The 208,091-nt window shown below is 35.6% G+C and overlaps 14 protein-coding genes across 16 annotated transcripts; 7 read left to right on the top strand and 7 right to left on the bottom strand.

Moving 5' to 3' along the window:
• The first annotated feature begins 6,317 nt into the window (after nt 1-6,317).
• LOC138318070 (potassium channel subfamily K member 16-like) lies at nt 6,318-25,129 on the top strand. Its single transcript, XM_069260150.1, has 5 exons — nt 6,318-7,569; nt 13,238-13,399; nt 16,342-16,674; nt 19,543-19,715; nt 22,689-25,129. The coding sequence occupies exons 1-5, from the start codon at nt 7,416-7,418 to the stop codon at nt 22,908-22,910; spliced, it is 1,044 nt and encodes a 347-aa protein (XP_069116251.1). The 5' UTR covers nt 6,318-7,415; the 3' UTR covers nt 22,911-25,129.
• A 2,892-nt stretch (nt 25,130-28,021) lies between these two features.
• On the top strand, nt 28,022-50,755 carry LOC138319602 (uncharacterized). The gene is made up of 27 exons (XM_069262751.1): nt 28,022-28,148; nt 29,223-29,275; nt 32,750-32,838; nt 33,154-33,478; nt 34,042-34,127; nt 34,397-34,598; nt 34,889-35,008; nt 35,397-35,485; nt 36,061-36,262; nt 36,836-36,955; nt 37,405-37,496; nt 37,893-38,097; nt 38,444-38,551; nt 38,622-38,649; nt 40,555-40,622; nt 41,045-41,133; nt 44,160-44,475; nt 44,845-44,930; nt 45,231-45,423; nt 45,554-45,673; nt 45,923-46,011; nt 46,396-46,597; nt 47,049-47,171; nt 48,419-48,507; nt 49,328-49,407; nt 49,451-49,569; nt 50,133-50,755. Exons 2-27 carry the CDS (start codon nt 29,252-29,254, stop codon nt 50,244-50,246), a joined length of 3,378 nt encoding a protein of 1,125 aa, XP_069118852.1. The 5' UTR covers nt 28,022-28,148; nt 29,223-29,251; the 3' UTR covers nt 50,247-50,755.
• Nucleotides 50,756-53,061: 2,306 nt separating this feature from the next.
• Nucleotides 53,062-54,905, top strand: LOC138318071 (beta-1,3-galactosyltransferase 5-like). Its single transcript, XM_069260151.1, has one exon. It carries the CDS (start codon nt 53,167-53,169, stop codon nt 54,553-54,555), a length of 1,389 nt encoding a protein of 462 aa, XP_069116252.1. The 5' UTR covers nt 53,062-53,166; the 3' UTR covers nt 54,556-54,905.
• Nucleotides 54,906-54,912: 7 nt separating this feature from the next.
• LOC138318072 (protein cornichon homolog 1-like) lies at nt 54,913-61,706 on the bottom strand. The gene is made up of 5 exons (XM_069260152.1): nt 61,574-61,706; nt 59,457-59,525; nt 59,053-59,165; nt 58,637-58,780; nt 54,913-58,164 (listed from the first exon to the last, which is right to left on the bottom strand). The coding sequence occupies exons 1-5, from the start codon at nt 61,652-61,654 to the stop codon at nt 58,137-58,139; spliced, it is 435 nt and encodes a 144-aa protein (XP_069116253.1). The 5' UTR covers nt 61,655-61,706; the 3' UTR covers nt 54,913-58,136.
• A 1,376-nt stretch (nt 61,707-63,082) lies between these two features.
• Nucleotides 63,083-70,642, bottom strand: LOC138318073 (dynein axonemal assembly factor 10-like). The gene is made up of 8 exons (XM_069260153.1): nt 70,341-70,642; nt 69,217-69,317; nt 68,692-68,822; nt 67,344-67,445; nt 67,069-67,184; nt 66,667-66,801; nt 66,276-66,373; nt 63,083-64,366 (listed from the first exon to the last, which is right to left on the bottom strand). Exons 1-8 carry the CDS (start codon nt 70,512-70,514, stop codon nt 64,159-64,161), a joined length of 1,065 nt encoding a protein of 354 aa, XP_069116254.1. The 5' UTR covers nt 70,515-70,642; the 3' UTR covers nt 63,083-64,158.
• On the top strand, nt 70,627-83,705 carry LOC138318074 (ribosomal RNA processing protein 36 homolog). 2 transcript variants are annotated; one of them, XM_069260155.1, is made up of 10 exons: nt 70,627-70,745; nt 71,909-72,281; nt 72,594-72,609; nt 72,935-72,995; nt 74,146-74,223; nt 74,407-74,473; nt 75,252-75,356; nt 77,865-77,939; nt 78,180-78,297; nt 83,525-83,705. In XM_069260155.1, exons 2-10 carry the CDS (start codon nt 71,958-71,960, stop codon nt 83,674-83,676), a joined length of 996 nt encoding a protein of 331 aa, XP_069116256.1. In that variant the 5' UTR covers nt 70,627-70,745; nt 71,909-71,957; the 3' UTR covers nt 83,677-83,705. The 2 variants fall into 2 exon arrangements, with proteins under 2 accessions (XP_069116256.1, XP_069116257.1); XM_069260156.1 differs by having other exon boundaries at nt 70,645-70,733.
• A 1,141-nt stretch (nt 83,706-84,846) lies between these two features.
• LOC138318075 (large ribosomal subunit protein uL11m-like) lies at nt 84,847-98,046 on the bottom strand. Its single transcript, XM_069260157.1, has 4 exons — nt 97,870-98,046; nt 92,168-92,263; nt 88,228-88,321; nt 84,847-85,488 (listed from the first exon to the last, which is right to left on the bottom strand). The coding sequence occupies exons 1-4, from the start codon at nt 98,017-98,019 to the stop codon at nt 85,199-85,201; spliced, it is 630 nt and encodes a 209-aa protein (XP_069116258.1). The 5' UTR covers nt 98,020-98,046; the 3' UTR covers nt 84,847-85,198.
• Nucleotides 98,047-98,249: 203 nt separating this feature from the next.
• On the top strand, nt 98,250-114,491 carry LOC138319603 (splicing factor 3B subunit 2-like). Its single transcript, XM_069262752.1, has 18 exons — nt 98,250-98,350; nt 100,943-100,989; nt 103,408-103,497; nt 103,983-104,321; nt 104,749-104,935; nt 105,065-105,795; nt 106,089-106,227; nt 106,511-106,742; nt 107,029-107,107; nt 107,434-107,553; nt 108,021-108,335; nt 110,892-110,981; nt 111,583-111,690; nt 111,974-112,081; nt 112,573-112,709; nt 113,074-113,272; nt 113,457-113,648; nt 114,137-114,491. Exons 1-18 carry the CDS (start codon nt 98,260-98,262, stop codon nt 114,200-114,202), a joined length of 3,270 nt encoding a protein of 1,089 aa, XP_069118853.1. The 5' UTR covers nt 98,250-98,259; the 3' UTR covers nt 114,203-114,491.
• Nucleotides 114,492-118,811: 4,320 nt separating this feature from the next.
• LOC138318076 (mitochondrial amidoxime reducing component 2-like) lies at nt 118,812-130,525 on the top strand. Its single transcript, XM_069260158.1, has 7 exons — nt 118,812-119,516; nt 120,298-120,474; nt 123,047-123,224; nt 123,799-123,942; nt 126,680-126,744; nt 127,031-127,105; nt 127,449-130,525. The coding sequence occupies exons 1-7, from the start codon at nt 119,296-119,298 to the stop codon at nt 127,564-127,566; spliced, it is 978 nt and encodes a 325-aa protein (XP_069116259.1). The 5' UTR covers nt 118,812-119,295; the 3' UTR covers nt 127,567-130,525.
• A 780-nt stretch (nt 130,526-131,305) lies between these two features.
• LOC138318078 (uncharacterized) lies at nt 131,306-148,141 on the bottom strand. Its single transcript, XM_069260160.1, has 2 exons — nt 148,072-148,141; nt 131,306-135,459 (listed from the first exon to the last, which is right to left on the bottom strand). Exon 2 carries the CDS (start codon nt 135,410-135,412, stop codon nt 133,766-133,768), a length of 1,647 nt encoding a protein of 548 aa, XP_069116261.1. The 5' UTR covers nt 135,413-135,459; nt 148,072-148,141; the 3' UTR covers nt 131,306-133,765.
• On the bottom strand, nt 137,583-148,150 carry LOC138318079 (uncharacterized). Its single transcript, XM_069260161.1, has 2 exons — nt 148,076-148,150; nt 137,583-139,945 (listed from the first exon to the last, which is right to left on the bottom strand). The coding sequence occupies exon 2, from the start codon at nt 139,915-139,917 to the stop codon at nt 138,319-138,321; it is 1,599 nt and encodes a 532-aa protein (XP_069116262.1). The 5' UTR covers nt 139,918-139,945; nt 148,076-148,150; the 3' UTR covers nt 137,583-138,318.
• An 84-nt stretch (nt 148,151-148,234) lies between these two features.
• LOC138318077 (exportin-5-like) lies at nt 148,235-173,610 on the top strand. Its single transcript, XM_069260159.1, has 31 exons — nt 148,235-148,374; nt 151,651-151,772; nt 154,573-154,645; nt 155,265-155,402; nt 156,576-156,965; nt 157,759-157,835; nt 158,671-158,770; nt 159,176-159,259; nt 159,615-159,740; nt 159,996-160,086; nt 160,291-160,413; nt 160,522-160,688; nt 161,102-161,197; nt 161,391-161,522; nt 161,917-162,023; nt 162,823-162,915; nt 163,245-163,344; nt 164,183-164,248; nt 165,138-165,253; nt 165,707-165,807; nt 166,327-166,423; nt 166,667-166,802; nt 167,020-167,118; nt 167,917-167,957; nt 168,215-168,327; nt 168,793-168,944; nt 169,356-169,460; nt 169,876-170,016; nt 170,849-170,917; nt 171,245-171,343; nt 171,928-173,610. Exons 1-31 carry the CDS (start codon nt 148,279-148,281, stop codon nt 172,078-172,080), a joined length of 3,603 nt encoding a protein of 1,200 aa, XP_069116260.1. The 5' UTR covers nt 148,235-148,278; the 3' UTR covers nt 172,081-173,610.
• A 485-nt stretch (nt 173,611-174,095) lies between these two features.
• On the bottom strand, nt 174,096-177,314 carry LOC138318081 (uncharacterized). The gene is made up of 2 exons (XM_069260162.1): nt 176,925-177,314; nt 174,096-176,278 (listed from the first exon to the last, which is right to left on the bottom strand). Exon 2 carries the CDS (start codon nt 176,243-176,245, stop codon nt 175,250-175,252), a length of 996 nt encoding a protein of 331 aa, XP_069116263.1. The 5' UTR covers nt 176,246-176,278; nt 176,925-177,314; the 3' UTR covers nt 174,096-175,249.
• Nucleotides 177,315-181,759: 4,445 nt separating this feature from the next.
• Nucleotides 181,760-205,814, bottom strand: LOC138318082 (WD repeat-containing protein 81-like). Of its 2 annotated transcripts, none has more exons than XM_069260164.1 (25): nt 205,584-205,814; nt 199,103-199,281; nt 198,527-198,683; nt 197,079-198,278; nt 196,401-196,583; nt 196,052-196,095; nt 195,592-195,754; nt 195,112-195,296; nt 193,799-194,924; nt 193,201-193,489; nt 192,651-192,790; nt 191,626-191,745; nt 190,780-191,059; nt 190,247-190,423; nt 189,976-190,087; nt 189,642-189,763; nt 188,790-188,943; nt 188,499-188,569; nt 188,134-188,314; nt 187,872-187,974; nt 186,020-186,150; nt 185,701-185,762; nt 185,204-185,443; nt 183,568-183,668; nt 181,760-183,177 (listed from the first exon to the last, which is right to left on the bottom strand). In XM_069260164.1, exons 1-25 carry the CDS (start codon nt 205,701-205,703, stop codon nt 183,049-183,051), a joined length of 5,769 nt encoding a protein of 1,922 aa, XP_069116265.1. In that variant the 5' UTR covers nt 205,704-205,814; the 3' UTR covers nt 181,760-183,048. The 2 variants fall into 2 exon arrangements, with proteins under 2 accessions (XP_069116265.1, XP_069116264.1); XM_069260163.1 differs by having other exon boundaries at nt 188,790-188,973.
• Between the last annotated feature and the right edge of the window lie 2,277 nt (nt 205,815-208,091).

Here is a 208,091-nt window from a genome sequence, read left to right on the forward strand (position 1 = left end):
CGACCAGGAGACAGAACACAGAGCCTTCCTTACAGGGGAGAATGCTCATCTCAAGGCCAAAAGGGAGGCATTAGGAAAGATAAAGTAAGTTAGGAAGAATAGTTCTAAAAGATAAGATCCTAAATTTAGTCGCCTTTTACGATCATGCAGCAGGTACAATTCTAACGCCCTGCCTGCAGGGTACTAAAATTCTATGTATATGTTCCTCTTGTTGCTTAGTCAAATATATATATGTAGATCTATATTGCATTTAATGACCGATCGAAACACAAGGTGGTCGACAGGGAATTATATAGGTAACTTCCTGTAAGGTCCTTATTGTGCTAAATAGATATTTGGGACCGATTGGATAGGTGTCCAATATTCAAGCGACTTACCTATATGCAGCCTGTATATCGGACTTCTTTCATTGGACGGACATAATAAGGTCATTCTGTGGTGGACGCCAATATCCCTCTGGGATCTCAGGTTCAGAGGATTGTTATGATCTTGGCCGTTTTCGATTATGCGGTTTGACTGGTTGCACCTAGTTGTTCGTTTATAGATTAAAGGATGACCTGGTGATTTTACATTGTTTTCAGACGAGCTTGGCAAAGCCATCACAGGCCTGTATCATAAACTGCAGGTTCATCAGGATTTATACTTGAAATAATGACTTTTACAAACGGTCGAACCGGCTGTTCCGAATAAACGAAAACTGCCCTTGTCTATGGTCATGATCATGTTGTTTTACCGGAAGTCGCTCAAGTCAATGCTTATTCCCTCACCACCAAAATAGCAAATATTGGCCAATCTCTACTCTGCCAAGTCGCACAACTGAAGGACAAGCAACCCCTTCGTTAACAATAAAATGTCTTATTTTCATGACAGAACTGCAAACAACATAATCAGATATCGTTTAAATAATGAGAAAATAACTTTGATTAATGACTTGGCATTTTCTCCAGACTTCATTTGCCAGCCCCCATTATGAACGTAAATGTTCTTTGTGTCATATCCGTATATTCATTATAAGTTAAGATGTCATGAACAGTCATTCAAAGTTTTTTGTCACCTGTTGGATGTTTTAATTTGAGTCCTAAGTAGGATCTGAGAATAGTACCAATTGCCTCCATCGAAATATCAGGAGTAGGTGACCTTATTTCTTTCCGAAATGAATTTGTTCCTCCTAATACCTCCATTGACGTGTCACTCTTTTGACTCGATTGACAGTATTCTCCAATGGGACGCCGCTATAGAGTAGGGAAGAGTTCTGCTAGCACAAGGAGACAACATACTTGGTTTATATTATCATAGAACGAATTGTAGAAATGATCCACAAAAAGGATGGCGTGCAATCTGAAACCAGACAATCACTTATGAATACACCGAATCGATATCTGAAAATAAATTGAATGTGTAGGACTGAAGAAGAAAAAACTGCATTTTCTTGAACCATTTTCAAGTTACTAAGTTAATTTTGTAATACCAAAACAGTCTAACAACAAGGTTTAATCTTTCATGCGATAGATAAATTGTTGAAATACATTGAAAGTCTAGAATCGCTACGGTATACCGGCAGTGTCCATCAAACTGCTTTGACAAATTAAAGTTTTGGACTTCTCGATGAGCTTTGTAGTCCGATCTACTCTGGTTCATGGTTAAGCAAACTTTCTCATAGATTTGTTTTATAAATAAAGTTAAGGACGAATGACACTACTTTAACGTACATATTAGACCGTTTGAATGCTTCATTTTGACAACTGACTTCGAGCTTTGTGACTAGAGAAAAACCACTTTATGACTAAAACGCATTGTACCACCTACCATTTATGGATGACCAGAGTGATTCAGCACAATAAGGTTGATAAACTACATCGATTAGTTATTGCCATGTGAATTTCTTTAATTTACAGTCGTGTGACATTTGAAATTGAGACCAAAGTGTAAAAGATATATACAATAAAATGGTATCAAGGCTTCATTACTTCTGACATACGTTTTATCTTTAAACAAATATCTTGTGAAATATACAAGAATATAAAATTTAAAAAAAGGAATTTCGGAGTTGAACAAATAAAAAAAAAAACTACGATTGCTTTTTAGCTGTAATGGAGTAAAGCAGAAGAAGAATAGCACCAAATGACCTTTGTGGACCAATTTCCTCTACAATATTGGATCTCCACACATTGTTTGTGATATTTCTGGGACTTTATTGATAGGAACTGGGGGTTATATTGCCTGTACAAACATTTACAGTACCGTTTTGTTGTAATAGTTTGGTTTAGTTAGCTGTCGCTCACGTGTAACTGATGACGCTCCCCGCTCCCAGTACCCCAGGGACGCCGCCAGGCAATCTCACACCAAGTATTGACCAGAATTATTGTCGAATTGATGACGTTTTATTTGACAGAATACCAAATTGAAATGATTTGCCTGCTGTTTACGAGGGATTGTAAATTCTGGGTTTTACACGAATCCATTTTATGCGTGTTAAATATATATGCAATATGCAATGCTTTAGCCTCACGCCTCCATCAGGACAATGGCAATAGAACAAGCTTGTAATATGCTCTCTATCTCAATATATATATTCTTTCTTTTTGATTTTGGGGATAGAATGTCATTTTCATGAATCAACTGGGGATTAGAAAATGAATTTTAGTTTTAACATTAGACGAAGTAGTGTTCATCGGAAACAGTAGATTAATGAAAAATGACATTCTATCCCAATTTTAGACCATGAAAATAATCCAATAAAAATAGACGTTATATCAACACATTTTAGAATTATGAATAGACAGCATGAACAATTTGAAGTTTAGGATGTTGTTATGTGATACATGTTTATGTTATGGCATTAATGAATTTTGTGTCACTGGTGTGATGATAGTGGAGCCATCCTGTATGGGACATTGTGACCCCAAGGCCCAAACCTAGTCATGATCAGCCGGCCTTCGAATGTTTACATATTCTTTTTCTGTGTTAAAATAGAAAATGATGTCGGAGGCGTTTTCCTTCATATTAATTAATGTTAGGAATCCATATTCGTTCACATTATGCATAATATATACAATGGTCCATCAGCATGGCAGCATGAACGAAGCTGAATTAAGATGCAGACAGTTTTTCGTATTTGCATATACGTACAGTCCCCAAACACTTTACAAACCATTGCGTGCACAGTTCTTGTATACCAGCGTTAATTACACATTTTACAAATTATACATGAACGGTAGGATTTCTTAGATAAATTATGTGGTAAAAGAAATAGGTTCTCTGTTTGTCTCTAAATCCTTTTTAGCTACTGTATGCATTGTCAGTTTCCATTTTTCTCGCTGTTGATGTCAGTAATGTTAATCGTTGATGTTGTTACAGTCCGACTTTCACACACAAACTTTTGAAAATTTCAGATTCAGTCACGCTGTATACTTCCTAAAGGATTCTTTATAACACCATGAGCCACTTTTAGCTGTAGTCTTAGTCTCAAATAATGCATCATCATCATCGATATTATCATCTAATAAATCATCACCACATCCCATAAATATATGTAGTTTATTATTGCAACATAAAAGGTCAATATTTATCACAAGTTACAAATAATAACACATTGTTTTACTTTGTTATCAATTCTGACCCAACAATGGAAAAAAATCTGGGGTGATATACTCCATAGTAGCTGATTATCTACAGCGACTATCAATGCTCATTTCTAACCACTCTTGTTCCGATTGACTCTCAACTGTGAACTACTTTTTATAGCTCATTCTTTCTTTTAAATCACATCCGAATTTGCATATTACAGGGTTATCTGCGCTTGCGGGTAAGTATTGATTGTGACGTCATGCGTTTGAGAGCGTAACGTCATACGTTTCGGAGAAAACGACGTGAAGCGCTCACAAAATAATGACGTAACAATAGATACCTACCCGCAAGGGAGCTAACTCTGTAATATGCAATGGCGGAATAACATGTCTAGTTGCTTATTTAAAGTATGAAGAACATGATCTTGACTGGGCATTATATTTATGATGGGCATTATATTTATGATGGAAATATATCATGATGCAATCTGCGCATGTTGCTTAGCTTCCTTGAATGAGACAAGAAACAACTGATCACTAGGCTATAAATATAGAGTTAAAGTTATGTGATAAACAAGTTTCCAAACGCGTGTCTCTCTCTTTAGTTAACTTACAAATTTTGCTGTTTCTATAAGCTAGTGTCTTTTGAAACTTTAAATATAATGATAAACAGCAGTCACTTGTTGTGGAACCTCTCTTTATCTATGGAAACTGAGTTCGGATGTGATGCACTTGTTTAATTACAATACGCCGGGATGGTTCTCGTGGTTGGCTTGATGCTTTGATATATATCAAGTTTCAGCTCTGAACATGTGGTCAACATCAAAGTAGTGCATACTATTAAAAAATACTAAAATTGCACGAAGTTGATTATGCATTGACAAACACAATGTGGATAACTAGTTTTTGTTGTGATTAATTGGTAAGCTATTCCTTATCATGTGTTTCTAATTATAAGCCCAATTAAAACCGACAATTAGAACCCACATTCCAAGACTGCTGGAAGAGTCATTGATAGATAGGCGATGTTAGTTTGACCAACTTTCCAACGGAGAGGGCTTTTTGATGGCCTTGTCCTATTATAAATGTGGAAATAGTAAAGGTAAGTAGTTCTAGAGGAGCGCTGAGAGATTTCTTGTATGGCATACTAACTCTTTCTTTATGACAATATTATTTTGATCGTTAGCACACATGAAATAATAACATATTGCCTTAGAAAATGTATTTCACTTCATTAGAAATCGTGTCTCATGGTACTGAGATATTGCTTGGAGGTGCGGTTTTAGTTTTTTAGGTTTGTTTTAGTAGTGAAAAATCCCTAAATGACTAAACAGTGATTGCCCAGAGTAGAGATTAGAAAGTGTCATTACGTCAGTGTGTAGTGGTAGTAAATATCTTAGTCACTAAGTAATAGAGGCCGTGTGATAATTGCAATATATGCGAAACATTTTTACTAAGTCACAATGGTCCAGAGGCCGAGAGCTTTTATGAAAGTATGTCAAACACCTTAACTAGGTCACAGAGGCCCAAAGGTCGAGAGCTGTTATGGAAGTTTGTCAGACACCTTAACTAGGTCACAGAGGCCCAAAGGTCGAGAGCTGTTATGGAAGTTTGTCAGACACCTTAACTAGGTCACAGAGGCCCAAAGGTCGAGAGCTGTTATGGAAGTTTGTCAGACACCTTAACAACTAGCTTATAAAGACCATGAAGCCAAGAGCTGATTGTAGAAGTATGTCAAACACCTAAAACAACTAGGTCAAAATGACCCAGAGACCTAAAGCTGATTACAATTGTATGTCAGTCACCTTAACAGCAACAAATGTAAGTCACAATGACCCAGAAGCCGAGAGCTGATTGCATTTGTATATCCAATACCTTTACAACTTCGTTACAATGACTCGGTGTCCAAGAGCTAATTGCAGAAGCATGCCAAACACCTTAAAAACTAGGTCACAGTAACTCTTGAAGATACCTTGACCGAGAAACCGAGGCCTTCTATTCCTAGAAACATTAACCTCTCTAGTCTCAACGACTGATGGGATGAGAGCTAATTACAACAGAATACCAGACATTTTAGCCAACTAGCCATAAGGCCCGGTTATGATCCAGCCACAGAGTCGGTGTTGTTAGGTCTGGAAGCTCTGGATTCAGGACGCTTTTGAAACTAGATTCAGGAAACACCTACGCGTGCAACGGCATGTATTGTAAACACTTGTAGGAACGAATTACAAATCCATATTTAATGCTAATAATTTAAGTCGGGTACCTGCTCTAGATTATAACTAGCGGGTATCTGCTATACACTGATTTGCTGACAGTTGGCAAGGTGCGGTATAAGGACAGTATCAAATACTGAATCATTAAATCCTATTGTTTGTCAAATACTTGATAAACAAGCTGACGGATTGCATTGATGGATGCTGTAACACAACACCTGTCTATATACCAAGCATCGTCTGTGATGTTAGATAACTCCATTAGTATTCAAAATATTTCTAATAAGTTACACAGTTTTAATTTAATAAAGTCGGAATATATTGGAATATTAACGGGCATTATCACACAATGAAATCTACGAATTTTAATGCATTTGTAGTTAATAACAAGTAATTTGAAAATATTTACAATGGATGTCGTATTTGTACATCTATACGTTCCTCTAAACTAATTGACATGCCTGTTTATGATGGAAGATCACGAACCATTTTGTAGCGCCTCAGTAATACAAACCATGCCCCCGGGTCGGCACTAGCTCAGGTCAGGTATGACTCCCAGTCAGGCGTGACGTCACATCTGTACCAGTGGTACCTGAACACTCCGTGTATATTATTTTAGTCGTGCTGACTCCGGTAGTTAGCAGATGGTACTGAGGCTGAGCGACGGAACTGTCCAGTGATGAGGCACCAGCTGTAAGGGGGCATCGGGACAGTGGAATGTTGTATCTTACAAACTAGAGAGGAGTTTGTACTAAGTATAGTAATAAGATGCCACAAAGTTGGAAGATATGTAACCATGGACATTGTATCAACGCTGTATCTAATAATATAAAGCGACAGACAAATATTGAGTTAGATGGATGTTAATACATTCAAAGGGATGTTCTATGTTTTAATTACAATCTATGAATGTTAACAGAACCAGTCTCTTATTTCCGCAATTAGTTTGCTCAGCGATAGATTCTTTATGGATGGGAAGCTGTAATCCCCAGTGACAGAACAGTCCAATACTACACTGTGCTGGTTGGTTAATTGTGGTTGGCGATGTACTGTCCTAAACACTGATCCATGGTGGTGCTGCTATTTACTACCAGGTATTTTCAGAAATAGATTCTGAAGTTTTCATAAGTGACATTCGGATTGTATCTTATACATTTAGTGGATCTACACGTGTATTTGTTCTGGACGTTACCCAGTAGGAATATAAACATGGTCCGTGTACCGGTGTTGTACGGTCATCGAGTTCTTTACACCAGATTCCTACACAGAAGCATGTGTGGAAGTATATAATTAGTACGATCCGTTAAACATTGAGAGTTTGTTTATATATTTTTGTTATACACAAAAATAAACGACTTCCCGATGACCAAACTTTGATTATCAAGAGTCTACTACAGCAGAACAGGTGAATGGTTAAATCAACAAAGCAGGAACATCCAAGATGATCAAAGCCGACAATTAAACACAAAGCGCTCATTCTTCTTTGTTCTATTTCATGAACAACGCCATTCACCGCGTAATCTTAATAGCTAATTGGCATAGTGCCGTAAATGAAGCTGTAGAATTACTTAATACCTGTTAAAAATTATTCTTAATATACGGTAAAACCTTGATACAGTGACGTGACACCACCATGGACCCGGGTCCAACATGGAAGAAGATGCTCCCCTTGACCATTATTGTGATAGTTTTCCTGTGTACGGGGGCTCTAGTGTTCAGTGCCCTGGAGGGCGATCCGGAGCTGGAAAGGCGACAGGTGCTACGTGAATACCTCAACAGGTTTCTCCGTAAGTGTTTAAAGTTTTACCTCCTCATCATCCAATTATCCTTTCCATCTTCAATATTTTCCTTGATGGGGTTGTACTTTTAGTAGGTCACATTACCATTTGCCGATCTACATCAATTGAAAACGTTATGAAAATGTAAATGAAAATGTGTTTTTTATTTAGAATCAAACCGCGCGCTTGTCTGTCTCTAACCCTTTTCAATAAGCCTTGACATACATCTCTAAGTCCCCTACAAAACCTATTTATATTTCTGTAAAGTTTTAGTGGGACCTCATGTCGAGTAATTGAGTAAAGGTTTCGCCACTATCTAACCACTTATGTTGATTTACCTCCCCAGTAGTTCCAGCTTAATTAACGTTCGCCACTTATATTGACACTGACAAAGAGAGATATGATGATCGATTATAATACCATCCTTGTTTACTTTACTGGCTGTAACAATGGCTAGGTATGTATTAGTAATAAGTTGGACGATTATTGTAGCGTCTACATGCAGTGTCATGTTTGAAAACAAGTGATGATGTCATAGTGTCGTGGTTCCACGGCATTGACCAGGTTAACCATCACAGAACACAGAGAGTAAGAGTTCAAAGTGAAATGCATTTGGATGTCTGCAATAACATGTCTCTAGTATGACATATATATCTCAACCTTGCAGCCAACTACTAGTAGTTACAACAATTTCACGTCAATGACAATGGGCAATGCTATAATTAACTTAAGACCATTGTTTTCGCTGTAGTATGTACAGTTTCAACATAAAAAGTGTGTTCATCAATTTCATATGCTTCATGTAACTTTGAAACGTATCAATGTGTATTCAATATCAGTTTGACAATTTCTCATGTAAAGAACAACACCATGAACAATTTTAACTTGTGAGAAATTCATAGAACAATAAACAATATATCAATGTGTTGTGAAGTACCATCGTTAGTTGGTTGGCAATGTAACGGACAATGATTAATTTTAGCTAGTGGGGAAAATCAACAGTGTTTTAGTATTCTGTGATTATAAAGGGCAATTTTAAGCTAAAATAAGTTGTAATTTTAAACAATACAAAATTCAATGTGTTTCTATGACTGAGTTGTCAGCACGAAATCAAGCTGATTAAAACCTGGCACCAGCACTACATTATGATTAATAAATAAGTAAAGAAGAAGCTAATGTACACTGTTACAAGACCGTGTCCTTCTATACAGCAATTGATTAGTATTAAGGTAGGACCGCCGACGCAAGACTCAGTGCCAAGTATTTAATAAGCTATAGATTATACCTAGCTATTTGGAGACTATTTCTTATTATCATTTCTGATCTGCATCTTGTGAGATTGGTGTCTACATAATTTGAGAGTGAGAGGCATGTGTAGGTGTGCTATGCGGGGGTTGGTGAAAATTTATAGAGTGGGAAATTGTTGTCAGGGCTGTCCAACTTGTATTTAAAAAGGTCACTATTATGAAAGATGCAAGTGTTTGCAGTATACAACAATTGATTTTAATTTTACTATGAACTTTTCATTATATGATGTAAATTAAATATTTATGTACATTGTATATGTATTTTAAACTTTTTAATGCAAAATAACCCATTCACTCCTGAAATTTCATAATGAACTGGTCAAGACTTTGAAGAGTCTAAATATGTGTTCAGTGGTGAATGAATTAAAGTGTGAAGTGTGAACTCTGCAATTTCGTTTTCTGAATTTTATATCCGTATCATTATGCGATATAGATTCAGTGGTTTAAGGTTTATATTGTGTAATTATGAAATATGATTTTGACTGCATTATTTGTTACCTGTCATTATTGTTTTATATATTACAAACCAGTTGCCGTGTAATGTGAATTTATCAACGTCATGCAATGTAAATGTTAGTGGTAATTAAATGATAACACTACACATGTAGTTATATACTGGATATATCGCTATGTCATTTATTCCCCCCCCCCCCCTGAAATTTCATAATAATAAATTTCTTCACCAATAATTGCAGATATACATATATGTTATTCCCAAGAACAACATCAAACACGACGCAGTTAGAAAGACCCATTAGCTTCATCAGACGTCACATTAGATTGAGGAGATCATCTCTCCTCATCTCCACTCCGTTCACGGGGAGAGGATGTAGCGTGCTGAGATTGGTGTGTTGTGTTGACGTAGGTCGTATTCAGTGTTGTATTATAGATGGGGTGGAAAGGTAAAACATTTAAAGTTGTTTATAAAATCATCTTTTGCAGCACTAAATCGATTTGAACTCTATTCATGCAGCCGTTTTAGTGCACCGCACAAACAAAAATCTATACAACTTTTTTTCTCGAAATATCTGCACCCGTGTAGTACCTTCATGTCTACGAGTAAATTCACAATGATTGGATTCTCTTGTACTTCACACTGTGATGCATTATGAAGCATAGAACATAACTCTGGGTTCAATAACTAAAGCAGTATCAATTTGTTAAATCCAGTCAGCGTATTTATGCCTCATTCAAGAGGAGAGGCTGTTAAAAAGTTCTAAAAATAAAGTTTTAAAAATATTAGTTAAAGTACCTTCTAGAAGCACTTTGAATGCAATTGTATATCTGTTTACAAAGTTCACTTCAAAATTTTCAAAACATATCTTCATTTAACAACAGGAATATGTACGACAGTTTTTCAACCTATGCGTTCTTCTGTCGTTTCTCAATGAAACAAACATTTGATAGTTATCAGAAAAAAAACTATAGCAGCTTCTAACACTAATCATACAAACAGCATCCACTATAATATTATGCTATATATGAAGACAACACCAACTGAGCTGGAGAATTAACCCTTCATTACTTCTTAATGTAAATATATGGAATATCACATAGAATGTTAATTGGAGATTAAAAAAACAGTTCCGAGGTAGCACCATCTTTGATTCAGGTTATGCTTTGTTGGATACTCCGGTTTCTCATTAAAAGCCAGAGAAAAATAACTGAAATAGATAATTATTCTCACCACACATACTATAAATATTGTATTCTTCCTACTTCTCTTGATATTTCACGGTTGAATGACTCGACTTGATTGATAGGTCACAGCTATCGTTAATTATCTATAGAATGAAAAAGCATAGTATTGTACTAGGGTTGTAAACAATTGCCCTGGTATTTCTGTTTTTGGTAAATGTATATATTAGGTTACTATATTCCTAGCTTCTCTTGAAGCTATTAAAGTGGATGAAATAAGCAATAAAGTAACATTGCAAGAAGTGCGGTGAACTGGTCCAAATAAATGATCAGACTATTTGACGTCCATCATGAAAGGTAAAAACTTTCAAAGGGCTGTGTATGGTTTGGGCTTCTTTTTGGCTTTGAAACCATCAATAAATGTTAAGAAATTTAGTTGTTGTATTTGAAATATTCAGAGCATCCTTATTTCCATCATAATGGAGATTTTCTATTATTGCATCTCTAACTGCCATGGTCACCTTCAGAAATATTTGGTCAATTTTGGCCTTTTTGAATAGTTACAGAGAATATGTAAGCACTTATGACACATGTTTTGGCGAAATATATAATTTGTTCAAGGACGCGCTCTAAGATTTATTTCCAGGTGGAAAAGTCCAATACAAAATATACTAATATTGACAACGTTTTCTCTTTGATATATGTATAGGATGGTTGCAAAGCTGCAACGATACACAACTATCACACCAATTGTATCATTGATGTACTATTTGAATTTCTACAAGTAATCACTAAATACCATATTTGAAAAAGACGGATTTTGTTGTCGAAAAGGGCACAGACCATACAATATATCTCTTTTCGCATTATTTTGCTAGCCTTGTGTAAATGGTCTTTTACATAAAGAGTGAAAGGACAACTTGCATCTGGGGCATACTCTTTTTCAAGGTTTGGCACGTTAATTTGTTTGAAAGAGTTTGTTTGTGCTGTGGAACACATACGCCACAGACCCTTTGTTATTGGTATTTCTTCATGGATTTTTTTTTTCTTAAAAAAATGTATTATTGTATTTGAATTGTGTTTATTGTCAGTAACTTTTGTAGGTTTACTTATATATTGAGGAAAACCCAATCTGAACAGACAATTGAATACTAGCTTTCCTATGAGTACATAGCACGGAAGTACACATTACCATTATCAAATAAGATCATCTAACATAAGAAGTGCAGTTTGGATGTGAGCACCTGGTTAATACGAAATGGTATCCAAAGATAACAGATCAAATGGTAGATCTAGAATCATTTCTTTCTAGGTTAATGTCTTATTGGTTGTCGTTGACCTAGTTTTTCAATCGTTAGAACTTTATGTAATGTCCATACACCTAAACGTTTACATAATAACGAAACCAGTCAAACAAGGTGAGAAAAAAACTAGAAGGGGTATTACATAGACACTCGAAAAGTACCAGACTTAAGAACGTGCTCCCAATGGAAGACCAATTCTTGTCTAGTTAATATATATTGGTAATAAATCTTGATATATTAATTCCTGGTTTTGTGTTAAAGTTAATTTCTGGTGTTTAGTTAAAGTTAATTCCTGATAAACAGTTTATGCAGAGCAAACAGGAAAAGAAGAAAAACATCTTCTTAGTATTCAATCTATTCATATTGATTATTATCAAATAAAGGGAATACTGTTATATGAAGATAAAACAGAAGAAGCGTACAGTAATCCATTTCTTTGGTTAACCTATTACTGATAGACAACAACTTCTTTTGTTCATTCTTTAATTTTCATATTTGCATGAACTTTCAGTGAAAACTAATAGCACTGAGAGTTGTTAAGTGTTCATTCCTTCATCAAGGAAGCTTCTCTTGGCGTAAGTTTGTGAGATACTGCATGTGTGCATTTATCTGCCAGAAATCTCGTGGACGAACAGGTGATGTGGGGGAAGGAGGCAGCATCACAGAGTACACCACAAAGACCTACTTTCTTACCAGCATGCATGATTAATATGCCGCGCCAGGTGTAAATTTGAACACCAGTCGTTACGAAATTAGCGAGAAATTTTACCGGGAATATTGAACTCCCTGGGGTTATTTTACGGCAATGGTGTCGTAATGTTTCATCATCACAATGGCTTGGCCTTGATTAAGTCAGATAGTATCTATTTAATCATAGCTTGTATCACTCCGGAGAATAGTAATGCTTATGATTCATAGAAAACACTATTATGATTATTGAGTTTCACATATATATATCCTACTTCAAATGGCGCACGGTAAAAAAGAGAACTCCGCGTGGTTGGTTGATGCTTAACGTCCTGTATTAAAACAGCTAATAATAGTTTTAATGGCCTCCCCTGTATGCAATGTATTGCGTGTGTGAATGTCTGTATCATTATGACAGTGCCCTTTTTATACGGAACATGCCACCAAAGACATCGAACAACACACCCTACCCAGTCACAACGGGTAAACCGGTCGTCGCAGTCAACTTGAGGAAATCATCAGAAATATGATTTGTGATCGAATATGATACAAGACAAAATATTTTCATCATTCCTACTTGAAATACAATTTGAATACATTATTAGAAAAAAAATAATGGAGCGGAATTTCCATATTACGACATTACTCAATTGAAAAAATAAGGCGAAAGAAACACACAAAGCATACGCAATACTGATTTATTTCGTTACAAAATAAAATTTTCAACTTTTATTTTTGTAGTAAACCACACTTGCATTGATTCTGACGAACTCCACGAATTGCTGTCGGAAGTGGACACCGAAATCAACTTCGCTTTGCGCATGATCAGAAACAAGACTGTCTACACACAGTGGGATTTCTCTGGATCCTTCTCTTTCGTCATCACTGTCGTCACAACTATAGGTAGTTACACAAATCACATACGTCATATGGCAGTAGCAAATAGCAGCATCAAATGTCCGTAATGTATTGGTTTAATCTTTATTTTTTAAGTTTGCTTATTTTCTGTCCTAATATAATCTTAATTGATTTCTCATTTTAAAAAAATAAACAGATTTACAAGTGACCGGGAATGTCATGAAATATATATATATAACAACTAAAACCTTACTTTTGAGGTTATTCACTTGGCGACACCTGCTGTTCTTGATACTTGATGGCTTCTGCAGCATAATTACTATAACATAATGTTTTTAACTCATCTTCCAGCAAGTGCTAATATTTATCAATTTAGTAAAACCTATCTATATCGATATCACTTGCACGTGTTTACCTATGTCTATCCGGGTTCCTGGTGGTTACGTAACGCTATGCCTGTGATGCCTCTATTACCAAGTCTCGAAGTCGTTCGCATTAACTGGTTATGATGGCACTGTGTGTATGGGTGGTAAGTTGAAGGGTTGAATACTTTTGCAAGTGACTGCCAGACTAAAGATGATTTTCTCATGAACATTAGTAGTACAGAAATAAACCTATACAATGTATATTGCGGATATGTACTTCGAATGTTACACATCATCGAGATGTCTTATTCTAGAGACACCACTGCGATTAAGTTAAAAGAATGATACTTAAATCTATTATTCTTATAAGTTAATCGTCGGAAACCCATAGTTGCACTACAATAAGCTACATTTATCACATATCAACGATTGATCTTCCAAATTTCCAAATATTTTATAGACAGAAAGATATTATTATGAAATAGGAGTAGACATCAGGCATATCCTATCTTAGTCTTGATAAGACCCACGGTTGATTGCACTACGCTGTGCAACACTTAATCAATAACCCGCGGCAAGTTGCACTACGTACGCTACGCTGCAATTTAGGCGTAGTGCAATCAAAAGCGGGTCTCCAGCATTGAAGTTTTACACGAAATTCATCATCGAGAGTGAAATATAAAGAATATTTTCATTAAAATAACATTCATTTAAATAGTAACTTGAATATATTTTATGTTTAGCAATATTGATAATAATGATAAATTTGGCAGTTTATTTAGAGCTCACTCAGATTTTTGTGTTGTTATTACAGATTGTTGAAAACATTAACTCAGTTATCGTTTCATATAGATCGCTTAGTTCATTAAAAAGGGGGTTGCATTCCTTGTAACAATCCAATTACGTACTATTTCTTTTACAAGATATGAACTGACTCTCTAACTTAAGAAAATGTTCTGGAAGAATGTGGCGATATCCTTACGACTGTTCAAAATACATCAAGTGTATTTGCTCTTAATATTTCATAACATTTTTTGGAGATAAATCAACCACAGTTGAACAGTAAATATTCATCAAAAGGGGAAAAAAAGAAAACAATTTTGAGAAAAAATTATTGGTACTTTAGAAAAATAACAATTTATACAGAAAAGGTTTTAAAATGCATCGTAGAATATTTTTCATGGCTTTTTTGAAGAGAATTGCCAATATTATGGAGGAAGATAACTTTCCTTCAAAAAATTTCAAATAATAGTGCAAACTTGTTTTATAAATCGCGACTAATGGCAAACGACCATTTTATGCGTATTGAATGACTGATGAATATATTATAATGACTCTTTCTTTGATGCAAGTTTCAGCGTGAACTCACTGGAGCTTCAAACGATTTATAGGGATATCATGTATTAAGATATACTTATCAATCATTTAAATCTATGCCTTAGCAATTTGTTAACGCCATGCTGACTTAATGGAACAACTTAGTAATGATCACGAATGGGAAAAAGTGCATTCATTACAACATTGGAACAGGGTTTTCTTACTTAGAACAAAATGTAGTTGTCAAAAGCGTAAAATTTCAGTCTCTTTTTCGGTATGATAAGCTATGAGTACTGTAAACAAATCATTTTCGTGGTGACTTAATTTTACATTATTCTACCGATCAAGTTATCCACGACGATTTATGTTCGAAATCTCTTATGACTCAATTTTACTTGTGTTTAAAACACTTTCGCGGAAAATTATTATCACGATTTCATATCACCGGCGGAATATGCGAAACTTATACTCACGCGAAAATAAGATGATATACAGTAAACGGATGTTGATGATTTACAGTAAACGGATGTTGATGATTTACAGTAAACGGATGTTGATGATTTACAGTAAACGGATGTTGATGATTTACAGTAAACGGATGTTGATGATTTACAGTAAACGGATGTTGATGATTTACAGTAAACGGATGTTGATGATTTACAGTAAACGGATGTTGATGATTTGCAAACGGATGTTGATGATTTACAGTAAACGGATGTTGATGATTTACAGTAAACGGATGTTGATGATTTGCAAACGGATGTTGATGATTTACAGTAAACGGATGTTGATGATTTACAGTAAACGGATGTTGATGATTTACAGTAAACGGATGTTGATGATTTACAGTAAACGGATGTTGATGATTTACAGTAAACGGATGTTGATGATTTACAGTAAACGGATGTTGATGATTTACAGTAAACGGATGTTGATAATTTACAGTAAACGGATGTTGATGATTTACAGTAAACGGATGTTGATGATTTACTGTAAACGGATGTTGATGATTTACAGTAAACGGATGTTGATGATTTACAGTTAACAGATGTTGATGATTTACAGTAAACGGATGTTGATGATTTACAATGTTCTGTATATCAGTATGTCTATTGTATAGGGTGGTGATTTTAATTTCGCTAAATTCGCGGATCCATCAAAAGCAAAATTTAAGCCTGTCGTAAGAATAAGGCTTTAAAAGGCTAAAAAATAAACACCCGCGAATAAGTCCAAAACAGTAAATCGCGAGATTATACACCTTCAAAATTTAACAACTATACACTATTTTTAAAACTTTTCTTTCAGGTTATGGAAACCTAGCCCCACGGACGGGTCTAGGGAAGGTGGCAGTAGTGGTTTTCGCTTTCATTGGTATTCCTATCACCATGATAATGATCTCCTACATAGGACAAATGTTGACCAGGCTGTCCAAGAGGGTCAACAAGTGCAACCTGTGTTCCTCTAAACCTATGGTCAACAAAGTGTTGAATATTGTGTTGATTATAACACTGGGGATCACCATGTTGTTCGGGATTCCCGCCTTTATATTTAACCAGGTGGAAAAGTGGGACTTCTTAGAGGGACTTTATTATTGTTTTGTAACGTTATCTACGATAGGATTCGGGGATTACATTGCAGGTAAGAAACATTATTCAGATTGGTTTAAAGGGTTTGCATTATATATTGTGGCACCCTTCTCCTCCTCATCATTATCTCCAGTTTCGTGCTCCTTGTTTATGCATATTTTTGACGAGAATATCACATTTTATCAAAAGAAATGTTACGGATGTACTATGCAATGGCTGAAGAAAAGTGAGAATAGCTTTCCATGGCTCTGGCTTTTCATTGGCGTTTGTTTTGGGGTCTGGTAGTATTTTAGTAGTTTTTTTTCGCACTTCAAAGTTGTGATAAATCTAGTGTTTTACATCTGCATACTAAGTAAGCACTATTTTGGGAAAATGTTAACTTCATATCCCATAAACATGTACTCTTCCTCCTATTCATTTATTTCCTTCAGCATGTTTTTGCCATCAATTTTTTTCCGCATGCAGAAACTGCATGTTATTATTTATATGTGACACGATCTATAATTCTTGGAGAACTCTTTATAAATAAAAATGCTGTCTAGCTGGTGCTGGGATGTGTATTTTCGTGACATCCGAATTACACAGTTACACGAGTTTACAGATGTGTAAATTAACATTTTAACACCATAGACACGCGTGGAATGTATGGTCTGTTTGCATCAGTACATTTTTATCGTATCTGTGGTATGGACTGAAAGGACGATGATGGACACACTATAGAAATATTTACCTATCCCATAATATCATAGCGGAGTGTCGGTACGCTTCTCCATGTAGACGGATATCGTATCGATTGGTCCTGTCAGTTATAATATTAGCTTTGCTAAGCATGTGTGTATGCATGTATCACATATTCACAGTATAAAGTTAATGATACATCCAGTGTGCATGTTTAAAGTCCCATATGCTGGAAATGTATGTCTCACAGGCCTATATAGACGAAAAGTAAAGATACAGAGTCTAAGTGATATTGGTATAGTTTTGACAGTTTGGCAGCTTGTGTTGAAATGTATACCGGACATGTTTATGTATTGATTGCGATAAAGCATATTAACCTGCTTTCTGGTGTTGGTTTTGATGTTTTGACGTTTCTAGACGTATCTCTTTACATGATATATTATTGTGTTGATATGCCTGTACAACAGCTGGTTATTACATTATTCATAAACCTCCCACTGAAGAGTATTCAATATCGTTACCTCTACAGTGATATGCTATTGACATTACGATAATACATTTCTAAACCAATTATTTTAAGAAATTGCATACATATCCAATTAACACAAAAAATCATTAATTGAGATCTTATTTCAATGCATAATATTGATTTTTCATCGGCTTATTCAAAATTTCAATTTTATTACATAATCTTTATTCAAGTTTTATTTAATTTAGTTGTTACTTTATGTATGGTGATTTTCATCAGATTACATAACGCAGTTTCATTGCAGTGGGTTGTGAAATTTCGTTAATTTAGTCAATATGTCCATAATTATATATAAGTTAACATCCATATTCAAGTAGAATAGTCGTATATCATACTGACCGATTTCTAGCTTTGATACTGCATAGTTGTTAAAATTTGCGGATGTAAAATTTCGCGATTTAATGTTTCGATCTTTTTTGCGGGGATTATTTACTCGAATTATATTTAAAGGCTATGTAATCGTCATTCACATGACAGGCTCTTATATGTAAAAGCATGATTTTAATGAATTTCGCGAGATATTAAATTTTGCGAATTTAGGAATTTGTTTATACCGAAGAGTGATCCAACGTGTTACCGTTCATACCTTTGGATAAACAAACTTACCAACAAGGAAAACGTTTGTGTTTATCTCGTATTACCTACCTATTACTTTCCATTGATTTCTCCATTTACAGTGCAGCTGTAACCCCTATTATTTGTCCTGTTGTAAATTCTGCTGGACCCTTTCGTAGCAAACGAAACAGAGAAGTCTTCTTTATGTCGATTTACTCTGCTAATTTTCTGTATCTATGCATTTGATATAAATTTCCAAATACTTAATGATACTATTAGCCAATTTTGCATACGTGGAAAATGCTGAATTTATCATCAAGGAAATTTTAAGTATCGAACAAGCTACATAAGACTAATGAATTATACTGAATAAGTCAAACCTCACATCACTGTTGGATATTCATAACTACTTGACAAAATTAAGAAATGTCCTGTTCCCATAGTGAATTTATGACACTTCGGTTAGATGGCCTATTAATCTTAAAATATAACATCTAGAATGGAGAATAATCGTTTTGATATATTTGTCATAGGACGGCACGAACGTCTTCGTGTTCTAAGTGTTTTGCATGCTGTGATGGAGAGATTGCAAACTGAAAAGGGCACTTGTCACTAGACCGATGCCTAGTATCCGGACTATTCTGAAATGCACGTAAAATATTCCAATGTGATTAATGATTTGTTTACTCATAATACTATTATTATAAGCGACACATGTGGTGTCTTGAAGTCACTTATTTAAGCGTTTTCATAGATAAGAATTTTGGTTTTTCTGTCCGCACCATGGCAAAATTGTGTTACCCATGTTCATACCGTCGTGCCCCGTCGCGTCACCCCGAGTCACGTCTAGATTTGATATGGATGTGAGATTATTTTTTCTTATATTTCTCGGTTCATAACAATGTCGCAGGACATTCTTTTACGAGTAGCTTAAATTCGCGATTTCCTTTCCTTTCGCGATTTGAAATTGCTTTCAAAATAACTAAGGAAAATATTAATTCGCGCACACAAACCTTAAAGAATTTACCTAGATCGTAAAATTCGCGAATATAAATCGGACACGAAAGGAAACTGGTTTAAAGTATTAATTTTCTTTCCTAATCGATTTGTACAAAATGTTCCCCATGTTTGTCTTTATCATGTTTTTTCTTACTCCAGCTATATCAGAGAACCGCCTGAGTGATCGTGGTGCTGGTGACGTATACCGAGTGGTGACGTATGTGTGGATTCTGTTTGGCCTCTCGTATCTTTCCCTAGTCATATCTTACATCACAGAGGTCTTCATCAAAAAGGCAGAAAAAATGGAAAACTTCACCAAAAATAAATTCGAGGTGAGATTTTGACCAAAATAATTTTTAAGCTACATTTTGTATATTGATCTTTGTACATTAATTTCGGGAACTTATTTCAGTACTTTTCAACGAGGCACATGCCAGAATAATAAACGTTAAATGTGTCCACCAAGACCTCAATGTCAAAACCTTTTAGGTTTCAAGGCCAACACGTCTTAAACTTTAATGTCAACTCATCTTTACCATTCAATATATTCATTGTCAACACTTCTTAATGCTTATACGTAATCTGTGGGATATTTTACTGCAGACATGTTCACCTTATCTTAATTGAGAACTTCCACTTGTTAACATATGAATTAGTGACAAGTTTACCGATATTGTAACATTTGAAACTGACCTCCTCAACATTTTACTGTTGAAAATATCACATTTAGAAGTTACATAAACAGTCGGTAAGTTTAACGTTCTTAAATAGGGACCAGTTTTGCCAACCATTTCAAAATCTTGTAGCAATCAAGAAGGTAATTTTGAAATTGAAATGATATCGCCCCGGTACAACAACTTTATTACATATTCAGACTTTATGGAATTTTGGATGTCCGTTGAACGAGATAATTATTTATTAATTAGTTCATGACGGTGATATCGTTAGATACTACGCTGCACTTTATCAAACCGGATGTGTGCACTTCGTAAACAGGAAGTATTGCGCCCCACAGCGACAATGATACTGCAATACCTTTTGTCCCATGTCACTTTAATGTCAATCAAATGTTGTTTTCTGCTTTCCAGCGGAAATTTGATATCTATCACACTCTCATAACATATCAAGTGGAAGGGAAATTTTAATCAGAGAAAATAAATCGATTTCATGTTTTTGGCGCCATATCATTGGCTGGTTGAGAATCACACTTTGCTTTGTTCTGCAAACAATCTCTTCGATTATTGAGACAAGGCTTATGTTCGATGAATATCGTGTACCACAGACAAACACCTGTACGATAAAATCCTATCAGGCATATTTCTCTTTATTATTTTAACAAATTTGATGACAATGGAGATCTTTGGATATCGGAGTCTACCTTATTAAGGAATGCTAACAAACGCTGTGTAAATGTGGCCTCGTGTGGGGTATGACGTCACTGTTCTATTGTTTCTATCAACAGTTGTACATGATTGACAATCCTTACCGAGAATAAAAAGGCACTTATCGTATCGATTGTCTGTTGGGGTTAGTAAGCGGTACAGGGAAGGAAAACTATATAAAAATAAGATCAAAGCCTTAATGATGAAGAACAATACGGATATGATGGCAAAGTTTATAGAAAGCAAAAAACAGAATTTTGTCAAACCTAATTCTTTTTGCGTGTGTATCTGTTAAAGCACGAAACAGTTTGTTCGGTTTCTTTATAAAGAAATAAAAATGATAGCATTTTGAACCAAAGTCCAGTTTCCGTTAAATAATATTTAAACTATATCATCCATTGTCCCATAGTAAGAACAATCTTTGTCTCAAATATTGGATTAAACAAAACCCTGTGAAGATTTTAATAACTTTTTGTATTTTATTATTAAATAGTTTTGATGTGTCACACTTACCAAATAAATTACTGTAAGTATCCCCAATGTTTAATAATAATTATTTTATATTGCAAGGAGTAGAACATTAACCATGACAACATTGAGCAATTTCGATTTCGTTTGAACTGATCTGACCCCTGGTATCGATTACTACTGTATTTTTTTCAATTTTACAAAACACACCTGAATATTATTGTAGTCTGACCCGAGTTGATAACGAGCTATGACGGAATGTAACAACCTGCCAATCATAATTGGATAGCATTCGTGTATTACATCAGTCCGCGGGACGGTGATCGTTATACTGCCGATAGCACCGGTTTCACCCGACAAAACCTATAATTAGCGATATAGACTGGTCATCATTGCATGTTAATCTCGGGTAATAACACCTAATGGCGAGACCATATGGTAATTCTGTTACAGGCGTAAGCAGACTCACAGCTCTAAAATATCACTTCAGATTATGTGGATATTTGTCAGATAATTCATTTCTAATCTTATAATTCAACAAAATGGATAATTTGACATTTTTGTACTTGTATGGCAGAAGACTTAATCATGTTTATTTCATGATCGACTGGAACTCGTCATATTGTGAAATTGGGGATTATATAGATTAGATACAAGTACACTTGCTAGACATATGACTTATAAACAATAAACATCTCGTACTTTTAGAGACACCAGTGATGGAAGGATAAAATGTGTTGATGGTAGGAGCTGCTTGTAGGTAGGTCAGATGAGATATTGGGTAATGGGTATTGTTTAATAGATTAATGTCCTGTTAACAGCCAGGGCCCGGTTGGTCAAAAGGTGATTAGCTTTATCACTTGATTAGAGAAATTTTCATTTCTCATTTGCCTCAAAGGTGGTCATTATATCTTCACAAAAAACAACAAGTATGTCGAGAATGGCATTCTTAAGAGTCTTACAATATTTTGTAAAGTTGGTAATTTTAGAAATTATTTTATCTTAATTTGAAAATTATCGTTAAATTGTGATTATTCAATCAACTTTTGAACAACCAGGCCCAGGTGTCATTTAGGATCGGTCTTTCATGTGTGTGCAATATGATGCGGTGTCTGGAAGTCTCTATGTTTTGGGAGGCTACGGTATATTTGTTTTGTGTCTCTTTGAAATAGTGAAAGTCTTACCCATTGTATAGTGCTATCTCACTGAAGCATACCACACAAGACGACAACACACTCCACCCGGTCCTATTATACGGGGAAACTAGTTGCCCCACTTCCGTTATGCCGAACTCAGATGTAAATTATTATAAGTGTGCTGTATTGCCATTTTCAATTGGTCATTTGCTTTTATATATAACTGCAGCCTAAAATAGCTGAGGACACTTTTAGTTTTCAATAGCTTAATTGATTAAGTAATTACATTTTCTTATGTTTGTTTCTTGCATTGTTTCAGAATGAAATCAACAAACTTCAGGATGAAATCACAAAAACTAAGAGGACAGTTCAACAGAAAGCTTCTACGGTAAAAACTAGTGTCAATCGAAAAATGCGAGACTCTCATTCCCCTAAGCTAACGAGAGGGGACGCCTTAGACCCAAAGGACGGAAAAAATGGCGTGCAACTTCTAAGAGTAACTTTTATTTCGGAGGGAAGAGAACCCACAGTCTGTTCATGACGACAATTTGGTGGTATTAAGTATGTACAATGTATAGGACATTTTAAGTACATTAAAGTGTAACGGTGTTGTCACTGCCTATGTTAGGGATCGAACACAGGACCACTGAATTACTAGACTGAGCTCAACCGATCGAGCTTAAGAGAAGTTCTATCTAGCCGAGAGGTATATTCTGGTTAGTATCCAGCAGGGCAACAGAAGTATCTCTGCTATTCTGACAAATTAGGGTACAGCTGTCATACAGTTGTTTGAGATGTAAACATTTTGAATAGTGATGACGTTATTGACTCATCCATGGTTATTGTTATCGGCTCATTGTTATTGTATACATCATATATTTCTAATCCAACTAGAGAAGTGTACAAAAGCTATATATCTGTTATTTGCGATTTATATATGATACTGTTGTTTTGTCCGTTTAGAGCGTGGGATTCTTTAAAGTTGAGTGTTTTCACAATGAAAGTGCTTCCTCTTGTCCTAGTTCGAATGGAAAGTGAGCTTTAGTATTACGTCTATTAAAGTTATATGTGCCGTATTTTTCATACTCGCGAATCAAGATAATCTTTTGATATGTTATTCATTACCAAAAGTTACTAACATTTTGAAAATTACAATACTTTCAATGCATTGGTTTTAATTTTACAAATACAAATAAGAGCAGAAACGATTTTAACCAGAACTGCAAAAATCATTTTATGTACATCTATAGTGAAGCAAAATAATTACCTATGGTCAGATCATGAAGCCAAATTGTGATCTTACAATATCATTTCACATTTCTACAGTGTTACTAGTAATTTTAAAGAGATTTCTGGAGGAAAGATTAACATCTAAACATTCATAAGTCATAAAAACAAAATTTTACAGTACATAAGCATCTGAAGCCGTTTGAATAATTTTCATGGCTTAATTCATCAAACCTTATGGTTTTCAATAGATTAATGAAGAAGAATTAAGATGCAAAAATGTTCGCCAAGTTATGGCACATATAACTTAAATATGCATTTTACAATACCAAAGATGATATACACACTGTTTTACATGCCTTCATATAAATTTACTTTAGATTTCAGGACAGGATATACATTGAACTACACAATTTCCTATGTATATAATCATTGTCTTCTTTCAAATGATAAACAAATGTTATAATATTTGTATTCACCATAGAAGACGAATTTATTTTCATGTTCCTAAATGTGACGTCAAAGTAACATAGATATCACGCGTTCCACCTTTTTCCAGAATGTCTCTGCAAAATGATATGAAAATGCAAAAAATGTTTTATCAAGTATTTAATTTTCTTCCTTTGTATACGACAACACTTTCTTTAGGAATTTTGAGATTATTTTCTTAGTTTCATTATCCTTTTAGCTAATTTTTGTGATGGAATGAATCCTCTTCACTAGCGCAGAGGAACTTGATTGCAAAGATATAATACGTCGATTAGTTGGTACAGATAACTTCAGATATACAAATACAGACAAAACCCAGCAATAATCAACTTCGATAACTGTGATCGTTATTCTGGGGCTTGTCACAAATTATTCTTTTATTATTATTTGCATACAATAATATGGCCGATAAACACTTAAATTACATCAAAGTAATTCCACTATGTGGTAAAATAGTGCATGCGCGTTTCATACGGTAATCTGCCTTTCAACCAAAGAGGTTTTGCATCGATGCTCTTTAAATATGATCTTTAGTGGTATGGTATGGAGTGATTCATAAATATAAAATAAGACGACACAGAATTGCAATTTTAGTATAGCATAGTTTTTTTTAAACGTTTGCCAATCAATAGCCTTAAATAGCCTTAGCTGTTAAAATGCATTAAGCACAATAAAACAACCAGATGGCAATTTGTTTAAATAAAAAAAAAAAAAAAAAAAAAAAAAAAACCCATCTGATGAGATACGAAATGAACAAGTGACAAAATACATTTTCAACCAAAAAACCACAAGTCTCAGAAACTTTTTCCATGTTAAAAATATATTTCAATTTAGAGATGAAAAACGTATTGTTAACGATAAAGCATTCAGGTTGTCTCTCATTTAACATACACACACTCAATTTCCAAGTATTGGTTGCAAGCACTACTGCATACACAGATTATTCAGAGATCATCATATGCTTTAACGAATAGCAGATGAAAGCCTTGCTACAGCGTAGGTATATAATTATGTACATACACTACATACGAGGTGTTCCGAAAGGTATCAAGGACACCTATCTATTTACTGTACACACGCCATGTTCCTACAGCTGCTGGAGTAACTTTCACTGAGCTCTCAAATTAGATTGGACCGAGAACGTGAGTAAAGTAATGTTCACTAGAAATTGAAAATTATTACTTATCAATAGGTATTATTAAGTGCTGAGCCCGGAGGCTTATTTTGAGCCTGTAGTATGTTCGAAGAACTACCATTTTTTTCAAATGAATGACCTTGACATACATATCCAATGTCACAGAAATCAAATAAGGTCATATACATATATATTAACAAATCTTCAGTAACCAGGACCTACAAATCCTTAAAGACTTATTATTGATTAAAAGGTATGTAGAATATAGATATGGGGCATTTAGCATGCTCGGGGATGCAAATTTGTTGAAGTCAATGACATCGACCTTTATTCAAGGCTAGATTTTTCTTGTAAATAACTAAAGAGGTCCAGATATTGTTCTATGGAATATGTAAGATGAAAGGCAACGAAATTTGTTTAAATGAGTGATCTAAACCTTAAGTCAAAGTCAAAGGAGATAAATAGGATGATCTCTTTAAATGACCTCAAAACAATCAAACGTTCCATAAGTCCAGGTTCATCGGTCCTCTGCCTATATAAAAGAACGATAGAACGGCAGAATACTAACATTTCCGAGACTTTGTTTTTGGACCTATAGCATGCTGACATCAAGGGTACCAAGCTTATTCAAATAAATGACCTTGATTTTCATTCAAGGTCACTTACAAGGTCATGTATGACTTAATATTGAAACGACATCGCCTAAATATCTAAACGTTCTAGAGATACGATATTGGGCATGAGGATGACGGACTAGTTAGTCTGTTCCAATAAAATTCTTTGACCTTCATTCAAGATTACAGGGGTTAAAATGCTAAAATGTCTTAATGACTTTTAGTACGTGTATTTTACTATTTAATAGTTGAAATTGTTTAATAGTATTTGTATTGGTTCTGTAGTCTACTGAGATGAAGTGCTGCTGTTAAAAGAATTACCTCGAGTTCCATTCAGAGTAATAGGGGTCTTTAGATAACTGATAAGTAAAAACAATGAATGAAATTGACCTTCTTTTCTAAGTCACAAGTATCAAATATTCCTAAATCTTAAAGCAATGTCACATGGAGAACGATGTGGTCTGTACTACATTATGCCGGTAGCTTGTCCAAATTTTCAAGTCTATCTGGTAAAATATGTTAATATCTCTGAATAACTTCCATGCGGTATCCATGGTATCCGATTCGGTTTGATAACATGCTGATATTGACGAATAGCAAGAGTTTGAAATTGGGACAAAAGGGACGTTTCGTCATTGATTTTTCAAAAGATCTGAGTGAACATTTTTTGTAAATGATATCATTTTTTCATTTTGAGAAGCAATATTTCAATTATAACACACTTGGATGAATGAAATAATGAAACGATACAAAAGACATTTTGATCCATTTCTTCTCAATATCTTCAGATGAGTCATCTAATCACCAAATCCAGTTGGTTTTTAGACTGTTAATGTCCATAGAGTTCCTTTTAGTGACGTTTCTGTACATACATCAGATAATCGTAATCCTTCTGACGCTTGTCACAATGTTATATAGTGATTAGTCAAGATTTGGAAATAATAAAAGGATTTATAGTCTGCCATTAGTATAATCCAGGATTGTCACCACAGCAAGATATCACTTTGCACACGTGCATGTTATCACATCCTCAGACGAACCAATTACAGTATAGCACGGAGCTCAAATAATTTTATTATGATTTGATAATTCAAGTCAAGAGTTCTAATGTGTTGATGTGCTTTTAAAACGAATTATTGTTTGAAAGAGCGCAAAGGCTTAACCTTCTGTATTGAATAAAATATTATTGTCATTTGACAATACATGTATCTGAATCGATCTTTCACTATATTGTTTTTGAATACAAATACATACGCATTTTGTTATATTTTCTGTATAAAATTTCTAAATAATATTCATTAGTTTATATGTAGACCTACCGTAGCTTCTCGTTGATGCCTGGTGTATTATTTTCCTTTTGTATGATTGTAGGCCCTATCTCTTTTATCGGGAAGCAATCATTTTACCTACTGTGATATATGTTACGATCGATAAAAGCCAAGTATACTTTATGTGGTTTTTTTATTTGTTATCCAGCACGAATTACCTCCCCTCAAGCACCATACAAGACAATATATCTGAACATATTAGTATAATAAGTGTAATTTTGTTAGAAAATGTCAAAGCATTATACATTGTATTATATGGCATCAAATATGGTTCAAAGGATACATAGATAAGTGATTGGAAATAAGTTTCTTGAAAACCAATTTCTTAGATAAAATGTTTAGGTCTTTAGTCGTACATCAAAAAGAAGTAAAATTAAATCAATGTGATATTTACTGTAGGACACATCCGATATATCCAGTATGTCTGTTAACTTGACTGATTTACAGGAATTATATTCAAGACTAGTATAAATAATGTATTAGTTTTTGACGTTTGAGATTACGGAATATCATATCGATTACAAGCATTATATCACCAACGAAAAACCAAAAAAGGCTTAGTATTATTTATTTAAACTTTAATAACAATTATCGTAGCTCTGAGCTATTCGAATTGAAATATTATTGAGCGACAAAACTCAAACACTTTGAATATGTTATGTAAAACATACATCACCTGTGAAAAGATAACTATACCGTTACATGATGTGTCTGTTAGTATTACATTAGTGTACGTGTATTTGTAAAATTTAACATGTTATCTCCACATGCACAGCACACAAATAAAACTAAAACTCCATGTAACTAATGACTTAGCCAGGGGATACACATCGTAATCTCCTGTACTCTGAGGTCATGTGACATCAGATAACATGAGGTCTTATCAGGTGCACACATACCTTGGCCCCGCCCTGTGTCGTACCTTGTATAAATAGGTGTGTACATGTTAGCCGGTCACCGAGGTGTCCACCATCCATCGTCTGAAGGTAGGTGTTCAATATGGCCAGGCCACATCATGTTGGACCAGTTTGCATTGATGTAACATGTTTCTGAATCAAAACGATATCATTAAAGTTAGTTGTCATATTTTTGACATACACTGGTTTAGCTTGACTAGATATTCAAAATGATGCTCGATATTTTTTTTACATGCATTAACGTGTGAAATACTTTCCTTTACATATTTAAGGTTGAATTAAAAAAGTAGGTGTCTGTAGGTATGTTACACACCAATGAATGTCAAAAATATGATAACCAACACGTTTTACAACCTTATTGAATGAAATACGAAATTTGTTTCGAGATAGACATTAGAATTTAGCTTATGTACTTCTGAGCGCCTACAGTAAACCAACACAGTGAAGGAATGCAATATCCATTGTTACATCTATCATGTCTAAACCATATCGACGTCACAGAGTAATAATTCAATCACCAGGAAAAACTATAGTTGTTGTGGAAGTTCTTCTTTACGATTGGCGTAAGATTTAAACCATGATATAAAGTAAAAAATGGAACTAAAATCAACAGTTTTTATAAACTTTGGCATGGGAAATCAAATAATACAAGATTTTAAAAAGATGTATGAAGAAGATCTAGTACAATTGATCAACTATGTTACTTGAAATATGTTTCGTGGGCAGTATAATTTTATCAAATCTTGAGTCAAAGAGCGTAATGAACCTATCACGAGTTTGTAGATTACTTGTACAATGATATGTAGTGTGGTGACAAAAATTAACAATTTTCATTAGCATTACACATTTACAAAAACTTTCTTGCATAAATAATACTTATCAATTGAATTTTGGTTTATTATCGTCAAAACAATTATCATTTAACTAAAATGTTTATTTGGATTGATAAACTGTCTGATTGCAAACACGAAATAAATTGAACTTGAGAAAAACACAACGGCATGGACCCTAGGTATGTTTGTGTGTAAAACATGCTGTTTTATGTAAAAAAACAATCAGTTGTTGACCTTGGGGAATGTAATTCTTTTACTACCACATTATAATGTCAACAACGATTTTAGATTATTTTATCTCATTTTTCAGATCGTTAAACCGTCCATCACCAAACAACCATGTCTTATCAAATCAGCAGAGTGGTAAGCAGGTGTTTTTTTAAATTAATTTAGACATACTTTATCATTTAAGATTAATTTTATATCATTGTTTACTTAAAAAGATAGACATCAGCGCATACTAATGCTTTTTTTTATATTATGTTCATATTTTTAAAGTGAGGATTGCTAAAGTTCCAATGCGTATTGACATTAACCGATACTGTTCAGTTGGGTTTTTTATTTGTGAGGGATTAATTTTTTGTAATTTGAGACATTGACAAATACGCAAACATTTCTCATCGCAAATCATTATCAAAGAGGATTTTTTCTCATGAAATTTAACAAATGTACTTTATTTTACTTTGCAAATGATCTAAACTTTTAATGTTATCGTACATTTCGATGGTAACTGTATTACAGGCTTTTCACGTATACGATGTATAAATCAGGAAAAAACGTGAACTTAACCTTTACGATCGTGAAATGCATGATTGAGCTATGATTAATATTCCGCGAACAAAACACAAAATGTTTCATAAACATTACTATTTTCATATTATGTATCAGAATTTAAAAACTAAAATAGCGATTATCAGAATTAAATTAATTTTTCTTAGATTACATATATTTATGCTATATGGGCTTTCATAAAGGAAATGAGCTGATGCTAATTCGAACATGATAACGCTAAAACTATTCAGGAAGTATTAATAGATTTAACCACAGACTAGACCAGGTAAATCTATTATTAGCATATTAAAAGTTAAAACAAATACGACATACCTGTATCATCATAATAACTACAATTATCAGTCCAATAAAGGCATTAGGGCAGGGAAGGAATGAGGAGGGATGTTTGATATTGACTGAGGGCATATTTGTATTATTATGACACCATATGACACCTTATCGGTGTAATCCCAAGTGGAATGTTTGATAACATCACGGCCACCAAATGGTGGGCGAGTGATGCCAGGGGTCATATCAACAACAAACCCCACACCCTGATACACAATGGTGACAAGCTGATTTAAAGGGGATATTTCAAAAGCTACTCGATGATGGGATGGGATAGAATTCCACAACATCAACCATTAACCTCAATACCTATGACATATTCAACAAACAAACTAAAAGTTTAAAATACATGTAGATGTGTATAATTTTAAAAATTGAGGAAGCTTGTATCCGTATTTTTTTCAAACGAATTGCCTGCCATTACGTTTAGATTTTACGAAGTATTCTTATCTAACCTTAGGGTGAATAATATCAAATGACTCTGGGATGATTCAACCTGTCCTGGTAACAGGACGTTTTATGTTGCATTGTGCTTTACATTATACACCTTCACGTAGTCTAGGAAGAAGGTTTATAGTATAAAGGTGCATTAATACCGGTGTTGTTAGGGCTTGTAAATCATCATTACCTTACCTACCTTTGCCACAATAAGGGTATTGTGATATGTCAAATATCCCTCCTACGCAATAGTTCCCTTCAGATAAGGTTATAGGACGTACATGTAGTTGGGGATACAAGGAGAGTTTCGTCTCGGTGGTGATTTATCGGAGACGACGGAAAAGATCTGAAAACTATTTAGACAAAACTACCGAAATTTCTTTTCACTTTCAATGATCTATGACCGGGGATTTTGAGTTGCTAGGGAACTTACTATAGTTGCTATCGTCAAGAGTGTAATATTATTTGTATTACTTTCAAAAGAATGTTTGAGTAGAAATTGTACTATTTGCATGGTTTCTTTGTTTTTCATAGCTTTCGATAAAGCAGGCATTAATTAGAACAACAAATTTCAAGCCAAAATTTAAAATTTTAAAAAATATCTTAATTAATTAGCTTCAATAAGTAATATTCCAAAGCAGTCCAAAATATTGTTTATTCCCCACATTTGGGTCAGATAGGAAAGTAGAAACTGTGTAAATGTCCCTTCTGGTGGACAACCTGCTTTCAATCCCGCCTATCAATCCCCAGGTCCCCGTTAGCTCTAGTCTATCTGTTATGAATGAGATATTTATTGCAAATACTCCGGTATGTGGGGCGATATCACTAGTAATGATTAGGGGTGTGGACAGTAATGTGGCCAGTCTTCGTCAGGTGACCACTTTTCTCCCTATCTCAGACGACTTGCCAGGTTATTTGTATCTGTCAGTTGACAAAAGATAGGATAATATATCGCAAGAAATGATTAAAAGTTGTTTTCTGATCAGGTAAATTCAAGTGTTATACTCATAGGCAATTCTAATGTCTCCATGGTCACAAAGGCGCTATAATTTGGCTGAGGGCACTGTGTGGATCATAATTCAATCTCAACCTCTTATCTGTACTGTCTAAATAGATATGAGTGCGAATATATCGTAATTATTACATGAACATATTCCGTCTTTGCATATGATAGAGTTAGCTCCCTTGCGGGTAGATATCCATTGTGACATCATTATTTTGTGGACGCAATTCACGTCGTTTTCTCAAAAAAGTATGATGTTCGACTCGCAAAAAGACATTATGTCACAATAAATAGATTGTTAGTAACGTGCTTACAATTTTACATATCAAACTGTTATAATCATATGAATGACAAAAGTATATTCAAAACTGTGTCTTGTGTCTAATTAATGCTAGATCAGTTTTCAAAACTGCACATGCAAGTATAAACGTGGCATAACTACTATTATATGTGTAATACTTCGCCCACGCTAAATGAACCCATTGACGACGTGTCAGCCAGTAATCGACGATATATTTCGGTCGATATATTATGTACCTTACCTTTGTAGTTTTGTGATATGAATTCGATAGCACCTTTTAGAAGGTCATGTTTACTCTGCTTGTTGACTCTCTAGTCTGCCCGAGCTGAACACCCGATATTTATTACTCATACTTCCTATGCCCTATACCAGTATATTTGCTGACTGTTTAAAATCTGCGTCGACATTTCTATATCACTAAGCATTATTTGACAATAGAACATCTCGCTCTCAAATAAAGTAATTTATATTGCTTCTCGTTGTATTATACTCAATAATGACGTAACAAACACAGACAGCTCAATCTATTCGAACATGCTCTTAGACATATAAAATAACCATAAATCCGCAAAGGATTTCTGTAAGAATAGTCATTCATATTTTGAAATTTCAAAGATCTTGGGTTATAAATAAAACAAATATTAAGGTAATTACAAACACTTTTCATGATGGATTTGTATTCATACCTCTTAATTTAACCATGTAAAACTTTAACAAATACAAGTCAAAGTTGTATGCATCCGAAAACACATTAACAACAGAAACAGTGCATATATAATGATATGGCCGCAGTAGTGTATCATCAAAACCAAGATATGACCCAAAACACTAATTTTTTTTATATTACTTGCATTGATGAAATAAAAAATGTTAACTACATTGTGGTAGAAACATTGTGATTTCAAAACGAAAAATATTAGTCTACATGTTTATTCCATTGGATACTAATGACCAAATCTGCTTTGTCTCGTTACAGCACCTCCCAGCCACCTACAGGATTCCAAACGGTCTCCATGTCGGGAAGCAGATCATCATCAGAGGCAGGGTCACCTGGGGAACAGACGTGTACGTAGTCATGGTGATTCTGGTGTATCATGTACTCATTCAGCCCTGAAGACGCATCTGAACTCTTCCATTCAAATGTTGGAATAGTTCATTATGACTTTTCAGGAGTGAATGAAAAGACACAAAAACATTAACCACACTTGAAATATCACGAAGTAGAAAGTATTGATAATGTAACTGGAACCAAACCTAAGAAGAAAAGATAATAAATAGAAAAATTATAACAGAATTATTTCCACATACAAATTGCATGTACATATGAAACAAATAATTAGTTATTAAAGCACAGAGATATGACCTATTCTCAATTTGCAGATTTGCCATCAACTTGCAACAAGAGGAGAACCCGACTGATGGAGAAATCGCCTTCCACTTTAACCCTCGTCCAAGCGCCAGCACCTGTGTGAGGAACTCTTTCTCCGGAGACTGGATGGACGAAGAGACAGACCAGCCTCATTTCCCATTCGACGATGGTATGTCTTTCCTGCTCCGTATCGAAGTGGCCGAAGACGGGTTCCGGACTTACGTCCATGGAAAACCATACATCAACTTCGCACACAGACTCGACTATGGAAACGTGCATTACCTTCATCTGACACCCGGTGTGGAGTACTATGACATCACATTCCAGGAGAGATACGTACGTAACAGAGAGTAAGGGTGGTTTTGAATAAGAAAAAAATATTCAGAACCATTCAACTGCCTATCGATAATAAAGGAAACGAAGTATGAACTGCTAGCTTCTAGCAGCTACATACTGTATAACATGGAATTTTCGATGTGTAGAAATGTCCGTTGTTCGATAGTAATGATGCATTCGTTGTTTTTATATTCGGGTGTCATAGCAACCACTTATAACGACAACAACGGATATGTATAAAAACAACGGATATGTATAAAAACAACGAATGATATTGGTGCATTATTTTTATCGTTGTATCATAGGCTAACCACGGATATTTGTATCCACGAAATGATTTCAAAACTGCAAACCACGAACGAACCACGAATATTCCATCTTACACAGCATACATTGTAAATAGAAATGGAGTTAGCAAAATTCCGACTAGCTATAGACAAAAAAAAACCAAAGCAGCAATAACAGATAATCTCTACTCGATATCTTAAAAAATGTTAAAAAAACATAGAGCCATACAAACCATTATTTCAAGGTATTCACCGCATATTGTATTTTTGTTGCAGTCACTGCCATACCGTACCGAGATTCCCGGAAGCATGGAAGTCGGAAAGGCTGTTCGTGTCCGGGGAGCTGCCCAGGACAATGACGGGTATGTACTAAGGACAGGTCCATTAACGATACAAATAACACTTACGTACTAAGGACAGGTTCATTAATGATAAAAATAACACTGAACATCATTTACGTTTCGTCTACTGCATCTATCGGTTTGCATATTGTTCTGTTATTATGACAGGAAAGGAATATGACTCTGACTCGGCAGTTTATGAAGTGACCTCTGATCAGGTCATTGGTAACACATATTTGACATATCATCTCTCGTGCACAATTTATGTGAATATTTCATACATATTACAGATTCAGCATCAACTTTGGCTGTGACTGTGAAAACAACTCGACTGCCTTCCATTTCAACCCCCGTCCCACAGAGGGCGTTGTCATCAGAAACGCCAACCTTGGAGGGTGGGGAGACGAAGAGAGGGATTACGATGCCGAGTTTCCCTTTACACCCATGAACTATTTCGACGCCATGTTTATCTGCACAGATGATCAGTATGTTGTACGTATACCAGCTGATGCTAATTTCTTACGTAGTCATCATTAGTAAAATCTTCCATACTGCTTGTTATTTCAAAACTCTACATTTGACGGACGAATGACGTTGTTCCGTGTTTTATCATTACCCATCAAAATATTCATTAAATACAGTAGAATTAAACTTTCTCACCATTTCTCGAAATAAAAGTGCAACAAAATTTCTTATGCAACTTAAGTCAGATTTTGATTTAAGTTTGTTTCAAGAAATTGGGGTCTGAATGATAACTTCGAGCATAACGTGATGTTTTACAGGTTCATGTGAATGACAAATACTTTACAAACTTCGGTCACCGCTGTGGTGTCCCGGACGCTTCCCACTTCCACATCCAAGGAAACATGGACATCAAAGACGTCGAGTACTACGAACCCATGGTGAGATAGTGACATCATTTGGTTTTTATTTGTATATTCTTCATAGTCATTTTACAGATTGAAACTTAGATTATACATTACCATCCTCAATAACCCAGGCGATATACACTATATATCGTTCATCTGAAAATGAAAATGGTATTCCTGATACTGGATTACCGAGGAAATGTATAAAAGTGACATAATATTCATTCCATGTAAAAAATGACAATTGGAAAACATAAACAAAAATCACGAAAAATGTAATGAGAACAGAACTATTTGCTTCAGAAGAATGGGTATTTCATGTTGCATTAGTGACTCCGACAAAAGAATCATAGGTCAATTCCGGATAGAATCACAAATGCAAATGAATATCGGTATATAAAACATATTTTTTCTCGAACAGGATGACGACTTCGTCAAGGAGATTCCATGTGGACTTGAGAAGGGAGACGTTGTACTCTTCAGAGGTTTCATGAAGCCAGGAGGAGATACGTAAGTGATTGTGTTATCAAATATAACTGGTGTGGTGTGTTGAGAAATTCATTTACGATATCAGTCGATGTTCTACTATTTCCCCGAACATGTCAGTTTCGATGAACGTATAGTACATTTCATTTGTAAACTGTTTACCTATGTTACATGGAATTTTGATAAACTTCCAAAAACATAAAAAAGATAATGAAGAAGATTGATATTTGTGTATGTTAATTTGAAATATAAGTAGCATTTTTTAAATCTGATCTCAGAATAAAGTGAAAGTAAAGTGAGAATTTTGCCCTTCATACTGCAATTACTTACCGGGGATATAATGCAATAAAATCCAATAGTATCTCAATGTATTAGCCAACTTTCTCTCGTGGCTACTTAATTTCGCGATTTCAAGTTCGCGAAGTTAAAGTTCTTAAAAACTTAATATATTGTAATGTAGGTCATGTAGACATCAATTCGCGAAATTTGCAAATTTTCGTGGATCGCGAAAATCGCGAAAGTAAATCGCATGCAAAAGAAAGTTGTTGCATAGTACATTGTACATATTGAGGTAATATGGATTTTTATGTGATTTTTAGTTTCTCCGTGAACCTTATGAACGGTCCTTCGGCTGATGACGACATAGCCTTCCACTTTAACCCCCGAATAGGTGAGGGTGCCCTAGTGATGAACTGCCGTATGGGCGACTGGGGCGAGGAGGAACGAGAGGATATCCCGTCATGTTTCCTAAACAACGAACCATTTGAAATCAAAGTCGTGACAAAGAGCAGAAAGTTCAAGGTAAAATGGAATTGTAGTTCAACGCCTCCCCTACCACCACCCTTTATTACTAGTCTAACTCAGCATTTAAAATATATTCTGTTTTGTGTTACTTTTAAAAGTCCCGATTTGACAGCTCGGGATCTTTAATCCCATTGTTAACCTATTTGCACATATATAGTCGTTTACCTTTATATCACATGACCATGTCAGAAGCATAGTCGCCGTGACCCTGTCTGCCGTTTAACACTACTCTATTCATTTCTGGTCTGGTGCGCTGTAAGATACACAGCAGAGACAGCAAGTATATTAAATTTATTAAAAAAATATAGGCATTTGAAGTAACGTGGGATAATTAGAATTGTCCATAGTTTTATTTTTTTACATTGCATGTATGAGCTCTTGTTTATGTTGCCTTGATGTCTGTGTCATTATCTGTCTTCTGTTTTTGTCTTTAATGTACGAATGTCTCGTACATTTGTGTAAAAATGAAAAGAAAAAATAAGGAAAAAATACATTAAAAGGAGAGAAAAATAGAAGTGTTACAAGTTATCAAACAACACACAATATCATGACGCCATCTTCTCTCCACAGTTGTACGTGAACGGAAAGAAATGTGCCAAGTTTGACGCCAGAGGAGAAGTAGGAGACATCAAGGGAATCAACGTTAGAGGTGATGCCTTCATCTACCAGGCCAAGCTCCAGAGGAAAATGGTGAGGTCGCGAGGTCTTCTCGATTCTCTGTTCTCAAGGGCCTTTTGGTTATTTGTCATGTGCATTTTGTATTATTATCTTAGAGGATAACGCAGATCAAGTGATAATAATATATAAAAAGGCAAAAAATCTCAGGACCATATAACATGAAAAGAGTTCGACTTGAAATTATCCTGTATTGTAATTTGATTATTGTAGTCACTAATAAATTAACATTTTGGATTTTGAAAAAAAATATGGTTAAACTGTGATGAGGCTTTACATATCATTCTTATACGTCGTTCATTTCATATGTTTTGATTGATATTACAAGTTTAGATGTATAGTTAGTACAGTAACTGGAAAATGTTCTTTTGAGCTTCCTAGACAAAAAGCAATGTATGTTTTTTTTTTACCTATATTACCTATAGTAAGTTACTAGTTTTAAATAATTTACTGTACGTTGGCAGGAAAAGCCCGTCGCAATGGAAAGAATTCCTGGAGGTTTCCGAGAGGGTGGATGGGTTGTAGTCCAAGGAATCCCAAAGAAAGGATCCGGAGGGTACGATTTCTAAACCACTTTGCATCCTCAAACAATACTCCATAGTTCCATGAATCAAAATTGAATTTATTTATAATTGCCTGCTTTTTGTTTCTATGATTTCTTGAAATGCGTTATGATATTTGGAGCTGAAAAATCATTGAGATTGTTGATTGTTAAGCTGCATCATGTGAAAAACGCCTTTGACGATATATTTGAAGGAACTTAGATAATTTCGTCGTCAACAGTTTTCTGTTAAACTATATATACTATATACTGTATATATACTATATATACCTTTTGTTAATAATAAAACGTATATATTACGTATACTATATAGCCGTATAATATTACCTTCGATATTGTCGTTTTCAGTATTTTGATATCATCTTCATCTGCAATATTGTCGTTTTGTAGATTCGCAGTCAACCTGACATGCGGTGATGACGACGCAGACGACATAGCCCTTCACTTTAACCCTCGATTGGAGGAAAACTGTACCATCCGGAACACGTGTACAGGAGGAGATTGGCAGGGCGAGGAACGGGACCAGCCAAGCTTCCCCTTCGAACTCAAAGACACCTTCGAAATTGCCATCAATGCTCAGCCAGATAAATTTGTTGTACGTATATCGCCACAGGAGTAGACTTGTATGCCATTTAACTATAAAGCATTAATATAATAGTAAGAGAGTTTAAAAGATATTATATGAAATCACATCTCAAGGAATGGCGATAAGAAATAAATAAAATGAAATATAAAAGACATATATTCGGATGAGCATCAGACATATTCAATTTAAATCCTTTCTCATTTGACCTTCGCTGGGCAAGCTGTTTTTATTCCGGTTCTATTTTTCATTAAATGATAGGATGATTTTTGTCAATAATCCCTATGGAGATTGTGAAAATATTACATAGATATATCACTCACTGGTTACATGTATTTCTTACGTTTTCTTTTCCCAGACCTACGTCAATGGTCAACGGTATGTGGAATATGCCCATCGTCTGCCATTGGATAGTGTGTGTCATTTGAAGCTTACAGGAGATGCTGATTTCTTTGAGCCAGAGTTCTTCTAAGTCGAACGTAAGCTTTCTTTAGTTCATCCAAACCATTACGCCATATTTACATTATTCCTTCTAGATATCCTTAGATACCACTGTCATGCAAAGTATGTTGTATTACAACGGCATCATAGTAAATACACGATGTTGGATTTGTATATGATATGACTTCTGATAATGGAAATGGTTCTTTTTTATCATAGGAAACATTTGTCTAAGGAGGAACACCTGTGAATATGGATCAATTACAGTCAACTTAATGTGTATTGGCTTACAAATATTCCATGACCCGATGAAAAAGACTAACATAAAGAGGAATAAAGAAAAAGTGTATTAAAGTGCCTTGTATTCTTTGCTATGGAAACAGACAATCGCTTCTGAGAAATGGCTTTTAAAAACATTTGACTGTCCTGGATCAACATCGCTTGCTGTAAGGCCTATCAATGCAATCAAAAAGAGCTTGACAAATTCTGTCTGGTAGACACCGTTCAAAATACTGTTATATCTGTGATATATTCTGTTAAATAAATACTTTTAGATCACGCTCTAGTTTTTTTGTTTTTTTTTTCCTTTGCTTTAATATTTCACCGTAATCTGGATAAGCATTACCGTAATACATGACTGTGCTGTGTTTAACGGTGTAAACATCCTGTTACAAATCCGATATCCAAAAGAGACACACAGTATTAATCTAAGATGTCAATACTTCTGAGGATCTGGGTATTCTTTCAGAGTAGCATAGTGGTATAAACGCTAGTTTGTCATTGACAAATGTTGTTTTGTAGAAAAACTGGTTGCCTGTGGATTTGGGCGTCGCTTTCTCTCTCTCTGAAATTGTCAAAAGGAGTCTTACTAAGAAATAGTCAAAGGGTGGATACTACGACATTGAAAGTAACCCCTGGAGTATTGAGGATTCCATTAACTTCGTCTCGAGAGTTTATTTTCGGTTGCCAGGACTCTATACTAAACCTCAGGAAAGAATCTAAAATCGACGTTATCTTTCATTTTGCAAGTAGATTAACTTGTCGAATGCATATAGGCGACTTCATCAGTGCACCATGTGGTTAAGGCCAAACAACACCCTTGTCTCGACAGATATTCACATAATCTAGATATAGATACCTTTAAATGTTTAAAATGTTTAATCTAAGTAGTGGCCCTGCTTCAAATCTGATACCTTCTCACATTTTAAAATAGAGTACGTAATCTAAATCAGACTTATTTATACTTAAACCGCAAATCGTTTAAAAAAAACTTAATTAATGCTCAGAATACTGAAAATAGAGATAGCCCCAAACAGATTTAAGTAATAAGAGCAAACTTAGTGAATAAATTGCCTTTGTGACCATCGTTAATGTAAAATAGCACCACAAATTAACATAGGCTACTCTCTGACGTCATGTGTTGCATCCTGTTGTTACAGTATCACTTAATATCGTGGTTTGGGTTCACTTCTAACATCCGCGAGTGTGTCTGTAACGCGGCAAATCAATCAACTATTTACTTACATATACATGTATATACGTATAAATTAGTATAGACTCAAAACTATTGATTTTTGTGACAACATGTTACGGTAGACTTAACTTTTAGTCCATAAACAATGAATTATATTCTAAATCGATACTGCACAGATGTTACAACACGTCACCAATTTTTTGCAATAGTCTTTAAAGCAAGACTTACATGTATATAAAATGACAATGAGCAATACAATAACTTTAACACAATATCTATAATCAGTTACAATTAGGTATGACCACAGGGCCATGTATATGAAAAAATAGCCAGAAATACATAATATTTTATATGTATTTCTGGCTATTTTTTCATATAGAAACTATACATGGCCCTGTGGTATGACCTTTACCGGCGAGTATATGTGAAAAGATGTAAAGTGATATATGAACTGTAAAGAAAACCGGTGTATCCATAGGCTATTTATAACCGTCCAATGCTAACCAGACACACTCACAATCTAGTCAAGCAACATAGTACATTACACACTTGAGGAACATCATCAGACCACCACACACACGTTCATCTTACCGGCGACATGTTAATCAAAATACCCGTACATGTAAGTATAAGTAATTACATGTACGTATTAGCATTTAACACATCAAACTTTGTATCTAGTGTCTTATTTCTGATAATCATACATGAATGCCTGATATTCGCTAGCAGACGAATTTCTTTACATTTTCCCAACATTTCTTTGATTTTCTGCTATATTTTGTAAATTCTGATAGACACACGCAGTGCAGACACCGATATGCCAATAGAGTTGTTGCACTGATGCTTTGGTATCATGGATACCGAGTAAAACTGTGTGTACAGTTAAGTATAAAGTACTTGTATCGGCATAAAAACATGATATTAGCCAACAACTATATACTTAAATTATCCAATGTATACAATACTCCGTTAGTAATGACCGACTCTGTTATTATAATGTGAATGTACCTAGGATAGTAGTCAGTGATCTGGTTACCTTTGTAGGACCTTGGAGGAGACCTGCTGGCCATCCCTAATGGCCTCCAGCCCGGTAAAGTGGTCACAGTCATCGGTAAATGTGTGGGAGACGATAGGTAAGGATTAAACTTAATCATAAACTGTTATATGTAAATTTTATGTTTACATTGTTTTGTAAAAGAATACAGTAGGTACCAGTCACAACATGTGTTAGGGTCTGGTGACTATACATACATACAATCGTATTACACTGTCGACAACTAATCAATTACCTTATTGTGCATAACCACCTGAACAAAATTTCGCCAACACTGCAATTTCACGTATTTTAAAAGTCTCTTTAAAGAATAATTTTTAACTGCATTCACAATTTAATTCTAAACATTCCTGTTGGTAATACGTTTAGATATTCGAGTGATTGCCATTTTTTGTGGACTACATAATTAATGTGAAAAGTAAGTTGAAAGTTGTTTTCTTTCACATCACTCATTGACGAGCTCCTTCATACAAAATGAGCGGCAAAATAGCATGCACCTTGTCCGCTAAACCTGGCTATATCATAGGCTTTTTTATTAGGAAAAAGCACTTATACTATATAGGCAGGTTTAGCGAACAAAAACAATTGTCTCAAAATATAGGAAATTACTTTCTAATATCAAAGACATAAGGTCCAACAAACTTTATTTATTTATTTATTCATTTATTTTCTTATTTATTTTATTTATTTATTTTATATTTATTTATTTATTTATTTTATTTTATTTATTTATTTATCTATTTGTATTCAAATAGGGAAATATTACGTCGATGTCATATAACTCTTGGTCAAAATTAAAAAAATAATGGTGACATGTAAACAAGCGCCAACAAAATGCAACGAGATTGCGGACTCGTACTCCGGAAGAGCACGCGTCCCACGTTCCATCGATATTGCTGATAATATCAGAGGATGGTAGTTGTGTATACACGTTTGTTGTTTCCGTGTTTGCGGTGAAACTGGTTCATTACTGGAATCACTATCCTATATGACAACCATGAATATTTCTACCTACGAATTGATTAAAGCAGAGAAAATGAATTACAACATTAACACTTATCAAGTTGTTCCACTTTCACTGCAGGCTTATATTGCACTATCTTGATATTAATCAAATTATGCCGTTGGAGTGTCTTTTTATGTTCAAACAATTGCGTGGTTTTATATACCCAAAGCGCTATACAGTGTATGATATATTTGTAATGTCGTAAATTAAAATGCAGAAATGAAATAGATAACTTTCCTGGATTTGATATTGATGGTTTCAATAGACCTCCAGTCCAGATGAAACAACATGCTTTATTAGAATGTTTACATGTTAATATAGTTTTTCTCAATAATCATACACACGCATTACAGTGATATCGTTTTGACGGTGTATTGCTTTATATGGTTTCACGCGCAGGCTGTTGAATGAGAACTAACAAGGTATACTTATACTCACTCCAAACATCATATAAACATGAAAACATATTTCCTGCTTCTCGAATCCTTTTTCAATGTCATTGTGTCCACAATATATATCGAACACTCTTTGAACTGAATAGATACATTATCAACGCCGCATATCCATTAGCCGAATAACTTCCCTGTTTAATTATATGTTGTCAAAACTTTAAATTATATAGTAATAGATACGGACACGACTAGGAAAATTTCCCCCATGTTTTCATTAATTTGCACCACATATAATACTTGTTAGTATTCAGACGACTTATACTAAGCATTACAATTATTACAACAGACAGCCCAAACATCAGATATCAGGTATTTATCGATTTTCCTATCTTTATCAGTTTTATCAATTTATTCTGAACAAGCTAGACCTACCACATTTAGGATAAAACTAAGCAAAACCAAACGGCATTCTAAATATTTTTTTTTTAATTTTAACAATAGTTAAAATAATGTTATGTTTGGTTTAATGCGTGTTCCATTATGAAGTGTTAAGTAATGTTCAGTGGGTTGCTGTTACGTGTGTATATTATTTATTCACTTCTGACATAATCAGGTTTTACAAACGTATAACAGAATATATCGAATAGTACAATGACTTGACATAATATAATACATTTTACAAATTACAGTGTTTATTGTTCTAGGTTTATTTTCACAAACAATTTCTGTGCCCAACATTTGAAGTTCTCTAATACTATTCAAATTGTATAACTATGAAACTTTAAATACAGATGGCTTCTGCCAGAAATACTTTTTGATAAATTTCTTCCTTAAATACAAGATTTTTTGACAGAGTGAAACAAATAGAACTCAATATCATTTGAACCATTACTTCCTGTTATGCAACAACACAGTAAAAAGATCATCTGTCACCTGGTCATGACTAAAATGCTTATTCTCACACATCCCTCTCACATCCTCTTATCTGTGCACTTGGGGCTGTAAGTGTTTGTCTCCCTATGAAAACCGAATGTGATGATTTTTTTCTGTTAATTTTCGCTGTCATTTCATCTTGTCTCGTTTTTACTTTAGATAATTTGTCACCCAAATGCAAAAACATGTTTATGTATGAATAACATAATAATTAACTCAAACCAAAGCAGGAATCATACCAAGCTACAATATATTAAACTCCAGAATATAAAAATGTTTTTGAAAGGGGAGTTCTTGTAAAGTACAAAGTCAATTTACATATCCTTTTACCTACACTGGTTTGTCAATGATGCATTACGTAATTCACTAAGCATGCATACTTTAAACTGTCACAGGGGACTCATGTGGTAATGACTTAATACAAAATAAGGGTTTAATATTAAAAATGGTACTTGGGTAATATTGTACTCAGTGTAGTATATGATGTGTTAGTTATGCAAATAGCAAAATTACATAAAAGAAGAAAACGAAAAAAAATTCGTCTCTTAGGGTGAGAAATTAAAATGTATGACTGAAGAAGTCGCATGCCAATTGCCTGAAGGTCTGTGGCATACAAATTGTACTAAGTATCGTGTTATTTACCCCATCATAGTGTCTTCATGCCTACATTTTCTTACTAGTACATTTGCAGTTTTGTATTTTAATGCGCTACACTCCATGATTTTATTTTAGGTCTATTATCTTGATTTTGTCACCATCATTCAATAATTTTAGAATCACCATCAACTTCCGAAACCAGGACGGTAGCATCATAGTTCTCCATTTTAACCCTCGTCCTGAAGATGGTGTTGTGGTGAGGAATTCCTACCGAAATGAATCCTGGGAAAACGAAGAAAGGGACCAGCCTTGCTTTCCGTTCCGGAGTGGTGGCGAATTCGGCGTTACATTTGTCGTGACGAACGACTGCTTTAAAATCATGGTGAACGGGGACAAATTCTGTTGCTTTAATCACCGCCTGTCTTCCAGCGACGGAACTCATCTTCAGCTTGGCGGAGCTGACTTCCACGAGGTCCAAGTTTTGGACAGATATGTAAGTAATTGTCATCAAAGAATATTCTAACCAACTTCACATTCTCATTTAGGCACATCAAGTAGACTACTGGATATTTCATTGTTTTCCTTTTATACCGGAACTTTGTCTTTTCCGGAAAAAAATCTATGACTTTACTAATATCTTTTATACCGGATCATTGTCTTTTCCGGAAAAAATTCTATGACTTTACTAAGCTCTTTCATAACGGAACATTGTCTTTTCCGAAAAATAAATCTATATCTTGACAAAGTTCTTTTATACCGGAACATTGTCATTGTCGAAAAAATCTTTATCTTGAATAAACTCCTTTGTTATGTTATATACATTAATATTATGTTACTGATTTCATCAATACCGATGTTTTAGACCCATGGGCATAACACGCCTCTGCATGGTGGATTAAAGGTTGGGAAAGGCATCAGAGTTTTAGGCGTGTGTGAAGACGAATCCGGGTAAATATCTATATTTCAACTAACTACATCGACTCCATAATTTCTTTCTCTCTGTTGTGACGAGTTCAAAACATATTATACACCCTCTTTCACTATAGATTTGATGTTAGTCCAGTTGTTAATGTATCGGATAGGATAGCGATTGCTGTCAATCTCAAATTTGTGAGTTTCAGGCAAAACAGATTAGTTAAACCTGATGCTGAACCTGTAATATTGCCGAAGAAGATAATTTTTTTTTTAATATCTGTGAAAGTTAACTGAACTTTAATAATAGCATTTCCCTCTCTGTTCTTTGTGCAGATTCAGCCTTAATTTTATGTGTGGGGGTGACATCGCCTTCCATTTTAACCCCCGCCCATTCCAGGGCACCGTCGTCAGGAACAGCCAGTTAGGTGGCGGATGGGGAAATGAAGAAACTGAAGTAGACTCCTTCCCATTTGCTCCTGGCGTCATATTTGATGCCATGTTTTTCTGCAGCAATGATGAATTCACGGTAAATGTCATGCCTTTGTATATATATTCAAATAGCAAATTCTATAGTTTAATTTGATCATGAATCAAAAACATGATGGTCATACAGCGTTCGAAATTACATATTTACCTATTTACCGCTTTCGTTACAGGTGTTTGTTAACAACAAAGAATACCTGACGTTTGGCCACAGGTGCGACTTTTCAGCAGTGTCCGATTTCCAGGTGCATGGCAAGGTCGATGTCAAGTTGGTCCAGTGCCTTACAACAATGGTAATCAATTGTTTTGTTTAAAAATGACTTTAAATGATACTATAGAGCTATGTAATTAGCCTACGGGCGTACAAAAGACAATGAAGTCAAATGTCTAGTTGGGGAGGGAGGATTCAAATTTCGATGTTTGTCTTTTCGCTAATTATTTTTTTATCAAAGTTTGTGCTAATTTTAAGATCGTGTCATATTTTGCCTTTCTAGATTTTAAATCGATACACAATGACAGCAACGATTTTCTTCTCTTTGTAGGAAGACACATATGTGAAACCATTGCCTTTTGAAGTTGGTAATAAGGAACAGCTAATTTTCAGGGGCTTTGTGAAGAAAGGAGGAGATAGGTAATTTGCGATCAAATAACAGCTGAGTTTTTTGGAGTTTTTCAAACAAATAATTAAAAAATATATCTTTAAGGATACGAACTTGATGTCATACACTAAAAACCGTTATCTATGGTGGCCTAATCGACCATGTCGCATTGTCGTATTGGAGACCACGTAATGCGAAGTGCGAAAACACTATGATGCGCCAAGAGAGGAACGACAGTGCGCCATGCGAAGAACGACAATGCGTTTGTCGTACGACACAGTTTCGGTCTTCGAATGGCGATGTCACTAATGCGACATGGCCGAAATCAGTCCAAATATCCAATATGTTAACACATTTTCTTGTCCTTTAAGTCAGGTAGCGAAACAGCCGCCTCAGAATGACTCTTTTATTTGCAGATTCGCAATCAACTTCCTTGAAGGAACTGATCCCGACTCTGACATCGCGTTCCACTTCAACCCTCGCGTTAATGAAGGGCAAGTCGTTATGAACTCCAGACTGGGAGGATGGGGAGACGAAGAAAGAATCCCATTGCCCGCTGTGTTCGGAACCAACGATGTTTTTGAACTGAAAATCGTCACCAAGAAGAATAAGTTTAAGGTAAATTATAAAACTATTCAAATTCATATAAACTTATTGTCTTAATCGAAATAAGACTGGTTTGCTCTAAAATGCTACGAATACAGAATTTTTCCAAGACGATATTGAATTTGAGGCACTTTAAATAAAATTATATTGCATTCTGAACAGACAAAAACACGTTTTAAAGAACACATTTACAGCTAATTCATGGTTATAACGTAGTAAATGTTATTCCTAGTCATGACTCCTACACTATATCTATAACATGTATATACGAAATGTACTTATAGCAAAGTGATTTCGTTGACCCCCAGAGGTCCGTGTTTTTACTGTATCGTCATTCCATGTGCTGATCAGAAACAAACTGTTGAAAATGACATATAAAGAAATTGTTACGACAACGGTAATCGTTAGTGATGCTATCACCGAATCTATTATCAAATTATATAATGTTAATTTCGTTATTCAGGTCGTCCTGGATGGAGAGACACTATACAAGTTCCAATCTCGAGGTGACATGAATAATGTGAAGGGGATCTGTATTGGCAATGGAGACAGTGTTGTATATCTTGTAGACGTTCGACGAAAATTGGTAGGTTTAGTATATAGGAAAATGAACACTGTCCGCGATAGAATGTGAAGAAAAATGTTTGTAAGTGATAAGTAATAGGTGTCGAATGAAAGTTATCGTAAGAAAGGACATCTAATTATATCAAATTTTTAATATATATAAATATGGTGGCCTGTTGGGGCCACCTCGCAATCTCGCAACCTCGACTTGGAAGTCAAGGTTGCGAGATCGTGAGATCGCGAGTCGAGGCAGCGAAGCGATTCCGTAACCTCGACTTGGAAGTCGCGGTTGCGAGATCACGAGATCGCGAGGTGGCCCTAACCGGCCACCATATATAAATAATTTATTGAATTAACTTTTTTGTCAAAAAGAAGGTTTGGTAGATGCCTGTTCAGGACAGATAGGTACTGATTAATTGAAATTGCGTAAATAAAGGTAATTTAATGCCAATTACCGGGTAAGTGGCTGGCTTATGTTTCAATAATTAGATTATTTGTAGCACTTGTGTAGGGGCCCGTTTCAGGTGGTATACCAATGCTCCTTGTGATGACTGGTAGGCAATGCAAGAAAGTGGATACTGTTGAACGACTTTACATAAATGTATTGCATCAACAGTTTACATTTTTGTGAATATTCACTATACCTAACTATACGTGGACATTAAACTATTTTCACAATCTTTTGGTGAATTTTTAGTTAAAAATTTCATGATGCGTCCAGTTTGAAATAATTACAAAGTTTAGAGCCCAATGTAGAGGAACAGCGGTTTTGCCACAAGTATATCAGTGTTATCAGACTAACAGTTAATTGAACTGACATGACCATAACCGACAACCTCTAATTCCAGACTGAGCTCGTCTGATTGCCCGATACCTGATAACACAATCTCACCAGTATTTAACTAGTCCCCTAAACCTGTCTATAATTTGAGTCTTTTTTATTTTATTATTTTCTTTTGCCTAATATATATTAGGCATTTTTTTTTAATTCCTTATGATATAGGAAGGTTTAGCGGACTAGTATTTCACCACTTCAACATCAATAGAAAGCATATCGGCTTGTTTAGATTATAGTAATTCTGTATTTACATTTATGGTTAAAAACATCATAATCATGTATTGTAATTAGATGCATTGTCCTAGGCAGGAGAGTTCCCGCCAGTACCTGGACAAATAAACATGTACCTAGTATACTGTATGTATTAATATAAAACAACGAGCTATAACGCTGTACAGTACAGCTATTTAACCATTGTTTTCCTGTTACAGGGAGAGACCAGTCTCATTCCATTCTCTGATCCATTGGTGCCAGACAACTGGGTCGTTGTTCGCGGAAAGATCAAGAAAAATGGAAACGGGTAAAACAAAATATTTCAAACGTTCTTCTTTGCAATGAAAACTTTTCTGTTATTTTGAACAGGTATTGATCGTATTGTCATTTCGTGCTTTGGATTGCGTCATTAGTTTGGAGAAATCGATGTATTTATCCAATTTGTCCTCAAGTTCATTCCCATTCCCTCTTGTGTGAATGTAAGGAACGATAACTCTGGGTAGAAATATTTTCGTGGAAATTAATGACGTAACAATAGACATGTATTTTTGTTCAGAACAGAGGACAAACATGCATAAATAAAAGATATAATTCCTATGTATATGCTAACACCAAAATATTTAAGGATTAACTTGAATAGATTTTTTTTATGTTATGGAGATTTAACACAACTTTGAGTGTACTCTAAATAAACCGCGAATGAGAGTATACTCAGATTTTTGTGTTATGTCTCCATAACATAAAAATCTATTCAAATTAATCCTTATATTTCAATTAACTCAAGTTAATCCCTTCTAAATTCCAAATTCATTTAAGGACTCTTTTTTTCCCTATGAAATCATTACGCGGTTATTTCAGCCAATCAGAAGCGACGTATCAAATGGCGACGCCATTTTTTTATGGGCTGGAAAAGTAAATTTTTAAGCCAATAAAAAAGCTCGTTACAAGCAAAAATGAATTATCAAGAAATTACAGTAGTTGGAAAGTTAAACTTATTGCTTAAACTTTATGGCAATGTTTTCGCTCTAACTGTTTTTAACGGTGTTTTTAAAATATACATTATATATGTTTCCCCAAGATGGTAACTCAATACTAACAACAATATTTGTATTTAATTTGCTTTACAGATTCGCCGTGAATTTTCGGGTGGGAGATGATGACGGAGGAGACATCGCATTACACATTAGAAAAGACCACGTCGGGCCACGTATTAGTGAAGTATTTGAACCATCCAATTCACGTTGTAACAGTTAGAAATTCCTGTCTCGGAGGTGGCTGGCAGAACGAGGAAAGAGAACAACCAGACTTTCCGTTCCAACAGAAGCGCTTCTTTGAGATCACGTTTCAAGTGAAGCAAGACAAGTTTTGTGTAAGTTTGGGCGACATAGTTTCCTTTATTCTACTTTTTAGCTCGCCTCTCAAAGAAAGGGGGGTTATGGAATCACTTTGGTGCCGGTGCCGGCGTAGGAAATCCCAGGTTAAGTTTTTGATACAAGTATTGTAATACTGTTATCCGTAACAACTGATATTGATTTCTACGATAATTCCCAAAATCCAGGATTTTCCTCATTGAACTGATTCTTCATACTCACCACAACAATTATAATATAAAACAACAAAACTGGCCAGGTTAAGGTTTCCGTGCAAGTGTTTTAATACTGTTTACGTCACAATTGACATTCTGACGTTGATTTCTACAATCATTTTATAATTCTTGATGGGTGTGGACAATCATTTAAAGGAGGAAAAAAACTTGTTCTAGTTTTCTTGTAATTTTGGGGAATTTCCATTCAATTATTTTCATATTATACCTAGCACCTACCGAATATAACCCTTATCATATATTTAACAATCAAAATGCAAAAATGATAAAATAAGTCGTGACAAGATTTCTTACCACTTAACACTTGTTTTTGTATTTTTGTTTTACAGACGTTCGTGAACGGAAAAGAGTACATCGACTACGACCACCGTGTGCCATTAGACCAGATAGGAGCTATTCAGTTAATGGGACAATGCAATTTCTTCGTGCCAGAAGTTTTATAGAGCCGCTGGCCATGACTGTTAAGGATAACTTATCTGTGTGTGGATACCGGTTATAGTCAATATCCAATCAGCTATATGTGTACTTATCAAAACGCCTTTTGCTTATACTTCTTTTCCTTATATGGAAAAGTTACTCAGTCAAGATTCTCTCTTTGAATCATACAGAGCGAACTCTGATCAATCCACATATATACTGTTGATACACGAAGTCTAGTTGTTGATATCCTTGTATACAAGCAAAATCAATCAATGTTTTGATTCCAATAATCAAATTTTTAATGTGTAATGATATCTTTGATATCTATGATAGCTTTTGAATTATTTCATTTTGTTCACAAATGCTTTTACTTTAATATAGATGGAAATTATATTTTAATGTGTCTACACAATCAAACGTGATATGAACGTATCGAATCTGATATGGAACCAGTATTTCTGTTTCAGTATACATGGAACAAACCGTGGGAAGGTGTCTCTACTCTTTTTAATAAAAAATTATTTCCTTGAAACCCAATGTTGCTTTTCAATAGACTGATATTGAGAATACTCAATTAAAAAGTGCTCCATTTCATATACTGAAGTACATGTAGTAGTAAAATATAGGTTATTGAGCCATTTGTCCCATCCACATACCAATAAATGTCATCTGAGGCTGTATTGTATGACTACAGCTTCGTGACTATTCAATAAAATGACTATTGTCTCAGACAATCGGCTGGTTTTACTATGAAGGATCTAAAAACAACGAAATTTGCGTTAAAAAACAAGCAATTTCCATGTGTGGAGTCGCAGTTTTCTTCGAATTCATTTCAAAAAAGCTAGATATCGTAATTGTCAATCTAATTAAAATTAGACATGTAATTCCGCCCCCACAACGATACTCTACGGCACGCTTGTATTGAAGCATAACGTAGAGTATCGTAGTGGGAGCGGAAATACAAGTCCAATTTTAATTAGATTGTCGTAATTGTATAATTGCAATATTTAAAGATGCTCCATCGCCGACAGAGCATAAATGATATTCATCACTTTAACAATAATTGGTGTTTAATCATGTATATATATGTCTAATTAACACAAATAATAATACAAAAAAATTATTTTGCATTTGGTGCATGCGCAATCCGTACTTCATTCCATATAGAATATAGTGCCACGGGTTTTTTTCGGGATGCAATTAATTATTTTTTGTAATTTTAACTTATAGTAAAATTCGAAGCTCAAACTTTCCAAAGGTGGTAATGGTGTAAAGTAAGTAACTTGTTTAACTGAAGAAAAATACTAAATCGTCTGCTGCTGTTTTTTATAGTGAAAAAATACCATTTATCAGCGGTGGAGCATCTTTAACGCCGAAGTAGTAGAGAAAAATACTCTTTCATATGTGTATATTATTTATTTATTTGTTCATTTTTATTTAAGTATAATCATGAAAGATAGCCTAGTTTAACTCATTTTCTCCAAACGAGACAAATCGAAATCCGGCAGAGTTAGCTTCCTTTTTAGAAAATAAGCTGTGGAATACTGAAGGTAAGAATCTGAAAAACATATGAGGTCGGAGTATTAAAGAGGTATTATAGAGGAGGGAAATAGGGTTTTATGAATTAAAAGCAAGGGTCAGGAGTCTATTGGTAATTATGAATTATGGAATAAAGCAGTTCAAATTTCTAAAACAATGTTTATTTATATGCAGTGGAATAGAGTCGTTCAGATCTTTGACAACATCATAAGCATCTGGAGTGTGATGTAACATGAACAGCGGGTAGGTTTACTAGGTTAAACAGAGAAGACAAGATTTCAGATGAGTGTTATTTAGTATATCAATTTACTGAGCTGCTTATTATGAATATTAATGAGGGATTTATGAACAATGGAATGCTAGTATGTGGTAGGTCAAAAGTAAACTGAATCATCTGCCTCTTGAAATGAGTTAGTTTTAATGTTTGCTTATTGATATCTTCATTCTTTATGTTATATTAATAAACAAATAGTAAGACGATTCATTTTAAGAGACAGATATTTCTTTCTAGGTCCACAAGTCTTGGATATCATAGTAAGTTTGAGAGTATTTTGCATACTTGCATCGTTAAATAATGCGATCAAATATTTTGCAAGAATATCAGATAATTAAGTTAAATTAAAAAATGTTATGACTAGAGTTATGAAAATACTGAAGTTTGTAAACTAATATTTACAAGGAACAAACACTCTTTAAAGTTATAAGCGCAAGATTAATTTGCTATACATTAATTAGTATGCATCAGTAACTATGTGAATAAACGAGATGCGCAACTGACGAAATGACTTAGTGAGAATAGCTGATAGTGGGAAAGAGAAAAAGGACGAACGAAAGAGACATGTAATTGACAAGTAATATGGCAAAACGGTGATGATAATTATGTTCTCGTCTGAGAGCAGAAAGAGAGAAGAAATAAATAATAAACAAAACTAGAAGATAATTCCTTTTAAACATATACAGCTATTGCTTTTTTTGTTATATAAGAGGGTGATTTTTGTATATAATATTTCTTTTTGATAACTATTATATGTAGTTGTAAAACTATAGAAATGTATGTATACAGAGAGCTACTAACTAGTCATTGTACATTGAACCTGTACCCGGCTAATCAGTATTGTCCGATACTGATAGTACATGTTCTTATCCGACACTTTAAGGTACAGTTTTTATCATCACCAATACCACTATGATATACAGTTAACATTAGGATAACAACACCAGCCATAACCAACCATAACAAACTATTACTTGTGTATGTCATGTGATGTATACAGTGATCCAGAATGACGTTCCGTCACATACCAGTAGAGATTATCGACGCTGATTTAAGATAAAGAGTTAAACATTCGTGATGAAATACTGATCAATGTTTAGCTGTTTAACGAATTGTGAACATTTAACAACATGAAGGTATTACGACATTGCACTCTGGGAGCACTGTTTGGATCCATCTTGGTATTTTCGATTTTGTCATATTGGTGTGTTGGACTAAGGGTCGAGGTCGAAAGGACTATAAACTATTACATGTCGAGCAGTGAACACAATGTCATCATTATTAACTCCGAAGAGGAATCTAAACAGATACAAGAGCCTTTAATTCTGGTCCCTAGGGAGTCATTTGTGAACAATAGATATAGGCTCAAGAACAACCCTTATCACAGAAGGAACCTTTACGAGGATGTCCCTCATGAAGAAAGGAAGAATTTCAACAGTGAACCGTCTGTAGAACAACAGGGACTTTTCTTTCTCCACAGAAATTATACAAGATATAAACTGTGCGACAACTGCTTTAAACTTGATTTTGACTTTCTTACCGAAAATGACATTTGTGGAGAGGACAATTATACGTTGGTTTATTTGGTGTTTACCAAATACAGCAATGTCGCACAAAGGACGGCACTCCGAAAAACATGGCTGTCGGACGTGAGGACATCAAGATACCAAACGTACATATTTGTATCTGGAACAGGTTCAGAGAATGAAAACTTCAATATCGAATCCATGATTAAAGAAAATGATGAACATAAGGATATTCTTCTTGTAGACTTTTTAGACTCGTATTCCAATTTGACGTATAAAACTGTGATGGCGTTCAAATGGGTGGCGCGGCGCTGTCCCCAGGCGCAGTTTGTGATGAAAGTGGATGATGATGTTTGGGTACATAAACCTCCATTAATGCGGACGCTTCTTAAGACGAAATTCAACTTTGGTGGTTACTGTATGTTCAATTCTTTTCCATTCCGAAACAAAGACAGCAAATATTATGCTTCGTTTGAAAGTTTTCCGGAGCGTCTCTATCCTCCATTTTGTTCCGGGACTGCATACCTCACAAAAATTAATGTGATACGAAAAATACTCAGTATTTCGCCAAATGTTCCATTCTTTCATCTAGAAGATGTCTATATCGCTCTCTGTTTAAGAGAACTTGGTATTGGTGTTTCTGCTCTCCGGGGGTTTAACGCTCAGAAGATATGGTCGTCCAGTTGTTTGAACAAGTCTCCACGCCTTATAACAAGTCATGGCCTGGGTCCTGACGAGATGAAACAAGTATGGAGGAACAAATGTGACTTCCAAACATGGGTGGATAGAGAAGAAGATACCAGAATAAAACATGTCATCCCTCAAAGAAAAGGTATGCTTGGTGTCAACGTGGCAAGGCAGGCCCCCTTTGTTAGATCGCAAAGGGCATCAGCCATCAGGAACTACTTTCGGGTAAATAAAAACATCAACAAAATGACAAAAGGACGGCAAGGTCCTCGGACAAATAATAGGATCAATATACATGTATGGTGATAGTTGGTGTCGAAGTGATGGCATCGCTAATATGAGTTACATCTGCGTTTACAACGGACATCAAGTGGCAAGAACATTAGGAGCACCGATCTCAATCAAACCACATGGGACTTAGTTTTGGTGGAGGCGCCTTCTATATTTGATTCAGACAAGGTGTGAAACATCGTGAAGTTTTAACAGGGGTTAGTTAATTAGCAGTCATGGTGTGCCATTCCCGAACTGGTTCACCAGTATAGACTAACTACAAAAATGTATTATCGTTGGTGATCCACGCGTCTAACACATAGCGATCGTACGGGGTATGTCAATCAACATGGTGATGTCTGTGAAATAAATTGGTCTTAAAGAAATATGACCGGATATTTGTTTTTCATCTTTATTTCAATATAAAGGTCTTAAAAGTGCAATAAACATTATTTTGACATATCAAACAACAAATCAAGTTGGGACCTACAATAAAATCACAATACTAGAACAAGTACTACGAACTGATAAATAATAATGAACTAAATACTTCACACACGATATCAAAGCGAAACGGGGACACAGATACCGGGATCTATAAAGGTACACGATAGGGACATTAAATACATCACGGAAAAGACCTCACAAATAAAAGTATAATAACTCTAGTATTGAAGACTGCATTTGTTCACACCAGCAACATACCAGTAACCATTCCTTCTTCTGAACTTTCTCTCATTTCATTTCACACTAAAATGTAAGTAGATAGATATTGTTTATTTTTTTTAATTTGGTCTGTTTAGAGAAAACATACTGTACTTAAACATTATCAATTTTCTGCTGCACTGCGATTTTGTTTTCTATCAATAATATTTGTTCTTTCCTTTTATTATTATAAAATCTGCTCTACCTGTTTCTTTGATTTAATTATTAATTGACTAGATTTAGTTGTGAGCGTTTGAAATAAACATGTGGTTTTTGTTTTTGTTTTGTTTACCTCTATCTTTAAGGCCTAAGTCATAATGATCAAATTACACTAGACAGTTTCTGGTAAATTACTTTTCTTTCTTTTTATCTTTGTGATTTAAAAGTTATTCCCTGGACGACAGTCATTTAAAATATTTGTACTAATTTCTTATGTATGTTATAAATATCATACTATGACTTTTATCATGATATCCTAAAAATTTTCAAAATTGTGTAATGGCAAAAATCTTGAACCAGGAAAACTATTACTAAAACAATATGGAGACAATATACACAACCAATACCAAAACATAATGCAAGATGATGTCCATACACCTATCTTTAGAAAGGAATATAATAAACAAATGACATATATGGCACGAAATGCAAAGGATATTAGAATCTCATTTCACATTAGATTAGCCTAAAGCATTTAAACACATATTCTTTTCATTTAAGTATTCCTTCATTTTACCCAAGATCTTTTTCTGATTTTCTTAGCTTTTTGATTGTAAAAGATTTGATAAATACCATATTTGTGACAACTTGTAAAAATACATCTTCTGACCAACATTAAGTCCTGACCACAGGGGCTTGGCACCATTTTTCAAAACATGATGAGGTCTTAATTCATGTATGTATTATAATTCCAACAAAACAAATCTGAAAGGAATAAGTACATACCCAGCCCCTGTGGTTCTGACTGACTGATATGCTAAGATTTGTTTTAATCCATAATTGTAGAGTATGTGAACAAGTATACATTTAATGAATGTAAAAGCAAAATATTCAACAATCTCACTTCAAACCAGTTGGCTCTCAAATTGTCTATTTGGATGTGGATTTCTATTTATAACTGAAAATTAAGTACAAGCAAATGTTGTTTACATACCATATTATACAATATGATGACTATATTGCACTCTATATCATTATGATGGAATTGTACTTAATTGGTATTAATATCATAGAAGCAGAATGATTAAATCCAATACAGTTCAATTACAAACCAATACAATTTTTACTTCGTTCAATAATGTCCCTCTATCACTGCTATCATAAATTCCATTAGATTTAATTATCTCAAATATTTGTTGTCATAAATGACTTCATTGAATAATAAACTCAAGATATGATTTGCACACTGCCAGTGTGATTCTAAGAAAACTAAAGTTACAGATCTCAGTTCCTGTAAATCATATCAAAAAGAGATATCAGGAATAAGTGAAAAAGTTTTAACTTTTTTAGCATAGAAAAATAACACTATTTGGATGAATGGAACTTCTTGTTCAATGAATCTTGAACGAGTATTCTTTACATCTCAATTTGTACACAAATATTTTAATGTTGGCAACAAATCACTCTCTTTCCTAACAGAACAAAAGATAACAAATTAAAGCAAATCCTCTGTCATGTAATAGATTGATATATCAATCTATACAGCCATTCATTACATGTTTACACAAAATTTCTCAGCAAAGCTTGTTATTATAACACATTTCTATGCTAGAAAGCACAATGCATGCACACTCTGACTTTGTTTCATGTAAAACATCGAAGCGTACTTCTGTTCCCTTTCTAATAAGAACGAAATACCCAAAAGCATACTTTCCAAAGAGTGACTATTGCTAAGACCATAAACACGTTTTTATTGGCAATGTTATGATACTATAGTGTGTATCATAAAACAGTACCCTACAGAGCGAGGAGATTTCCCATTTCCAGAATACATGTATATAAATTTTCATCAGCTATTGACTAAAAACAAGATTTATTTTCAGTTCATTGTACATAAAATGTACTATTCTTAATATGATGGCCTATAAGATTTAATATCCATTAAGGCACAGAAGTTCTTTGGCATGACAATTAAAAAAAACTTTTATTTTATCCTTCTTTTGAAAGACCTTTTTCAAAAATATCAAAGATGAAAGTAAAATGTGTAACTATAACCTATTCAAAGATTAAGAAAGCTCTAAATTTATCATATTTATATATAATTAACAAAACCTATGTATGTATTGAATGTACCAGAGAGTTAAATCAGGGGACCTAACTTGAATGACAAGGGGGCATAACTTGATATTTCAGATGACACCATAATATCACCTCTTAGTAATTTGATTAAATAGTTTGAATACAAGATATCAATATTGTAACATACACTGTGTGTTTATATGTAGGGAATATTGACTAAATAATGTGGAAACTTGACATTAGTCACTTCATTCTCAGAATTCATCAGTAGGTAACTATCAAACAAAACATTTCCAACAAAAGAGAAATGTTCATACAAAAAACGTTGTTCTTCAATTAACTTTTTATGTCCTGGAGCTTTCAATGTACAGCGTTCAAGCTTCCATTTGTGGTTTGTTTCAGGATTATGTCCATTTACAGATATTTAATACAGTAAGAGGCATAATGTATTCTTTGTTTCACCAATTAACGTACGACTTCAATAAAGAATGTGAAAATGTGTAGAGTTGATAAAGAATACAGTAAAAAAAATACTAGCAAAAGATTTCATTCAGAACTAGAACAGAGATAAAATTGATCTATTGCTCACTCTAAATCTTTCAAACCAAAGAACTGATCAATATATCTTTCAATCTTCATGGCATAATTCTTTTCTCCAGATACACACCGTACATTTAATTAGAGACCAAAACATAGATCATGCTGGAAAGAAAACAAAGTGTGAATTAGACCTAAAGCATTTCATATCATTAACTACATGTAATTGTATCAAATACATGTGTGTTAATTGTTTTCAAGCACTTGTATCAGAAATAATGTCTTGGAAATCAATCAGATTTTGTATTTAAAGGAGAACCTACGTCCAATTTATATAATAAATAATAACAATGGAGATACCAATCCAGTCCAACAGCATACCGGTAAATATTAATTAAATACATTGCATCAGATCATTTTCTTCTGGAATTCAGTAATTGAGTTTCAAAACATTATTGTCATAGCAATAGCACTAATAGGGACATACAAATGTATAAAGGTTTCTTGTTATAGGACTCTCCTGTTAAGTGACATGGTTGACACATTCTAACTTTTAACAGTGTAACAGTTTTGAAAAAGAAAGAAAATAATCATTCTAATATATATGAATTTTGTTTTTAATTTGTTGTTAGCATACCTGTACAGGTAGTAGAAGAAGGAGATAAGATAGAAAGCTAGTTTAACCCATCCTTCCTTCTGAGCTCGACTAAGCTGATCAGCATTCATGATGGTGGTAGGATCGTACAAGCCTGGGCCAGACATAATAGGTCGATGAATGTATCTGTGAAAAGAATTTGATTTTCAGCTTATTGATCTAAATTACCATTTACATCAATTCTTATTTTTATTAAAATGTTTTTAAAATACAGAAAAGTGATTTTTAAATTGTTTTTGTTACCTTGTTAAGCAATGCTTGCTTTTATATAAAGACAAAAGCAATTTCTGAGCACTGAACAGAGTAGGTCTATCAAAATTACACAATGTATTATTGATAGTTTTAATTCAACTGATATAATATGATAATAGTAACTAGTAATCTAATCAGCATTTTACCTTCTAATGTGGTATGTTATGAGAGGAACATTGAGAATCACAGTTTTCCACTGCATGGCAAATATGAACAACACCGTAAAGAATATATGTATAAAATATTCTGGTAACACCAGCTGAAATTAAAAGAAATACATGATTTTTAGATAGAAAAAAAATCAATACATGTATATCTTATTTTCTGAAAATAAATATGCTATTTGTAGACAGAAAAAAAAATCAAATATTTTCTCACTTTCAGAAAGAACAATTTCATCCTGTCTACAACATGTCTCAAGTAGAATGCCTAGTAGCCTTTATTTTATTTAAGATTCATTTTTTTGGCATCAGAGTTTTCTAAATAAAGTAAAACATTTGGATTGCTAGAGTTTTCAGTAAAAATTATAACAAAAAGAAGGTTTGCTTACTGGATTTAAACTGCTACATTGATCAACAGGATTCTTGTAGTCCGTCTTTAATTCATCAAATGCTATAATCTGCAATAAAATAAATGTTCAATTAATTATAATGATTATCTATATAACATGAACACCGAAATGAAATATAAGAATGATTTAATGCTGAAGTGGCTAATATTGTCTCAGGGAAAAACGTACTCAACAACAAGTTGAAGATAACGTCATGACAGAGATTTGAGGTTTTGTTGATTTCGGATAAAGCAAATGGATGATGACATGTGTGTATTTTAGTTTTGGTGTTACAGGGTGGAACAGGACAATGTAATGTGTGCTGGGATCTGACAATATTTTCCATTCAGATAGCTTCTTAGGAGGAATTAGAAGGATTGTTTTCTGCCTAAGATCCTTGAGGGTAGAAGTTGTAAAGATTATTGGCAATTTAAAAAAAAAAACAACAATGGACAGTGATAGAGGACGGTCCATATTTTCTCCCAGATCGAATTGTCAAAGTCTTGCTGTAAGGTTTCAGCATCACTTGACAACTAGATAGGCAGTGGTATCATCTGCAAACAAATAAATTACCCTTTTAGTGGAATTAAGCCCACAGGGATATCGCTTATGTAATGCAGAATTTAACTAGGTCCAAGGACCAATCTCTGGGGAACTGTGGACATTGACATATTTGAGCTCAGACACCTCCCCATGCCCTCAATCATTACAATTGCAAGCTGCTTTCTATATCAAGAAGGACATTTTCAATCCAGGTGGCAACCTTTTCTCTTAAAACAGTAATATCTTTTAAAACTTGTGGATGAGTGAATTTGTCCTTTGCTAAGTCCATGATGACTAGCTGGATATCAATTTGGCAATCCCTCACCAAATTTTTTTAGTATATGTATACATGTGTATGTATATATGTCATAAATTCAATCACTATTGACTTTCTCATTTCTCATGTGTTAGGATAGCTGCAATATTGTAGCTCAAAAGACTTTTAGACAGAAAATGTGACGTCTTTAGAGCTACAATTGGTGCCTATTACTGCTAATGGAGCAAAGTAATAATTATGCAAACCATTATAAAGTGTTTCTTTGCATTTTATCGTACTTGTTTGATATCGCTTACCTACTAGGGAATAAAACTGAACTACATAAAATACATATGAAGGTCTTTCTGAAGGGAATTATACGGCCACAAATTGTGATTTTGACGTCTTGTAAGTGGCATGTTAGATAAGAATGGTAGTTATATGTTTGTTTTGGAAAAAAAAATATGTAAATGCATGTTTACGCATAAAATAATTGGAAACCTACAAAAAAGTATAGAAAACTGTGCCCGAGTGATTTTCGGAGGCAGTGCTCCACATATGGACCAATATTCGTACCCGGCCGAAAGGTATAGTAGGCCGGGTACGTATATTCATTCTAGCGTTAGGAGTACACTATGTCATTGTTTGAAGAAACTTTAATACATCTCCACAAGCTAGCCTCAGCTTACAAATGATGTCAACTGAGCAAGCGAGCCAATGAATGAATTTGCAAAAGTTATTGTAACAGGAGAGGACGAAATGTAGCAGCCATACGAAGATTCAAACCCAGGACCTCCGAACACTAACACGATGCTAAACCCATGAAATATTTAAGCAAGTCCATCCCTCTACACTCCTCCCTCCTTTTTTCAATTTAAAGTCTTCATCCTCGAAGACAAACTTATCACCACCGTGAGTATTTTATTTGGACGCCATATTGCTTATTTTTGATCGAAAACTGCCAATGATCATGACATTCCTGCACAGCAGGGTTCCAAATTAATTAGGCCTACTGGAGTAGTGATACCTATATGCTGCGGCAACCAAGTCAAGAGAAATAGCTAATATACGACCTTAAAAAGTCTAGCAAAATAATATTACAGCTAAATATCAGCTGTAAAAATGCAGCAAAATATTGAAAACACGATGAAATTTATAAAGAACTGACATACAACTGTCATCCGATCGCGATGGCCAACGACAGTCTGACAGTTGGGAGTAGGCCTAAGCTCGGAAAGAACTTTGGCTTTTTAAACGTTCCTGCATTAATTTAGATTGTTTTCCACACAACATAAATAGTCTTTGGATGAGTACTTACGTGAAAGATTGCGAAAAATATCAGCACGGCTGATAAAATAAGTGCTAAAATATAGCAAAAAGCCGCAAACGTGAACGCCATTGTTGGAGCGGAAGTGAGCTGTGCTTAGTTCTTAGAAACCGGAGACGGTTGTTACAGAATCCGGAATACGTCTTTTTTTACTAAAAATATTTGTAATGTGTGCCGATAATAAAGTACAGTCTCGTATACAGTTTAAAATTTAAATAAAACTGTTGTTGCTTAATGAATTAATGCAATACAGGCACTGCATGACTTTTGTTTTATGTAATCTTGAGAAACTGATATGTTTCTGGTGATAATTTGACACCTGTGACCTTATATTCGACAATATTTTCATTATTTTGTAGCCTAATGTTTAGTCCCTTCATGTATATGTCATGTCATCTACCATGCTACAGGGTCCACATTGTGTAATATATTGAAGAGAAGCCGTTAAACTTTAATAATTTGTCCATTTGATTTAAAAATGCAACCTTGAATAAAGGTGAAGGTCATAATTTTTATGGTGATCATTATTTAGCGGCCAAATATCAGGACTCTTGACAGGAAATTAGTCCATTTGACCATAAATGAAGTTCAAGGTAGAATTTAATCATGGGATGCTGCAGAGAAACTATTTATTGATAATTGAGGAAAAATTGTTTATAAAAAAATAGATTTGATCTCTGTAGCTTGAATTAAGGTTAAAGTCATTAATTTCAAAAAATAAAATGTAGCGCTAACCTGACAATATGTTATAGACCAAGTATAAGGAATCTAGGACTTGATAGTCGAGAAGTCTTTTAATAAATTGTGACCATGTTGATGTATGAAAGTCAATGAAATTCACTTGATACATGTCATGTTACATGCAAATTATCAAAACTCTGTGGCTCTTGGTTTGAGGAGAAGATGTTAAAAGAATTGAAGGTATTTGACCCTTGTGGCCTTCAATAAAGGTCAAGGTCATTCATTACCAACTCTTGCTGAATGAGGAAAGATTAATCATTTATGTTTTAGCCTTTTTTTTTTTATCTCTGTGTCTTTGAAAAAAGGTCAAGATTATTCTAAAAATATCTCACTTTATGGCATCAAAGCATGATGTAGGTCCAATATCAGGTCTCTGCCTGGACCTCTAACTTAATGAGAAGTTGTTAAAAGATTTTGGCCAAAATGACCAGTGTGAACTTAAAAGGTCATTCATTTGAATAAAACAGTAGTCCTTCATTAAGGTTTTTCTATAGGCCCAAGAGCAGACGTTTACAGTCATGACATCATGGTTTATGTGGTGAACATTTGAAATGTGAAATTGTTTACAGAAACAGATGCACAATACATGACAACTGATAAAATATGATCTTCGAACAGGTGTATTTTTGTGCTACTAAATAAGTTATATTCCTTACTGACTGTAGATTGATGTGAACAATGTTGTACAGAATATAATGATGTAATGGGTGGCTGTATTAGTTATGAATATGATAAAACAAATAACATTGAAGCAACAAGCAATAAATAATTTGGTTTTATTTGCTGAGTTTCACTCAAGTACATGTAAAGGTGTGACAAAATGTCACTAAAAACATAAAATACATATTTTTCTACAATGATGTGCAGTGTAAGTTATTTCACTTTTCATGACTATGTAATCATTGCATCATGTATTTTACAGTAATGTGTATGAAATATGAAAGAATGAAGTATCATAATGAACACATAAAATATAAAGGCCTATCCTATGATGTTTATAATTGGTTTTTGAAATTCTTAACAATGCAGCAAAACAAATTCATAATATCAACAAAATTATATCTGAAATGTGAAATTATTTATCAACTACAATGTAGTACCTCATTAATGTTTAAAATCAGAAATAATTGATTACCATTTTCTATGAATCACATCAACAATATCTAACTTTTGTGCAAATGAACATGAAAGACACACAAAATGAACTTTTAATGGATACTTCAGTCAAACAAGGTTGGTAATAAATTGAAATTGAATAAACAATTTTAAGAATACATTACAATTGCTATGCATAGTATGGCAGAACAGTCAATTTTTGCCATTGCTGAAGAATTTTGTATAAATAAATAGTATGCAAAGTGAATGAGCATTACTATCTCTACATATGAATACTGTTGTTAAGTTTCATTCCAACAATGTATAAATCACTTTCTCCTCTCACTTTGAGCATGATTAATTTGCTCTATATCACACATTACAAGTTCAGACACACAAGAATGCCTATGGCTATTTGCATCACAGGGTATGGTATGTGTATCACTCTACAAAGAACCAGATTTTGGGTGGATCTACAACACAGATTCTTTGTGCCATAATAGATAAAGCTATCAGAGCTGAATCTCTGTGGCTTCAGGTATACTCTGTATTAGACTTTACAGTTTACTTTGTCCAACGATGGCATCTTCATGGAGTTCAAGCATAGTCATCACTTGAGATACCGGCCGGTATGTTGACATCCAACTGATTTCGAATCCCAGTTTTCAGACTTTGCTACATTCCATTTCAATTCAGCATAATCTTTGAGTCTCCAAAAGTGGTTAAACAGATTATCGATCTCATGCTCGGTTAAGTTTTGTGACAACCAATACACGTAATGTCTGATCAAACGCAGTACACACACAGAGTCCCTCTTTGTCTGGACTCCAGTCGAGGGAGCTGATTGGTTGTGTAGTCATGGTGATGTTCTGTAGGAGATTCACAGTCCCAGGTACGCCAGCCTCTCGACCTTCACTGTCCTTCTCTACTCTCTGGTGGGGGTAGGAACTGGGGGTAAAAAGTACATTATGTAGATATGTATGTAGGAACTGGGGGTAAACAGTACATTATGTAGATTATGTATGTAGGAACTGGGGGTAAACAGTACATTATGTAGACATGTATGTAGGAACTGGGGGTAAACAGTACATTATGTAGACATGTATGTAGGAACTGAGGGTAAAAAGTACATTATGTAGAATGTATGTAGGAACTGGGGGTAAACAGTACATTATGTAGACATGTATGTAGGAAGGAACAGTACATTATGTAGATATGTATGTAGAACTGGGGTAAACAGTACATTATGTAGATATGTATGTAGGAACTGGGGGTAAACAGTACATTATGTAGACATGTATGTAGGAACTGAGGGTAAAAAGTAACTTATGTAGACATGTATGTAGGAACTGGGGGTAAACAGTACATTATGTAGACATGTATGTAGGAACTGGGGGTAAACAGTACATTATGTAGATTATGTATGTAGGAACTGGGGGTAAACAGTACATTATGTAGACATGTATGTAGGAACTGGGGGTAAACAATACATTATGTAGATTACTGTCTGTAGGAACTGGGGGTAAACAGTACATTATGTAGACATGTATGTAGGAACTGGGGGTAAACAGTACATTATGTAGACATGTATGTAGGAACTGGGGGTAAAACAGTACATTATGTAGACATGTATGTAGGAACTGGGGGTAAACAGTACATTATGTAGATATGTATGTAGGAACTGGGGGTAAACAATACATTATGTAGATTACTGTATGTAGGAACTGGGGGTAAACAGTACATTATGTAGACATGTATGTAGGAACTGGGGGTAAACAGTACATTATGTAGACATGTATGTAGGAACTGGGGGTAAACAGTACATTATGTAGACATGTATGTAGGAACTGGGGGTAAACAGTACATTATGTAGATTATGTATGTAGGAACTGGGGGGTAAACAATACATTATGTAGACATATGTATGTAGGAACTGGGGGTAAACAGTACATTATGTAGATATGTATGTAGGAACTGGGGTAAACAGTACATTATGTAGACATGTATGTAGGAACTGGGGGTAAACAGTACATTATGTAGATTATGTATGTAGGAACTGGGGGTAAACAGTACATTATGTAGATTATGTATGTAGGAACTGGGGGTAAACAGTACATTATGTAGATATGTATGTAGGAACTGGGGGTAAACAGTACATTATGTAGACATGTATGTAGGAACTGGGGGTAAACAGTACATTATGTAGATATGTATGTAGGAACTGGGGGTAAACAGTACATTATGTAGATATGTATGTAGGAACTGGGGGTAAACAGTACATTATGTAGATAGGAACTAGGAATGTAAACAGTACATTATGTAGATATGTATGTAGGAACTGGGGGTAAACAGTACATTATGTAGACATGTATGTAGGAACTGAGGGTAAAAAGTACCTTATGTAGACATGTATGTAGGAACTGAGGGTAAACAGTACATTATGTAGATATGTATGTAGGAACTGGGGTAAAAAGTACCTTATGTAGACATGTATGTACTGGGTAACAGATAGTATGTAGGAACTGGGGGTAAACAGTACATTATGTAGATATGTATGTAGGAACTGGGGGTAAACAATACATTATGTAGATTACTGTCTGTAGGAACTGAGGGTAAAAAGTACCTTATGTAGACATGTATGTAGGAACTGGGGGTAAACAATACATTATGTAGATTACAGTCTGTAGGAACTGGGGGTAAACAGTACATTATGTAGATTACTGCCTGTAGGAACTGGGGAAATGGAGAGGATTTACAGATAAAAAAGAAAGATTTGACTTGTATCAATACACACTATAATGTAAACTGTTAGCATTTTGATATACATGTAGATTACAGAGGTCACAAATAAACTTACTACTTCCATAGGTAAAGTGATCCATTTCCTCCCAAAGACATAAAGATATCCCTGTTTTGTGGTAAATGTTTCACACCCCATACCGTGGATTTATGTGCCTGAAAATGATACAGAACAAAGTCTTATACAATCCCAGTTTATCAATGATAATGAGCAGAATACATCAATACAAGAAAAGATAGCCTTCACTGGTGATACAGAATCTTCGGTGCAATCATCAACCCTAAAGAATTGTGCTAACCAAAATTATGAAAAATACTAGAATTAGTCACTTCAAAATAAAAATAACAGATGAACTGAAGAATGCAATAATCCTAATTTAATGGTCTTAATATAATGAACCTGATCATGATTACTATGGAAGACAAAGCTAGTTGCTACTACACTGTACCTTTTCTGTTACACTGGCGAAGCCTTTTATAGGATGTTGTGTCCTCATATCAAACACATGGAATTTGGACTCTAATGTTGCTGCTGCTAGCTTGTTCATACTGATGTCTTTTCTGTCAAACTCAAGCCCACACACCTATGAAATGTACATGTAAAATTGTAAATCATAAGTATCATATATACTGTATACTCCATATATGTACATGTTAATATAAAAATACTAAATACTAAAATACCAAAAATGGTATTGCATTTTCAAATCTCCCAAAAGACTAAAGCAAATCAGATGGAATATACACAGTATGATGAAAATACAGTCAGTAGGATTCTAAACAAAACAGAAATACTTTTTGATTAACTGGTAAAAATAACTTTCTGCACTGATCATTTAGGAAGTACTTACACCATTCTTAACATTTTTCTCCCAACGAAGCTGCATATTTCTCAGATCAAACAACTTGATATCTCCGTTGTCATACCCAGCACAAACACATCTGTCTGACTGGTTGTAGGCGTGACCTAAACAGCAATACCACCAAAACACAATTAGATAAAGGATTTACAAGAATGAGGATACAACACTACCAACAGTTCAAAGAAAAGAGATAAATTTAACTGGTAGTTGATGGGTTAGATTATAAGGTTTACTTCCCCTGCAGATGAGAGTAGTTTACTTACCAAATGCTACAGCCCAGCAGTCTCGTTTATCCTGTCCCTCCCCAGGCTCCATTGTTGCCACTGGTTCATTCTTCTGACGAGGGTCCCAGACCTTTACTGCACCTAGATATAATACACATTTCTTTATCAATATACAATACGCTTCACATCTTATCAAGTGACCTACCAGACTGATCATGTGATTTTTTTAATTATTAATAATTTTATTAAATCTTACAGTACTTTAGGTACATAATTATGTATATTGTGTATTTAATCAATCCTTGTATTTCTTTCACTATCTATGAGGCAGTTCAAAGAAATACTCCAGAGTGGACAGGTTTCTTTTTGTTCTATTGAACTTATTGAATTAGATTAACTGGATTCTTATCTAAGTTATCTTTTTTCTATTTCCTTTGTAACTAATATTGTATGTGTTGTATATTTTGAAAGAAAATATAAAATGTTTTATAAAGTAATTAAAAGTATTAAACTGGTTACATGGTCAGAGTAAATGTATTTATTTTTTATGCGTAATATTGTATCTATGTGGCTGATTACCTCCCCTTTGACTAGTGCATTATATTCTATTGCTGTAAAGGGCAGATTGTCTCCCCCTTGGTAGAGTAGATGATGTTATACAAGTAACAGATTATCTTCACTTGGCAGAGAAGATGATGTTTTACAAGTAACAGATTGTCTCCCCTTGCTAGACTGGATAATGTTATACATGAAACAGATTATCTCCCCCTTAGTTGAGTAGATAATGTTACACAAATTACAGATGGTCTCCCCTTGGTAGAGTAGGTGATGTTTTACAAGGAACAGATTATCTCCCCTTGTTAGAGTAGATAATGTTATACAAGGAACAGATTGTCTCCCATTGCTAGAGTAGATGATGTTACATGTATATAAGGAGCATATTGTCTCCCCCTTGCTAGAGTAGATGATAGTGTACAAGAAAAGATTGTCTCCCCTTCTATACATTGCACCTAGCACTAACAGAAGCTATAACTGTTAGTGTGAATATAGTTATACTGAATATATTTGATTGATATTTTGTATGACATAATTGTGTAAACAGATTAAAACCTGACATTGTCTTGAATGACATATATATTTTATTATTATTCATGCAATTTAATGCTAATCAGATAAAATATATTATAGATGCTAGAGGGGTCCTAAAATTAGTCCATGTGTATGTAGTATGTAAGAATGTACTTTTACACTGTACCTTTTATGTTCATACTCAAACAATATAAATAGACAACAGAAAAAATAAAAAAGGATTGTTCCATTATTCCAGCATATTTCCCACCTTCAGTTGAGACCTAAAGCATCCCAATAATATTTTAACCTTTCTTACCATCTCTACTTCCTGTGACAATTTCAGGAGCTCCTTCACCAATACCAAGTCCACCAACACCATCAATAGCATTGATAATTTCTTTGTGTCCCTTCACAGAGTAAATAGGAAGCTCTGGCTGTTCAAGATTCCTGTACAAATTATAAAAGTTATGGTATATAGCTATATTATAGCTTATACAAGTCTTTATAAACAGGTCAACACTTTTTTTTGTAACTGTCAGTATGGTATGTTCTGTTTAATATTTGGTTTCTAAAAAGGTGTATGTGACAAAGTAGTGGTCATAAATAAATAGTAAACTTTAAAATCTTTATTCTAAATCAAGCTTTCTCCATAAATTAGTAAAATGTAATTAAATCACAGTTGTTGATTTCCCTTTTGCAAAAAGTTTCAATAATAAGTTGCTTGATGCAATGTACATGCATATGCACTACATATTTCAACTTAAACTTAAAACAAGTACTGATAATTTGATGCTGTTGCTAATTATTGAAAAGTTCATAAAAAATTTCATACCACACTTACCATATGTGCATTTTTCCATCAAAATCTCCTGTGGCCAAATATCTCTCCTGTAGTTTTGATGCTCCAAATGTGCCACATTTAAAACCTTTGGACTTTTCCACCTAAGACGAATATTTTTTTCCAGTATGAACAAACTAAATATATATACATAGCATTATGATTTAGAATAGGATGGAAAATAAATCATTATGAATTTACTGATTTGTGAAAGTATTCTTGATATGAGAAATAATAGAGCTGTCATTGATATAAATGTTAAGTATCGATATATCGAAAGGAAAACATCACGATGTACCGATATATATTGAAACAATGGTGTTGTTGAGAAAAAGATAGAATCCGGAACGGTTGTTTTGTGCACTACATAATTGGTTCAATAAACGAACACAATGTATGTCAATAGAGTATTGCTGAGTATTTCATATATAATTTGTGGTAATTGTGAAAAATTTATTGAGTTAAAATGAGCAGGAACCTTACAATATTTATACAGTTGGTATACTGTAAAAAATAATACACAATTCGTCGGTATTTGGAATTCCAACATTACAAGGTCATAGGAAGGTCATAAAAAGTACAATTTCGGTCATTGTATCAATTTCGGAAAATGGGAATCGATATCCTAACGGAAGATGAGAATCGTCAATACATCAATATTGTTTGTAACGATGACAGCTCTAAGAAATAACAAAACAAAAAAATTTAAAAATATATAAATAAACAAAGAACATAAGGAAAAGTCAGGCAAGGTCCATAAAGTAGCACTTATGATATCTGTTTCTAATTTGTCTTTTGAATAAAATGAAGTAACTTTACTCCAACAATGTTTGAGGTAATATAGCACATGACACTTTTGAAACATTATGTTGTGTCTATCAGTCAGCAAACAAAATATCCGATAAAAAAGGCTGACCGAATTCGAATATCATGTTATAGGAGTAAAGTCACCTCAGATACAGAAGTACTGATACATCTACATTGTTTTATGTACTGAAACATATGTAACTTACTGTGTGTAACTGGCAGTATCACTAGTATCTGAATATAATAAATCAAAATCTTCAATACGTTTAAAATGTATATAAATTTATGAACTGCTCAAAGCAACCAAATTACAGTTTTACCTCTTTCACAAGAGCTACGTCTCCGTGTGAAACTTCATATATCTGTATGGCACCTGTTCCGCGTGCATGGTTACCGAGGACCACGAACTTCGCACTAGAAGGTATCCATTTTGCGTCAAAGAGAGTGTAGTTAAGAGATTTTTGGATATGTAGAATTATCTGTGGTTTGTCCATGGTGATACGTCTGCTCTTCGAAGTCTCGGTTGTGTTGATTTGATTTTAAAACTGCCGTAATAAGTAAGACAAGCATAAACAAGAAAACGAGATTCTTCTGGAAGCCGAACGGAAGTAACAACTTTTTAACCTCCAATTCAGAAGAGCGATGTAAATATTGTGGAAGCATGCTGAGGTTTGTCAACGTGAGACTGTGAAACAAGTCAAAAATATGGCGTGGTAATTTACTCTGTAAGCTATTGATGTTTAATTTCAGACATATAAGATATATTTGAATATCTCAGTAATGCTTAATATGGCGAAATGGTCATAAATCGCGTAATATTTAAACTTAATACTGACTTCCGGTAAAGTTACACATGGACATAAACAAATATCCATTTACAACAACTGCATATAATCTGAGTGCATATAATCTGAGTAATAGATGATTCGTTTGATTACCAAGTGCTTGTAACTTTTTCTGTAATTTAATGCTCATACAAGCAGATAATTTGATAGTGCATCTAAATTTCATGGTGTTATAATAAGTGTTTCCCTTACAAAAAATGTTGGAGTAGTCTAGGCACAGGAGTTTTTATATAGTAAATAGTTTTTTTTTATATAATTATACTATATAATATATATTGACAGAACGTCAAACTCCTGTGGTCTAGGCCTATTGTGTACTGGACATTACTGAAATAGACATCTTTAACGTCGACGTGCTACCCAAAATTTATTAATGAGCATTTCGATATCACATCCATTATCAACCTGAGCTATCATACTGATATCAATCCAAAGGAAAGGGCTAATAATATATATAGTGATTGGATGATAGTATGATTGTATTAGTGTGATATCTGCTCATGTTATAACTTTTATCATATGATTTTTTTCATCTAAAATAAACGAAATATTTACACCATTATTTTTACTGAATTACTGATGATATAACTTGAAAGAAGAAAATTAAATTTAATCATAGTCAGATTAAGTCAGTGAAGGTTCTCTGATGTCTGTTTATACACTACAATTATATATATTTACCAGAAACAGAAAAAGAAAACGAAAAAACAGCAAGTTAGGCAAAGTCTGAAAATGAGAGGGTGTGTATCGGTGATTTCATTTTCAAGGTTTGCAAATTATGCCAGCAGCAATATCACTTTCGAAGGGGCCCCATGCAGGCCTAGGGTGTGATATCGCATGAAGGAATATTAATCTGCATGATATTCTGGGACTGATAGAAAACATGTGAGGTTTTGATAGATCATACATAACTTTAGAACATTTAGAAATGTTTTATATTGAACAATAGTCTTCCTAAAGATCAATATCCTTAATAATATATACATTTTTATATCTGAACAAATCTGCTTGACTCATTTTGAATTGATTTTTTTCTGTTGTAGAAGAAACTAAACAGATATCATTCAGCAATATCATTCTATTGAGGAAAAGATGGACCAAATGTTAAGTAAAAGTTGCCAAAAGATAGAAATGAAGAAAAGAAAGAAAAAGCTTAAAAATCCAATTTCATCCAAAAATACTAGTATATCTGATGGTGCAGATAGTGACACAGACAGAAGTCCAAAAAGGGGAAAGATTCCACAATTTTCTAGTCTTGAAAATGAAATGATTGACAGAAAGAAAAAGAAAAGAAGAAAGTATGAAATTGAAGAGGATGAATATGATGAAAGTTCAGAAGAGGATGACAAGGATGACACAGTGGAGGATCAGTCAGAGGAAGAATCTAGTGAGGAGGAGGTAGATAAAGAGGAATATGTAAGTATACAACTATTTTACTGATTTAAGTCAGTAACAACAAGTTCATATTTTTAATGCATGAGTACCATGTTAAATATCACTTAACTTTACAGGAAATCAAGTATTTTGAAGATACTTTATCAGTTTGTTTAGCAACGATTTTCAGAGAAAATATTTTAAAGCTATATTATACTTTTTCTGAAATATTGCAATCACTGCATTTGACAAACCAATCAGTACTTTGCTGTGAATCACTTATAAGTTAAAGAGATTGGTGTCTTATGTGTTGCCATTAACAGTTTCTTATTTCTGGATCTTTGTCATTTTCAGGAAGCTATGCGTAAAGGTGAGTTTTTACCCCACTAAATTAGCGATTTTGGCTATATTCATGAAAACCAAATCAACTAATAAGCTCAATATGTTAGGACATACAAATACATATATCTACAATCTTTTGAGGTTTTGAAAGGATAGATGCAAGAAATAAAAATATGAAATGTCTTAAAAACTTCCATCATTGCAAGCACTTGAATATGAAATATGAATATGAAAACCATGCTGTTTATCTTAAATTTGTTCATTCATAAAGTAATCAGCTATTGTTTTTACCGAGACTCAGACTGGTCACTGTAATGTGTTTCTAATTATGATATGTGACATATTTTCTCCAGAAATTGCAAACATGCCTTTCGAAGACTTGATAAAACTAAAAGAGCGAATAGGAACTAAAGCGTAAGTATATATAGCCTGGTTTTTCTCATTACAGGATTGATTGTATAGAATGCTGTTATGTCATTTCACTTAATATAACAATTTAGAAAATCTGTACCATATTTAAGTTGTTTTCTTGGGGTAGCACTGAATGTCCTGAAAGTCATTAATGTGCCAATTTTCAACTTATTTACAGTACATACATGTATTTACTGTATTTCACTCTTTTTTAAGCTCGCCTATTCGAAGAATAGGGGGAGCTAATGTTGTCACCCCGGCGTCGGCGTCAGCGTTGGCGTTCCATTTCACGTTTTTGTTACTTGATTGAAAATGGTTTATATCATTGTTTCAATATTTTAGTCCATCATCTAATGGTGGGCTACATATAAATATTAAAATCACTTTTTGTCTGTGGTCATTAGTCTGCCATCCAGAAACAAATCTTGTTATCATGATTTCTGAAAAAGAAGAGATCTTTCTGAAATTTCATATATATGTTAACCTTTGGTCTCTAGTTCTACAATTTCAGTTTAAATAATCTTAAAATTGTATGGTCTGTGACTTGTTGTATTTTTGGCATAGAAAAAGTATTTAGAGAATTCTACATATTTCTCCGCCCATCTCTACCGACTTTTGTAAAGTTCATATTCGCAAATTCATGAAACAATTAAATTAAGATAATTATTTTTTAAGTGTACATTTTTAAGATAGCTCGAAAGTATCCAAACTGTTCTGATCTATTCAGATTTCTACGGATATTGCTGATATTGACCATGTGCTACGGCTCGGGAGGTTCCGATCTATACAGGAACTCGGTTTTCCGATATTACCTGCAAGTTTGACATAGTGTTGACTATGGCGATTCTTTCAAAACGTGTGATATTTCATGCGACATTTACCCCTATGTCAATAGTATTTTGGTGCTTTCATGGATCGGAACCATCATATATAAGCATCCATATTCTCATATTGTAAGTTTTATGACAGTTTATTATGGTGAAAATTACTAGAAATACAACTTTAAAACAATATGTTTGACAGGCCATCTTTGATTTTGACAATTGAAGTTTGTTACTTATTTGATTACAATATTTGTTGAACTAATATGTGAGGTTTCAAAATTGTAGTCTTTAAGAATAAAACATTACCTTTTATATTTTTGTTATTCCAGGTACAATAAGGCTATGCATGGTGACAAACATCCAGGGATGAAGAGAAAACAGAAGTTCAAAAGGAAAAACAAAAACAGGTGAAGCATCTAATTATTACATGTAAGAGATGGAGTTATTGTAGTATTATATATTTGGCTATGTAAGGTTTCTAATGTATCTTATATAAGCTCCTAAAGTAGTTTTTAAAACTAAAAAAATAGAAGCATCATTAATCGTTCGTTAACATGTTTGCTGTAATGCAGTTCTAATGTTTTCCACAGACCAATGGAGATTTCATCTAAGAAACGAGTGCCAGCAATCAGAGAAGTTATTCCAGTAAAGAAAAAGGTAACTTAAATGTCTTCCAAAATGAAAATAAAATGCTACCACATGTTTGTACCATACAATTTCAACGGGATGTTTAAGGTAGTTTATTTATTTTAATTTAAAACAGGTAAAAAAATTAACAACAAAACAACAAAACAATAAAACCTTGTTACCTCAAATGTGGCTGATCCTGTTAAAACTTGAAATATTTCCTATATTAGATAAGTTTGTGTTCTTGAACAAATATTGAAGGTTTTCCAAGACTAATAAAACAGTTAAAATTATACATTTTCTTCCAGGTAACCAAGTTAAACTTAATGATGTCCATATTCTTGTGCAATTAATTTTAATTTTATTAAGATCAAACATTCCAATTAGCTTCCAAGACATCCTCGATATTCCAGGAGTTACTTTCACAATGGTGATATCCACCCCTGGAATACCGGTATGTCATAACAAATTTGAAGGCTCTGTGTGTGACAACTGATGTTCAGTTAGTTTGGTCCTTTGATGTACATAAAAAGATTGAATCAAATAATGGTATACTGCGTGACTTTGAAGATGTGAGACACTCTCTGTAATTTTAAAGGAAATCTCTGTAGGCCTATGATTGAAAAGTTGTTTTTTGCCTAAACTGCCTTCAGTGGTTTTACGATAAGATAGACCAGTGATGGGTATTACAACAGTGAAAGTAACCCTTAAAGTGTTGAGGATGCTGCTAAGAGTGTCAGCGATGCTGTTTCTTTTGTAGTATTGATAATCTTAAAATGTTCAATCCTTACTTTGGTACAAATTGTAGATAAATCGTGACCCCAGATTTGATGACCTTTCTGGAGAATTCAGGGAAGATCTCTTCAACAAATCCTACTCCTTCCTTAAAGACATTAGAGTTCGGGAAAGGGAGGTAAGTCATGCAAAATTGAACAATGTACAATGGATTCAGATATTGTTGGATTTCCAGACTACATGTAGAAAGTTTCTTTGAATTTCTGCCCTATTTCAATTTTCTGTTTTGTTTTTGAAGTGATGAATGAAATTTTAACACCGTGATCATCATATTTACCTTAATTTGATAGCAATACATTTTCGTTGGGCGGGGGATATACAAATGGGTTCCGTCCGTCCGTCCGTCTGTCCGTCCGTACGAATGGTTTCCGGAGCATAACTCTAAAACCAGTAGAGATATTTCCACGAAACTTCATACACACATTGGTCTTATGGTCTAGTAGTGCCTTTTGCTATTTTTAGGTTTTCATTTTTTGCATTTTTTCTGTAACCATGGAAACATTGCTGAAAATATCATATTTTTGTACCAGGTTCGTTTCCGGAGCATAACTCTAAAACCAGAAGAGATATTTCCACGAAACATTGGTCTTATGGTCTAGTAGTGCCTTTTGCTATTTTAAGGTTTTCACTTTTTCCTTCACTTCCTTTTTCCTGTTTTTTAGCCCACCATCTGATTTTTTAGCCCACCATCATCAGATGGTGGGCTATTCAAATCGCCCTGCGTCCGTGGTCCGTTGTCCGTCGTCCGCCGTCCGTCGTCCGTCTGTAAACAATGCTTGTTATCACTATTTCTTAAAAACTGCAGCAGGGATTTTGTTCAAACTTCACATGGAGGGTACCCTTGGTCCCTAGTTGTGCCATACAGATTTTGAGGCTGATCGGAAAAATAAGATGGCCGCCAGGCAGCCATCTTTGATTTTGGCAGTTGAAGTTTGTTATCGATATTTCTTGAGAACTACTGAAGGGATTTTGTTCAAACTTCACATGGAGGGTACCCTTGGTCCCTAGTTGTGCCATACAGATTTTGAGGCTGATCGGAAAAACAAGATGGCCGCCAGGCAGCCATCTTTGATTTTGGCAGTTGAAGTTTGTTATCGATATTTCTTGAGAACTACTGAAGGGATTTTGTTCAAACTTCACATGGAGGTTACCCTTGGTCCCTAGTTGTGCCATACAGATTTTGAGGCTGATCGGAAAAACAAGATGGCCGCCAGGCAGCCATTTTTGATTTTGGCAGTTGAAGTTTGTTATCGATATTTCTTGAGAACTACTGAAGGGATTTTGTTCAAACTTCACATGGAGGTTACCCTTGGTCCCTAGTTGTGCCATACAGATTATGAGGCTGATCGGAAAAAACAAGATGGCCGCCAGGCAGCCATCTTTGATTTTGGCAGTTGAAGTTTGTTATCGATATTTCTTGAGAACTACTGAAGGAATTTTGTTCAATCTTCACATGGAGGGTACCCTTGGTCCCTATTCGTGCCATACAGATTTTGCGGCTGTTCGGAAAAACAAGATGGCCGCCAGGCAGCCATCTTTGATTTTGGCAGTTGAAGTTTGTTATCGATATTTCTTGAGAACTACTGAAGGAATTTTGTTCAAACTTCACATGGAGGTTACCCTTGGTCCCTATTTGTGCCATACAGATTTTGAGGCTGATAGGAAAAACAAAATGGCCGCCAGGCGGCCATCTTGGATTTTGATAGTTAAGGTTTGATATCCCCATTTCTCAAAAAGTGCTGAAGGGATCTTTCTCAAATTTAATATGTAGGTTCCCCTAGGGCCCTTGTTGTGCATATTGCATTTTTGGACCAATCGGTGAACAAGATGGCCGCCAGACCGCCATCTTAGATTTCGATAGTTAAAGTTTGTTATGGCTATTTCTCAGATAGTACTGAAGGGATCTGTCTCAAATTTCATATGTAGGTTCCCCTAGGGACCTAGTTGTGCATATTGCATTTTGGGACCGATCGGTCAACAAGATGGCCACCAGGCAGCCATCTTGGATTTTGTTATTTAAAGTTTGTTATCGCTATTTCTAAGAAAGTACTGAAGGGATCTGTCTCAAAATTCATATGTAGGTTCCCCTAGGGCCCTAGTTGTGCATATTGTGATTTGGGACCAATCGGTCAACAAAATTGCTGCCAGGCAGCCGTCTTGGATTTTTATATTCAAAGTTTGTTATCGCTATTTCTCAGAAAGTATTGAATGGTTCTTTCTCAAATTTCACATGTAGGTTCCCCTAGGGCCCTAGTTGTACATATTGTGATTTGGGACTGATTGATCAACAAGATGGCCGTCAAGGAGTCATCTTGGATTTTGATAGTTGAAGTTTGTTACCGCTATTTCTCAAAAGGTACTGAAGCGATCTGTCTCAAATTTGATATGTAGTATGTTTGAAAAAGTTTAAAAAGTAGAGAAAAGATCCATCTTTCCTTTGTCAGATATAGATCATTCTTTGGTGGGCTCCAAGATCCCTCTGGGATCTCTTGTTTTTATACACATAAGTATCCACAATCAAACTTACTTCAGCTTTGATATCTCCATTGGCGGGGGATCTGAATGACTATGTCCTTGTTATTGGACAGAATTAGCATTGTATTATTATCATCTTTATTTTACACAGAGAGTGCAAAAACAACTAAAAAGGATGAAGAATACAGAGAAGAAACAAGATCTTCATTACTTACTTAATCGTATGGTAAGATATAGCAACAAGACATGTTTTGTTATCTTCACATCAAATCAATTACATTTTAATTCAAATATGAAATATTATTTCAATAAACACTCCCCTATAATTTACTTGGCAATGAATTCTGACTTTGATGCCAAACAAAGCAACTGGTGAAATTAATTTCAAATCAGTGATTGATAAAGAAATCATTTGTCAGGTGCACTTTCATCAACAATAAAGGAATTATGTATTATCATTTACTAGAAACAACAAGAAATGGCTACAGATCAGAAACAGAAAAGACAAGACCTGGAGAAAAAGTGGAAGACAAAAGAGAAAGAACGAGTGAAGGAAGGAAAGAATCCATTTTATCTCAAGAAAGGTAAAAGAACACTACTCAAAGAAAATCTGTCAAATTGTAAAAAATGGAACTTGTGATTGTAGTTTATGCAATAATGGTGGTTTCAGTGTATTCTGATGATTAAAATTGGTTATAAGGTCATCTGACCCGAAGGGTCAGGATGACCTATAGTCATCGTGATTTGTCCGTCGTCGTCCGCTGTGCACCGTCCGTCGTGCGTAAACTTTTTCCTTTAAAACGCTACTCCTCCTTAACTGCTAAGCAGATTTCATCCATATTTGGTGTGAAATATCATTGGGGAAGGACAATTATATTTTATATAACTGAGCTTGGTCCGACCCCTAGGGGCAGGGTGGTGGAGCCCCAAAAGGGCATATTTTCTTATTTTAAGCTTTAAAATCCTACTCCTCCTTCATCCTTGGGTTGATTTAATCCATATTTGGTGTGAAACATCATTAGGAAAGGACAGTCATATTTTATATAGATGAGCCTGGTCAGACCCCTAGGGGCTGAGGATTGGGGCCCCAAAGGGGCAAATTTTCTTATTTTAGCTTTAAAATCCTACTCCTCCTTGGATGGATTTCATCCATATTTTGTATGAAACATCATTTGGGAAAGACAATCATATTTTATATAAATGAGCCTGGTCCGACTCCTAGGGGCTGAGGGGGTGGGGTCCCAAAAGGGCAAATTTTCTTAATTTTAGCTTTAAAATCCTACTCCTCCTTGGATGAATTTCATCCATATTTGGTGTGAAATATCATTGGGGAAGGACAATCATATTTCATATAAATGAGCCTGTCCGACCCCTAGGGGCTGAGAGGTGGGGCTCCAAAAGCGCAAATTTTCTTAATTTTAGCTTTAAAATCCTACTCCTCCTTCATCCTTGGATGGATTTTATATATTTGGTGTGTTAAACATCATTGGGGAAGGACAATCATATTTTTATATAAATGAGCCTGGTCCAACCCTTAGGGGCTGAGGGGTGGGGGCCCCAAATGGGGAAATTGTCTTAAATTTAGCTTTAAAATCCTAATTCTCCTTCATCCTTGGATGAATTTCATCCATATTTGGTGTGAAACATCATTGGGGAAGGTCAATCATATTTTATATAAATGAGTCTGGTCCGACCCCTAGGGGCTGAGGGGTGGGGCCCCAAAGGGCTAATTTTCTTAATTTTAGCTGGCCCGCATCCTGTTTTCAGGTTTCGGTCTCAGATTTCAATGAAAATTGGTCTATAGGGGTTTTAATTGATGCCAAACAACATGCAAACATTTTCGTAAAGATTTTGGTATTCCAAGATGGCCGCTGGCCCATTTCCTGTTTTCGGGTTCAGTCTACGATCTCAATGTTAATTGGTCTATAGGGGTTTTAAAGGATTTGTGCAGTCAAAAATGATAATTTCAGTTTATGCTGGAAATGGCTTTATTAGCATGTGTAGAAACCTCTCCGTTCTCGCGCGCGACCGGAATAACCTGTAAACCGTCGATATCGAGGTCCAAACTTCTGACCGCCCGATTATGCATATTTTCTAGCTCTAAACTGTGTGACGTCACAATAGTCCGTGGCTTATAGCTGTACTATAACTGATGTGCTATCACTTACATCGACGGTCACAGGAAAAGCCGATCGACGATTTTTTTATAATTACTTTTGAGTGAAGTTAATCGTACAATAACTTTGGCTCGAATGTAAATAACTATAAGAGTGAAATTCGATGTTTCAAATACTCTAATTTATGCTCCAATAGCAGGTATCTTCGTGTAACTATGAAAGAAAATCCACACAGAAATAAAAGTTTCGGATTTTTTGTCGAGGAGTTCAGCGACGAATAAGCTTTAATTATATAATATTTTCCTGTAGTCTGTATCTTTAATACATTGTGAATTACAAAGTTTGTGACTGTAAAATGAAATTTTACGTAACAATTTACGAAATCCTTGATTAAAGTATACTGACGTACATACCAGAAACATATATACATATATGTATGTATGTTTCTGTACATACACACCGATGATTGATCATTACAAACATTGTGTTGTGTGTTGCTAACCGAATAAATTGAGAGTGAGAGTCAACATGTGATAGAAAGAATTTATTTTTGATATTATAAAAGATCTAAATATTGAGATATTAAGCAAAACAAACCATTTTTCAGACCGTGCGGTCGCTTTCAATTTTTAATCGATATACGAGTAGATACTTCGATGTAAATATATTATTAGCCATGCCTTTGGTTTGATGGTTATGTAATACCTGGACCAGGATGTTGTTTACCTGTACACCATGCCATTCATCGAACTCACCTGTAATTACCTGGCCACGGGCAGTTTGCTATTCGGTGGACTATATCGTTTATTTGCTACTGTCGATCAGGTTATGACATCCGTTATTTGAATTGTGATTTGAATTATGGAAACCCCGTACATATATGCTCTAGATTTTTTTATTGTCACCTCCATGTAAAAGCAAATGGAAATAAAATGTCCCTGATCATACCTAGGAATATATATTAAATATATATACATATATATATATATATGTCGTACACAGGTAAAACAATAATGGAAGTTGACTTATTCTGAAACAAAAATGGTTCTAAGAACTATTTCAACTAAAGATTTAACCTTAAAAAATAATTCCAGTCTAGTACTGTAATTACGGAATCGTGGCATACCCGTAATTTCTAAGGTATTAGTAAAAATTCTAAGCATGCATTTTCACCGTTTCGAATCTACAAGTATAGTCATACAAGAAGGGTTACAGCATTACCACACTAAATATACTTATTTAAATATCACTAAGTATATTTTTGAAAAGGTACAAGATATTATATCTATTTATAATACCTGTATACAAGTAATTTCATTTTTCATTTGAACACTATATGTGGTTACTTTTTGGATTATACAAATCTCGGTATGGTATACAAAAGGATCGACAATGAATATACTATTTTAATGATTTAGTATAATTTTGAAATAGTGAATTTAAATCTACACTTATACTGTAATTTAAAAACATATATCAGAAATATCATTGATGTATTTCTGCTTTTTAGTAAACGTTATGGATAAAGTTCCAAAGGCAACAATATAGATATACATATTATTTTCGGTATAAGTTCAGTATTGTTACTCCAATATCACGTAACTGATAACCGTCCACATTTTATTTTTTACTAAAAAACTGTGCTGTGTTTGCATTGTTATGGCAGAAGTTTGAAATAAAAAACACGGATTCTAGATATAGTCATGCTAAATTTTGGGATTTTAATCGTAAAAAGATAGTGTTACATTATACTGTTTTTATTACACCGAAATTTACATAATATGCTATCTTAATCTCAGTCCAGACTGATCCGAACATCATTTTGATATCGCTATCAAATTGGACTGATTAATTAATCTAAAGTTAGATATACGCTTGTTTGAATGTTTGAAATGGTGTAAATTGAATGTTTTGAAACTAAAAATATCTACATCATAAAGCTAGAATAACCATTTACTCGAAAAACTCAAATTGTAGATCTAACGTATACGTGTATGTGCTGTATAGATGTATAGTACTAGGCTTACCTTGTGTAGCCGCGGACTACTGTGACATCACAAGACCACGTGACCGCCTAGCTCATTATCTCTGAACCGTAGTCGACACTACCCGTAAATCACGACCAAAATCAACCGATAATGCTAAAAGCTAGGCGTTTCGTTGGGTGGGACTTAATTTTTCATCCATCCAAAGCAATATCCTGACGTATTATCAAAAAAAAAATTTTGGCTGCACAAATCCTTTAATTGATTCAGAAGGGGGAACTTTAGGTGAGGACAATCATTCATGGGGATAGTACAGTGGAGGTCCAAAATGGGAGCTTTGCTGAAATTTGGCTTTAAAATCTGACTTCTCCTGATATTAATCCTTGAATGGCCATTGGGTTACAACCATATATGGATGAAGGGCTACCAAGTTTGTTCAACAAATGACATTTACCTATTTTAGAAACTTACATATTCAACTAAGGAGTTCCTTGTATTGTTTATATTAATCGTTAACCAATACTTTATACTGTGACTTTGTTATTTTGTGCCATGAGTCAGATGACCGTTAAGGCCCATGGGCCTCTTGTTGGTATGTCCCAGAAAGTACAGAAAGAAAATTTCTCAAATTTCATGTGTAAGTTCCCCGATGTGCATGATAGAGCAGTGTGTTACATGATTCTATTCCCTAGATTCCCACCTCTAGGCCAACATGGTGGAGAAGCATGATGCTGGCAGATAGTTGATGGTTTATCTCCAGGGGATATTTTCTCCAAGTCTGAATTGTTTTTCCACTCGTAACTACTAATTTTCACCTCACCTGGCCCAAAGGGCCGGCAGGTGAGCTTACGTCATTCGGGCCGGTGAGCTTACGTCATGGCACCCGTCCGTCCGTTCGTCTGTCAACATTTCCTTTAAATCGCTACTAGTCATAGAGTTCTGCATGGAATGTCACCAAATTGGCCAGAAACATCCTTGGGGGGAAAGGGAACACAGTTTGTATAATTTTAGCTCTGACCCATCGGGGGCAGGAGAGGTGGAGCCCAATAGGGGAGGGAAATAGAGGTAAATCCTTTAAATCGCTACTAGTCATAGAGTTCTGCATGGAATGTAACAAAATTTGGGCAGAAATATTCTTGGGGAAGGGGAACAGAGTTTGTATAAATTTTGGCTCTGACTCCCCGGGGGCAGGAGAAGAGGGCCCAATAGGGTAAATAGAGGTAAATCCTTTAAATCGCTACTAGACTCATAGAGGTCTGCATGGAATGTAACCAAATTTGACCAGGAACATCCTTGTGGGCAGAGGAACAGGGTTTGTATAAATTTTGGCTCTGACCCCCCCAGTGGCAACTCCAAATAGGGGAAAAAGAGGTAAATCCTTTAAAATGGCTACTATATAGGACTTCATAAAAGTTCTGTATGCTTTAGATTGTAAGCAAATTTGGCAAGGAATATCCTCTGTGGAAGAAGGGTAACAGAATTTGTATAAATTTTGGCTCTGACCCTCTGGAGTAGAAAGAGTGGGTCCCAATAGGGAAATTAGAGGTAAATCTTTAAATTCCTTCAGAAAAGAAACAATGATCCTGTATTTAGAACATTACTTGGCATTACAATAACCAGGTGAGTGATACAGGCCCTCTGGGCCTTTTGTCTTCATATTGAGTGAATACATTTTAACAGTAGATAACTTTATATATCTTTATTTTTAGGGGATCTCAAGAAATTGGAACTAGCAGAAAAATACAGAGAACTGAAGAAATCTGGCAAAGTTGACAATTATCTCAGTAAAAAGAGAAAGAAAACTGCTTCAAAAGAGAAAAAGAAGCTTCCATTACCAGCAAAACACTTTGGATTTACATAATAGATATTATATAAAACTTCACAAGTGTCTGTCTTTGTCATTTAATTTCTTATAGCAACTTGAACGAACTTGAGGTGTTAAACACATACTTGTTCACTGTAAACCAACTTATTTTCACAGAGGCTTCATTTCGCATATTCATGTCTAATGACTTATCCAAGTCAACTTAATTTTGTGATATAGAGTAATTTGGTTCTATCTATAATTGGAAAAATTCATGGTATCTTATTGCTGATGAAACACACAAAAAAAATTGTGCAAAAATAGGTTAGTTTACAGTACCTTTTTGACCCGTGACCTTGAATGAAGGTTAAGGTGATTCATTTGAAGAAATTTGGTAGCCCTTCATCCCAGCATGCTAAAAGCCAAATATCAGTGCCCTGGGCCCTTGAGAGGAAGCCGTTTGAATGAAAAGTTTACATAGCGGACAAAGACAGAGGAATCACAGAGGCTATACTAGTCCTCCCTCCCGATCCTTCAGGTGAGATGACATAATAAATGATTAAAGACATTTACTTTTGTAACAACATTGTCATAGACCATATACTGGGATTGGTGTTACTGGATTGGACAGGGTCTATCATCAGCATCCAGCTAATGTTCAGAGGTCCCGGATTTGAACGATGCATGGTCTGGTGCGTTGGGTCTGGTGACTACTCTATTTTCCCTTTCTATATGGATATCATGCCATGGTATCTGGTAGAACCCTAATTTACCAAGAAATCTAGGTCTGTAGCAGACAATGTCATTTACTCTAGATCATTTATTTGATTTATCCTAGCAGGCTTAAAGCCAATCATTTCTGGGTCTCTTGATTGTTTAGTGACCTAGATTGAAAGTCATGGTCAACCACAGCATGATACAAGTTAAGTGTCCAGACTCTGGTCAGAAATGATTCAGCATGTTGAAAAAAAGGTATATTACAGTCCTTAAACAAAGAAGGCTGAAAGTCCAATCTAAGGTTGGTCTTTACGTAAGACTTGTAAATAACCTGTTTAAAATAAATGTTAATTATCGATTTTTCTGTGACCTTCAGTGAAAATCATGCAGCCCTTTATACATGCAGGTTATTGGCCCTTAGGTTTGTGGAACAGAAGTTGAAATATGGATAATATACAATGTATAATGCATGATTGAAATATGATGGACAAAACAATCTACAAAAACAAGCAATTTTGTAAAACATTTATTTCACTCTCACAAATATAGACAGCTTCACAATAGACCATTCATACAAAAGTAAACATCCTATATTTAGCACTTAAATGATTAGTGTTAAATGGCCAAATAATGAATTCTACACAATACTTAATTGTACAGATTGAAATGTATATGCATATCAATTTAAATGTCTATCTGATGCATTTCAATTGGTTTGGACATTCTGGACTCTCCTTATAGCATGCTGTTTGATACTACCTTATTGTTGCTAAAATTTAATTCTACTATCTTGCATCACAAATTATTAATCCAAATTCAAAGATCATTATTTATTAATTAATATAAGCTATATAAAGAATTGTTATACAGTCACAGGATCTTTCTCTTTCATCCTTAAGTACTTGGCCTCTAATTCTTCTTTTCGTTTTAATGCTTGTTCCTCTACCACCTTTTCTCTCTCTATCAAAAACTGTTCATATTCTACTGGATCCAGGTCATCTTTAACGACCTCAAGTCCAAGAGAATGAGCCGATCCTATGATCATTTTACAAATGTTCTGAAGAGTAAATCTGTCCAGCGTTCCTTCAGTTTGCTTGATCTTGGCAATTTCGTAAATATGTCTCAATGTGACTTTCCCAGCAACTTCTTGACCTATGAAAAAAGAAAAAACATAAAAAATTCTGTTAGTTTTTCGTTCTTCCATAAATACATGTATCAAAATGCATGAAAAAGAAGAAACTGTTTGTTTTTCTTTCATTCAGTGCATTGTGTAAAAAAAAAGTTCTCTGTCATGAATACATGCACTTTTGTTTCATCAAATTGGTTGATTCTCTGTACAGGCTGTTCCAGAAAAACATATATGGAAGGGGGGGGGGAAGGTACTTTGAAATAGAGAGATCCATTGATAGACGTGATTTTCAATTTTGTTGACCCCTCCACATATCTATTTTTTTGTGAATGATACTATGGCATAGAAGCTATATTTAATTTTTTGTTTTACTCCAACATCTTTTTGGATTTACATATTTTGATTTCTAGCATCACCGAAGAGTCCTAGGACAAAATTGGGCCGTATATGGTGCAGTGAACTATTGTTTCATGTGCTGCATCAATTACTAGATTTGTATAAAGGAACAATCTTCCTAGAACCAGCAGAAAATCTACTAAAGATACTGAAGTGTTGTGCAAGGGTAATGCAAGAGTAGACATCTGAACATTCATACTTATGCTTGTGAACTGCCATTTTTTCCACAACTTAATACCAGTGAACTTTAATAAAGATCTATTGATGACAACAGTATTTTGCCAATACTAATCCATTGTTTCTCTGTACCATTGCCAAGTTTGATTGAATATAATATATTTTAAATAAATACTCTGTCATTATAATATTAAAACATCCAGAAAATATTTTTTTTTATTGAAGATGATCAACACATTAATATTGTTTTCTCAACAGTTATTATTGTAGTCAGGATGACTGACAACAACATTATAAACCAAAAATTTTGCATTTCATTTCACAAGGTTACAAATTTTTTCAGATAGACCCACCCACAGAAGTGATTTTATTGAAACGCCACCCTGGCACAGAAGTGATTTTATTTTAAACTAACCATGGCACATAGTATTTTTTTAAAGTGCCTTCCCTGGGTGCCATATATGTTTTGCTGGAACAGCCCTAACGTCAGGATTTACTTTCATGACAAAAGACCATCAACAAAGGCAATAACTGCGTCATCCAGAGTGATTACCTATATGTACAGTAATCAACAGACATCAACTAAATTTCACTTTAGTGTTTAATGTCTTTTTTTCGGCAATTTATGGTGTTTGTTTAAAACATTCTTGAAGATCGAGATAAGTGACTGATCTCTGGAAATTGAAAGATGATACAGTGAACTGCGTTCAAGCGTCCGGATTAGACTCCTCCCTCAAATGTTGTAACATTCTGTAACGACAGCCAATGAAATCTCTGGAAAGTTGTCTCGATTGGTTAGACTCCATGTGGTGTAGCACAAACAATGTTGACTTCAAAGGGATCTACTGACTTGACTTGGTCGCACCCTTGTACCAAAGATTTGTTAGCATACATTTGTAGATAAAAAGGTTTCAAACACGTTTTTAAGTCAATCGTATCATACGATCATCGAAAGACAACACTATATATCTTGACAGCTTCGTAAAACGTTCCCTGGAACATACACGGTTGTAGCTGTATATACATGTATAAGGCAAAAAATATGCCTGTTTAAAATAGGGTTACATTGGCAAAACAAATAGGCTCGGTAGGTAGGGATTTTTTTTATATAAATATTTCTGTCAAGTTCAGATGCAATAGCGAGCTGTTTACTAAACAGATATGTGGCTCCTATTAGTTATCAATAAAATGATTAAACATTAGTGTCTTTCACTCTTGACTCTTTATTTAACAATATGAATAATTGCAGATTTGACTAAGAAAGAAGGTATTAACAGCTCAGATTGGTTTAGAGTAAAACTAAACTATCCTTTAATAAGAGTATCCTTTTAGGAGCAAAAAAATTAGGGTCGGGGGTAAAAAAAGGTCGGGTAAAAAATTAGGGTCGGGGTAGGGTCGGTCGGGTAACCCATAACAGACATTGTTTTCTTCTCCCTTTTTCGGCCTTACGAAGATGTTTCATCCGGAAGCAGACATCTCACCTTTAATATACATTGTTAGTTGTATGAATTGGAATAGTAATGTTTAAAAGTGTGCTTGTAAAAATGTGTTCAAAGCTATGATAAGTTGTGCTAAAAACACTCTTATTGTAGTTCAAGAAAGCATATTTTGACGTTTGGAATATAAATGTACATGTATAAAGTAACGACTCTCTGGCTTCTGTGATTTCAAATAAATTACATGTAGTATTGTAAAGTTAAGACACCAAATTTCAAATTTCCACTCACTTTACCTGTGACTATGGCTATGTACATGTAGGTCATGGTTATATACATGTATATGCATGTAATTCTGTTTTTATTTTACGATTTTGTGTACCAAATTGTTGCGGTATTAATGATTGAAATTGCGTAAGTTTTTGAATGTGTAACAGGTAAACTCCGCCCTCAGTTGTATTATACTTGTTAGTAAACTCCGCCCAGCCATTCCGAGCTGATAAACGTGCATACGACTGGTTGAAACTATTCACGTGATTTGTGGTTTGAACGATCCGAAAGGCAATTCCGGACGCTTGAACGCATTTCACTGTATGTGTCCTCGCTTTGGGGTGTTTCATAAATTTTGTTGAATTGAACTTGTGGCAGGTAATTCAGCCAGAATATACCAGGTATGCAAAATTTAAGAAAATATTTGCACACAAGATAGTTTAAAGTATATGATGCAATTATGTTATGTAGACCTCATTTTACCTGCAGACTGGGCTCCCTGACTTATTCCAGCAGCACTACATAAGAAATAGGTTGTCGTTGGCATAGTATGCTTAATGTCAATACTTCGATCGCCCTAAAACACAGAAAAACAATATGTTCATGAAGAACAAAACACAAATTATACTATGCTAGTGTGAAAGAAGTCTAAATTTCCCAAGGCTCACTGCCAGAAGATTATTTTCTTCTAACCTAGACAGTGACATAAACACTTACTGAGTCTTACTCAGGGTAAGATAGCTTGCATGCACAATTAGTATAAATGTATGATGTCAGTACAATACTGTGCTGACAACACATAATAGTATTCCAATGCATCACATCAACATACAATTTTAACAGTTACTAACTACATGAGAAAGCGAACAGGTTAAGAGAGCAAAAACAACCAAAGTACTCAAAGTACTGCAAATACAACGCAGCAGAAACAGAAAAATAGAATGAAATCAAATGAATTTCCAAAATCAAAATAAATAAACCATATTATAAAGACTTTGATATCAATTATTTCAAGAACATTCAACTGATCACAAAAACAACATTATTTTGTTTCACATTTTTCTTAATTAAATTTCCTACATGAAATAAAAGACTTACAAATTAAAAAGAAAACAAGTCTTCATTAAAATGAGTTTTTATCCTATACTCTTGTTTCTTATAATGTTGCACATACACTTATTTTGGTAAAAACCATGCACACATGAGGACAGCCTTATAAGTTATATAGCCTTTACCTCAGATTTGTTTTTAACAATCATTTAAAAACATTATTTTAAGGTACACATAAAGAAATAACTCTCAGGTCTATAAGCCTTAGATAGTAAGTCCAATTTGAATTATGTAAGTTGGACAGAGGAGTCACCAGCAGGCAACAGTCAGGGAGTACAGAGCCGTTTTCGATTATACGGTTTGACTGGTTGGACCTAGTTGTTCGTTTATTAATTAAATACGGACCTGGTGATTTTATATTGTTTTCAGACGAGCCTTGACAAAGCCCTCACAAGCCTGTATCAAAAACTGCAGGTCCGTCCGGATTTATACTTGAAATAATGACTTTAACCAATGGTCGAACCGATTGTTCCGAATAAACGAAAACGGCCCTGGTATAAGGTACAGTTGACCTAGATGGTGCTGAGTATTATATAACACTCTGTGTATTCTACCAATCAGAAGGCAGTCTTCCCATGACTACTGATTGGTCCAAAGGAATATTATTCAATGAATAGTGAATTTATGAATGGAAGTTTATGAATGAAATGGTTCAAGAGGTCACCACTAGATGTCATTGTAGGGCAATGTCATTGTAGGGCAATGTCATTGTAGGGCAAGTCCTACAAACCGGATACCAATAATACAAACGCTACATGCGTTGTATTAAAAATCATTCATCCCCTTGAGAGAGAGACTAATAAAATCTTTCATTCCATCTTGGATGAGACAAGAGAATCACAAACTGTGGGCTTATGACATGTATACAAAGCACAAAATAACTAAAAAAAAAGAAGGAAAAACAAAGCATGTATGAAATGACAAAAAGTTGTAGCAGTGATTTTCTTACTCTATCATTTCAAGGCCCTGTACCTTTTCAATTGGGAAAATTTCCATAGTATTTTTTCTTGAAAATACATGATAATTGGTTGCTCGTGGCATAATGTATGCTTAATGTCAATACACCTGCTATGAACCTAAAAAAACAGAAAATACCAATATTGTTAATATGACGTACAAAAAGCACATATTTTAATATGCTAGTCGTGAAAGACAGTACTAAAAAGTTCCCCAAGGCTCTCGGCCAGGAAGATTAGTTTGTCTTCAATAACCTAGCGACTCTAGTGAAAAAAAAACATGTATAATACACTACGGAGTCTTACTCTAGGGAAAGATAGAAAACTTTGCAGATGAACAATGAGTCTAAAATGTTGGATGTCTCAGTACTCCTAATTACTGTGCTGACAATCACATAATAGTATTCAATGCAATCAACATCAATCATACATTCGTCAAACGTTACTGTAACCTACATGAGGAAAGCGAACAGAGTTACGAGCAAATAACAACCAAGAGTACTCAAAGTACTGCAAAATACAACGCGGCAGATACCAGAAACATAGAATGAAATCAAATGAATTTCCAAAATCAAAATAAATAAACCATATTATAAAGACTTTGATATCAATTATTTCAAGAACATTCAACTGATCACAAAAACAACATTATTTTGTTTCACATTTTTCTTAATTAAATTTCCTACATGAAATAAAAGACTTACAAATTAAAAAGAAAACAAGTCTTCATTAAAATGAGTTTTTATCCTATACTCTTGTTTCTTATAATGTTGCACATACACTTATTTTGGTAAAACCATGCACACATGAGGACAGCCTTATAAGTTATATAGCCTTTACCTCAGATTTGTTTTTAACAATCATTTAAAAACATTATTTTAAGGTACACATAAAGAAATAACTCTCAGGTCTATAAGCCTTAGATAGTAAGTCCAATTTGAATTATGTAAGTTGGACAGAGGAGTCACCAGCAGGCAACAGTCAGGGAGTACAGAGCCGTTTTCGATTATACGGTTTGACTGGTTGGACCTAGTTGTTCGTTTATTAATTAAATACGGACCTGGTGATTTTATATTGTTTTCAGACGAGCCTTGACAAAGCCCTCACAAGCCTGTATCAAAAACTGCAGGTCCGTCCGGATACTTGAAATAATGACTTTAACCAATGGTCGAACCGATTGTTCCGAATAAACAAAAACGGCCCTGATATAAGGTACAGTTGACCTAGATGGTGCTGTGTATTATATAACACTCTGTGTATTCTACCAATCAGAAGGCAGTCTTCCCATGACTACTGATTGGTCCAAAGGAATATTATTCAATGAATAGTGAATTTATGAATGGAAGTTTATGAATGAAATGGTTCAAGAGGTCACCACTAGATGTCATTGTAGGGCAATGTCATTGTAGGGCAAGTCCTACAAACCGGATACCAATAATACAAACGCTACATGCGTTGTATTAAAAATCATTCATCCCCTTGAGAGAGACTAATAAAATCTTTCACTCCATCTTGGATGAGACAAGAGAATCACAAACTGTGGGCTTATGACATGTATACAAAGCACAAAATAACTAAAAAAAAAGAAGGAAAAACAAAGCATGTATGAAATGACAAAAAGTTGTAGCAGTGATTTTCTTACTCTATCATTTCAAGGCCCTGTACCTTTTCAATTGGGAAAATTTCCATAGTATTTTTCTTGAAACATGTATATTTTAGAGAGTTTTTTCTTTATATTTACATAAAATTGGGAAAAAACAGCAAAATTTCTCTTGGGGAAGGGGCCTTTATTCGGCCCCAAATGTACCTAAAAAATCACTGTGTAGTTAAAGATGCTCCACTGCCGATGGAGCATAATAGGTATTCAACATTTGAACAATAATTGGTGTTTAATCGTGTATATATGTCTAATTAACACAAAAAATAATATAAAATAATTCATTTTGCTTCTGGTGCATGCTAAATCAGTACTTCATACCATATAGGGTATAATGCCACGGAATTTTTTCGGGATGCAAATAATTATTTTTCATATTTTTAACTTGAAGTAAAATTAGAAGCTCAAACTTTTCAATGGTGGTAATGGTGTAAAGTAAGTAACTTTTGTAACTGAAGAAAAAATACTAAATCGCCTGCTCCTGTTTTTGATAGTAAAAAAATACCTTTTGTCGGCGGTGGAGCATCTTAGAGTAATTATCTAACATTTCATCAATGTCCACAGACTTTACAACATTACTAAATTATAAAATATATAGATATCTCAATACAGAAATTTCCCTGTATCAAGCTTATCTTGCATTTCATTTGTGTTCTTTGCAGTCTCCTGGTACTGGGGGTATATGAATGATAATATTTACCCTCAATCTGATCCAAGTAGGTAATGGTAGTCCTTCTTTGATGTTGCTTGTCATGTCATTAAACTGCTTACAGAATTCTGAAATCTGTATACCATGCTGAAAGAAAGAACAAAACTTTAGTTTTACTGTCATGATTTAAACATATTGATTATCAAAGTTATTTGGAAATTAATATTTGTTATAAACCTTTAAAATCTGCAAGTGTGTTGCAAGTTTTCAACCAAGTGTTAAAAAATTTACCAGTGTTTTTCCAGGATATTTTGGGAAATTGCCACCTGGTGAAAATTGGGAATTTTTTTGCAATAAAAGTAGGTAATTGGGAAAAATTTAAATGTGTATATGGAAATTTTGGAAAAGGTGGAAATAAACAATTATGTAAACAATTATGAACCAGTCTAAGAATCTACATACTAAAATACAACGTTTAGGCTTGCAATTTCCGTATTTTTGTTGTTTCGTCTCACATAACGTGTGTCAGACTCATTGATTTGGGAAATTTAGACATGATTTGGGATAAAATATCAACAAATACGTGCCCCAAATATATAGGCAGAAAAAACACTGTTAATAGAGACAAATTTTATTTTAAAATGTACAATAATCAATTCATCCAGTCCCAAAGGCCTCAGAACCACTACAATGTATGATACCCAAGTATTATTACTAAGTAATTGCTAATGTCATTGAAAGAAAACCTACACAGATTAAATGTATTTGGTGTTTCATAAATTGTTGTTATGTAGAAAATAATGTTAGCTTATGTTTAGCCCTAGTAATGCAAATTAGGGCAAACCAACTAAGGCCAAAACAATCCTATGCATACTCTAAACATCTTGGAGGTATAGCACGACGAGAATCATAAAGTCGTATCTAACCTTACTGATGTAAACAAACAGATGTATTCATACTTGATTTTTCAAAGGCCTTTGATAAAGTTAGCCACAATCTTTTCCAACATGAATTAAATAGTTTTGGCATTAGATGAAATATTCTAAATTGGATTAAAAATTTTTCTTAGTGATAGAACACAGTCAATCCTTCTCAACAGTGAACTGTCATCTTATGTACCAGTCGAGTCAGGGGTCCCCCTGGGATCGGTCCTTGGGCCGAGTTTTTTTTGTATTACATTAATGATATCTCCCTGAATCTCTCATCAACTGTAAGACTGATACTATCTGGTCTATCTGATTGTTAGCTCTAACCATGACGCCTCAATCCTCCAACGAGACCTAAATAAATTAGCCGAGCGGGAACAAAAATTGGAACATAAAAAAAAAAAAAAAGGAGCAGAGGGGGGGGGGGGGGGAAAAAAAAAAAAAACAAGAAAAAAAAACAGGAAAAAGAAAACAAAAAAAAAAAAAAAAAAAAAAAAAAACAAAAAAAAAAAAAAAAAGAAAAACCAAAAAAAACGAAAAAAAAAAAAAAAAAAACCCAAACAAAGAAAAAAAAAAAAAAAAAACAAGGGAGGAAAAACCCAAAAAAAAAACCAACCGGGGGGGGAGGGGAAAAAAAAAACAAAAAAAAACCAAAAAAAAGAAAAAAAAAAAAAACAAACTTATCAGATAGAAGATCACCCATGGACTTATTGATATAAACAAAGATCAATATTAAAAACCACAAACTCGTCCAACAAGACACTCTCATCCTTTTTCCTATCAAACTAATCATTGTAGAACCGATTGTCGAAAATATTCATTCTTTCCACAAACAACTTTTGACTGGAACAAACTCTCTAGTGTTTGTGGGGTTCTGGGCCACTCCAAGGAAAAATTTTTACGATTAAGAATAGCTTAAATGAGATTTGATGAATTTGCATGCGCCCTTGACAGCGCGAAAATTTGGTGTTAGATGGGGTCCGGGGGAGACCCCCGGACAAGAAAAATATGATTTAGACTGGCTGGAGATGAGTTTTACTATGTATTTTAATGATTATAATTTAGCGTTTCTTAACATGGAAATATTTCGATTTAAAGCTACCTGCAGTTTAGAAATGATAATTGTGTGTCATAAAATTAATGGGCTTCGACACCATCGGCACAATTTTGTTGTAACCAAAAAAAAATGAATTAATTGTCTCGCTTAAGGACATAAAAAACAAATTGAAATCTTATAATAGACATTTTTTAAATAGTACATAAGAAATCCCTTGAGACATTTTTTTAGTCTAGTTCGAGTTTTATTTGATTTTTTTACTAATATGCAGGTTATGGACATTATGTTGCTTGAACGTTTTAGGAAATGCGCCGCGCCATCGGAAAATTTTCTAGAATGAAGTATGAAAAAATATGCAGTGAGGACCCTTTTTTCTTTCAAATAAGCATTTTTTAGAAAATTTTCAGTCGGCGAAAAAATGCTTCCTACGCCCCTGGTTGACATACTCTGATCAAAATGCTAATGGACATGTCAAACGCTGACAGTAGGGCAGGGATAGAAAAACTAACGCTAGTCCGTTAGTCCGAGACTAGTTAAAAATCTGAAGGACTAGTCAATTCTGTGGTGTCTGATAGTCCCCGTGGACTAGTTATCATATCAAATTTAATACTTATGCTCTCATAAAGAATGACATCTGAACGAGTGTTTGTTTAGAGTGTTGTTTACGACTTTCTGAAACGTGCTTTCCGTAGCCCTTTACGTAAGGAATATGTGATTCTTTTGGATATAACCAACGATTGCATCAGTCAATGAAAAAAATCGTGTTACACATTCGCTAACTTACTACAGTCATCACTATAATCATTTTAAAAAAAATCATTATATTAAGAACATGAAGAGTCAGAATTTGAGACAGCCCAGATATGCTAAAACTCATCTCAGAGCTTCTAGTTTTTAAAAATTTGTTTCCGTTGGATGGCCCCCAACCCCCCAGCAATAAGTGGGGCCCAAGCCCCCCTTCAGCACCTAAACCCTGTGCAGAAATCGCTGTATGCAATTTGCAGTTCATTCACCTTCGTAAATATATTTCATACAAGTCATTTTGACTAGTTTTATTGGAAAACGTTAGTTTCTATCCCCTGTAAGGGTTTTAAAGATTCATTCAAAATGGAATTAAAATGAAAATACCATTCGTTTCGTGGGTATAATGCTTACAATCCTTTTTTATAAAATTCCCATGATTATAGCACACACCACCCCTTTTATTTGAGCAAGACAAATCTTCCTTGATCAAATCTGCTTTGGGTGACGACACTCTTTAATCTTTATGAAAATCACGCGATAATTCATGAGATATAAGCAAAATTGTAAAAATGACGAAAACATATCCCCTGAGAAATTTAGGGCACTTGACCATTATATATGTTTCTGCTTAGAACAATTAAAAAACAACCTAACAGTATTGCCAACCTCTGATGAAGTCCAAAATCGGGTGATCACCCTTGAAAAAACGGGTGAAAGAGTCAAAAACAAGGGTCATGTGCGAAACAACATTTTTAGTGTATTTTTAACATCAAAGACCTTTAAAAGCCTTAAATATGCATATATTTATTATTTTCATATTGTAAATTCAATAATATTTATGATATATTTATGGTTATAATAATAATATTAAATAAAAAAAAATATAATTGATAAAAATATTGTATTAAAAAAATCTTTAAAATAATATTTTTAGCAAAATCCTGGATTTTTCTTGTCCGGTTTTTCATTATTATCTTTGACTAAACAAAATGGCTGCCATTATGATTGTCTGCATTGCCTGCCTACTGAAACAGTATACTGTTCACAGTTGACTGTTTTATTCATGTGAGTAAAATCTTTTGTCTGAGTAAATCCTTATCACAAGTGTTTGTGCTTTTGAAGAGATAATTTCTGATTGTTGAACAGTATTAATTGGCCATGTCTGATTTTGCTAGCTGGCTCTGGCTAAAAACGATATGGACATCGTGAAGCATGACTGAATAGATTAGGCTAATTGCTACAATTTCAAACCTTTTTTTAAGTTTGGTGTACCGTATTTTCCGGAGTACTAAGCCGCCTACTTTTTTCCCCCTTGAAAATCGGGTAGTGCGGGCTTATACATCAAGTGCGGCTTATCCGTGGACGAAAACCAAAATCTGACCATGTTTTTGCATGATTACGTCGTGATTCACATGTGAAAATCCAATTTTGTTAAGTTATACATCGACCAAGAATCACTGTAAAAAGTGTTTAAAAAAGATAAAAAGTATGACAATGAAAATGTAAACACAAACATAAGCTACCTGCATTATACAAGGACCTGATATGAGTCTTAAGCCCTGAGATGTAATTAAAATTGCGCTAATGGCTTTATCTGACGACATTTTTTGTGAGCTTTTTGACACTTTAGTCCAAGTGCTGAAAATCAGGTTATTTGATGACCCGCCAGGTCAATCGGGTTATACATTCTAAAATGTCTAAAAAACGGGTCAACCCGGGGAAATCGGGTGAGTTGGCAATACTGACCTAAATCAAATGAAACATTAAAATAAAAACACCCCCTATACATAGCACACACTTCAATATCAACATAATCTTCAAAACGATGAAGGAGGTTGATAAACTGGTGGATGTAGATAGATGTAGATGACATTGCCTATCAGAAGCTTTCTCAATGTCGTGCATCTGATATTATTGTGTAGCGGAGATTGGAATGGCGTCGGGATCATCGGTGACCAGGTAAGCTCCAGTCAGTAGGAGCATACTCAGGTAGTAAATTCTGAGGTCCCCGGTTCTGATCCCGGGTTGGCCGCTACATTTTTCCTCCTTCTCCTGTTACAGAATTGGCGACCAACTAAAATAACCTCCCGGTGGTGTGGTTTGGAAGGGGTCTCGTGTGGTTGTCTTCGAGGGGCGGGAGGGCATAGAACTTCAGAGAAGGAGGAGAGTGTAGAGGGATTGGACTGGGGTCGATCATCGGTGACCAGGTAGCTCAGTTGATAGAGCACCTCGGCTAGTTATTCTGTGTGGTCCCGGGTTCGAATCCCGGTCTGGCCGCTACATTTTCTCCTCTTCCTGATACAGAATTAGGATGTGTGTTGGACTGGGTCGATCATCGGGACCAGGTAGCTCAGCTAGAGCACTCGGCTAGTATTCCTGTGGGTCCCGGGTTCGAAGGTCTGGTATTACAGTGGCGCCCAACTAACAGTAACCCACGGTGGTGGTGTTTGGAAGGGTCTCGTGTGTCGAGGGCGAAGACCTTAGAGAAAGGCAGGGGAGAGTGTGATTGGACTGGGGTCGATCATTGCCAGACGTCACGCCATCCTCTCTCGCTGTATGTCGGGAGTAGCTATGGGTGGCGGTGCAATGTTGAAGTTTGCCATATGGTGGGGTACGCTGGTAATGGAAGGGGGCTTTGTGTCATGTATATATAAAATATATGCGTCGTCTTTCTACATGTTTGTATATAATAAATAACATTCGAATGTATTTCTGTTGTTCGTTGTAATTGCTTCACGGAACCCCAAATAGAAACCTGGGTAGACGAGGTCACTCCTCCTACAATTGGATTACTCGAAACCTGCAATGTCATTACATTTTTATGCCATTCTATTCAATTTTCTACCTCTTCCGTGCCATTGTAATACTGTTCTGTTCTTCGTTTGATACCACTGGAGTTGTCTAGCTACTGCTAGATATAAATAACAAAATAATAAATGAAAACCGCGAAAATTTTAACAACTGAAAAGGACAGCTTTACGGTAACATGCCAATTTTAAGGTCACTTGTTTTATTTCAAACCATACCTGTCCTAACGCTGGTCCTAATGGTGGAGATGGCGTAGCTTTTCCAGCTGGTATTGTTGCTCTTAAAACTGAACTAGATTCCACGGTTATCGCCTTTTTCAAGTTTTTTGCACTCTTGGCGATTGTCTTGACTTTTCCGCGAGCCCCCATGTTGTTATCTGGTTCGAATGGAGTTGTTTCCCTTTGCGGAAATGAATGTTACCCATATTTTAAAAGGCCTATGTAATATCACGATTAAAATTAAAACAAAATATTAAGATTGTCTTAAATTTTAATAGTTTGATACGATTTATGTAAAATGAGTATATATCATTAACTAATAACAAGAGATTAAAATCATTTTTAGAAATGAGCCCTTTAAGATCAGGGTAAGTTATCATAATAACCAAGATGGCGTCAGTTCCCACACCGGAGGAACTGAAAAAGTTCAAAGTTGTTGAATTAAAAGAAAAGCTTTCTAAATTGGAGCTATCTACTGCAGGTGGGTAACTGAATTAAATAGCCAATACATACAACTCTGGATATCTTTTGTCAGATCGTTCTAAATGAGAATTTACCATTTTCCTGTATCGGAAATCGAGGAACGTTGTTCCGACGTAGCACATGTCTGCATGCTCAGTTATCACATAAGAATAGCATTTAAATTGCTTACGCTTTAGCTTATATTTTTTATTCATAAACTGGGGTAAGCTCAACACCCTAATGTTTTTGCGAGTAGATTTGTAACACCCCCCCCCCCCCCCCACACACACACACACCTTGCTTCGACACCAGCACAATGTAAGCAGTTCACTCCGCTCTCTCTAGCATTAGAAATGTGCATTTAAAATATGATCCAAACCAGCTTGCATTCCGTCATCGAAACCAGTCAACACTTGAACTTCGTAATTCAAACCATCAAACACCTGAATTCCCCTTGAGCTTCAGTTTCGTGCCCCTTTTATCAGATCGGGGAAAACCACCAACTTGCGTGTTATACGCAAACTAGAGTATCATATTGGAGTATGGATTTGTTACTAAAATAGACTAAATCGCTTTAATATCAACTTTTGTTATACTTTTCAAAAAATCGCATTAATAGATGCCAAGATAAAGTACATTTTACTAAAATTTATGCAGTAGAAGCGTTTGTTACTTACGTAGTAAAGTTAAGTTAATTTACCAGTACAGGATTGAGGTCCTCTACACTGGACTCATAATCATACAATAAATACATACATGATACAGTATATAATGTACATGTAGCATTGCAGGTAATAATCTATAAAGTTTCGTTAGTTCAGTTTTTAAGAAATGTTCGATTTCCATGTTGATAATTTCAAGGTGTTCATGTTTATATTGTTAACACAGTTCATAATGACAACTCTGCTCTATAATTATAGAATAGGTCTTGGTTTTCCCAGAATTTGTCTAAATTATTTTTAAAACAGTTTATATTAGGTGATGATATAACAGATTCTTGAAGAGAGTTCCAAATTCTGACAGTTCGCACAGTAAAATAGTTTTTCCTCAATGTTGATGTTGAATGTAGGGGGTAGAGTTTTTTTGAATTTCCTCTAGCACTATGTTTGGGGGCCACATCTGATCATAACCTTATACAGTTACAGCAGTCTTTATCATATAATCCAGAAATCATTTTGAACACCTCAGTCATGTCCCCATGCATACGCCGGTATGATAGACTGGGCAATTTCAGTTTTTTCAGCCTTTCCTCGTATGGCAATTTCTGTAGTCCGGGCAGGCATCTGGTGGCCCGTCGTTGAACACTCTCTATCAGGTCGATTTCCTTGTTTTTGTATGGATACCAGATTGAACTTGCGTAATCTAGCTGGGACCTGATCATGACAAGTGATTTGTATAATGGTATAAATAACTTTGTGTCCATAAAATGAAATGTTCTACGTAACATACCAAACATTGAATTGGCTTTTTTTACTTTGTTGCTGATATGATTTTCAAAGCTTAAATCTGATGCTATAGTTACTCCAATATCTTTCTCACTTGTTGTAGTCAGCAGTTGTTTATTCATTAAGTAACTTGATGCAACTTTTCTCAATGTATTGTATCTATTTTCAATACTTTCTGACATGCAAATAAATACATTTTTTGCATTTTTTTTCTGTTTCATTGTTAAATAAATGCGATTTGTGAAAAAATTTGCTGTATAGACAAGTATTACAGAATATAGAAATATATTATAAAGAATATAGAAAAATAGAACAATAGTTTAATCTGTTCCGAAAGCATCACTAAATCTGGCTATATATAGCTAGATTTGACAATATAGCCAAATCGGACTACACTTATAGTAGACAAATGTAAACAAACAGGTGAGGTCAGGTCACATTTTCGTCATGCAGTATGAAAGCATGGATGACGTTACATCTTTGTTGTTGATATAAATAATGTTTGCCTACTTGCTCATTTTGAGTTGACTTTTTGAAAATTCCATCATTGCAATTATTTGGTATCCATATCATTATCACTATTTCCACGATAACAAAACTATAGCGAGTTGTTCCAATATCATATGGCGTTGTTGTGTCGTCTGCAGATAAGCATCCACCTGATGAAGATTTGGGCCACATGTGCGCTTACAGCATGCAGATCCCATGCGAAATAGAAGACCAATTGTGCAAAAAATGCTCAGTCGGCTCATAAACAACAAGATATGTGGCATATTTCAAATGAAAAATTTGAATTTTATATCTTTTTCATCTGAACATGAGGATGAATGGATGCGAGTACCAAAAAATGCAACGATGGATTTTCAAAAGTCATGATCACCGGAAGTTATCTTAAAATTATTTTGTTCTGTCTATTCACAAAATTTGTCATTGTAATGTCGATGTGTACGCTGATTTTGTGACCAGGTACGTCACTTATATTTACATATGTCCACTATAGCCTAGGTGTAGTCAGATTTGGCTATATATAGTCAAATCTAGCTATGTAGCCAGATTTAGCAGTGCTACAGGACCTGCTAATTTTTCATGTTATTTGCTGTTTCTGTTGTCTTGTAGTGTAGGAAATTCAGAATACAATATAAACGTACTTCATTTTTTTATTTCAGGTTTGAAGGCTGATCTGATATCAAGATTACATGACTACTATGTCCAGGTATTAAACTAAGATTTTTTAAAAATCAGAGATCTATAACTTACATATCATCTTTGAAAGTTAAAGTTATCATGCCTTTATATTGAATCTAAATGCACAAGCTATTACTGTCATCTCTTCCTCATTGGCTTTAAATTTGATGAGTGTATATACACTTAACATGTATATTATGCATACATTGGTATAGTCAACAACGTGATAAAAGTTAAAAAATTAGTGTTTTATAAAAACAAATTATGAAATCAAGTCTTAAGAAGTTTTTAGCTACTTGTAATACAGTTCTGAATGGAATGTAACAAATTTGGCCACAACATCTTGGGGGAAGGGGAACAGACCTTGTATAAATTTTGGGCTCTGACCCCCGGAGGGAAGGAGGGGCGGAGCCCAAGATAGGGGAAATAGAGGTTAATCTTTAAATCGCTCTAGTCATAGAGTTCTACATGGATTGTAACTAAATGTTGCCACAAACACATGTCCTGTGGGGGAAGGGAACAGAACTTGTATACATTTGGCTCTTACCCCCCGGGGCAGGAGGGGCGGGAGGCCCAATAGGGGAAATAGAGGTAATCCCCCCTTTAAATCGCTACTTGTATAGAGTTCTGCATGGATTGAACCAAATTGGCCACAAACATCCGTTTAGAACATGTATATTATGTAAATCCATACATTGTTCTGAATATAATTTGGCCACAAACAACTCTTCAACGTGTATAAACGTGATAGGGGAAAAAGTTAAATTCCTATTTAAAATTAGTGTTTGGCACCCCCAAACATAAAAACAAATTGGGAAATGAAATCAAGTCTTAAGGAAGTATTATTTTTTAATACTTGTATAAATTTTGGCTCTGACCCCCGGGGGCAGGGATGGGCGGGGCCCAATAGGGGAAAATAGAGGTTATATCCTATAAATACTAGTCGTAGAAGTTCTGCATGGATAAACCAAATTTGTCAGAAACACTTGGGGAAGGGGAACAGAACTTGTATAAATTTTGGCTCTGGCCCCCGGGGGGGCTGGAGGGGTGGGGACCAATAGGGGAAATGTAAATCCTTTAATTCGTATACATAGAGTTTGCATGGGAATAAACCAGATTTGGCCAGAAATATAATTGTGGGAGAATAAGAACTGAGTTTGTAAAAATTTTGGCTTATGGTCCCCGGGGCAAGCCCAGTAGGGGAATTATAGGTAAATTCTATAAATTGCTATTAATGGTCCAAGAGTTTTGTCTGCTGGATTGTTAACTAAAATGGCCACAAACATCCTTGGGGGTAGGAGAACGAACTTGTATTAACTTTGGGCTCTGACCCCAGGGAGGCAGGAGGGGCAGGCCCAAAGGGAAACAGAGGTAAATTCTATCAATGCTATCTTGTCTAGAGTTCTACATGGATTGTAACAAATTTGGCCACAAAACATGGGGGTAGGGGAACAGAACTTGATTTTGGCTCTGAACCCCCGGGCAGGAGGGGCGGGGGCCCATAGAGGTATAATTATTCTCTTGAGTTCTTGCTGGATTGTAAACCAATTTTGGCCAGAAACATTCCTTCCCGGGGGGAAGGGGAACAGACTTGTAAAATTTTGCTCTGGTACCCTGGGTGGGCAGGGGGGTTGGGGCCCAATAGGGGAATAGAGAGTAAATCCTATAATTCGACTACAGTCATACGAGTTCTGCATGAATAACCAAATTTGGCCCAGAAATTTCTTGGGCGAATAAGAAAAACTGCGTTTGTAAATATTTTGGGCTTCTGGTCCCGGGGGCAGGAGGTGGGCAGGGCCCAATAGGGGAATTATAGGTAATATTCTTTAAATGCTACTTAATTTGTCAAGAGTTTTGTTATTGGATTGTAACTAAATTTGGGTTTAGGAGAACAGAACTTTATAAATTTTTTGGCTCTGATCCCCCGGGGGCTGGAGGGGTGGGGCCAATAGGGGAAATAGAGGTAAATCCTTTAAATCCTTCCTTCTCAGTTCTGCTGGATTGTAACCAAATTTTATCATTTTGGCTCTGTTTGGGGAAAATAAGTAAATATTAAAATTTTTAAAACTTGTTCAGAAAATTTTTGACAAAACTATTTTCTGCATAAGGACTTAACTTTCCAGGAAATCTCAATGGAAGAGGTTAATTATTTAATGTTTTCATAATTATTATGATAGTTAGAATCTCCAGATGAGAGTTTACAAATATTATGTTCGAAAAGGAAAAATAAGGGTGCTTTAATGTTTCAGACCAGTATAGGTGCGTTTGACCATAATTCCTTTAAAAATATATTTTTGTCATTAAAATTCAGTAACAGAAGATTGAGTTAATGTTCATTGAGATAATAATTATCATTGAGATAATATAATTATCAAAGGATTTGCATTTGAGATATTAGAACTTGTATCATATGTCAGTCTCTTATGTGTGTGCAACTGATTTTCAGGAAGATTTGCCTTTACCACCCGTACCAGTACAAGTACCTGTCCCGGTTCCAGTACAAGTTCCTGTCCAGTTGGCAGTACAAACACCAGAGGTAGGTTCAGAGGGTCTTCTGGTGTTTAACAAATAATTCTTTTAGAGATTAGAACAGTGAGGTTCAAACATATGACAAACTTATCTTACAAGTAACTTCTTAAATAGGGTTTTGAATTTCTAGAATGTATCGATGAAAGAACACTTGCATGTATATTTCTAAGGTCATAACATGATAGAATTATTTTCAGCATTTCATATTAATACAACTTTTATGCCTCCTTTGTCATTTCCTTGACTGAAAATATCAGGATCATTGAAATATTTCCCCAAATGTTGATAACATCACAAAAAAGTACATCATTCTTCTTTCTGCAGACTCCTATCTTTTAGTCTACTGATAATATGAAACCCATTTTTGAATATAAAATATCTAAAGGGTCTTGCTATCATTTGGCAAGGAACATACTTTCTTTTTCAAGATATGTGTAAGGCCAAAGGTTTAAGTTAAGCTGCATCCTTAATGACATAAGTTCTTTTTCACAGGTGCCTGAAAGCTCAGGGCCTTCTCAATCTGTAGATGAGGATCTTCAGAGAAAGGTTGCTCTGCAGCAACAGATGTTAGTTGTGGAGCACCAACAGGAACAGGAGAAGAAGCTTCTAGAACAGCAGAAAGAAGCTCTAGCTTTACAGGCCCGACACCAGGCAGCCATGATGATACAGCAACAGCAGCAACCTCCCCCTCAGCATGTGGCTCCTCCTCCCCCTCCGGCACCAGTGTCTGTACCTCCCCCTCCCAACATAGACCTAATGGAGAAGGTCCGCCAACAGCAACAGATGCTGGAAGCAGAAAAACAAAAACAGATGATGGAACAGCAGCAAAAGGTGATGGAATATTTTCTACTATCAAATATCATTAAAACATTACTAAGTTTCATTAAATTCTTTCGATTATTGAAGTTCTTAACTGATTTATTTCACTGAATATGAAATTGGTATCGAACAAAGAAAGGGATTTTTTCAATGACCTTTACCCACATTTTTAAAGGAAATTGACATTTTCTTTATGTTTAAGATTTCAGGAAAGTGGCTTCTTTTCGAATATGCTAAATTCTTGAAAGGGAAATGATTTTCAAAACTCCAAAGTTCAAAGATCTTGGCATATGAGATTTATGCATCAGGGAGATAATGTGTATAAGAAACCTTGTTTTGAGATAATCTCTCGGATATGGTAAGAGATATAGCTAAGGAGAAGCTCTCCTGGGCCATAAAAATAACATTGATATAAATCAATAAATTGTTCTAATTGCAGATGCTACAACAACAACAGCAGCAGCAACAACAACAGCAAGCTATCAGTCAGGCAGAAGCAGAAAGAAGAATAAAAGAGGCAGAGATCTTCAGACAACAGAAATTTGCTCTGATGGAGGCTCAACGAGAGGAGCAACAGATGAGAATGCAGAATGAACAGCAGCAGCAACAACAGCAGAGACCACCAGGTTTGTATACTATTGTTTATTTTGAAAACAATGATTTTGCTGTATGATTGATGAATACAACAATTTAAGCAATATACTACAGGTGAGTTGTCTGATGAGTTTAATATGGTTTATGTATTACTTGTACAGCTCATCAGATGCCAGTGCCCCCTCCAGGCCTCCCTGTGATGTCTCACCAACAGCCATCCCCCACTACTACCATCCAACAGCAGCCCCCACAGGCACCACCTCCTGTTCAGATCACAACGCCACTGCCTCCACAGATGGCTCCCCAGATCAGTGGACCCCCTCCTCCTGTGGGTCCCCCTCAGGGACTACCACAGCCCGCACCAGCTCCACCAGGACTAGGACCACCACCAGGTCGTTCAGGTCCACAGGAACTTATAAACTTACCTCCACCCCCTCATGGAGTACCTCCTCCTCCTCAGAATCTTGCAATGATGCCTCCCCAGGCTTCACAGATGCAGGCTGGAGCACCTCCCCCAGGGATGCCACCCCAACAACAGCCTGAAAGTAATATGCAGCAGATGATACCACCTGCACAGCCTATGATTCCACAGCAACAAGCACCACCTCCGGTGTCTGAGCCACACCATGAAGGACCGCCTCCTCCCTTACAGCCTCCATTGAGACCACCACCTCCACAGCAGTCACAGATTGGTATTCCACCACCGGCTATGTTACAACAGCCACAAGGACCACCATCATCTATGGTCCAGATGGGGGCTCCTCCTCAGCAACAGCCTGGAGCTCCACCACCACGACCCACAGGCATACTACCAGGTGGACCTCCCTTATCTGGTCCCCCACCCCCAGGAGTCGCACAAGCACCACCAATGGAGAAACTACCATCTCCACAAGTACGTAAATTACCATTGTGACCAATTCAATTTATAACGAAAACAAATTCCTTCGGTCAGTATCATGTTTCCCATATAGAAATCAAATGATAGGAATAATTTTGGAATAATTTGTCATAAATTCATATAAAACATGCTATAGGTATTCAATTTAGCCTTGTTGTATCATGTATGGCATATCATTTGCTCTGGAAATAATAGCTAATTTAGATACTTTTCATAAGTGAAAGTCATTAAAATATTTTTAAGTGATGAAATATTTTTAAAAAGCTATAATTCTTTGACGTTTGTAGTTGGAGCCCCCACAGCCACAGCCCCCTAAAGAGATCAAGCTGCCACATGCTCTGGAAAAGATTCTGGCCTTTAAGGATGTGAGGGCCCAAGAGGTGGGGCTTACCCCTGAGGAGGTTGAGACCATGCACCAACCAGAAGGTAAATACTTCACACACAATTTATTGATTAGAAAGAAATAATAATAACTCATAGATGAATCATAATTTTTTTGATTGAAATTGATACAACATTATTTTTATTACATATACTTTAACATACATCTATATATGCACTGAACATTAGATTTATAACATGTGTATTGTGTACTAGTTTGGTAATGTCTGTCATACAACCATTACAACTGAGGTATCACTTATAATATGTTATTATATGAAGTTTGATTTCCTTTTCCTTGTGTCACCTGTGATGTGTTATGTTACAGAGAGGGAGGAGGTAGAAGAGATGGAGGGAGAAGAAGATGAGGATGTAGGATATGGTACTTATGACATGGATGAGGAAGCAGACAAACCAGAAGAGGTACCGGTAGAAAAGGAGTCCAAAAATAAAAGAAGGAAGAAGAAGAAAAAGAAGGCAAAGAAGAATCGTCAGCAACAGGAACTACCTTTGTCAGAAAGCATACGAAAGGATGATTCTGAAGAAGATGTACAAATAGAGTAAGGACACTTCACTGACTACTTTATATACTGCATTTCTTTTCTGATTCTAACAAAATGTTGCATGTAGTAATTCATTGACAGCAATTTGGTAGTTATTGCTCTGTGTTTCTAAATATACTGTTATGAAGCTCAATACATCTCTGGGGCACAAGAGTGTATAAATGATGCTATGTTATGATATTGATTAGTATACTTTAACATTTTCCGAGGGGCAACCACTGCTAAGCAAAGTCTTAGGTAAAGTACTGAACTAATAAGTTAATGTTGTGGGTTTTTTTTCCAGGTACATACAGGAGCAATTAGACCTTGAACCTTCTGATCCCAACTATTTCACGTTTGCAAAGATATTTGAAGCATTCAAGGTATTAACTTTATTTCAAATTTAGACAATTTCATTGTCAAAAATGATAAAAATAATCAACTATGAGTTGCACCTTTCCTAAAATTATTGATCCTATTTACATAGCACATCTCCGTTATATTTACTCATGACGTTATGCTACTTATTTGATAACTAAAAAAATAATTTGTTTCTTGAATATATCACAATATGTGCTATATAAGTCTACAATGGAAGTCCAAATGAATAAAGGATTTTTTCTAGCACGCATACTTGCTATCATAAGGCATTGTCTTAAAACTACTACCAAATGGACAGAAAAATTATGTTTAGTTCTATTTCTTGAAGATATCTGAAACAGAGAAACTGAAGGAAAAGAAGGAAGAAAAAGTTGAAGAAAAGAAAAGAGAAGAAATTCCTGAACCAAAGGGAATATTTGATGAAGATGACAGTGATGAAGATGGAGAGGTTTGTTTTCATTTCAATCATTTTATTTCTCAAGGAGAATTTTTATCTGTTCATCATAATGAGCAAACTGGGTGCTTTGCTTGGATCCAGTAATTACTAACATAAGATACCAGTGAGTGATATTGAATTCAACTGGTACCGTAGTCTTAAATGGACATTTTAATGTACTTTTGTAAATTGCCTTAATTCACTTTTTCAGAATTGCCTAAATTCGATCACTTTACGAATTTTGCAGAAATATAGAAACAGATTTAGTCTGATGTAATCAGCACCGTATATTCATGTGGTTGACTAATTGTCCTTATGATTTCATCTTTGAAATCAAATAAGCTGCCATCATTTTCACTATGAGATTCAGTAAGAAATCGGGAACCCTTTCGAGATTAGTATATTCAGCAGTAATGATCATTGTTTGCTATATTGTAAGAAAATAACACCTTGTTAGGAAAAGAAAAGTTATAACACAGGAAAAGAAAATTGAAGATGATGTACCCAAAATGTCAAAGAAGAAACTAAAGAAAATGACTAGACTGAGTGTGGCCCAACTGAAACAGTTGGTGAGTCGTCCTGATGTCGTAGAAATGCACGATGTGACAGCTCAGGATCCTCGTCTGTTGGTACAACTTAAGGCTACACGAAACACAGTACCTGTTCCTCGCCACTGGTGCTTTAAGCGTAAATATCTCCAGGGCAAGAGAGGAATTGAAAAACCGCCATTTGAGCTACCAGAGTATATTAAGGCTACAGGCATCATGGAGATGAGAGAAGCACTTGCTGAAAAGGTTGGTCATTTGTTCAGATCTAAGGTTATATATTTTGCATATTGCAGAGTTATCTGCTCTCACAGTTAGGTGTTGATTGTGACATCAGAGAAAACTGATATTTAAATTAAAACTATGATGTCACAACATGTACCAACTCATAAGGGAGAGGAGGTAACTGCAATTAGACAGAATAAAGATCGTAAAATAGTAAAAGCAAAATAGAAATGTAACGCATCTTAATTGGCATGATTGTATAAAGAGCAGGTAAAAACTCCAGATTATAATTTTCTTTTTTTTCATTTGTCTTTTTTTGGTCATGACTTAATTCTTTAATATATGCGGATTCTGTTTAAAAGCAGGATTTTTAAGCCCACACATCATCAGATGGTGGCTATATTCAAATCGCCCTTTCGGTCCGGATGGTCCGTCGTCCGTCACATAACTTAGTTCCCGATCCTCGCAGTCCGTCCTTCACGACCGTACTTTAGCCGAAAACGTTTACCGTTAACAATGTCTTGTTTCCCAGCTATTTCTCAGAAAGTACAGAGAAGGGAGCTTTCTCAGATTATCACATGTTAGGTTCCCCTGAGGGCCCTAAGTTGAGCTTATTGCTATTTTGGGGTACCAAACGAGTTATCGAACAGATTGACGGACTGCGGCCATCTTGATTTTTTGATAGTTTAATACCGCTTTTTCTCAAAAGTTTGAAGTGGATCTTTTTTTCACCATTAGTTCCCCAGGTGCCCTTTGTGCCATATGTATTGCATTTTTGTGGAACCCCGAAGTCGGTCAACAAGAGGGCCGGACAGGCGGTCTTGGATTTTGATATTTAAAATGACTAGTTCTCAGTTAGTGTACATAAGGGATCTGTCTAATATGTATCTAGTTGTGCATATTGCATTTTGGGGACCACTCGGTCAACAAATGGCCGAGCATACTGGATTTTGATTAGGTTAAAGTTTGTTACCGCGATTTTCAGTTTGTCAAATTACATATGGTTGGTTCTCCTAAGCCCTAGTTGGTGCTTATTGCATTTTGCAGGAGATGGCCGACCTGGTAGGTATTTTGTATAAAACTGCTATTTTCAGAAAAAAGGGATCTTTTCCCTCAAATTTCACATGTAAGTATATCTCCGCTAGGGGCCCTTGTTGTGCATTAGCAATTTGGGGACTCAATCGGCTTCAACAGTATGGCCGACATCTTGGATTTTGAGTAGTTTTAAAGTTTGTTTATACTATCCCCGCTATTAGTCGTCTGTCGTCAGAAAGTACTTAATGATCTGATTGATCTGTAATGTTCACATGTAGTTCTCCCTATCGTCCTTAGTTGTGCGTATTGCAGTTTTGATCTCAAATTCGGCATCAGACAAGATTGGCGGGCCATCTTAAAGAATTTTTTTGAATAGTTAAAAGCTATTCCTCAATAGAAAAAGTTATGATGGGGATTTTGGTTCTCCTAGTAAGGCATAGTTGTGCATATTGCAAATTTTCAATCGGTCATCATTAATGGCCGACACTGGCGGCACCGATTTCTCAGAAAGTTATGAAGCCTAAAATGTTGGTTGCACTCACCTAGCCCGATACATGGGGATTTATCTTATTAGATGAGCTTCCTGCTACACGACGTTACCACCCGTATGTTCCACTTTAAACTGGTTCTCCTCATGCATATTGCATTTTTTGGGACAGATCAAGTAGGAGAGGCCGTACGATGCGGCCTCTTTGTGGATTTGTGGATAGTAAAGTTTAGTTACCTGTCTTGTACTTAGGACCCGCCACCTATTTATGACATATTTTGGTTCTCCTAGGGGCCCTAGTTGTGCATAGCATTTTTGTCAACAATGAAGCCGATCCTGATAGTTAAAAACTATTTTTCAGGTATCTTTCTTCAAATTTCCATATATATATTTCTAATTGCAGTACCAATCTTAAATCCAATTTTAATTAAAGTTTGTAATTTTAACTCTCTCAATTTATGCATCGTTCCCTTGTTTCAAGTATTTCTTTTGACCAACAAAAACATTTAAAAGCAAAAATTCTGTATGGATCAAAAGCTTCATGATGCATTTCTTCAGGTGGCAGACCAAGTTTCTGTATGGATGTGTCTAATGGCTGATTTTCTCAGAGCTTCAGAGAAGTGAAGTTGTGGTTTTAGACCATCACAGAGAAATCCAGCTCCTCCACCGGTGAGGATTTGGAATACATTGCTTCACCCAGGAAGACTGAGGATGAGGTTGTCCTCTGTAGTTTTACTGGTTTTGTGGATGTGTACAAGATTTTGTTAAATAACAGATGAATTATTCAATAATTTAGAGATAAAGAAATGAACTATGTGGCATAATATAATAACACATCTGTTATTATACTATCTGAAATGATTACATATACATTTAGTATTAACATGTAGTTCACAAAATGTGTTATCATGTATATAAATTTCTTATAAACAGCACTTTCAGTGAATAGGGTTAAACGTGTTATTTTGATATTGGTAACATGGAGAGAGGTTTTATGTCAAGAAAATAATTTATTTTAAATAAATTATGGATTGTTTTACATGTCTTCTCTTTAACAGGGAAAAGAATTCGAGACACGATTAAAAGAGAAGAAGCCCGGTAATTTATCAGATGAATTAAGAACAGCTTTAGGCATGCCAGTGGGACCAGTAAGTACTGAAAATAATATTGTATTCATCACTTGTCCTATCACGTTTTATATGTTGTGTTTTAGATAACCAAGTTGTCTTTATGGATTTAAATGCCCACTACCTTTCCGGAGCGAAATTCAAAGGCTTCTTAAAAAAATAATAACAAAAGCAAATATCTATCAATGGCCTAAGATGAGGTTACAACACTAAACATAACAAGATTTAAGATAACAGTAGAAATTCATTTTGCTGATTTGCCGTCTGGCGCAGTGATAGTCAACTACTGCGTGGTATTTATGATGACGGCGGGAACATAAAACGACCCGCGTTATGAAAATTAACATTTTATTTGTATTGGTAAGGGTAAGTTAATATCTTTTGCGACTCTACAAAAGTAGTGATCTTGTTTTATATTCCCATTTTAAAAATTAAAAGTTGTTTTGGAAAGGTAGTGGGCCTTTATAAAGTGCAAGTTATTAAAATAAAGTTACATTTAGACCTCTATTTGCCTTTGAACTTTCCTCAATTCAATCATACAATTTCTATGAATGATAAAATAAAGCAACATAATTGTTTTAATATTATATTGTATAAATAATTGCATGATTTTATTTTTCAGAATGCAGATAAATTTCCTCCACCATGGTTGATTGCTATGCAGCGATATGGTCCACCACCCTCTTATCCTAATTTAAAAATTCCAGGGTTGAATGCTCCCATTCCTGATGTAAGTCTTCTTATTTACCAGTAAGACGTGTATACACATCCTTAATACTATGTAAGTTTAAACACTTAAAGAAACTGGTCTTCAAGAAACACAGATACTCAATAAAAACATGAATGGCAGACTGTCTTGGAATAACTTTAAATTTTGATGTGAAATTAAACCAAAACAAAGAAGTCAGTGGAATAACATCTGTACTAATATGATGTGAATTCAATTTAAGAAATGTTACAGATTAGTTTGTATCCTATTGCTATCTTGATGTGTTGTTATGTTTCAATTCCAGGCAACTTCATTCGGTTATCATGCAGGAGGCTGGGGTAAGCCTCCAGTAGACGAAAACGGTAAACCTTTGTATGGAGATGTGTTTGGTACTCAAAGTGGCGACTTCCAGGTAAGTGGCTTATTAGTTATTTATCAAATAATAATAGAGAATGTATTATTTGATGAAGTTCTGTATTTATGTTATTGTCATTTATTGAGCAAAGTAATAGCCTGGCAGTTATGTAGAGTTTATGTTTATTGACACATTCATTTGTTAAAAGTTACACTATAGATATCAAAATAGCAAAAATGCAAGTGTTTTGCCGCAGCCATGTCCATCCTGTCATCTCTCACACTTTGTGATACACGGGCAAGGTATGAATGTCTCAAAGATCTTTACAGAATTGATGTCTCAGCCACAAAGTGCTACAGAATTTATGTCTCAGCCACAATAGCACTTTGCAATTGACACCAAGATGTATGATACTATTATCTAAATGCAGAATCAAGCAATTCTGTACTATCTTATACATGTAGAAATGATAGAACAAATAAATAAAGGTGGGCTATGTTTTTTACTTTGAATAGCTGTGAGTTCACTATTTGCATCTTTTTCATCAGGTGGTTGTAGAAGAGGAAGAAATAGATAAATCTCACTGGGGTGAGCTGGAGGAAGAATCTTCAGAAGAAGAGGATTCTGATGAGGATGAAGAAGAGGATGAGGATATGACTGGTCTAGTCACTCCAGGTGGTGAAGGGTAAGTAGGCAATCATGTGGATAACAGAGTTGTCATGGGGTACTGTAGTAAATAGCTATTAGTATGGAAATACTTTATATGATAAGTCAAAACAAATGGCTGAATTTTGTGATCCTAAGACTGAAAATTTTCAAAATTTTCAAATAGAAAGTTTCTGAAGATGGGGAATATTGACTAATTTGCTCAATTTATATTTTTGAAATGGCTACATTGAATAGTTAACTCAATGGATCCAAACCATTTATGTATTGTGTATTAAGAGTTTCTAGAATTGAAATCTGTTTAATATATTGTATAAACAGAGTAATACACACTTAGATAATTGGTGTGAGTAGTTGGACTCATGAATCATTGTAATTAACAGATTGGTGACCCCAAGTGGTATCACATCGGTACCGATGGGTGTGGAGACCCCAGACATGATCGAACTGAGAAAAAAGAGGATAGAGGATGCCATGGACCAAGGGGGAGAAACTCCTGCCCTCTATACAGTTTTACCGGAGAAGAAATCGGCAGTGGGCGGTGCAATGATGGGCTCGTCACATATATACGATATGTCAGCAGTAGGTCTTCATCTTTAACAATTTGTTATGATTATACAACACTCTTCTCCGACAAAGTGAAAAACATTTTTGATGAAATAATGGGATTATAATGGAGATGTGGTGTTAATTGTTATATAGTCATGTGTTTTATTTTGGTTTCTTTTGTGGTTTCTATAAGCTTTTTATATGTATGTTACCACAGGGTGTGCCCGGGAGTAAGAAGGCAGACAAGGCTGCTCCCGAGGGGATTGAGGTGGCCCTCAACCCAGAAGAACTGGATCTGGACAGTGCTGCAATGCAGGCAAAGTATGACCAGACAATGAGGGAACAACAGTCACAACTAGAGAAAGAAGATCTAAGTGACATGGTTGCTGAACATGCCGCCAAGCAGAAGGTTAGTCTTACAACAAGTCAAAACATAACTCCTATTAATTTTGTAAACTTGTACTTGTTTACAGCCATATACATCCAGCTGCATGTAGGATATTGCACAGCCTAAGCTTGCTTGTTTGTTTATCAGATATTAAGCAACTAATATACACTTTGTATTGATGTCTTATTTATGCAATATATACCATATACTGGTTATTTTCGTGGTCAAAATTTTCTCCTATTTGAGCTAAAAAAGAATATTGAGTTTTAGCTGTTTTAAATTGTCACGATCTAGCTCTAAAAGTATTTATTATTCCATCATTTCTTAATAATTCATAAATCAAATTAATTTCCATGATATAGCCATGTCCCTCATGAAAATAACTGGCTATATATACAGTATATCAAAGTACAGTATTTTGATGGCCTTGGAAACCTCTATCATTTGTTAAAATGTGTTTGCTCAGGGTTATCCAACCTTCTAAACCCAATGTTCTGTTCTTATTTCAGAAACGAAAGAAACAACAACAAGACAGTGGTAAAGCTGCCAAAAAATACAAAGAATTCAAATTTTAATGTTATTTGTCTGTCTGCTATTGTTCTAGTTCTTGATGCTGTATGTGTTCATGGACAAAATATTACAGGTAATATGAATCATGTAATAGTGTGTGTGTTGGAGATGATGGAGAATCACAGCTCTAGTTGGTTGTACTGGCTTATAATGTCAATCAAGTCATAATGTGATTAATATACTAAAGGACTGCAACTAATGTGGATATGCTGACTTTGTCTTGTGAATCCTTCATTTCAATAGATTGTGAGATATTTGAAAGGTAATGAAAGGAATAAAATTTTAATAAACTCATTTTGTATTCTTATTGTCATAAATGCTTTTTTACTGGTATACAAGATATGTAATGGCAAGATTTCTAAATTGCACACATCATTTACAAGTATGTCCTTATGAATGGAACTGAATTGATCGAATCAAAGAATGTTATTTAAAAAATGATATGAAAAATAAAGCTAGACCTGTATATACCACTTATAACTTACTACTAGTATGTAGTAAGGGCATTGTGGGTAGGTATTTTTACGTCTAGCCCCCCACTACAGTGTGGTGAATTGTGGGTTTCTGACCATCCTCTAGTCTTTCGCAAAGAAATTTTTGCCTTTATTGAATCTTCACAAAAGTTTTAATTTTTCCACATATCAATAATCTGAAGACGCACTTTTTCAATATCCTATACATAAAGTGCATGCATGCTCAATATTTGACACATCATATGAAACAATTTTCCAATTTCATGAATCAAGGATTATATAGCAGCTGACTCTAATTCTGCAGTAAATATTTAAGCATTGATGTTACTATTTTTTAACTTCATAGGGGTGTGAAAGATATTTTGTTTGCAAACTGTGTGAATCCGCGTAGGGGATTCTTACAAAAGTTTGCAAACAAAATTTGTTTACTAACCCTATGAAGTTGAAAGATAGTTACATCAATGCTTATAATTAATTTTTCAGACTACATGATAAAATAAAATACGTTTAAATGTATGATTCTATTGATTTTCCAATGGATAATTTTTTGTAAATCAATGCACAACATCGATTTCTCTATTATGACGTCATGATAACATCGGGGTTTTCTCTCATATTACATGAAGAAAAAGAATCTGCAAATCGGAGATTTGGATTTAGTATGAAAACAAATAAATATTAATTATTAACCATTAACTATTATCCAAGATATTATGAAATTTCAGACACATTGTATTTGGTACGTCAGACTCCTGTCTGTCCTAGTTAACTGCTAGCTGTCACCATGCTTTTACCAAAAATATACAAGACATGTGCTGACAATATGATACGTCAACTCCTCAATCACTTAGTTCACCTGAAGTATAGATACTGCTGTCACAGACAAAACTAGTCTGTATGATCCACCAAATATCTTGTTGGAAGTGGATCAATACTTAAAGTAAACATATCGGAAACCATAAACCTGTATGTTTACTGATTCACATTAATCAATAGTCATAGCGAGGTACAATATTAGCAAAATTAGCTAGACAGACTGGTCTGGTATTATGCTATAGTCAGTTGGTGTAGTCTATAACTTGTGAATTGGCAAAAGATAGCCACATTTCTTAATTGAATGTGACATGTTGAGGAAAAATTTCGGAATAAGGTTCTGAATCATGGTGTTCATGGCTACAGCAAATACAATTCTTTATTGCTTCAAACCGGTATGCTAGAGAAAGGTGAATACAAGCATCTACAATGAAGGAGGAGGATAGGTATGTATAGTTTACTATTTCTGCATGATTCTGTACCATAAACATTTCTAATATTATAAAGTAAAGGGATCTTAATATCTATGCTTTTTATCCCCTCTCCCTTTGAAATATTGAGCGACATATGGATCTTCACATTAAGTTTGCTTAAATTTGAGAAAGATGGATCTCATCAGTCGACATGTCTCAAATTTATCTATACACAATAGTAGGTTCCACATACATAATGCATATTTGGGCCGATTGGTCAACAAAATCAGATGGGCGACAAGCTGCCATCTTTGACTTTGATAGGTAAATTTTTTTACCCTATTTCTCAGAAGTACTATAGGGATTGGCCTCAAATATGATATATTGATTGCCCATGTACCCTTGTGTGCACATTGCAACATATGATGGTGGGAAGGTACACTGTTAAGTACGTGCTAAAAGGGTCTATCTGAAATTTCATATGTAGGTTTCTCTGTGTATCTATAGAAGGGAACAATATGGCTGATAAGTAGCCATCTTGGATTTTGTCACTTTCTCAGATCCCTCCAGTACTGTACTATAAATAGCGGTCATTTGATTGGTCCCAAAATGCAATATGCACAACTAGGTCCCTTATGTACTTTCTGAGAAATATTGGTAACATGAAGTATTACCGTAACGACTGGAAGGGAATACTGACAATGGACCACGGATGAAAGTCCACTATCTGATGATCGGGAACCGTCGGCCCTTTCCGTAAACGAGAATTACGGAAAGGGCCGACGGTTCCTGATTGCTGATACAAGGACGTATATGAGAAGGTTAAGTCACACTTAATTTGTATTTGTGCACTGACCGTGACATTGGGCGACGACTGATTTTCCTTTGATATCCGCCGGCACAACCTTTGATGTAGTTTGCGGGTGCGAGGGTTACCGTCTTACTTTCTGAAGCGTGCTGTCATGTCATGAGCTGTCGTATTTTTTAACGAAAATTTAAGACATTTCTTCTAAATCTTCCTTCCTTAAAGCAAGTACTATACATTGTGAAATTTAATTAACTTTACATTGATGTTTCGTTTGACTCGATAAGATAAGAATTTATTGAGAAAAAATGGTTTTTATTCCTGGTTCATTGGCGTCTCGCATGGTGTTTAGTAGTGTAGAGAGAGAGAGTGATTCACTTATGAATCCTTGAGTGGGCTAAAATCTGAAATGGGTTTGTTGGCCGACTTATTGACGGATCAGTCCCAAAAAGCAATATATACAACTAGTCTACGGCCCATGAGGATTCTACATGAAATTTGAGACGGATTCTTTCATGATCAGTACTTTCTTATAATAATAGCGGTTACAAATATAAACTGTTAAAGTCCAAGTTCAAAATGCAACAAAGTTCATAGGGGAACCTACCTAGGGAGTTCGAGAAACATCTCTTCTGTACCTTCTGAGAACTAACGATAAGAATTGTTAAAGGATGGACTTGGAAACAGCGATCATATAAAAGCCCACTATATTCGATGACAGTGGGCTAAAAGTTACTTTTAAAAGACAGATTCCTTCAGTAATTTCTGAGATATATACAGCGGTAACAAACTTTTGTCGGTCATTTTGTCCGATCGGTCCAGGAATTTGATATAGCTATGCATAAACTTTGAGACAGGTCCCTTCAGTTCTTTATGGAGAAAAAGGGGTAAGAAGTATTATAACTAATAGACGGACGTCGACGGACCATGGACGAAATGCGATTTGTCAAAAATCAAAAGTCTGAACAATTAGCCACCCGAAAGTTGATGACTGTCCTTTTATGATAATAAGATAGTTAAGAAATATTTTGCATCTTAAAAAACGTACATGTAAATAAGAACCATGATTTGTGTAATTGTAGATAATAAAAATATCCCACTAATGAAAAGCATCAGTGTGTCATTATATAAAAGTTTTTTTTTATTATTGCACAAATTGACTGCTGTGGCCTTGTATACAAATCACAATGATAACAATTACGTCAACTTTCATTGGAACTGGTTAGTTTAGTTCTGATAAACCTTATCAGTTCAATACAAAAGAACATACTTACTTTAAAGAAATCTTCATTTATAAGGTTAAGAATTTGCTCAAAACATATGTTGCAGAACATTATGGAAATATTAATTTCCAGCGTCATCTAAAAGTAGTTAGCTAGCCAAGGGACATGCCTATAAACCGGAGGTCCCGCTGCTTGTCAACAAAGACAAAGAAGGAGTTTCCAATCTCTTTGTATATATGTTTCTGATAGTAAAGGTGACCATGTGACCTCATTTTATTGAGTCGACTGGACGAATTACGCAATGCATAATGGATACCAGGTAAGTAGATAATGAAGTCTTTTTCTTTTATTTCCTTTTATAGTGATCGACTCGACCTGCACAAGTATGCCGAATACTTGAACACGCTTGTTCATAAATGGGCAGTTTTAAGACTATTTAAATTGTGGAACCACGGCAAATGCGGCCCATGGTTCCAGGGATTAGTAAGCGATAGTGCAACGAACACCTTGGACCGAGGATGACGTCTTTCATGCAAAAGTACCGACCAATGTCTGCATCTGTATGATAATGAACTTCCTTCAATACTGAAGATTATGCTAATGGATAGTAGTGACGGATTTATTAATATTTTTGGAGGTTTTGGCGAAAGTCCTACATATCTGCATTTTACACAGATATATTACTTAAATTGTTCCAATCTCTAATTGTGGGAGGGGAAAAGCTGTTTCTAAACACTTCGCTGTTGGTGGTGATCGTTTTGTAAGTTTTTGTCGTGTTCTCGAGTTATAAGGAGTGATGAAATTCTCGGTGGGGCGGGGGGGGGGGGGGTTACTATTAGGCCGTTGATGACTTTATACAACATGATGAGGCAGTGTTCTCGTCGTCTCTCTGCCAGTGGAGCGAGATGTAATTTCTCCATCATGACAGTTACGCTCGATTTTTTAGTTACACGCCGTTGGACTGCTTCGATTTTGTCCACATCCTTTGTCTTCAGTACTTTCAATACTTTGATTTGTTTTCAGGCAGTACACCAGATATATATATATATATTCATGTATATATAGCCTATAACACGTTTGAAGCTGACCCAGGGTTTTGCTACCATTACATATGATCATAAAAGACCAAAATAAATGTCTTAGTTTGTGTAAACTAGACCAGGCCTATCCATTGTTTAGCGTCCATGTAACCCAAACGTGTCACCACGTGTTACATTCGGAACTCATCTTTTTGGCTGATACTGGCTAGTAACTCTCTGATCACAGTTGACCTAGATTTTCTCCTTATATCACAAAAGACACTCATAAACGATACATTTCCGTTTCAATAGATATTGTTAAACGGTAGTGGGTCAAATTGTTCACAGCAAAATGGACAAGGAGGCCTCATATTTTGGTTTCGGTCTTATTGCAGCATCAGCAGCCAAGTACTTGGCGTCGGCATGGATACGGAACAAGAGGCTAGAGAAGTTTGAGAGGATAGGGACGGTGTCTGATCTGATTTATTACCCGATAAAATCATGCCAGGGTATACCAATGAATTCAGGCACCTTACAACCTCTTGGGCTATATAAGGACGGAATGGCGGATAGGTAATTTATATAGGTCACACTGCGAAATATTCTTTCACTTTCACTTTCGAGATCATATTACTGTCTAGGTCTACCCCGGGTACTTACATATTTATACTTATAGACTCAAAGTTGTGTTAAATTTGAACTATAATAGGGACCCAGAGAAATAGCTGCAATAATGTAGCTCAAAAGACTATTTGACAGAAATGGTGTCGTCTTTAGAGCTACAATTGGTGCCTATTACTGCTAATGGAGCAAAGAAATGATTATGCAAACCATTATAAAACGTTTGTTTGCATTTTTATCGTACTTGTTTGATATCGCCTACCTACTAGGCAATAAAACTGAACCAGATAAAATATCAAATTCTCATTGAGGCATTATTTTTGTTACATAATACATATAAAGGTCTTTCTGAAGGGAATTTATACGGCAAGTCCACAAATTGTGAATTTGACGTCTTGTGAGCGGTACAGTAGATATTAAGAATGGTGGTTGTGTTTGTTTTGGACAAAAATATTATGTAAATGCATGTATATGTATAAAATAATTGGAAACATACAAAAAAGTATAGAAAACTATGCCCGAGTGATTTTCGGAGGCAGTGCTGACCACTACGACACATAGGGACCAATTCGTACCCGGCCTAAAGGTATAGTAGGCCGGGTACGTATATTTGTTCTACCAGAGAAAGAGCACAATATCTATAGATAAATGAAATATATAAGGGTTTAGATATGTCAATTTGATTAAGATACACTTGTAGAATTATTTTATTAATTGTGCCTACTAATTTCAGAAATTGGATGATCACTCGGCCTGATGGTTCATTTCTGTCTCAGCGTCAGTGTCCTAGAATGGCTCTAATTAAAGTCAGTAGTCATGGCAATATGATCCATGTCGATGCTCCAAATATGCCAACTTTAGAATTACCAAAACAGCCTAAAGTGGACGCAACAAGAGTTATAGAATGCAGGTAAATAATTGTATATTATTGTGGAGGTGATGAGAAACGATGGATTATTTTAGATTTATAACAGATTGAGAAGAGTGGGGTTTTAAGTTCAGAAATTGGTGCAATGTGTCACTGTAACCTTGGTGGTGTAAGGTGTCACTGTGACCTTGGTGGTGTAGGGTGTCACTGTGACCTTGGTGGTGTAGGGTGTCACTGTGACCTTGGTGGTGTAGGGTGTCACTGTGACCTTGGTGGTGTAGGGTGTCACTGTGACCTTGGTGGTGTAGGGTGTCACTGTTACCTTGGTGGTGTAGGGTGTCACTTGACCTTGGTGGTGTAGGGTGTCACTGTGACCTTGGTGGTGTAGGGTGTGAGGGTGTAGGGTGTCACACCTTGGTGGTGTGGGTGTCACTGTACCTTGTGGTGGGTGTATGTTGGTGTGAGGTGTCACTGTGACCTTGGTGGTGTAGGGTGTCACTGTGACCTTGGTGGTGTAGGTGTCACTGACCTTGTGTAGGTGTCACTGTGACCTTGGTGGTGTAGGGTGTCACTGTGACCTTGGTGGTGTAGGGTGTCACTGTGACCTTGGTGGTGTAGGGTGTCACTGTGACCTTGGTGGTGTAGGGTGTCACTGTGACCTTGGTGGGTAGGGTGTCACTGTACTTGTGGTGTAGGGTGTCACTGTACCTTGGTGGTGTAGGGTGTCACTGTGACCTTGGTGGTGTAGGGTGTCACTGTAACCTTGCTTGGTGGTGTAGGGTGTCACTGTGACCTTGGTGGTGTAGGTGTCACTGTGACCTTGGTGGTGTAGGGTGTCACTGTGACCTTGGTGGTGTAGGGTATCACTGTGACCTTGGTGGTGTAGGGTGTCACTGTTACCTTGGTGGTGTAGGGTGTCACTGTGACCTTGGTGGTGTAGGGTGTCACTGTAACCTTGCTTGGTGGTGTAGGTGTCACTGTGACCTTGGTGGTGTAGGGTATCACTGTGACCTTGGTGGTGTAGGGTGTCACTGTTACCTTGGTGGTGTAGGGTGTCACTGTGACCTTGGTGGTGTAGGGTGTCACTGTGACCTTGGTGGTGTAGGGTGTCACTGTGACCTTGGTGGTGTAGGGTGTCACTGTGACCTTGGTGGTGTAGGGTGTCACTGTGACCTTGGTGGTGTAGGGTGTCACTGTGACCTTGGTGGTGTAGGGTGTCACAGTGACCTTGGTGGTGTAGGGTGTCACTGTGACCTTGGTGGTGTAGGGTGTCACTGTAACCTTGCTTGGTGGTGTAGGGTGTCACTGTGACCTTGGTGGTGTAGGGTGTCACTGTGACCTTGGTGGTGTAGGGTGTCACTGTGACCTTGGTGGTGTAGGGTGTCACTGTGACTGTGGTGTAGGGTGTCACTGTACCTTGGTGGTGTGGGTGTCACTGTGACCTTGGTGGTGTAGGGTGTCACTGTGACCTTGGTGGTGTAGGTGTCACTGTGACCTTGGTGGTGTAGGGTGTCACTGTGACCTTGGTGGTGTAGGGTTGTCACTGTGACCTTGGTGGTGTAGGGTGTCACTGTGACCTTGGTGGTGTAGGGTGTCACTGTGACCTTGGTGGTGTAGAGTGTCACTGTGACCTTGGTGGTGTAGGGTGTCACTGTGACCTTGGTGGTGTAGGGTGTCACTGTGACCTTGGTGGTGTAGGGTGTCACTGTGACCTTGGTGGTGTAGGGTGTCACTGTAACCTTGCTTGGTGGTGTAGGGTGTCACTGTGACCTTGGTGGTGTAGAGTGTCACTGTGACCTTGGTGGTGTAGGGTGTCACTGTGACCTTGGTGGTGTAGGGTGTCACTGTGACCTTGGTGGTGTAGGGTGTCACTGTGACCCTTGGTGGTGTAGGGTGTCACTGTGACCTTGGTGGTGTAGGGTGTCACTGTGACCTTGGTGGTGTAGGGTGTCACTGTGACCTTGGTGGTGTAGGGTGTCACTGTGACCTTGGTGGTGTAGAGTGTCACTGTGACCTTGGTGGTGTAGGGTGTCACTGTGACCTTGGTGGTGTAGGGTGTCACTGTGACCTTGTTGGTGTAGGGTGTCACTGTGACCTTGGTGGTGTAGAGTGTCACTGTGACCTTGGTGGTGTAGGGTGTCACTGTGACCTTGGTGGTGTAGGGTGTCACTGTGACCTTGGTGGTGTGGGGTGTCACTGTGACCTTGTTGGTGTAGGGTGTCACAATGACCTTGGTGGTGTAGGGTGTCACTGTGACCTTGGTGGTGAAGCAGGTATATTATATAGAATGTGACTTTTACTTTTGTGTTATAACACTGATGTTTTTGTTGTCTAGGATTAGACTCTGTGATGAGTTAGTTTGACATTGGTTATGTTACATGTGACAGTCACTATAGGGTGTGATCTTTGTGGTTAGAATGAGTGACACATGAACATTATGATGGCATTGTGATATTTTTTCCCTTTTATATTAAGTTATTTGTTTGTGTAAAAGGTTTAATGTCTTTTTATCAGCAATATTAATGGTTATGTTTTGTTGGTACACTCACATTTTAAAAACTGTAAGGTTTAATTTTGTGTAAGTGATACTGTAAGTACACCTACATTGTTGTAGAGTTTGGGGTCTACCTATACCTGGGATGGATTGTGGAGAGGAGGCAAATCAGTGGGCTTGTAAATTTCTAGGACAAGAAAACTTGCATGTGGTTTTCTCAGCAGCTAACATGGAGAAAAAACATATTGCAGATGAATGTCTCAATCCCTGGACAGATCTGATCAGACCGGATGATGAGGTGAAACATATTTAAGTGAAGGTGTACATAATCTCATAGCAATGCATGGGGAGACATATAATTTCATAATAATATGGAATAAACCAATTCCAGTTTATGCATTGATCTTATGTTCCCCACCATTCACTGATTTGTTACTGTGGCGTGCATTGTCAATGATGTTATTAATATTGACGTGCAATCGATGGAACCATGTTCATGTAGCAATGAAAATGCTTCTTTTAAGGCTATTCTCTCAACTATCTCTCCTCTTTTGTATATGGGAGAAAAAGAATCATTCCCTAACAAAACCCTCGTGGGAATTCATGAATGTGCAGTCCTGTGCAATCCTCGACATTCATGAATAACCCTTCAAATTGTGATTTTGTTGTCAAATCAAATTTTCTTGTCTAACAATAAATATTAATTTGTCTACTTCCTGTTTTTAAGCGATTGGAATGAAATTTGTAGTACCTATATTTCCACTTTTGCCAGTTTGTGCTGTAAATTATTGAAAGTGTAAAGGTAAAACATACACATGTATATAAACAACATTTATACAATGTTCACTGAAGACTGCTAATTTTCCTTCCAGAGCATCTTTTCAGACTTAACTTCTTATCTGATTACAACAAATAAATCTCTAGATGATGTCAACAAACGTTTAGAAAAGCCAGTTTCCATGCGTAACTTTCGACCAAATATTGTCATAGACACAACAAAGGAGGCATTTGATGAGGTATGTTGGTATCAAATGAGGGGCGCATTTGTATAACATTCTGACTGTCAGTTTCTGTGATTGTTCAAAATTAATTTGAAAATTTATTTATTTATTAAATAATAATCAGTAATACAGTTATTTATGATTATGTTCATGTATGTAAATCTGAACACTTTTAGCTCACCTGGCCCAAAGGGCCGGTGAGCTTATGTCATGGTGCGGCGTCCGTCCGTCCGTCTGTCCGTCAACATTTCCTTTAGATCGCTACTAGTCATAGAGTTCTGCATGGATTGTAACCAAATTTGGCCACAAACATCCTTGGGGGAGGGGGAACAGAACTTTTATAAATTTTGGCTCTGACCCCCCTGGGGCAGGAGGGGCGGGGCCCAATAGGGGAAATAGAGGTAATTCCTATAAATCGCTACTTGTCCTAGAGTTCTGCATGGATTGTAACCAAATTTGGCCACAAACATCCTTGGGGGAAGGGGAACAGAACTTGTTTAAATTTTGGCTCTAACCCCCCGGGGGCAGGAGGGGCGGGGCCCAATAGGGGAAATAGAGGTAAATCCTATAAATCGCTACTTGTCCTAGAGTTCTGCATGGATTGTAACCAAATTTGGCCACAAACATCCTTGGGGGAGGGGGAACAGAACTTGTAAAATTTTGGCTCTGACCCTCCGGGGGCAGGAGTGGCAGGGCCCAATAGGGAAATAGAGGTCAATCCTTTAAATCGCTACTTGTCCTAGAGTGTTGCATGGATTGTAACCAAAATTAGCCACAAACATCCTAGTGGGAAGGGGAACAGAACTTGTATAAATTTTGGCTCTGATCCCCCAGGGACAGGAGGGATGGGGCCCAATAGGGGAAATAGAGGTAAATCCTTTAAATCGCTACTAGTCATAGAGTTCTGAATGGAATATAACCAAATTTGGCCACAAATATCCTTGGGGGAAGGGGAACAGAACTTGTATAAATTTTGGCTCCGGTCACATGGGGGCAGGAGGGGCGGGGCCCAATTGGGGAAAAAGAGGTAAATCCTTTAAATCGCTACTAGTCATAGAGTTCTACATGAATTGTAACCAAATTTGGCCACAAACATCCTTGGGGGAAGGGGAACAGAACTTGTATAAATTTTGGCTCTGACCCCTCGGGGCAGGAGGGGTGGGGCCCTATAGGGGAAATAGAGGTAAATCCTTTAAATCGCTACTAGTCATAGAGTTCTGAATGGAATATAACCAAATTTGGCCACAAATATCCTTGGGGGAAGGGGAACAGAAATTGTATAAATTTTGGCTCCGGTCACATGGGGGCAGGAGGGGCGGGGCCCAATTGGGGAAAAAGAGGTAAATCCTTTAAATCGCTACTAGTCATAGAGTTCTACATGAATTGTAACCAAATTTGGCCACAAACATCCTTGGGGGAAGGGGAACAGAACTTGTATAAATTTTGGCTCTGACCCCTCGGGGCAGGAGGGGTGGGGCCCTATAGGGGAAATAGAGGTAAATCCTTTAAATCGCTACTAGTCATAGAGTTCTCCATGGATTGTAGCAAATTTGGCCACAAACATCTTTTTTAGAAGGGGAACAGAACTTGTATAAATTTTCGCCCCCCCGGGGGCTGGAGGGGTGGGGCCAAATAGGGGAAATAGAGGTAAATCCTTTAAATAGCAACTAGTCAAAGGGTTCTGCATCGAATGTAACCAAATTTGGCCAGAAATATCCTTGGGAGAATAAGAACTGAGTTTGTATAAATTTTGGCTCTGGTCCTGGGGGGCAGGAGGGGCGGGGCCCAATAGGGGAATTATAGGTAAATCCTATAAATCGATACTTGTCCAAGAGTTCTGCATGGATTGTAACCAAATTTGGCCACAAACATCCTTTTTGGAAGGGGAACAAAACTTGTATAAATTTTGGCTCTGCCCCCCCGGGGGCAGGAGGGGTGGGGCCCAATAGGCAGGGATAGAAACTAACTTTTTCAATAAACTAGTCCAAAAGACTAGGAAGGAAATATATTTAGATAGTCCTGTGTCATTAGTACTAGTCCTGAGGCCGAATGCCTCAATTGAGTCACGAAGTGACGAACTGCAAATCGCGAAGCGATTCGCCAGGGGGTAAGTGTGGAAGGGGGCTGGGGCCCCGCTTCTGCTGGGGGGTAGGGGGGTCTCCCCCGAAAATTTTTTTTTAAACCTAGATGCTCCGAGATGAGTTTTAGCATATCCTGAGCTCTCAAATTCTGCACTTTTATGTTCTTAAAATAATGATTTAAAAAAAAAAAAAAAAAAGATATTGTTGATGACTGTAGGAAGTAACGCTATCTCTCATTGGCTGATGCAATCGTGGTTTATCCAATGAACACATTCCTTACGTAAAGGGCTATGGAAAGCACGTTTCAGAAAGTCGTAAACAACACTCGTTCGGATGTCATTCTTACTGGAGCATAAGTATTAAATTGATATGATAACTAGTCCACAGGACTATCAGACAGACAGAATTGACTAGTCCTTCAGATTTTTAACTAGTCTCGGACTAACGGACTAGCGTTAGTTTCTATCCCTGAATAGGGGATAGAGGTTAATATTAAAATTCCTTTTCAAAAGAAACAATGAACCTGTATTCAGAACATTACTTGGCATATCAAACCAGGTGAGCGATACAGGCCCTCTGGGCCTCTTGTTCATAGATGATATTATGACAATTATTGATATTGTTACTTATGTATTTAAAAAGTACAAAATTCAGCTGTATGTAATATACAGGACCTGTGGGGTGAGCTCCAGTTTGGGGACGATGTGTTCATGAGATGTCAACACCCCTGCCCCAGGTAAGATATACAGTGTAAGATGTTATAAGCATCATAAGCCTCTCAAACAGTCACTTCAAAGTGCATGCGCACTGCGCAGACTGTCTGGGTACAGCATGTGCCGTTTCATTTTGTTAAGTCTTTGCTACGACATTTGCTACATTAGATAGGTACACATACGTACAAGGCTTGGCTACATATTGCCTGGCGATCCTTAAATTAACTAATTAATTGAAATGCTGAACTATAAATTTAAATTTTATCTATCCTTTTTTAATCCACAATGTCTTCTTTTGTTAATTAACAGATGTATGCTTCCAACAGTTGATCCTGACACGGGAATAAAGGATCCAAAGATGGAGCCATACAAAACTCTGGAGAAGTAAGTTATATACTGTGAAATCTGTCTATAGTGATCACCCAGGAGACAAAATGGTCTTTAGTGCCTAGTGAAATTAATACACAAGGCAAAAAGTTTTACTTTATCAAATATTGAGGTGTCAGAAAGGCAAGCAATGTCTTTTGAATATGTTGTATACAGGGGTGCATTGCACCATTGGCACACATTGTAGGCTCCTCAATATTAGATTCTGAAAGAAGAGGTTTTTTTTCTGTCATAAATACACACATTGCATTAGAATTATTGATATTTTAGCTCAAACTGGTTATAAATCATAAAATGGGTCAGTTTTGAATAGTGATAAAGCGTTTCTGTTATGTTACAGATTCCGTTGCAAACCAGGTTGTGGTGATTCTCCGTTTTTTGGTATCAATGCTGCAGTCGATATCCCTGCTGTCATACATGTAGGAGACCCAGTTTATGCCAGGTACAGGACAAAGTAGTCAATAAGCATGGGCTCTTGCTTCTGTCGTACATGCAAGGGGACCCAGCGTAAGGCATGTACAGAAGAAGGCGGTTCAATAAAATGGACTTGAAATTATTTACAATGAACTTGTGTCAATAACAGGACAATGTGTAAACTAACATTATCTAACAACTAACATATCTAGACTATCTCGTTATACAGAGGGGCATTAACTTGCTATTAAATGAATCATGGAAAAAATAAGAGATGCAACTCCTGAGCCAGGTACTGAATTGTAAATTCTAGGTTCATCTCGTGCTGCTGGTTGCCGACATAGTGACTAGAATGTTTGATTTGTAATCAGAAAATCATGTATTTGATTCCCCGGTGATGATCATCAAGTTCATTGCACTATGTAGAACGAATATACGTACCCGGCCTACTATACCTTTCGGCCGGGTACGAATTGGTCCCTATGTGTCGTAGTGGAGCACTGCCTCCGAAAATCACTCGGGCATAGTTTTCCATACTTTTTTGTAGGTTTCCAATTATTTTATGCGTATACATGCATTTACATATTATTTTTGTCCAAAACAAACATAACTACCATTCTTAATACCCACTGTACCGCTCACAAGACGTCAAATTCACAATTTGTGAACTTACCGTATAAATTCTCTTTAGAAAGACCTTCATATGTATTATGTAAAAAAAATAATGCCTCGAAGAGAATTCAATATTTTATATGGCTCAGTTTTATTGCCTAGTAGTTAAGCGATATCAAACAAGTACGATAAAAATGCAAACAAACGTTTTATAATGGTTTGCATAATCATTACTTTGCTCCATTAGCAGTAATAGGCACCAATTGTAGCTCTAAAGACGACACCATTTTCTGTCAAAAAGTCTTTTGAGCTACAATATTGCAGCTATGCACTATGATGTAGGAATGAGTCCACTTAGCTGAAGAGCTTAGGTGAAAATCAGTTCAGTTTATTGTAAAGAATGACCTTGGCCTACATTCAAAGTCTCGGGGAGGAATTGATCTGCATGTAACTATGTTTATAGCCTGTTTCCCAGCAACTACTGATTAGTGTTATTGTATTTTTATTTCATATATGTAATTATCTTTGAAATTGAATTGTTTTATGTATAGTCCCAGTGGTTAAATCAATTAAGTTATTACAACTTCTCAAAAACTGCAATGTCAATGGTATACCATATTGGGTCTGTAGCATAAGTGGAAGAAGGGCTATTAAAATTTCTCAAATAAATTGCCATCACCTTCATCAGAAGTCATAAATTCTTGAATGACTTTTTCTCAATTACTAGGAAGTTCAAAAATAAAATATTGGACTAGATAATACTCTATCAAAGTGGTGAACTATTTGAAAATCTCCTTCTTGGTTAACAAATAGACTTTCTGACTTAATACCGGGTAGGTAGCATCCTGTAGTGAATCATTACCAAGTTTGTTCCAGTGTATGACATTCACCTCCATTAGAGGTTGGAGGCATATAAGTAAACATCTTGTAACAAGAGATCCCAGAGGGATCTTGGCGCCCACCAAAGAATGATCTATGTCTGACAACAGAAAGAGGGATCTTTTCCCTGCTTTTCAAATTTTTACCACATACTATATATGAAATTTGAGAAAGATCCTTTCAGTACTTTCTGAGATATGTAGCAGTAACAAACTTCAATAGCAAAATCCAAGATGGCTACTTGTCGATCATCTTGCTGACTGATAAGTCCGAAAATGCATTAGACCCCTCAGGAAACCTGAACGTGAAATTTGAGAAAGATTCCTTCAGTACTTTCTGAGAAATAGCTGTAACAAACTTTAACTATCAAAATCCAAGATGGCCCACGGTCGGCCATCTTGTTTACCGATCGGTCCCAAAATGCAATATGCACAACTAGGATCCTAGGGGAACTTACACATAAAAATTGAGAAAGATCCCTTCAGTACTTTCTGAGAAATAGCGGAAACAAACTTTAACTATCAAAATCCAAGATGGCCCATGGTCGGCCATCTCGTTTACCGATCGGTCCCAAAATGCTTTAAGCACAACTAGGGTCCTAGGGGAACTTGCACATAAAAATTGAGAAAGATCCCTTCAGTACTTTCTGAGAAATAGCGGTAACAAACTTTAACTATCAAAATCCAAGATGGCCCACGGTCGGCCATCTTGTTTACCGATCGGTCCCAAAATGCAATATGCACAACTATGGTCCAAGGGGAACATACATATGAAATTTGAGAAAGATCCCTTCAGTACTTTCTAAGAAATAGCAGTAACAAACTTTAACTATAACAAGAAATGTTGGAGAACAGCAAAGCTCGCCTATTCAGAAGAAGTTGATGTTAAGTATTTACTATTTAAAAATATCGAACAGTGCCCTCAGTCTATATCATTTTGCCTCCAACAGAAGTTGAAATGTCTTCTTTTGCAGTATAAATTTTTTTAAAACCCCTAAATAGAAACTTGCTCAAAAACAAGGAAATATGACAAATTAACAGACTCAAAAAACCCCTAAAGGGCCCCAAATTGGTTGTATTATCACGTTCAGCATCCATACACATTAGGAAAATAAAATCATAAACATTTATGAAGACTTAAGCTTAAACAATAGACAAAATAGAAACTTGCTCAAAAACTTAAACATGGAAATATGACAAATTAACAGACTCAAAAAAAACCTAAAGGGCCCCAAATTGGTTGTATTATCACGTTCACCATCCATACACATTAGGAAAATAAAATCATACACATTTATGATGACTTAAGCTTAAATAATTGACAAAACAGAAACTTGCTCAAAAACTTTAACGTGAAATGGAACGCCAACGCTGACGCCGACGCCGGGGTGACAACATTAGCTCCCCCTATTCTTCGAAAAGGCGAGCTAAAAATCCAAGATGGCCGCCAGTCGGCCATCTTGTTGACCGATTGGTCCCAAAATGCAATATGCACAACTATTGGGCCCTAAGGGAACCTACTGTGTGCATTCCATTCAGAATCTATGACAAGTAGCGATTTAAAAGATTTACCTCTATTTCCCCTATTGGGCCCGCCCCTCCTGCCCCTGGGGGGTCAGAGCCAAAATTTATACAAGTTCTGTTCCCTTTCCCCAAGGATGTTTCTGGCCAAATTTGCTTACAATCCATGTAGAACTCGGGACAAGTAGCGATTTATAGAATTTACCTCTATTTCCCATTGGGCCCCGCCCCTCCTGCCCCCGAGGGACCAGAGCAAAACTTTATACAAGTTCTGTTCCCCTTCCTCCAAGGTGTTTGTGGCCATATTTGGTTACAATCCATGTAGAACTCTATGACTAGTACGATTTAAAGGATTTACCTCTATTTCCCCTTTTGGGCCCCGCCCCTCCTGCCCCCGAGGACCAGAGCCAAAATTTATACAAGTTCTGTTCCATCCCCACAAGGATGTTTGTGGCCAAATTTGGTTACATTCCATTCAGAACTCTATGATAGTAGCGATTTAAAGGATTTACCTCTATTTCCCCTATTGGGCCCCGCCCCTCCTGCCCTCGAGGACCAGAAAAACTTTATACAAGTTCTGTTCCCCTTCCTCCAAGGATGTTTGTGGCCAAATTTGGTTACAATCCATGTAGAACTCTATGACTAGTAGCGATTTAAAGGATTTACCTCTATATCCCCATTGCCCCTCCTGCCCCTGGGGGGTCAGAGCCAAAATTTATAAAGTTCTGTTCCCCCTCCCCCTTGGCCAAATTTGGTTATAATCCATTCATATTACAAATAAAAAAATTCACTCTAAAATATTATAGTTTAATGAGAATAAGATTTGTATGGATTTTCAAAACACGCTAATGGGAAGTCTTGGTCAAAGCTTGCTATCAATATTTTTCATATTTTCTACATATCTTCTACATATCTCAATTATAATTCATTTACATTTGTAACAACATTTCATCAACCTAAACCATGGTATGGGTGTTAAGCTTTTTTCTGATTTAAAAGTTCAGTATGTTTTTATTTATCATTATGTTACACAGATACATGTATTATCTTTTATTGTCTGTTATAAGCCTTTTTACGATAACTACTGTCCTGTTTTTAGTGTATGTGCAAATGCTTTTGGATGGCAACTGGAATTTTATAATGAAATGGCCATTATACTGTCCCTGGTGCTTGATAGTTTTCTAGTCCTGTACATGAACTTGGTGTTATATATATAAATGAACGGGTTTTTTTTCTTCAACTTTGGACTACTTGCAATACAAGATATTTTCTGTATGAATAGGCAATTACGGATCTGATATTACTAAAAAGATGAATATTAAAGATATTAATAAGTTTGTTCTTGTTTTTTATTTATTTTTGCTGACAGTAGTTCAAACCACGAACAATTATAGATCCTTTACTTTCATCTTGTTAAATTAATATGTTAATTGTTTAACTGTACCCAAAAGAAATGTCTGTTCATATCCAAGTTATATTGGTGGTCAATTTAACTTTAAAATACTTTTATCTCGATGAAAGATGGTAACTAATGTCAGGATAACTATACATGTATATTTGCCGTTCAAAGGCACGAATATACTTTTATGGAGTTTGATTTGGTTTTATTAGTTTAATGTCCTATAGACAGCCAGGGTCGTGTAAGGACGTGCCAGGTTTGTCAGTTGTGGAAAGCTGGAGTATCCGGAGAAAAACCACCGACCAGCGGTCAGTACCTGGCAACTGCTCCACAAGGGATTTGAACTCGCATCCCAGAGATGGAGAGCTTGTGGTAATATGTCAGGACATCTTAACCACTCAGTCAACGCGGCCCCGGAGAAGTTTGTAGTGTATTGTTATATCAAGCAATTCCTGTATATTTAAATATTGAGAAAATATCCTATATGACCATACGATTCAATAGCATTTACCCATTTCCTATTATTTTACTGATCATGTATGTATGTTTTGTGTTGGAATCCCAAGTTGAGGTTTTGGTGCCAGTGTTAAAAAACTGTTACCATTAGCAACTGACATTGATTTCTACATGAATATTGGATTATAAGTGTCGTTTTGGGTATGGGTAATCATTTTAATAAAGAAAATTATGGATTTTGATACTGTTTTCTGTAACAACTGATATTGGTTTCTACATTAATTTAGGAATATAAATGTTATGATGGGTATGGACAATCCTTTCAAGGAAGAAAATGTAGGATTGTGATCATTTTAAGAGACCCAATTTTGGTGCTAGTGTTGAAATATACTGTTATAAGTAACAGCTGATATAAGTATTGTGCTGGTTGTGGACAATCATTTTACCAAAGAAAACGCTGGATTTTGATAATTTCAAGAGTTGATAAAATCAAGAGATGTGTACCGTTAGTTTCATAATAATGAAAAGAAATGTTTTCTGTTACACGTGGTACACGCTTATGATGTATTGAGACACAAACCTTTTGTTGGATATCACCAAGTTCATATATTCTACCAAGTTCAATGATCTGTCTGGCTGACCTTTTGAATACCGGAGTTTACCATATGTAAAAATGCAGGGAATACAACATCTGTATGAAATTACGCCATCCTTGATAGTGAAATGATATGGGTTGATTTAATATAACATGAATTAAAAAATTACAATTTTTCAATTCATAAACCAATTTTTAACAAAAAAAAAACAAAAAAAGATTGAGTAGAATGTTTTCCTTGAAGATGTTCATTGGTGTAGCATACATTTTGTAATCTATGGCCTAAATATAATACATTGTATTTGTCTTCTCTAATTTTCCTTCAAAATGATAGTTTGTGTGTGTAAAATTAATTATAAAAGGTAGATGGAATGTTTGATTCTGCTTTTAAAATAATAACTTTTATAGCCATTGTACATAAAACATCTGAAATTGAAAAATAATTTTTTGTTAACATCTTTTTAACAACTATTTCGGTGCTTGTCCTTAGTTGATCTAAAATGGCTGATGTAGCTATGGTGTTTTGAGAAAAAGCATTATTACATTGTCTATGTCTACAACGTACTGATTACAAAAAAAAGTGATTGATATATCGATGAAAAAGTTATGTGTATCCTGATAGTTGACGTACCACCACCTCAATCTCTTTATCTCCACTTTTTCAGCACTTTTGCACGCAAGTTTGTCAGACACTGCATAAATGATAGAGGCACTTTGAAAATTTATAACAGTTACCAGTGCTTAATTAACACAACTTTCGCTAGTAAACTGAATACCTGTTTCTATTTACATGTCTTTTTTACAAAGTTCTTATATTTTTTACGGGCTTTTTTGGCTTTAGATGCCTTTGAATCTTGTGCAGATGCCTTTGAATCTTTTATATGTGGATACTTTAATCTATATATTTTGTGTTCAGCTTTAAGATGTTTTTTTGTTGCTTTAACACCAAAACCATATCTTCTGGCAGTCCTTTTCATGGATGATAAGAGACCCTTCTCATATTGTGCTTGGTCCTCAACTGATCTAGGTTCTATAGGCAATAATTCAAGTTTAGCAGTTGTTGCTTCAACGACTACCACATTCATAGAAGCATCCTTTTTGATATTGTGTTGCTTTATGATATGCGTTCTGCAGGAAGCAAAATTTGGATGAAGTGAGTTACAGTAGGAACAGAAAAACAGTGTCACTGTATCTTTGTCATTTGTCTTTGTCCTAAATCCACTCAGACAGCCAGTACGCTCCCAGTGTTTATGAATAGCTGATGAACTATCAAATGAGAAATGACATTTCGAGCAAATGTTTGTAGTTGAGAACACTATGGTTCTAAAAGAAACCACATTTGCTAAGCCATAGCAGGTTGAGTTTTGATGGGAGTGACACATCTCATAGTGTTTTGCACATGTCCATATGGATTCGTGTATCTGGTTACAATCCTTCTCTGGACACATTGGCACAACCTGATTGACCAACGCAGCATGTTTACTTCTGGAAACCATTAGAACACTCTCTTTGATAACAGCTACAGCTATGCCAGTTTTTTCATCTGACATTTTTATTTTAGCAAAACTTGCTGAGTTATGTTTACAATCAGAGAAATGACACATCATGAATTTTTCTTCCTCTTGTTGTACTTTGTTGACCACAACATAACCACAATAATCACACACCAAACCTTGATGAAACTCGTCCTGAACCTTGTCCTGAACACGTTGCCTTTTAGATGGTCTATTGCCCACTCTATCCAGGCGATATATTTCAGGAGATTCATTGTTGCTGGCCATGGGATGTTTCCTTTTTGGATTTCTTTTATCTGTATTGCTTTCATTGGATGTCACTTTTCCAGTAGGCAATGATTCATCAAGCTCACTTGTTAGGTCAAACACCGCAGGATAATCGCCATCAGGAACTATTATCGTATTATCACGAGATCCTTCACTGGTGTAGTTCTGACCTCTTTTCTCATTTGATTCCTTGCCAAGGTGTCTGTCCCTTGAAGGATGACTTTTACTATTGCCTAATGCAGAACTACCTGCTGGTGAAGATGTGAAATCAGAGAAGCCGCATTCTGTGGATCCTAATGTGTCATTCTTCCATAATTCGTTATGAAGGATCCCAGTCCCTGTGTGGATTGAAAGCTGTGCACTTTCACCGGGAGAAGCTCCATGGTATTCATTGTACCCATCAGACCATGGAAAGGTGTATCTATACTTCAGAGCATCCTCATGCCACAAGTTGTTGTGAGGAACTGGTTTATATCTAGAATCAAATCCTCTGTTTCCATTTGAACTGACTCCACATTTATAAAGGACTCGTTTTATGTAAGGATTGTTTGAATTCCATATGCTTTTTGCTAGCCTGTCCTGAGCTCTGTGTATCATTTGATGAGGATAAGTACCCCGGTACGACATTTTCACAGTTATCCTTGCCATTCAGTCTGAATTTGAAGCATCTGGTAAGTAGTTGGACTCTGAATCACCTTCAATATAAATGGAAATAAAATTTTAATAAGAGATCATGTTACATTGGGACTGTTTTGCAATGTATTGTTAAAGTTAATTAGTTTCTATTAGTATAAAAATTCTAATTTCACTATAATTCTAAGATTAAATGTTTTAATAATTATCTTTCACTCAGAGTTCAGAAGCCAAATAATGCATATGATTACAATGGTTACATTTATAGGAAAGTTCAAAGAAAAACTGTACTATCTCCTGATACCCTCATAGATTTTTGTACATTTTGCCCTAAATCATATTTGCCCCAATTTGTTTCGCCCTTATTTATGAGTTTAAGGGTAAAACATCAATGTTGATTTCTGTCATATTTCAGGTGGGTTTTTCTAAAAAAATTGAATACCCAATTTCACCGTAGACACATTTCTAAAATTGAAAACAGAAATCAAAATGTTTGTATGTGATTTTCCCCTTGATCTCCTACATTGCAAAATTAAACAGGTTTTCCACAACCCTGCATATTGGTAACAATTACCCATTTGAGTAATCAAAACAATAAAAATTGTTATCAAAAAGGGCGTCATATTTTTCAAAATGCCTTACAATCTCCCAAACCTATCACAGTAGAAAATCTAAAAAAAATCTTTTAGTTTCAGATATATATGGATTTTTTTCTTCATTACAATTATCACAGCCATGCAGTAGAGTTTTTGTGTTAAAATGCGGGTGGGGAATATTAGAGTTATGTATATTGGTTATATTGATCTTTGTTCATTAAATAATGGACATATAAAAAAAATTGTGTTTTCCAATATAAACTTTAGTAAACTTGACCCACTCCCCAGGGAGTAAAGGGATATAATTCACAATTTTTGTAAAAGCCTTTAAGACCTTTCTATCTACGAAGAGTATTTGATTCTACAATATCTGTGAGTAAAGAAGATTTTTTTTTAATTTTTGTCAATTTTACCCCTTTTTGGCCCATCCCGTTGTGGTGGGGGGCATATAATTCACAATTTTGAATGGCCTTATTCCTTTGAAGGTTGATCTAAGGTGACCTAAAAAAAAGTCGTTTATGTGAAAATAACAAAAATGACATTTTTTACCCCGCCCCTCAGGACCTATCCTATAAGGATGCTACTAATGCATTATGAGTACTACCCTATGATAAGTTTAATAGAAGCAGTTTGTATGAAAATAGGCAACTTTTGACCCTGGGGGGGTTAGCCCACCATTTGCACAATTTTGATTCCACACCCTACCATTGCATTATGAATCTTATTCCATGCTTTAGTCTCAGTGAAGAGGTTGTTTATATGAAAATGGCCAAATTGATCCCTTATGGCCTCCCCCATCAAGCTCCCAAGGGGGTCAGTCCGATCATTTGTACATTTTAAGCTCAGTACCCCATAGAGACGCTTTCGAGTGAGGTTATGTTATGTGATTGCCGCTTACCATTAAAACTGCTGTTGGAAAGTACACCGAGTATATGACATGGTCATTGTGTCAAAAACGTAACACTTTTATGTATTGTATGATAATCTGTGTAGTTCGTTTGGTAGATTAAACGAGTCTGAAATGGACTGAACTTTAAATAACAATGGTTTGATGATTATTTGATGAGAAGGAAACAGCACAGCTCTGTAATGAGTGTTTCATTGTTGAAGTAAATTTGAAAATATTTATTTAAATTCGGTTAAATTTCGACCAGCGTTATGTAGAAGTCGATTGTTGATGGACTGACGGGTGCAGCGGAATCACATAAGCTCACCTAGGTCCTTCGAACCAAGTTAGCTAAAATAATTCGTGAAACTCATGGGAAAACAATCCTCTGACTAACCCCCCCCCTCCACTCTCTCTCCTCTTTCTCTAGCTACCTCTGAGTAATGAGCAGGAAAATTTAACCCAAACATTAATAACGTTAATTAGTTATATTGATGTAAGTATATATATCGCAAATTCCCTAAGTACCTAATTATGATTTCCTCCTTAACCTAGCTCCTGATTCTACAAAGTGTTTTCAATGGTTTGGCTGGTTCGAAAACCGAACTGTATGTAAAAATGTGGGGAATACATCTGTACGAAATCACGCAATACTTTACAGTGTTTTCATGAAATGGGTTGATTTACTATAACATAAGTCAAATTACAATTCATTGTTTTTATTCATTAACCATTTTTTAATAAACAAACAAAAAAGAGGGACATTTTCAAACATTCATATTTCTCTAAAACTTTTTCCTTGGAAAATGTTCATCGGTGAAGAATACATATTTGGTAATCACTAAATAGCCTAAATAGAACATTTTTCTTCTCCAATATTCCTTCAAAATGATAGTTTATGGAGTAAAATTATAAATTGTATATGGAATGTTTGGTTCTGCTTTCAAAATAATTACTTTTATAACCATTGTACATAAAACATATGGAATTGAAAAATAATGTCCTTTATACACCAGTTCCGAAACATTTTTAATATTTTGTTAACAACTATTTAACAACTATCGGTACTAAGTTGATCTAAAATGGTTGATATAACTATGGTGTTTTGAGAAAAAGCATAATTACATATCTAAGTCGAGGACAAAATAATTACAAAAACTGAGAGATTGATGAAAAAGTTATATATCCTGATAATCAATGTACCTCAACCACTATCTCCACTTTTTCAGTACAATCATGTACAACAGATTGTCAGAGGCACTGTGAAAAGTCAACTACCATATCTTACAGCATAGTTGGTAGTTGACATTGACATAACAGTTACCAGTAACATACTTACCACTAAAAACTCTAGCCAAGGGTATCCAGTAAGATACTCTGCCTTCAGGGAGAGTATTTCACTCAATACCCTTGCCTAGCGAAGTTGTTATCACCTGTTTCTATTTACATGTCTCTTTTATAAAGTTCTTATATTTTTTTCGGGCTTTTTTGGCTTTAGCTGGCATTGAATCTCCCATATATTGATACTTCATCTGATATTTATTTTGTTCGGTTCTAAGCTGTTTCTTTGTTGCTTTACCACCAAAACCATATTTTTTGGCAGTCTTTCTCATGGCTGATAAGAGACCTTTCTCATATTGTGCTTGGTCCTCAGCTGATCTAGGTTCTATAGGCAATAATTCAAGTTTAGCAGTTGTTGCTTCAACGACTATCACATTCATGGAGGCATCTCTGTTGATCTTGTGTTTGTTTATGATGTGCATTCTGCAGGTAGCAAAATTTGGATTAATCAAGTTACAGTAAGGACAGAAAAACAATGTCACTGTTGCTTTGTCATTTGTCTTTGTCTTAAATCCATTTAGACAACCAGTACGCTCCCAGTGTTTATGAATCGCTGATGAACTATCAAATGAGAAATGACATTTCGAGCAAATGTTTGTGGTTGAGAACACTATGGTTCTAAAAGAAACCACATTTGCTAAGCCATAGCAGGTTGAGTTTGAATGGGAGTGACACATTTCATAGTGTTTTGCACAGGTCCATATGGATTCGTGTATCTGGTGACAGCCCTTCTTTGGACACATTGGCACCACCTTATTGACTAACGCAGTATGTTTATTTCTGGAAACCATTAGAACACTCTCTTTGATAACAGCAACAGCTATGCCAGTTTTTTCATCTGACATTTTTATTTTAGCTAAACTTGCTGAGTTATGTTTACAATCAGAGAAATGATGCTTCATGATTTTTTCTTCCTCTTGTGGTACTTTGTTGACCACAACATAACCGCAATAATCACACACCAAACCATGACGAAACTCGTCGGAAATACATTGCTTTTTTGATGGTCTACTGCCCTCTCTATCCAGGCAATATATCTCGGGTGATATACTGTTGCTGAGATGTTTCCTTTTTGGATTTCTTTTATCTTTTCCAGTAGACAATGATTCATCAAGCTCACTTGTTAGGTCTACCAGCGCAGGATAATCTTCATCAGAAACTATAATCGTATTATCAAGAGATCGTTCACTGGTGTAGTTCTGACCTCTTTTCTCATTTGATTCCTTGGCAAGGTGTTTGTTCGTTGAAGGATGACTCTTACTTTTGCCAAATGCAGAACTCCCTGGTTGTGAAGAAGATGTGAAATTAGTGTAGCCATATTCTGTGGATCCTAATGTGTCATTCTGCCATAATTCATTATGAAGGATCCCAGTCCCTGTGTGGATTGAAAGCTCAGCACTTTCACCGGGAGAAGCTCCATGGTATTCATTGTACCCATCAGACCATGGAAAGGTGTATCTATACTTCAGAGCATCCTCATGCCACAAGTTGTTGTGAGGAACTGGTTTATATCTAGAATCAAATCCTCTGTTTCCATTTGAACTGACTCCACATTTATAAAGGACTCGTTTTATGTAAGGATTGTTTGAATTCCATATGCTTGTTGCCAGCCTGTCCTGAGCTCTGTGTATCATTTGATGAGAATAAGTACCCTGGTACGACATTTTCACAGTTATTCTTGCCATTAAGAATAGCATCCGGTAAGGAGCTGGACTCTTCAATCACCTTCAAAATATATAAAAATAACATTTAAATAGTTAGAGATAACTTAAAATGTTACCTTTCCCTTTCTGATTCTAAAATTAAAAAGGTTAAAGATGCTGCACTGCTGACAAATCAAAAACAAGAGCAGGATTTGATTTTTTCTTCAGATATAAAAGTGAAGTACTTCACACAATTACGGTGTAATACCACAATTGAAAAGTTCTGATTTTACTTCGAGACAAAATCTTAATTGCGCCCCAAAAAGTTCATAGCACTATGCATTATATGTAGTAGTAATTGTGCATCCATCCAAAGCAAAACAATTTATCTTACATTATGTTAGGTGTTAATTAAACATTCATTTACATGGCGACTGGGGAAGACCAGTGACACTGGAAAGGCAGTTGATTGCCAGGAAAGACTGGTGATGAGTACCAAGGGGCAGCTTCCCGAGGCACAGTCCTTGCGAGGGGACATCGAAGAAAGCTAGACAGTCAAGGGTAACAACACCCCTAGAGTCTTTCGAGAGGTGGAGAATGAGATGCTCAATCGGACAGATTTGACAGACACAACTAGGAACAGTCCAGGGATAACAAGACGGACCATTCAATCAACACTAAATTGAGGAACCGCAGAAACTAAGTGTAAATGTGGAAAGGTTTGCAAGAACATCAGAGGGTGAAGAATACATCAGTCAAGGTCACAATGCAGTCAAGGGACAACTCAGATACCGCGCACAACTGGGGTTGGTGAGACGAAGGAGGAACCAAGGCAGGAGACATATCAGTGCTAGGAGCCTCTCCCTGTCTGAATCATATGTTGACAAAGTCACTGAACTGGCTGAGGTATTTGAACTCCGGGATAGCCAATCCAGCAAACCTAGAGAGAGGATTGAATGGCCAAAGGCAGAGGAAGTGAGTACATGTATATGGAAGAGTTTTGATGATAATGTTGTTGCCATCCTGGAGACTACTCTTCCAGCGAATATAGAGAAGGTAGAGGGTATGTCAAACATCATCTACAACATCGGGAAAGAGCGATTGGGAGTGGTAGACAACTAAGGCGTGCCTAATAGACGGGAGAGGAAGATTCGACAGTGTCGTATGGAACTCAGTCAACTAAACAGACAATTTAGGAAAGCAACCGAGTATGAGAAATTGGAAATAGTGAAACTGACAGATGATGTAAGATCAGAGCTGTCAAAACTTAGGAGGGCAGAACGATTACGGAAGACAAAAGCAAAGAAGGAAAAGAGTAAGAGGGAATTTGTGAAAAATTCTTTTAAATTCACAAAAGAGTTGATTGGAGAAGAAAAATCGGGAAGACTCCATTGTTCTAAAGAGGAAGTGGAAAGACATTTGTGGGAGACACACAATAATCAGTGTGAGGAACCATTAGTCAAGTGCCCAAGAGAAGCAGATGTGGAACAACCGATAATACCCATTTATGAAAAAGAACCCTCATGGAAGAAAGTATCCGAAGTGTGTTAGGCCAGATCAGGATCCGCACCAGGCCCTAATGCATGCCTTACATGGTTTACAACAAGTTGTTGAGGAAGCTATGGCAAATGTTTAAAAGTTGTGTGGAAGAAAGGAGTGATATAGGAATGTTGGATGAAAGTTGAGGGATGCTTCCTACCTAAGGGAAAGGATGCAAAGACCATCAATCAGTTCAGGACAATATCCTTACTTAAGGTAGGTCCATACTTTTGAAAATCGCGCCAATTCATATGACGCTTATACCGGAAGTTGCGGAGGTTGTTTTGAATTCCAGAATGGTTTCCGATACACCACGACATCACACTTGGATATTTTTTCAATAGGTGAAAATTGTCTACATATAATATTGAATGTTTAAAATCATTAAATAAATCAAATAAAAGCAGTGAAGTGAAAATTATATGCTATCTCTGAGGTTTTTGCGGTCCCTGTCGTAAATGGGAATGGATTTTTAAACACCGGAAGTGCCGTTCGTCGCTATAAATCATAAGACGGGACCCGGCCGGACCGGAATTCTAAAAAAATCGCATACGGATTTCCTTTAAACACACAGTTTGGAGAAAATCATAAAAACAAACAGACATAAACCAGATATTATATCACAAAAACGTATGAACTGATGTGGAATGTTTTTTTGCGGCATGATTTTCAAAAAATAGTCAAATATAACCCATCTTAGCACTGGATGAAATGGGGGTAGGGTTGCGAGTTACAAACATCAAGCTTACAAAATTGTGAAATTTTGATCGAGGACCCCGTGTTTTTATATGATATTTGAAAAACATATTACCTTGGGCATATCATATACAAATATTGTGAAATTGACATGGGTTTTCATTTCCTTTTTGGCCTATTCATTGATTTTTTACGGGCGAAAATATGGCAAAACATGGTAATTACGTATAGAAACGGTCCTGGGAAATAACAAAAATTAGTTGGCATTTGTAAAAATAAAATAGTTTTGTATATTGTTCTATCGTAAGAAATTTAGGACAAAAAATCAACAGGATCGAGACTACATTCACCCTAATATTACAGAAAACATAATTTTATGAATTTTTCTATTTTCGGTCAGCAAATTTGCATGGATGGTATATTTCAAGCTCAAATATCTCAAAAAGTAGTTCGAGAACCCATTTATCTTTACAGATTTGAAACGGTCCTGGGAAATAACAAAAATTAGTTGGCATTTGTAAAATAAAATAGTTTTGTATATTGTTCTATCGTAAGAAATTTAGGACAAAAAATCAACAGGATCGAGACTACATTCACCCTAATATTACAGAAAACATAATTTTATGAATTTTTCTATTTTCGGTCAGCAAATTTGCATGGATGGTATATTTCAAGCTCAAATATCTCAAAAAGTAGTTCGAGAACACCCATTTATCTTTACAGATTTGAAATCTACATGAAAAATGCAAGAAAATAAGACCTGTTAGAAAAAAATGACATGGGTTTTTCCAAAAGTATGGAGCTACCTTAATGATGAAGGAAATATATTCCTTTTTATAATAGCCAGGCGCCTAGCAATAGCATCATACCTGGTCGACAACTAATACATCGACACATTCGTACAGAAGGCAAGTATTTCTTGATTTTCTAGGTATGTGGAACATGTTAACGTCCTCAGTCAGCTAATCAAAGAAGCAAAGAGGAGGGAAACGAACCTTGTAGTGGTATGGTTAGACCTGGCTAATGCTTATGGATCAGTTTCACATAAGCTTATTGAATCTGAAATGGATCTGTACCATTTGCCTGAGAAAATCAAAGACATTGTCAAACACTACATCAGCGACATACAGTTCTGCTTTATAGTAAATTAAGTGACTGTGGAGTGGCAACGACTGGAGAAGGGCATAATGGCAGGAAGTACCATATCGCCAATCATATTCATCATGGGAATGAGCCTGGTAACCAAGGCTGCTGAGAAGGAAGCGCGAGGTCCAAGGATGGACTCTGGAATATACCAACCTTCCTTGAGAGGCTTTATGAATGACCTGACCATAACGACAGCATCACATGAACAAGCTAGATGGTTATTGACCACGCTGTAGAAAAATGTATCATGGGCTCGCATGAAGTTCAAGCCTTGCAAGTCACAGAGCCTTGTCTTGAGAAAGGGACGCATATGCCAGATGAAGCTGAAAGTGCAAGACAAAGAAATCCCAACACTAGTCAACAATCCAATGAATCACTGTCAGATAACAATTTGATAAAGATGGCTCTATCACAGGCAAGATCATGGATGGAAAAGGTGGATTGATGGGGAACCTGGAAAGCTTGGATGTACCAACATGGGTTTTGCCAAGGCTGATGTGGCTGTTGCTGGTCTAAGAGGTCCCAGTGACGAAAGCGATGGCTTGGAGTCCAACCAGCTAAATGTGGGGGCAACTTGGAATGGAAGTCTGGATCCATCGTGTAGTGGATTGCCACCACTAATGACCCACCAACTGGAGGATGTCGTGGTTTAGGGTAGAAAACATCTGAGAATAGTTTGCGACCACCTTGATGACGATGGAGAGTGGAAAGTGAGTAACGAACAACAGGGATACCAGGATGATGATGCAGCATTAGATCAGCTGTAATTGTGTTATATGAATAAACACCAATTATTCTTTAAATGATGAGTTTCGTTTATGCTCAGTCTGTGTAGGCAGTGGAGCATCATTAATGATAATCTTTAACCCAGATTTCAGGACCAAAATGCATATGTTATATAAGAAAAATCAAAGAAAAACTTTCTTCCCCTTATACCCTGTTAGATTTTTAGCTCACCTGGCCCCATTTCCTTTAAATCGCTACTAGTCATAGAGTTCTGCATGGATTATAACCAAATTTGGCCACAAACATCATTGGGGGAAGGGAGACCAAACTTGCATAAATTTTGGCTCTGACCCCCCTGGGGGCAGGAGGGACGGGGCCCAATAGGGAAAATAAAGGTTAATCCTATAAATCGCTACTTGTCCAAGAGTTCTGTATGGATTATAATCAAATTTGGCAACAAACATACTTGGGAGAAGGGGAACAGACCTTGTATAAATTTAGGCTCAGACCCCCGGGCCACAGGAGGGACGGGGTCCAATAGGGGAATTAGAGGTTAATCCTATAAATCGCTACTTGTACTAGAGTTCTGCATGGATTGTAACTAAATTTAGCCACAAACATTCTTTGGGGAAGGGACACAGAACTTGCATAAATTTTGACTCTGACTCCCCTGTGGCAGAAGCGGTGGGGCCCAATAGGGGAAATAGAGTTAAATTCTATAAATCGCTTCTTGTCCTAGAGTTCTGCATGGATCTTAACTAAATTTGGCCAGAAAGATCCTTGGGGAAAGGGGAACAGAGTTTGTATAAACTTTGACTGTGACTCCCAGGGACAGGAGGAATAGGGCTCAATAAAGGTAAATTCTTTTAATCCCTACTAGTCATAGGGTTCTACATAGATTGTACCCAAATTTGGCCAGTAACATCATTGGGGAAAGGGGAATAGAGTTTGTATAAATTTTGGCTCTGACCCCTCAGGGGCAGGAGAGGTGGGGCCTAATAGGGGAAATAGAGGTAAATATTAAAATTCCTTTAGAAAAGAAACAATGAACCTGTATTCAGAACATAACTTGGCATTACAAACCAGGTGAGCGATACAGGCCCTCTGGGCCTCTTGTTGTAAATTGTGCCCTAAATCCTATTTACCCAGATTTATTTGCCATGATTCTGAGTTTTAGGGCAAAACATAAATGTTGATTTCTATCATGATATTTCAGGTGGGTTCAACTAAAAATTGAATGCCAATTTCACCAGACAAATTTCTAAAATTTTAAAAAGTAAACAGTGTGTTTGTGTTGTCTTGTTTTTTCCCCTTGATCTCCTACAATGCAAAATTAAATTGAGTAACATATCAATCTTATTAAAATTAGACTTGTAATTCTGTTCCACTACCGTGCTCTAAGATATGCTCCGATGCACGTTCTAACAACTCCCCTGTTCTGGGTCACCTCAGGATGACCTCTGTGGTTAGCCAATTAGCGTCTCGCCTATGGACTCTTCATTGTAGTTGTTTCTCTTGTAAGTGTAAAAGACTAACAGTACATCTTGATTCTAGATATGGGAATGGGGTCATGCTGAGATGAGTGACCCTAAAGAGGGAGTTGTTAGATTCATTCTATTTCATTTACATATTTCATTATTAGATGATATAATTTAAGGCAAAGCCAATTTGAGAGTGCAGAAGTCAATAAATTTTGTTTGTTTGTTGTTTTTTAACTATTGCCAAATAGAAACATATAAGTATTATGAATGCAGTTAAGATATCATGAATGCAGTTAAGATGTCAGTGTAAATAAAGGATTTCTAATGGTGAAAGAGTTATCTCACCTGACCAATCAAGAGATTGAACTCTTATCAATGTCATGTTTTTTGTGCTTATTGCTTATTGTGTGCATTTGACTTACTGTACTACTAGAAACCATTTTCATATTAGAATCATAGCCTTTCTGAATTACTGGCATTGAGTTTAATTATTGATTTATAACAAGAAAAACTAAATTTGACATAGAATATTTCTACTTTTACTTTAAACAAAAATACGTGACTGCAGCCACAAAATATATTTCAATGTCATTCTCTATTGCCAGGTGGAAACTTCCGAAGTAAACAGTCACGTTTTACAGCTTTTAAGTTAAGATTCAGGACAAAATGTATATGTCATATTAAGTGAAGAATCAAATTGGAAGGTTTATCTTTCACTTATGTTTTATTTTGATTTTTAAAAAAGTATATTGTCTGTGATTTCTATTTCTGGTTTACGAAAAAGTTTTCCATATTGTCTGTGATTTCTATTTCCGGTTTACGAAAAAGTTTTCCAACTCTATATAAATATGGATGATTTACATAGATTAATGTTACCGAGACATCTTTGTCACAAGAGTTCGCTTGCGCATGCGCTTCTTTGGCCCTTTCGAGCTGCGCTCTTTATTAATTAATATCCTTCCAATTTTCCAAAAAAATCTTTGAACCCCTCCCCCTCTCTCTTCTCTCTTTCTGTATAGAGGATTCCGCTTATTTGAATAAGTCATTTTCCAGAAGAAAATATGAAAATAACCGGAGTATTCGAATAGGCGGAGATGACATTTTGCACCTTTGTTTGACCTCACACATATGTATATGAACAGGCAAATAGATATTGTTTCGTTTACTTGATAAATACGTAAATTATTTACACTTAAAACGAAAAACAAGTAATTATTTTCGAAGTTGTAAATCGATTTTGATTGTTTAATAACAAAAAATATTCCAATATTAGATTCTTGTTTACGTTAGATCGACACGTGAATATTTGAGAAACAGCTAAACGATCGATATCAAATGCAATAACCAAACAGGATTGAATTTGTGTCTACCATTCTGAACCTAAATAGGTCTAATAAACAAATTTACGTACATTTGCCTGGCAAAATGAACTTACGATTGTGATTAAACTTCAAAGTGCCGATCAACTAAGAGTGTTGGGACCGATCAACTAAGAGTGTTGGGACCGCAGAATTTTATGCAAATAACCGAAATATTCAAATAACCGTTATTCGATTATGTGGAGTCCTCTGTATATAGGTATTTTGGGAAATACAACCCAAGCATTATAAACATTAAATAGTGTTATTGATATAAGTATATAGGAAATACCCCGGTTCCTTAATCATTTCCGTATAAACCAGGGCCGTTTTCGTTTATTCGGAACAACCAGTTTGACCGTTTGTAAAAGTCTGTATTTCAAGTATAAATCCTGACGGACCTGCAGTTTATGATACAGGCCTGTGGGGGTTTGTCAAGGCTCTAGCTGCAATATTGTAGCTCAAAAGACTTTAAGACAGAGAATGGTGCCGTCTTTAGAGCTACAATTGGTGTCTATTACTGCTAATGGAGCAAAGTAATGATTATACAAATCATTATAAAACGTTTCTATGCATTTTATCATACGTTTTTGATATCGCTTACCTACTAGGGAATAAAATTGAACTATATAAAATATCAAATTCTCATCGATCATTATTTTTTACATAATACATTTGAAGGTCTTTCAGAAGGGAATTTACACGGCAAGTCCACAAGTTTTGAATTTGAGGTCGCGTGAGCGGTACGGTATATATTATGAATGGTAGTTAAGTTTGTTTTAGACAAAAACAATATGTAAATGCATGTATACGCTTAAAATAATTGGAAATCTACAAAAAAAGTATAGAAAACTATGCCCGAGCGATTTTCGGAGGCAGTGCTCCACTACGACACATAGGGACCAATTCGTACCCGGCCGAAAGGTGTAGTAGGCCGGGTACGTATATTCGTTCTATCAGGCTCGTCTGAAAACAATATAAAATCACCAGGTCCGTCTTTAATTCATAAACGAACAACTAGGTCCAACCAGTCAAACCGCATAATCGAAAACGGTCCAAGTTCAAAGCTTAGTTTCTGTTTCGGTTCGAAGTAGCTTTTCCGCTACAACAGTAGCTAGGACCATTAACCTTATATTGACTGTGTATTTAGCTGTTTATCTCTGTGAATACATTTGAACCGAATATTGGTAATGAACCGAAGTGTTAAACATCGACAAGACATGATTTACTTTTACGAATAGATATGAAAAAATGCCAAATACCTACGTGTAACTCGTGAACATCGTGCCTTTAGATCCGGAAGTTGCAACATTGTTGGACGGGCGATAACTCTGCAACAACTTCCGCAAATGAAAAAGCCGGTTCCCGGTTCAACGTGAGGCTCACAACGTGGTTATTTATGAACGTCTTAGTTGCAGGTGCGATAAATCATGCAGTAAATGTGACAATATTTTGAATTAAACGTGAAAATGGAATTGTCTCAAATAATTCCAACACTGACAGCGGCAGTTGAGACAATAATGAATCCGACAGCAACTGCCACAGACAGGATCACGGCACACAAGGTAACACCATAATAATAAAACAGTCTGGTAACAAAATCACAGGGGTTTGTAATGATAAATTTTATCGAAATAGAAAAAATCCAAAGTCGGGATCAATATAAATATCCAGAGTCGAGATCAATATAATGTTTATATGTTTATATTGATCTCGACTCCAGATTGTTTTTATTTTCATTGAGTTAATCATTACAAACCCCTATGAATAAAGTAAATAAACAGATAAATTAATTTAAATACTGTCTGAACTGGTTCTGAAGTACAGTTACTGTAGATGTCTGTCTGACTTTGTTTCATGTTGTTATTTTTTATATAGATTTGGGACAAACGTTCATTTTTGTTTTAGTACTATGAAGATGTTAAAGTGTGTAGAACTATAACAGCTTGGGCACAACCCTGCATAGTGCATATGGGTAACAGTTTTCCATTTGAGTAACAGTTACCTGCTTGAGTAATGAGTTACTGAAATGAGGAATTTTGTGTAAGTAAAATGCATGAAGTTGTTTTAAAAAAAAATTTCAAAAAAGGGAGTAATAATTTTGACATGGCACCATTACTAACATATTGTGACAAAAACCGGACCCGGGTGCGGTATTCCTAAGTATTCCTTGGTAGCGTGCAGGTAGTACCCAGCTCCCAGGTCGCAGTTCCTGTCTAACCTTATATTTTGTATGATCCGTAGGTTAAGACTACAAGTCTCAACGATTGCTTATCCGGAATGATCCAGTATAATAAAAGACTCAAGCCAGTAATAAAAGTTAAAGAATATATTATCTAACTGAGAAAGTCACAACATGTGTTAAATAAGAATGATAATCTCCATAATTCCAGTAATCTCACAGAGGCTAAGAGCCGCACTCTTGAAACTTATGAGTCTTTCCTGAGAAATCGACTACTGACATCTCACAGAGGCTAAGAGCCGCACTCTTGAAACTTATGAGAGTCTTTCCTAAGCTTGTCATAAAATACATATACAATGATAACTCATAGGGGTTAAGAGCCGCACTCTTGAAACTTATGAGTTTCATATCCTATAACCAAATAATCCAAGAAATAAATACTTAGCCTCGGTTGGCCTGTCTCACACCCGAGACCTTACGCAAAGGAACTATAATATAATCCCTCCGATACTATAAAAATACACATCGTACACAATGCATCTGTACCTAAATCAAATGCACAAATCTTCATAAACATAAAAACGATCTAAGTATAATAACAGACATTCTTTACAATATTTCTACAACGAATACACTCGAAACGCCGACTACGTCATTTTGACAACAAGTTGTCAGCGACGAACACATGAATGTCAACAACGACATTTACAGCTAAATAAAGTCGTCTAACAATGAAATCGACGGTATCTCAGCGAGATAACTAACACATGGGTTTGTACATTCATTGATTTACATGTAATGTCGATTACTTAATCTTATATCGAACACATTCCACACACTAGTCATGTTTGTGTATTGACGGAAAGATCGAGACCGTGACGTGATGCACTCGTACATTATTTCAATCACTCTCGCATCTTAACAATTAATTCATACAATGCAATAACTCAATGAATAACAATCTTCAGCATTTATATTTCTATGTTCACAGCATAAAACTGCCACGCTACATCCTAGCGCTATTTATGTCAGAATCTTCAAATATTCTCTACCACACTGTATCGTTTATGTAAACTGGAACACCTCGACCCGATCCCTGATCGGGTATATGCCCTAACCACAGGCCACTAACCTGTTTTGTTACATCTTAAACACTGTATCTTAAATGTAAACTGGAACACCTCGATCCGATACCTGATCGGATATATGCCCAAACCACAGGCCACTAGGCCTATTTTGTTACAATATCTTACTATATTATCAATCAAAATAGGACAAACTTCATTGTCTCAATTTTGGAAAAAAAATCACAAAATAAATCACCTCCGTTGCTTACTATGGTGCTAAAAATAGAACACAGGTAAACTCATTCAAGTATGACATATGCACTGAATGAAGTAAATGGAGAATTAACACATAACTTGCCATCTTACAACAAAGTGAGACAACAAAATTTGGTATGTCATGCAAAGAAGCAAATAGTCTTAGATCATTTGTATGGCATTCTGAAAATTATGACGCCCTTTTTTGATATTTTTCAAACAATATTATTTGTTTACTTTTCACAGAATTCCTCATTTGGGTAACTTATTGATTACTCAAACAGGTAACTGTTACTCAAATGGGGAACTGTTACTCTAATGGGTAACTGTTACCCATATGCAGGGTTGTGCCCAAACCTGTGTAAAGTAACATTATCTGGAAAAATAACCTTGCAAGATCAGACTTATATCTGCGACCATTCTACTAAGATACTTTGTCAATACACCGAAAAACTTTTGATTTAACTCAAATATCAGGTTTTGCATAAAGTTGTCGATATTCTTACTGCAAATTAATAAACACATTGATTAATTGGAATGTTTTTATAACAAGTCAAAATTGATTCTAAAATCCGAAAGTTGATTTATGGATAGCCCCAAACACACAATTCATTTATGGAAATCCATAGTTACATGATATTTTATTTTTGAATTATTGAATAATCCATTGAATTATGTATTATTGGCTATCCATAATTCAGCTTCATTTATGGATATCCATAATTCATTTATGAATAAATTTAAATGTGTGTTATTGATATCCATAAATCTGCATCTTCTATGAAGCAATCTTGTCTACAACAATGAATTCCTTTTGATTAAATCCTGAGATCTTTTAGAAAACCATTTTCAGAAATGCGTGGATTGATTTATACATAACAAATACAGATATTTAAGATAGGTCTTACACCAAACTGTTAACATAAGCCCCAAGGGATTGATCACAAGTTTGTTATCATAACTACAGCCTTCTTCAGCATATATTATTTGATGATGAACTACGCTGTTCAGTGTTATTGAATTCCAATCAAAAAGATAAAAGAGTTAATATTGTTCTCGCTGAGTTATGGATATCCTTAAATCATTTTTTTTTCATATCTGTAAATGAATTAATGGATATCCATAAATGTGCTGAACTCTGGTTTTCCTTAATTCATTTATGGATATTATACATAAATGACATTTCAAATATTCCACTTAGGCATGCCATAGTATGAGATGAATACCAATGCCTATGAGTATAGAGTTTGCACCTTTATGGTAAATTCTGGATTTCATTCTAGGGAAGTTTCACAAGTTATAAAAATTTCTAAATGATTTTGGTTGTTTATATTCAGATCTGTGAAGACTTCAAGGAGACATCCCCACTGTGTATTGATTGTGGACTGACTTTGTCACAGAGACATAATTCCTCAATCGTCAGACACTTTGGTCTTCAGCTGTTGGAACATGCCATCAAGTGAGATCTTTTACTGTAATAGCTTCATTTTTTTTGTCTTTGAAATTGATGTCACACCGCTGATGTAATTCTATTGGTGTTGAAATATTGATGGAAGGTAATTATGAAAATTAAATTTGTGTGTGTTAGGGGACAGAATACTCCAGGCAAATGTCATCTATCTGATCATTTTTGTGAAAAAATATCTCAGAGCCTTCACATTGAAAACAAATGTATCCATCAATGTGCTGTCACCGGTGTATTGTGACCACCATTATGTATCCATCAGTATGTAGTCACCTGTCTATAGTGACCACCATCATGTATCCATCAATGTGTTGTCACCTGTGTATAGTGACCACTATCATGTATCCATCAATGTGAAGTCACTTGTCTATAGTGACTGCCATCATGTATCCATCAGTGTATAGTCACGGACTCACCTGTATATAGTGACCACCATCATGTATCCATCAACGTGTTGTCACCTGTCTATAGTGACCACCATCATGTATCCATCAACGTGTTGTCACCTGTCTATAGTGACCACCATCATGTATCCATCAGTGTGTAGTCACCTGTATATAGTGACCACCATCATGTATCCATCAGTGTATAGTCACGGACTCACCTGTCTATAGTGACCACCATGATGTATCCATCAGTGTGTAGTCACATGTCTATAGTGACCACCATCATGTATCCATCAACGTGTTGTCACCTGTCTATAGTGACCACCATCATGTATCCATCAACGTGTTGTCACCTGTCTATAGTGACCACCATCATGTATCCATCAACGTATTGTCACCTGTCTATAGTGACCACCATCATGTATCCATCAGTGTGTAGTCACCTGTATATAGTGACCACCATCATGTATCCACCAGTGTGTAGTCACCTGTATATAGTGACCACCATCATGTATCCATCAAGTGTGTCACGTCTATGTGACCACATGTATCCACCAGGTGTTGTCACTTTAGTGACCACCATATGTATCCATCAGTGTGTAGTCACATGTCTATAGTGACCACCATCATGTATCCATCAGTGTGTAGTCACCTGTTTATAGTGACCACCATGATGTATCCATCAGTGTATAGTCACGGACTTACCTGTCTATAGTGACCAACATCATGTATCCATCAACGTGTTGTCACCTGTTTATAGTGACCACCATCTTGTATCCATCAACGTGTTGTCACCTGTCTATAGTGACCGCCATCATGTATCCATCAACGTGTTGTCACCTGTCTATAGTGACCGCCATCATGTATCCATCAGTGTATAGTCACAGACTCACCTGTATATAGTGACCACCATCATGTATCCATCAACGTGTTGTCACCTGTCTATAGTGACCACCATCATGTATCCATCAGTGTGTAGTCACCTGTATATAGTGACCACCATGATGTATCCATCAGTGTATAGTCACGGACTCACCTGTCTATAGTGACCACCATGATGTATCCATCAGTGTGTAGTCACATGTCTATAGTGACCACCATCATGTATCCATCAGTGTGTTGTCACCTGTCTATAGTGACCACCATCATGTATCCATCAGTGTGTAGTCACCTGTCTATAGTGACCACCATCATGTATCCATCAGTGTGTAGTCACCTGTCTATAGTGACCACCATCATGTATCCATCAGTGTGTAGTCACCTGTCTATAGTGACCACCATCATGTATCCATCAGTGTGTAGTCACCTGTTTATAGTGACCACCATGATGTATCCATCAGTGTGTTAGTCACATGTCTATAGTGACCACCATCATGTATCCACCAGTGTGTAGTCACCATGTCTATAGTGACCACCATCATGTATCCATCAGTGTGTAGTCACCTGTATATAGTGACCACCATCATGTATCCATCAGTGTGTAGTCACCTGTCTATAGTGACCACCATGATGTATCCATCAGTGTGTAGTCACATGTCTATAGTGACCACCATGATGTATCCATCAGTGTGTAGTCACCTGTCTATAGTGACCACCATGATGTATCCATCATCAGTGTGTAGTCACGGTCACCTGTCTATAGTGACCACCATGATGTATCCATCAGTGTGTAGTAGTCACCTGTCTATAGTGACCATCATCATGTATCCATCAACGTGTTGTCACCTGTCTATAGTGACCACCATCATGTATCCATCAGTGTGTAGTCACCTGTATATAGTGACCACCATCATGTATCCATCAGTGTGTTGTCACCTGTCTATAGTGACCACCATCATGTATCCACCAGTGTGTTGTCACCTGTCTATAGTGACCACCATGATGTATCCATCAGTGTGTAGTCACCTGTCTATAGTGACCACCATGATGTATCCATCAGTGTGTAGTCACCTGTCTATAGTGACCACCATGATGTATCCATCAGTGTGTAGTCACATGTCTATAGTGACCACCATCATGTATCCATCAGTGTGTAGTCACCTGTTTATAGTGACCACCATGATGTATCCATCAGTGTATAGTCACGGACTCACCTGTCTATAGTGACCACCATGATGTATCCATCAGTGTGTAGTCACATGTCTATAGTGACCATCATCATGTATCCATCAGTGTGTTGTCGCCTGTGTGTAGTGACCACCATCATGTATCCATCAATGTATGGTCCTCTGTCTATAGTGACCACCATCATGTATCCATCAATGTATGGTCCTCTGTCTATAGTGACCATCATTTGTTTGTAATCAACTTCATCATGTTCCTGTAATATTTTGTTAAATGTACATACATGATATTACAAATTTAATTATTGATTAATATTATTGATGTGTATTTTATCTTATCCACAGGTTTAGATGGCAATTATTGTCAACAGATGAAAAGGAAGTCTTGAAGAGAAATGCACTTGAATATATTGCAAATGTAAGATTTCTTGGAGCTACAGATGACATTACTTTAAACATAACCATATAATTAATTTTTCTTTGTTTTCATACCAAAGCTGGCTTTCTGATTGGCTAATATCTTTTTTGCATACCACTATGAAAAAAAATCTGAGAATGGCGAAACCCCGACGTTATCGTGACGTCACAATAGAGACATTGACGTTGCGTATTGATTTGGAAAAAAGAATTCCTTGAAAAACAACTATAATGTTACATTTAAACATACTTCATTTTGATCAAATAGAGTATAAAATTAATTATAAGTGTTGATGTCACTATTTTTTAATTTTATCGAGTTATGGAAAAAAAATTGTTTGCAAACTTTTGTGAGAATCCGCTACGCGGATTCACACAGTTAGCAAACAATTTTTTTTTCAAATTAAAAAATGGTGACATCAATGCTTAAATGGACAGCCATCGGAGATGTTCCTACACATCTTTATGGTAAATAATCAGTGAAGTAAAACATGATATTAATTAGGACTAGCAACTGTACATATGATTTTTTTTCACTGATACAAAAAGGGGATCAAATATTAAATCTTGTATTCAGGAATCTGAAATTTGTGAAGAAATTGTTTTCCTTTTGTATTTAGGGGACAGCCAATATTCTTGAAGAGGAATATCACATCAAAGATGGAGTATCTCGGATAACAGTAGAGCTTATAAAACGGGAATGGCCACAGAACTGGCCGTCACTCCTTAAAGACCTTTATGATCTGTGTCTGTTGGGAGTAAGTATGAACATTTTGTTTGTGTTGTTTGGAGGACAATTGACAAAGTGATTACAATGGTTATGATGACTGAAATTCAGTTACCACTGGTACTTTTGGTTGTGAGATTAAGGCCTGCTGTGAGCTGTTACTTGGTTACTAAATGCAGTACCATAGGTTATCAGTTTTAGGTCACTGCAGCCAAAATTCCTGTAGAATGTCATGATCATCATTGCCTAGCATTTCATCTAATCTGTTGAGCAAAATTTTTAATGCGTCATGATCAAGATGTCTATAGCATGCTGGGATGAAGGACTACATAATTTAAATAAAGGAATGACTTTGACCTCAATAAAAGGTTTTACCTTGAGGGGCTAAACTACTTTCCATGTCGAGCACCAAAATATAACTTGTATTGTAAGATACTAACCGTGGATTCCGTTTATCCTGCAACCATTATGGCATTCAAAATGAAAGCAAATTGGCAATTATTTACTTGGTTTCGCTCGAAGCGAGACGGTTCTTTGATGTGGAGGTAAAGATTCATTCACTAAACCGAATGAGTGTGTACTCCTTTTTACTGCCGTGGGAAATAAATAAGCGCATTTACAAACAGTATCCGTAATTCTATTCAGTGTAAAATATCACTGAAACAAAATGAAAATACTCAAAAAACGATTAATATCCATTAATGAATTACTTTACAATACATACCTTTGCCATGAGCCAAGAAAAAGACGACACTGCCATACGAGATTTTCTATATCGTAAAAATGACGTCATTCCGGTGAATGTGACGTCACGTTTTAGCGGGACTGAATGACGTTTCATTCACCGGAGGGTTCAAGTTCTGGGTCAAGTTAGAAAAAGTTCCATCAGATATGGAACAAATTCACGTGATCGTATTGACGGATAAAGCATTTCGTATTGACGGATAAAGCACAAGTTTATCCGACAGTAGTTATCGGTCAGTATGTGGGACAGTTGCAGGATAAATAGCTATATAAACCAACTTTAAGGTATGGCAGTGAAAAAGGGACATTTTATCTGAAGTAGGTTAAAACTCTGCTGAAAGTTCAAGACCATGACCATGGCTATCTTGATGCATTCAGAACAGATGTTTGGGATATTGTAGAATTGAATAAGTTTCTAGCTATAAGAATTCTACTGAGGACTGACAAATCTGTTTTGTAGCCAACCCAGACGGAGCTAGTCTTGAAGACTTACCTACGTTTGGCAGAGGATGTCGTAGTGTTTCAGACTATTCCTGCAGCACGACGACGCAGCGTGATGCAAGGATTAACTGCAAACATGGGAGACTTGTTTCAGCTGTTTATTACTGTCCTACAACAACACACCGTTGAGGTTAAAGAGGACACCCCAGATGCTGTGCTGGTCAGCCAGTGTAATTGTCGAGTCAGTCAGGCACTATTGACCACCCTAGCAGGCTACCTCGATTGGATCAACATGGACCATATATTCTCCCAGAGTGCTTTGCTGCTACAAATTCTGTGTTTGTTGCTTAGTAACAGTAATCTCCAACTTTATGCTGCAGAATGTTTACTGATCATTGTTAGCAGAAAGGTTAGTAAAAAGTATTATTGTAAATTTGATGAAATGCTATTCAAATGTTTTATGCAGATCTGAAATACAACAACATACTCCATTATTAGGGCCCCGCATCGAGATGCGGGTGCCCTATAGTAATCAGGTTGTCCGTCCGTCCGTCCGTCCGTCTGTCTGTCTGTCTGTCTGTCTGTCTGTCTGTCTGTCCGTCCGTCCGTCTGTCCGTTTTTTTTCTTTTGCACATTAATGATGGAAGGGAGTGGAGTATTTTCCCCATATTTTACATGATGATTCCCCATCCATCCTAGATCTGCTTGGTAATTTTTCAGGCTGAAATTAAATTAAAAAATCACATCTTGAATTTTAACATTTAAAAAAAATCACAATGTTGTTGCTCTTAACTGATAAACATTTTGTTATAACATTATGATGCAAAGTTGTTCAGAATTAAACAAGGAGTTGACTGTCCAAAGGTAAGGTCATGGGCCAAGGTTACTAAGTCAAAGGTCAAGGTCAAATTTTAAAAAATTACAACAACATACTCCATTATTATTATTATCAATGCTAGTACACTTTGCTATTACCCCACCACTTTTGACCTTTATTTTTTTTATTTGTGGTGAAGTATGGTATACAAAAATGTACATTACACATCTACCCTGTATTTTCACTGTTTAAAATTGTGTAATTTAATCTGTAAGGCCACTAAATCTTAAAAAAGTCAATATGTTGAAAAGTAGAGTATGCCTCTATTAGGACTTGAAATATTAGAACACCTGTTGAAGACTTACAGTGTCTTGTTTTGTTTCAGGGAAAAGTTGAAGAAAGAAAGCCACTTCTTGTTCTGTTTAGTGAGGATGCCATGTCTCTTATCTGGTCAACTACCCTGTAAGTTCACACTATAAGTAGGGCTGGGTACCTGTATCCGATACTGATATAATATGGTTACTCGTTTTAAAGAAATACGGGTACATACCCGTTTTAAAAAGTACCGATACTCTTATCCATACTTGAAAAAATAAACACATGATTTTCTAAGGAAATCCAAATGTAAATATTGGCTAAATAAAGGAGACAAGTAGTGAGAACATGATCTTTAAAAGTCTTGCAGTTCTGTTTTATAATGAAAAAAATATTGTTTTTACAACAATTTGTCTAATTAAAATGTCAAACCAAACAAAATGCATATGTAGTATGTAAGAAAACCAGTGTATTTCATTAAAAGTATCAGTACCGGTATCCTTTAAGTATTGTTGTTTATTTCTGAATACAGGGTTAGCCAAACTTTTTTGATAACCATGCCAAAAGTTTGAGTTATCAAATAATTCAAAGTTAGAAAAGATGTATTTGAATATGTATGCCATTTCTGTTCAGTACCAACAAAACTGTTCATATCTCACAGAGTAAGCAAATTCCAGATAACAAAGTTTAGATGCATGTAGGAAAATCAGCTTTGTACAATATGTATGATGTATAATATACATATGTATATTCAAGCCAAGAAATGTAATGGACTGGTCTTACTGCCAATGTTAATGAACTAGGCATTGTATCCTTCTTGCAGGATATATCTCCTTTATTTTTATCAGTGAGATTATCTCATGTTACTGCTAATTAATCTAATTCAAATTATCAAACAAACTAAAAAGAGCTCTAAGTGCAAAAATATTTTCAATTCTATATGATGTATTCATCCATTTGAACCTTTTGTTGTGAACATCAGGGCTGCAGAACAATCCTCACACAATGAATACTACTATTTGTTCCTGAAGAGACTGTGTCAGGTTTTAACAGAACTGGGAAAACAGCTGTGTGCTATGTGGGTGAGTATATACATGTATGTACATCAACGGCTGGGTTATCTCCCCCTCTCTTAAATCATGAATGAGTAGTCAAGTCATGTAATACAATTACAGAATGGTTATAGAAGTATTAGTAAGGTATACTTACTCTTAGTAGAAAATCGTTTGCTTTATATTGATATATGGTTCTGACACTTAGTAGAAAATCGTTTGCTTTATATTGATATATGGTTCTGACACAGAATAGATATTCCTTTTGAGATATGGTAAATATCATTACTAGGTTTTAATAATGTTTACGTAACAATGTGTTTTGTAGAATCTTATTATTACTGTAAATAATTGACCAGCAGTAGCTAGATGGTGATTTTCTGACTTGTTTATTCCAATCATTGTCAAGATTATAATTCTAATGTATTTTTCCAGGGCCAGTTACCAGATGTAAAACAGCCTGACACTTTTGAGAAATACCTTGAAGCCCTTTTGGTTTTGACCAAATTTCCAAGTCAGGTAAGCTGTGCTTTTCAATGCTTTTCTGACTTTTGTAACATAAAATTCTTCATACAGTTAAGCAGGCTGCCAGAGCCTAAAAATGAACTACAACACACTTAACTTAGCAGATTGTTGGTTCTCTTGAAACTTCTCTGAATTCAAAATCAATGTATCAGTTTTATAGATCAGTTTTAAATCACAGATTTGTTCTTGATGGTGTACAGAGGTATGCAAGATCCATGAAGTTGATGGCTTGTATATGCTCAAAGAATGTGATCATTGGCTTCTAGAATAATGTTAAAAGAAGATAACATTTCTTTAATATATTTTCCCTAATTTAATGTATAATATTTGTGATTGCATTTCTTACCAGATGATCAGCAGTTTTACCCTTTCTGTGTGGTCGAGTTTTCTCCGTCATGAGAGCATCAGTTCTGATCCGATAGTCCAATCCTTTATACCAAGGCTGTTTGAAAGTGCAACAAAAACACTAGAAAAGGTAAAATTTAGATAATCAACATCAATATAAAGCATAGAAAATGGATGGATGACAAAGGTCACAAATAGGCTTCAAGAGATCTTAAAATTGTTTTGATTCCATCAGAATTTAATGAAGCATAAAATGGTTTGAAAAAATAAAATATTATAACAAATCTAGCTCCATGTACATGTATATATAAAGCATTTCTTAAAAGAAGAAAAAAAACACATTTTTAACTGGTTGATTTTAATATGTTATTATGATTTATTGAAGGTGGGTTTCCCAACCCAGAACAATTCCCCCAGTTGTAAATACTCCCGACTGGACCATGATAGTGATGAGGAGTTCACCACTTTCTTCTCAAGTAAGTCTGATAGTAGTGGCTGCTAGCAAGCACACCTAACTACATACAAGACGCATGGTTCATACAAATTTAAAGGATAACACCATCTCCTGAGTAAGGTGTGTCATTCTACTCTTTCTTCTTTTTATGCTTAAAGTTGTTTTTCAGTCTCAAACCTATCTTGATTTCAAACTTTATTTGTTATATAATAGTGTTACTTTACAGAGTACCGAGCAGACGTAGCTGATACACTAAAGCTTGCCACTGTCCTCCAGCCTGAAACAGCATTCTCATTTGCCGGTCTGTGGTTACAGGGTATCCTGCAGAAGCCCATCGACACAGGAGAAGGTAATACAACAAAAATGTTTTGAAAATGGGGCAGGGGGTTGCCTGTTTGCTTACATTATGTCTGTCCATCTAGACAAGATATTTGTATTGTGTCATGTGCCATTGTAGGTTCAGAGAATGGATACTGTCGACTTTCCTCTCCATCTTTTATTGCTTGGGATGCCATGACAGTTTGTCTGGAGAGTGTACTGTCAAGGGTTTTAACTGCCAAGACTCCCCCGAACCAGCAGGAAGGCATCTGTCTCCTTGGTAATGTGCTGGAATTTCAAACTGAGGTAAGAAAGTTGTTTTAACCTTTGACTATTTTATGACTACTTTTGTAATTTGGTTTTTCTATACACCAACCATAAATTATTTGATGCAACACCTTCTTGAAAAAATTGCTTTAAAGCCCTGGCAAAAATTTCAATACAGATTTCCCATAGACATATGGACCTTTGTATATAGGCTTGCTTGCAGATAGCATAGCCTACTTGGTCAACATTCTTTAATTTGGTAACTGTAGTAATTTCAATTTGCAAAAGTAATAACAATTTCTTGGGGTATGCCTGATCTTCGAATTTACAATTTTCAGTATTAATTTGGCTTATAAAAATAAAATTCACTTGCTTTCAATTTGTACATTTCATAACTATTATTTGATATTCATGAAATATGTACCAACATGACTGTCATGCTTACATTGTAGGACCCCCTGATTTTGTCCTCATTGTTGTCGTGTATATCAGCCTTGTTTCCCTTTGTAAATGAAGCTCCAGACAAGCTACCAATGGTTTTAGAGAAGGTGAGTTTCACTCTTCATTCTGTTCATTCTTTGATTTTACTTAAGTAATTGTATTTTGCCACTTTCAAATCTTTTAAATATCTTTTGGATGTTTCATTTCTAAAGCTAAAGTTTTATTCACAGAATGTTGATGAGTCGTTCGGAATTTGAGCTTATATTTGTAGAGTTTTGATTATAATGACTTTCTCCTCAGATATTTTCTGCTGTGACCTTCAACTTGCCCGGCCAGACTAAAGCTACACGTAGTAAAGCTGTGAAGAACGTCCGACAGCATGCCTGTTCTATCCTTGTCAAGATTTGTAAAGTCTACACAGACCTCTTGTTTGTATGTATAATAACCTAACTTATACACTGCAATCATTAGAGTTGATAATGTTTTTCAACATCTTTTATGATCAATCAGAAATATTGCTTTAAATTAGGACTGGGTACTAGAACTTCTGTCCTATGCAGGTAGATAAATTCTACTATTAGATAAGGTAACTATTTCTCTGTACCAGTTATTGGATCACTGGTGATATTGGTACACATTTGCTGTAGTGGAAAACTGTTATTTAATTGATGTTTAGTTTCAATTATATAATTGACAAAGGAAATTTTAATTCCATGTTACATTTTAATGTCATCAAAGATAGTTTTTGGTGTTGTGAAATAAATAGTTTTTGGTGTTGTGAAAAAAATGTTGTGTAGGCATTTTAGTTTTCTGGTTTACCTTTCAGCCAGCATTTGACAAACTGTACAGTCACATACAGGTGATAAGTCGTGATACAGAACAACTCTCACAGATGGAGAAATGTATTCTTATAGAGGCACTGATACTCATTAGGTGAGAAATATTATTTATCTCCCCTTAGTCTTGTCCTGATTTATCTCCCGTTAACTGGAATAATAGGGTAAGCAATCTACTGATATTGATAGATGTAGGTGAGGGTTTATTCCCCTGAGAAAGACTTGCATAGTAGATATTGCTTATCCCCCCTTATATTTAGTTAGTTCACCTGACCCGAATGGCTAACACTGGCTAATGATACCATGAATATGCATCTGTTGTCCATCTGTAAGTTGTATGTTAACATTTCCATTAAGTTGCTACTGCTCATAAAGCTCTGCATGCCTTGTAACCAATTTGGCTAGAAACATACTTTGGGAAAAAGAAACAAGAGTTTGATGTGAATGTGCTGCAGTGGTAGAAGGCGCAGGTATTTTTGGCAAGGCGATTGGGTGCCGTAGATCGTGAGTTCAAGGCCCGGATCGGGCAAGAGTCAATAAATTGTCATGCTTTGTTAAATTGTGTTTCTTTGATATTTAATAAATCTTGGCTGTGAGACCTCCCTTGGATAGAAGGGGTGGGGTTTTGCATACCTGAATTATTCTTTATTTTGGCAGAAGCACCCTTTGGGAAAGGAGAATATAGTTTGTATAAATCTTTGTTCTGATTCTCATTGGCCAAGAAAGCTGAGGCTCTTAATGCACTGATAACTTTACTTTAATTTTTCATAAGTCAGATGAGTGTTACAGGCCCTCTGGACTTCTTGTAATGTTGTTGCAGTATAATGTATACATGTAATAATTGATACAGTTTTGCGTACTATCTCATCTTAATGTCTTCCATTGTTTCCTTTCAGCAACAAATTTCATGATTTTAATAAACAGTCGTCGTTTATAGGAGAAGTTCTAACACCTGTTAAAGATTTGTGGCTTTCAGATGAGTTTAAACAGTAAGTTGTTTAATTACTTGTATCATATATCTGGAGTGTGTCTATATAACTCTTAAACCAAGCACTTATAATGAGATAATCCAACATTTGAATACATGATGTAGCCTTTAAACATATTCCACTGTATCAGGATGGATAATTGATTGGTTCATTTCACTAGCTATCAATTTCCGATAATTTATCACTCAAAATATTTTTTCTTTCATGTGTTTCACCACTTCCCTTCAAATTAAAGTTAGATTTAAAAACATGGCTGATTGGTTTATTGAATAAATCTTATTCAGAAGAAGTCCTCTGTATGTGTAATAATGTTTGTTTTATTTCCCCAGGGCGTTTTGGGCACCAGATAAGTTTATGTCGTATATTGGGTTGGATCAGGCTCCTGTAGAACCGTCATCAGCTGATACCTGTGGTATTAACAGATCACATGTAAGTGTTTAGAGCTTCTCTTAGCTTCATATAAAATTTTGACTTTGCTTTTACTTCATATAGGATACAGTATCAATTGCTCAGATATCTGTCAAATGTCACTAGTTGATTTCAGTTTCAGGGCCCAGTTTCATGAACATTCCTTAACTTTAAGGAATTCCTTAACTTAAACTTCCCCATAGAAAAGCATTACAAAAGTTAAGGAAAAAATCTTAAGTTAAGGAGCCTTCCTTAAAATCTGTAATGCTTTCCTATGGAGAATTTTAAGTTAAAAATGCTCCACCGCTGACAAATGGTATTTTTCACTATAAAAAGCAGGAGTAGATGATGTACTATTTTTCTTCAGTTGCAAAACTAACTTACTTTACACCATTACCACCATTGAAAAATTTGAGCTTCTAATTTTACTTCAAGTTAAAATATGAAAAAGAATTAATTGCATCTCGTAAAAAATATGTGGGACTATATTCTATATGGAATGAAGTATTGCTTGCGCATGCAACAAAGGCAAAATAAATTATTTTATGTTATTATTTGTGTTAATTATACCTTTATATACACGATTTTTCACAAATATCTGTTCAAATAATGAATATCATTTATGCTCTGTCGGCAGTGGAGCATCTTTAAGGAATTCCTTAGATTTAAGGAATGTTCATGACACTGGGGCCAGGTCTCCTGTAATACTGTAAAACCTGAAAAAATCACTTTCAATAGATTTTCACTCTCTCTTCCTCCAACATTGTAACATGTAAGACTTGATTATAACGATAAGAGCTAATAATATGTATTACTAATAATCCACGGATAGTAAAATACTTGTCAAACTGTTTTCCAGATGGTTTACTGTCTCAACACAATCCTGGCTGTACTGAAGAGGAGTAGATGGCCTGAAGATTTACAGGTAACCATTTCTTGTCTTATGTTACTCAAAGTCAAACTTTCTGAATTGTTCTGTTTAAAGTTGTAAAGTGATTAATTTTTAAGCCAATACACCTCAGTGCTTACTGCAATTTACTGATTTATATGAACAATGGACCCTCGATGATTCACATAATACCTGTCTATACAGAATTGCTCTGTTGACCAACTGTACCTCACTGTATATCAGATGTTTTACTTTGTACAGTCCAGTACTACATTATACAAGACTATGAGGCGCCACAGACAATGTTAGAGTTCAAAAGATAAATGTCTATCTTCTGAGATGAGGAAAGTAAACATTGAATTGAAACAAATAAGTTTCCTCATCCCAGGTAGACGGATCAGGTGATATGAACAACAAAGAGTTGTAATAAATCTAACCACACATTTATCAAATGATGCACACAATAAGAATATAATCATTTTATTATACACAGCAGAAGAATTAATATGTTATTAATTTACAGTACTATTCGCCACAGATTGGGGCTTCCCCAAGAATGTTAGAGGAAACTCGAGGTTGGGTCCCCCAATTCAGGCCACCTGATTGTGGCAGAGCTTGGAGCTACTTGGGGCAACCCCTGGTAGATGACTCGAGGCAACCCCTAGCATACAAATTAATATGAAAGAATCAATTAATAATGAAAATGTTTCCGATATAAAATATCAGCCTAGTTAACGTACCTGGTGCTGTTTAACTATAAACAATTAAGTAAATAATTTTTTTGAGTTTAGGTATAAATCCCTTTGAGCTGGGGCTAAGCTATTACTGCTTCACAGATGGATGTCTGGATGGAAACTCGCTGGAGCTTCAATACGTACATGCAGGTTATTATGGATGAGTTTATACCTGTAGATATATTTTACAGGTAGCCAGTAGTGCAGGGTTTGTGATAGGAGTGATGGAGGATGGCACCACGGCCCTGAGGAACCCTGCCACCACACACATTAGTGTACTGCTGGAGAATCTACTTGCTCTCACTAAGTATGAATCAATTATCACTTAATCAGGCAATGTCATCTCAACAAAAAATGTTTACCTCGGTATTACTTCCGAACCTTATGATGATGAAAATTGGAGGATATTTGTATGGCCTGTAGCCATTGTGTAGTGCACTTTCAGTTAGGTCTTTGTGATCTTTACCCCAATGTCAAAAGTCGAGTATGAGGTCAAAAGTTCACTTTTTAACAGGACATTTTCACATAAATTGTTGTCCAGTCCATAACTTTTGAAGCATTGAAGATATGTTGAACTTGATGGATACCTGTATCACCTACAAATAAATGCACATTTTATAATAATTTCTTGTTGTGATAAAGTACTGTATAATGTATGTAATTTCATTTTTCATAAAAATTTCTATGACAACACTATGAAACTTGCCAAACAAAAGAGTCACTAGAAACTCATTGTGGATTTCTAATGTTCTTGTTGCAGAACTATGAATTCAACATGGCAACCTGACTGTCTAAAATTGCGTCATCCAGATTTTGATAAGTCCTACGATTTGTCTGAAATTGAAAGACTAGCTGTACTAGGTGAGAAATTTTTTTCATGTTAGATTTACATTGACAACCATTGACCATGGTTTCTAAGTCTTTCCTATTGAAATCTTAGGGTAACATGTTAAATAATGAATTACCTACTTTACACAGCTAGAGTTCAAAATATAATAAAACCTAAAACGTTTTCAAGAATCAAAGAACCAAAAAAAAATGCTTATTGTTGGGTCATTATTTTCCACTAGATTATTTGATGCTTAGTTAATTGTCAGATTATGTTGAAGGGAAGTAAATTTTCCTATGGTAAAACAATGTAACTTCTGTAAAGATATCCTATGGGAGAAAAGCCAATGTCAGATAGAAATAGGTAGGTTTTCATAGTATGGAACTTTACTTCATGGAAAGATGGTTATTCTTTAGTGACATGTTCTTGTAAAGGTACCACCTGATGTTCAGTCTGCTTAAAAAAATTGCTTGATGTCGAAATTCAAATACAAATGTATACTGACCATAATAATCAAGCTTTATTGTTACTGTTCTTCTATCATTTACAAGGTATCCCTCCCCCGTGTGTAGACAACACTGGTAATTCTGTTTCCCGACAACCTTTAGAGAGGATGCAACTATTCCTCTCTACTACACACGACACATGGTAAGGTCTACTCACTGATCGCTGAATTTATTGCCACATATTCTCTTCCTGATATCAAGATAATTTATTCCTTTATCATACGGTTTAGCCATAATACATACTTTGAATGAGAACATTACATAGTGCTTGAGTGCAGTGTCAACAGAAAACACAACATTATGTAGCTTCTTATTGAGTGGAACCTATGTAATGTGACTTTTCATTGAGACAGAAAAATGTATGTGATGTTATTATGTGTTACAGCTGTCACATTTTAGGAAATGCTGGACCGTGTCTGGGACAGGAGTTCTATACCATCCCTAACCTAACACATTCTCTTCTCAACTCCATCCTCACCAACCTTGACTTTCTGCCTGACTACAGATTAAAGCCTATGATTCATATCCTTTATAATTGTTAAATACTTATGGAAGTTTTCAGGTATTTTTGTGATGACATTTATTTTTCATAAGTTAACTGAATGCTACTTACTTTGGTTTGAAAGTATTATGTGATGTTTGAGATTATAGTCTGTGGCATTTGTAAACAAAGGAAATGTAAAAATTAAAATATAAGATTACATATGAAGCATATATATTATCCTTGACCGATGTCAACGTGTGTTTGTGAAGACCTATGTACAGAATTGTCCTAAGCGGTGCTATGAAGTGGCAGTTATACCTCTGCTGGCCTTCCTGTGTCCCTATATGTACCAGGTAGGTATCAAAGCTAGTTAGTATTGATACCATGAAAAGGTTGAAATTCACATTCAAAATCATAGAATAAGTCAGTATCTGAATTTACTAACCAATGACAAATATGTTGACTGGATATTTCCATTATCATTTTATGGTTGTATATATATCAGTGTAACCCTGGTCAATACTAGCCGCAATATATCGCTCGGCTAGAGAGAACTTCTCTTTAGCTCGATCAGTTGAGCGTCAGACTAGTAATCCAGAGGTCCCGAGTTCGATCCCTGGCAGAGGCAGGTATTAAATTTATTGTAAATCCTGCACACTGTCACTTTGGCGCCCATGTAGGGACTCGGGAATGATACTTCACGATACCTGTGAAGAAATCGTTGTGACCCCTGGAAACTCGAGGACGAGTTGATTCCTGGAGGGGGAGTATGTAACCCTGGTCAATACTAGCCGCAATATATCGCTCGGCTAGAGAGAACTTCTCTTTAGCTCGATCGGTTGAGCGTCAGACTAGTAATCCAGAGGTCCCGAGTTCGATCCCTGGCAGAGGCAGATATTAAATTTATTGTAAATTCTGCACACTGTTACATCAGTTTCACACACAAAAAATTAAACAATAAAACTTTTTTGAAGAAATACACAGCACCGGGGCTTGTCACAGTATTCAAATCATGGGTTACCTTATACATATATAACACAAGCCCTGAGATGGAAGTTTTTGCTAATAAAGTCCCTGTGATGCACAGGTATTATGATAAGTAAGAGAAACATTACCTGTATAACAAAATTTGGAATTTATTTTTTTTCCAGAGACTGAGTGCCAAGTGGGCTGTGATTAACCAGAGAAATAGGTAGGTTATCTTAGTGAGTGTGAACCAGATAGGGACAGTGAAATTCAAGTATGTCGATATGTGTACAAATCATGATCTGGAATGGGGTACAAATATGCAGATAATTAAAAAAATATATTGCATTAAAGTGGGTTCTTCTGCAATGAAATGTTGCACATAATAACCACTCTGCCCCATATTTCATATTTTAAGTCATACGTGTATATTACTGTATATAAGATTATACCATGTACTGTATCCTACTGTACTTATTGCAGTCATCAGACAGAGGAAGGTAAAACAGATACAGAGGAGGATAATCCCGAGTCCCAGGAGGTGTTGGAGGACCAACTGACCCGCCAAGTGACTAGAGAATATGTGGACCTACTTGGTAAATGTAGTCAGATATTGTTGTGAGGACACTGGCTGAGTTGGGGTTTCAAGGAGTTGGGTTTCACCTCTCCTGAGTCAACTCGCCTAAAGGTGATGTGCTGAAGTCCCTGACCATTATCGGTGAAGTTTACACCTGGTCCTGCTAATATTCAGATGTATCATACTAACATGTACTCACGTGTGACCGTAAACTATGACTGCCTATATTGGCACTATATGCACATTGAGCATATTCACCACAATATTGTTGTTTGACCAGTGGTAACCGGGGTATGTTCACCAACCCAGTAAGCATGATCTGGTTTCTGTTGTATCAATCTTCACTATACAATAATGTCTTAATTACAATATAATGATAGCACATTAAGGTTATATTTGCCATAGAAAGTATTTGTTGATCTTCTTTGTTAGTATTTGTTAGAAGAGAAGAGATAAAATACTAGAGCATGTTTTTTTGTCATAGCTACAATTTGCCGTCACCGTCCGCTGACGTCTGAGCAGAGCTGTGTGGAGGACCAGATGATGGATGAGGAAGGTACAGACAATCAGACACAGCAGCAGCCTGTTAAGGACACCACCCTCAGTGAGCTGGGCATTCTCTGTATGAAAACTGAGGTATGCATTATTGTGTGGGCCGATAGATGTGTTATTCTAAAAAAAATTATTTGTTTAAATTGAGTTAGAAGACATTCATCTGAAGATTTTAAAGTCCTTATCGGTATTCCTGGTGAATGTGCATAGGGATTTAAATGAAAGGTACCCAACTAATAGGAATCAGTCTTCAAGCATACATCAGGTAGATAATTTGCATTGGTTATTTTTGAGTAATTTGTACAAAATTATTTTATTACATGTATGTACTTTAAGGTAATAAAGTTAAATAAAGAAAGCCTGAAAACCATGCATCGATGACAACTGAGATGTTCAGAATGTTCTCAAATTAGTTACCAGGTAGAATATATTCCATTTTCTTGTCTTACCAAGTAAAACTGATACATGATACATTAGTGTTTTCTTTGTTACCAGGAAGTATACCCCTCTATACTGTTGTATGTGTTTAACTCACTCTCCTGGAAAGACTCTACAATGATACTGCGGGCATGCAGCGTGTGTTGGCTGACAATAAAACAGGTATTAAATGTTTCAAATAACATCTTCTATTAATTAATCAATTTTATCAATGGAAATTGAGTGTAATAGAGTAGATTTCACACTGACAGGAATAAATGGCTGCTGGACATGCGAGGCCGCCCTGTGTCATTGGGATACCCTGGGATACATACATGTATATGTACTGGGTACCTGTGTTTATTTATACTGGGTATAGAAGTAGATGTACAAGAAAAGAAAAACACATCTTTATTCAGATCAGTGCATTCTTTACAAGTACAGTAACCATATGATCTATCTTTGTGAGAATTTATTAACTGTTTGAATTTTTTATGACCTGATGTCAGATAAGGCTCTCTGTGTAGAATCATATTAGCAGCTTGAAGGAAAACCTTTTAAACAGATATAATACTTGTGTAATACTTTGATGTTTCAGTTGATGGCAGACAATAAATTGGTACCGGAGGCAGTCAATATATTTTTCTACGCAGTTCTCCACGGCCTCCAGGTTCATGGTCAACATGAGGCTGCTCAGAATGATCTTCTTATATTAGGAGTACATATGTATGAGCTCTTGGTATGTATTATGTACAAGTATACATCCCACAGGTTGTGTTTTTGTATGCTAAATCAGTTATTGTTCTGAAAAAGTAAAACCTGACATCTCTTACCTTACAAAATGCATAGAAATCTATCCACATTTCTTGTAGAAGAATTTTAGTGTACTGTACAGATTAAAGAAATTAAAGAAATTAACAATTACCATCCCTTTGGTTAAGAATAATAAATTAATCATAAGAGTTCAAAAAAAATGTATATGTCATATTATATTTTGACAATAACCCTCCTTTACTGGTAATGTCTGTTGAGTTTTACACATTCTCTTACCAATTCATATATACAAACAGCAATGCATGCCCAGACAGAAACTCCCCATCAAGTTCTATAGATATACTGTCATTGTTTAATTGATCCACCTAGATTAAACATTTGCAGATTGCTGTAGGGTTATCCCCCCTAAATATTTATGTTTCTAGATTTAAAAAGATGCATATTGCAGACAAGATAAAAAGTAACAATTCTGCTTTCAGAACAAAAAGGTTTAATTTGAAAATAGAGAAATGTAATGTATTGCCTAGTGCCTAATATACTGTAAATGTGCTGATTATAGTGCAGTCAAATTTTAGTATGAATATGAAAAATTGTAGATTACGATTTATTATTAGCATGAATATAAATTAGCCAATTCCGTGATTTGATATGTGAAATACCATTTTGCAAATTTCATCTCTGTACATGAATTAGCTCTACAAAGACAGCACAAAAAGCGCTAAAATAAAAATAAAATGAAATAAGTATGTTTACAGTATTATGAAATGAAACATTGAAATGTATTAGTTGTTTTACAGAGGCCACACTTCCCTAACATAACCAGTATCCTACTACAGGTCCCCAACTGTTCTATAGACGCCGTCAGGGTATGTATAGTTATACACATTATCAGAGACCAAAAATCATATTTGTTTCCATAGTAAAAATATTTCAAATTACATTCACCCATGCTTTCATTGACTCTGATTTTCAAACATCTTATAATATTTTTCTTGCCATAACATCATTCATAAAAATGTATATTGTTGCTCAATGAGTGTGTGGTGGCAAGGTTCCTCAGGGCCGTGGTGCCATCCTCCATCACTCCTATCACAAAACCTGCACTACTGGCTACCTGTATAACACCACGTTATGAATTGTCTCCCTTAGATATATCACTAGTATACCTAAAGTCATTATACTTTATTTTTCAGTCTTTTGACGAGAAAATATTGCAGCCAAGTCCGCAGAAACAGTTATCAGATAAGAAGAAGAAAGACATCTTTAAAAAGCTAGTAGCTGACATCATTGGGGTAAGTTATAACTACCTTTCTTTTCTAAGCAAAGTTTTTGTTGGATGTGTACCAAATGGGAAAAAAATCCTGATCATTGATAACAGTCTGTTTCAATGAGCATTGAAACTCTTTTATTCACTGTCAATAAGTGTACTCAATGTAGTGACATTTATTTAAATATTCTTGTAATGGGACTAATTCATGTACCACGTGATACCAATAACGGTTGTGCGGGACTAGTATCTCCAGTGGTGATGGAACATAACTCTTTGTAATCTTCCCATTGAAATGATGTTATGGCGGGATATCATCCTTTGACGTCATTCCATCACCAATAGAAGGATATCATCCTTTGACGTCATTCCATCACCTATCACGTGGTATGTAAGTTACCGTAGTCCCGTTAAAGAGCACACGTATTCACATTCAATATTAATCTCTCTTAGCTATCAATTATAATAATTGTAGTAGAACTTAGATTTATCTAATTATTCAGGATTATATGCTTAAGTTGTCAATGAAATCTATTTTATCATTATTGTTAATGTGTTGTATAAAGTATCAATCTCAATGACCATATTTTTTTTCATAATTTGTTTCAGAAAAGTGTCGGCCAGCAGTTTAAGAGAGAGGCACAATATAAAAACCTACCTCCTATATTTACAATCAAACCAAAACAACCATCATTGGATGAACTTGAATCCAAGGACCTAGGCCTGTGTAGCTTATTTAAACCAACCAATGGAAACTCATGAAGGAAATCTTTTCTGATATCTTATTGTGATTGGTGCTTATGCATTGGAGAAGATGGCGACATATGATGTCGGAGAAGAGATCAACATGTGATAAACCCATACAAGTAAACAGTTGTAACTTGGATCTTTGTTTATTGGCATGTACATGTAGTGAGATTAGCATATGATCAAATTTTCCACCGGATGATTTCATTTGTTATGAAACAATGATGAGATTTGCATGATTACAAGTGTTGTGAGATACAGTATTACCATGGTAACTAGTGTTACTGTTTACCAGCTGGAGCTGGTTGGGAACACTGAGAGAGCGTACCCATAGGTCATTCTTTTGTTATTGACACACCTTGTAAAGGTAAGACTAACTAGTTGGTTGAGAGTATAGGGACAAGATTTATCTCCTAGACATGTGTTCAGGACAAGAAGATTCCAAAGAGTGATCACCATGGAAACAGGTCCATTGGATGACTTGTGATGTTCTCAAACGTTCAGGTGTGATGGTGCTTCACATATAAAAAAGCAATTTGATAGGTAATAAACATTCTGTATGTGTTCACTGGTGGGCGGTCTAACCAGTGCAGTATTTCCATGTTTATTTGGCTTATGTGTAGATATGAGATGATGTATGGGTTGTGTCTCCTGATGCCTAAAAGGTCTTCGTAATCTAGCCAGTGCAGTATGTATGGTATCTATTTATTTGACTCCACATTTAGTGTAGGACCCAGTGATGCCATAAACTTATATTGTTATAAGTGTTGTATAGGAAGTGTGCTGAAGAGAAAAATATCCATCACTTTGTGTCTCCCCTCGGAAAGGAAAATTCAACAAGCCATAATACGGGTATGAAATGATACTGTTGTTAAAGAGACAAGTTTCAATTTCTAAGATCTGGTGTTTATAGAGTATATGACCAACTGTTGCTCAATATATGCATCTCAGGGTACTTACTATTTTTGGAAATATCAAATCCAGTCACTTTGGGTAATTTATGGCAATGTTGTTTTTTTCTTAGAAATTCCATCATTCCCAACTAATAGTATATGATAATGTTTTCCAAGAAAGAAATGTTAAACATTGAATTTCTTACTTCAAATCAGATTGACGAAAATATATAGTTAGTAATAGGATCTCTAGAATTTATGATTTATTCATAATTTCTAATTGTTTTATATATCCGTACATGTCTATCTTGTTTATGAAAATATTTTCATACTTTATATAACTTTTTTTAAAAACTTTATCATGATAGTAGAAACATTGTAAAAGTATTTCTTGAAGATGTTTTGAAAAAAAGGACTTTACTTCAACTTTACTGCACTATTCCACAAATCCTATAATTGTGCAATCTTGTGTTTGTACTGATTGGTGTATATCAGTGTAAGTGGAGAATGTGCAATAGCTCTTTAATTATGATATGCACCTATACATCATTCTTTTGTTAATATTTGATAAATCATTGTACTAGATTTAGATGGAACCAATCCAATTATTGCATTAAAAACATCCATAAATAATTCATGGATAAAACTTGAATCCTACTTTATGTTTTGTTTGTATTCAAAATCTCACATCAATTCCCTTGGGGACTAAAGTTGACCTTATTCTTTAATTATATTTGTTTAGCCTCTATTTCTTAAAGATGCTTGTTTTCCATGGGACCTCCAATTTGGTCACATCTTCCCCTAGGAAAGTCAGTGTAGCATATTAAAATAGGTCCCTGACACATTATATGATCTTTGACCTTCATCAACTTGAAAGCTTGTGCTATCTGCAGCACTATTTGTACTTGAGTCACAAGGTTTACATACACAAGAAGGTTACATGTATTTCAATATTAGGTCACTGTGACCCACATTTTAGTTGGTGACCTACTTATATCAAAGTACAAAATTATCCAGGCACTATCCTATTAAATTTCTTGCATGGTTCTCAGCTTCTCACTGATCTGTCCTTGGAAAATTCTGTAGTGGTTTCTTTCCATTAAAATGCTTTAGATGAATAGACTTTAGCACAGACAGTTTGGTATTTTTGTAGCACTGATTTATTAACCAACATAAACACAACTTACTGAAATATACATACACTTCATAGAAGTTCTGTTTACTGCAATAAAACTCATTAAATTTACATGTGCAAGATATTTGACAATATGATTATTTTCTTTTTATTACAATGCTCATATATAACATTTGGAAGACCTCGTTTGGTGTAAAATTGAGTCAGTTTTATGACTTAGACAATTTAGTCTTTTAAGTCAAAGATAAAATCTTCATCACCTTCAGTATAGAAACAATATACACGTACAGCCAGCTGGAAGTCTTCCATACTGTAAAGCCTTACCGTTAGAGTTCCCCAATTCAGATATTCTATCAAATTATATCTTTTTTGTTAATTTAGTATTATTTTCCATTTTTATTTTTTTGGATGGTGACTAAAAATCTGTAATAAAGAGATCAAATTTACAAAGTAATCTGAAGACTCGAAGTCAAAACTGAAATTTGTCTGACATGTAAACTATAGGTTGGGGATGCAGATATGTTGCTATCCAGAAATTTGAATTAAGTTGCTATTTGGGATACATACTTTGGCACTGCTGTTCCTATGGCAGGATTTGTATTTAGCAATGAATAGATAAAAACACTAAACAATAATAAATAGCTCACTGACCTTCATATATAAGTCACAAAATTATAAGATAACTTCTGTAATTGACAACAATGCAATTTCATACAAGGTATTTCTACATATACTATTCAGTTGATGGCAGTTTGATATATAATGTAAAAACATTCTTCTCATAAATTAACATGGTTTTTGCAAAGAAGAATTTTATCTCGGCATGTAATGGACTTAACGTTTTTCTCAAGATTTTTAAAGCTACTTCATACATTGTAGTTTTGAATATCTGCAACATATATATTTGTACTGACAATTCTTACTCAAAGCACAACAAATAAAGGTATAATAAATACTCCATAAGAATTTCTTTGGACTAGAATAATGTAAAATAATGCCATCCATCCTGTGGTATTCAGACATCCTTTTTGAAATACATTCCATTGGCAAGAACATGTGTAACAGCTAGGAGAGACTGGAAACCTCCAGCTGGACACTTTAGTCTAGTATTTGGTCAGTATCAAGCCCAGTTCTTCTACAGACAACTAAAATTCTATCAGTTTTCTTCAAGATCCTTGTACTTGTAGACTTTGAGAGATTTATCTGAGCAGCCGACCCAGAGCTGATCATTGTGTAGACTCAGACAGATAGGTGATACTGTAGTGGAGGGTAGGGCCAGTAACAGGCGGAGGAAATGACCCCCAGAGTCAATCACATTGATACATCGGATCTTATAATCCACCACGAGCAGCATACCCTGAGGGTCATAACAAATGTCATATGGCAGGAACTGGGTCGGGCCACTCTTACGCTTCTTCAGTAATTTTGTCTCCCCGTAATATCTGTGTAGGAACTCTAAACGGTCGTTAAAGACTGCCACATTAGGGACATCCTCTCCCCCACATACTCCATCGTCCCAGTCTGCCACTGCAATCCGACGCGTCTTTTTACATGCTGTGATTTTGTAAGGTTTTATAATGTGAGATCCTGGTATATTCTGCGTAGATAAAACGGTTTCTCCATCTTGTGAAAAAATCGAAACATCCATATAGGTACCTATTATAATATACTCATTGTATGTCACACCGATACACATACATCCTGTTTCAAACCGTATTTGTGCCGGCTCCAGTGCGGAGTCCGCAGAGTCTGGCAGTGTTATTTCTCGAATAGTGGAATCGTCACAGCATATCCACAAACGTCCACTCATAGGACTCAGACTGATACCGTCGACTCCACTGACCATTTCTACAGAACGTCTCCTCTCCCCGTCATTGTCCATCTCAACCAGCTCCGTACTGTCCGACGAGGCGATCCATACACCCTCGTCTGTCGCACACAGAGATTGAAGGTTATGTGTGTGGAGGAATTGAGTTTTTGCCACACGTGTCGTCTCCTCACGGAGAAACACAGGAATAACATCTCTGTTAATCGTCCTCTCCTTTTGTTCCTCACCAGAACTTGTTGTTTTTGGCTTTTCTTTTCCTTCATTTTGTTGTCTTGGTTCCGAAGTTTGAGGTTTTTGAACCTCATTGCTTTGACTGCAACCCATTGTAGAATCTCTGTGTCACTCCTACACTCCTAGCTGGAATAAAACATGATGAGTTAATGTACTATACCTATCAAACTCTACTCTTTACTTTTCTCTGGTTTAGATTAATACAGTCATACATATATTATTCATTTAAACATGGGCACATTCCCAATTTCAGAATATTCTTCTAAGAGTATATTGTTTGTATGGAGAAATAGATGTTTAAATACCTGTATGATATTGAAAATGTCTAGATAGTATCATTTTATTTTTAAAAATATTAAATAAAAATAAAAATATTAAAAATATACATGTATATAGGGCAATTTAGGTTTAGCATATACATAAATAACAGACCTATCAAACTATACTACAGCTATATATACATGTATATATTATTCATCAAAACATGGGCACATTCCCAATTTCAGAATAATTTCTTTCAAGGTATTATTGTTTATATGAAAAAATAAGACTTTTGGGGTTAAGATATTGACAAAATTTAGAAGTAAGTGAGTATAGGTATTATTTTATTTTGGAAAAAAAAGACATTTGATAATGTACATGATCCAAGTATTTTATATATACATACATGTATCAAGAGTATTTCAGGTTTAGCTACTATATGTATACATAACACCTATAATTGTGCTTTACTCTAGTGAAGTTATCAATTATTAAATACAAAAGTGTATACCTTTAACGAGATCCTAAGTATGGTCCATGAACATTCTCAGCACCTTTCTGTACATATAAAGGCTGATCCTACAAATATCCATAGAAAGGTAACTCAAGGAATGGTATTATATGGTCTCTGAGTGATTCCCTACAGACACTGCCTTCTGCCATATTGTGTATAGTAGTAACGGGAGGGATAAATCGTTACTATCAATCCCACACGTTACAACACATGTTTACACTTCAGGTACTTCCCATTGTCACTTGCCAGACACGATGGTAAAACAATACTGTATAATATCTCCTGTTGTATATTGTCACCTGTATATAGCGTAGCTTATTAAGGTATGTCAATTCAGGTCCCTACCGCCTGTACACCCGACTAGCCAAATATACCTCAGTCGAGGGATTTAATTTTAAATGTTGTACATGTTGACTTTAAAGCCTTAAGATCAATAGACTGCCTTGGACTTTTGTCTTATTCTTTTTTACTGGAATTATAATCTTTTCATCTGTGTGAAATGGACTTTAAATCTAATAAAAGCTGGACTTCATGTTTGAAATGTACGGTCATGCTGGGGTTATAAAAGGACTACCTAAGCTCCACCTTGTTTTATAAACATGGAATCTTGAGAATTAAGAGTAATTTACAGATCATTATGTATAGTTATGTCACAATAATAATAAACCAGGTATTTATGTTAACTAACAACATTTTTGTACAACCCTGGAAAGGATAAATCGCTTTTAGTCATAATATATATATATAGAAGGGTGTCACTAATATTCTGTAATATTGATTAAATCTAGCACAGCCATTTAAAAATAACAATAATTGGATTAGTGGAATACTCCACGGATATTATACACGATATTATTTGTATATGTTGGTTATAAAAGGTTATAAAGTATTAAAGAATGTATTAATTTTTGTACATACATATAAGATATTTAGACTTTAAACTGAAAAGGTAAACAGTTTGGCATCAAACCAGGTATATACAATATACCTACACCCTATCTAACCCTAGTACACCACACATATACCTGTATCATTGGTATATTGTCTAGCCATTTAAAGCCTGTCAGAATCAGGTAGACAGATTTACATTCCAAGCAGGTGTAGGTATTGGACAGCAGATTAGGTTTCCTATCCACGTGTACCTTGACCCTAGCTATAGGTAATTAATTTTAAATTATGTATAGGGTTATTGTATGTCAATAATGTCTTTCAGAATCTGATCCATACCTGGTTTTATTTTATTCACTGCATCAACTTGCATCTGTATTGGTCAATCACATTAATTTAGAAGTGTTATAATTAGTTACTCAGCAGGGAAGATATAATTACACTACAAAATTAAAAAAAATCAATAAAACATTTTCTCACAGCCTATTCAATTGCTCTTTTCATCTGATCAAAAAGTCATAGAGGATGAATATGAGTCAATGAATTGCTTATAGATTTTGATTCAATTTAAATATAGGTCAATGTACTCCTTCAAGAGGCTCAGAGGGCCTGTATTGCTCACCTGGTTATGCCAATTTATGTTCTGAATACAGGATCATTGTTTCTTTTCTGGGGGATTTTAAAGAATTAACCTCTAATTCCCCCATTGGACCCCACTCCTTCTGCTCCAATGGCACAGAGCCAAGCTTTATACAAACTCTGCCTCCCCCCCCTCCCAATCTATGTCAAGCTCTATGACTAGTAATGATTTAAAGATGCTACATTGCTGATGAATGGTTATTTTTTCTTTATCAAAAACAGGAGCAGACAATTTAGTATTGTTCTTTGGTTACAAAAGTAACTTGCAGTACTTTACACCATTAACACCATTGAAAAGATTAAAGTCAAATAATGTTTCAAAACAAATTTAAGATTGTTTGAACTCAGACACCATATGTAGCACCTAATATCATGATCCTTGTCTATTTTTTGATGGGAAGATGTTTACTAAATGTGTTCAACGGGTACCTCAAATAAAGGCCATTAAAGCGAACAAATATGGCAGCCTGACATTCCTGCCATGCTACTAGTTCATTTTATAAACCATTGTCCTTGATGTTAACAAGAATTCATTTAAAGATTACAACAAATGACCTATGACCTTGAAAGTAAAAGATTAAGTCAAAATAAAAGAAAACTAATCAATCTTTTGACACATAAATTATTTTATTTTGATACCTATGTAGTATTGAATATCACAAATTCACAATTTTTTTCTAAAGATGTGAAAATTAAAATTGATATACAAAACTATACACATCACATCATCAACAATAAATTAGTGTTTATATAATAGTTTACACAACCTATCTATACATTATATACTTGTAACCAATGGCTACAAAGATATTTACTCTTGACTAAAACACATCTACTGATAACCCACAATTGCTGGGCTATATCATACCCCTAACAACAATACATTTACAATCATTGCTGGTAACCCATTAACAATGAGTTATCTACTATGATACCTATTCACTGGTAACCCATGGCTACTGTGCTGTATACAATAAGCAATATTATGAACTTGTAAGCCATGGTTACTGAACATTATACCCTAACAAAATGCATGTATATATATTTATTGGTAACCATGACAATCATACAAACTTGTACCCTATAACATCTACTGTGCTGTATCCACTTGTATTACTGGTAGTCTATAACTCATTATCAGGCATTTTCCATAGTTATGGTGCTATGATTATTTAAGGATTAACTTGAATAGATTTTTCATGTTATGGAGATATAACACAAACATCTGAGTGTATTCTAAATAAACCATGAGTACACTCAGATTTTTGTGTTATAATTCCATAACATAAAAAATCTATTCAAATTGAAATTCTATTGAATCCTTATAATTCAATTTACTGAAGATGATTACTTCAATATTCAAAATTTATTTTGGGACTCTTTTGTCTATGAAATCACTATGCCGTCATCTCAGCCAATCAGAAGCGCTGTTACAAAAAGCGACACCATTTTTTCCTTTATGGGCTGATAAATTAAAATTTTAACCCAATGAAAATTTTCGTAACAAGCAAAATTGAATTATTCAACCACATCGTGTCAACATTGTCTGACATTGATATAATAAATTTAACTGAAAATATACAACCTCAATGGTTGTTATACTGACATTTCTTTACTTTTTATTGTTGTCTTTAAAACGATTTAAGCTCAACCATGAATTCAGGACATGTTCAAATGTCAAAACACAAACAAAACCTTAATGAAGCAGTTTGCAAAGTACAGAATGTAATAGCATTCAATAAGCAGGCTGATGGAAGCATTGATAAAATTCTGTATCAAATTGGTAATTAAATAAGTCAAAAGGCTGTAAAATTATAATCAATACAAATCAAATATAAAATTATTTTGTGATTTCACACAAGTTTGATTTAATATGGAGAAGACTTTTCAATTTTTGATTACAAAATAATGTATTGATCATTTAATTAAAACATCAATATTCAGACCTGACTACCATTTCAGTTGACTCTCTATTTATATAATTCTGTTACCTACTTTATTATCTGTTAAAGCTGTTCAGACAGTTCAGTGCCAAAAATATTCTCAAAAGCTCCATCTAGAAACTGACGACATTAATTGGAAGCTTATTAATAAACTATACTTAGTTCACTGAAATTGCAAAGGAAAATACAGTAATGGAACCCTACACTCTTTAACTCGGTTTAGATGTTAATTAAGCCATGGAACCGCAAAGGATACCGATTTTAAACAAGTTCAGATTCCCTACATTATTTATAAAAAATAACATTGTATTCAACTCAATTAGCACTTAGAATGCTTATAGAAATAAGAAAAATTGAAGAGGGTATTTTCAGGGTCATGAATGGGATGGAAATGGCAACACTAGAAGTCCCTAGAACGGAGATCTATTTCTATTGTTGACATACAATATCAAAGAAACACAATTTAACAAAGCATGACAATTTATTTATTTGATTTAATTTGACAATTTCCACAGTGATCATGTCAGCATATCCAACCGACTCACTTCGTCATAGAAACGTACTTTTTTGGGGACGTGGATGTGGCGCAGTGGTAGAAGGCGCAGGCGATTGGGTGCTGTTGACCGTGAGTTTGAGGCCCGGATAGGGCACAAGTCAATAAATTGTTGTGCTTTGTTAAATTGTGTTTCTTTGATATTTATTGTTAAAGTGAACAGTCGGGAGAGGATGGCTAAAGTCGGTAAAAATGGTGTGAATGTATCCAGTATAATTTCTTATGAAATGGGAAAATAAAATCTCTCGTCAAAATCTGTCTGCGTACGAAGAAATTGATTTAAAGTTTGTGAATTCTAAAACGTCCTCCCGGCTCACTATGTCCGTGGTTACATTTCCACGCAGCCTCGATTTCAATGCTTTCAACTTTTCTTTACTTTAATGGCCAGAACTGGGAAACTAAGCAGAACTTGACCGTCGTATTAATATTTGAGAACTTTTGGAAGGCCAATTTAGACTGGTTTTCTTTGCCCGACTATTCACTTTAACATACATAAGTGAATGTCACAACCACTCACAAACACACTGTACAAATACACATACAATATGGCCACTTGTAATATTTCTTTTTATCAGATATTTACTTTTATCATTATCAAATAATCATTTATTGATTCTACACATGGTTGCTATACATATTTCCTTCTTTGTGCCTCATGAAACAGTGCATAGTTAAATTGTTTTATCATATCAGGGAAATTCCTTTACGTATCAAGGAATTCTATAACAAACTTATCTGTGGTACATAGTGTACTGTATATCAAATTGAATGCCTTCAAAATTTAATGGTCAAATTATCTAAATAAATGAACAATATAAATGAACAATGAACAGGAAAACACAACTGTTTGTTATCCTTACTGGCTCTACTCCTTGATTAAGGAAATTGTCTTAAGGTAAATGCATCAAAAAATCTTTGGAAAATAAAAGAAGTATACAATTCCACTTACAATGTATAGGGTGTTTCAAGCTACTTTAAAACAGGTAATATTGCACATAAAAACTGGCCATTCATACACTTATGAACACCATTTATTTATAAATTAGCTCTCAACCACACAATTTCTATGCAACAAAAATAACTATACAAATCAAAGAGCTTTCTTTAATAAGAAATAATCTCAACATAAAAATAGGCATATTTTTTCTTTGGCACAATAAAAAATCTACTTGAATGTGTAAAATATTGATCTCCAAAAGGCTAAACGACGATATTGACATGACCTTGATATGACCTCGACATGTCCTTGTTTGACTGGTAAGTAATTAATAAGCGAAGATGAAGATTGTTTTATTATGCAGAGAACAGAGGTAATTATGGTTTAATACTTGTACCATGCATACACAAGTTCTAGTTTTGTGTCTAAATAGACAAAATTCTATTCAATTAATATTATTATACTATTCATAATAGTCAATAAGCGGCATAGTTATAACATTCATCCCTTACAATTCCATATACCAGGTAGGTCAGTGTCCTAGACATATACTGCACCAAGTATACAGATAAATAATCCACAATCTGAGTCTACATTTATTCAAAGAATCCAGATAATATTAAGTCTCTTGTCCAAGTACTAAAACTCCATATACATAAATGTACATGGTATCATTAAGTGCCTTGGCCTGTAGACTCCAGTCTACATTAATTAAATGACATGTAATTCATAGTACTCCTAGGACTCCAGATTAAATAGAGTCCCCTGCCATTTCAGGATCATTTAAGTAGCCAGTGTTCAAAGACTCCAGACTTCAATAGGTCTCCTTACCAGAATTCTAATCTATACTCCAGCAAAGTTCTTGACTAAATCCCAAGATTTCAGAAAGCAATAAGTCCCTAGTCTTGTCCAAAGACTCCATGCTACATTAAGTCAAAACATATTTTCATTTTTAGAGTCTTTAGACTTTATTCCTTGTGCAATGTTTGTATAATTTTAAGTTCTAACTCCATTTTCAATCCACAATTGGTTATACACAGGTGGAACTTTTAATTACAATACACTATCATATTTTAATCATAGCAGACCGACTTTATCACTGTAACTCCCGGTTACACCATCATGTCTAACAGCAATATCATCTTTATTTTCAAGTCCTCTTTAGCACAATAGACGGACACTACCATTGTCGGCGCCCAATAATACTGTTCTGTTCATCGGAAGAATGGCCATGCTGGTAAGAACACCTTTAAAAGTGTCAGTTTTCAGCTTGGTAACAGTGAATGAAGCCTGAAAAGGTCAAACAAGGAAACAGTTTTAAAACTTACTTGACAAATTATGAGTTTTGATTTCCTCAAACTATTCCATATTTGCATATTACAGAGTTATCTGCTCTTGCAGGCAGGTATTGATTGTGACATCATGTGTTTGCGAGTGTAATGTAATTCTTTTCAGTGAAAACATGAATTTCACTCGCAAAATAATGTTGTCAAAATGGTAACCTACCCGCAAGGAAGGTAACCACGCAATATGCAAAGACAGATTAGTATTATTCTAAAAGAAGATGTAAAATTGATGGCCATACAGATTTTCATTTTTTTACAAAAACATTTGTCAGCTCATTACAGATGATAATACATGGGTATATCAAACTGTGTACGGAGTGAGCCCCACCATTACCTGGTTCTCTATAGAGGCGTGGACGCCGATCTTGTTACCAGTGGTTCCTGTGATTATCTGGTTTTTGTAGAGAGACATACAGTGGACTGGCTCACTTTGACCTGTAATTAATGAAATATATTATATACACATAAACCAATCATGATGTCACACCATGGATACATACATACATGAGGGAGCTCCAAAGTGACAGAAATATTTAAATTTTGGACAATAATTATCAATTTATCCAGTAAATAGTGACAGGTGTTTGTCCTTGCTTACCCTAAGACAGGTGTTACTACATGTGTTCTTGCTTACCCTTGAGACAGATGTTACTACATGTATTATTGCTTACCCTTGAGACAGATGTTACTACATATATCCTTGCTTACCCTTGAGACAGATGTTACTACATGTGTTCTTGCTTACCCTTGAGACAGATGTTACTACATGTATCCTTGCTTACCCTTGAGACAGATGTTACTACATGGGTTCTTGCTTACCCTTGAGACAGATGTTACTACATGTGTTCTTGCTTACCCTTGAGACAGGTGTTACTACATGTGTTCTTGCTTACCCTTGAGACAGATGTTACTACATGTATTATTGCTTACCCTTGCAGTGTTTACATTTTTTGCCCTTGACAGTGTATGTTTCGCTACTCATGGAGTGTTACTGTTTATTGCTTACCCTTGAGACAGATGTTACTACATGTGTTCTTGCTTACCCTTGAGACAGATGTTACTACATGTGTTCTTGCTTATCCTTGAGACAGGTGTTACTACATGTGTTCTTGCTTATCCTTGAGACAGGTGTTACTACATGTGTTCTTGCTTACCCTTGAGACAGGTGTTACTACATGTGTTCTTGCTTACCCTTGAGACAGATGTTACTACATGTGTTCTTGCTTACCCTTGAGACAGGTGTTACTACATGTGTTCTTGCTTACCCTTGAGACAGGTGTTACTACATGTGTTCTTGCTTACCCTTGAGACAGATGTTACTACATGTGTTCTTGCTTACCCTTGAGACAGATGTTACTACATGTGTTCTTGCTTATCCTTGAGACAGGTGTTACTACATGTGTTCTTGCTTACCCTTGAGACAGATGTTTCTACATGTGTTCTTGCTTACCCTTGAGACAGATGTTACTACATGTGTTCTTGCTTACCCTTGAGACAGGTGTTACTACATGTATTCTTGCTTACCCTTGAGACAGATGTTACTACATGTGTTCTTGCTTACCCTTGAGACAGATGTTACTACATGTGTTCTTGTTTACCCTTGAGACAGATGTTACTACATGTGTTCTTGCTTACCCTTGAGACAGATGTTACTACATGTATCCTTGCTTTACCCTTGAGACAGGTGTTACTACATGTGTTCTTGTTTACCCTTGAGACAGATGTTACTACATGTGTTCTTGCTTACCCTTGAGACAGATGTTACTACATGTATCCTTGTTTACCCTTGAGACAGATGTTACTACATGTGTTCTTGTTTACCCTTGAGACAGATGTTACTACATGTGTTCTTGCTTACCCTTGAGACAGATGTTACTACATGTATCCTTGCTTTACCCTTGAGACAGATGTTACTACATGTGTTCTTGCTTACCCTTGAGACAGATGTTACTACATGTGTTATTGCTTACCCTTGAGACAGGGAAGATCTTTAGTATCCTCAGTATTCCAGATCTTCATGGTCTGATCAAAGGACGAGGTCAGGAAGGTTGTTTTATTGTATGCTTTCATCTGTAAAATGTCACCTTCGTGACCTTTCCAGGACTTCATCATGATGCCTGTCCGGAGGTCGAGGAGGGACAGAATTCCAGAGGAGAATCCGACAGACACCCACTGGCTATCTGGACTGACTGTCACACACCTAATCAGACCTGGAGGATATAGATAAATAGTTAGTCAAATACATGTGTAACAAGTTGGTAAAATTGTACCCAGCATTTTCAGCTGACAAAGAGAACATATTTGATACAATAACTCAGTCATGGACACATGTCTAACCTTAAATTTTGAAACTCTAATACCAGGTCAGATGTCATGTAGTAATCAAGAAAATGCATCTGAGACTTGAAACAAATTACATTTTACAATACTGTTTCCTACCTGTGGTATGTGGTAACTATGTACCTACCTGCTGTACTTGTAGTACACTTGTACTCATGGGCATAGCTGGCTGCTCGTAGGTCCAGGAACCTTAACATCAAATACACAGTATATCAATCACTTCTCCACATCTAAAATCTGATTTTGATATACTGGTAATACTAGTACACTGTACAAATACAAATGTTTGCTTTTTGGACAACAAACTAGAAAATTACAATTTCTTCAGTGAATCAAAATTTCAGATATTGGCTTCAATTGTATGTAAAGTTCAACCAAGTACCATGACGATGGCCTTCAAAATTGTGAAAATATGATCTCCACAAAAATAACCTGTTATACGGTACCTCAGAGTTGAGTCGTTTGTTGCTGTGATGATCATGGTGCTCGGTGAGGGACAGGGAATTAGGGCAGTCACAGGACTATAACGGGACGATTCAAGGCGCCGGACAATATCTCCAGTAAACGGGTCCCAGATCTAAAATCAATCAAATATAAATGGGTCCCAGATCTAAAGTCAATCAAACATTATTTATGTTGTATAACTGTAATTAAACTACAAAATCAATCCTTTGTTCTTAAATGTGAATATATTCCAGTAATGTAGAGCATGTAGTTGGGACATCAATCAAATGAGATAGTTAATTGGTATCTGTTCTAGCTAAAGTGTAACAAAAGGGACAGACCCCATGTTGGGCAGGAGCAATGAATAAATTCATAGAGTACAGATTGAAAACAAACATGCATTTATAATTAAAACCCAGAAATGAAGACCCTAAATGAAGCATCAACAGAAAACAAACATTTTTTGTATGGAATACTTACATTAACAGTACTATCCCAGGATGCTACAAGTCTAACAGAGTTGAGGTAGGCTACAGAAAACACAGACTTCTGTATGGACTACTTACATTAACAGTACTATCACAGGATGCTACAAGTCTAACAGAGTCGAGGTAGGCTACAGATAACACAGACTTCTGTATGGACTACTTACATGGACAGTACTATCACAGGATGCTACAAGTCTAACAGAGTCGAGGTAGGCTACAGAAAACACAGACTTCTGTATGGACTACTTACATGGACAGTACTATCACAGGATGCTACAAGTCTGACAGAGTCGAGGTAGGCTACAGAATACACAGACTTCTGTATGGACTACTTACATTAACAGTACTATCACAGGATGCTACAAGTCTGACAGAGTCGAGGTAGGCTACAGAAAACACAGACTTCTGTATGGACTACTTACATGGACAGTACTATCACAGGATGCTACAAGTCTAACAGAGTCGAGGTAGGCTACAGAAAACACAGACTTCTGTATGGACTACTTACATTAACAGTACTATCACAGGATGCTACAAGTCTAACAGAGTCGAGGTAGGCTACAGATAACACAGACTTCTGTATGGACTACTTACATTAACAGTACTATCACAGGATGCTACAAGTCTAACAGAGTCGAGGTAGGCTACAGAAGACACAGACTTCTGCATGGACTACTTACATGGACAGTACTATCACAGGATGCTACAAGTCTAACAGAGTCGAGGTAGGCTACAGAAAACACAGACTTCTTATGGACTACTTACATGGACAGTACTATCACAGATGCTACAAGTCTGACAGAGTCGAGGTAGGCTACAGAAAACACAGACTTCTGTATGGACTACTTACATGGACAGTACTATCACAGGATGCTACAAGTCTGACAGAGTCGAGGTAGGCTACAGAAAACACAGACTTCTGTATGGACTACTTACATGGACAGTACTATCACAGGATGCTACAAGTCTAACAGAGTCGAGGTAGGCTACAGAAAACACAGACTTCTGTATGGACTACTTACATGGACAGTACTATCACAGGATGCTACAAGTCTAACAGAGTCGAGGTAGGCTACAGAAAACACAGACTTCTGTATGGACTACTTACATGGACAGTACTATCACAGGATGCTACAAGTCTAACAGAGTCGAGGTAGGCTACAGAAAACACAGACTTCTGTATGGACTACTTACATGGACAGTACTATCACAGGATGCTACAAGTCTGACAGAGTCGAGGTAGGCTACAGAAAACACAGACTTCTGTATGGACTACTTACATGGACAGTACTATCACAGGATGCTACAAGTCTGACAGAGTCGAGGTAGGCTACAGAAAACACAGACTTCTGTATGGACTACTTACATGGACAGTACTATCACAGGATGCTACAAGTCTGACAGAGTCGAGGTAGGCTACAGAAAACACAGACTTCTTATGGTGCTGATAAGTCCATTGGCACTTGCTCCTGAAATAAACAAGTACCGTATGAATGTACATTGTATCACATTATAAAACATAGTACCTTATAAGGATATAAAAGCCAAATACAAAGCTTATAAGAATTGAAATTTGTGTAATAAAAACTGGTGAATATATTTCCAAATTAACTTTTTTCTTTACATACTTGTGAGCTCCATCTCCATAGCTCTTGATTGACCAGAGTTTGACCGTTTTGTCCTTGCTGGCGGTAATGAAAGAGTTTTCATTGTCCAGTACAGTCAGTGATCGGATACTGCTGCTATGACCTTCAAACGTCTGTAACTTGATCTGCTTAAAGTTGAACATAGTGTCCCTCTCACTCAGACCTGGAAACGAAATCATGTCTTCAGATTACTTCATTTTCTTTCGATAAAAAATACTGGTATAAAGCAACCTTTTAAGAAAACATGCCTTCTACTAACTAAGAAATATATCTGTTTACTGTAAAATATGCTAACTGTATACAAACTTATTTTCTCTTTTTGCTATTAGACCATGATATCTACTTACCTAGTTCATGTTCCCAGTAAGCTAGCCAGTTCCCTCTCAGGTGCCGTCTCTTCTGGTTTTCCTTTTGTTCACTAAACAATAGAAAAATATTTCTTTTATATGTACATGTACTTGTTGTATTAACCTTGATTTCTTAACAAGTTATTTTAATCAACCTTATTTGTAGAGGTCACTATAAACAACTTATTCTTTGTTTATTATCATATTTTTCAAAAGCTTTAACTATATTCTGCATGTCTATTCAAAAAGTCTAAACATGATTAAAATACCACAGTCAATAAATATATTTACATTCTGGTTTCATCCGGATCTACCCTGAGAATCCGAGAGTTCCTGTGTATAGGTCCAACCTTGAATGCATCAGATCCCTGTGCTGTACTGGAGGTGAGCTGGATCCTGTTGCCTAGCAACGCTACATTACTGCCAATCCCAAGGACAGGTGTGGCTAAACAGGGGAGACAGAGGCCCATACTTACTGAAAATGTTACAGTTTTACTGGTAATATCTACCATAAATTATCAGTAACATTTAATAATCCTTGATATATCAGGAGTCAATTATTATGTCGTTATATCCACCCCTTGAATATTTCATAGGAAAAATGAAGACTTCGTTTGCGACCACATATGAGAAGGTGGTTTGGTCCTTTAGATGGACATCAAAAGAATTGAACAATGGTACACTGTGGTTGACTGTGTCAGTTTGTAGTTGGGCATCAATACCTCTGTAATCTTCAAAGGAAGTCTCTGCAGGCCTGTGATTGGTCAGTTTTTTTCTCCTGAAATGCCTTCAGCTTTGCTTTAAATTGGTCCAGGGTTGAATATAACGACAGTGTTAGTAACCCCTGGAGTACTGAGGATGACAATTTACAGACTCATCCACACTTATTGAAAATATTACATTTTAACTGCTAATATTTATCATTAATTGTCAATGATGACCTTTAAATTTTATACCTTTAATATACAACTTTACTGATCTGTTAAGTTTTCATGAATTTTATACCTAACTCATCACATCCTTCTTTGAATATGTAACAGAAGTTACAGTATTAAGAATATGCATCACTTACCTACATCAGAAAAGCATGTTATATTTGATTAATAAACACATGTAGAACAATGATTTAGTGGGTTAACCTACCTTCATGTATAGGAGACGGTGGTTCTGAGTCACTACTGGGAGTGGGACTGAGTTCTCCATCGTACTGAGAACACAGTTGTCTTATCATGTCATCATTGGGTAAACAGCTTTCCATATAAATGCTGTAAAAAGGACAAAAATCACTTAAAATCAAGGTAGGGAATTCTCCACGTAGGAACTGAGACAATGACAAAACTTTTAAAATACTTAAAAACCAACTTCATGAAAGTTGCAAAATATTTTCCCTGGAGTAAACATTATAAACAGTGATGTTTACCCATGATTGCTTCAGTTTAATTTAGTTAAGAAGTTGTCAGGTAAGTTGAATTCTTACCTGCCAAATATACGACAGAAGGGAATGTAAGAGGCCATAGCTAACTCAGGGGAGAAAACTTCCACCAGGTCCTGTAGTGTCTTCTCTTTTGTACCATACTCTGGCGAGTCTTCTAAAATTACACATATAACAAAACCCTTTAGATAAATACATATGGCAAAATCCTTGTGATTATTGGCTTAATATGTGTAAAATGTGCTTTAGAAAAGATCAAAATCATAATAAATTTTGATGTTTAATATATATCATTAAAAGGTTACACAATATTTACCTCGATCATCATATGGAGTAACTGTGAGGCTATAGAGAGATTTTCTGGAGGATTGCCAGCCCACAGGGCTGAGACTCGGGGAGGGGCTGAAGTTACCGAGGGACACTGGTGTACCAATCGTATACTCGTTTGTACTGCCATCCATCTTTATGTTACAGTATGAGTCATCTGTCAATACTGTAACAATGAATATTAAAGTCCAATCATTATAGGCTAAACCTATCCGGCCAAGCAAGCAATAAAGCATAGTGGTAAGTAGATATTCTATATACATAAAGACAGGTTTGACTATAGATCTAAAACTGGGGAAATGATTGATATTTATTTAATACATTTATATATTTAAAGACATCGATTTAAAATTCCATCAATTTTTGATATTTTTTTAATGTCCCATTTCACCTTCAATTACAATAGCCTTGTACTAGGACCAATATCTAAAGTTTTAAACTGTTCAATCATGATATGGATACAGATTACTATTCAAAAGTCTCAACTGATACTTTTTATCTTCCATTAGACAATTCACTTACCCTGAGTTTTGACTTGATCGACTGACTCTTGTTGTGTTGATTCCTGAGGTGGTTGCTGTTGGTTACCGTGAACTTGTGTGAAGCAGGAAAAAAATTCAATAAGAAGTTCTTTCATGAGATTCCTCGTCATTTCAAAACCTACACGTAAACCGATGATGAAGACCACATCTATAAATTTGTGACAGACCAATGTTCGTACTGTGCTTCCTCCAGGGAAATTATGGGATGCTGAAGAAATGAGTTTTATCAAGGGAGACAAGGTATCCCTAATAATTGTATCCTGAAATTAAAAGATAATGTTTAGGCCATAAAAAAAAGCGAACAAAAACAATTAATATTCATAGGAAATATTCATTTTGGACAATTAATTCTCACCAGCAGTCAAGTATGCAATCTTTATACAATTATGCAAAACATTACGATCCCTGGATTTAAATGTTATCATTATAAGGATTGTACATGTTATCAAGAGAAATTCTCCATGTGTTATTGATATTATGCCAGACATTCTACCCATGAGTAATTTAGCTGGGAGAACTGTTTAAATAGAACAAAGTATGAAACTGAACAATTATTCATTCAACCTGTCTTTAACTAATTCACCCCTACAACTTCATGATTAACTGTCCCAGCTTAGGACTTAGTGAGAGTTTAAATGTATCTTTAGAGATGAATGAGCTAAATAACAGATGGAGATCAGGAAAATAACAGATGGAGATCAGGAAAATAACAGATGGAGATCAGGATCTTACCTGTAAAACATCCATGAGAGATATGTCTGACAGGAGAGGTATCTTACCTGTATAACATCCATGAGAGATATGTCTGACAGGAGAGGTATCTTACCTGTAAAACATCCATGAGAGAAATGTCAGACAGGAGAGGTAAGATGTGTCTGAGTAGGACCAGGGCACTGATCACACCTGATTCTGCCTTCTGGGTCAGACGCTTCTTGGCTGTGTTTACCTGAAACATTACAGTATACATTAACATTACTGTACAGTAGGTTATTTTCGTGGGTCAAAATTTTCATGATTTTGACTAAAATAAACAAAATTACCTCTGAGTAGTTTTAAAATTTCGCTATCTGGTTATTAGTTAGGACAATCAACCTAGCTCAATCATTTCTCAATATTTCGCAGATCTTTTCGTGGTCATAGCAATGTTACATGAAATCGTCAAAATATTTTCCTGAGGCAAATAACCAGCTAAATAATATAAGGTCATCGTTATGACACAAGGTTGATCATATCAACAGCCAGGTTTAGTTATGAGTAGAACGAATATACGTACCCGGCCTACTATACCTTTCGGCTGGGTACGAATTGGTCCCTATGTGTCGTAGTGGAGCACTGCCTCCGAAAATCACTCGGGCATAGTTTTCTATACTTTTTTGTAGGTTTCCAATTATTTTATGCGTATACATGCATTTACATATTATTTTTGTCCAAAACAAGCATAACTACCATTCTTAATATCTACCGTACCGCTCACAAGACGTCAAATTCACAATTTGTGGACTTGCCGTATAAATTCTCTTCAGAAAGACCTTCATATGTATTATGTAAAAAAATAATGCCTCGATGAGAATTCGATATTTTATGTGGTTCAGTTTTATTGCCTAGTAGGTAAGCGATATCAAACAAGTACGATAAAAATGCAAACAAACGTTTTATAATGGTTTGCATAATCATTACTTTGCTCCATTAGCAGTAATAGGCACCAATTGTAGCTCTAAAGACGACACCATTTTCTGTCAAAAAGTCTTTTGAGCTACAATATTGCAGCTAAGTTATGAGTTTATTTAATTTAGGAAATGTACTCATCTGGTAGATAAGGTAATGGAGATCTGATGATCATTTAGTACCTACCATATCAACTATACAGGGAACATACTGTAGTAAGATGACTTGTTCTCCATACATCTGAGCGATACATGACAGACATTCCAACACCTTGTGGGCATTCCTATCTCCACACACCAGGCGCGAAGACTTGGGAAACTTTTTATCTGATGTAGAAACAATATCATGTACTAGAGTGGTGGTGATATTTTTCAATGTTTGTAGCATGCAATTTTTATTTAGAGACAAGATCATAATGCAAGGTTTCTTTCATTGAACATAGATCATGTTCAGTAGTAGAAACTTATGCTTTCCAGTCTGTGAAAGTTTCATTTACATTTTTGGAAGACAAGAAATTAATTTAATAAAATCTAAAGAAAATGTCTACAACAGTAAGTTATGGTTTGATCAATCTGCCCCTTGCTAAATTAGAAAATGTTGTAGCAATGCTTACATATTAAAGTAGAAAAGGTGTGAAGAGTTGCTTTTATTACTAAATGTTAAGTAAGATTTTATTTTTTTAATTTGCTATTGCATACCAAATGCGTTAAAAGAAGTTAGTTTTGCGCTCCCTCACCTGATTCTGCTAGTACAATAAGCTGTTCCTCTCCAAAGTAACACAGGGCCAACATCCGCAGGAGATTCCGAGACAGGAACTTGGCAGTGAGGACAGGCCCTAGTCTCTGTGACAACCACTTGATACTTTCCGCAGACACATCACTGATGTTAACCACCTCCTCTGCCGTCCTCTCTGACATACTGTGAGCGAACTCATCAGTCTCACTTCGTACCATACTGGACTTCACTTCAGATCCACCATTTTTATTTTCGTTATCTTCAACTGTGTCTTCATTGTCAGTGTGATTCTGGACACAAAGGCAGTGATTTGATATATCATAATAAATACAACATATATCTAACTGTCACCAATGAATCATTTCTTACAATAGAGCAGAAGCATTTTACAGAACAATAACTTTAAAATACGTAGTATATAAATCTGGTTTATTGCCAAGCTTGTGTTTCAGGCTATGATAATAAATATGTAACACATGAACAGAAATTGGCTTTATATATTGAAAATCATTATAAACATAGGGTTAAATCTGTGTGTGTTCATACAAAAATATTTTTAAAATCATAAAAGATCTAAAGAAATTAGTTTATTAAACAACCTGTAATGGTGGAGTTCCCCAGTCTCGTGAAGAAATGTTTTTCTCCGTCAGTGAACCCCCATCACTCTCAGAAATACCAGGTTGGTCATAAGACTTGTCAATCAGGTGTGAAATGCTGTGAATGGATGCCCGCTCTGCACTCTCTGCTCCGTACGCCTCACCGTCACTCCGAAAATCAGACTCATCATCGACGCTAATATTCAGTGAATCTTCAGATCTCTCATCTTCATCATCAGCCTGATTGTCCTCACTAAGAGATAGATTATCTGCTATTTCATCCTCGATGTCATCTACATCATCTTGTGTTGATTCTGTAGGGAATTCAGAGAACTGGCTTCCCATCTCTAGATCTTCATCATGGTCCTCCTCCTCCTCTAACGGAGGAAGGGTCAGATCCTCGTCGTCCTGGCGCTTCACCAGGTCATCAAGTGCATCACTCTCCTGTTGGTCGGAATAGAGTTCTTCAAACACGTAATTCTTGTAGCCCGCCACAGCCTCTACTAAGAGAGTAGCAAAGTTTGATAGAAATGTCTGTAGTCCTAACCTCAGAAGCATTTGTATAAGGAATGTTTTGTGGTAGATCTTCATTAGCTTTGGAGAGGGGTTCTCACCACTGAATAGTTTCACTAGATGCTGAAGAAACCTGGAACTTGTTTCTTTTGGTCCAATCTCTTGTCCAATCAAATTGAAGAGCGACCAGGCTGCTGGTATTGCTGTTATATCATCTCTAAACAAATCTTCTACATACGGTAGAATTAGCTCTAAGCCCTCAGGACTTAGGTGTCCTTGAAATGTTTCAAGAAAATTTTGTAGAATTTTCACTTTTTCTCTAGCAATAACTTTAACAACTTTCTGCTTTTCGACAGGCGGGTAATTGCAGGACCATCTGACCTGTTGAATGTCATTGTCTTTGACCTTAAGTCGACACAGACAGGTGTAAAGGTCAGGGAAGTATTTTGGGAATGGAAGCGTATCCAGAACAGGGTGAAGAAGCTGAACAGGAGTAGGGGGAGGCAACCCTATCCGATTTACCACAGGGTAACAAAAGTCAGTTATTTCCCCTTTATTTTTTCCTGAGGTATAGTTCTTGAATTGCAAAAGTAGTTCCACTGCTTTAAGTAAAGGCCTAAAATTTCAAAATAAAAAATATTTATGTCATGTTATATCAAATATACAAATAGAAATATATTCTCTTATAATATATATATTCTATTTTGAAAGTTTGAAAACATATTTATATACCTTTAATAGTCAAATATATGGATCTCAAACACGAGTAAAAATTCAAGGGCTTCAACTACTGATGTACATACCTGGGGAAGCTGCCATGTCCTTCCCGAAACGTTGACTTTAGGACATTGTATCGGTGGGATAGGGAGGTCTGTGTGGACTGCATGTGGAGAGAGGAAGCCAAGAACATTTCACATACCAGACAACCAAAGGCCTGCATGTCACATGTTACAACACTGGACGATCTGTTCACTGGAGAAGGTGGGAGCTACAACAAGTATACAACAGGAATACCTTAACAATGTCCTGACTGACAGCATAGTTTAGAAATACAGGTATTGTGTATAGTCTTAAACCTTATTACATATGAAAGTTTTATTGGTGCCGGTATTTGAAACTTGCTTATCTCTAACTTTTAATTTATTAGTTATACCATTGACAACAAACCTGAGATTTACAATAAACCCATTATTGATTCAGAAGAAAATTATTTAAACATTGTCTAAAGAAATTTGTCCAGCAAATAATCACTAAATACTATTAACAAATATCATGGTATATACTTTTGCATAAGTGGATTGAGGCAGCTCCTTCATAGTGTTACTAGAGAAGTTGTAGAGAGACTCGAGTTGGTCCAGGTCAGATACTGGGTCAAAAGACTTGGGCAGACGGATAGACGCTTGTTCTGGGCGGTTGGCATTAGCTGTCTGACTTGATCCAGATGACCTAGATAAAAACATATTTCAAAGACCAACATTATACATATGATAGCTGCAGTAATTCATGGAAAATGTAAAGTAAAGCATTTCCTTTATTCTGGCTATTTACAAAGTAAGATTGGACTGGGTTGATTATTGTTGACTGGGTAGCTGAAATTGTAAAGCATCCAGATTGTTTCCTTCTGTCTGGGTTTTTAACCTCTGGTCTGGCTACTTCGTATTATATTCTCCTCGTCTGTTAAGCACATCATTCTGGTGTGTCCTCATCAGTTTTTATCGCTACAATGTAACAATAAATTCTCACCTTTTATCACCTGTGTGTGTGTCCTCAACCAGATCTCCAAGCATCTGTAATAGAAAAGTCATCTTGAAAATACCTCTATCACAAACTGTATAAACATTGAACTGGCATTACATAATAGTTGGATATCAGGTAATGTGGATATTTTCACTAATAAGTCAGCGTTCAAACTGATTGCCGTGTGAACCAATAGTCTTATCATTTAGAGGTTACCTGTTGATATATATACATTTGTATGTGGAAATATTTTCAGAGATTTAATGAAAGAGAACTTAGCAAAACCTTCCACACTATAAATACTTTTACAGTATCTCGCCTTGGCATTAATCAGTATACTAGTGACCTATCTTACCTGAGATGGCAGCATGTTCTTGGGTAGCCTCGGTGGCTGGGGTCCAGTCCTCTGAGAGACGGGGGTCCTGTGAGGGTGGGGTACATTAAACAACTGTACCACACCTCTGTTAGTCACATGTTTATGTTCATCCACCAACTGTAGGTTTACATTCTTGGACTTTACGGCTGCCGATCCTGTCAGCTAATAACACAAGAGAATATTGTCAATGTGTGGTCTGCCTCTCAATGTTCGATAATAATGATCAATAAAGATGTTGTTACCTTGTACCGGTATATGTGTGGAGTTTTTAAGTACTCAAAGGCAAGTATAAAGACATCATTGACATCAGGATGTGTTGTATCAGATATCTTCAGATAAGGTAATGAAAATAACATAAACAAAAATAAAAAATAAAAAAGCCCAGAAGAGTTATGTTTAAAGGATAGTTATACACAAAAATCAGTTATTACATGGATTTCATACATCACAGAGCATCAAAAACAAAGTGTTTGGATGAGATTAGTTCTACTAGAATATCTTCAATAGAAATATTACAAATCTTACAGCAAATTACAGTAAAAATTATTCATTTATCTCATCTAGATATATGCATGAGTATTTCATAGTCCTACCCAGTACAGTGAATTTTATCAGATGAAATTGACTTATACTGAACACATGTATACAATGCTGTACCTTATATCCGAAAGTGAGGTCCACCCAGTGATGGAGTGAGCTGGATACCTGCTCACTCTCCAGAATCTCCATATGTTTACTGATGAAATCTTCAGCTGTTGAACTCCAGGGAGGTAACTCCAGGTCAGGCAAGTCCTCATGCATAGATGTGAAAATTGTTGGATCAGTGAAAAATTCTGGAATACATTCATCTGGAGTCCATTCCTGCATCCTTTGCATACTACTGGGGTATTCATTTGGAACCCACCGGGATCTTACATGTGTGCACAGGATGGACTTTGGTGTTCGTCTTGCTTTATATACATAGTATGTTATGTCTGATAGAACATCGGAGACATGATGAGGAATGTGAGAATCATCCGAGAGACCTGAGAATGCTTCAAACGTCAAATCAAGTTGATTGTCTCCCTTGTTTAACCTATATTTAGACCTTTTCATATCTCGGAAGCCATAATCAGGACCAGAAAAATCCATGACCCAAGGTAAAACAGGATGATGGTTGGGATCACCCTGCCGTCTCCCTGCTAGTGTATTTAACACCATTAAGTATCTGAAGTTACTTATCTTCCTATTGACCCACTGTTCCACAAAGTCAGGAAGATTTTTAATTTCCAATTTAAAGTTCTGACTAGAATGTAAATATCTCCTCGCATCTTCCACCATAGAGTCACTCTCACTGTGAAGCCTTTGGAGTAGTGGCACCTGTTCTGCAGTTTGATTGAGAACAGCAGGTGACTGACTTTCAAGAGTATTAAGGGTGTCGGAGTCCTGAGACCCACCTGACCCTACGCTGTGACATACGGGTCCCACTGGTACATTAGACAAAAATACCCACAACTTGTGATCAATCAAAATATTCCTCATGTTTAGATCACCAGCTGATAATCCATGTTTGTGGAATGTTCTCATGGCCTGGAGTATCTGGTATAACACAAACAGTGCTTTACTGAAAGACGACTCGAAAATTGACGGACTAAATGTCACTGCGTCATGAAGTGACTGTGCAAAGTACGGCTGTATAAGGTGAAGATTAACATCTGTTTCAACTACTGTTAAGATAGGAACAATGTTTTGAGGGCATGTGGAGGATGTGTTGAGACGGTCTGAAGTTGGATCCACTTGGTGATTTCTACTCCTGTTTAGACTGCTATAAACATCGGGATGTATCCTATAAAGGTACTGTCTCACTGCCTCTGTAAACTACAACAAAGGAAGGTCACTAAAACTTGTAGCATTCAGAAACATATTCAAAACCAAAATGATGCTGAAATCATTAAGGGATAAATAAAGTTATATTTAATTTAAGGAAAATTCCATTAAAAGGAACTTTAAACCAATGTTTTTCTTTCGATTTTATCATCGACTTATCAACACATTTTTTTTTTTTTTAAATCTATATACATGTAATAAGCTAATATTTTGTTATGTACATATATTCCTAATCCTACCTGTGTTTGTTTATTTGTCATCTTGCTACATTCACATCCTTGATAACGATCATATGCAGACTTCCACAAGTTCTGGAAATTTTCTTTGCTTGTCTCTGATAAATGTCCCAGCAGTGAGGAATCAAGCTCAGGATTATACAACGCCTCATCCTGGGGCCTAAAAATATAGCAAGATACCAGAGGTTCTTGAAGCAGTTTTATACAGTATAATATTAGAACTGAGCAAATTACATAGGTAACATTTTTTGCACAAGATTTACAATATCCAGCCAACATTCTGAAGGAACTTATAACACACAAAGTTATTCTTGACAAAAATGTGGCACTTTACACAGGGTTTGCTATAGGTCATATGAACGATTTTGAAACATATCAAAAAGTGGGAGGAATGGTAATTTGCATAAAAGAGCTATTTTGTCATCTAATATATCACTATATTTGAGTCAGATCAGTTGACTAAATCATCAAACCACATCTTCATCTTCATCAAAAGAGTGATCTCCTTGTGATGTGTCTAAATAATTAACTCTCTATGTGCAATGACATTTTTGCGACTGCATTATATCTATATCTTACCAATCGATGTGTTGATCAGATTTAAGTATGCTTTTAACAGATATCCTCAGCCATGGTTGTGGTAATGTGGTGGTAGATGGTGCAAGGAGATAATCACACTCCGGTACAGTTAACTGATGCCTCCACTTGTGTCCAGCAACATTGCCTTGGAGAGCAAGTTGCAACCACTCCTCAGACACCTGTACACAGAAAGTAAAACTGATTTTGTTAATACGTCCAATCTAATTACATTTGGACTTGAAATTCCGCTCCACTACGATACTCTATGATACACTCCAATACAAGATCTAACAACTTCCTGTTCGGGGTCACCTCAGCATGACCCCTGACCTAGAATAAGAACATCTTGGAATGAACTGTTAGCCGTTGATTAGCTAATTATAGGGGTCATGCTGAGGTGACCCTGACAGGGTGTTGTTAGATATTGTATTGGAGCGTAATGTATAGTATCATAGTGGAGCAGAATTACAAGTTTGATTCTAATTAGATTGTTAATATATTTATCTCAACTTGGATATTCTACGATTTGGTCAGACATGTATGGTTTTGTAGGATATGATACAATACGGCAATATCAAGATCACTATAATATGTGTTACCGACATCGTTTTGGGATCTCAAAAGTTCAAATACTCTGTATTAATATGTACAGGACTTGGTTGACTTTTACTGTCTTTCTAGCTGACTAGCATTCTCTCTGGGTACTAGTTAGTGACATGGTTAATGTTAATTTCACTTATGTCCCATTAATCACCATGCAGGGTAATTCAAGGGTGTGCAATGTTTATTAAGATGGACTGGCCATGGGTATAATCAAAGTATTTAGCAAAGCCATTGACCTATGGTTCTTCTTCTTCTTTTAGACACAATTCCATTGATGCCGATGATTATATTGTGCGTTGTGCGGATTGGCAGAGGCATGATTGTAAAAAAAAAAAAAAAAAGAAAAAAAAAGAGTGAAGTTATTTACAGTGATTGTGAAGGTGCAAGTTTTTTTGGTTTTTTTTTAGTGTATAATTATAAGATAAAAATATGATAGAATTTTAGGGAGTGGGGTTTAGATCTTCAAGTTCTGTTTTAAGGATATGTGACTTGAAGACCTCTAGTGTAGTGCTTTGAACTGTAGCCACCGTTAGGATGTTCCATTGTTTAATTGTAAGTGGAAAAAATGAGTGTTTGAATATGTCCTTCGTGGCAGCTTTATGTCTATATGTGAATGGGTGTGATGTCTAGTCCTGTAGTCCGTCAGATTAAGAATTTGACTATAGTCTATTGCCACATGATGGTGTATGATTTTATAAAATAAAATTAAACGTGTTCTTGTTCTGCGTGTTTGTATTGAAGTCCAGTTGAGGTTTTCCATCATGTCTTGTACTGAACTTGTGTTGTGGTATCTGCTTGTTGAGTAGCGTGCTGCTCTGCGTTGTGTTTTTTTGGTTTGCATGATTTGATTTGTCTGGTGAGGGTCCCATACGGAGGAGCAGTACTCCAGTTTGGGTCAGTACTCCAGGTTAGTACCTTGTAAATGTGGGTGTATTCCAAAGGGTTCTAAATCTGCTTTAAAAAAAATGTATATGGTTAATAGCCCATATCTGATTGTTCATTCTGTGTAAATACTAATATTACAGCTACAGTTGTTAGTAGACTAAAGGTTACACATTGTGTACACGGTGTGAACTACGAGTGGACACGGAGTGCACGAGGTTTAGACTACAGGTAGACACGGAGTGCACGAGGTTTAGACTACAGGTAGACACGGAGTGCACAAGATTTAGACTACAGGTAGACACGGAGTGCACTACGTGTGAACATGGTGTCCACTACAGGTGGACATCGTATCCAGGTAAAATGTCCACTACATCAAGACCACAGACAGACTAGATGATGTGCCACAGAGATATGAGAAAATATGTATTTATTCTGCAGCCTATATGGACTTTGACAGATAGAAATATTTATTGCGATCAGAAACATAATATTTATTGCAACATAAAATTGCCGTTAATTACTGGAAATCATTCGTACTGTAATGTTTATTTGAATAGATACATATAAAGTAAAATGTATCAATATATATTATCATACAATTTAATTTATAAATAAGGACGTTTATTAGAAGTTATAAAAGCAAATTAAGTGCGTACGGTAAACCACGTACTGGTTATGTCTCATCAATGGATAGTTCAAGTCCGCATTTTCCCAGTAAAAACTATTTTTCTTAGCTAGTGATATGTAGTTTAAAGATGAAATTCTTTTTCGAACGCATAAAGTGATGAACCTTGCAGAGAGTAAGATTTTCAGTGTTAGCAAATCGTCGCCCAAGAGATATTTTGATCGGCAAAATATTTTGATTAAAAAGGATATATTGATGGGCATAATAAAAGCAAGGACATCATGATAATCATAAACAAATTAAATTCTTCATAAAATGTTTAAAGGCCCACTACCTTTCCGAAACGGCTTTTAATTTTTAAATTGGGAAAGTAAAACGAGATCAATATTTTTGTATAGTCGCTAAAGTTATTAACTTACCGTTAATACTACACGTGTCATCACATTCTGAACAATTTGATTTAAATAAATAAAATGTTAATTTTCATAACGCGGGTTGTCTTATGTTTCCCGCTGTCGTCCTAAATACCGCGCGGTACTTGACTATCACTGCGCCAGACGGCAAAACAGCGAAATAATTCTCCACTGTTATCAAACATTACGCAGGAAATCTTGCATATATTTGGTGTTGTAACCTCATCTTAGGCCATTGGTATATATTTTCTGATGTTATTAATGTTTTTAAGAAACCTTTATGTTTTCCTCTGGAAAGGTAGTGGGCCTTTAACTATGTATGTATGGAATATAGTTTTCTAAACGGCAAGGTGGGCGAAATAGTTTTAATCCTGTCAAATGTATAATACGTATACATTTGCTACATAGAACCTGGCGCGTTGTAAAGCATTGGAAATCATCCATAGACGTTAAAAATCGGCATTAGAAATTACATTTTATTGTGTCAACCGATTGAGGAACCTGTAAGCACTGGCTTATAGAAAGCAAAAAATTAGTATCGGGCATGTGGCTGCTCGTGAGCATCAACACTGTTCAAAGGACCGATCGCAAAAATGTAGGTCACATGCCTGATAATAAACTAAACAGACAATCAAAACAAATCCAACTTCTACCCATTTAAACTGTAGATTCGTAGTTGTTGATTTGATTCTGAATTTGTCACAATTATTTTAATTCTAGAAACTCTGATAATTTGACAATATCCTATTCTGACCTTCTTTACAATGTGTGATCCATACATGTATACATAGTATATTGTACACTTAAAATATGCCTGCTCGAAAGGTAGACCCCTAGGCTAGGACTGCAGTTGCCATGGTCACTTGGACTTCATACTGTTCCATCAACCACACGGATATGATAATCTAAATTACCTAACATTGGTCAGAGTGGGGCCAGGGGCCTGGGGCCTTCTTTGGGCACCCTTCAATATGTTCAGTCAAGTGTATCTCAGACTAACAACACCTGTATACATGAAGTACCTTATCCCAACCCCAGGAGGTCCATTTATAGCATGCTGTACTTAGGTGGCAGCCTCTCTACATATACATTGTATTCATCACACAAATACGAACAGTTATACAACAATAGTAGTCAATAGGGATATGTATTTTAACTGGTAGTGCATTTTAATTTATTTGATAATGAAGCTTTATATATTAAAATAAAAAATAATCAAAATACCAAGTGTATAATTAACTAAAACATTTATTTCAAAATTATTGGAAAATCATATTTCATCCAATATCTTTTCATTAATTTATTTTTTTTACACTGGCTTTTTACATATATCAGAAACCTGATTATCATGACTATGTATATAAAATACCATATTACAATGTTGAATAAGTACCTAATCTAAATTAATTTTGATTATAATATATACATGTATTATTGGTAAATTCAAGGTTGTGACAGACATGCTTGATTTACGCATTGTACAGCTCCCGTCAGCTCCACTTCACGGCTGCCTGTCATGACAATAATTGAGGTGTATTCAGCATCACTTACTATATGTTTTGCCAGCTAGTTTTTACCTCATCCCAATCTACCCCCCCCCCCACTCCCCGGGAAATGGTGTACATAATTACCAAGGCTCTACAACAAACATGTACATGTATCTAATAAGAATGGTACTTTTGTGTTTCAAACTCATAAACCTATATGATTTTTAAAAGGTAAAGTATATTTGTTTGTCTTAACAAACTTCCATTGAAACAATTCTAAAATCACATATTATATAAAGATACTGCCTCCATTCTCATAAAGCCGTGCAAACACAGAAGGCAACGATTCTGCCCTCTGGCCATCTATCGATGGTCACCTTGAGGTACCTGTATAGCTGGATACTGTGGCTTACCTGTATGTTTGACAAGTTTTAATTATTGGACCATGACGCAATTTACGGCTAAGATAACTTGCAGGGTTGGGATCATAAACATATTGTGTTTACCGGTAATTAAGAATCAAAACAAGCTGAATTGGGTACTTGTAGGTAGACTATAGCTACTTCATAAAGTTTGAAGTGGATTTATTCTGCATGATCTTTTAAAGATGTTCAGTTTTTAATAAAGAATATGTAATTAAGCTATTTTTACGTACAATACTTTTAGAACTTAGAAAAGCAAAGAAAAATATTATAAAAGTGTATATTTTATGAAAGACGATCTACAAGGGTGTCGCTAGAAAACCGATTGATAGGGACCAAATCTTTTTATTTAAAAGCTATGTATTACCAGGTATATGATTGTATTACTAATAGCTTAAATTATAAAAGAAAAAGTGTCTCAAAAGCACAATAGTGACTGGTTTTTGCCGTAGTTGCAAGATTGCCGGGTACATATTTGCCGCAATTCAAAGTTGTTTTTGACTTGTATTTACTATTTCATGTAAATGATATATATATATATATATATTTAATGTAATTTACCCATAAAACATTGACTTTTGAAAACATAATATAGACAATTTAAGATATGAAGTGGAAACTACTGATATAAAATTAAATAGACATATACTTAAAGAGACAATTCAGTTTAAGAGAACATTAAAATTTGTATATATATCAGATAAAACAAGTTCTAATGGAAATAAGATCAGTCAGTTTTACTGTGATATGCCTGAAACGCCTATGGTGGTGACATGTGTGTGAAATATTCAAACTTGCTCGCTGTCCGCCATTACACACTGTGGTCGAACTTCTTGTATGCCGAACCCTGTCCCTTGCTCGTAAAGTAATGCAACTTTTGGCAAGAACTGCTCAAATCGCTCTGACAATAGTGTGTTTAACTTATTAGGTGAATTGTCTTGCCTAAAAATCATTTTATCACCTTCTCAGTGGTTATGTAGTTCATTTGTTTAACGTGCGTGACTTTGGCTCGGGTATGGGTACAGAGTTAATATTGTAGCTGCTTAATCGTATTGATCAACGATATTAATTAAAATACTTAACAATGTCGTGGAATTTGTCAATGTTTTACATTATATGTTTCATAAGAAATGTAAAACAATACATTTATGCTATATTTTGCTTATTGGTTATGTAAAAGAATTTGCCTGAGTGAATTGTCTCTTTAATGAATACAAATTAATCTTTATTACTTTTTTGCAGTGAAAAGCTTTTATTCATGTATACTAAAAAAATATCATATTATATAGTTATATATACTATACATTAAATTGTAGATGTTGTAATTTAAAAAAAAGAAACACTGAAAAATTATAATTATGTATTATTTCAAATTGAAGAACGTATTCTTCCCCGATCCCTAACTATAACACATCACCTTGTCTGTCTAGGTCTGAATGTACCTGGACACCATGTCCACCTGTAGTGGACACCGTGTTCACACGTAGTGCACTCCGTGTCTACCTGTAGTCTAAATCTTGTGCACTCCGTGTCTACCTGTAGTCTAAACCTCGTGCACTCCGTGTCTACCTGTAGTCTAAACCTCGTGCACTCCGTGTGCACAAGGGTGTAACCTTTAGTCTACTACCAACTGTACATGTACATTTAAATTTAATTCACATGGAGTGCACTTGTATTGAAACCAATACAATATGCAAACCATTGGCATTTAACATATGTTGTCTATAATTAAATTAATGACACTTACTTATCTCAACAGAATGTTCGTGGATTGTTTTTAATCATTGTAAACCTTGAACTTCCTAATCATAACTTAAGAATCTGTCGTTATTTCATAAGTAAATCTACATTTTGGAGATCAATATCTACTAATTAAATATATAGTGCAAAGATTATGTCCTTAAGACATTACAGATGTAATATTTCCCTTCAAATTGCGCGTTTGATACAAATAGTACATCGATACATGTAATAATTCGATCGTGATTGCCATCAGAATACGGCATCATGGTCATCAATATTGTATCCAGCTTCTTCTTTACTTACTAAACAGACGACTCGTGTTTTGGAAATACGTCTGGTAAATTCCCTTGGGATGTTCAATGCTTTGGAAATTTCATCTCGGGGCTCCATCGTTACACATGCCTCCGAACAGACGGAAGTCATCTATCACTGCATCACATGATTTGTAGCAGCAGTCACAAAATCTAGATTGACATAAAGATTTACAGGTGGGTGGTAGAGATGAAAACAATGCAGCTTCCGGGTACCGAAGATTTCGGCTAAGGGCGATAACTCTAGTAGTTGTCGCGCTCAAATATTGATTTGTTCTAGATCCCATACAATTTATCTTATGCAACGTGAAATGAATGACGACTTATCTTAGTATATTGGTCAGGAAGACATTTAGGCTGTATAACTGGCATATGACTTTAAAGCTTGAAAAGAATTAATATTAATTATGGACCTTTGTTTTGTTGAGGTTCACGATACTGTAGTGTTACATTAGGCATATATGGCAAGCCGTTTGGGTTTTTACCTATTGAAATGAAGATATCTGTATTTCTACAACTATTAGAGATATCTGTATTTGATTTAGAGATATCTTTAATTGAATTAGAGATATCTGTATTTGAATAACAGATATCTCAATTTAAAATAGAGATATCTCTAATTAAACACGAAATAGAGATATCTCTAATTCAAATAGAGATATCTCTAATTCAAATAGAGATATCTCTAATTCAATTAAAGATATCTTTATTTCAATTAGAGATATCTGCATTTCATTGTAAATAAAGATATCTGCATTTAAATAAAGATATCTTTCATTCAAATAGATAGGGTAGAGGGATCTTAAGTCGGACACGATCTAGAGTCGGACATTTTAACACGTCTTACCGCCCTTATTCCGGTTACCACGTTACAAAAAACGCTGTCTACATGCTAAATGAAGTATTGACTTTCTAGAGTTGTCTCCCGTTGATAACTTTCTCGTTTACATATTTTGCCAAGTCCGATCGCGAATAGTAGCAAAAGCGGTACATTTCACTGTGAGAGCGGGTAAAGTTTTGTGATTTTAAACTGATATGAGAAGTCATTTCTTTTGATTATTACGGCATGCAACTTAAAGCTGAAGTTTAGCTGTAAGATTTGTGTAAAACAAATACAGAATTATCTTCAATTTGCCGATAGACACAGCATTTTATCTGATAATTTGGTTCAAAGTCGCAAACGTGATTTGATCTTGAGTCGGACACCAAAAATGTTCAAAACGATCATAAGTCGGACAGTGAATTTTAACATTATACCAGTGAATATATGTGATATATAGACATAAAGAGGTGCTGTAATTACCCTTTTTTCATCATATAAGTTTGAAACTTTCATCCCTTATTTTTTTTATAAATATTTCATATCTCTTTTTTATTTTCTAATCAGTCTTTTAAGTTTCCTTTCAGGTCACCATTGGTATTCTTCTTTAATTTTTAATCAGAATGTATGGCAGCGCACATTTTAGTAGAAAAACGTGTGTAGCCCAATGAATAAATTTTAAAAATATATATACAACAAGATTTCTCATATTTTATTGGTGCCATCCTGTTGATTGTGCAGTTACATAATGTACTTTGTAAAGCAAAGAAGTGATATCGAGTACGCAATACACGAATATTTTTACTTGCCCATCAAATAGACATTTTTCTCTGACATATCAATGGTATATATATCAAAACTCATTCTCTGAATCATTTATCTAAAATATCGGCAACACAAGCTACAATGTAGACACAGAAACTTTAATTTGGGATGGCCATGACTCATGATTAGCGCGGGAAAATGATGTTGTCCATCCAGTCATCCTGGAATTTGGACACAGCACTTTTGGTTGTATAGTTTCAATTCTTTTTAAAGTAATTGGAGCAGGTTCTGCATGTGTTTATTAGGAACACCGGAGTTGCTATTGGCAATCGTCAATTCCTGAAAATGTTTGTGCTTTGCAAAGGACAAAGTCTCCTAGCATCAAAAAATGTACAGTGTATTTCAGAATGGGTTTAGAGCGACAGGCATTTCTCCTTATTCAACTTATGCAACCACGATAAAACACAAACTCAGATTAGGCAAATACATATGTAGTTGTTTAATGAAAAGGCCAGTGTGCTCGCCACGTCTGACCACGTAACATCGATACATAGCGCGTTTGAACTGCAGATCCCTTTCGTGGTTTAGTTCGTCATGTTCTAAACTTTTACTAACATTGATGAGTTTCCCCTGGAATCTTAGAAATAACTGAATATACTTTCAAGGAACATGTTATGTTAAAACATATAACAACCCAATTTCAAGCATTGTATGAAACAAAATCAATATACATTCCCTTATTAAAATTGACCGCAGTTTCGTTTTTCAGTCCATGAAATATCTACAACTATTTCGTCAGACTCATTTGTTATACAAGCTATATTTATTGATTTCCCAGAGATACACTGTTTGAAAGGTGGAAACATTTTAAAGTGAAGTATAGCCACATGTATCTCGTGCCCGCAAACGCACGTG

Source organism: Argopecten irradians, chromosome 3 (genome assembly GCF_041381155.1).
Source record: "Argopecten irradians isolate NY chromosome 3, Ai_NY, whole genome shotgun sequence".
Taxonomy (NCBI): domain Eukaryota; kingdom Metazoa; phylum Mollusca; class Bivalvia; order Pectinida; family Pectinidae; genus Argopecten; species Argopecten irradians.

Bases quoted from the DNA above. Each gene is read 5' to 3' on its own strand.
- LOC138318074 (XM_069260155.1), top strand. From the start codon at position 71,958: ATGGACCAAATGTTAAGTAAAAGTTGCCAAAAGATAGAAATGAAGAAA. The intron at 74,224-74,406 runs GTGAAGCATCTA...TGTTTTCCACAG, and splicing joins AAAAGGAAAAACAAAAACAG to ACCAATGGAGATTTCATCTA. The intron at 74,474-75,251 runs GTAACTTAAATG...TACAAATTGTAG, and splicing joins TTATTCCAGTAAAGAAAAAG to ATAAATCGTGACCCCAGATT.
- LOC138318078 (XM_069260160.1), bottom strand. From the start codon at position 135,412: ATGGCAAGGATAACTGTGAAAATGTCGTACCGGGGTACTTATCCTCAT.
- LOC138318079 (XM_069260161.1), bottom strand. From the start codon at position 139,917: ATGCTATTCTTAATGGCAAGAATAACTGTGAAAATGTCGTACCAGGGT.
- LOC138318076 (XM_069260158.1), top strand. From the start codon at position 119,296: ATGGACAAGGAGGCCTCATATTTTGGTTTCGGTCTTATTGCAGCATCA. The intron at 123,225-123,798 runs GTGAAACATATT...TTTTCCTTCCAG, and splicing joins TGATCAGACCGGATGATGAG to AGCATCTTTTCAGACTTAAC. The intron at 126,745-127,030 runs GTAAGATATACA...GTTAATTAACAG, and splicing joins TGTCAACACCCCTGCCCCAG to ATGTATGCTTCCAACAGTTG.
- LOC138318082 (XM_069260163.1), bottom strand. From the start codon at position 205,703: ATGACTTCCGTCTGTTCGGAGGCATGTGTAACGATGGAGCCCCGAGAT. The intron at 196,096-196,400 runs GTAAGATAGGTC...TTTCTATTACAG, and splicing joins AGAACATGCTGCCATCTCAG to ATGCTTGGAGATCTGGTTGA. The intron at 195,755-196,051 runs GTGAGAATTTAT...GTTTTTATCTAG, and splicing joins ACACACACAGGTGATAAAAG to GTCATCTGGATCAAGTCAGA.
- LOC138318075 (XM_069260157.1), bottom strand. From the start codon at position 98,019: ATGGGGGCTCGCGGAAAAGTCAAGACAATCGCCAAGAGTGCAAAAAAC. The intron at 92,264-97,869 runs GTATGGTTTGAA...TCTTTCTTTCAG, and splicing joins TAGGACCAGCGTTAGGACAG to CATGGTATACAGATTTCAGA. The intron at 88,322-92,167 runs GTAAATATTATC...TCTGTGTTTTAG, and splicing joins CTACTTGGATCAGATTGAGG to GGCGATCGAAGTATTGACAT.
- LOC138318071 (XM_069260151.1), top strand. From the start codon at position 53,167: ATGAAGGTATTACGACATTGCACTCTGGGAGCACTGTTTGGATCCATC.
- LOC138318081 (XM_069260162.1), bottom strand. From the start codon at position 176,245: ATGGGTTGCAGTCAAAGCAATGAGGTTCAAAAACCTCAAACTTCGGAA.
- LOC138319602 (XM_069262751.1), top strand. From the start codon at position 29,252: ATGTCTTATCAAATCAGCAGAGTG. The intron at 34,128-34,396 runs GTATGTACTAAG...TACATATTACAG, and splicing joins GCTGCCCAGGACAATGACGG to ATTCAGCATCAACTTTGGCT. The intron at 44,476-44,844 runs GTAAGTAATTGT...CCGATGTTTTAG, and splicing joins TCCAAGTTTTGGACAGATAT to ACCCATGGGCATAACACGCC.
- LOC138318072 (XM_069260152.1), bottom strand. From the start codon at position 61,654: ATGGCGTTCACGTTTGCGGCTTTTTGCTATATTTTAGCACTTATTTTA. The intron at 59,166-59,456 runs GTAAGCAAACCT...TTTTAATTTCAG, and splicing joins AATGTAGCAGTTTAAATCCA to CTGGTGTTACCAGAATATTT. The intron at 58,781-59,052 runs GTAAAATGCTGA...TTCTTTTCACAG, and splicing joins ATAACATACCACATTAGAAG to ATACATTCATCGACCTATTA.
- LOC138318077 (XM_069260159.1), top strand. From the start codon at position 148,279: ATGGAATTGTCTCAAATAATTCCAACACTGACAGCGGCAGTTGAGACA. The intron at 160,087-160,290 runs GTAAGTCTGATA...GTTACTTTACAG, and splicing joins GTTCACCACTTTCTTCTCAA to AGTACCGAGCAGACGTAGCT. The intron at 160,414-160,521 runs GTAATACAACAA...GTGCCATTGTAG, and splicing joins GCCCATCGACACAGGAGAAG to GTTCAGAGAATGGATACTGT.
- LOC138318070 (XM_069260150.1), top strand. From the start codon at position 7,416: ATGGACCCGGGTCCAACATGGAAGAAGATGCTCCCCTTGACCATTATT. The intron at 13,400-16,341 runs GTAGTTACACAA...CTTTTCTTTCAG, and splicing joins CACTGTCGTCACAACTATAG to GTTATGGAAACCTAGCCCCA. The intron at 19,716-22,688 runs GTGAGATTTTGA...GCATTGTTTCAG, and splicing joins TCACCAAAAATAAATTCGAG to AATGAAATCAACAAACTTCA.
- LOC138319603 (XM_069262752.1), top strand. From the start codon at position 98,260: ATGGCGTCAGTTCCCACACCGGAGGAACTGAAAAAGTTCAAAGTTGTT. The intron at 103,498-103,982 runs GTAGGTTCAGAG...TCTTTTTCACAG, and splicing joins TGGCAGTACAAACACCAGAG to GTGCCTGAAAGCTCAGGGCC. The intron at 111,691-111,973 runs GTAAGTCTTCTT...TTTCAATTCCAG, and splicing joins TGAATGCTCCCATTCCTGAT to GCAACTTCATTCGGTTATCA.
- LOC138318073 (XM_069260153.1), bottom strand. From the start codon at position 70,514: ATGGACAAACCACAGATAATTCTACATATCCAAAAATCTCTTAACTAC. The intron at 67,185-67,343 runs GTAAGTAAACTA...ATTGCTGTTTAG, and splicing joins CTGCTGGGCTGTAGCATTTG to GTCACGCCTACAACCAGTCA. The intron at 64,367-66,275 runs GTAAGTTTATTT...TTTTACCCCCAG, and splicing joins TCACTTTACCTATGGAAGTA to TTCCTACCCCCACCAGAGAG.